The 257,701-nt window shown below is 44.2% G+C and overlaps 2 protein-coding genes across 25 annotated transcripts; both read right to left on the bottom strand.

Annotated features, from left to right (window-relative positions):
* Positions 1–9,416: 9,416 nt before the first annotated feature.
* Positions 9,417–32,752, bottom strand: HELLS (helicase, lymphoid specific). 2 transcript variants are annotated; one of them, XM_061571216.1, is made up of 23 exons: positions 32,391–32,752; positions 31,089–31,192; positions 30,275–30,387; positions 29,126–29,248; positions 28,378–28,434; positions 28,206–28,245; positions 27,888–27,955; positions 27,594–27,629; positions 25,340–25,558; positions 24,272–24,454; positions 23,962–24,105; positions 23,298–23,494; positions 22,752–22,848; positions 22,124–22,282; positions 19,406–19,557; positions 18,200–18,332; positions 17,525–17,608; positions 16,889–17,008; positions 16,128–16,244; positions 15,183–15,342; positions 13,756–13,852; positions 13,158–13,222; positions 9,417–12,228 (listed from the first exon to the last, which is right to left on the bottom strand). In XM_061571216.1, exons 1-23 carry the CDS (start codon positions 32,396–32,398, stop codon positions 12,119–12,121), a joined length of 2,586 nt encoding a protein of 861 aa, XP_061427200.1. In that variant the 5' UTR covers positions 32,399–32,752; the 3' UTR covers positions 9,417–12,118. The 2 variants fall into 2 exon arrangements, with proteins under 2 accessions (XP_061427200.1, XP_061427199.1); XM_061571215.1 differs by having other exon boundaries at positions 28,206–28,248.
* A 5,982-nt stretch (positions 32,753–38,734) lies between these two features.
* LOC133354450 (sorbin and SH3 domain-containing protein 1-like) lies at positions 38,735–238,270 on the bottom strand. 23 transcript variants are annotated; one of them, XM_061571285.1, is made up of 35 exons: positions 238,184–238,270; positions 150,260–150,331; positions 121,379–121,434; positions 120,124–120,180; positions 117,989–118,081; positions 113,509–113,637; positions 111,336–111,362; positions 110,569–110,699; positions 108,210–108,578; positions 103,225–103,665; positions 99,468–99,588; positions 97,659–97,867; positions 95,377–95,446; positions 93,970–94,020; positions 92,703–92,883; positions 85,862–86,069; positions 84,384–84,500; positions 79,929–80,012; positions 76,873–76,938; positions 76,262–76,363; positions 76,017–76,052; positions 71,178–71,227; positions 68,341–68,432; positions 59,684–59,802; positions 57,654–57,703; positions 56,576–56,690; positions 55,609–55,734; positions 53,807–53,980; positions 51,664–52,734; positions 50,648–50,794; positions 48,833–48,931; positions 46,626–46,685; positions 45,634–45,692; positions 44,099–44,205; positions 38,735–43,232 (listed from the first exon to the last, which is right to left on the bottom strand). In XM_061571285.1, the coding sequence occupies exons 3-35, from the start codon at positions 121,386–121,388 to the stop codon at positions 43,165–43,167; spliced, it is 4,839 nt and encodes a 1,612-aa protein (XP_061427269.1). In that variant the 5' UTR covers positions 121,389–121,434; positions 150,260–150,331; positions 238,184–238,270; the 3' UTR covers positions 38,735–43,164. The 23 variants fall into 23 exon arrangements, with proteins under 23 accessions (XP_061427269.1, XP_061427268.1, XP_061427265.1 ...); XM_061571284.1 differs by lacking the exon at positions 238,184–238,270 and adding an exon at positions 222,731–222,990; XM_061571281.1 differs by lacking the exon at positions 238,184–238,270 and adding an exon at positions 196,826–197,037.
* Between the last annotated feature and the right edge of the window lie 19,431 nt (positions 238,271–257,701).

Consider the following 257,701-nt stretch of genomic DNA (forward strand, 5'->3'; position numbering starts at 1 on the left):
GAATTACGTAATGAATCAAGTGTTGCGGTAATACATCGCTGCTCTTAATTCTTTATTTATATCCAAGAAAGCCTCGCTGAGTCTCAATACGTTTTCAGGAGGGTCCTGCATTTTGGTAAGGACAGATATGCGGGCCAGCCATTGACCAGCTCACGCCGCTTGCTGGTAGAGGGGGGCCTCCGCTAGAGGAACCCCCAGAGAACATCTCTCTCGAAGAAGCCCCTTGAGAGGGTAACTTGGGTTACTCTTCCACTCTGGTCAGATGTCCTTAGGACGTTATGTCAAGTCCTTTTTTGTTGTATTGGTTTTTTGCGTGGGAGACAGGAAGGCCGAAACACCAGGAGAAAACCCGCATATATGATGCGAGGTGATAATGGAAAATAATTTTGCACCGAGTTTCACGAACACTCTTGCTGTACTACAATCGCCTGACCACCCCCACAGCCTGGAAGGGTTTTGTAGTTTCACAAAAATGTTCACGGTCCACCAACCCTGCTCCCAAACCACAGGATCGCTGGAATTCGACACACTGCCCGGCATAGCCACCTCTTTATTGCAGAATATTACGCGCGTGTACGGTCATATTGAACGGCTCGAATCATATCCTCTCGACACGATTGAGTCATGCGAGGTACACATTGCAAGTGCTGAATGAATAAGTCACCACAAATACAGTTTTTACATCCCAGAGCCCCTTTGCCAAGCAAACTCTCGAGTAGACGAAGCTACGAGGGTTATCGATGCCATTCACTTAACACAGTTGGAAAGACTGCACAGCAATTAATGTTTATTCCTGGCCCATTAAATCCATTTGCTTCTTCAACTTGCCCGAAACAAGGCCACCAGCCTCAATGTCACGCTGTTAGCAGGCCTGCATGAGAAAGACCCGTGCAGAAGGATGTCACAATATCTGCAACGATGCATCCATTACGGCCAATTCTTACACATACAATGCATGAATTGAATCTGTTTGTAATTTACAGTCCATGCAAAGTATATGCAATTGATAACCTGTTACATTTAGGCTAATGGTGTGAACAAAACTGTCAAACTGAGAACAACAAATGAGGAGCAATCACGGACGAGGCGGCAAAAATAAGAGTTAATAAGAGCAAGAAGGGGATTCTTCAATTGATCCGGACTCGTGATAATGGTCTAGCGACTCCTTGTGGGCCGTGCTGGTATAACCACCAATACAGCCGCGCCGTATAATATGTATAACACACATATTATCTATACGATGTTTTTTGGGTTAGAGTGCGTAAATATAAATGTGTCGTGAAACCCGCCACCACCCGACAATTCTGGCTGTCGCCTGATGAGGCTGGTTGTAATTATCGGCAAAACGTCGAACTCGAATTGTAAATGTTGTGGGTTTACTCTCCAACACACCGGTGTGCTGAACTAGTAACTAATTGACACGTTTTGTTTCCGTGACAACCCTTACTAATTGGCTGTGTCGGGTGGTGGAGGGTTTATCGACACATATTTACACGATCTAACCCAAAAAAAACCTTTAATGTAATACACACGTTTCCTGCACACAATGAGAAACACCATTAACTATTACTAAACGTACGTATTCACAATACCGCCATAAGGTAAGCAAAGTAAAATCTATAATACTCAACAAAAAAGCAGCCACTCCCCTCTTGCTCCTTCTTCTCTGCTGCCCTCATTGTCTTGGACTGGACAAAGTCATAGTTGTCTTGGTGATTTCCCCCCATTGTTGGCTATGGGAAAATTTGAATTTTTTTCGTAAAAATTGCCATAAAAAGACAATAATTCACGTGTGTGAATCGGGCTGAGAAAGTATGACCAGTGAACGTATATAATACCACGTGTTTGCATATCCCTATATACGTGCCGTGTCAACACCACATTCCGTCTTAAACATTAACCAACATTACTGAAGTGACCTTGAATATCTTGCTTCGCGGCTGCATTGGGAATGAGCAACCTTTCCACAAAACACGAGCAGTCACAGCTCAGCCGTGCCAAACAGCGGGCATAAACAAAACGGCGAAAGCCATCGGAGGTGCCTGCTAGAGAATTCCTGCTTGCCATTTGATCGGGGGGAGGGAGTCAGTGCCGCTAACGGGTGGTCCAAACCTGCTGAAGGTTGGCAGTAGCCAGGACGTTTGGCTGCCTAAAGTGAAGTGCACTCTGCCAAGTGGCAGGACGGTCAGCAAACACAAACACACACGCGCGCACACGCAGTCGGAACGGCGCAGAAACAAAGCGCTCTAACAAACGCACGCTTTGCTCAGGTTACGTTGGGTGTTGGTGGATGGTTGGATAATGCACGAGTTGCCGCGTACGCAACTGTGCCAGACAACAGTAGCCGCTTTGCAGGTTTACATGCGCAATTACTAAAAAGAGCATCGCCTGCTGCAGCATGCAGGCTGGATGCTGACGTTGTGTGCCGCGTCAAAGTAGTAATGACACTAACGATTGCTGATACTGTTAGCGTAACAGCTTTAATATTACAGTACACTGTGCACTTTCCTAACATCTCAAAGTATGCTCGACACCGCTGGGATGCAGACCACCGAAGGAACCGTGGCTAGCTGCCGCAGGTAGTAGGAGTAATAATGCACACAAGGTGATTTGCAGACAGCGAAAGGTGTGATTGTGACCAATGGATCGGTCCTCCCATTGGGACCAACGTGTCACGTGACATCACACTGCATATATAATGCAGCAGGACTAAGAGATAACTTTATACCAAGTGCACTTGTTTTCGAAATCATCAGGACAGTGCAGCCATTCTTGCCTTTTTTTATCTGATGATTTTCTTGTCTGAGAACATGTTAGATTTGGTTCATTGCTGCAAATAGTGTTTACAAAAACAGATAAAAATTATATCGCGAGCGTAATCATGACAATAATACAGCAATAAAAACACATCACGCACCCAACACAAAGCGGCAAGTTCATTACCACCTTTTTGATGCTTTTGTTCCTTAAAAAATTATAATCCAAGTACAGAAATATGGTCAAGGAAAATAATGTCACCGTGTCTCCATCCCCGAAAACAATGTCTGTTGACTCGCTCATATGTTCTCTGTCGCGCTTGCAACTCTGCCGGATCTCTGGCCACTGCATCCAATTTCACGGCGCTTGGAAGCCCTCCAACGGTGGGGTTGGGGGGGTAAAAAAATCACCACGGAGGGCATTCCCGAGCCGAAGCAGCACAGTTAATCGGCAACGACGCACGGACACACATGGACCAGCTGTCACCGCGACATGGGAAGGGATGTGAAGTCTGTTCGAGGAAGTCAAAACAGAAGGGGGGAGACAGCCAAGGGTGCTGCACCCTGGACGCTGCCACGAAATTTAGCAGTGTCATCAGTGTCCTCTCATAATTGTCTCAGCTATAACGGCGCTCTCGTGAAGCATGACATTGTATCTGAAAGCTTCCAGATAGGGTCATGGGCTGCTTTGACGATGGGCATCCTGCATCGTTTGAACAAGCTCGACTGCTGATGAGACCCAGAAGGTCGAAACAGGTCCAAGAGTCTGCTTCCTGAAGCAAATTCTGCCGAATAATATCAGTGTGGAAAGCCAATAAGCCAAGTGGCTGAAACATGAGTCTTTATATGTAAAGAAAGAACCGATTCCGTGCTTATATATGTGCAACGGTGAAAACCCGCTTGGCACTATTCTGGCCCAGAGTGCACATTCATTGCCGCGAAAAAGCGTGGCCCACGCGGCATGGGAGAGGGCTTTCAAGAGATGAGTGACGCAGCATCAGCAGTAGCAGGATTTACGGGGGTACTTGATGGGCAACGTCCTTGTGCCGGATGGAGGAGCACTTGTCGCTCGGTGGAGAGGGTGCGGCGGCCGTGGCGTGGCCCATCCACGCACTGCTCTCACAGCATCACGCGGGGCCCACTGGCCGGTCGAGGCCGTCCTTACAAGTTTATGCACGGTGAAATTAAAATGAAACGCGCGGCGTAAAGTTTTCTGGTTGTAAGAAAAAAATAAGAACGATGGTATAAACATTTTGCTTGGCATGGATGGCCATGGCGAATTAATGCTCAGCTTTTTGTCAGTCCACTGCTGGATGAAGGCGTCTCTATGCCGTGACAATCGTGTGGGTTCATCTTCTTGGTTCTTTCGGTAAAGTCACGTAGAAGGGAAGTAATAAAATAATGAAAATAAAACATAATAAAATAATTCTCACGACGTTTCGGCCACAACGCAAGCAGCCGCCCACAGGTGAAAACCAGGTCTGTCGAGGCGTCTGAATGAAACAGCACTTTACCGAAAGAACCAAGAAGATGAATCCCTGCAATCACGAAAGCTTTAAATCGAAATCGTGTGGGTTGTTTAACAATACTTGACCACGCTGCTCAGTGGATGTTAAGGGGGGCTGGGGGCGAGCTCAGGACAGGTTAAGATATCACTGGCCACTGATGTTAGCCGGTGGTTAGGATAAAACTTGGACTGCAATGTTAAAAGCACGTTGTGCTAACCACAGTTTCAATGCTCCCTCACCACTGCAATTTATGCACCTGATTAGTGGATTTTTTAAGGCAATTTGAGTTTAATCTGCTAAGTATCCTGTTCACATAAATGCAAAGACTGCAACACTAGCAATGATTCATGCTAGATCATTAAAGAGTGTGTACTATTTAACATTTCCATTTGCTCGGGACAAATAGAAGTACAATCACCAAGACTTACTGCTAAAATTAAAAACCCAAAAAAACATGCTGTCAGTGATGCGGATAAAAATATTCAGTTCAAGATGTGAGTTCACTTGTTAAAAAGCTCTCATGGTTTTATTATGGTTCCGTGGATGTGATATTCCACAAGAGTGCCCTATGCTCCGAGCTAAGCCTATTAAAGGATGAGAGGTGAGATGTTAGCTGAAGAGAAAGGCTTTTCTGGGCACTCCCATTGTATGACTAAGATCTCTTATCCACGGGTGTTTGGTATATAAATGTAAATAACAGAACAGTATGAACTTGGCACCAAAGTACCACTTAAGTTGGCTGGCACATAAAAAAACACCTTGTAGATGTTTAGTAAAGTGATTATATACATATCAATATTATTCCATTGAACAATGTGGAAAAGTACAACATATGTGAGGGTCCACAAACACACACTTGAGGACTTGGAAACGCTTGCAAATGTGACAAACTTTGCAAGTGACGAAACGGTCGACCGTGTAACGGGCACCTCCAGGGCAAGGAGATTGCTGCGTGAGACCCAAGGCTGTTGCTTGCGCAAGTTGTGTGCGTGTATGTGGTGGAGGGGGGGTATGTGCATGCATGTGCATGTTGTGAGGTGGGGGATAGTGAGTGCGCTGTCGGTGCATGTGGTGGAGAGCGGAAATGCAGTGGTTAGTGTGCTGCACTACGAACCTGGTGAACCAAGTTCGATTCCCGCTCACGGCCAACACCAGTGACGATTATCTGAACTGGTCCTGGGCCTCCCCCGTTAGGTTGACTTAGCCTCAAATGAGTGCTTGGTGCGATGTGTAGGAGCTGGGTCTGGTGGTGGCTACACATCTTCTCATGTGCCGCGCCTGCCGTCATAGGTGCTCGCTAACAGCACTTGCCCACAAGTCTGTTCAGGCTATCGGGGGATATTTCTTTTTTGCACGAAGCTGCACACAAAATTTCCAGTCCTTCCGCTAAATGGGCACAAGCCAGGAGCTTAAGTGTGCAGAGAGTGGAACCAAACTTGAAAGAGGGGAAGAAGTATGTGAAGAAGCTGAAAGCTCAGCCTCCCCACTTGGTATCTGATAGAGACATGCTTTTCCGACAGAATTAATAGATTACGGGAGAGACCACATTGCATAGTATCAGCATGTGCTATTTTCCTTATATTTTTTCATCGCACGGAAATATTAATTCCTGAACGCTATAACTCACAGGCAGAATTTAAAATATTCACCAAGCTACTGGTGAAGCAGTAGATTGGTGTACCGACCCCTACATGAACATTATTTAAAGCAAAGTGTTATATACAACAAGATTTATAAAAAAGGACTTCAACTTCATATAAAATAAAAACTTAGTATATTTGAACGCCAAAACGTTTGTATAACTATGTATATATTTTATTGTTCAATGTTGAACAATGATAGAATAAATCGTGTTTGTATAATGATCAAGGCTTCACATGTGTCAGAAATATCAGGATACTCCACTCTTTGAGCTGCTGATGTGTAAATATTACACTTAAATTAGAAATGGTATTGTATTCTGAAATAAAACTATTTGAGGGTTCTTGCAGACTATAAGGCAGCATATTCAAGCACTTAAAGAATAAATTAACTGAGGTGTTGGTGCGAGCTTGGTGCACACACTGAGTAGGTGGTTTAACCTTGTGTTTTGCTTTTGGCCTGACCTTGCAGATGTAAAGGAATTGAAAACACCACAGCCAAATCTCGATCCATTTCACCATTATAGCTGTCACTTAGCGATGCAGCACCAGTTATTTTTAAATAGGCATTCGAGTCTGCAGTAAAATAAGGTATATTCCATTCGGAATTAGCCAACTAGGTTGGCTTACCTTCTACGTTATTGGTTTTCGGTTGCACAAATATCAGAGCAGAATTGCATTTTGGAAATTTGAGTCACATTGGTCCGAATGTGTAAATAGCAAGGAAATGCTTTCCGTTTGTGACTTGCTGATTAAAACTTCGACAGTATGGCCAGGTGAAGTAGAATTAGCTGGTCACAATTGGAAGGATGAGAGTTCAATTTCTGGTAGGTGGTTGACTAAGTCCCATCGTTAGTATGGAGTCAATAAATATTATTTTGTAGGAAGGGTGGTTGTTTAATGGATAAACTCACTCCACACCATAAAAATGTGGATTTTTTAACCACTGGCTTCAAGTTGTAAACAGCAGAATATAATTTGAACAGGAAATCGCTTGAAATACCATGTACCCAGTATTGCATATATATTTTTTAACTATTGCGTGGCAAACAAAATCAGTGTTCATACACAGAGACATTTTACAAAGAGCATTTGGTATACTCTTTGGTTCTTTCGGTAAAGTCACGTAGTTATTTCTAACTACGTGAATTTACCGAAATAACCAAAGAGTATGGATTTCTGCAGTCACGAAAGCTTCAAATCAAGATTTGATTTGGTATCCTTTAATTTAACCAAATGGAAGTCCATTGAGATCCACATTCAAGTCCGATGAAATAGGCAGGGCGACCCGGTAAATAACAACGTGTGTTCAAGTACTCTCCTCTTGAAAGATGAGTTATACAGCAGGTTCACGTGTGTCAATTAATACAACTTTTCACACTCTAGGAGGATGTTGGCGAGCGTTACAGTGACATATAACACTCTAAGCGGTAATTCCCTATTCCGATGTTCATCCTAACAGACAATCCAATATTGAATTTCCACTCAAAGTATGTTGCACTTCTTTTGCACCGTACGTAGTCAACCGTGCTAATCTGAGGTGCGGGAAATTGACATTTACACACATTATCACACTCGTATAATGCCCTTTATTTATACATAAAATCCAGATTCTCAAGAATCATTTTCAGGAGGATCATGCACTGGCAATTTTGGCCCATTCCATGAATGTGTTTCGCTTCGCGTGGGCGAAAACAAGAATATTAAATGAAAACCCCGCGCATGCGAGGTACGAACTTTCAAAGCTCCGAACAGATAGATTCAAGAATCCGCTGCTACACACTATGTACGCCCATCTCTTGGCCAACTCACAAAAGTTACGAACTCAGAAAGAAAGTGGGAATTTCTGCACTCACAGTTCAGAGCTGCTTGTCACGCGTCTCCTTGTGTACTTGGAAGTCATCACTGCCCGTGAAGAAAGCAGCACCACCCACCCGATCGGGAGGGCAGGGGGTGAGGGTGGTAGGTGCGCTGGCCCAGGGCCTAGGCGCGGGCTTTCCGCAGGAAATCCAGGCAAAGCGGTGTCCCCCAAGAGCGCCCGCGGGCAGACGCGGATGCCGGCATTGTTTGAAACACTGAGAACGTAGCGAAAAGTGCGGGCGAGATACGCGGTATTTTTAATGTCGTCCGCTGGTCGCTTTAAGCTTGTGGGGGCTTTTTTCCGTAGTTACTATTAAGTTTAAAGAAATAAGTAGGCGGATTGAAATGTGTTATGCGTTATCAAAACAAATAGCCGCAGCGTCTACGGGTCACTTTGCTGGACACCTTAGCGATTTTAAAATCGCGTTTGTATAACGAGGGCCACTCTCGTGGCACGTGGGTGTCACTTTTATTTCGAGATTTGAAGCTTTCGTGACTGCAAGGATTCATACTCTTAGGTTTTTTTTGGTAAAGTCACATAGGTAAAAAATAAATAAGAAAAATAAATAATAAAAATAATAGAAAAACAATAATAGAAATAATTATTCTTTTATTTCTATAATAATAATTATTTATATTATTTGTATTATGTTTTAATATTATTTATTTTTTACCTACGTGACTTTACCGAAAAAACCTACGAGTATGTCACTTTTATGTGGGAGGGCCGCGGGTATAGCTAACGGGCCTGCACGCGGCTCATCTTCAAGGACTTTGCTTTTGTGACGTTGTTATTAGTTCACATTGCATTGACGGCTTTTGCAAGAGGGTTAAAACAAATATTTGTAACCGAATTCGAAAAACAAAACGCCTCGTCTTGAAAAAAATTAGAATAGGCGTTAACCCTTTCTTGAGATAAATCAGATGTTAAGATGTTCAAATCCCAATTGGATACATTTAGCAAGGAATCAAGTCTGCATTAACCACACGTACTTGTGGTGAAAACGCAGACTAGCATGCTCTCATATTTGCCATTGTCTTTGAAACTGATTGGCCTACACCAGACAGCCTTCTTTCTGGCCGAGTCTCACCAGGATGAACAGTACAAAGACAATGCACGCATCAATGCATTTATAGCTCTGGTTGAGCAGCTATATAATTTGACCTTTTTTGCCAGTATCAAAGTATGAAAGAATGTTGGTTGCAATACAAGCAGAGTTGGGTGGTTGTTGTTTACCTGCCAAGTCCGATTCCCCCGTTACAGATCCCCCGTCGCCTCGCATTGAATCTCCAACTCGTATAAGGGTCTATGTACGAATCTTAATACAACCGCTATCTTAAGAAAGAGTGGACGTACTATATTGCCGAGGCAGTGGGGGGGGGAGAGACGTTATTAGCTGGAATGGCTGTGATATTCCTCTCCACTCCATCACACAGACAAATGGACCAACACGTCAATTATTTTTTACTTTCAAGACAGTGTTAACAAACGTGTTGACGTTTATGCTATTTTAACTATGGAACAGAATTCACGTGAAATTAATTTGTATAACGCACAGCTTGTATCACTGCATGTAGAGAACTAGGACGAATTTGTGGATAATGCATCTCATTACCTAAACACAATACACACAGACATAAAAACAAAGATGATCTGTTCGAACAAAGCTTTATTTTCCAAAACTATCTTCCACAAGTAAGACAACAGAACACCATAAGCAATAATAAAAGAAAATGAAGCAACGCATGTTTTTACGGTACACGGTTTGCTTCAAGGTGCTAATCACTCCTGAATGCCAAGCACAGCATTTTAGCAGTTTCCAAATGACACTCCGCCATTAACATACGTAGTCTTCAAGCCTAACATAGTTGTGAACGTTTACAAATATATAGTTCACGTCATGGTCATGCAAAAGTTTAGTGCGCACAATGTCCTGACAGAACAGCTACGAGCAACACATTTACACTTTGCCAAGAAAATGTATGCTCGTGGTAGGGCCATCAAGTTCAAGTTAGGTATGACAAAGTATCACAAACATATCGAGACAAAGTATCACAAACATATCGAGACAAAGTATCACAAACATATCGAGACAAAGTATCGCAAACATATCGAGACAAAGTATCACAAACATATCGAGACAAAGTATCACAAACATATCGAGACAAAGTATCACAAACATATCGAGACAAAGTATCACAAACATATCGAGACAAAGCATTCTTGGACAAATGTAGTTTTAACACTATACACTACTACAATATATACTTACTCCATTCACGTACATTTTTATTGCAAAAAAATGAATTTATACTTTCCTCAAGAAAATGAATGAGCAACACCTTACATAGAATTCTATTGATAAAATTTTTACAGCATTTTGCCGAGCTAACCAAACCTGGTTTCCATCTAATGAGGCATTTAATTATTAGCCTCTGTATTTCATGTCATTTAGAATGCTAAAAGCCATGCAACTGGTCCATATAATAAGAAAATGAAGGAGCTTGCTTCGTTCTATTTTGACCAGTAGAGTACACCTGACTAAATGTAGGCTGCTTCCATCAAAGGTAAACAGTTCCCTATGTAGTGAGCCTAGCAATCCATGCATTACATTTACCTCCAATAAGTAACCCCATATTTTGCATATGATGCAGTCATTTCACACACGCGGTAGAATACATCGCAAAAGAGCGCATGCAATTGCAAGGGCCTGCGTGAGCAAGCACCACAAAAAACAATACTGCATACTTTTCTAGTTATGCCAGAGTGCGTGTTTAAAAAATTTGCTCTTGCAAATAACAATATTTGGATTACTAAGAAAAATAAGCCAATGCATTTCACCTAAACCGATGGGTTGTTAAAAACACTCCATATGCATTAAGAACCCCTCCCCCTCCCAAGCCACACCATCCATGCCTGTTACCAACTAGTTTTAGTGCGCGTCTACTCTGGAAGCAAAATGCACGGTTGACCCACCAGGCTGGTCACAACCCAAGAAATATGCATCCATTACTTCTTTAATGAATTTGGCTGAAGACCAGCCCTGAGCACTAAAGAAATGTATGTTTGTCGACCATAACATTTTTTGTAGCAAGGTGTGATAAGTGTGCCCTCTAGTGTGTAAGGATTGCTTTCAGGGTGTTCAAGCATATCTAGGAATTATCTTTCTGCAGGCCGTACTCCTATTGCTCTGCTAGGGTATACAAGTGTTAATTCTTCTCATAGCATTGTGCCTCAAAGCACATTTGGAAGAAATTTGGTAAACTATATTCTTTTTCATGCATTCAGCAAAATGCTGCCCGCAACCACAGATAAGCATATCTACAGAATTATGAAGCCTCAATTCAAAAAGCTCTTTAAACATGGACAACATATAGCTCTAAGAGATGCGGAGTCACAATTTATCACTCTGCAAGCACAAGCCAAGTGGGAATGTTTTCAAGCCACTTGAAAGAAAATATACCACCAAGAAAGTCACATGAAAAAAAAAAAACAGTACGTATGCAACCTATGTATTCGGAGGGTGTTTATCAGATCTTAAATCCCTGCCATTTCGTTAAACACAACAAATGTAAATGATCAATGCGTTTACCGTCAGGGTAAATGGTGGTGCATCATGGACAAAACATGTGGCAACAGTAATAAAGTTATCAGGAAAACTGGTTTCACTTGCAGCAACAGGCCTGATCCCAGGTGTGCTATTGATAGTTGTATGCGTATTAGCTCAACGGTAATCATGTTTGATAACACTATTGTCAGGAATCGGACTTGATAGAGAACCCTTTAATATTTTCAAGCTTTGAGAAGTGTGCAAATAGGACTGTAAATCACATTTCGAATACAAAACTTGAGAACACCTGCACAATACTGTTTCAGCCAAAAATGCCCACCACCCTACACAACCTATAACGTGCACATGCATGCATATGGTAACAATCAATATGTAAATGTCATGGCGCCAAGGTAGCTTGCAATGTCACGCGCACCCTGTTATGGGAGCTTACAAGGTCTGCCCTCTGGCGTTTCAGTCTCAGGTGACACGTGCAGGTAGATTGATAATTGAAATATGCAACAGCAGTACTGGGATTCCGCCAGAACAGTCTTCTGATAAGCCGCATCTACTTGATATGCCACCTGTCCGATGAAGTCACTGCCATTACAATTCAGTTACTCCATCTGGACGTGTCACCTGACTTTGGTAAATCAGAGGCAATACAGTTTGTAGCCTTCCTTAACTTCAGTCATATGCCAATGCATATTCACATAGCAAATATACAATCAAGAGTTGAATAGTGCACCACACCTCAAAAACCAAATGTTTCCAGTTTTCGCATATAGTACATTCACAAAACTTCAAAGACCCGATATCCTGAGTTCCATGTCACATCTGTTTCTTGTATTTACAACTTTGAACACACCCATCGCCTGCTTGCTCGTGTCCTCCTCTTCACTTTTGCCTGCAACTTGTTTGGGTGGGTGGTTGGATGGATAGCGGACAGAAACAAGAACAAAAATCATGATTATACTAAGCACAGTATTACTTCGCTAAAAAAACCACTTGCGCACCTGGAAGAAAGTTCACTTTAACAGGTTTGATGACAACTTGAACTGGCACTTTGAATAAATGAGACATAATTGTGTAGCCTCGTATGTCTAAATATATTTTTTTTCAGGTCTCCTAGTCAAAGGCGAAATGAAAACATTACATACACGTGCATAGTATTCACTTTACTGTGAATAAAACAAATGAGTATTGGATATTTGGTAGTATGTATGATCGCCATATGTGTGTTTGCTAACGCAGCGCAATCGGAGAGTTGTAGGTACAGATCACCACAAGTAAATACGTTCCTCGTTATGAATGGGGTATCGTTATAAGCATGGTTTGAAATCACGAGGAAACACTGTATTACTTAGAAACACTAAAGTCTGGTGTAAACGTTGACAGGGATGAAATCTAAATGTCAGGATAGAGAGCTAATGCATATCAGACAGCTCTCATGTAAGAGATTTATTTTGATAAATAACATACAAATACAATACTCTTGTTAAACCATGGTTTCTTTAATAACACATGCATTTATTCGTTTATTATCACTGGATGTCAGATATACTACTTGGGATTTAGTAATCAAGATGACAACACAGAGAGAAGAGCTGACTGCACCCCAGGCGAACTTTCGTTCCCCCAGCCTCTGCTTCCCAGATCCATCTGTGCTACTCTCCTCTCCTGTGTGATGGTTAACAAAGAACTGGCTACCCACACAAGCATCCCCACCCAATGTACATGGTTAAGAGTGTACTGCAACCAATGACCTGGACTCTTTAGTAACTCAACACCATGGGAGTGTCTCCATATATGAGTGCATGCGTGATGTGAGAACTCTCTTACCAAGGTCGCTGCGGTCCAATAGAAGATCCAGATTCTTGTCACTAATCACAGACCCTTCCACCACTCTGCAGGGGAAACACAGATGCACTCTCTTAATCAGGCTGCTTTCCTGCGTAATGTGACAAGTGCGTCATCAGCCAATGTCTATACACTGCTGGATGAAGGCCTCTCCAAACCACTGGTATCCCTCATGGTCCCACCAGTCTTGTCCATCGGCTATCATCCCAATCAAGCAGTGTCCTACCCAAAACAACTTTTGAAACAGTCAGTGGGTCCAATTTATGTCTGTTACCTAATCCATCTTCTTTGGCCTCTTGAGTTCGGCTTTATACATTCTCTTAATTTTGTTTGCCTTTATAGTCCATCACTTTCATCTCAATCTGCCTTTAACATCGAAGTTTAATTGTAAAAATATTCAGGCACTTTCTGTAAATGAGAAGAACCTCATTCTCTATTGTTGAGTTGCAAACCTTATACTACGGCCAGCCACCTAACAATACCCAACACCATGCCTATGGTTTTAACACCCATGCAGGGCAATACTCAATGGTGTGTGTGTGAGCAGTGATATGCAGTGGGCATGCATTGCACCTCTCACCGTTGGTGATCTGGGCACTTGAGCAGCTCAATGAGCTCCTGTGGGTCAAGGCTGTTTTTCACCTGCGTCATGCCCTTCTGGCCACCTTTGAATTGTTCTGCAACACGTAAACCAAACACAGCATTGCAAGGCAGCAAATTAACAAGCGATCATCATCGAAATCTGACCCTACTACATTAAGGGATCTGCAATGAGGTCGAATACCCCTGGCAAATATTTAGAGTCAAAAACTCATCTTTAACATCAGAGTGGTGATGGCAAGTAAATCTCAAAAGTCCAGATGGCTCAAGTTGATAAACTAAATAAGATTTAACTTTAGGGATTAAATAAATATCCTTACGAGTTTGGTTATTTATTCCAAGGTTAGGTTTCTACTTCCAAGTGAACGCAACAGTGACCCATACGTTGAAGTGTGTGTGGGTATCAGTGTGATGGATGTCTTGTGAACATGTGGGTATGCATATGCGGTGCGAGTCGTTGAGTGTTGACAAAGTGAAGAATGTGGGTGGTGCATCTGTCAGCCACCCTTGTTGAAAAACCAAACACCTGAAGCTGTCCTGTAAAATCCTGTCAGAGAGCCGTTGCCACTTCACATGGCCTCAAAGTGCACCTAGCCTGGAACATGTGCTGTGGTTACATCACCGCCACTTGGCTGCAAATGGTGGCTATTGTTCGTATATGCGTGTGCATGCGATGGGTGGGTGCATCCAGCGAGCATGTGTAAGTGTAGATTTGAAGCTTTCATGACTGCAAGGAATCATACTCGTAGGTTTTTTCAGTAGTCACGTAGGTAAAAAATAAAATTAATAAAAGTAATAATAGAAATAAAATAAAATAATAAATCACGACGTTTCGGAGGCAACACAAGTCTCCGTCATCAGGTGGGACCGTCACAGCTAGATTTACTGTATCAAGTGTGACGGTCCCACCTGATGACGGAGACTTGTGTTGCCTCCGAAACGTGGTGATTTATTATTTTATTTCGATTATTACTTTTATTAATTTTAATTATTTTTACCTACGTGACTTTACCGACAAAACCTAAGAGTATGTGTAAGTGTGTATGTGTGTGCGTAGTGTGGAGGCTGGCATAGTGGTTTATGCACTGCATTATGAACCTGGTGACCCGGGTTCAATTTCTGTCCATGGCTAATAACAGGCACGAGTGATTTTTGATTCGATCCTGGGGCTTCAGAGGTTGACAGCCTCAATGCATACCTGATACAGTGTATAAACTTCAGTACTGGGGAGACAAACACAGTTGGGTATAGCACTAGCTCCACCACCCATGCATGCATTGTGCAGGCCTTAATAGGTGGCTGGTTAACAGCACTTGCCCTAACAGCCTATGTAGGTTATTGAAGGGATCTTCCTCTTTGCGTAGTGCGGGAGTGCGACGGGTGGCAGTTTAGTGTGTGTGTGCATACTGTTGTGGATGACTAGCTTCTCGAGCCGCCGCTTCTCGCCGGCACGCTCCACGATGCGCTGGTCAACCGTGTTGGCTGTCACCATGCGGTACACGACTACAGGTCGCGTCTGTCCGATGCGGTGGCAGCGATCTTGTGCTTGCAAGTCCACCTGTGGGTTCTGCAAGCAAAGACCACATACTCTTTGCAAAGACCACAGACGCGCAACACAGCTCCCGACGTGCTTTCACGTTGTGCCACACGTTCTTCGGCGCGATGTCTGACGTTTCGCCCTATGTGCTGGAAGCTTCGCTAAGAAGCATCTTCTTATACAGAATAACTGCGAAAACCTACGCAGCAAAGCATTGATTTTTCCCAACACAGTTGCGCATTACTGAGTCACAAGTCAACCAAATCTCGTGGCATTAATGATGCAAATGAGTCGAGGAAGACCAATTTGATTGAAAGGCCTGGGCCCACTAGGCTTAGCGCAAACCCTGCAGAGATTTGAGCAACTAAATTTAGTGTGTATGGCTTGTAAAATGAAATATACGTTCAAAACAATATTGAAATTCTTAAACGCTGCTTTTTTCACTTTTCTAATCAAACATGATTGTGCATTAAAAATACCTTTAACAGTATTTCTTATTGGCTTGACTACCCACGTTATGCAAATTAGCCATCCACAGTGCTGTTAAGTACAAGAACAAAACTTTCAAAATAATTTTAAAAAATGTTGCATGCTGCAGACCTATGGGAAAATCAATTTAGCAATATTGGGAACTGCTGTGGTGTAATGGTTAGCACATTGGACTTACGATCCTAGTGGCAATATTGTGACCCTTGATAAATGTATGAATTGAGTAACATGGACAATGTAGGCAACGTTATTGCGGGAAAGTTGCACTGTTTTAAATGTAGTGCAAGGTAGCGGCAGGCAAGCCTGGGCTGATCTGTGCCACTTACCCAGTCGCTGTCGTAAATGATGACCGTGTCGGCTGCTGTGAGGTTGATACCCAGGCCACCAGCCCTCGTGCTCAGCAGGAAGATAAAAACATCTGGGTCTGTGTTGAAGTTGTGCATCTGTTCGTATGCACAAAATCCCCACAGGTTAGTAACCATGACCCATTAAGACATATACAACATCCAATTACATCATGAATTCAGCAGTGCTAAATAAGGAAATTACCGATTGAAATAAATTTTAAAAACAGTGACAATTTTTCAGACTATTCCCGATATGAATACTATTCCCGAGTTCTGAACAATGCTCAGCATATTCTTGGTTCTTTTGGTAAAGTCACGCAGAAGGGAAATAATAAAATAATACAGGTAGGAACAACAGGTTCCACACTGCCCACCAGGGCTTATTTGTCTGTCTGTCGTGCATATTTGTCTGTCGTGCACGAATGCGCTGTCCAACCAAGTTCTACCTGCCCACTCCGAAGGAACATGTTAAAAATAAAACAATAAAATTCTCACGACGTTACAATTGCAACACAAGCAATTATCATCTGGTGTGATGATGGATTCTTTGTATTATTTTATTATTTCCCTTCTACGTGACTTTACCGAAAGAACCAAGAATATGAATCCCTGCAGTCACGAAAGCTTTAAATCGAAAAATGCTCAGCATCTTATATTCTTAAGAGTCTGCAAAAAGAGCAATGATTTATGTTTTTTCTGGAAACATGTTCAGCACAATGGACCATACAACAAATGCTTACATTTTCCTCGCGCTCAGAGTATTTCATGCTCCCATCGAGCCGGCTGAATTGGAACTTGCGAAGGTAGCAGTAATCCATGAGGATGTCCAGCATGAGGACCATCTGGGAGAAGATGAGCACCTGCATGCCACGATGAAAGGACCCAGCTGATCAACAGGATTTTGTGCTGGGAAACGCAAAAGTTTTGGTCTAGGTGGACACCCTCGGATACAAAGTGGTCAAGGACTAAGTAAATCCTGTGAGTAAATTCTACTTTCGTTGGTAAGCTGGCAATGTTGTCATAATGGTAACCGAATCGAGTAAAACTTCAATATTTGTGCATTGGAACTACAAAAATAACCAACTCTCGTGTAAGAGGTGAATTGGTGGCTGGAAAACGATACCAATGTACCTTAACATTATATAACCACACAAACATGTAAATGATCTTTTAGTAAGTCTGGGTTACTCCAAGTAATCTGCATATTCTTCATTGTGGAGTGAGAATCAAAGCAGTGACTTGAAGTCCATGTTACAGATACTGTCGGTGTAGGGTGACCATGAGACTATGAGGTGCACCAGGGCTTGGCTAAACATGTGCCATGTCTGCAGAATGAGAGGCTGAGCAGCCCAAATCTTTGGTCAATGGACAAGCACCTTGTGCCCGCGTTGCCTGAGCGCTGGCAAAATCCGGTCGAGCAGCAGCAACTTTCCTGAGCTTTTCACGAGATTCTCATCCACCTGTGGTAAGCGGAAACACGGCAGCAAGAGTTCAACATCGCTCACTAGACACACAGTAAAGCCAGTGACACACACATGGGCACTCTGCTGCCGTTTTAACAAACAGTAGGAACCCCGTATAATAAGTCAAGTGCAAACAGAATCAATGAAAGCAGGCTAATGCGTAAAATTGTGGTTTCTTACAGTCAAAATGCAGGAGTTTTGGTTGTTTTTTGGACTATTTTTTTTTATCCTGTAATCTTGCTGTCACGAGAAAATTATATGCAATAAGCATATAAACTATGGTCATGACATTCAATGAGTGCCATTTGTCAAAATAATGATAAGAATCTTGTTCTTAATCAAAAAAACCTTGATCTCCGATTTTACAGCATGGTCTCTACTCATTGTTGCCACTTTCCAGAGTCATTTTTCCAATTTTACCTATGACAATCTAATTATAACTGGTCAAAGCAGCAGTTGCGTAATAAAATACAGGCTCAAACACTAGGCTCTTTAGCAAAGAGGCTACATTACATGGTCTGTAATGCAGTAACAGGTCAAATCTGACCTGTTGAGCAGCTAAATCGGGAACATTGACCACGGCCTTACCTTGAACTCTTGATCTGCGGTGAGGGGATACTCGATGAGATACGGGTGGTTGCAGCATTTCCGCAGCATCATCAAAATGTTAGAAAGCTGCATGTTCAACTCTGACTTCTGTGGTGCCCAGTCGACTTTGATCCTGCAATAAATAATACCCATTTGTAGTGACATACAAGTGCACATTTGACATATCACTCAGGATGACCCAAGAAATGAGACTAAAATTGTAAAAAAATTAACCCGTAAAAACAAAGTTTTTCACTATAAATCCTTTATATGCGTGGCATCGGTTTTATTTTATTATTCATTTGTGTTTTTCTTGAGTAAGAGTTTCATTTTTATCACATTGGTATTTTAAATAAAAATGAAATTTTGTTTTTCCTAAAAAGTGGAAAAAAAATTTCAGGAAAATAAATTGTCACGCACAACGAGTCTGTGTGCAAAATGTCAGCTCGATTGGATCACGGGAAGTGGGTTAAAAAACGACCGAAAAATGTGCACGGTCGTAAGCGCGCAAGCAAGCAAGCGAACTTAATATAAAGGATTAAAAAAAAAAAATCCCAAGGAAACCTTAAATGGGTCGAGAATTTATAAGCACAATCCTTCAATGGGATGTTTGGCCAATTCCATTAAAGGGGTGCTTTACTGTAGGACAAATCCAATGCATAACAAAAAAGTTACACTCTAAAGTCTAAAATATTTTTCTCTATCGCCATTTCCTGATCTCACCTAAATGGGATTGAGTCAGACCTGTGCGATCCAATAACCCTTGCCTCCAAATCAGTAGATGAATATCATGCGTAGCATGCGTGTTACATGCCTGGTACAATGGTTCCTGGTAGCAAGTCTCAATTTGCCGTTCCATGCCTATTACCAAGATATTATTTCTAATTCCTATGAGTCAAGACATCTGTACAACAGGACACATGGTGGCTGCATTTGCATAAAAAATTAAGCATCTTGGGATCTGCTATGATTTTCAGTTCGGAAGTGGGTTAGACTGCTTAATAATAGGCCACTAACCTGCTTTAAATGAGTGTATAACACACTCTCTGTCGCATGCTAAGCATAAATTATGTATCTAACTGTGACGTGTTTAAGAGGAGAACACACGATTGCCCCAATGTTCACAAGCCTCAAACAGATGCACCACCTTATTATTAACATGTAACATGTTATATGGCCGCCACAAAGGCATTTTTTTACGCTCACTTGTATTGTTCTTCCTCCTGTGCCTGCCTCGCGATCAGCTCCTCCAAATTATCGATGCTGTTGACACTGTCATTCAATTCGGCGTAGTTGATCTCTTTGCGTATGCGTCGCTTGGGGCGTCCACTTGGAGTCTTCTGCTCAGGCTGGACTTCCTGCAAAAACGGGTGTGATTGCCAGGTGGAGGGGGGGGGGGCAGAGGGTGCAAGGATGGATGGGTTTGAACAGTTTAACAAAGAGAAAAACTAATTTGAGAATTGCTGAAAATATCAGAAAATTGATAGGAAATACTTCGGACTGAAACAGCAAGATCAGCACAAGAACAAGAGAACATTGTCAGTCCAGTAAGATCAGCATTGAGCTTACAATAAAAATGACATCTCCACACTTTCAGGCGTCTCTTGCTGTATGCTGGTAGATGCGTTCCAAAAAAAGGGGCGCACAAAGAAAAAACGCGGAGCATCGACCACTGTCACCCAACCCACAATGCACTGAACGTATAGTACACACAATATTCCACGTCCAACCGCAAAGCTGCACGAGTGAATTCAAACCGCATACAGTGAAACCTTGAATTGCGAGCATAATTCGTTCCGGAAACGTGCTCGTAATCCAAAGCACTCATATATCAAAGCAAATTTCCCCATAAGAAATCATGGAAACTCAGATGATTCGTTCCAAAACCCAAAAATATTCGTATAAAAATGATTAATACAAAATACTGTAACTTTTTATATTTTTGTTTAAATTTAATAAAAAGTAATCAAATGTATTAATTAAATTTAATCGTGGCTGGTGTGAGGGAGACGAGGGAGAGGAGGGTTATTGTGTAGGACAACTTTCACTTGCAGTACAGTTACTAAAGAACAGTCACTACACTTGAACACAAAATAAAAAAATGCTTCACGCACACTCGTGGTCACAACACTATAGTAAACAGTATACGCTCGCAGGATGTTGACAATACGAGTGAGGCACGCTGACTGAGACCGAGCATGGGAGATGATTACCCACAATCCCGCAGCGAGAGAGAACCATTGGCTCAGTTGTGATCATGTGACGCTCGGCAGACAAAGCGTATACTGTACGTACTGCTCGTATTGCACGACACCGCTCGTTTATCAAAGTATTATTTATTAAAAAAATTTGCTCGTCTTGCAATACACTCGCAGAACAAGTTACTCGCAATCCAAGGTTTCACTGTATAGTGAATGTTTGGTGGAAACACGTTTTCCGCATGGACCAAAACCCGCATAAAGCGAGGCAAACGTGTACTGAAACAAAGCAAGTTGTGAGCATCATAACCAGCGCAAGACTCAACCCAGGATTTTTCAAACTCCAGTCTTCGCAACTGACCACGATCCACCTTAACCAATATTTTCTGGAAATTACAATGTTGCGTTGACACACGACACATGCCTGATGATTGCAATATATCACAATATTTATTTATACTGGAGGAGTCCAATGAGCTATAGAGCTTTTTTTCACAGATGTTTAATGCAGTGCAGGGAATGCTCCTACATTTTTATCAGTGCTCTTTCCTTCCTAAGATACAGAATTAAACGAACACAAGATCCCCATCTTAATATGAATAATTTTTTCTATATCACGGGGAATGTGTTTAGCAATATCAACAGGCGTGCAGTGTATAGTGATCCAATCTGAATTTCTATTTAACCTTTTATTTCCAGTTTACGGAACTGGTTACAATAAGCTTTTTTTAACTCACTAGTTGTGGTTCTCTTAGAGTAATGTTAATTATATTTGTGCAGACTCAAATGTTTACAGTAGAGAGCAATGTATGATAAACGATAATAAGAAACTTAATATGAATGCACAGTACAATGTTGCTTTCAATGTTCGTTAATCTTAACAGATTGTTACATGATTTAAAAGCTATTTTTGGAACCAGTGTTCATGCACCGACACACATGAATAAAATACCTTAAAATTCTAATATTTCACAAATATATATTTTATTTGCCACGTCAACATTTATTTTATGCCAATGGGATTTCTCCCTCTTAGCGGGCAAAAAACCTAAAACTCAAGGGTGTATGCCAAACGCTGAGGAGCCTCAACACATTATGATCATTCAGGCATCACTAATCCGTCAACGGGAGATGTTTGGTTTAAAACCTTGAGTCAACTTAAGTGAGGACGATGTTGTAATAAAAAGACAAACACATTTATAGCTACCTCCTTTTGTGGCCTAATATAGGTAAGGGTGCCACGATTAAATTAGGCATTTTCTGAACCACCCACACACCCAATGCTCAACGATTTGCCATGATTCGAGGCCATAATCAAAATTCAACAACCATTTTTTATACCGTTGTTGTCGTCTCAGATTGAGCCTTATTATTTCATCGAGCTGAAAAGTAATATTTTTGTACAATTTGCATACATTACATGTATTCTCCACACACCCAATTCAATATTGTTACTATAAGCTTAAAAATGGACTTGAATTAACCAATGATCTGTTACATGCCAAATATGGGCAGATATTCATAACTGTTAATATTCTTCTGTGCTTGAGAGTTGGAGCTACGGCCAGGATTGGGGGTTAGTGTTACGGCAATCTTTCATAGCTGTAATTCAGACTAGGATTAAAACGAATATCTTTGTTCGGGGGATTTGGTTAAGTCCTTTCCTGTAACACAGGCATCACTGCGGTCCATTAGTCTTCCAAAGTAATTCATGAAGGTGTCTCACCTTGGGGTTGAGAACGCTCCTGATGGTTTTGTTCACTGTGGCCTTGTAGAGGCGATCCTGTGCTGCGGTGAGTGGTGCATACACAAGGACCTCTCGCTTGGGTGGCACCTCAATGGTGACATCTGCTTTGAGGCGTCGTAGCAGGAACGGCGTCAGGATCTGCATTACAGGTGGGTGGCAGGAATGGTCAACACATGGCAGGTCCACCAGACTCCAAAATAATTTTAAGCCCAATTATTTTGCTCCCACTTATCAAAAATGCATCAAAATATACGTTTGTCTTGTTCAAAGCTATTACAATTACAGGGAATGTATTTTCACGATTTACTGAACATTAATTTCACAAGAGAGATGGCATTTTTCAATTGCTTGTGAAAATGACCATTTGACCATGGTGTTTATGCATGTGCTAATACAGCGTTTTGTAAGGGGCTGAATGGGTATCATGTGTATGTTTGTTCGTGAGCAGGGTAGGTTTTTTAAAAAGTTTGTTTAACCATGTTAGAACTCAAAAGATGTCGATAGCCTCATTTGCAAGAGTTACTTGGGGTCACCAAATTGACAAAAACAAATACAGCAATGAAGCCAATAGAAATGACAGCAAAAACAACTGCCCCATGGTGTGCACCTGGTGCAGCATGTGAAGAACGTGCTCCTGTTGTTCCTTTGCCACAATCTCCTCCACGCTACCACAGAGGTTTGATACATCGAACCATGTCTCGAAGCTGGACAAACAAACAAGATGTGGGCGGACACAAAATGCCTCGGGTTAACTCACAAATATGGTTTTCTCCCCTACACACACACACACACACTGGAGCAAGCAGGCTATACCTGCAAACACTGTACATTTATTAAAACCACAAAAGGTGCACAATCCACTTGACCACTATACAGTCCAAAGCAACGTTGATTTAATTTTGTATTGCACCATTCAGTAATTGCCCAGAAACAATGGAATACAATCTAAAACTGAATGTCATTCATTTACTTAGTGCATATAGTTTGGGGGATTGCAGGGCGGGCTAATGAAAGAGGGACCGTAAATTAAATAAAGGTAAGGATAACGCTTGACTATAGCAGTGTTTAACTGCATCAGTATTTACACTCCAGTGCCTGCGATGTTTGGTCAAGGCGACCCTATCGTTTCGCCAAAGTGCCCGTATTTTCCCACCTTTTGAGGTCATCGAAGACTTCGGGCAGCAAAAAGTTCAGCAAGGACCAAAGCTCCGCCAGGTTGTTCTGTAGCGGCGTGCCTGTGAGAAGAAGCTTGTTTTCGCTACGGTAGCGCTTGAGTTCTCGGATCAGCCGGCAGTTTAGATTCTTGATCCGGTGGCCTTCATCGAGCATGAGATATTTCCAGTAAAATGTCTGTGGGAACATGGCACTGGTGAATACTGGGAGAGCGGTTCCGAGTTTCCGGCACTAATTATTACAATGAGCTAAAACTTACCAAATTGAGTGAAAATAAAACGATATGGTGTTTTTTTTGGGCAGTTGTGTGTTTGGTTTGAGACCATGATCTCGCAAGAATTGAGAACATGGATAATCATGAGTGGCTGCCTGAATTTTAACCCAGAATCTAAGTACAAGATAAGCACTCCAACCCCTAAGTCAGCAACCCTTCCTCACTTTTTTCCATTAAAATGGCAACTACAGACTAAAAAAACTAAAGATTTGATCTACTTTCTCAAGTCATCCAACAATGGACAACTCTGCAACTATTCAGAATGTGGTCACAACCACATAATGGCCTGCTGACATAACAGCCCAATTAAAAGTACAAATTGAATGATGTGCTACATCACCAGGAGGGGGGGGGGGGCAAAGATGGGTACCTGCAGATACTTGGCGTCAATCATGGCGATTTCGTACGAGGTGACAATGACAGGGCAGATATCCAGTTCTCCCTGCTTCTTGGCAATCTTGGGACGCAGCAAGCGCCGTTCGTCGGCAGAGCCATGGTATAGCATCACCGGGATCTGGAAACCAGGGCGATGTCAGTCAGCGCGTTGCTGATAGATCATATCACTAAGTAGGCAAACACAAGGGATGCAGTCATTTATGAGTCAATAAATGCAAACACGCTGGGAAATACAATAAAGACATTTCACAGCAGCGTGACAATGCACAGCTGCATCCTCTCACCTTGGGGGTGAAACGCTTGAACTCCGAAATCCAGTTTGGCAGCGTGGAGAGTGGTGCCACCACCAAGAAAGGGCCCATCACACTGCTCTCCACCATCAGAGCCACCGTGGCAATGCACTGCACTGTTTTGCCAAGCCCCATCTCGTCCGCCAAAATCCCATTGATGCCGTTCTCCCACAGGATCTGAACAAGCGCACAAGATGACAGCGGGAGAACAGGATGTAGTGAATGGATTGTTCAACCAATTGAATAGTGTTGCAATGAATGTCAGCCCAGGAGAGACAAGGTGCAATCGTAAAATAGTAATAGAGCCATGTAGAAATAATGAGTGATCATGCAATGTAATTCAATCTGCACAGATATACAGGCAAAACAGCTGACGTTGAGGAGTGTGTTTAGAAGAAGTGGCTACTATTGTTTATGTTTAAATACCATAAATACAAAAACAAGTACACTTTAATCAGATGGATATTTAACTCCTATACAGAAGGCATGAATAAAAAAATTAGCCATGATGTAATTTCTGGGTTGGAGTCACTAAAGAAATCTGCACATTGAAACATACACATTCACATACAAATGAACATATTATGTGCAACAAAACTCCTATCTATTTAAGTCGTCCCAAAAAATATTGATATTAGCTCATGGAATTTAAAGTGTTATAGTTTTTGGCTCATGTTTTTTTGTTTATGTAATAGTTACGTAGAATTGTGCCCAATTCTCTTAATAAAATGTTTAGTAGAGTAGTGGGAGGTATTATCCACCCCTCCACATTTTCTCAGCCAAATCTTCAGGTCTGGGGGGCCTGACCTATGATGAAAACAGGGAAACTATTTCTGCCACAGGACACCCATATTTTTGTTGTGTTCTATAGATCCTATTATGAATACATTCTGAACAGAGCGTTAGTTGAGTGTTCAAGCATGCATTAAAACACGTATTTTAAATCAGTTCCATATAACTTGTGTTATGACCAACTTGGCATTTGTTCAGATTACTCTCTCCCTAGTTGTGGACACACACAGCTCATGTCGGCAACAGTGTGGACTGCGCCTCTCCACGTACCCTCAGCCACTCCATGCCCTCCACCTGGTAGCTCCTCATGACGCCGCCAGTGAAGAGGCGTGGCTGGTGGAAGGGCACCTTCTGCCCATTGATCATGCGGTTGGGGTGCCACATTTGTGCAGCGTTCTGTCGCACAACCTGGCCAAGGCGCTCTCGAATCGCACCGTTGGACTCCACGTCACTCTTAGGCAAGGAAGCTTCACCAAGGGTCGCATCGTTCTGTGGGGACATGACAATGGTTAACAGCAAAATGTAATAAACGGGGAATAATGTAACAAAATAATAAAAGGATAATGGTCTTGTTTCACAATGTAACATTTTTACAAAATATTCATCCATAAAAAAATGTGCCTTCCAGACATACAATTCCCTGCATTTGCTTCAACATTAGAGGCGGTAATCTCTGTATAGTAAGGTTGGGTGAGCACTGCAATGTAAATTGGACAAATTTATCCGTGACGATGTAACAAAAAAACATGAAACTTGCAACTCTGCCATATCGGCAATGTCTCTCAAAAGACCAAGTATTTATAACGAAGATATCTGAAATATTGTTCTTGGATTTGTTATAATTGTTTAACTAGATTTTTTAAAAGCAAGCACAAAAGATAAAAATTGGCTGTCATGTAGATGTTAATGAGGTATTTGGCCCTTTCATAGTTTTAATGTCCATATATGTATAAAATGAAAATACTCATATTTTCTTAATTGTTTCAACTTGCATAGCTAAAAAGAGCAATCACCAATTTTCATGATAATTTGGATATAGACTTTAAATTGCTGGTATGCCTGTTCTTAGTTTTGGTTTTCTAAAATGTAAAATAAAAAAGTATACACATTACACTATTCCCCGTTTGCTAACATTGCATATAAATATATAATAGGCTTCTGTTTTCTACACGTACCATATTTTTTAAGTTACATACACAAATTTGGTAGGCGTGCAACTGTTGGCCCAGTAAGTCACAAGGGAGCATCAGGGAGCCCGGTGATTGAAAAAAAGAATGTATCTTGAACTTCTTTCGCACCATACGTAGCCAACCGTGCTAATCGGGAAGTGCAGGAATGAGTGATTGAGGGATGGATGAGAGAAATGTCACCTCAAAAAGGTATACAATATATTTAACAATTCTGCTTATATGTACTGTGAATTCAATTATTATATGCTAGGGTGCTTATGTATATTGAAAATCAAACATTTTTTACTGCTGTTCACCAGACCAAAGCCTGTGCAAATGAGTAAATGACGGAAGAATGAGAGGACTGAATAATAGAATGAGGAATAAGTGAGAGGCATGAGTGAGAGAATGAAGATCGAATGCGAATGCATATATGGGAATGTGTAAATGAGGGATAAGAATGAAGGAATTAAAGTATTGCGTGAATTAGTTAAATGATTGAATGCAGTAAATATTAGCGGCATGAGTGAATGAGGAAAGAGACAATTGACCTCAAAAGTTCTGCTTATTGGGAAATTCAACACCTGTACACGAAAGTGCTTATGTATCGAATAATTGACTTCCCATTAATCTTGCAGTATACAGGTAGTCCTCTACTTACGATGGAGATGCGTTACGACGACCCCATCGTAAGTCGAAAATATCGTAAATCGAAGATGGCCTAGCCTACCCAGGAGTCTTAAAGAATGGTGATAATTTAGCAAAACAGAGCAATTTACAGTACCGTACTGTATAAACTATATACTGTATGTATTTATTAATTACAATACTGTATTGCACAGTAAAATGTAAAGTAAAAAAAACCAAGGTAAATTCTTAGCCTACCTATATGAACTGCAATTTAATAGAAAGTTTTTCAGGAAACAATCCTATCTGCTATAAAAACTTTTAACATGCATTGAACGAATCGTATCATGGTAACCTTAAAATGAAATCACTAAAGCTACGTATCATACATGCATTGAACGTATCGTAACATATCATATTGTACTTTAGTCACCAAGATTCTGTCCGTCGTCTGCACACTTGAACGATGTTCGGTTGTTGATGGCTACATTAACTTAGTTGTCGGAAGAGGAGGATGGCAATGATAACGTACAGTATCGTACCTCGTACGCTGCTGCGTTTGCCTGCCGCGAGAAATGTAAAATATTTTACAATTTTGTGATATCGCTATCGCCATCGTAAGATCGAAATATCGTAAGTCGGACCATCGTAACTCGGGGACTACCTATAGTTCCCACCATGCTTAATCTAGAGGCTCGATGCAAACAAATTTAGACCTTTATCAATACCTCAACTTTTCTCTTCTTGCTGAACGTCTCGATATCCTGCCGACATAATTAACACAGCACTCGTATTAGGATCAAGCAAAGAAATGTTCTGCATCATGAAAACAATTCAGAATGTTAAAATGCCACCAACACAGCTATTAAACGAACCAAATATATGCAAATGTGATGCAATCCACGAAGCGTAAAATAGCGTTTACTTTAAAAGGCAGTGTTTCCTGGGTGCGCATGCATAAAAAGGTTACAAACAAAGATGCAATTGTGCTCAGGTAAAGGTCTGAAGGGTCTAGTCCTCACCTCCTTGCTGATGAAGTCAGATATTCCACAGACTTTGTCCTTTAACCTTTTCTTAGATTTTTGGGGAGCTGAAAGTTTAAAGCAACGATAAAACAAGGGACGCAATATTATATTCTCCGGAAAGTGTATAGTTGATCTCTTAAATAACTCACGCCATTATTGTTTCAGGCTTCTAAAAATAAGTACTAGTAGTACCATTATTGCTAGTTAGTATGTGCTACACTATTGCATTACACATACATAAGCCATCAGTTACTGTGGATATGTGATAAAAGAGTGGAGTGATGATGCATACAGAAATTACTCTTGGCAACTCACATGCAGTTGGGGCAGATTCACGTTTCTCCTTTCCTCCAGCCTGCTGATGAATTAGCACATTAAGTTAGCACATGTCAGTCAAATTGCCATCATTTTCTAAGTAATATTAATTAGGTGTATGAAGCCAGTTGTGGCATTATAATGTTGCTGCATTGTACTGTGCATGTCCTACCTCCAATTTCCTTTTCTTTGCCAACTTGAGCTCCGACTTTTCCTTCATCTTCTGGGCCTGAAAAATATAACAATTTTTTTGCAAAAGCTTAGACATTGATTATACAAGGGCCAATCACTTGGCATATATTGAATTTTAATTCGAGCTATCCCAAATGGTTTATTTTTCACCTCATTTTCTCTTCTTGTTTGTATTGTATTTGTCATAATTATTTTGTGACATGAGATACAATATTTTTCATGCAAAAGAATCCAGTATTGCATGCGTTATTTGTTGCATGTATTTGCATGCACATTTCCTTTACCTATGGTTTCTATTCAACTGACAGTTGAGTGTGGGGCACGAACAGGCGCAGCTTTAATAGCCCTCAATACTCTTAGTAGCCACAAGCGTGTAAACTTTCAAGCAAGGATAAGTAAACAGCATGTGTTATAACTGTGCTGGTAAAGCGATAAGGTTTAACTATTTACAACTGGGTTTGTTTCACTTCCTTTCATCAGAAAGTCAACATGTGGAAGAAATACAAAGGGTGCCAGTAAATCAATCGTTGTTTTTACACCAAGGGAGTAAAGTTATGTTGATTTAGAAAAAAGAGGGTGGAAGTAGCAGTGTATGTTAGTGAGAACAATGTACCGTATTCAACGAGAACTTTGTTTAAAATGGCGCATGGCAATGTTTTTCCCAAATACATTAGAATTTTTGCAAGTGAAGGGTAAATGTTTAAAACGACTCAGATCCCTAGCCTGACCTCTGCTTGCTGGGCCTCCATGCGAGTCAGGAGAAAGTTGGAGTAGATGTTGCTCTTTTCAAGAAGATGCTGCAGCCGACGGAAGCCCATCTCGTGCGAGCGCTTCTTCCATGCCTCGTGTTGCTACAAAACACACAAAAAACAGAACCATTCACACACTGGATCTTGTTGTGACAGCCATATTGAATGCAGAGTATTGAATGTAGAGTATTGAATAGGGTTTTTGCCAACATACAATAACTTGCAAATATGTACCCTGTAAAATGATTTTTAAAAAGTTTGCTTTTTCCACGCGAATATTAATTTCGTACGGATATCGGTGGGTATTATTCATGTTTTAGCAGCCCAGCAGTGGTTGTTTAATGGCCTGACTGCAGATGAGATTGCAAATGTTTGAACAAATACTACTGATATTGGTGTCAAAGACAATAGGCCAAACATACCGGTAATTGTAATTACGTGTGGTCAAACAAGAAGACATTATGAAGAGAAAGTTCGTGTTTTTATTATTTTACTAGCGACAACTATTTCATTTTGCAACTTTTAGAGATTCACCTCTAAGTGATTTAGCAATTACATTTTTTTTGTCCGAGTTGGTGAATTGCAGATAATTCGCCTACAAATTTTTATTTGGGGCAGTGCAAAGTTATATGGTCCAGGATTTGGTGTTCATAACCACATGTATACATCAGGTCGAACATCACAATCCTGTTGAGGTGAATTTATTGGTTTACGGATTATCTGGACTATATATTTTACTGTTTAACATTCGATTTAAAGAAATTTCTAACTTTAGGCTGCTCCTAACCTGTGGGTGAAATCAATCAAACTCTGTAGTGTACTTTTGGGGACCCAACGTTGTAAATGTTAGTTTTCAAATATTTCTAACAATAAGCATACACTTGACTATATTTGTGCCAAAAACTGGCTTGCTAGCACTTTTCGAACATCATAATATGCAAGTAAATCTATATGAAAGGTACATTATAATTGATCCTGCAGCACTTCAGCACATTATGTGCACGTGTTTCATGTAGTTTAGGATATTTCGTATCAGTCATTTTGTTCCAAGCTATTATGGTGCACTTCCACAGAACTCTGCTAAATGGCATCCAAGCTTAGATTTCCAGCTACTGTCACGTGGCTTACCTTCTTCATGAACTTCTCCTCCTGCTCATCACCCTCTTTCTCAAGTTTCTTCTCCTCATCCAGCATGATCTGTGAGATGACGATGTCACCCACAGCAATGTTGGCTGAGTTCCCTGCTCACACACATGTTCACAAGTGAGCAGCTATGAGTGGAACATTCCCCTTTCACACGCTCCCTTAAACCTGTCGAAAAATAGAGTAATTGTTCAACTTAACTTTTACGTTTCATTAATTTACGTATTCTATAAACCTTGGTACGGCGAATGCTGAAAGAAGCAAGCTTATAATCAGCCAATACAAAACACATTTATTGCCAGATTATAATTTTTAATGCTCATAAATGAATATTAACTTAAACTATTCACGCTTCGAAATGTGTAAGAATCATTCTTTCGAGTCAGTATATTGTTTGTAGAGTTCATGACCCCTGTCGACGAAAAAGTCCACGACATGAACTACAATGCTAAAAGTACAATCTATATAATTGAATTACAGTTAATCGAATCTGCAGGAGAATCATTGCACAAGAAGATCTGGTCAGTTGCATCGATGGACTTATTAACTTGTAATATTCCTATTCTTAGGTTTTTCAGTAAAGTCACGTAGGTAAAACATTAAAATTAATAAAAAGTGACGGTTCCACCTGAAGACAGAAGCTTGTGTTGCCTCCGAAACGTCGTGATTTTTATTTTATTTTTATTAATTTTAATGTTTTACCTACGTGACTTTACCGAAAAAACCTAAGAATATGAATCCTTGCAGTCACGAAAGCTTCAAGTCTATAATGTAATATTTCTCTAGACAATGGCTGTACCTTCTTCCATTTCCATTGTGACGATGTGCGTGCCTTCTGGTGGGTCCGATTCGTTGGGCTTGGGTTTGTTGGGAGAGGTGCTTCTCTGTATCACGCTTAGTTCACTGTAAGCCAAGAAGGTAAGATGATTAGCACTCCAACACACTTATTCGGACAGTATCAACATTGTAGCTCTCTGATGTGTTTTCAGGTTAAATCGCGTGTTGTTCGCCACGATGTCCAATGTTTCGCTACATATGCTGGAAAACTCTTCAGAAATGTCATATTGTGTTCCAGTGCAAGCCAAACAGAACGTGTGCTGGCACTACACAGCACCGCTAAGTTGGCAATACTGGACAAAACCACGTGGAATTACTCTGAACATACTTGTGGAATGATCACACGATACTGCATTCATTGCTATCAACGTTCCGTTATGAAAGGGACGTAACAAGTTCTTAACATTACAACGCAGTGCCACGAAGCATTCCAATCTATGAGATCATATTGTACATTAATACATGTGTAAGGTGGAGAGCGGTGGAGCAGTGGTTCGCACAATGCAATAACCAGGAAGCATAATTTACCAGTTCTGGGACTTCCCTTCACCAAACTAGCACTGACCAGCATGGGTAAGTATGGCTAATCAACCCCCATTGCCAAAATATCGTGGGGTGTCCATCCAGATGTGGATTGACACAACGGGTGACAACTCAACACATTCATGATGACATTAAAACTGTACATTAAATTATTGTACACGCGCAGAAAGGCACCATTAAAGCACACGAGCCACTGATTAATGCTTAATTAAATCTTCAAAAGACACGACCTTACACACTTTACAAAGGAGCGAAATCCGTCCGAAGACGCCAACGAAGGGAGATGGAGCGATGGAATCGGCTCGTGCGAGACGAACACTCCGGGGTGGACTAATTACGTAGCGAGATCGTGAGAGATGGCCTTCATCCAGCAGTGGATTTGTCGTGGCTGCTGATATAGTCTCGACAAGGCTACGTTAGTCATTAACAATGACGGTAAATTGTAACAAAAATTTATAGAAATATACAATAGTTAAACATACATTTGGTCATGGTCAATCCACTGCTGGATGAACCTCCCCCCCACCCAAAGCAGTCAGCAATTCTCACGATCCCCGTGGCTGAACGATCCACACGGGAACTGGACACGCTACGAGCACATTTCATGGATCCATCTCCACGGTGGAGGTTCCTGTCAACGTTCCGGCAAGAATAAATAACAATAATTTGTATTTATTACACAGTACTAAAAGTTGTACCCAAAAAAAGTCGGTTGTCTTACCCGTTCATAGCGCGTGTAGATGAAGATTGCAGCGTGTATAAAACGGGGATGTTTTGCGAAGAAATAGACTTTTAGACGTTAATTTTAACGAATTTTTTAATTCCCGCCACGCGTTATATGCAACCGGGGCCTAGGGGCTTCGCCGAGACTTACACTGTTTATGCAACTTGCTACAAATCTTACCAAGGCCGCCGATTATTGCTCACTTTAAAATGTACTTGTATTAAAAACTTTAACATTAATTTTGAAACCTCCCCCCCTACAATGTTTAACAAAAATAAGAGTTTATGCGCCCGCGACGAGCAGAGCCACGAGACAAGGCGCGCGTTTCCCGCCAAACTTGGACTGCGCCAACTCGGCCCGAGCGCATGGGGGGGATCATGAGAGAGGGTGGACGCAACCATCGACAAATAAATAAACTTATAAGGAATATTCAGTACGTACACTTTATATATGTAATAAAAAGGCAATGCTATGTCAATTAATGACGTTAAATAGCTTATTCGGCAATTTATGTCCCACGGCGCAACACGAAAGCGTGTAATAAAACGTGTACAAATAATGGACTATTCCATTAGAACGATGCATTTAAGCCCCGCCCGCCGCCCCCACAACCATTCGGTGGTGATGTTCGCGCAAGAAACGATCGCAATCATTTTTGCTGTCCTTATTTTACCTGCAATATACACAAATAAATGACGGCAACATGAAACCAACAGCATATATAGCGGGTTTTAAAATAATCATCCGTTCTCTAATATCTTCGTTATTAGAACCACCTCTAATCTCCCCCCCGGAGTCGATCCCAATGGTTATTTCATCTCAATTTCCGTGTTTGACGTTCCTCGCACGAATGGGTCCCTTGGCGTCCACTTCGTCGTCAATTCTTGGCCAGTGCTCTTCCTTGACCAGTGCTCTTCCTTGACCAGTGCTCTTCCTTGACCAGTGCTCTTCCTTGACCAGTGCTCTTCCTTGACCAGTGCTCTTCCTTGACCAGTGCTCTTCTTTGCAAGGCTCTCGCGGGCCACTGGCGGCCCCTATTGGTGGCCTTTAGTGCAGCCCCTGGCGTGAAAACACTGCCCATCATCATTCTTGCTGCTGTCAAGCCCAAGAATAATTTAAAATGTGTGGCGGCCCTCACACTGACAATGTCTTTTCGGCAAAAGTTGGTCCCTCCCCTCTGAAAATTAGTGAAGAACCCTGGTCTTGTATTTCGATTTAAAGCTTTCGTGACTGCAGGGATTCATCTTCTTGGTTCTTTCGGTAAAGTCACGTAGAAGGGAAATAATAAAGTAATAAAACAATAATTCTCACGACGATAATTGGTTTTTTACCCTTCTATCTGGCAACAAAACTGGCACCTTTTTACAAGGAGTCATGTTTGTATAGACCGCAATACCTGCAGTCATAATACAAACAAAATATATAACTCTGATAATGTGCACTGTCCTTGAAGTTGATTGTTCCACACCCGAGACAGCTTTCCTTAGAGCCTAGTCTCACGTGGGTTGGACCAGATGACACCAAAAGGGGCACGACGTTTCGACCACAACGCAAGCAGCCGTCCTCAGGTGGAGAACAGGACAACAGGTCTTCTCGATTCTACGTGACTTTACCGAAAGAACCAATAAGATGAACCCTGGTCTTGACCATTGGCCATCGTCCCCTGTTGCCATGATCTTTACTGCCCAAGCGCACTTACTTTTTGCCTGACATTCAAAGTAAATGGCTTTATCACGGGACCTTTTTTTGCCAGTATCAAAGTATGAAAAAAACAAGAACCCTTTCTGGCAATAAAACAGGAGGCGTTAAGATGTCCGAACACCAGATGGATACCTTTTGCAAGGAATCAATAATGCGTTATTCACACGTACTTGTGGCGAACATGCAAACGAACTCTGATAAATATGTGCATCGACTTTAAAAACTGATTGACCTGCACCAGAGACAGACTTCTTTATGGCCTTGTCTCACTACAAGTGTCAGACCAGAGAACGCTAATAGACGAACAGTACTAAGAAAAATCAAGAGCTTTTTGTGCATGACTTGTATGCACATTACGTGCGATTTCATGACATTATTGTTAAGTTTTAAAATGATTATACTCTATACAGATGTTCTTCACTAATTTCAGAGAGGGCCCCACTTTTCCCGATGATACATCATCAGTGTGAGGGCTGCCACGCCGCCTGCAAGAGGTGTTTTCACATTTGTGTATTGTCGAGGGCCTCACTAAAGGCCACCAGGGGCCCCCAGTGGCCCGCGGGCCTTGCATTGAAGAAACACTACATTTATTACTCTTTGGTTCTGTCGGTAAAGTCACGTAGAAAATAAAATACAATAATAGAATACGACGTTTCGGTTACAACACAAGCAACCACCATCAGGTAAGTATGAGTGATAAAACACAGACACGGGAACAGCATAGGCAGACACACATGCAGTGAGAGACACACACCAAGACAAACAGAAGGACAACAAATCTGTGCCAAGGCCTTAAATAGAGAGATGGGGAAGGGGCCTGGGCAGAGAGGACTGGGGAGGTGGTGACCAGCTGACAAACGGCATCCTCTGGTCGAACACCAATTGGGTCGAGGCTCAAAAGAAAGCCGTCCATTGGTGTGGACCAATCAGTTTCAAGGAAAATGCATATATTATCATAGTGTTTTTGTTGCATTTGACTGCAAGTATTGTGGTTAATGCAGACATGAATCCTTGTAAAAAGGTTTCAGTTTTATTGCCAGAAAAAAGGGGAAATAACCCTATTATTGAGGGAGCAGCGTGGAATTCCGGACCACAGCGGCCGGAGGAGAGACAACGGTTTAGAGCTAGAAAATCGAAAGTTTGAGAAATAAATTTCAGTAAAATTAAGAAGTGTAATGCAATGCAACACAGAGGGTCGGTTTTAACACGCAGTTAACGCATAGCCTGGTTGATTAACGTTCTTCCAAAGATTGCTAAATTAGAAGTAAAGTATGACTTTACCGAAAAAATACAAAAAGTAATTCCTGCAGTCACGAAAGCTTCGAATCTAGTTTGAGCTACATTTATTGAGATGTGTCTGTGCAGCCGTTCTGGCCAAGTCTGACAAAGAATGCGAGCCGGCTTGTTGTTTCCACAACCCTTGGCAATCGAGCTCAGCTGCCTAGCCAGGGCCACGGATCAACCGCTCAGATGAGCCATCAAACCGAACTTACTGAATCTAATGTGCTGTACATAGTTGCGCTGCTGCCTTGGCCAAGCGTGCCACGGTTGCGAGATGTTAACTACCTCGCCTGGTTCGATCCTGTCCCTAACGCCTGTATATTTGGAGTTTGCATGTTTTCCCCGTGGTCGTGTAGATGTTCTCCGGGTTTTCCCCTCCACATTTAGAAACACATTCCTGCGGAGGGAGCTGGTAGGAACGTTGGGTTGCTCGGTAAATGGCCAGGGTCAACGGCGGCGTGGTGTATTCCGCAAATATGACCGACTGTGAGGGTGGGCACAAGCCGGCGTGAGTAGGTTAAACGTTGAGTTTTATAAGGGCACCACGGGGTGACCAGCCCCTCCCCAGCCCCACCCCTCCCACCCCCGACCCAGCCCAACCCTCTCCACCCAGCCCCTCCCCACCCTTCCCCACCCAGCCCCTCCCCACCCTCCCCTCTCCACCCAGCCAAACCCCTCCCATTTTTGGATCCACGACGGACGGACGGACACAATAATCCCGTGGGCTGGTGCAACCAGGAGGTTCCTACCAGTAAAAGAGCAATATAGCTCAGTGGGCCTTACCTGGTAAGATAAAAAAAATGTGTTCAGTTTAAATACGAAATCATCATGAGCCATGGAGCCTTGCCACATCGAGCCGTCGTGATTGACTGCAGATAGGACTCCACCTTGTGGCGTGGATGTGCAATTTACACGGTCGAAGCCCTGATCCAAACTCCGGCCATGTAATGCAGTTGATTGATGTGCCACAAAGATGGGCCCTTGTCCGAAACGGTCACTACTTTATATTTTCCTTCGATGGCAGTGTTGTGGACTAATGTGTTGAGGTTTTTGTTTTTTTATTTCTATCTGTGCTTGTGCAACGCTGTTAATGCAGTAGTATCACCAAATAATTCATGTACATCCAGGGTTGTCAAGCCACATACATTTCAAGTGACAGGCAATTGTATTTCTCTTTAGGGATTTTATGGAATAAATAATTCAGGTTTTAATATTTTTTAAAAACTGTAGACATTTGGTTCTGCAGACGACTGTCGGTCTGTAAGGCAGTGGTAGGCGGTCTGCAAAACTGTTACAAATACAATTCGATTCACAAAACACCATATATGTTTTTCTTTCATGATGGCCCATGAGATATTTGATGGCTCACAGTGGGTCTGAGTGTTCAGAAATGTTGGGAGCCACTGCTGTAAAGCATATGTGGAGAAGGCTCGGGAAACTAGAAATTGGGAAAGAAAAAAAAACACAATTTTCCAGAAAAAGCAGCTTTATTATGGGATTTTCTGTGCAGCAACACCAACACACAAACTGTAGTATGCAGCTGCACACATTCTGCAGGCCAGCACAGTCCCGTTTCCATGGAAATTCTTTTGCATGGTCACCCCTGCACAAAATGTAACGTTCCAAATTCTGTATCCCCAATCTCTTTGGCCATGCCATGGAACATTTTATACAGGGGTGAACATGACAACTGTTCAGAGGTGGAAATAATATAAGCAGTTTGAATCAAATCATATTTCAGATATGGAAAGCACACACTCATTGATAACTATAGTATATTTACATGATTTCAAACCGTAACATTTCCAATCTGAGAACTCAGCTGCTCTAACAAAAGTCATTAATAAAGTCGTTATGCAACTCAAAGCTCGGCATATGTTGGTGATTCTGTACTGCTAGAATAAATCAAAAACAATAAATCACTGTGATTTGTGCTTTGATATATGTATAGTATAGTTTATGGAAACGTGTTTACTTTGTTTAACAACAGTTAAATAATGGTTTTATGTATTCTAAAACGTTTCACGTCAAATCTCAAAATAATGCATACGTGAATAAAATAGATGGATATAATTAAAACATGATTATACAGTAATTACAGTTTTTTTTATATCAAAGACGGTTAAAGAATTGTATGTGTGTATACCTAGTATGGGTGTCACAATACTCAAAACTGTGGATCTTTCCATCATGGCATTCCCACATTTCCTTATCCAGAATGTCAATCTGAATTGAGGGCACATAAATATCTTGTATATCACTCCAGCGCTCACAGTAATGTTAGAAAAACTCAAATTTGAAAAAAATCATCTCTAATTCCACTGAAACCCGGTGTCCTGTGATGCCGCTGTACACAAACTCCACATAAGTGTACTAGAAAGGGTATCCGTTCAAACAAAGCCTATATATAATGGAACTAAAATAGTTTTACCAGGTACACTATCAATCATCCATTGGCATATTGATCACCCTGACCACTCCTAGGAAAGACTCAAGAATCAAGTGCGGTGTTGGGAAAATCATGGCATTTCTTTTTTACATTCAACTAGATGCTTTCTGTAGTTACAAAAACCTGTGTTATTTTCATGAGCATAGAGTATTGGTGAAACAAGAGGGTTATTTATCTAGCCTCCTTTATAAGCATGAAATGAAGTAGGCGTTAGTAGCAAAAATGTCAACGTTTTACTCATCCTCACGATGCAAGGGACGAAAGGCCAATTCACAATATACAGTAGAAGCTGGATATAAAGCACTTCCTTTGAGAGCAAGGCCATGTGGGCTTATATACAAAGTAGTTTGTATGAGAAGCTGCCCTTAACTTTCCTCCCCACTAGTTTGTTGTATGTGTTGCTTATACCAGAAATGTGCTTAGCTAAGGTGTGCTTAAAGTATTTCCAATTTCTACTGAGCATGCAAGTGTTATTTGTGCAGGCCTTTTTGGTACCTAGCTAAGTTCTTGTGCAATAGTATGTTTGATACAAGTGCACAGATGTAGAGATGAAACGACTAACAGGTCTCATCCATCAGAGGTTTTTTTGTGGTTAGATTGCGTAAATATGTGTCGTTAAACCCGCCACCTCCAGACGCAGCCAAATAGTAAGCTTTGTCACGTAAACAAAACGTACCAATTCGTTGCTAGTTAAGCACATCGGTGTGTTGGAGAATAAACCCACAACATTTACAAATCGAGTACGACATTTAAATTTACGCAATCTGATAATAAAAAAAACCTCTATTATGGATATTGTTCGCGAAAGCCTACATGTTAAACAAGTCTCATGTTTACAGATTAGTAATAATCTACACTTGATTTTTAAAACTGTTATTTTGTGGAATAAAACATATCACACACATGAAGATAATACAGTGTTTTTTTTAGTTTTCATACCAGAGAGCCTTGGCATTCCATTTCCTTCAGAGCACAAACATAAAAAACGCCATCTCTGACAAACGATTCCCATGTAAGGCCACTTTGTATGCCAAAGAAAAAAAGTCTTAAGCCAAGGTCACTAAAAGATCTGTCAGAACTATATATTAATCTTGAAATTCTATACACGAAAAAAAACCTCATGCTGTACAAATTTATTCATTACACATATGTACAAAAAGAAACTTCATATTTGCCAAGTGTTTGTCAATACATTGGCAAAAGGTTTTGTAAATGGGGACTTTGTTGATTGGAGGGATGGGCCTAGGTATGAATTGCTACAGCAAGATTACACAATATGTATTTTCATTTAAAAATTAGCATTTAACATTCGCAAAGTAAAATAAAGTTGCGCAGACAAACTCTTTAGTACTATAAAGCACATTTAGTGTATGCTGATAGTATATAATTTTGCAAGCCAAAACAGAAACATTACTCGCTATAAGAAATACAAATGCAATTTGTTCTATACCAAAACAACATAAAATAGGCTATATTGTACTAAATTCACAAGTATGTAATTTTTGCAGTCGTGTGCTTCTATGCAATCCACTCCTACATTCAGATACCACATATATCATATGCAAGTGAAGTTTCAAAAGCAAATTATTACCCAACTCTAGTTCAACGATTGCTGTATTTTAAATGTTCAAATAAGCTCATCCGAAACTATTCTACGCGACAGCATATATAATAACATACCATCAAGGGGTGCAGTGTTTTTTTGCAATACTAGTTACACGTTTTTCTAATTAAGTGAAAGTGAATCGGCGTGCTTGTTAAACACGTGTTCGACGAAGTCATCAGCTATTCTCAGTCTGCTGCAGGATGATAAAGGATTCTCTCAAATGACTCCACTCCATCTTTTGCAACTTGTGATCATTTCAAGCTTGCAAATGTCTGGGCCTCATCATTCCTAATTGTTCTCTTGGTTGCCAGCTAAGTAGTTCTCGTTGTCCATCTGCTGTCTGTCCTTCATGCCACGTGTCCTTCGCAGTTCTACTTTAGCGTTTTGTTTGAAAAGCAATACGTCCTTGAATTGTTTCCATCCATTCTTGAATTTTATGGCAATGTCCAGACTACATCTTTTCTTTCCATATATCTGTGTAGTGGCTAGCCTCTGATCCATCTTCTTCGAGGCCATAAAACAATGTAACAAAAAAAAGATAGATTTTTCTTTCAATAGACAATTACTATACATGTGTAAATAGTGAAAAATCCACCTAGCTCTTCATGCATATATAACCCCTATTTCATTTAACTTAAAACCCCTCCGAGTAGTGAATACAGTCAGTGACGTGTTTCTTTCCCAAACGTGCTGCAAATAAGCAAAGTCTTTATTCAGTAAGAGACTTAAAGGTAAATCAAAAGGCACAGTTATACAAATTAGATACATAGGCATAGCCAACCTGTGTTGTAATGACCCACAGAAAACACGACGTAACTTGCTTGACGAATTCAGGAAGGGCATTCGAGCCCACGCGTGTGGGAGGGTCACACGTGAGAGTTCACAACTTGTTTGTGACATTCCTTTCTGCTGACTGCAAGGCACGCACGCCTTTGATAAATAACGGGTAGGGTGGTCCTCACGAAAGGAAGGCTGATGGTAATACTGTACAAAGAGTTGTGTACTTTAAACTGCAGTATGACACACAGGAATCACAAACACTGCAAAAATGATGGTGAAGGTAAAGGCGCGGCCCTGCAATTTCTTACGTCGCTGCTGGCGGATAGAGCCTCTAGTAAACGGAGTTCTACAGAGCCCCCTCTAGAGGGTGATTGGCCTACTCTTCCACGCCGGCCAGACGTCTTGGAAGAGGTGGGAGTACCCACACTTTTACCCCACCACGTGCAACCTGCCGATCGAATAACTGCAAAATGTTGGATGTTTAACAATGTAACATAGCGCCGAGTATTAATTTCAACGGTGTGATTAAATGCTCGCAAAATAAAAGATGGTAGATGAGTTTTGTTTAAAAAAAAATGCTTGTCACAACTTTGCAACGTTAATAATTCAAGCACTAAACACGATAAAACATATTTCATACAGTATTACTTAAGTGTAAAATTACTTATATATTAAATGCTTTTTTGTTAATGTGTAATGCATTTTATTACCATAAGGCTACAAAATATGATACATTTACAAGGAATTCCTAATGCAGCATCGCAGCTCTAAATTACTACAATTTGTACAAAAATAAATGTCTCAAAGCTGAGGTCTGGTGGTTTACAAATTTGAATTGCATGATGGTTAATGGACTATGGTACATGGACAGAATTTCAATCGACAATATTTACCAGTATCATGGGGAACGTAACCAATGCAAGTTCCACGTTAACATTAACCAGCTGGTGGGGATTGATCAGAGTTCCAGCCACTCATATAATATTGTTAATTAATAAAATTACACAATAAGCCTCATTCCAATAATTTATTACATTCAACATCTAACCACCTTCCACTTTTCTTTTTCTATCTTCCCTATCCCTGATGTGCTTGTACTTATTTCACTTTCCATTTACCGTCTCAAACAAATCGTTCATTTGAGTAGTAAATAACACCAACGTAAACTGTTGGTATCGTTTTGATTTTATTTAGTAAATTCTCTTTTCTAATAATGTTTAATTGAGTTAATGAGCTTACAAAATATCATGAACACCCAAAGGGTAATAATTCAGGCATTCAAAATTACAATGTGATCCTTTAAAAGTCCTTCGGGATTCCAATTTCAATGTTGTATTGTACTTTTATATATATGTATAGAACACATGAAGCCCAATTCATGAACAATTCAACTGTGACAATCCCACTACTGGTACATTCCAGGAAACCAATTCTGCCCCAGTCATGTAAAAAAAAAGTGTCACCAATTTGCCAGGAGGAATACGTCCTGCTACCATTCCACATGAAACCTTGCATCCCATCTTAAGCTAGGCGAGGGGAAAGTAAATTTTGCCTTAGATGGAGCCAAACAATGAGGATCCAATCAGCCACACGCACGCACGTGTACGTGTGTGAGTAAATAGCTTCTCCTGCCGCAGAGCCATTCCACAACAGTGAATTCGTTCTCGAAGCTATGGCCATGTTTTCACGGCGCTAACCCCACTCTGCAAAAAAGAGATTAACGAAAGCCACAGCACCAGAGTACAGCTGTAGTCTTGTCACATACATATACAACAAACACACAATTCTATGTATGTTGAACTTATTTCGCACCGTACGCAGCCAACTGTGCTAATGATCGCTCTGCCACAATTGCGTGTTTGTCTTTTGTACGGGTCAAGATATCATCACAGGCTTATATCACATCTCATAATTTGCATCCTTCTTCCCGTCTGTTCCTTTAACTGTTGCACAATCATCACCAGTCCTCGGAGGACTATTCTGACAGTCTCAATGCCACCCTGGTTGCCCACTTCTAAGTGCCCACTCAAATGTCTGTCTTGGCAACCTGCCCTCCTCCATCCTGCACACATGCCCAGCCCATCACAACTTCCCCTTCCAATTGGGCAACCACTACTAAATTGACACAAAGTCGTGTTACTCAATGCCTGACGATGATGATTATGAACATATGCCCACGCACACATATAAGAGTAATAATAAAGAGCAATATATAAAAAAATACTTTTGTCTCTTTTGAGTTGAGCCATTCCACCAGTGGAAAATTTGGTTCGCCCGGTCTTGGAGGGGGCCTCTCATAGACTGCGAAATTCAAACGGCCTAGCCCTGAATGCGGGCCAACCTTCTGGAAGACGGCCCATCATGTCACCAAAATGGGGCAGAATTGTGATGAAAAACCGCTTCATGCCTTGGGCTCCAGTGTCTCAAATGGGTATTTTGTACAATGGAAGCAAGTAAACAAATACTAATAATAAATATACGTTTTGAAAGAACATTTCGCTAATTACAGCTCATTAACTGATTTCTTTATGTGGATATTTTTAGTATATTCCCACAAAGGGACAAATGTTTGGAGTGATTCTAGCAGTCATAATAGACATAAATTAAGGCAACTCGTGCTATGTTTTAGAATGAGTCACTTTTTGTTTTCTGGTGGCTGTTGTTGTTGTTGCAGATGAGACACTGCTCTGAAAATTGCAGACTCAAGACAGTGGCAGAGTAATGAAGTACTGTACTGTAATGAAGATTACATCAACGGCGAGGCTTATGATTACTGGGACCTTGATTACAATGATAATTACAACTGACGACGCTATCCGAAAATACAACTGCAATAATAATAATAATCATTTCCTTTACGAATAGGTATCCGTTTGAAGGGGGGTTTTTTTGTTAGAAAAAAAGAGATACAAATGCGGTTTCACGATGGTGTTTAAAAGCCTAATGCCCCGGGATTAACATGGTGTGGGCTTCATGTAGTTTCCTGGGAAGGTGCCAAAGAGTTTCGTCCTTCTGGATGTACCTGTGAAAAGGCAAACAGCAGCATTCTATTAGATTCAGACCACGCTAACGATAGATAATTATCATACCTGTCAACCCACACGGTTTACGAATATTCTTGCACAGGGAAATTGAGTTTTCAAGTCCATACGGCGTACATACGTTTCAATACGGGCAACATGTTTTTTTGTCTATTTGTTTGAGTTTCTCCCTTGTGATGGGACTTTGTAGGATGAACGTTGAGATTTATAAAGGCACGGGGTGACCAATAAGGTCTGAATTGGTCTGTGATAAGATAGGGGCACTGATAAGGGGTTGTCAGGTGTGGGTAATGATGATTTTGAAATAAAACTTGTGACATCCTTGTGAATAAGACCATGTCCTCATGTTGTCTTAGATTACTTTCCAATCTGGTGAAATACAGCAATACCTCGATATACAAAGTACATGTGTTCCTGGAGCTTCGTTCGTCTGTTGAAACTTCGTATATTGAATAACTTATAACATTAGTACTATGAGGATGTGTTCCCAGCCTTCGTAACTTACTATTTAAAACTATAAACACTTCGTAACTTACCATTCACCATTGTAAACAAAGACAATTTATATTGAAAATGTTAGATTTCATACTCTACAGGATTAACATTAACAACTGGCAAATAAAATATAGTGAAAAAACATGACATTTACATAGCAATTTCGGTGTTTATTTATTATTTCACTTAATTTTATCATGAAAATAACGGTATTGAATCCAAAGTTCGTTGTCCTCAAACTTGGTACGTCGAATATTCCTACATCGATGTGTCACTGGTACATGTTTACTGCATTACATGTGGCTCTTTGCAAGCTTGAATGTTCACCAAGGCGTGTTTACTCCCGACGTACCTACATACCACCCGTCATCACACTTCTCAATGACGTCCACAATGTCGCCCTCCGTCAGCTCAATCTCATCCTTGTTCTGTGGCCGGTAGTTGTACATGGCTTGGAACCTGACGCGGGAAACAAGGTGGAGACAGGGACGATGCGGCATGCACCTCCAATTAACACGGTTGGCTACGTACGGTGCGAAAGAAGTTCAACATACGTACACACGTACGGGCTTTACGAAGATCCTGCTTTGCCATTTTGGTCAATGTATTGTAAGGATAATTTTACATGTGATAGGCGCTACCATTCCCGCACCTGAGATAAGCACGGATGGCTACGTACGGTGCGAAAGAAGTTCAATGTACACACATAACATTAAGTGCAGTGTTATAAAGTCACGATTAATAAAATAATTGAACTACGCCCCTGAAATCGCGATGATCTGTCACACCACTGGGGGGAGGATGGTGAATCATTCCACCCCAAGTGAATTAATTCTCGTGCAAGTACTATCTCATCAAACGTGGCCAGTGGTGGTGCATGCCTCTAATCCAACACTGCGGAGGCGAGGATTGGTGGTATTGCAACATTTTTTGCAAAACTCCCTTCCCATGGGCGTCGAAGAGGTGCCATACCCTGGCTTGCCAGGGGCGGGGGGGGGGAGGCGGTACAGCAAAGATGCAGACTCTACTTGTTCCTTCTGTTTGGGATAGAGTGTTTCCCCCTTGCACGCGTGGGTTTCTCCAGGTGCTCCAGTTTCCTCCCACATGTAAGCAATCATTATTTGGCTCATAACGCCTTCATATATAGTGGAACGCAGAGCTTGTGCAACGGTTGGTGCCAGCTCACCACGTGGTTGCCTTCCCCACTTGTCTGTGATTTCGTTCACCTCTGAGCCTCTCTGTCTACGAGAGTGAGCGAATGCTGTGCGGCGCATTACAAGTTGACATTATTATTAAATGTGAGCCATAAATTCAGAGTCATAATTATCTCAATTTAAAGGGACATTCAATGAGTCACCATAATTAAACGATCTGTATGGAAATCACTGGCAACGTGGTTGCCATGGCCACTGCCAGTGCCCCCCCCCCCCCCCCCCCGCTTGAATCAAAGGCAAGAACCAGAATATGAGCTTGGTTGGGAAAGGATTTGGAAAACGTATGCAACAAGAAAACTATATTAAAGAGCACATTACTTAAAGTGCAATGTATTTACTCAGGGAAGTCTCAAGACTCTTTCAGGAGGGTCCTGTCATGTGATGTTGGACCAATTCAAAACATGAACATCCAGGGAAACCCACCATGTACATGAAGGGGTAAAACTTAATACGGCATTCTCCCGGCCACTTCTCAGCCTATAATACTGGGCAAGCCCTGGTGGTCACCAATCCAAGTACTAACCAGGCTCAACTCAGCTTAACCTCCAAGTTTTGATGAGATAAGGTACATCTCTGGGCAAACTAATTTTGCCACACACATCATCCTGTTATCCAGCACAGCTGCTTGTACTGCATTTAAAATGGGAAACTGACAAGGTGGGCTAGGACTCACGGTTCGGCAGCAGTGTAAAAGCTGTCGTGGATTGTCTGTGATCCGGGTCCTTGCTGCTGCTGGGGAATGACGGGACAGGGTTTTTTACGGTGAGAACGGCGATTGGCGGCAGGAGCGGTCTCTGCCGCCGCCACCGCCGCCACCTTCGCCACCCCCGCCGGTGTCGAAACCGCCAGCAGCGGCGTGCGCTCGCAGTCAGATGGGACGCAGCGGCGCACGGCGCTCTCCGCTATGTCCAAAATCTCACGGGCAATGGCACGCTGCGGAGGGGAGAAGGGTGCGCCCCCCGCCCCCCAGCGCGAAAGCCGTCGTCACCGGTCGTCGCGTCGGTTCGTCGTCGTTGTTGTTGCGTCGCGGGCGAGAGACGAAGCAGAGAATGGATGGAGAAGTGATGGGGAACAGTCGGCGAGACATTCGGCAGAGTGATTACGAGAGAGGCAGAGAGGCAGGGGGGGTGGCGTGTGATAGATTCCGAGGATGGCGTGGAAGAGGAGGAGGCCATGGTGCACAGCGAGCGTGGTAAAGCGTGGGCGTGAGAGAGAGGGGGAAAAGAGTTTGTCTTAGTTTATGTTGAGCGGGTGTGCTGGATTACAGTTAAAGATGTGAATTGAGTGTGGCAATGCAAAAATAGGTTCAACGTTATATTTTTCAAAATAAATGCTGATTGGTGAAGCATTGGAAATTGCGTGAACAAATGTGTCAACGGTTGTTTGAATGTTACAATTTATAATCAGTTAAACAATTATATATTAATGAGATTGTCATTTAATATATATGTAAAGCTGTATTGATGCGTTCAAGTACATTTTTTATATAAATGTCTCACAGTTACCAAGAGTTTCAGGTGTAAACCAATTAGTTGATCGACATCAAATCTGCAGTCAAATGCAGACCATTTAAAAGAAGAACATTATTTCCAGTCAATCGGCATTGCTGTAAAATGTCCTTATTTACAACACATGCTGGCTGGGTTAGTAAGCATTTTCGCTTACCACATAGCTCTGTTCGCACTCTGTGAGCTCTGGTGATGAACTCAAATCACCTTGGACATTCTGCTGCCACAGTGTGGAATTGTGTGAAAAATCGCGAAGAGGAAAAATAAGAAAGAAGAGGAAAGGCAACAACTCAAGGCAAGAAGCTATAAACGCTCGCGGGTATTTGAAGTTACACGTGGGTGGCAGGTGAAGGGAGCTGGCGAACAAGTGATGTTACGTGCGTAAAGAGGAAGAGTTTCTTTTAAAATAAAACACGTCAAAAAAGAAATCGGAGAGCAAAATGAAAAAAAAGATGGGTTTTCTTTTTTCCTCTCTCACAGGGATAGTGTCATTGTGAAAGATACAATTCCTCGAACAAATATGTCACGGTGTCAAAAGTTAAATCAGGTGAATATACTGGACTTCAAAACAATAAGTGATCAAAGCAAATTAAATACACAGCACTGATTCATACATTACACATTCTTTGCAGTAGGCTACAGTTAAATTTGTTTTCACAAAAGTCAAACCGGCTAACACGCAGCTCTCGCATAGCCATGAGCACCGTGATCAATGAGGCCGATTCCATCAAATGTCAAAAGCTATGTAGAGTTGGGCCTAGCTAATTAAAGGATGGGCAGAAAAGCCCACGATGTTACAGGCAGCTGCAGCAAACCGTGGGAAACGCTCGCTCAGCGGCGCAGCTATAAGAGTGTGCAGGCGGTGTAACTGCACCGGGGACCACAGGCCAAGGGGGAGCCCAGGTGTCATGCTCCGAAGAGGGAGGGCATTTTTATTTGGGGCCACATTTCATTCCTGGCATCAGGGCCCATGCCGACCAAACGACTTCACTGCTGCCTCTGCACAAGACACAAGCACAGTGCCGGTGGCTGCGAGGCTTAAGAGAAACTGCTGCCTAGTGAATCGGTTGTGGAGGATGCCAAAGACATATTTAATACACTCAGGTATTCTTAGGTTTTTTCGGTAAAGTCATGTATGTAAAATTTTTTAAAATTAAAATTAATAAAAGTAAAAAAAAATCACGACGTTTCGGAGGCAACACAAGCTTCCGGAAGCTTGTGTTGCCTCCGAAACGTCGTGATTTTAATTTTAATTTTATTTTTTATTTAACTTTTATTAATTTTAATTTAAAAAAATTTTTACCTACGTGACTTTACCGAAAAAACCTAAGAATATGAATACTTGCAGTCACGAAAGCTTCAAATCTAGAATACACTCAGGTAGCTGATAACCCCGCAGTTCTCTTAATAACATGGGATGCAAAAAAAATAGACCAACTACATTTATACTCTTGGTTCTATTTTATTATTTCCCTTCTACGTGACTTTACCGAAAGAACCAAGAATATGAATCCCTGCAGTCACGAAAGCTTTACATCGAAATTCAACTACATTTAATTAATTGAATTGTTTCACTAAAAGCAGTATACAAGTTAATCTATTTACACGATTAATGTTCAAAGACAAGAGAGTGCAAGGTCACCACGATCTGGGTAGACTGCTACAATGGGTGAAGCCGTACCCTTGAGTGCGTCAGTTTAACGCGAGCTCCGCTGTTGGCGACCTCTGCTTTTAACGTGAATTGAAATCATTTTAAATAATAATTTAATTTATTTAACAAAAAAGTATGGATTTAAACTCCCCCGAAATATTACATTTCACGAATTAAATGTCCATTGGCTGCCTATGGATTTGAGATCTCTGTTGGCTGGAGCGGTGGTGCAACGGTTAGTGCACTGCGCTACGAGCCTGGCGACTCCAGCTCAATTCCCGCTCACGGCCAACACCAGTGACGATTATTTGAATCGGTCCAGGGCCTCCCCCTAGGTTGATTCAGCCTGATATTAGTATTCTTAGGTTTTTTCGGTTAAGTCACGTAAGTAAAACATCAAAATAAAAATAAAATAAAAATCACGACGTTTCGGAGGCAACACAAGTCTCCGTCATCAGGTGGGACCGTCACAGCCGAATTAGCTGCATCAAGATATTAGTACTTGGTGAGGTGTGTGAACATCGCCACAGGGGTGACAAAGACGACCGGGTGTGGTGCTGGCCACCCACCCCATCGTGTGCCGTGCCGGCCCTTCATAGGTGCTCGCTAACGGCACTTAACCCCAAGTCTGTTCAGGGTATACAAGAGGGGGCGGGAATCTTTGTATTTTCTTTTTGTCTGTTCACAGGGGACAGGCGGGAGCGGCAGCTTACCCGTCCGGGGGAGCCGGCGCGTCCGCGGACTGGCGAGTCAGTGGATCGGCGCGACGCCACGGGGCTCAGCGGTGGTTTCCCCGTCACCATGCTCTCCGACTGCACGGCGACGCGGACACATGGAAATGACAGCCGTGGAACAGAGTGCACAGAAAGCCGGGTTAACGTCTCGGGGGAGATACCCATCGGTCACCAACTTGCTGCTACGTCCGTCGACCTGGTTTCATTTTGGCTTTTTTCCGGGCGCAAAAACGTGCTGATACAGGAAAAGCACCCGCTTAAAAAATCTACTATTAGATTTTTCTCAATTTAAATTTTTTTTGGTGAGGGCTCGTACCTGGTTATAAAGTCACAAATCAACTTGCCAGCATCTTTCATAACACACACACACGTATATATAAAACATTTAGAGAATGCTAACGGGCCGATGTGATAACTCTACGGGAAATGCCATTACCTGCTTCACTTTCTTTATGCCTTTGGATCGAGCCAATCAAAAATACAGTGAACGTGACCCATGTGCCGTAATGAACTTGGACACACAACTACAGAACGGGGTGACCCTGAAACTGTACAGTGATCCTAATATCAGCACAGCTCTTGCAGGTACAATCCCACCACGTCAGCCTGTGCTCATTAAAAAGCCGACTCTGCAGATTGGCATTGCGTGTTCAAAGCCCCTTCCATCTCTGGCATGTCAACGCCTAGGGAGCGATGGAATTCACTCAGCACATATACAGACATCAAGCATCAAACCGAACCATCACATCGAGTAACGCCCCTGTAAGGGTTAATGCAGCAGCCTGGTCAAGCTTGATAATTATGACAAACACACCATTAGATTTTAAGAACCTTGAGGTAAGGACGCACAGAAAATTGCAGGTTACAGCAAAAGCAACGGATATGCTGCACTCTCAAGTCGAACACAAAAGCAACATCTTACAGGTTTAGTTCAAGCCGGCTTTTCCTGAACAACACTTTGCCGTTAATAGGTTGTGTAAAACAACAATGCAAGCATCAACAACAACAAAACATGGTTATTGATTTGTATTGTCACAAGGCAATAAAACGTCCAATTGTTGAGTGCGTCAATGAGAGGGAGGAGGTGTGCGTATGGGTTGCGAGTGTGCAATTGAGTGGTAGGAGGTGTTCATGAGTACGTGAGTGCATTGGCATGTGTCTGTGTGCATTTCGTGTATTATTAAACGTGATTATGTACAAGCATTCACACTCTTATTCAAGTCGAAAATGGAACACTTCAAAAACAATCGCAACACGTGATGTTTGACAAAGGATTGTTCCATTTTCTGCAGAGGCAGGGAGGAGGAGGAGGGGATTAATTGGGTCCTGAGCAGGTCTCAGCATGAGCCTAACCCCACGAGAGAAGTTGACCATAAAAACCAGACTGATGCCCGGTTCGTTTTACTACAATGGGTTGTACTGCGTGTTGCGCTGGCATGATGTTGGACGTTTCGCTTAATGTGTTGGGAGCTGCTGATCACCTGGGAGCTTCTTATTCAGAAGCTAATTCAGAAGAAACTTCCGGCATGTGGAGCGAAACGTCGGACATCATGCCGTGAAACATGCGGTGCAACCCGATAACACATCGGAAAGGGGGCCTGTTAATTTAGTTTTATAATAAGTCGAAATATTTGCACATTTTTTTTATCTGATACTGTATGTATAAACGTACTGTGGTATATCAATAATAATAAAAGTTGTCATTGCTAAGACCTGGACCTGACCTGTGTTAATTGGTATCAAAGCAAATTCTTTTCTGTCCACCAGGGTGTGGAGAAGGCCAGAAACTGGTACCTTGACCCTGGCCGGTCTAAATTCACTTTTCTGTGATAGTCTGACGCCAGTGTGGGCAGGTGGAGGGGGTGGGGGGTGTGAGGAGACACACGGGGACGTGGAGGTGTGAGTGGACAGAGGGTGGGATCCCGTGCCAGCATGGAGGGCCTTCGGAAGAGACGGAAGGAGACACACGCCACGCGCAGACAAAACCCACGGAATTGGTTACGGGATAACACTTGCTGAGAAGTTCCAAAGAAACACACTTGACAGAGAAAAAAACATCTTCCGTAGCATTTGGAGGTCTTTTGAGTCGCGACCGTTTGTCATTCGACCTCACGTCTCATGCAAGTTTAGTGTAGCTCAGGTTAGTGGGCAAAGGATGGGTGGAAGGTAATGCCACATGATTTTAGAAAAATATATTCAAATACCATGAGTACATTATTTCATAAAAAAACTAAAAACTTAACAAATGGCTAACTGACGGTATCGTCGCAATGAGCACAGCGCTCTAATATGCATCAGCATCTTGAGAAGCATCTGCAGTTAGATGCTATAGAAATCCAAATTAACTGTATTGCAATTGCATTGTAAGAATCTAATCATACATTCGCCAAGCATAAACTAAATAGGTTTAAACATTATTGGCAGCCGGCCACCTAACTTGGGAGGGTTGGCAAGTATGCTGTATACAAAAAAAAATCAAACCCACACAAAACACTACAAATTGTAACATGCACTCTTAAGCGCAAAAAACGGGGTCCACAACTGTATCTGGAGTCAAGGCGTTAAAACGCAAAGCAAGCGGTAGGGGCAACGTCACAGCCCACACGCAGAGCTCAAGCCACCACAGGCGGAGGAGGGGGTCTCTCTCAAGCTCTCCCAAGGGACCACTTGTCCCAATGTCATGTAATGAATACACGGTTTGGAGAAGCACGGGCGGCGCTCGTGAGCAGAGGATGGAGCGCAGGCCTGGTTAGTAAACGGGAGGGGGCGGGGACGGCGCGGCACGGCACCGGACGCAACCTCGCACGTACTTGCTCGTGGCTCTGGCTGCTCTCCACATTCCCAGAGTAACACACTGACTTCACCTCCTCGTGGTGCTCCTCCCTGATGAGGAGCTGCATGAGCCCATCCACGGCGTGCTCCTGGGCCGAGCAAAAGTCCAACGCCTCCTTCTGCTGACCGGCCTCCGCGGAGGACTTCTGTGCACCGCTACTGCTCGACGGGGCCTGAGCATCGATGGCTGGCCCTGCCTTCGTGTGAACGTCCTGTTCGGGCGACGGCCTCTGCTGACACGGCTGAGAGGGCTGCTTCACGTAGTAGGACTGGAGGGCGCTCGCGGGAATACCGCCGTCCTGGGAATGCTCTGCGGAAGGAGTGGCGATTCTCTGCTGACTTGTGACCTCGCTCCGACTTTCAACGTGACTCGCGGCGTTGGTTTCGGCGCTTGGTACCTTGCCGCCCGCGTTCGAGTGCTGCTGAGGCTTCCCGCTGGTGTGCGCGTTCTGATTTTGATTCGGATTTGCCAGAGCCTGCCGGCTGGCCGGGCTGGAGTATCGCTCTGCTGCTGCCGCCGCTGCCGATGCTGCGACGTCACTGGCTCTGCCTTCGTCAGAAAAGCGAATGACCCTGGATCGTTGTTCAGCAGCTGCAGCACCAGCAGCGTCATTGCAAGGTGACGTCGGGCGACCTTGCCGAGGAGTCAGCTGCTGGGGAGTCAGTTGCTGCGGAGAGGATGGCGTGACACGGATGGCGGGCGGGCTGCTGGGCGACACGGAGTAGCCCCCGGCCGAAACGGGCTCGCGGAGCGTGAATTCGTCGCCTTTGCTCGGCGGTGGAAAGTGACCGCGAACGGGGCTCAGGCTACCGTAGCGCCCGCCGTCCCAGGCGCGGGCGGGCTCGGGGGAGGGCTCGTTAATGAACGCGTCGGGGTAGGGGAGGGGTGGCGGGGTCGGGGTGTTCTGGGGCGACACGCCCAGCGTGAGCATGATCCACTCGGACGTGACGGCCTGGAGCTCGGCTGCCTTTTTCGGGTTGACGGGGTGGCTTGGCAGGTAGGAGGAAGGGAGGGGCGGAGGGGTTGGGTTTTTGGGATGTGGCCCCGACTTTACGGGAAGGAAGGATGAAAAAGGGAGAGCGCGCACACACGAAACCCACAGGGAGGCAGGCGGAGAAGGGTCGACACAAAAATGTAAGGAAAGAGGACACAAATATAGGGGCACTTGCAGGGTAAACTATGAATAAAATATTTAAATGCGCTAGCGTATAGGTCATTAAAGGTAATACATTTTTTTTAAACATGTTTTTGTAATGTAAATTGTTTAAGGATTAAAGAAAAAATGTAACTGAAAAAAATGCAAAGAGAAGTCAGGAAATTGATACACATGGGAAAAATCTGAATGAAAATAAGAGGTGAATTTAAGGTTTCATTGGACAATGACAGAAGTGGATTCCAGGAAAATGATGTATGAAGAAGCGACGCCAGTATTTCTGCTATGCTGCAGTACCACGCATTCCAATATATCCATCAGGAAATTAGCCCACACAACGTGATAACAGTCTTACCTATGATCACGGCTTGCAAGAGTGAGGTTTCACTACACATCCGGACTTGAGAAAATTGAGTGTGACAGGGATACGTAAACAATAGCCTGCCTAGTTGCAAAGTAGCCATGAATGTGCAAAATGTTCTCTAAAGCTTAGAGGGCGTAAACAAAGCACCTTCGTGACAACCTCTGTGCTATAAGAATGGCACAAATATGATATGTACTTCCTAACTTACTCCAATGCCAGAGTTTTGCTGTTTGTGAAGCATCCTGCAGGACAAAACTCTCCTCTTTCTACTTCTTTCGTCGCACTGCTCAACTTTGTAATTCCCTTCTACAGTCTCTTTTTCCAATCTTGCACTTTATTTTGCGCACTAAATGCCTACTTTATTGAGGCCGATATTGGCACGCAAAATAAAGATTGATTGCTTGAATCTTTCTCAATTCAAGAAACGTATATTAAGCCCTGTTGGCCACTTGCCATTTTCAGCCTTTCGCTCAGCAACTGTGACGAAAACAAAATTCAGATAAAAAAAAAATTAATGGCTTCGCTGAATGTCCAATGGACTTGTTTGATGGCCGAGTGGCGCCGTTCGATCCGAATGGAGGAGTTGTGGTTTGGAGGGCCCACCTGTGCTCGCTGCGCTGGCGGCGGTGGGTCTGGGTACTCCACGCCGTTCTTGACGCGTGGCCGCTTGACCACGTCGATGTAGGAGACCGGGAAGATGCCCTGGCGATTGGTGCCCGGCACGCGACCCTCGTACCAGTTCTCGTCGACGCGGCGGATCAGAGTGATGCACTCCCCCTGCGGGAAACCCCAAGTCGCACAGCAGGAGGGGGTGGCCAGGTGGGTTCACAGAGGTCAGAACGCTGAGCTGAGAGCGCCGAGATCCTGGGTTTGACACCAAGCAAGCCGCCTGTGATTAAACTGGATTCTCACGAGCAAGTCAGTTGATGGTCTCAGTCGTGGTCAGCATCGACTGCATAATGACTATTATATTAAATTTGGTTGTTCAATTAATTTGGCCAAATTCCAGCTCTGCAAATGTAGCATATCAGTTGAACTGCAATGCAGCAACTGCTGCCCCTACTGTATGGTCCTAACGCAAAAGTGCTCACTGCTCTACGATAGAATGATCAGGATAGACCTGCAGAATATGTATTACTGGTAGGAACCTCCTGGTTACACCAGCCCACAGGGAATTATTGTGTCTGTCCGTCGTGCATCCAAAAATGGGAGTGTTGGAGCTGGGTGGAGAGGGGAGGGTGGGGAGGGGCTGGGTGGGGAGGGTGGGAAGGGGCTGGGTGGGGAGGGTGGGGAGGGGCTGGGTGGGGAGGGGCTGGTCACCCCGTGGTGCCCTTATAAAACTCAACGTTTAACCTACTCACGCCGGCTTGTGCCTGCCCTCACAGTCGGCCATATTTGCGGAATACATCACACCGCCGTTGACCCTGGCCATTGACCGAGCAACCCAACGTTCCTACCAGCTCCCTCCGCAGGAATGTGTTTACAAGAATTTCTACTTTGCCAGGTGTGGTGATGCATGCCTCTGATACAGCATTTGGAGGTGAAAGTTGGTGGATCACACAGATTTTTATGACTCCTACTCTTGCAGTGCTGGAAAACTATTTCCTTTGTTTTGTAAATGACTAGGTCACACACACACATATGTTGCTTTATGCAGCAGAACTCGTCTTAACGACGGTATTTGGTTACATGAAACCAGTTGTCAAGCGATTTGGTCATTAAGCGAGTATAGGAATTACATGTTAAAGGCTTAATTCGTTCCAAAATATCATCGAAAGTCACCCCTTTTCACCCAAAAACTTACTTTATACTATTTAAATAATGGATATGAATACATAAAGATACTAGCAACATTATAAACACATAATATGAAAATAAACACAGTTAATCAATGCATTAATTCATATTTACAACAGCCAGCCGTTAACAGGGGAATGGTCGGTAAGCGAACACATTGGGCTCTGTGGAGGCCCGTCGTTAAGCGATTAGTTATTAACAGGGGTGGTCGTTAAGAGGGTTCTACTCTACACTACTATACACTACACTATTATACACTACTGTACACTACGATACACTACACTATACACTACTACAGGACACATTGGGCTCTATGGAGGCTCGTCATTAAGGAATTAGATGTTAACAGATGTGGTCGTTAAGGGGGTTCTACTCTACACTACTATACACTTCACTACTATACACTACATTATAAACTACACTACTATACACTAGACTATACACTCGGCTCGATGGAGGCCCGTCGTTAAGCGATTAGTCGTTAACAGGGGTGGTCGTTAAGAGGGGTTCTACTGTCGTAGCAATCATCTGGCCTGAACTCATAGCCACAGAAATCATGTGGCCACACAACAAACTGCGTTTGCGGGACGTGTACTGCCAGTCCCCACCTTGCGGAAGGACATCTCCAGGTTTGTGTCGGCATTGAAGTTGTAGCGCGCGACCGCCTCACCGTACTCCAGCACCTGGATCGGCGGCTGTCTCATGGGCTGTGGCTTCTCGGTGGGTGGCAGCATCTGCATCGGAAACGCAACAGTGACGAACGCTCGCTGCTCGTTATCCCGAGTTTCTCGAGTATGTTTTATTCGGTTGGGTTGCAAGAACAATTGCTTCCCAATTCTGCTTTCAAACAAAGTCGTCATGCTCTTGTCCTCACCAAGCTGAGCTAAGGCACTTTGGTTTTACCCACAAGTCACCACCATGGCGACGATCACACAATTATATCACGTTTCTGTGAGCCGCGAAACCTGAGTTTGAACTCAAATTGTTTTTGGATTGTTCCGCGCGACGTCTTGACGATTTCGCTTCACGTGCCGGGACATTCTTTACGAACTGAATTTATACGGTATGACCCAAAACCCCATCGGGGGGCTGCACAGCACAACCGCGAATATCTAAACTATAAACTATTTTATTTTACCAGGTAAGGCCTACTTAGCTGTATAGCTCTTTTTCAGAAGCGTCCTAGTCACAGATGATAGCTCAATGAAGTGGCTTATCATGTGGAAATGTATAGTTGCAGCCAAATACTGTAAACGCATTTTTCTAAATGTGGAGAGTACCTGGAGAAAAATCCACTCGATCACAGGGAGAACATGCAATCTCCAATTATACGGGCGTCAGGGTCAGGATGGAACCCATGATCTCCTGTATACCAAGTGGAGGAGTTAACATCTCACCACTATTGGGCCCTTCCTGATTAATAAAATAAATAACATCGATCTATCGTGCTTACGCCACTTTTTTTTACCCTTTAACTCGAGTTCTAGGAGGCATGAGGCACGGCAGCTCAAGTCAACCACAGTTGGCTGTCCCAATGGGAACGAAGAGCTCTTAGATGTGCACATGGAAACTCACTTCCAGATATGACGCCGGGCAGATTCCCACTCTTCCGTGGCGCTCCCCCTCAATCCAGTTCTTGTCGATCTTGCGAGTCACGTACACAATGTCTCCCTTCTGGAATGAGAGCTCCCTGCAAAGAAACACATGATGTTTTCGTAACAAAACGGCAATTGCAACAGCACAGGCAAACAAAAAATAAAATAAAGATCTGTTAGATGTATGTTGTTGTTGTTGAACTTTTTATTCTGGCTGCCTGGATTGTTACTCTGACTTCATGGATTGTTGCTCTGAATTTCTGGATCTTGTCCTGACAATGTCTGATGCAGTTTCCAATGAGATGTCGTATCTAGCTGCGAAATTTGTTTGTGAGGACTGTTCTGCAATGCATCAATAATATAATTGGTGTGTTGTTGATTACTTGAACAAGTGACAATTCTTTTGTTTGGCTGTGTCAGGTGGTGAAGGGATATTAATGGCATTGATTTAATCGGATCATTACATGGCCTGAGCCAATAATCAATTATGCACCATATTAATAGCTTTAAAACAGATAATTAGATTTGAATAAACAACAAAAAGCCACATATTTACCTGTACACACAACAAAACTGACACCTTTTTTACAAGGAGTCATGTTTGCATTGACCACAATACCTGCGGTCGGAACGCAAACAAAAAACACAACCCTGATAATGTATGCACTGTCCTTGAAATTGATTGGTCCACACCCGAGACAGCTTTCTTTAGAGCCTAGTCTGACATGGTGTCGGACCAGATGACGCCAAAAGGCGACACCATGTCTCCTTTGTTGCCAGATAAAAGGGTAAAAAAACAACGATCATATTTTGCTACTGGCAAAGGAGGTTCCAATCAAGTACGCACAAATACGCACACATATCGTATGCACACACCGACAAATACGTACCAGAACACAGACCCCTATTTACAGAGCACATTCATGAACAATCACACACAAAGCCACTAATACACTCACACACTAAAAAGCATTCGCTACAGCTATTCTGAATGATTTGCATGGGGCTCTTGAATTATAACAGTTTAATAATTACACTCGTGCGTCCATTTGCCGTACCTTTGTGTTTGAGCTTTGAAGTCATACTTTGCCCTCGCTGGCTGTCGCATCTGAAACACAGAGTGAAACAAGTGTTGTTGGGAGATGTCATTGCCAGCACTTTTGGCAAAACACATTCCTACACGACAGCATTTTTGTAACTTGCGTTACTCAGTCGGACATTGCTAGAATCGAGTGAAAGGATTTCAATCAAGTTAGATCACACCCCCCAAGAGCCCACAATATGCATGGAAGCCTGTTTGCCAAACGAGTAATGTTCAGTTTCAACCAAAATGACGATTAAATGGTCATAGAAAAAACAACACTGCGCTTTGCCTGAGCTTAGAAGATGCAATGAATGCATATAATAGTGATTCTCAAACAATAGCGTATTCAGTGTACAACACGAAAAAGGTAATGAATTCTCTTTAGGGCAGTGCTAATAACGAACCTGCTGATGTTACGTCTGCTTTTGCACCACTGGCAATGCGTTATCATCATTCTTTGTATTCATATACACACAATGAGCGTATGTATCAGCGTGACCTTTGATGCATCGTAAATTAACAGTTTTAACAGTGCAGTGAAGCATCTTATGCATGTTTTCAAAGTTCAACGTGCTAAGCAGTAAAGTCTCCCCCTTGGCTTGATTAGCAAAAGCACGGACACCACCAACTACGTATTTGCAATAATGCTCGTAACTCAAAGTTTGAAAAACACTCGGATAATTTTAGATACGGTAGATAAATATCTGGTTTAAATCAAAGTGCATTCCGGTCATTCTCACAGCGGCTTTTGGCTGGCCACTGCATCGCAGCGATTTCAGACGCGCTTCTGCGGCCATATGGAATGGTCTTCCATCCGATATTAGGAAGCCACTGGAGCTATGCACTTTTAAATCTAGATTAAAAAAATATATTTCTTTAGAACTGCTGTTTGTGTTTAGTGTGTTGTCCTTCCCCCCGCACCTCCGATTAGCACGGTTGGATATGCACGGTGTGAAATAAGTTCAACATACATACATACCTCGCCTGGTATTCAGGAGGTATCCAGGAGGCATACCAGATACCAGTTATACCTCTTGCATACGATTATCATATGATGTTAACTCTACAGGAGGTTGTGGGTTCAATCCCGACCCTGACGCCTGCACATTTGGAGTTTGCATGTCTTCCTCCCCATTGTCGCGTGGATTTTTCTTCCGGGTTTTCTCTCCACATTTAGAATCGACATGCAATTTAGAGTATCTGGCTGCTATAGATTTACACTGTGATAAGCCACTTCGTTGAGCTGTCATTTGTGGCCAGGATTGCTTCTGCAAAAAGAGCTCTACAGCTCAAGTGGGCCTTACCTGGTGAAACAGCACGGTTGGCTACGTACGGTGCGAAAGAAGTTCAACGTAGATGTGTACAAAGGTGGTCCTCGTGGTACGAGATGAGTGTGTGGCCCGGTGCTTTCGACTGGCACGGACTTATTAAAGCCAGCTGCTGCTGCTGCGTCCCGAGCTGAGAGGGGCATGCGGGCAGAACGGCAGCAAAACCTCTGCTCCCCCCTCTGGAGGTGACGTTGGCCGTTGGTGAACTTTGATCGTCATAGGGCGAGAGCGTCTTCCTGGAGCAATGAACGGGGCGGCACTCATATAAGCTAAATTAAACTATTTTCTATTTAATCAGGTAAGGCCCCCCCACTGAGCTATGTAGCTCTTTTTCAGAAGTGTCCTGACCACAAATGATAGCTCAGCAAAGTGGCTTGTATCATGTGGACATTTATAGCATCCAAATACTCTTAAACGCTAAACGCACATTTCTAAATGTGGAGGGAAAAACCTGAGGACCCGGAGAAAATCCACACGCAAACTCCAAATATACAGGTGTCAGGGATGGGATCGAACCCACGACCTCCAGTATACCAGGCGAGGCAGTTAACACCTCGCCACCCCAATTTGGCCTCCTCTTTCTTGCTGGCCAGACGTCTTGGAAGAGGCCCGGGGAGTACCCACACTGTAGCTGACCACATGCAACCTGGCAATCAATTAGCTGCCGAGTCCTCACCTCCCTGCTGTGCCGACGCATCAGATCTTCCGGCGTGCCCCGGCGGTCAAGGAAGGCGTTGCTGCTGCCGGTGCCGTAGCTGAAGCTCTGGGCCGAGTGTGGCCGCGCGAGATCAGAGTCTGCGCAACGCAGGGCGGGTGGCAGAGAGCGGCATCAACGGCAGACAAGGAGGGGGGGGTGGGGTGTTCACGCGGCAACTCACGGCACGGTTCTAAATCACCCTGCGACCACGCCGTTAGTGTGGTGGCACGGTAGAGATGCGACGCACACACTAATGGCATGGACAGGGTGTTTTACAACATGTCATTGGTGTGTCTGTCACACGTTCCATGTGTGTGTGTGTGTCTGTGTCACACATCTCCACGCCAAAACACAGAGAGATCCAGATGCTCTACATGTCACGGTTTACATCACACATTTGAAATGTTTCTCTGCACAACAAACACACTGGCATGAGATAAGTAACTTCGTCAGTAATTTTATGAATAGTCAAGATTCTTGGTTGCGATTCGATTCAAGGATTTATGTGAATATAATCGGTATATGTGCAAAGAGAGCTGCTCTGTTATTCACTCTTCCTGGCTACACCTCACACACGCAGCCCCACTTACCACGTCAAATGCATGGCGTCTCTCTGAGACAGGTGAAAAATGTCCCAGTGACTCCTGCCTTGGCTGTGCCCACGTAACGTTGGCACAGCCCTCTCTTCATTACTGCCACACCGAGTGAAACTTTGGCAAAGCGAGCGGCAGTTGCTATGTTTGGTCCCAAAGGGCTTCTCGCTACTTGACCAAATTAATGGGCACCCTTTTCTGGCGCCGTGGCTCCCACAGTTCACGCTCCCCAGCATGTTAACATAGAACCCAAGCTGCATTCTAATGTATTAATTCTAGATTTGAAGCTTTCGTGACTGCAAGGATTCATATTCTTAGGTTTTTTCGGTAAAGTCACGTAGGTAAAAATTTAAATTATAAAAGTAAAATAAAAATAAAATAAAAATCACGATGTTTCGGAGGCAACACAAGCTTCCGTCTTCAGGTGGAACTGTCACAGCACGCTTGCTGTATCAAGTAAAATTTACTAAATTAAAATTAATAAATTTTACTTCATACAGCAAGCGTGCTGTGACGGTTCCACCTGAAGACGGAAGCGAGCTGCTCTGTTATTCAGGATTCAGGATCCGAAACGTCGTGATTTTAATTTTATTTTAATTTTACTTTTATTCATTTAAATTAATTTTTTTACCTACGTGACTTTACCGAAAAAACCTAAGAATATGAATCCTTGCATTCTAATGTGTTCGGAGGGCGTCCCCCGCTCTATTGCAGGAAGCCTATTGAGGGGCACGTAATCAGATTGAGAGTTTTGGCACACGTAATTCAGACCTGGTCGCGGGAGTAAATGCCATTGCGAAGTGCGTAATGCCCCTTGGGAACCCAGCGTCTTAGTACGTGGGATCCGAGCACTTTTAGCAGCAAGCTAATACGCCGGGTAACAAAGTGTGTGCAAATTATTTTGTCAAGGCGCTCTTCCCCCTCCAACCCAGCTTAAATATACGCTCCAAGCCTGGGGTGTTTCATTCAGACGCTGTCTTCCCGACAGACCTGTTTTTCACCTGAGGACGGCTGCTTGCGTTGTGGCCAAAATGTCGTGAGAATTATTTTATTATGATTTATTTTTATTATTTTATTATTTCCCTTCTACGTGACTTTACCGAAAGAACCAAGAAGAAAAAGTGTGTCTTTCCATCCAAAAGTCAAACTGTTAGTTCTACCTGATGACGATTGCTTGTGTTGCAATCGAAACGTCGTATTCTATTGTTTAATTTATTTTCTTTCTACGTGACTTTACCGATAGAACCAAAGAGTAATTCCTGCAGTCACGAAAGCTTCAAATCAAGTTTGTGACAACACCATTAATGGTTGGGTATGAATCACCGATGAGCACTGCTCACGGTTCTTTTTGGAAGTCTGTAAACTGGGCATCACACACTGGCGATCCCTCGGGGGGGGGGTGGGCAAAAACTTCGATGCTGCAGACTGCAGACATCAAGGGCTGTCAATGGAAAGATGCATCACCGTTTGTCAGCGAGTACAATTGCACATTTCTCGTTAGTTCAGTTGTAGTTTACCCTCAGCTTTGAGCCGCCTACTCTTTGGACGAAAGGCTCCCCAAGTCATCGGCATCTCTCACGGTCTCGTGATGCACCATCTAGCTCCTCCACACGAGCGACCCCTCGCCCCAACCCCCCTTTGCTCCGTCTCTGCCGTGGACGTGCTCTCTCTCCCATTGGCTGCCACTCCGTCGTTAGTCTCGACCGCCGGCCGTCGTACCTTCTGGCGGCGGGGTCGTAAACCCAATCCTGATGACCTTCCTTACCGGTGAATATGAAATAAAGTGCTCCCAAAGTAACACGACCTGCATTTATTACCATCAAACGTACGTTTGTGTTTCACGAGTTTCGGCTGTACATTTGCTCTTCTATATCTGCACAGTGGATAGCTTTAATACGGTCATACAAAGTGTTCTTAATACAACATGAAACTTGAAATGTACATTTACAACGTGATCCATATGATTGCCTGATACTGAATGCCAGTCGGTGAGTTTAACACGACTTACCAGCCCCCTTGGGTTATGAAAAAGAGCAGCCAATGAGGTTTAGACAACTAAGTTCTTGAATCGTTTCAATCGCAGCCGTGGACAAGGCTACGATGAATCAGTCACGTATGTGCATCATTTCGAGCTTGCATGTCATAAACCGACGTGATTATGGTGTGTGAAGTGAACTAACACAGGTGACAAACAGCAGGTGAAATGTATGAACTCATTAAAAAAACCCCCACCACATTTACTCCGCAAATAAATAAAACTACAGTTTACAACACAGCACAACACACCGTAGCTGAACAATGGGCGTAAAGCATGACAACCTCTGGGATAAATTAAAATAAATGAGTAGAAACACCGCTGTTTCATACAAACACAGAACAAAGTTTTCAATGGAATGCAACGTGCATGCGTGTAACACAGCAATCGGCACAGCACACTTGTATTTCCAACACACTCTATCTAATGTTCCGCGGAAACCCCCGGTGACCTCATCTCCTGGGTCACAATGCGATGTTTGAATGGAGAAGATGACTTCGTGAAGAAAAATAAATATCGTCGGAGGCTGATGTTGACCGCATCGACATGCTGTGGCCGTAACCAATATGACAAACTCAATGCCGCAATTTAAGATGCAGCCGTGGAAAGCTCTTGCGTTCGTCACTGCTTTGCTTGGGTCGATGGGCCGTTTTCCCTCGTTTTGAGTATCTTTGTGCGTGAGAAAATATGTTTCAGAGCCTATGTCAGGCCTAACAAAGACTTACATTTTTTTTACAGCTCTTTATCAATCTACTGCTGAATTAAAGCCTCCCCACACTTTACTGTCATCACATTTTTTAAAACCAAGGACCCTGTAAGGAAATTGTCATTCTCTGTAAAAAAAAACTTTAAAACCATGTGATGAACACAATAATTAGGCTAATCTACAACTATCCATTTGTCACACTAATTTACCTTTTATCAGTAAAGGCCAGGCTGAACAGATACGAGTTATAAGTCCTTTGTTTAAACTTTGGATGGTCAGGTAGTTCCAACTCAGGCAAGTTGTGTGACCATATTTCTCACTACGATGGTGACTGTGGGTTAGTGAAGAGGGAGCTTAGGAACGGCTCAGTTATCACTCACCACTGATGTTAGCCATGATGATTGTCCATGCCTAATAACTAGTAAAATCACTGCTATGTGCAACCATACATATATGTATTAAGTCAATGCCTTATAATAATTTTTTGTGTTAAGTAAACTGATGCTTGTGTGAACACATCTTTTTCCCTTCGAGTATGAATTAAATTTTGTAAAAGCCAAACTGAAGAGTTGATTTTAAGGTATGTATTCAAGGAAGGAGAATACATATATAGTTTCAAATGTAAGCTAAAATTAAGGCATTTTATTTTGATTAATAGCACGTGTGTATTTGTTTAATTATAAATTGTTCTAAATTTATAGTCACATGTCATTATCAATCAATGTGATAACCTCGAAGAGCAATTCTTTTACGAGAAATTAATTCGGGCCAAATTCCCTTAAAATTATTACAATGATTTAAATATCCGACTTGTTAATGAAAAAACAGCATATTCTTTCCGTAAAAATTGTAATAATTCACTGACATTTGTGAAAAATGTTCATTCCTCTACTGTTTAACGTCGTCACCCGCCCCTCTTAATCTTTTCAATAAATGTTCTCAAAATGATGTCAAAAAGGATCTATTTGATCTCACGTAACATGCGAGGGGTTTTGAAGAACAGCAAAGTGATGACTCTATGACAAGCGATGGCAAATGTGATGTCTTCACAGGCATGCCGCCAGGACAAGAGAGCACGGCTCACGGACAACACCAAAATGAGATGTACAATGGGCGATGGGTCCACCACAACAACAACGATCCAGGTGACAGCATGTCCGAGACTAACTTCTGCTCTGGAGGAGACAAGAGCGCAGATTGTTATTAGAATCGCTGTAACCGTAGGGCAGCTCGTTGTCGTTGGGTGAGAAATCATCGGAAGACGTCATCAGCTCTGCCGCGTCCTCCAGGATGAGTAGCGGGGCGCGGTATCGCTCTCGGATTGCCACGATGGAGGACGTCCGTGCGGGGGCGCGAGGCACGAACTCTGACAGCAGGTGATCGATCATCCCCGTTTCCACGTGGTCCTCTTGCCCGTGATTCTGCATTCCGTTGGACGCTGGCACTGGCGATGCAGATGAGCCCGTGGCCTGCCGCTCCTTTGCGCTGCTGCTGCCGCTGACGCTGCTGACACTCTTTGACTTGAATGGAAGGGGCCCCACTAAATATGCCGCTCTCATCGGCTCCGGCTTCCTGCCTTGGCTTGTGCGCCTTTCCTGAGCCGGGCCCTTGGGGCGATTCTTCTCGTGCTGAAGCCAAGTGGTGAACCTCGTGAAGTAGGCAGGGCAAGGCCCCTTGCAGTGGCTGACGAGGAGCTTGCTGCGTTGCGTTTTGACATTCTTATCCGATCCGACGGAAGATCCATTAGCGGCACCGTCTGCCCGGATGCCAGCCATGGAAGCCTTACCGGGTTTCGGTTGGGGAGCCCGACTCTGCTCAGCGTGGTTCTGTTCATCGCGAGCTTTGGAATTTTCAGGCTTGGCAGCGGGTGAGTACTGAGTGGTGTCGATGCTACTTTCCTTCAAGCTGCCCAAGCGGTCGACTTTTTGCATGGAATCCTCAGCCTTGCCCGAAGGACTGCCCGCGTAATTACCATTGCGCTTCGCAAGCTTCTCCTGGATGTGCTGGTTCAGTTTCGTAGAAATCTCCGAGAGGTCCCTGTTAAGCCACTTGCTTCTGATCTGATCGCGAATGAGCGACGCTTCGCTCCTCTCCTTCAGTACCGGCAGGGCCGCCGCCAACGTTTTCTGGGCTTCTTTGATCTGCTTTGACCTCTGGCCAGAGGAAACTTCCTGACCGCCACTATTTGCAACCAGCGATTCCACCGAGAAGGAGTATCCTAGCTGCTTCTGTGGGAAGAAGGCCTTCTTGCAGAGCGTGGTGACAAGGGGGGTGTGGACCGCACGTTCCTGTCCAGTGCCGAGGTCGGGCAGGGACTGGCAGCGCTGAGAGAGGCTTTCGGCCTCTCCCAGCTCGGCGGCCGCCCGCGAGGTCCCGTCCTCCGGCGTGCCGGCCCTCGGAGTCTCGCTCCGGCTGCCCGGGTTGCTCGCGGTCGCGGCGTCCTGGTTCTGCTCGTACCACGACACCATGGAGCGCACGCAGCACACGGGCTTGGAGGCCCTCACGTCCTGGTGGCTGATGGTGTGCATGGACTTGTACAGCTTGAGGAACTGCGAGGACATGTGCTCGGCGGCGGAGGCGTCGGCGTCGTCACCGTCGTTGTGGGTCGCGCTCACGCATTCGGCGCTCTCGGATTTCGCGCAGGGGCGTCGCGTTAGGCCGCCGCCGCCGGCCGCGTGCCCGTTGGCGATGTCCTCGCAGCTCTGGGACTTGTGTCTGCTGGGGGCGCGCGCGCCCGACGGCTCGCGAGACTGGGTCGCGGAAGAGGAGCGGCCGGTCCTGCTTGCCTATGTTGGGTTTGAACTTGGACGGCAGAATGTCGGTGATGCCGCTTTTGGCCGCGGACAAAAACTTAGCTTGACGGCCGCTCGCACAGCCAGAGGGACTCTGCGAGTCGGTGAGCACGCTGATGTAATTTAACGTGTAAGCTAGTCTTTGAATACCCCCACCTTTTAATCCAAGCATGGCCAGCATGTAGGGGGGAAAGAAAACGAAAGAGTAAAATATCACCGCCAACACAACACGCGTCGGTTTTGACCCGTTGACAAACGCTCGCGAACCACAGTGACATCACGGGGACAGTGGGACACCTCGCTTTCTTCAGCGACGTAATAAAAAATATAACTTTCCGAGAGCGAAGCATATGATGTGTGTACAATCCGGTTGTTTGGTCATAAAAAAAAAGTTTCTCCATTTTAAACTTGACGTTCCCAGATTGAAACGGAGGGATACGTGTCAATGAAGAAAATGCGCGTGCCGTGAAGCGCTCAGTGGTCCTGAGAATCGCCGCAGTGAGATCAAACGGGAAGGGCCAGCCGACTGTGCTTTAGCTCCTGATATTCTTTGTTGGAAAAGAAAACCAGCCGCCGCTGTTCGCTCCAGAACAAAGTTCAACGTAATGATAAACCATACAAACAAGGCTCTACTCGGATACGACCAATTAACAAGATTAGCAAACAAACACGCAAGTGCAAAATGTATGTTTGGCTTGGTGAGGCATATGCGGAGCTGACATTATTCGCATCATAGATCCGCTCGAAATGTGTCATAAAAGCACCAAAATCCACAACGTAAAAAACGAATCCGAGTCAAGTTATCATTAAACAAATACATCGTAAATGTAACCGCAACGGGAAAAGTGTTTCACGTGTCGTCATGAAATGATTCATGCACGCCTCGTAGTGAGAAGTGAAAACATAAAATACGATGCCCGTTGCAGCGCCAGATATATATGTGTATATTTAATGAAATTCTTTCACGAGCAATATTATGACTGATAATTAATATCAGTTAAGAGTTATGCACACTCCATCAGCCGACAAAGCCAAACAAATCAAATGATCAAAAGATGTGCTTTTCAGTTTAACCCGTTTTTGAAAAAAAAAAATCAATTGGCACATTTGTCCACGTGATACCTCGATGTGTATAGCTGTAAGGTGGTGGAAGGTGATAGGTTTAATTGACATTATGCCTACATGATCTAACTGCAAAATAAACCAATTATGAATAAGACTTATGTGTTGTGCATTACATAGCGTGCTCTACGGTAGTAGTGTAGAGTCAGTTGTGATGTTTTTTTATGCAGTGTGCGTTTGTGGGATTTTTGTGCAGACTTGCAATTGATATTTTAGTTAATTCAAATATTGAAAATGGCTATTGTTCATGCACAAGTGTAGCAACAGTACACGTGTCTCTCTTCAGCTGGGACTAGATTACACGAGAAACAGCTAAAGTGTACGTTTTGTAAGCGATTCTCAATTTATAAGTACTGCACGTAAAGCTTAAACCACTTCATGTACAGATTTATGAATGCACTTAAACAGGATCCAGTGCAGTCTTGTGTAACTGGCACGTATTGCTAGAATTTAAGGTAGACTATAATAGGCTTTTATTTACCACATTGCGAGTGAGCAGTCGAAAGCGGTGTTGATATTGCTTAGCTCGAACGCTTTGTTAATATATCGCTCATTTACCACGGAGTTAATGAGTGTCGCTGATTTTAACCCACGCGAGGAGGATGATGGGTCAACTTCGACAGACAATGTATTCGTTATTTTCTCTACTCCACACGAGTGGCAAGTTTGCATTGTAATGTTTATTACAGCATGACCACAGTGGCGCGGTACGCTTGTCACCTCCATTGCAGTTCACGGCAAAATTAAATTTCAGTCGTTTATTGCTCCGCAATAAGGCACGCTCTTTCACGTCGCTTTCTCAAAAATGTCAATCATTGCAGTGAAACCTCTTGCTGTCGAACACTACAGTGGACAAGTGTAAATGTGCAATGGTTTTACAACCTACACAAGTATGACAACACATCGTTTGTACAGCAAACATTGTATTTTACTAGTGAGACATTTCACCTGCAGCAAGGTCATCGCTAGACATCATCAATCCGATGAGTGGAGACTGATGATGACTGATGACTATGTTGAACGTCTTTCGCACAGAACGCAGCCGTACGTAGCCAACAGACTTGCACGATGAGCACGGTTGGCTACGTGCGGTGCGAAAGAAGCTCAACACGCGTACATACATACATACAATCTCCTTCCTACAATCTAAACACCCCAGGCTTTAAATAACAGGCATAGTAGGCCCCAACGTGTTGTCACATTCACCAGATGCCCGACGCATATTCAGCCGTACGTTTGCCCCCCCCCCCCCCCCCTATTTGAGTCGTGCCATTGTTTTTCATTTCATCTCCGAAGCAACTGGTTGGTTCAAATCCCCCCCCCTGCCCGCCCCCCCCTCAAAAAAAGTGGCGTTGGCAGAACAACAAGGTTGCAGGATGACCTCTCACCTCTGGGCAACGGTGGGGAGAGCGTGGAGGAGGCACTGGAGGAAGGGCGGCCTCCTGAGCCCTCGCACGGCCACTGTCTCGAGCCCAGCGAGCTGCACGCCAAGCACCCCGCACACGCGGACGCACAGACGGACGGGGTTAGTTAACACGCGGTAAGGACCGTGACCCCAATCGGCGATAATCGCAAGCACGGCAGGAGAGATACAACGGTTTTGTTTGGTTTATTTGTCGTTTTGCTTCCTCATTGCCGAGTATTCTTGACTTATATTCCCAATATGTAAGCTTTTGGGGTTTTAACGTTTGATAACTGGGTCGTTGTTAAATCACAGGATGGTGGCAATTTGGGTAGGCCTTCATCCAGCAGTGGATTGACCATAGTGGGTGATGATGGTGAATTTTGTCATGCAAAGATATGCACACCATTAAATTCTATTATGGAAACCTTTCAGGGATGTAAAGAAACACAGATTCCTCGAACAAAATCCATTCTCATGCTCATGATACATGTACCTAACAGTGCACGTAAGCCTGTATGACTTTTGATTCTCAAACCTCGTATGAAATGGATTCATGTGACCCCTGCTGCCACTAAAATCCACTTAATTCACGTAATTGATATATAAAAAATTATATCTTGAATTAAATCACGGCCCTGAATTGTTTGCGAGCAATCATTACAGCACTACAGCCCACCTACCTACCTGCAACCCAAAAGTGTGCGAAACGTATGTATGTATATCTGTGTGTATACATATATTAAATATTATTCCGATACATTATGTTTAAAATATTATCCATAGTCATATTGACTCTGGAGTATATGAAGATGGGAGTGGTGGCGCAGTGGTTGTATCTATGTTGAACTTCTTTCGCACCGTACGCGCTAATCGGAGGTGCGGGGGAAAGACAAAAAAAATAAACACAAAAAGCAGCTTTACAGAAATTAGTTGTCAATCGAGATGATTTAAAAGTGCATAGCTCCAGTGGATTCCTAATATCGGAAGGAAAGAGCGTTCCAGACGGCTGCAGAAGTGCACCTGAAAGGGCACATTGACGTTTAAACCGTGCAACCTGAGTCCGATTCCCAGCCATGGCTAACATCGGTGACAAAAGCGATAGCCCAACCGGTCCTGGATACCCCCCATTCCCCCCCACCCCCGTCGGCTTTTTTTTTAGCAACCCACACTGACCAAAGTGGGGAAGTATGGTCAAACAACGGCCACTATCCAACATGGGGTGGAGAAACCTTTGTCCAGCAGTGGGCTGACAAGGTGCACTATAACCCCACTCCGCACTTACTGCGTGGTATTAACGTTGCCTAATGAACGTGCGTCAATCTTCGTCGTGCGTCTGATGAATCCTGTTACTAAGGGTTTAGCGCTACGGGGAGCCACACACTACGCGAACAGCTGAGGCTCTTAATTCCGCAAGGAACGCAAGTTGGCACTCGCACAAGCCCATGCCTCCTGCACTTACAGGGCTGTCACAAGGGTTAGGCACACAATCTATTTCTTAGAATGACTAGCTCGAGTGTATTTATTTAGCTTTTTTTCAAGTTGGGTTTAGCATGTCCTCATTTGCCATCGCATTCCATGCCACTTACTTAATCTCCGTTTTCCTAATGTTCCAGCGAGAGCTGGGCGTTACATCATGTCTCACAGTATCGTCCTTCAAGAAAAGTATCTACTCACGTAAAGTATGGCCATGTACGGTGCTAAAGAAGTGTAACATACATATGACGCTGTGGCATATAACAATTACATACAAGGGCTGTGCATTAAGATAAGTACAATACATACAAATGTAACTTTCTGTGGAATATACAGAAGCACAATTGAAAATTTAAGGATGTGCAATGGCCAATGCTTTCTCTCTCTCTTGTTTTCCGCTCCATTAATAGAATTAAGACATCCCGTTCTTTCATGATTTTCTTCGATTATTTGTTGATGATTTTGCTTCTTTTATTTAACCACTCGTTTGTGCGTGGATGTGTGTGTGTGATTACACGTAAAATACTTGTTTACTTATTTTATAATAATGATAAAGCAGCCCTCTGTCGCTCTACCGCTGGATTAAGGATCCTGCACGCCCCGTGCTTATCGATTTATCTATCTATGTATCCCAAATGAATATTTTGTCTGTTCTGGCAGATTATACAATCAGCATTACATTATTTAACTTGGGGAAATAGTTGCCAATACAATGTTTTCAATTTTAACAGTGAAATTATATAATTTATACATTTGTTAATCAATGCATCTATTCACCGCAAACTAACAACTCGCATTTATCCACTGAAATATATTTATTATTACAAATACATAATACATCAGAGTAGCTGCAATGAAATTATGAGTCAGTGTATTGCGTCGATGTAATCACTCAGCGCGATAACATTCCCCTCCTCTTCCAAGTAAAGACACGTGTTATATTTGTTCAACGATAAACGGCATTACTACCACATAGGTTCGTTTTAGTGTTCTAACCATGCGATGTTCGTGGGTTCGATCCCGATGCCTGCTGTATTTGGCCGCTATAAATTTGCACACGACGATAAGCCACTTTGTTGGGCCATCATTTGTGGCCAGGTCGCTTCTGAACAAGTACTATATAGCCCAGTGGGCCTTAGCTGGTAAAATAAAATGTTAATGATAAATAGGCAGTTTCACAACTAGTGTGCGATCCACCAAAAGCGTCCACCAAAAACGTCGCTGCCTCCCCCACGGTGCTGGATTAGAGGCCGCGTGCACAGCCCGGTCAAATGCTGCGTGAATGTTGATGCAGGTGCCGATGGCAGACAACGAATGGGCATCGTGGCCAACTATCGCGACACTCACCTGTGAGGTCTCTCTTGAGCTTTCTCCGAGAAGGATTTGTAGATCGCATTCTGCAAGGCAAAACAAGCGCAGAACGTTTACGCCCGGCATCACCTCCGCATCTGAATCAACATTCCACGTGCTCAGACGACCTTATGTGGCACGTGACTTCGATGCGACTCACAGAACTGCGGCGTCACAATCACGTGCTGCGTAGATGTCTCACGTCCACACATGGTCACACTCACAGCGGGGATCCGATACACGGACGTTGCGAATGAGACGGACTGTCATCGACGCGCGTTAGGAGGGGTGGTAGCTTGAGCACACGAGTGGCAATCAAGAGGTAGGTTACCGCATTCCCATCATCTCTCCGGCGGGTCAATAAAACGAGTACAACTTTGGAATTTCCACCACTGGCGGCTCAGGGTTGTAAACAGGAGATGAGCACCATCTGAACACTCACTTTGCGCAAGACGCATCGTTTTGGTACAATGCGAACAGTGGACGTCACTTCAATTGGCTCACCCCCTGCCATAGGAATTTGGAGTTTCCACCACTTGCTGAGGGCTGTAATCGGGAGATGGGCACCTCCCAAGCGCTTGCGTGAGCGGGATCACCTTCGCTGGCAAATACCCGCAGCACAGCAGCCCCGCTATGTAGGGCTACGTTGTGTGCAGCAGAGGGGGCGGTGCAGCCAAACCCATTGCTGTACGGTACTTCTATGCTCACTCGGCTATGCTCCCCGCTTTAACCAACCAGAAGCGACCAGCGGCGTTAAATATGGTCAATGACCCCCATGACATGTCGGGTTGTGGCGGAGAGCCGTCATCCTGTAGTGGACTGACGAAGAGCTGTATATGTACGTATATAAGGTACACGTGAACGTTAGCTCCCTGGTAGCCACAGGAGTTTGTGGACACGAGGCCGGTGGAGAGAATGCTTTCCCAGCAAAAAAAAAGCATTTTAATGAAGAATGCACGACAGGCACGCCGATGTTTCAAAGCGTTCCAAGCAACCCATGCTCTCATCAACCAACTCCCGACATCGCAGTGGCTCAAGACATGCTGTGGAGGGTTACGACAAACGTGACATTTGTTAGATGGCATGGAAATGAGGCGATGCAAACAAGGCAGACTCAGGGCCACCTGCTTTTGGAGCTTTCGCTTTTGAATTCCCACATGCTGTTGTGCTTACAAAATGGTCGAGGTTAGTTCAAGATAAGAGTAACAATGGACCGTTCTGTGCTTTGTCGTTGAGAGGAAATGTCAAGGTTTGGTCTAATTCAGGAAAGAAGGCTCCCTCGGATCAATCATCAAGATCTTCCTTCCTCTTGGTGGCAGTAAAGAAAAGTTTTATTATTATTTTTAACCTGTTATTTAATGTATAAATTCACTGCAGAAATGTTATACCACACACTATACTCTAATACTACATATACACTCTGAAGGAAGTATATTTACATTCCAAATATACAGATAGCATATGAATGTGAGTATACAGTTTATAGCATTGAGCTTGCAGTATAGTTTACACACATAATCGGAAAGTGTAGTGCAATGCGCACTTTGTAGAAATTAATTTTTATATTAAATAGATAACAAATCCAAGCAATGCTCCAAAAAACAGATATAGTTTACTTGCAAAGGCGACTCGCGCATAGTTCGTCGTTAAAAGTAAACATCGAATTATTGCAAAAAATCACTGCCATTTATAAAAACCCATGTTTACGGTAGAGTACACCTCCACGACAATAACACACGTAGCTCCATAAAGTGCACACAAACATTTTTTTGACGTTCCACAAGTAGTTGAATAACTTACGCGGAACTTAAAAAACAGCTGAAAATAAAAGGAACCCACCAGCCCAATTCTTGGCCCTCCGTACACTGCGAGACTATTCAGCGTAACTGCGTCGAGTTGCCTTGAGCTGTTGCTGTTACTGCCGTTGCAGGCAACGTTGTGTCGTTGGGTAAGAGCTGCGAGCCCCCCCGTCTCTCTCTCTCTTACTACGAGGTGGAGCCAAGGAAACGCAAGCGGAATGTACCACCGAGCCAAAGGCGGGGTGTGATTTTGTTTCTCTTTCCAAATGCCGAAGAACGGCCCCCTTATCTTAGCAATGACCCTTGGAAGGGGGGGAGGTGTACCCCTGCTATTTAATATGGTGCGCCGCAGTGAAAAATCGTGGCTCAGTTTGTCTGTATTGCCAGGGGCCGGATTAAGGTTCTTGTCGGCCCTAGGCACTTCTGTTTCGTAGGTCTTCAGTGATAACTTTCTACAGTTTTGTACTGCTGATGCACAATGTTACTACCGCCGCTGTTACTCGCTAAAACTGATTTTAAAAAATGTCTCCGATCAACCATAGGCCAACAACGCTTGTCTTTCCTTTGCACTACTCTCTATTGCGAATGAGATGGTGCGAAAAACACCATTTGAAGATGTTGTTGCTAATTTTTCAATGAAAAAAATATCGAAAAGTTGATCTCCGGTGTTAATTTCTCCCACATGAAAAAAACCGATTGGCATTGACATGACTCTGCCTCTTTGTATCTAAACTGTGCCTATCCTTGCTATACAAAAATATTTATTCAAGAAGATATCTTGGTTACATTTTAAAATCAGTTTTCACAGGCCCTGTGTACTGCAACACGCAGTGTATGAATTGTGTCTACTGCTGCTTATCCTTGTGGCTGTGTGTGATGTCATCTCATGAAGTCAAACCCTTAACACCGTGACCTCTGCCCCATGAACTTCTGACATTTCACGTGGCACTGAAGCGTGCACTTTGCCTGGCACAGGCGCTGTGGTGACGTCTCCGTCACTTAGTCGCGAATGATTGGCTGTCGTCGTTGTTTGTGTAATCGCAATAATCTACAAACTAAAAGTAGATTTATTTATAGCGCCATTCACACAAGGCCTCAACGCACTTGACATAAGATAACCCAACCCTTTACGAACCCTGAAAGAAAACAGATGAATACAACCCTGAACAAAAGAAATGTACGTGATAATATTAAACCCTTTAAACATAAATTCCTTAAACCAATGAAACCGAATAAAACTAAAAAGGATAACATCAATGTTAAAGGCGCATAGCCTACACAGACAGCTACGCGAGTGAAAATAAATGTTTTAAGACGGCTCCTAACAGACTCAAGTGACAAGAGTCCCTGATGCTTTGCGGAAAATCGCTGTTCCACAGACGAGGTGCCCGTCGATGATCGCACGTTGAACACGGACCGATATCTTCCGAGCAAGAGTTATAGAGGAGCAAGGTGGTGCAGACCTCACCGGACAGCTTGATCGTCGCTTCGCGCACAATGGCAACGGTGTGGCTATTAGCCCTGGGCTACAGAAGTTGACTCCTTCTGCATGAGACCTTAAAGCGGCATGCGCCTTCATTGCCTCTGGAAGCGTCTCTATTGTGCCGTGCTCATGACGGCCCCGGCTGCGTTTGTCATTAACCCCCCTGCGAGGTTCAAGCCTTTTATGGAAGCTGCCATCGTCGACTAAAGCTTCAGATAATTAAATTTGCTCCTTAACAGCTCCGCGAGACAGCGTGATGCATACTTTGAGAATATAATTTAAAAAACGACGACCAAAAAACTTTTAAACGTAAGGTTTAGGTTTCGCGACCAATATCATCCATAATTTAGTTTTTTTGGGTTAGAGCGCATAACCCAAAAAACCCCTACATTATCAAAAAAAGGTTTTCATTTTCAAACAAAAATGTGTATAATTTATGAATGTCATCTATGAATGTCATTAAAAGTTACACGTTATTTTAAACACGTGGGCAATTTATCCGTGGCTGAGACATTGTTAATTTAAGCAAATATTTCTCAACAGGATTTCATACGATGAAAAAAATTCAGACGGCTTACTAAAATAGGTAAAAAATTAAAATAGTCACATATATTGCTTCATTAACGTTGGTGCGATGCTTTTCTTTATGAATGCAGCAAACTCCCAAGGGAATTGGTAGGACTGATGACGAACACAAATTAACAAATTTACAATAAACACAACATTGTAGCTTCGTCATCTCTTGACCGGGTGTCCAACTCTTCATCAAGATGGCATCACGAATGAGCACCTCTGCACGTGGTGACACACACCCAAGCAAAAACACCCAGCGGCGTAGCTGCCCAAGTGTGCAGGCAGTGCAACTGCACCGGGCCTTGCGATGAGCCAGAAAGCGGGCCCATACATCCACCAGGTTACAAAGAGGGGTGAAATTATACAAGGTGTCTCCACCCCCCCCACCCCCCATGTCATTGTTTGCAGCGGGGCACATGCCAACCACACTATGGCACTGAAATCCAAACGGATCAGAGTCGTAACCAGCACTATCGCTGTCAACGCGGCCTGACTCCGCCGCAGGCTGTGAGCCCTGTTCACAGTCGACAACCGTGCCGACAGCGAAACGCCATACTCACATTGTAAATGTTGTGGGTTTACTCTCCAACACACTGGTGTGCTGAAGTAGTAACTAATTGGTACGTTTTGTTCACGTGACAAACCGTACTAATTGGCCGTGTCGGGTGGTGGTGGCTTAACGACACATTTATATTTATGTGATCTAACCCAAACACCTTTATCACGAATACAATGCAACATCCACAAAACCGAAATATTCCTTAAAATTAAGGTAAATTCCCAAGGTGGCATTCATTGCCCATATTTTGCAGTCATGTTAAAAGCCCTATTTTCATGCACATGAAATGACGTGGCTTAATAATGAGTGTTTATGGGTTCACGCTGGTGCAGCATTAGAATGAACACTGTGCTTTCTGAACATCCACAGGCCAGAAACACATCCATACAGCTGTGGAGTAGGAGTTGGCATTACTCTCTAACCTGTTTGGGTGGGATTCGAAGAGTGCCAACTGAAAACTGAAAAGTGGCACATTCGAACAAATAAATACGACTTTGGTAGAATACACACATGAATAGTTCAATTCAAAATCCAATGATGGAATAAACGAGTCTTGTATCACGTGCACTTTCCAAACAGTTAAAATTGGTCCAAGGATAAATGATGTAAAATGGGTAAGATTATTATTGCTGTTTCACAAAAATGGCCGATGATCAATCGCAGATACCTTGTACACTCTGCTATCCTGCTCTTTGTAAAACTCCTCGGCCTGTCGCAAAACTGACTCTAGCTCAGCCTGGTTTCTCAGAAGCTTGTTGTGCAGCTCCTTCTGCGACACACGGGGAGGACAACAAAGACGAGGCACCGTCCTCACACGCCACCTTCACGAACCACGGATGAGCCCCAGCAAGTCACCCTGAACGTGCCCTGGATGGGTTCACACCCGTCCCGCGATTCGCCCAGGTTTTGCCCTCATCTTCAGTTAGCCGCTGTCCATGGGAAATCTGGAAGTCTTCCCCCAGGATATTAGTAAAGGTTATTCAAGGACAGCGTGTGTTCAATGTGTAGTTCTCCCCCCTCGTATGGTACTGTGAGATGTTCGCGTTCTTCTCATAATTTCCCGTTATTTGCACTTTAAAAGTGGCAACTGAAGCACCAGGATCTCATCAGATGTCAGAATATAAGCGGGGGTTGCACTTTGTAGCATTGCATTCATCAAGTAATAAACAGCAAAACAAAGAAAACACACCCACACGTGAACACGATAAAGCAGGCAGGAAAAAAAACAGCAAATCGAGAAAAGCAGCAAACAAAGAAGGTGGACAGAAAATGTTTTACCTTTCTATCCTCCACAGAAAGGGTGACAGTGTCTCCCGATCCAAAGTCCCAAGTCTTTTTAGGAGGCTGATGGAAGATGTGCGCACACGTTGTTTTTTTTTTACAGAGACATGACGGGAGACAAGTCCAAGGATAAAAAGCACAGCGATGATGTGGAAGAGTGAAGCAAAGATACAGATATTTTAGCAGAAATTGAAAGCCAGCACACACGCACACACACTGCAACGGTGTTTAATTCAAACAATTGCCGATAAGCCATGAGGTATTTGATAAAGTAACTTTAAAAGGGAAAGGGAGGTTTAGGCCGCCCTACTCAACACACTGCCGCAACAACCCTCATCAGGACAAGCGGATTGAGAAACGAACGAACGAGAAACGAACTTTAAAAGAAGAATCGCTGAAGACATTGAGCCATGAGACTTGTGGAGAAAATTGGTGAACCGAAGCCTCTTTTGCCATTGTGTTTGACCGATTCGACTCGTTCATTTCAATGCAATTATCATGTTCGCCGCCCGCCATATTACGTCCAGCTGATAGCGAAACTTTAAATATTAATGATGGTATGAATATGAATGATTATACAATTAATATGTCTCTGTGATATCATAGGTATCACAACCCCATGACCTCAAGGCATTATCAATCCAGCAGCAGATTGACAAAGGGCTGTAAATGAATTATAAATATTATCATCTAAAACTCTAACAATCCTTTTAATTGGGAGTATTTATTGAATTATATTAAGCTCTTAATTTATAATGAAAGGTAATTCCAATTTAGTCAAAATATTTGAATGATATGTGGTAATGAGTAGACAAATAACACTTTATCTTGCCCAGTGATACAATAAGTCGTCATGATTACGAGTCGTGAATTTATTCACGAATTATAATTTTTGTCTTGTTTGCGCAGTTTATAAAGTGACTATTTGTTCCCTATTTTTCTGCCTCGTCCAGTCTCATCGTTTCCATTATCCCAAAGGTAACATTTACACGTGATTTACATTAATAAAAAAATCATGAATACTTATATATACATATGAATAAGTATCTTGAGAGTAGAAGAATACATTTTAATCTACGAATTACTAAATGCCTAGAAGTGCGAGCTGAGTAAAGCAGTTGCAAAAATAATCTATTTTCTTAACAGCACCAATCAACAACAAAAATGCATTCCAAACTAACTCATAAGTTGGGCTATAATGTAAGATGTCTCTGTAATATTTTGCAAATAGAGAATTTTCAGCAAATGTTCGTACAAATTTGCACCTCTTGTGAAAAATATCTTGGTGAATTGTGACGCACAAAGGGTTAACAGAAACGTATAAAACAAAATCAAAGCAAAGCAAACAAAAGTATAAAATAGCACAAAGTGGAACCCATTAAATATCATTTCAGTTTTCACTCAAATTTGTTCAGTTGCAGTTACTCACTCTGAAAAAAAATAAAGCTATGCATATGTTAACTCAAAATAATCGTGAGTGTAATTGTTGAGAATATAAATAACAATGAATAAGCAGACAATGTCTCCTACATATATCCATGTCCACATAGAAGTACTAATATTTTTGACACATCCCATCAGGCATAAGGACAGGGTCCTTGTCTGCTCAATCAGCAGTTCATCAGCATTGATTCAAGAAAGGCTGACTGCTGATGAGAAATCGTATCTCGAAACTGGTCCAGAGTTTCATCTTCTTGGTTCTTTTGGTAAAGTCACGTAGAAGGGAAATAAAAAAAAAAATAATAAATAAAAAATTCTCACGACGTTTCGGCCACAACACAAGCAGCCGTCCTCAGGTGAAGAAACAGAGCTGTCGGAAAGACAGCGTTCCAATGAGGACGCTGTCTCAATGAGGACGCTGTCTTTCCGACAGCTCTGTTTCTTCACCTGAGGACGGATGCTTGTGTTGTGGCTGAAACGTCGTGAGAATTTGTATTTTATTGTTGTATTTTTATTATTTTATTATTTCCTTTGTACGTGACTTTACCGAAAGAACCAAGAAGATGAATCCCTGCAGTCACGAAAGCTTTAAATCGAAATTTGGTCCAGAGTTTGCTTGTCTTGAAACAATGCTGCTGATATTAAGCACTCCCAGAAGGCTGTGTGGCTGATGGGTTGAGCAATAAATGTTTTTATTTTGTATCTGGAGATAGATCTATACGAAAGATACATATTGTCTACGAATGTTTGAAATGTTAGTGGAAGACATCTCCAGCTGGCTGAGTGTGTTTATACGATCCAACGTGGCCCTGAATTCCCATAAATGAATGTGCTGTTGTTTAACTCTCAGCGGAGGTAGTTTATAGCGACTGTGGGTTTACAGTCACTAGTACACCAGTATACCACAATAGGACATTTTAGATATCTATTAAATTACTACGACAACATATTGAAATCATTACGTGGCCAAACAAAAAAAAATCTGTTAACCATATTTTAAATACTTGTTGTATAACCTTGCTAAATGTGACATGTGCATGTGAAATAAACATTTTATTTAATAATGAATGTAAACGGCTTATGTGCTTCATTAAAGACATATGTATGTCTGCTTTAAATGTGTAATGTCTTAGGCCACCTTCCTAATAATATGCATTGTTATTGAAATTTTATTTTATAGTTTGTTTATAGACATGATATTTCAGGGTTCCGTATATATCAAACAAAACAAAGCACAATGGTTCTCAGTACATAACGACCCCCTTTAAAATGAACACAAGGGCTTGAAACCACTTTCCCTTTGTAATGGAGAGAGGCAGAGGTAAAAGGGCTCTCAAATGTTGCTCAAGAGCAAGCAGTTGGCACAATGAGAGGGACAGATCCGAATTGGCTCCCATTGCATCCGGAACTCAAATCTGACCAACTCACGCACACACACACGTGTGTGTGTGCGACACACAGCTTGCACACTTGCCTTGGCACTGTCAATTCAACATTAGTTCAGAATAATATTAATATATTCACAAACAACCCAATCTCTGACTTTGTCTCGAAAGCCCCAATGTACTGAGAGCCGGGGTGAGTGGGCATGCGTGTCACCGTAAGCGACTTACCGGACGACCAAACTCCAGTTCGGAGAAGAACTTATACCACGGTTCATTCTCTAGGTCTATCTCTTCGGGACTAATTCGCCTTATCTGAGGTGGACAGGGAGGAGAGAGTGATTGGCGAAGGAGAAGCCAGGGAAAGAGGGGAGCCTTGCTGCTGTGGTGACGTGCATTGAACGGTTCACGTTTCTCAGTTTATTGCGTCGTGAATATTCTAATATCCGCACGAGAATTTGAAACAACGCATTATCCACCGGATTTGGGGTTTTTACCGCCCTCCCCAAGTATTGCTAACAGCGATTATGTTATGAACACGTCCTCTGAGCGAGTCAAATGTCACCGCCAAAGTTTGCCGCACCTACAACTGGCGTCACGTTCGAACGGCCCGTCCTGACCGTGTGACCCGAGTTGACCATGTGACCATAAAACTAGGCCGAGGCACGGTCGTGGCACGGTTGGGAGTGGTGTATTGCCGTTATCACAGCAGTGAGTTGTAACAAAAAAAAAACCCACAATTGTTTACCTGCTGAACAACTACTGATTGCTGTAAAGACAAGACTACATTGATGGGTTATTAGGTCATTGTCCGAATTTAAGAGAGAACATAAAAACATAAACTTGCCAACGGCGCTGCAGCAGATCAAAGGGTAATTTGGCAGTGACGTACACGTTAACAAAACACTAAGCGGCTCTGGCTGCCTAGCAAATGAATCGGGCGTGAAAAAATGCGATGCTCAGTGTCACAGCAGCGCGGCGGATATAGGAATGGGAGCATTTCAAGAAGCAAAACATAAGCGACACAACAACAATAGAGACACGTGTAATGATAAGAGAAGCAGAGATGAAGAGAGTGACGTGAGCGGGAAACTCAAGGATGCGCGAATCAAATTAATATTTGTCCTTTTGTACGATAGCACGGCGAGGATCTGCGGTGTGAACGCGGTGACCTCAGTGACCTCAGTTCGATTCCCCATCGTGGCGAACATCAGTTTGGCGAGTGATCTGTGAACCAGTGCTCGACCCTTGCTTCATCGACACACACAGACCAGGCGAGGTGAAGTAGGAATCAAACAACTCCCCAGTGAGAGGCCACCATTCCAACAGAGGCTCGACAAAGGGCTGTAAGTGACTATGTTGATTAAAATAGTAGTATGTTCTTCTTGGCTCTTTCGTAAAAGCCACGTAGAAGGGAAATAATAAAATAATAAAAATAAAACATAATAAAATAATTCTCACGACGTTTCGACGCTGTCTATCCGACAGACCTGTTCTTCACCTGAGGACGGCTGCTTGCGTTGTGGCCGAAACGTCGTGAGAATTATTTTATTATGTTTTATTTTTATTATTTTATTATTTCCCTTCTACGTGATTTTACCGAAAGAACCAAGAAGATGAATCCCTGCAGTCACGAAAGCTTTAAATCGAAATTTAGTAGTATGTTAACATGATGTGAATGTTGCGAACAGTCTTAGCTGCTTGTACAGCGTCTAAGGAGTAAACGTGCTCAAACGTCATGATGTACACTGCCTCGAACTTGCTGTGATCAACCATCCAATGCCCGATTCTTTAAGTTGTGTTTCTTGGGCTACATTTCACTGCGTCATGCTTAAGTCTCACAGAACAGTTAAAAAAGCAACAGAGGCAAGTACAACTGCAACAAGTACATCAACTAAATATACAACTGATATTAAGCGATCACTACGGAGGAATTATACAAACATCCAAATGCACGAACCTCCCGTATTTGTCTTGGGGCTCATGGTGGGCATGAATGGCAGTATTATAATACTATTAAAAATAATCTATGTCTTGAATATCCTGACTGGCTGCTGGCTGAGCTCTGTGTTTCCCTCAATCTACATCCTGTACAGGTGAGAGTCTGAACAGGTGAGAGTCTGAACGCGTGATAGACTGAACGGGTGACAGCATGAACAGTGAAAGTCTGAACCGGTGAGTACCTGAAACAGGTGAGCCTTGAGCTGCTGCCTTACCTAAACAGGGCCCAATTTAACACACATTTCCGGGCGCGCGTTCGGTAAACCTTTTATGAAGCTGTTTCGCTTTAACGGCAGCTTTTCTTCAGGGTACATTGCAAGTGACGTTTACAGGCAACGGCTGTCCCCGCAGTCACTGTGACTAGTTCACGTGAGTGGCAGGTTCACCTGTCGACCATGGAAGCAGTTGCTTCGTTGCAAAGTAGGCAAATTACACACACTCTAAAAACATTACACACTATATTGCTGTCATATTTGGGATACTGTAGTGGTGTGATGGTCAGCACAATGCACTTGCAATCCAGAGGAGGGTGTATCGATTAATACAGTGGTGCAAGTTTCTTAGATACTCACGGACACACCACAGTCAGTCGCGTCACGCGTGGTGGGGTAAAGTGTGGGTGCTCCCACCCCAGCCAAAGTGGTCTGGTCAGCATGGCAGAGTAGCTCAACAATACCCACTCAAGAGGGGCTCTCTAGGGCTCAGTCTACTGGAGGCTCTTCTGTCAACAGTGGTGTGAGCAAGCAGTCGCAGGGCTGCACCTTTGCCTTTTAAAATGTGTACGTCTGTCGTGCAGCGCGCAAAACTCCACTGCAATCGAAGAGGATGATTTCCAATCGAATACGATTTTAACTTTAAAATCAGTATTCGAACTTGTCACTCGAGGCATATATGACTTGTAGATTTATGAACGAAAATACATGGGACAACGCCTTTATTTTTAACAGATAATACAATTGACCTGTCCAGAGCGTTGCGTGCAGTAAAACGTGAATGTTTGACGACGTCGCTCAATCATCTCCCTGAACGGACGGTGAGATACAGCCAACGGCAACAAGGATGATGATGCATTGAACACACCAGCAATTACTCAGGGCTTTTTTACTCGGTTCAATGGGACCACTCCAGCAGCTGTTGACCGCCAAGCTTAAGCCTTTGAGGTCTGGGTGTGGATAACATCTTACAGCGAGGGTGGGGAATAATAACAATAATAAAAAAGAATAATTTCAATAACAGGCTGCACGATATTGACTCGCTCTCGGAGAGGTAGAAGAACTCAGAGGCGCGGGTAGGAACGGCGCTACCAACAATTGCCCCGAGCTCTGCATTCCTCTATATATTCGGGTGTTGTCGGCCAATTAATAGAGTGTTTACACACGCGGGAGGAAACCGGAGCACCCTGAGAAAACCCACCCACGAACCTACGGCCTGTGACTTCATTTCACACGCTGCGTTAGGTTTTTACGGTTGCGATGTATAGAAACTTAACTATTTTTATTTTACCAGGTGTAAGGCTCAACTGCGCTACATAGATCTTTTTTCAGAAGCGACCTGGCCACAAACAATAGTTCAACAAAGTGGCTTATCGCGTGGAAATGTATCGCAGCCAAACACTCTAAATGGCATTGTATAGCTCGACAGTGCTGTTCTGGTATTTTCGGCTTGCGCCCGTGTTTCGTTTGGTATGATGTGCAAACACTTCGCTCCACATTCTGGGAGTCTCATCAGCAACTGAATTCCGTTTCATCAAGAAGAAGGAGAAGCTCCCAGCACATGGGAGTGAAATGGTAAAACCCGAAAACATGATTTGTGAGCTACACATCTCATGCGGCCTGCAGCCACGTGGAGACCTGCCACTTCGAAACGGCCCACACATTATTCTTATCTATCTCTGCGAGTATCTTCGCTGCACTTATCAGAGAGAGGGAACTCTTTCGACCTGCCATGTTTCTAATTTCCGGTGCGTTCGGTCACACCTTGTCTTACAAGCGCCGCATTCTCCAGATCATGAGACTCACTCCCCCCACCCCTCCGTATTCTTAAGCAAGAGTTGGGATGCGACATTATCCGGTAAGGTTTGTGTGTATTTTGCAGCACTATATTGGCACTGGGGGCACGATTTCGGTGTGCACGCTAACTCTTCAGAGCGTCTCACTTTTCAGGTTGTCTTGTAATCCAGAGATTACGGTGGTTTCTCAGCAGAGAGCTAACAACGGGTATCGTCCTAGGACGGTCACAATGGGGCGTACTACCACTGCGTGACAGCCCGCTGTGTGACTGCGGGGAGCAGGAGACCGTGGCGCCATATCGTCTCCGGCTGTGAAGTCCGTGAGGGCGTGCCAGGCGGACTGGTTGTTGCCCTGCGCGTGCTGGAGGAGGAGGCTGTCAAATATCTCTGTGGCTACGTGATGTCCACTGACAATAACGTTGACAAACACATGTATCTATTTTTTTGCATATCTGGCGCTCTAACTGTATGACGGTCACGTGTGAAAGCGTCCGCTAAAAATATAAACGATCACGATTTACAGCGTCGCCCACCGTGTGGGCCCGCCACAGGCATCTCACGACTGATCTGCGCCCTCCGAGCTGGGGGAACGACGCGCCGCAACTCCCGCCGTGTCCGGGAGAAAAACTCCGCAAAAACTCCCAACCCAGCCCGGCGTCGTCGTCGTTGGGACCCACCTCTCCGGTGTCGTCGGCGCCGTGAGGCTCCCGCCCTCGGTCGCGCACGGACGAGACGCGCTCCCTCGGCTCGGGTGGCACGGGGTACGGCATCGGATCGAACGCCTTCAGCAGAGTCTGTGGTGGTGGTGGAGCGCACGGGGAGAGGCGGGGAGGGGGGGTGTGAAAGTCCACCTTTGTTTGCTCGTTTCAACGCGGCACGTGGACAAAGTCACCCTAGAAAGTTGCCCAACATTGTCGGGTCTCAGAGGCTGCGCACGGCGGTCGAGCCTGGTTTTACTTGGGTGGAAGGTTTGTTCGAGGATAGCAGATTTTTGATACGAACGTGGTGAAGTATGGTCAAATAACCGGAGCGGTGAGGCCATCGTGCGGTGGATTGGCTAAATGAGCTGCGGATGTACCGGGTATTGTAGGCTTGGGTTGTGAAGTGGCCGGATGATGGCAGTAAAGAAAATTATTCTTCAGACTATGAGTGTTATCGTTTCATATGAGTGGGTTTTCTCCAAGTACTCACTTAAGCACCTCTAAGGATTTGAAATCGCATACTTCCAATTGCGCGCCACGTGATATAAATAGAGAATCACCAGGCTGTGATACAATGATGGAATTCGTTTCTTATGCTGCTGATACCTTCATCAAACACGAAAAATGTAAATTGCAGACTAATGCTGCATTCAGGCTCATGCAGCAAACAAAACTACAAACAAAAAAAAACTATTCAGAATAAAGTTTTTGGGTTAGATCGCGTTATTTATAAATGTGTCGTAAACCTTCACCACCCGACACTCAGTAAAAAAGTGTCGCGTTGTACTAAAAAACGGTAAATGTTGTGAATTCACTCTTCAACACACCGGTGGGCTAAAGTAGTGAACTATTTGTCTTTTGTCAACGTGACACTTTTTTACTGATTGGCCGTGTCGGGTGGTGGAGGGTTACGACACATTCATAAATAACGCGATCCAACCCAAAAACGTTTATTATGAATAATATTGGTCGCGAAAGCCTTACGTTTTAAACTAAAAAAAAAACTACTAAACTATTTTTGTTTTACCACTTCAGGTCCACTGAGCTATGTAGCTCTTCTTCAGAAGTGACCCGACTACAAATAACAGCTCAACGAAGTGGCCTCGCACGTGGAAATGTATAGCAGACAAATACTCAAATTAATGTTTTCTAAATGTGGAGGCAAAAACCGAAGGGCCCGGAAAAGAATCCACGCAACCACGGGGAGAACATGCCAACTCCAAATGTATAGGCGTCAAGGTTAGGATCAAACTCATGACCTCTTGCATAGTTAACATCATATGATTATCGTATACAGAACGTATGTTGAACTTCTATTGTACCTCATCGGAGATGTGGACTAATCGGGGGTATACCTGGTATACCTCCAGGTAAACCAGGCGAGGCAGTTAAAATCACGCGATTGTTGGTGCCCGTCAATCGAGCGAAGCAATCGAGCGAAGCAACGCGGTTACCTGTTTCTGCTGCTGCAGGACGGAGGACTTCCCCGGTTCGTACTCGAAGATGCTGCGCGGCTCGGCGCGGTATCGCCGCGTGTCCACCTTGGTGTCGGGCGGTGCCCACGCGTTCTTGGTGGGCGAGGGCAGCGTGCGTCCGAACCGCGCCTCGTCAGCCGCCGCCGCCTCCCTGCCCGCGTCTTTGTTCGCGTCGCCGCTGCGCCAGCTGCCGGGTGGAGGGAAATCGCAAGGTGACATCGCGCAAAAAAAAAGGTGAATTTTTTTGTAATAAACGGCACGCGCCATTCGCAGCCACAGGAGGGGGGTACGCGGGGGTGCGTGCCCGACGCGCTTTGTGCCCTGACCGATACATCGTTCCCCTAGCTGTAGCCCTTTTTGAAAATGGTAGAGTCCAATTGGTTCGTGTTAACTGAGTCCGCTTATGAGTGTAAAGTCAGCAATTCTTCAAGTGTCGTGCTTGGCTTCCCTAAGGGTTGTTGCAGGGTTTGGAGAGAAAAACAATCGACGTGCACACGCGTGCCAAACACAAAGATGATGATCCACCGTGTAGCCTTAACAGACGGTTGGGTCAAGTGCTGTTAGCGAGCACCTATTAAGGACGCTGCCTTTGTCTCTGTATTTACACATTTCACCAGGTACTCATTTGAGCTTGAGAAATGTGAACACATTATTTGTCTCTAAATTACTGCCCTAAATTGTTCACATGCTCTGTCCATTTGAAAAGCCACTTGTACATCTTATTGCAAGGCAAAACTCCACTGTTATAGTAATTTTTTTTAATTTCTGTTTCCTTTGGCGCCTAAGCCACTGGGGCCTCTTTAATAAATACAGTAGAACCCCTCTAAACGGTGGTAATTGGTTCCACGAAACCGGTCGTAAAGAGTTTTTAGGAAATACACGTTAGAGGCTTAATTCGTTCCGATATCAAAAAACGTACTTTATAATATTTAAACAATGGATATGAATGCATAAAGATACTAACATCATTATAAAAACGTGATATGAAAAGAAACACGGCTAATCAATGCACTAATTAATATTTACTCTACCTACAAAAGCCCGTCGTCAACAAGGGAATGGTCGGTAAGCGAACACATTGGGCTCTATGGAGGCCGTCATTAAGCGATTAGTCATTAACAGGGGTGGTCGTTAAGAGGGATTCTACTGCAATGCAGTCAGCGCAGTAAATTACATAATTGTAGCACCGCATCAATAACGCTGCCACAATATGAATATACACTCATTTACTTGATACAGCAAGCGTGCTGTGACGGTTCCACCTGAAGACGGAAGCTTGTGTTGCCTCCGAAACGTCGTGATTTTTATTTTATTTTACTTTTATTAATTTTAATTTTCATTTTTTACCTACGTGACTTTACCGAAAAAACCTAAGAATATGAATCCTTGAAGTCACGAAAGCTTCAAATCTAGAATGAATATATACATCACAAGAAACACTTTGGGACAATGCCCCCTTCTTCATAGCAGAGAGGGGCCATTACCTGAAACGTCGACTACTACAATGTTTTAATCCTGTTAGAGCAGGATTACTTGTGTTTGTGCACCTCTGCCAATGCCGTATAAGATTGTTGTTGTTTTTGTTGATCTTATGGTATGGTAGCGCCAATGGCAGCTTACCTGGGGTTCACATTTAATGGCCTCCAGGTGAAGCTCTCAAAGTAAATAAAAATCTGGCACAAATCGACAAAGGGCAAGTTGCCCTTACAGCTCTGACCGTTGCGTTTATGACATTCCACCTGTCTGATAAACGTATCTGGCACACCGCACCACACGCCCTTCTTGTTGTTGAAAACTCCCAAGCGTGGCGATGTCGTAAAAAAAGTTGAGATTTACGGTCTGAGACAAGGCTCTCCTAGCCATGCGGGGGGGGGGGGGGGGTACATCGTAAATCCGGCTCTGTTTAAGAGACTCCTCTCAAAGCTTTGGTCGCATTACGAAGCTCGTGAGCGAATGAGAGAAAATGCCGTGGTCTTATTTTTGTCTTTTTTTTTTCGAGACAGCGAAAGCATGGAAGTCAACAGCCCTGTGCGAATGTTCCTCAGCGATGAGTGACATTCGCAAATTGAAAATAATCGCCCGGGGGGGTTCAGAGTTCATAACCACTCAGAGGATGCTGGATATGCGTGGAATGAAGTGGGAGGTCACTGAGGGTCGGCGAAACTATTTAATAAAAACGGCATCTCAGTAAAAAAAAAATGTTCACGTGACAGCGACATTGCTGAATCTGCACGAGGTGCTCGTGGTTACGACGTAATCGTCATCATGATTATTATTATCAAGTTGTGTTTACAAATGAGCATAAGGTCTGGAGGTGAACGCATAATCATCTTCATCATCACCATTATCACAAAGTCTGTGTTGGCAAATCTGCATTGGATGTTGAGGTCGCCACATCATCAACATGATCATTGTCATCGTGATCATGACGATCATTATCATCATCATTATCATCATCAGTCTTCATGTTCAGGCTCCACGTGGGTTGGTTGAGAGAAAGCATTCCCCCCCATGCTGTCCTATCTTCCTTTTTATCCCCGTCTTTTTACTGTAGTTGTAAAATATGATGTTTTCAATCGGTGCACATTGCCCGCTGTGACATGGGGATTGGTATCATGGACGTTTGTAAACAACAACGAAAATTTTACAGAAGCTGGAAAGTGTGTGAAGAAACATGAGGTGGTGCTTGCTAGGAATTGTTAAGACAGACAGAGAAACATTTGGATGAGGGAACAAACACCGGTTAGGGAGATCGTATCGACTGTCAAGAGAAGGCCCCCACCCTGAGATCAGCTCATGTGAAGGATCTAGATGAGATAATTGCATTATGAGACCACCAGAAACGGTGATGGCATGTGGAGGGCTTCATCCAGCAGTGAATAGAGCATGGCAGTTGCGTGGAGATAAAAGATGTGGTCGAGCATCGTGCTGTCACGATCTTTGCTTGAACGTTGCAGAACGAGACTTCCTCAGCACTCTGAAATAAAACCACGCTTAGGCACGGTGGTTATTAGAGAGGGATGATATCGCATTACTTTTGAGGCACATTAATAAGTGTTGAGCGGCACTTTAAGTGCTCTGGACATGCTGACATGATGTTTACCGAATTAGGGAGTAGTAACAGCCAGCTTATGACTCTTAAGTCTCTCCGTATTGGTATGATCGCAGCCCTAGCCCTAGGTCATTCCATTGTGAAGGCTTGACGGCACAAAGAGAGGTCTTCATTTTGTAGGAGGCTGACCCAACACCTGGGGGCTTCAGGCAGTGTTCCAGTACTCACTTAGCAGGGCACTTAAATTGTTCTCTCCACTAATCCCCGCATGTTTAGTTGGCTTTGAGCTTCAAAACACGGCGATACCATTGTCCTCTCCGCAGCTGAGCCGCCCCGATCAACTCCGTCGAGCGCATTAAGAATTCACGAGCAATTTCCAAGATTCACCTTTCCCGGCTCTTTCCAGCTGCCGACACGGTTGACACTCTTCGGCACAGGTAATGGGCTCAATGTGAGCACCTTCCATTCGTTCACGAGCCACACAGATTAGCCGCATTAGCAAACTGTTACAACGTGCCCTCATATCACTGTGCAGAAAAATGCTGGTAAAACTGTATGAGCTTAGAAGGTGAAGCTTATTTATGTCCATATAAATATCTCTCTTTAATAATAATTATAATTTGCAATACTTTGTCAATTCACTGCTAGATGAAGACTGCATCAGGCTACTCAGCCATGGGGGGTGTTTGACCGGGCGCCCTTTTTGCGAGATGTTAACTACCTCGCCTGGTATATATGAGGCCTGTATATTTGGAGTTTGCATGTTCTCCCCATGGTTGCGTGGATTTTTCTCCTCGTGTCCTCCGATTTTTCCCTCCACATTTAGAAACTGTTCAAAATTTACACACAATCTGCCACTTCATTTGTGGCCAGGTTCGTTGAGCTGTTATTTCTTCTGAAAAAGAGCCATATAGCAGCTCAGTGGGCCTTACCTGGTAAAATAAAAATTATTTGGTTTTAGCTTATTGATGAAGGTTTCTGTTATTTGTGCCACGCTGCCAACGCGGCAGTACAAATGCTCATTTGACTTGCAGTTGCGTTCGCGACGCCGCCGCGCCGTTTCACATCAGTTCATAAAACCGGCCGCACGACGCGCATTGCGAGCAGGGCCACAGCGTAAACAGCTTCCCTCTGCTGGCCCTCTTTGGTCACCCGTGAGCGTGAAGCAAAAAGGTCCCCGGCGTGTTTTCGGGTTGTATCCGCGCGTGGGGCGTGTTGTTTGAAAACCCCTAAGCAGCCGAGCTAACAACCAGATTGTCCCTCAGGAGACCCAAGTCGCCCATGGACCCGACCCGAAAATTGCCCGGTGGTCCGTTACATCGACAATTTAAACGCGTGGGGAGGGGATGCTCAGGAGGTGCTTGTGTGGTCACTTTATCAAAGTGATCCTTCGCGCGCAAGAGCGTTCATCATCGATAGGATGTGTGAGCTCCACAGCACTGAGACCACCCAGGAAAACTGGGTAAACCACAGTGACGGGGTGCCACGATTGCGAAAATGATTTCGTCAAAAACTAATAGTCAGAGAACTATAAGCCCTCAGCTGTAAATAAACAATGAATCACACGGTGGGGTTTTGCATCGTGGGTGTTTGGATAAGGCCGACACTTTCAGCTCCTCCTCCATTGCCCTTCAACATAAAACTGAGCGAGGATTGGGTGGCAGAGTCTGGCAGAACATGGAAACTATGCGCAGGCCTCCCACTGATACGGTAAATAATTACGTACTTTCTATGTTAGACACATTCCTCTGAGCACGATTGGCTACGTACGGTGCGAAAGAAGCTCAACATGCATACATACACTCAATGAAGCAAAAGTTCCAACTCAGCTAGCTGGCTGCAAGGCTAAGAATAATATTTGTTTCATTGCGGGACAATTCTGAAAAAAGAGTCTAATACATCTGTGAGACTTTTCTGGGAAATTATTGGCATTATTATTATTTGATTTCCTCCATTCCTCTGACTTCTTATGCCTGCAATTGTTGTTATTGTTGATTGAATATGGCACCAAGAGCCATACATTACACAGCCCTTTCTCAATCCACTGCTGGATGAAGGCCCCCCCCCCCCGTGCTGTGGCAGGTAAGGGGGCCATTTGCCCACTCCAATGGCCAGTGCAGGTTTGGTGTTGAGAGGGGCACCCATCGTCGCCAGTTCAGATGTCACACGACACTAAAATTATCCGTGGCTGCTAGGTAGCACACGGTTGGCTACGTACGGTGCGAAATAAGTTCGGCATGCGTACATTCGCAGCAAACTTAAAAAAACTGAGCACGAACAAATTGCGCAGCGTGTAAAAAACACAACGGGACGCCCATTGTTTCTGCCATCGTGACCATTAGAAGAAACTCACTTGACGTTTTTAGACGAGAGCTCAAAAGAGTAAACTCTGAGCAGCTGGAGACACAAAGGCCAGGCTTAACATAAGAGCACGGGAGAGGACCTGGAGCCAACAAACGTTTACGTTTGTTGTTGTTGTTGTGAAAGTAAAATAATTATTTATAATGCTTGTTGCAATTGCCTAGCAATATGTAAAAATGTATTCAAATTGAAATGTGTATTCACGCTAAGATCGTTTACGTGGTGCTCATAAGCGATGTGATGTGCCTGGAGATTTATTGAAATGTCACTTGCATCCCTACCCTACTGAAGGCTGTTTGGGATGTTCTCCTGAGATTACAACAACTAAACATTGCTCTCAGTATACCTCGGTCTTGCTTGAATTCGAAACTCCTGGCTCTTACCTGGTCATGAATCAGAATTCACTGCTTTATTACTAAATACACTGTTTTATTTCCAGATATGTGCTATGATGAAGGGACATTGCTCTAAATCTCGACGATTATGTACTCTTTCTTTTAAGGCCACGGTGTTATTGGGGAATGTGTTGAGTTTAGTTTCTGTTTTTTTATTAATATAGAGCAGTAGATATCCCTGTTCAATCCCCCCAAACTCCACTTCACTTTATTACACTATAAAAAGAAGACCCAGTACTCTGGGTTATAAGACGCTCTCGAAAGTAAGACGCACCCAAAGCTTGTAGCCGGTGTCAATAAAGCTAAACAAATTGGGCCTCATACACACACACAGCTCTACCGGATTATAAGACATACCCGCAACCTTTGCTTTAAAATCCAGGGAAAACACAATCCGGAGAATACGGCAACACTGAATTAAGTTATGCTAAATGTTAACACGTAATGACGTTACACCAAACATTAACACATAAACTTTCCTGGTTGGACCGCATGTTGAGAATTCTTTCCTCCATTAAGCTTTCGCAACGAACACTACTGCTACGACGGGCATCCTCAGGAGCCGAATAACAACAACAATAACAATGATTCAATTTCGATTTAAAGCTTTCGTGACTGCAGGGATTCATCTTCTTGGTTCTTTCGGTAAAGTCACGTAGAAGGTAAGTAATAAAATAATAAAAATAAAACATAATAAAATAAAATAAAAATGTAATATAATAATATAATATAATAATATAATTATTTTGTTATGTTTTATTTTTATTATTTTATTACTTCCCTTCTACGTGACTTTACCGAAAGAACCAAGAAGAAGAACAATGATTCAGTGCATGCCGAAAGCTCGAGAGAAGAAATGCTCGCCATGCAACCAGGCCCGGGGAAAAAAAAAACAGATCCGCTCATGGATCACGGCCAAACTAATTTCGCGAGGGGCGGTCCGTAATCGGCAGATGATGTCCCGCTGTGAGCGTGGCGCTGCCGGAACGCCGTAGAACGCCGCGGAACGCACCTCTCCGAGTCGGAGTACGAGCGCGACGTGGGAGGCGCGGGGCGCGCGGGCGGCGTTCCGCCGCTCTGCTGGGGCCGCGGGTCCGCGTCGAGGCCGTCGGCCAAGCTGCGCGACCGTGGCATGTACATCTGCGCCGGCGCCGCCGTGTGCTTCTGAATGGGGCTGCTCGGGCCCCCGTAGGCTATTGGGAGGGAACGGGAGCGAGAGTCGGTGGGGATGGAGGTTTGAGGTTTGAGAGCAAATGCAGTTTGGGTGAGAGCTTCCGCGAGGGAATGTGTCTCCACGAACGCAAAAATGAGCATTGCGAAGAGATAACATGTGATGGTGGTTGTGAGCCAGTGGTGGTGATTGCGAATTGCCACGGTAGTGATCAGTCTCCCTATAGTACCGCAATCTCCGGTCATGCTCGCAGTAGCGGCTTTGGGATAAACATCGAAGAAAGGTGGTCACCGCATCGTGCGTGCGCTTTCCGATGGGCTTCTGTGGCAGTCTGGAACACTCCTCCTTCTGATATTATGAAGTCAGTGGAGCTATGCACTTTTAAATGTAGATTAAAAAGGAATGTCTTTAGAACTGCTTTTTGTATTTAGTTTGTTGTCTTTCCCCCACACCTCCGATTAGCACGGTTGACTATGTACGGTGCAAAAGAAGTTCAACATACGTACAACTGTTTCTCTGCTGTGTCAATTCGTATTTTATTGCTTGTTGCCTATCTTCACAAATTTTACTGCAATTGTGTTATCTTTCAGTCTCATGTCATGAAATAAAAAACACATTAGAAATTCTCACAAGAGCAGTGCAATAGCCTCGTGTTAGACAATGATCCGCGAGAAGTGGATATCACATAACTACTTCAGAGATCCACCCAAGTGACCTCTATTATCTACACTAGGAGGCACCACTTTCTCACTCATGCTGCTACAGAGTTCTGATCATCACACGACACCCACTTGTGATGTTTTTTTTTAATTCACAAGAGCCGATACAGTCATCAGTGATCGGATTGAGACCATCAAACCCACTGCATTTAAAAACCCCGGTTTATTCGCAGGTGTCTGCCTGGATTACAATGCAGGATGTCGGTGATGCAAGCTCAGCGCTCTGACCTCTGACCTCTGAGCCACGTGGCCATCTCCAGATTTCCACAATTTTTCTTCATATTATTTAAAAATAAACAACTACACCTTTCTGTGTGATCCCAGTAGCCTTGATAACTCTGTGTGATGTGTTCCACGGGCCCTTTGTAGATCGACCGCTTAATACTCACAGGTGCTTTCCCAGTCTGCAGAAGTGGGCGTGTAGTGTTCAAAGTCATCATCTGCAATGTAACATAAATGCAAAGTCTCCTGTGACGAATAATATTGACAGGGGTAAATAAATACTGTTACTAAACAGTATTAATTAAGCAGCCCTTGTTACACCGTCGAAAAATTCGCGAGCACATGAAATGTGCCAGATTTGGTTGGATCTCTGAAACTAAGCAGAGTTGAGCCTGGATAGTTGTTGGATGTGTTGTGACCACCATGTACAGCCGCTTGTTATCGGCTGCACGGCTATGTGGTGGCCACAAGAGAGCAGTGTGGCAAAATAATTCGTTGGACACATCGCGTTGGGTTTCCTTCTTGAAAATAGCCACTAGGGTTTGGTTCATGGTTCGTGAACCAAACCCTCATGGTTTGGTTCGCATCACGTTTCGTGAACCAACCCCTAGTGGTGTGGTTAGCATCGCTCCAGGCCACTTCTACTGTATCTCCTCCAATGCTGAAGAGAAAATACATCTGCTGTGCTGCTTTGAGGTTTACGCTTTTAGGAGACGCTGTCACGGACGGATGCTCTTTCTATACCACGACCCATATCGTAGCATCGGCCGGTGAATTCCTTTGAAGGAATCGCCGAACAACATCCCACTTAATCGTCTGTCACCGTGACTCAAATTCACGTTTGATCAGCACGAAGGGCACCTTTTGTTTATGCATTAGACGGCATAAAAAAAAAAACTTTTAATAAATGCCGTCTTTTGTTTTGCAGAATGGTTTGCGTGACAGGCGAAGCAATTGTGTAATCAGTAGCTCTACAGAGCTGCCAGTGTCTCATCGGGTTTCTCCAAGATAAATGAATATTCTGATCCTCTCCTGGTTAATATTTACCGAGCGACCTCCCTCCCCACAAATGAGACCTCGCGGGTGACTCTGTGCCTCGCTAATTGACAAGGCAAAGGGATAAGGGGCAGCAGCTTCACGTTTGAATCGGCCCGAGATAAATGAACCCCCAAATGTCGACAGACATGACTGCACGTAAAGAGTGTTCGCGCACGGGCTGAGCAGACCTATACAAATAAATAAATAACTACGACACCGAGCGGATCAAACAACAAATGGATACGATGCTGCAGAGTTGGCGGAAATTAATCTATGTGGTTGCAAACCTGTCCTGGTTTTAGCCATATTTTTTTTATATAAACTATCCTGGGAAATCCGCAGCTCCCTTCTCAGAAACAATTAAAAGTTACACATTTTTGTGAGTTGCATAATAATATTAAAAAACGGCACTCGCGTCAACGCATTTACATTTAGTTTTCCCCTTTGCTGGTATTTTGAGATCTTCTTCTTCTTCCCACATATCCTAATTCTTTGTACATCAGAGGTGGCCACCCTAGAGTGCCCTGGGACCTCACCTCCAGCTTTGTGCACCGTATGAATCTGCTTGAACATGGTCTTGTACCAGTCCTTGGGCTTGTCCACCGTCTGCCACAAACCCGTGGAAAGAAGGGAGGGATATACAGACAGGCACATATATTATCATCGTTCAGTGCTGCTATCCACACTCACATGGGTATATTGTCCATGAACAGCGCTTTTTAACACGTAGGCTTTCGCGACCAGTATTATTCATAATCAACGTTTTTGGGTTTAGATCGCGTTATTTATAAATGTGTCGTATCCCTCCACCACCCGACACGGCCAATCAGTAAAAAAGTGTCACGTTGACAAAGGACAATTAGTTCACTGCTTTAGCCCACCGGTATGTTGAAGCGTGAAACCACAACATTTACTGATTGGCCGTGTCGGGTGGTGGAGGGTTACGACACATTTATAAATAACGCGATCTAAACCCAAAAAACGTTGATTATGTACAGCGCTTTTGTCAATCTGCTGCTAGATGGATGTATGTCTGTTCAACTTCTTTTGCACCGTACATGGCCAACCCTGCTAATCGGAGGTGCGGGGAAAGACAACAAACTAAACACAAAAAGCAGCAATTAACAAATGAGTTTTAAATCTATATTTAAACATGCACAGCTCCAGTGACTTCCTAAAATCGACAAGAAGAGCGTTCCAGACGGCTGCTGAAGTGAATCTGATGCAGTGACCATCTTTATTCGATGGCCAGCCAAAAGCCACTGCGAGGATGACCGGAGTTCGCGTGGTGGTTTATGCTCCATGACGAGATCAGCGAGGTATGGTGGTTCATCTTTTTGGTTCTTTCGGTAAAGTCACGCAGAAGGAAAATGATAAAATGATAAAAATAAAACATCATGTTTAATTTTTATTATTTTATTGACGTGACTTTACCGAAAGAACCAAGAAGATGAATCCCTGCAGTCACGAAAGCTTTAAATCGAAAAATATTGTGGTTCATTTGTGGTGAGCACTTTGTATGCAATGATGGTCTCTCCACGCTATGCGGGTCTTGTAAGGTTTATTTGACCATACTGCACCATTGCCGGCCAGTGCGGGTCGGTAAAGGTGGTGAGCATTCTCTGATGCGCATGTGCATTTTTTCAGTTCTAGTCCAATCATTTTTGTGCTCATGACCCTGTTTCCTAGGCACATTGGGACGTGGCTTTTAATTACCAAGCTCACGTTTACAACAACTTGCCAACGAGCCCTAGTCCACCTATTTCACTCATCGTTTAGATTTCGGTTCACCTTCAGTAGCTGTCTTAGGTACACACATTGCGCTGCATTTTAAGTTGTGTCTTTCCTTCAGACATCTCCAAATTTCTTGAGAACTTGTTATACATGACACACGTAATAATCATTTAACATATTTGGTATTCACACCGCTCGTTTAACGAAGGGGGGGGTGCTGTGTTACACACGATCTGCAGTAGTTGTACAGTCAGGAGTGATGGTACGATGTGTAATCTCTTGTTGAGTAATTCGCGATGTAATTTTTCGAAACTGTGGACCGTGATGCTGGCAAACACAACGGCCTACTCTCTTTCGAATGACGTCATGGGCATCGTCAGCGTCCACCGCGGTATTTCACGGCTAACGCACGCCACAGCATTAACCGGGGCGGCCTGCTGGATCTTTCGAACCGCCAACCTCCGGAACAAGCGACGGACGCGTGACGGCTGGGCCACGTCACATGCCCGATATATATAAAGTAGAACCCTCTTAACGAGCACCCCTGTGAACGACTAATCGCTTCACGACGGGCCTCCATAGAGCCCAGTGTATGGTCGTGTAGTTTATAATGTAGTGTAGAGTAGTGGAGTGTATAGTAGTGTAGTGTATAGTAGTGCAGAGTAGAACCCCTCTTAACGAGCACCCGTTAACGACTAATTGCTTAACGACAGGCCTCCATCGAGCCCAATGTGTTTGGTTACCGACCATTCCCCTGTTAACGACGGGCTGTTTTAGGTACGGTAAGAATGAATGAAAGCATTGATCAACCACGTTTCTTTTAATATTCTGTGTTGATAATGTTGTTTGTATCTTTATGTATTAATAACCATTGTTTAAATATTTCAAAGTACGTTTTTGGGTGAAAAAGGGTAACTTTCGATGATATCAGAACGAATTAAGCCTTTAACGTGTATTTTCTATACTCGCTTAACGACCAAATCAGTTAACGACCGGTTTCGTGGAACCAACTACCGCCGTTAAGAAGGAGGGTTTTACTGTAAGTGTGCACGCAAGGGGAAAAGAAGCACAAGCGTAAGCATACGGTACGGACGGCGATGGGGACGCCGTTCTCGTCCACAGGCCCGATGCCGGGGTAGTGTGGAGCCTTGAGCACCGTCACCTTCTTCTCCTCGCTGGACATGCCGGCGGCTGGGTAGAACGTGTCGGTGTGCACGGTGCCGCCCTCAAACGTCTTCGTCTGGTACACGGCGCCCGCCGGAAGCTTCTCCGTGGGCGTGTACATCACCCGGTCTGATAGGCGGCGCGCGCGAGCACGCGGTCATCGTGGCGCGGAGACATCACAGAGAGCGACCGCACGCAGTCTAAAAATTCCACGTTACCATGGCAGATCCACGTTAAATTATAGGAAGACTTCTGATCGCCTTCCGCAAAGTGTTACTGTCTCCATTGCGGTGAAGAGCTGAGTCGACCCCTCGCGAGAATTCAAGCTTTGCCACCTTACCGCTTCTGAGTAGATGGCACCTAACCACTGCCACTCATATTCTTGGTTCTTTCGGTAAAGTCACGTAGAATGGAAATAATAAAGTAATAAAACTAAAACATAATAAAATAATTCTCACGATGTTTGTTTTATGTTTATAATTTTATTACTTCCATTATACGTGACTTTACCGAAAGAACCAAGAAGATGAATCCCTGCAGTCACGAAAGCTTTAAATCGAAATTTATATATTTTTTATTTTAACCAGGTAAGGCCCACTCAGCTATATAGCTCTTTTTCAGAAGAAGACCTGGCCATGAATGACAGCTGTCAACGAAGCGGCTTATCGCGTGAAAATGTATAGCACCCAAATACCCCTGAACATACGTTGATTCTAAATGTGGAGGGAAAAACCGGAGGACCTGGAGAAAAATCCATGCGACCACGGAAAGAACATGCAAACTCCAAATATACAACAGGCGTAAGGGTCGGGATCGACCTCACGACCTCCTGCATACCAGGCGTGGTAGTTAACATCTCGCCACCATGGCGCCCTGTCACCATGCAGAGTCACCATGCAAAGTCAACACGCAAAGCGATTGCGTGGAACCGTCACGCGGAGCCATCGCATGAAATCATCGCACGGGGTCATCACACGGGGTCATCACATGGGGCCATTAAACGGGGCCGTGACACGGAGCCATTGCACGCAGCCACCACGCAGAGTCGCCACGCAGTCACAGTGTGCAGCCATCGTGCGGAGACATCACGCTGAGTCATCAATCACACGGGGTCATCGCACAGTCATCTGCGCACTGGGTTTTATTTCGAGTCCTAGATTTAATTTAAAACTATAATGATCATCATCACCACCATCACCAGTAGAGGATGGCTGATGAAGTCAACAAAGCTGTTTGATGATAATGATGATTAACAACGTAATGATGAATTCATCTGTTGATTGGAAGCGATTATTACGCAAACAAAAATCCTGCCTATTATTCGGAATTCACGTGCAAACTGGAGATGAATGTAGTGCTAAGCTTCATGGAGCGAATGAGATATAAAATAGAAACGAGACAGAACAAACAAAACTACGAAGACAGACCTTACTACGCACAGAAAGCAGCACGCACAAGACAGATCGGTATAGTCGGTACAAACCAGGTAGCATGTAATGGGCATTCCTTAATATTATTGAATGAAACTGTGATTCCGAATAGTAATATTTGAATCTTGGAGAGGGGGTGAATCTTTACATGCTTAGCAATAACAATGATAGCGGTGCCATTGATGACGGTGATGATGGGATGACAAGTGAATTTTTACGAAGTGATTTTTTTTACAGAAGGTGATGCCGACGATGCTGCGATGATACTAAAGTGGGATCGGGTGGGCGATCTCTCTCACCTTGTGTGTTCTGCGGCTGTGACGAGGTGGTGCTGAATGAGCTCTGGTAACTCGTGTACTTGTGCGTCGGTGAAAAGCTACTTTTCAAGGCACCGTCGGAATACTCCTGCCCGTCGTTTTGCTGTAAAAATGAACAAAGCAGGCGCAACAGTGAACGACGGCTCAGTGGAGTCACGAGGAATGTCTCTCGGTGGCTGATAGATCTGCGGTGACGTATTTATATCCGTGGTCATTGCGAAGCGCAGTTCCTAAATTTGACAAAAAAAAAACGTTCATGTCTATAGGGAAATGCAGAGTTATTTTTAATAAATCCACTGCTAGACGAGATGCCTCCCCACACCACTCAGGGTGTCGGGGCTTAATTGACCACACGCTGGTCAGTTTGGGTTGGCGAAGTCGGGAAGCATAGATATGGGAGCAGAGAAGTACAGTACAACACTGGATTTTGCTGCATTGTTCTCTGAGGGCCATTGTTGATGTCTTACGCTATGTTTAATGCTTTCCTTACCAGTAACTGCCAGTATACCCATATGCTGTACATTTGCAAGTGTGGGCTTGTAAATAATCATGTTAATCTTACTCAATGTTGATGTAATTTTAATCGAGAGAAATGCATTAGGTTATTATTTTTGATAAAGTCTGAATGTGACACTCATCGAAATCAACAAACGTAATTGGATTATTCAATGAACCATGACGGGGCCTTTTGGTTCATAAACGTAAAGTGTGAATCTTATGAATAAGATTTGTATCGAGTGAACATTTGTTTAGAATGTTAATGTTTATAGAACAGCACAGATCAACCAGAGTGCAGTCAAGTACCAAGTCAGCCAGACTGCGTGTGAGTAACTCAACTGAATAGTGAGAGTCATTTTAAGACAAACGATTAAATAGGCCAAAGTGGTTGCATAATTACGAGAAAATACTATATATATAAAACAATACAATATCGTAAATACTAATTTAGATTAACTTTGACTTTTAAAAAATTATACTGCACTCTGGCTCTAATCCTGCCGCTTCAGAGTTAAATGCACATGCTGGTTATCCAAACAGAGTATTAACGATATTGCGCACGTAATCATTCGCAAGCGTTAATTAATTTTTCTTTGTAACAAATCTTTCCAAGCAAATTGCAAATCGCGCAGCAAAGCTAAACCCAAAAGCTATGCACGCGTTGCAGATTGCACTCTCTGGCTCAGAATTTTTCTTGACCAAATAATGTGCCATAGTTTTCATTGAATGCACGTCCAAAAAAAATAATCAAGATTGAGCTAAGCTATTTAATAATCCGTTAAATGTGTTTTTTTTTTACAATAAGTGGCAAATGTGTTCCAGTCGGGATTCAGTTATATTTGGGTCAGAAGTGTTTTAATTTATGATTAATGTTGTTAATTCATTGTTGCCACTCTCTACCATACATGCCAATCGCACCGATGTAACGTAATAGGCTGCCAATGTTTTTGCTCAAGCGATTTTTAAAGCGAAATATACCATTTGTTAACATTTAAAAACAAAACAAATCTTTTTCGGCGGTGTTCGCTTTGAAAATCAGCATTCTTTAAAGACGGTTTAAATATTGGCAGACAGACCACTTAAATGGTTGGCAAGTTATACCGCTACCCACTGAGGGCAATCGTGTTAATTGATGTTGTGCTCAAACCAGGGCTGATTGAAACTTCAGCAAAACCTCTTTGGAAAAAACCCCGCCGCAAATACCGCCACAACTATCAAAACGACTGGTTGCAAGTGGGTCATTGCAATGCGCGATGATTACCAGTGGATAATGTTCGGGACAACAATCGACAAATGAAAATGTCGAATTCCAAAGAATTATTAGATGCATAAATGGATTAATTGATGAGATACGCGGAGCTAAAACATAGTGATGCGAAATTCTCCTGATGTAAATTTTTAGCGTGAAATTTAAACTGTGGAAACGTGAATGCCTGTTAGAATTTTCCTTACTTGGGGCATATTTAAAAATACTGAAAACTACACTCCATTAAATAAGCAAATAAATAAAAAAATGTCTACGAGATGCTATTCAATGTACTATACACGTAACATTAGAACCAACTGCCTGGCATACGCTAAATGGAAATGCAACGGGATATTAACATACTGAGCCACATTCAATTGGACACTGATTGCGGCACCTAAATTAATGCACGTTGTATGCCAGAGGCCTATAGACACACACACATACACAAGCACATATACACACACACACATACACACACGCACATACACACACGCTTTAGTAACAGGTGCGCCTAAATTCGGCACGTGGCTGTAAGCAAATCATTCTATAATTACGTAGAGGTCGGATTCGAAGCTTTCTTGACTTTACCGAAAGAACCAGAGTACGTACAGGTCGTCACAAGACATTGGAGTTCTGGCATCTTGTTAGGTATCATAAGCGTTAAAGATCACGTGTGATTAAAGGAATGTTGAACATACAAAACAAATGTAAATCAGCCACAGTTAGTAAAATAAATAAATACAGCAGAAATTGTAAATTAATGTCCATAATATATAAAAACAAATCATTCACAGAAATGTACAAAACAAATTTACGAAAGAAAATCCTGTTGATATCCTATAAGACTTAAACATTTCTCCCACGGGGAAAAAAAGCTGCATACAAATTCTACTACTCGTGTCCAAAATGTTGTCATCAAGTCTTATAGGATACAACAATGGGAACTTTACAAATAGGATAGTGCAGGGAACGTTGGGGTTTTTTGTTGTTGTAAATAATCGCACAAGAGAGGAAGGTATTTTATTTCGGTTTGTCTCACAGGAAATGCCCCCCACCCAACAGTTGTGCCTATGCCATGCAAAATATGTAATGATTTCCATGCAGGGACGCATGAAGCAACAAACCCACATTGTCAGTTAGTAAGCGACAAGTGTACGCGACCGATGAGGGGCGACAATTATCGCGACAAAAAAAAAAGCCATAATCGCAATCGAATCACACAGCCTTCCAGGATCGACGGTACTGGCTGCACGTAAAGGCAGCACAATCGAGCACGGATGAAAACATTTGTTGAATGTTATTGAAACAAAACTGTGGATCTCGCTTCCGGGGGCTAGGGTTAAGAAAGGTCCACACATTCTTGTAGACCGCAACGGCGAAATTCGAGTTGCCATCGGCATCATTGGTGAGCAATTCAAGGAACAATATTTTACAAGAGAAATTGGAATGTTATTATTAACAATTTCAAGGCTATCATTTCGTGGGAAATGCCACCGTTCCACCATGAAACCCACTCATGCATCAAGTCCACTGTGGCGATAGTCTGCTGTGGTGATGGTCTGCTGTCGTTTATACATCTGCTATGAAATTATTGCAGATTAAGGATTGTCAATACATTCGCGGGGGTTCATTTCACTCCTGAAATCACAGCAAACCGACGCAAGGTTGGTTTTGCTTTTGAATTAAACGTTTGTTGCTTTAGAATAATTATCCGTGGGTGGGTTGGTTAAATCTTATTTTGCCAGCCGTGCGACTGTTGAAGCCCAAACGGGTAGTTATTATTCAGCGGATTATGTCCAAAATCCACATTTACACGCCCAGTTCTACATTTTACGACCTTGGAAGGTTGGCCTCGGAGTTCTCGTTATTGCGGTTTAAAATAAAAAAATTAGCACGTTAATGCACGGCTCGCCGTGCGGCGTCAGTCCCACGGGTGTCGTTCACGGGATGGGCAGGCTTGTGGGGGGGGGGGGGGGGGTGAGCGTGAATTACGTGGGCAGGCGTGAGGGCGCGCTCCTCCGTGAGAGTTGGTGAGGGGGTGACCGAGTGGTCCGTGACCTCGGAAGCGAGTGGCGGGAGGAGGTCATCCAGCACAGCCGTGGACGACTCGCTCACGGTGCGCGATGACACCTCCCATTCGGGCTCGAGAAGCGAGTGCGAGTGACCGTCAGCGGGAGACAGCTTTTTCTGCAGGTGCGGCGGGATAAAGTCGTCGAGCGTGGGGAAGCGATCGGGCGCCGAGGCCGGCGACTCATTTCTCACGGGGGCCGGCGGGTGGCCGGGCGGGCCGCCGAGAGGCCCGTAGTCCCGCGGCCCGACCGGCACCAGTGGCGGCACGGGCGATGAGGCCTGCTCCGAATGGCCGGCGTCCCGAGAGCGGTGGGCACTTTCCGATTGGACGGTCACTTTCACACTGCCCAATCCCGTAAGCTGCTGGGTGGCAGAGGCGTGGGGTTTTTGGTTTTCATGACATTGAACGTGGTGGCATCCTTATTTATATATACGCGATAACGGGAGAACTCCTCTTTGCCGTGATCATATTACTCGCAACTCCTCATATCCGCAGGAGCTGTAAGGTCCGTGGAAACTCCAATGAGCTACGACCCTATTCTTTATGTTACCCGTCAACTTTCCCATTCTGCTTCGCTGAATGTCTTCTATACAAATATTGCGGAAAACAGGAGTCGCGTAGCAAATTCATCTGATGACACACAATATTTTTTTGCAGAAAAGTAGAGAATCCACAGATAATAAGATCTGCGATATTCCTACCCCACATCACTGCAGCTAAGAGGAGTTCTCCCGTGTATGTGAGAGAATTGCAAAATGATTTTCTAAACGGGCTAAATACAATTTGCATAGATCACGTTGGATGCTTTCTTCATCTACAGGAGTGGTGCATTACAAAGCCACATAGGTCAATGGAACAGGTGGTTTGAATGCCGTTTGATAATTCAGTCGGTATTAGTGGCTTGTTGGGATTGCTGCTCTTCAACAAAGGCAACGCTTTTGCCGGCCTGTGTTTTGTCCTGTAGGCATGTATTATTTAGCTCAAAAACTGCAATTAAATCCAATAATTTACCAATGGAAGTGAAAAGGCAATAGGCCGCATACTTAATTGTTTGCCACTCAGCAAGCCAGCAGCTTTCCACATTAAATTAATCCATTCAAATGCATACTTGCAGCAATTTGCATTCGAAGCAATATACATGAAATGCTTTCCAACATTTTAGACCTCTGAAATTTGTTGTTGCTGCCTTATCGAGTACACGTATTAGATGTGCAAATATCTAAGTGCGCAATTAACAAGCAGGGTTTTTACGTTAATGTACGTGGCCAAAACACCTCTAAATGAAACCTTGTGAAATACAAACACCGCGTGATAATTTGTTTGACAGACTCGGACAAATTACTTTCTTTAACACAGCCGCAATTCATCTCGAACAAAACACGATGGGTTACATGATGACACATCACAGGTGCATTAGACACAAGCTCACGAGCCGTTGATGTCCCCGCAAAGCTGTGACAACGCTCGCTCGATGACGTAAATTAGAGCGGATCTCTCACAGGTATTCAAAGTTACCCACACAAGGTGGGAATCCTAAACCCGGCAATATCAATACAAGAACTCCTCTACTTACAAACATTTGACTTACGAACTTTGAGAGATACGAACAAACCCGTCCATATTTCCAGTTGCCTGTTCAGACAGATTCGTAAGTTCAACCACCGTGCAATAGATGGCGGCGGTTGTTCAGTGTCGAGCACCGGCTTGTTTTGAGTCTCAGGACCCCAAACACTGAAAGGTTTACTAAGGTGTCGGCAGCTGTTCACGGTGCTATTGCCTGTTACAAGTTGATTTATGAAGAGGAGAAGAAGAAGAGGGCAACCGTGCAGAAATCTCTTGGTACGTTTGTCAAGAGAGTAGAGAGGAAACACGAGAACCAAAGGGAATTAGCATCTACATCTGCAGAACATGAAGAATCAGTGGCATCTACATTCGCAGAACGCGAAGAACCAGTGGCATCTACATCTACAGGAGATGATAAAAATTTTGAAGCCATTCTCCGTGTTTAGTGTACATGCCGTACAGCACGTTTGGAATCGACAGAAGTAAAGTTGGACTTACGAATCGACCTATGAACAGACCTCTGGAACCTAACTGGTTCGTAAGTAGGTAAATAGAGTAGTCCCTGTGTGGCAAAAAATAATTGAACCGGTCAATTCGATTTGCCAATGTCACCAGCAGCTGCGGTGGCTGAGCCGAACGTGGAAATGACTGTGATGGAAAACACCGAGCTACATCATCAGTCGCGTCTTTATGTGACTGCACACACATATCGGATGTTAAGCACAGGATGTCTGTAAGATATTGAAGGCTTATTGCAATAAAAGGCACACGATTATTGAATGTCACCGCCATTCCAAGGTTCCCAAGGACCTATCCGATGGGCATATCCTGTGACCGTCATGTTTACATATTGACACGTGTATATTCTTGTTTGATTTGTGGGTCAAGGGATGTTTACTGCAGTGGGGGAATTGAAATTTGCCAAAGTCTTCTTTGCACCAGAGATTACACAATAGAAGTCCTGATGCTCGATGATTGCCTATTACTTTTGTCTGCAATGTAATTTTTCCAGAGTACTGCATTCGCTCAAAACGGGACCTGCATGTAGCTACGTGCAAAAAGTGATGCAAAAGCTGATCCAGAATTTCACTTGGGGCTGAGGTCAATTGAAAAAAAGGACAAGTAAAAAAATATACTAATTACATGCATAATCAAGTATATGATATAATTCAACATTTAGTCACGCTTGCACCCACTGACATAATAAGCTTGCCAGTTCGCATGCTATCATTAATATCAACTTGTGGGTTAATGCCAAACAGTAGCATGTCTGTGTTAATGTTAAAAATGCACAAGTATTATTGCAGCCATAATGCACGAACTCTCCTGGCGGTGCTGACACAAGAAAATTCTCTTTGCATTGGCGTGAGCCCTCCTCTATATCCGCACCCATCTGGATCCAGCCACACATTTGTGAGCATTATGCAATGCAGTCTAATCCCATTGTATATTCATTTACTGGCTAAATGATATCGATGTGCATGTGAGTGTAGCAGCCCTCGGTCAACCCACTGCTGGATGAGGGCCTCCCTAACACATTGACCATACTTCACCACACTGGTCAATGTGGACTGATGGATGCAGGGAGCATAAACGTGGAAGCTTAGAAGAAATAATAACACTATACAGTATTTTGTTGGAACTGCCCTCTGGTGGTAAGCACACGGCCTTACAACCAATAATAATTCCTCCCCCACTTTGCACAAGAGCGCCTCTACATAAGGAACGAAACAGGTGGACTTCTCCACAAATCTAGCTGTCGCCTGATGAAGCTAGTTGTAATTACTGGCGAAACGTCGTACTCGGATTGTAAATGTTGTGGCTTGGCTCTCCAACACAGTGGTATGCTGTACTAATGACGAATTGGCATGTTCTGTTTACTGACTTACTAGTTGGTTGTGTCGGGTGGTGGCGGGTTTTAACGACACATTTATATATTTACGCCATTTAACCCAAAAAACCCCTCTATTATGGATGATATTGATCGCGAAAGCCTACGTGTTAAATCAATAATAATGATGTCAACTTGCAACGCGGTGGCCACAAGGCCAAAAGTGAGGGAACGACTCGGAGGCTCGAGGAACCACAGACAAGCAAGTCGGCAGCCCCGCAACGAGCCAGCTCTGTGGTCATCTATACATATTAAGGTATTTTGAGCCGATGAATCGGTGTTTACACGAAGCACCTGCGTGATGGTGGCCACACTCTACCCCATACAGGTGGAACAGGCGGAGTCAACATTTTTTGCTGCTCCGCATTGTCCAAGCACGCCAGGGCACGGCAACCTTAACGCTCTGAGCGCGTGTCACTCCAAGGAGGGAAGGCAAACAGCAGGTGACCCGTTAATGACGGTGCCATTAAAGGTACTCTGAAAGGGGCCTCCGGGTGTTTCGATGTGAAATGAAAAGTCGACGGCTGGCGCTTCACAAATGCGCTCTTGATCTCCGCATGTTCTCTGCTAGGGACAGAACTGGATTTCAATTGAGACCTGAGGTGCGATCGTTGGGCTGTTATCTTGCAATGCCACCCGCCCAGTTTGTGAAGCCATAACTGTCGTTTAAATTAGGTGAAGTGAAAATTATAAAGATGTACGGTTTGCTCACTCGCACCAATGTTCCCAGAAGGACCTCCTATTTTTCTCCCCGCTCTACCAAGCTGGCCAGAGGTGGGGTTACCCACACGTTACCCCACCGCACACAACACACAGATCTAATAATTGTGGTGTACGCAATACTAATGGGTGCACATAAATGTCATGAGTAAATGCAAATGAGAGCTATCCGACTTGTTTATTTTAAGTCTTTGCAAAATGTTTTCCCTTACACAGTGGGAACCTGGCCTCGGGCTTGTCATCCGCGTAATATCTGTATCCCTTTCCCCTATCGCTCATGCTTCACAATTACCTCTTGTGCAATAAAAAAAACTTTTATAAAGTAGTCTCTTGCAAAGTGGTGATTTACAAAAATAGACCTTGAAGGACTCTTTAGCAACTATCTCGTCACTGTACTGTAGCTTTGCACGATCATTAGTACGGTCACTTGAATATAGGCGGTAACAAACAAAAAAATGTAACAAATTATTTACGAAAGTTGAAAATACCGCATTTCTCGGAGGGACTTTTAAATTAGCCACCCCCCTCACTGGCGGCAGTGGCACATTCCGTCGGGCTCCTTGCACCGTGGAGGTCGTCTTCTCCGCCGTCTCAACCTTGCCAGTGGCGTCCTTCATGCCGGACAGCAGCGAGGTATCGGGAGCCACGTGGAGGCCCGAGAGCGTGCAGCCTGTGGAGTTAGTTTCCATGGAGGTGGAACACGTCAACGGTGGGAGTCGTGATGTTAGTCACCTGATGAGATGGGGTCACACCCTGGCGAGATCCTTGCATCGGCGGAGCAAATTGCCGGTCGACTAAATCCTTGCCGACGCGGTTAGCCGCGTCCGTCAGGGCGTCCACTACCTTCTCCTTGTCCACAGCCGTGGCGGGGGTGCCACCACCGCCGCCTCCGCCACCCCCGCTGCTGCTGCTGGTGGTGGTGGTGACGGTGGTTTTGACGGGGGCAAGTTTGATCGAGGAAATCTTCCGCTCGGAGGGAGTGACCTCCGCGTTTCCAATCTCAACAAACGACTGAGTGGGTGCGGGAGCGACGCCGGGCTCGGGTCGGAAGGGCGCCAGCGGCGCGCGCTTACCGCCGGCCGTGGCCGCACCGGAGCGGCTCTGAGATTGGAAGACATCGGCAAGGTTAGGCACGTCTTGAGGAAGGCTTGGCAAACTGGCGGAGCCCGATCCCACCGTAGAAAGGGACGCTTCGGTCCTGCTACGCGACTGCGGGGTTTCGCTATCGCTGGCGGCAAAGGCATCGGCCTGAGAGGAAGGAACGCGGAAGGTCCTCGGAGGAGGCGTGGGGCATTTGCGAGCAACGTCCCCGGTGGCAAGCGGTGCACTGTTAGCGAGAAAGGATTCCTCGACCGACGTCGACGTTGTGGTTCTGCGGTACACCCTATCGGTGGTGGACACGGTGGTGATGGTGTCGTAAGAGGAGTTAGAGAAGTGCTGGCCGGTGAGGGGGGCATGCGCTCTATCCAAAGTGGCCGTGGGCTGAGCCACATCGGCAGGCCATCGCGGGGAGTTAGAACCGGCATCGGCGGTGATGCTCACAAACTTCATGATGGGAATGGACGCAAGCACGGAGTAGGAGGATTTAGTTGGAGGGTTCCATGCAAAGCTCTCCTCTTTGGGGGGAGCAGCGGGAAGCTGGGTTAGTGCACAGCACGCGTGAAAACAAGAGGTCAAAGGTCAGCGGTCCACCTGGATGAAAGGAGGCGGTTGTAACAAAAAGTTCTTAAAATAAAAATGTAAGGTGACACGCACACGTCTCAAACGTGTGTGTGTGTCACCTGACAAATGGCAGTTGAATGACCACAATCTTAATGAGGCGAAACAAACGGTCCTGTATGATTTACAAACAATCCTTAGGACTCCTACAGGAATTAGACATTCCTACAGCATCCTGTAAAGTTTGTGTTGTTCTAATTTAGTAACTTATTTAAAAAACATCCCATTATCTATAATTTAACAATTTAAATGTATGATATATGTTAACTTTTTTTGCACCGTACATAGTAAACCGTGCTAATCAGACAACAAACTAAAAGACAAAAAGTTGTTCTAAAGAAGTGAGTATTCAATTTAGAATTAGTTATCAACTTTAATATTTCAATGTTATAGCAACCGTCTACACCTCTCCATGTGAACCAGTGAAGAATCACAGAGGCGAAGAGAATAGAGAAGTTGAAAAGATCAGATCAAGAAGATCAAGAAGAAGCTCAGGGCCAGCCTTCGAGTTTCCCGATTTCAAATAAACTTTCCAAATGTTATTCTTCCTTTCTTCATGGTTAAGGATCAGCTTCTCATCAGTGCGAGCTCATCGAATGTTGAGCACGTTTCATTCATCAGAATTCAAATGGTCAAGCTTACAACTTAAATCACACTCCCGCAGGCACGTAACAATGCATCGATTCATCCGTTTCAAATGAATTGTGAATCTCACAATACATGCATTGATTTATGATGTATACTAAATTAATGCAAATTATATTCTAATGTTACAGTTAAGGTAACGGAGCGAAACTTCGAAAATAATACATATGAAAATGAGAAACAATACAAATGAAATGGTAAAAATTGGATTAAAAAAATACAGATTCTTGAACCGATTCATGACCTCAAATTGTGGCGATAGGACGAACGATCACATGTTTACCTGACAGAGTGTTCATTGATGGCACATCTATAAACACGGTGGAGTGTGACGTTATGCACGATGCTGAATTATTGGACATTGCTCAACATTATCGCGCCTAAAAAACAAAAACCTGAAGCTATGCCAGCCGAGTGCGAGTGCGTGGAGAGACAGCGCAGCAACGCTGCGCACTGCGGCTCACATCGTGCCGATATCCCTGGGCCTCCGCGCGCTAAACAATTTCAACTGGTGGCACCATCACGGTTATTTGGTTATTTACACCTCTGCTTCCAAAACACCACCGCACATGCGGACATGCAGTGCCATAACCAGGGCCTAGCTGAACTTCAACGGTGTCTTCTGTTGAGGATCTTACAGCGGACAAGAGGTAAGAGCGCGCCGAGCAACTGTGTGTACGTACAGGTGCCCCCCCCCCCCCGCCCGCCCATGTGCGTGCATCTTCACCTGTTTCTTCTCAGCGGCTGTGAGGTTGGGCCGCACGCTGCGGAAGCCTTTGGCCGCCAGCGAGGAGTTTCCCCCGTCCCCGTTCGCTGCTCCGAATGGAGCAGGGGACACGGGACCGGAGCCCCAGCGGTCTGTAGGTCGTCGGGGAGGACACGAGACAAAGAATGGACCCTTAACTTGACGCGAAGGTTTTTCGCAGCCGTTATTACGATTCATCATTGGTGTTTGGGTGAGGCCATGTAATGGTCTGGCCATGTATGGTCATGTTTGGGCAGATCATTATGATCCCATTAAAACCTCTTTCCAGTGTAACTTGCCTGCCTCTGTGGCCTAGCCACCATTTAAAAAATGCTTCTTAGCTCAATGGGCCTCAACAGAAATTAATCTTCCTCCTCCGAATATATTTTTCTCGGTGCACCGCTGATCATGGTCACCATCGCCACGCACCACGTGCAACTTTCAAGTAGCAGTAGGGCATCGCGGCAAAGATCCTAACAGCCATGGCAACATTACAGGAATCGTTTGCCTTCCCGTAAATTATCAGACGGTGAGTTTGCACAATTGCTTTCCAGGATTAATATCAAGGACTCGAGGAGTAATGCAAACACAATGGAGAATCAAACAGACTCTCAAGGCAACCACGTTCGCTACTTGGCTAGAGGGTCATTTATCCATTTATAAAATGCATATGGAATACATACATAAACCACAAGTTGTGTCAGGATAAAGGTTTTATTAGATGTTAATTCAACCGGATTATGTTTTACCTGATTCACTTGATTGGTGATCAGGACCTATAACGGGAAGAAATTAGAGAAAAAAGGAAGTACTTATTCTTAACTGCAATACTAAAACAACACATCACGACCATCAATGTTTAAGTCGCCACTACATTTTGAACACCACATTTTAAAAGCAGTAATTTTCATTTTATACAAAATGAAAGGATATTACCCCACACCCTCACCAAAAATACAAATTCTTAACACGTCATAGCAATCATTTTCAAATGATCATAAATAAATTGTCGAATATACAATGCCTGTGAATCATTAACATTTAACGATACCGCTGCAATTGATACTCATATGTGCTGCACAACAATGACCTACTTTAGAACACAGTGTATTTGAAGCTCATTATTCCAAGTAAGGTTTCAGCTGTCTGATCACCAATGTGTATTAGATCATCATTTGGGGGAAGTCTCAGCTCACACCATCTGGCAAGTTTAACATTAAAACCTAACTATACAATAGTACAGGTCATAGTAGTACGAATATATTTAAGCCTTTTGTCACTATGTTGATCATGGGGGTTGTTTGCTGACCCATACTTCAATCAATTGCTCTGTGCAGGTTGGTGAGACGGGGGGGCAAAGGGTTAGTTCAGATATAATTCGCCACCAATGTTAGCCATGGCCAGGAATTAAACTCGGGCGGCCGGGTTCATAGTGCTCTGTGTGAACCACTGCACGACCCCCCAACCACCACCTAACAATACTGTATATATTTGTTTGAAATGCATATAACCACTATGTTTCAAAGAGTCTACAAAGGTAATTTTTTTAAATTTAACTGCGCCTTCTTTTAACATAACGATTTAAAAAGCCTTCATTAGGTGACCCTTGTTACTATATGGTCGGTCGACGCATCATTAGCTTAATTTGAAAGAAGAAAGTTATTTTATTTCAAAGCCCGCAAATGTGGCTTCGTTGTTGCCTTGCATAACGAGAAGTAGGATTAACGCAGCTCCGGCATATTGGGCTGGAAAATAAATACACGAGGACTGCTATGCGATAGAATCTTTGACCAGTTTTACGCAATACTTTCCCGTACGATGGGTGAGAAGGCGTTGCTGATGTAAGAAAATAATTATTGCTCATTTGCTAAAAAGATGCAAATCTGACACAAAATTTGTATCGGCACCATAACCGGACCAATGTCATACTCTGGGCTGCCACGAAAGAAGTAACCTGAGCCTCGAGAATACAGAATACGACAGTAAAATATATATAAACGTGTGTTTTGCAATTTTCGTCATCTTATTATATGGCAAACAATTGATTCATGCAATGTTCTGTGCAATTTTCTAGCATATTTTCACTTTTTTGGTATATAAACATTTTAATCCAAACAGGAGTTAATACAACTTGGCAAAAACCGAGATAGCATAAAGAATAATCATGTTTTCAGTTGAAGTGACATATGGTTTTGCCCTGCTTATTTGTTCTGTACTTTCACATACATCAAATAGCGACGCTACATTGTAATTTCACATTCCTGGTATCACAGTTTCAATTCATTATCATATCAAGTGTGACGGACGGCGACGTGATTTTTAGTCATTTTATTAATTAAAAAAACACTGATAAGTGGCTTAGTAAGCGTTTGTTCTTATGCCAAGCTCAAGATATTTGCCATCAAACAACTGTGAGTGCGGCCAATAGGACGAGGGCATCTGGGGCTAGTGGGGCTTAGGGCCCTCGATCCCGTTAACCAGCTCTCACGTTCACGCGCAGCCTCCACGGTGAAGCCCCTGAAGCCGGACTCGGTGAGACCATGCAAGGCCACCACCCGCAGAGTGCGTGGAGGACTGGCGAAATTGACGTGGAGCTTGTGCGTGCGTCAATCTAGCAGTTCCTCTGCTCGCGTCAGCCTTACGGCTCTCTTGTCTCTGTACATTCATTTTCGAAATATATTCTCGTAAAAAAATGTAATTTCACGTACAACAAAATAACTATTTTAGCCCTTGCAAAAAAAAAAGACATGTTCGCTCATCGCCTAGGAACGCAACTCTAACAGAGCGTGCTCGCCTTGAGATCGTGCCGTGAGGCTAACGCTCGCGTATCCACGACCGTTTGTGTTTTAAAGCAATGCCTAGAGGTTTTGAGTCTGCCTTCTGAAGACAAAACATTCTCCGCCAATCGAGCCTCGGACCTACTTGTGAGGTTCGAGTCAGTCCAAGTTTCCCAGCTGTCAGTCTTGCTGCGGCGACCCTGCTGACCCCCATACGAAGAGGGTCTCAGGGTCACTGACCCCTTCCCACTGATCACCTTGACCGCGCCACCCTCTGTGCGGAACCCAAGGCCACGTCGTGGTGAGTGCGGAACAAGCGGTTCCCAACGGAGGACAGGTCAAGCGCAGGTCCACTCACTCCGCGTGCAAACGGCTAAATTTGGGGCTCCTCGGCAGTCCCATTGGCAAACACATTTCGCTTGTGCCGCATTTCAAACGGTACACACGCTTGAAATGAACGGTGAAGCGTCTTTCTACGTACTGCTCAAAATAGACAATGAGCCGGTTATTATCTTCACAAGCCACTTGCCAGTGGTGTACATTTCACATTATCATGGAAGGGACCAGGCTACCCATAGGATCAACAATATATATTTAAAGGGCCCTACAGTAATAGCACTAATATACTTTTAGATGAACACTTACAAAGAATGTAATGAATGTGATCTCATCACAGTTTATGTTTTTTGTAACTTACACTAAGCTCTCATACTGAGCTCTCATTTTCGATAACTTCTGTCACTTACAGAAAGCGAAGTTATTTTTAAAAGACACCGAGTCACTGCTGACAAATTTCTAACGGGGCAGAACTAATAGGTGTGTGCTTCGTAAATTTGCTGACATCGATACGAAATGGACATAATATTAATTTTAAAAAAATGTGTTATTGATTCATTTATTTCTTTATCTTAGAGCCAAAATCTCGGGAACAAATAGACACTTAAACAAAGTTAAACGCTACACATTTTGAAAGTATGAACTCGTACAACTAACCATTAGAGCTGTAATGAACCAAATCCTTAGTGAGACTCTCCCCCACACTCTGCAGACAGTGAGGGGTTCTTTTTACAACCCTTTGGGCAGAATTACAGAACAGCAATGGATGTTGCTGCATTGCATTCTACTGCACACAATGCACATTGCACTTCTGCTTATAATGCATGATAGTCACCAATTCTCAACCATACTTAGCTTACGAGATCTAAATGAAATGAGGCTCAACCCTGGGTGAAATGGTCATTGGCTGAATATGCAGAAATAACTAATCATATATTTGCTCTCTTTGTTTTAATGTGTTTGCAAATGGGGGTTTTAAATTTGTTGTACAAGTCGAGACCTGTACACATCAGAGTTTGAATAATGAGACACCCAACTGTTCGGTCATAAAATAAATAAGAGCAGAAAAAATGGAAAAATATAATTTGGTTGAAGGCAAAATCAGGATGATGGCATTGTTTTTTGGGTGAAATGAAAGATTTTTGATTTGTTAAGAATTTAAAGAAGAAAATGAATAATTTTCAAGAGCTAAGACCAGGAACCCTTTGTGCTTAGTCATGTGGATAATCAGAAAAGAAGTCACAAGAAATCCACAGAAGCCATAAACACACCTGTCAACCCATACGGTTTACTCGTATTCTTGTACAGAAAAATGTGGTTTTCAGGTCCATACAGCGTACAGCTGTTTCAATGGGGATTTGTAGGATGCACATTGATATTTATAAGGGCACGGGGTGACCAATAAGGTCTGAGTTAGTCTGTAATAGGGTAGGCACTGATAAGAGGTTGACAGGTATGCATCAATTACTTTCACAAATATACCATTGTTGAGTAAAAAAAAACATAATTTGTGATTATATTTTGTTTGGAGATTCTTATTAAAATTCACCAATAGTTTCAATGAGAATATATTTTTGGTGCTCTGAATTTATTCAAGCAGGGCAGGGCTTCTGCAGATTTCTATTATACATCCCTTTGAGTGTGATTTTCTTTTTGGAGGAAAGACCGTTTGAAGAGCAAATGGAAAATCAAAATATTATGATTGGATGAGCAATGAAGTTAGGTTTATGCAGAGCCTATAGCTCACTAATCAGGTGCAAAGACTACAAGAAATCAAGGCCTCAGACTGCAGGTCCCAATGGTTACGTACTGCACGCACGGAGCACTATAAACAGTTAATTACGACGAAGATCGCGATACGGCGGGGGCTGCTCCTGAGACAGGCTCACGGCGTGTCCTCATGCGGTGCTTCAAAACGACGCAAACCGATTGCGACTGGGCTGTTGAAAATTTGACAGCAACTTGCCGCTGCCTCTGCGGCTTTGAAGCTCAAGCCGATATTTAAAAAAATACACGCAGCAAATTGCAAACGCTACGCAAAATGTGGATTTTTTTTCACAAATGTGGAATAATTTGTCCACAATTTGTGTCTCCTGAATTTTTTTTCTGGAATTTTAGTCCAGTAATGTAATTTTTTTTAAAGAATGTTAAATGCTTTTTTTTATTAAATGGTGACAAAGAGCCCTTAAAAAAATTACGGTTCTTTTTATTGGGTTTTTCTTGAAATCATGTTTTTAAAAGGAATTCCTCAACATACTTTTCATAACCAAATTTGACCCCACACACAATGTGTTATTCAAATAAACACTGCATTTTGAAATTAACAGGTGTTGTTAATAATGGTGTAATTTAAGCATTTGCTTAAGCATCATGAAAAGCCTTTCTAAGCTTGGTTAGTGGATGGATGCAATCGTGGACTGATCCCAGAGGGAGACTATATCAGAAACACCATCGTGGACCACATTTACATTTTGAAAATTCTGCCCTATTACATTTCTCTATGGCTCAATCTACTTCAAAATTTCACGGCGTCTCTCTGTAGAAATGTACGACGATTTAACCGAAGAGGTCACCGAAAAATAAGTAGCTCTGACCTTCTAGACAGCATGACCCATTGCTCTACAATGTCATCTATGATACATATTTATTTCTTTTCAGGCAGTGTTATTGAGGAATGCATTCCGTGGTGTTGTGCTTGTGCACCACCACTACCAACGGGTCATCACCAAATAATTAGTTTAACTCTAAATACGTACTGCGCTGTTTAACACGTGTTAACAGTAACCTTTGAAATAATTGTCGTGAACGTCATTAGAACGTTCTCGTGACGTCGCTGCGGTGCAGCGCTGACGTGCAAGCGACTAACGTCACAGTGACATCACCGGCGTGTTCTCGTGGCCGGTGGCACACCCAGCGAAACATTTTAGGAGGGGGCAAATTGTCTTGCTGCCTTCCTACCACGAGTGCACATCAACAATAGTAATTGTTACTAAAATGAGAGCAATGTCAAGCCACATTGATTAATCATTTACAATTTTAGATGTATTTAAAACCCCCCTAAAAAACGGTCCATCGCATACAGTGGCCTTCTCAAACATTTATTTAATAATTTTTATTTGGTGGAAGGGTAAATGCCCCTTTGCCTCACCCCTGGGTGTGTCTCTGATAATGACGTCCCTGATGACTGCAACTTTAAAGTATTTTTTTTCTTTTATCCAATGCATGGGCGTAGAGACTAGAACACACAGCCTCGGCATGGACCTACAAGTGCCTACAAAGCGCTGATACTTTAATTTCATAATTTAGGGTGTTTTTTGTTTTTCGATCTCCCAGTGAGAATCAGTCACCGTGCAAAAGGACTGTTAGTATGTTATTGTTGCACATGCAGACCTGTGGGTATCTCAAAATAATGCACTAACAATCAACGTAAATTCACAACTGAGTTTGGCTCTCTTTAAACGCACACGTTCTGCACACACAACGCGCAACAGGCAATTACACAAATTAATGTCACATTAAAAGTATACATACATACAGTGCACAGTAATCCAACTCAATTATGACCAGTAAAACATGTTACATATTTCATCCATGTGTATTTTGATGAAGTAAAAATTGTATTACTGAGAAAAAAAATGCATCATTGTCAGTATCATCAAAATCACCTAACCCACCATTTCATGGTATAAAACAAATGGAAGTACGTTAATAGTATGAATGCTTTAGATTCAATGAAACGTTACTTGACTGCATGTTGATATCTGCAACACCATACAGCACTTCTATGGACTAAGAATGTGTTTGAACAAGTTCCCCTAAATAGGAGATGGTACACGTTCACCTTTCTACAAGGTAAGAATGTGCCATTTATTCTGGGGGAGTTTTCTCAAATTATCCTTATTCATCCCGATTCAACCACAGTTCACATGTATGCTCATTGCATTTGACAGCTTTAAACGAGCAGAAAATGTGCTTCCACAATAGAGCGAGTGTGAGTGTGTTGGGTCTTTAAAAAAATTCGAAGGTATAAAGATGTAAAACAATGACAAGAGCACCAAAAAGAAAACCCAGTGGGATCAATCACATATTTGGACAGCAATGCAAGAGAGCCAGAACCATACCAACATTAGTCCGAACAAGATAAAAAACCTTTTTCCACTTGCACATCTGAGCCGTGCCAGCACGGGGCCAGCACGGCACGGGCGGTTTTTAACTGGAGGCACGGCTTGGATGTGCGAGTGGAAAGAGGGGAATAAAAGAGTGGTAATGAGCCCTTTGTGTGCGTATACCTGTGCATTGCGGAATATCAGGTGTGCTTTGCACTCGCTTGACGTTAATGGTAAGAGCCGACACGGATCGGGGATGCGTGCGGACCGGCGCCTCTGCAAGCAGAAAACACACGGGGACGGGGGCCATGCAGGAGGGAGCAAGGCCACTTGCGTTTGTCTCGCTCTTGAGGAACAAGGCCAATTACGTCCAAAATGCCACAGAAGATCAGGCAGAAGGGCCTCGATTACAATCCGTGTTCCATTCGGAACTCAGCCCACGTAGGAGACTACTTGTGGCGGGAGTGGGAGATGCTCATTCGGGCCTCATGCATCCAATTTTAGGAGGCAAAATAAAACTATAATTGGCCAAGCATCTGAATCAGAATGCTCCTAAAAATGTTTGTTTATTCTTGGCCATGTTTTGCTGGGTGCATACATTATCACTATCTTCATGAGGTCTTATAAAAAATGTAAGAGATATTACTTGTCTTTTAACATAGTTACAACTGTGTGTAATCTATGTTTTTATTAAGTTTACATATTGGTTTTACAGAAGATTAGCTAAAAGAAGTATGCCTCATTTTGGCCTTGATAAAGCCCCAGGAATTTAACGGGGCCTCATGGGCATTGGAGAAATGAGGATAACAATTTCAATAAAACTGAAGGGTTTTTACCTCACTATAAGATTATTGTTTTTTTGGATGAAATTTTAATTGAATCAGATTTCTCCAAATAACTCCCTCTGAACGGACGTAAGAGCCACATAGCATGCAGGGCAATCCAAGTGTCACCACGGCAACATGAATTCAGTTGCCATGACTACACAGGCCCGTTACCAGAGCAACCGCAACAAGACGGCCCCAGAGTGGAGGCATTAAGAGTGAGCAGAAACAGACAGGGGAACAGCAATCACGGTGGTGATCTCACGGAGAAGACCACCACTCAGGCTCCCCACAAGAGGGAGGCTCCCCCAGAGATGGAGTGAGTGTGTGAGCAGGAAAGCTAGCGGTGGTGGTAGCATCAGCAGCATCAGCGTGTATATCCGTTACTCGCACACGTGTCAATAGAAGAGCAAATTCTAAACGAGGGCCGCCATTTTGTTTTTTAAGAGCCCATAGGTGGCAACATCAACAAAACTATTGCAATCACGTCACGATCACACCCAATTGTTATTCTGGTCGTCAGTCGCACGCGGTTTAGTTGTTAATTGAATTGCGTGAGGGCACGTGGTTACGAACACACAACTTTTGGCCAATGTTTATACGTAGGCTTTCACGAACAATATTTTGATGCATAATAACTATCTTTTGCATCAGATCATTGTGCAGGATAATGCCAATTTAGAGAGCAGAGCTTTTATTAACACCTCATGATGCCGGATGCAGTCTCCAGCCAACCATCAAACAGCATTTTTAAGTTTGCTTGCTTGCTTGCTTTTCAACACTGTGGTTTTGCTGATAAACCAAATCAATTGGCATATTTGCCCACGTGGCAACTTAATTTGATTGGCTCTGTCGGGTGGTAGAGGATTAAAGTGATTTTTTTTACATATGTATGTGATTTAACCCAAATGAAACGAATTATGAATCGCAATTTTCAGGATCCCTTTTGAACTTCGTATGTGATCACACCAGCTTTGTAAAAAACAATTGCAAACGAGATAACATTGCATGCACATTCATGAACAAGATTCCGTCCCGTATCTAAAATTGAAGGTACAGAATTTTGCATAAATACCGTAGGTGGTAAGATGTTCAAGCACCAAATAGACAACACCTTTTGTAAGCCATAAAGTCTGCATTAACCACACATTTGTCGTCCAGAAATACAAACAAATATGCTTTAATAACGTATGCCCTGTCGTTGAACTGACTGGCCTTCACCAGAGACAGACCCTTTTATGGCTTTGTCGCACGAGCGCTATCGATCAAAAGGCAAAAGGCCGCCAAAAGGTGACGAGTACACTGGCAATGCAAACACCAAAAAAAATCAAAAACTTGGGTGAAGCAGGACTTGTATATTTGTGTAAAACAGCCTCTCAATGTTCATGAGCTTAAGCAGAGCTCTGTGTTGGATGATCAACCTGTGTAGCCTTCGATAAAACAATCAGATACCATGACGCGACGTATGGCTTGAAAACAACATTTGAAACTTACCGCCACCTACACCGAGAGAACCATTGTGGGGTAATCCATTACTGCTGAAGGTTCTGTCTGTTGACAAAAATGAAAAAAAAAGTCGTTATAATCAATGCTTAACACATGTTATATGTAACTCAACACGTGTCTCTTCATCAATGCGCACACACCTTAGTTTTTAGGAGTCAGAAAGTTACAAAAGTAAGTGCAATAACACAGGCAAATCTTGACTTAAAGCTTTCGTGACTGCAGGGATTAATATTCGTTGGGTCTTTCGGTAAAGTCACGTAGATAGGTGCAAATTAATAAAAATAAAATAAACAAAAAACTATCTACGTGACTTTACTGAAATACCCAAATAATATAAATAACACAAATCAAGATAAATAACACAGGCACACGCCACACTCTTAAAATAATAATACAAATGATAATGGTTGGCAATCGAACTCAGGTAATGGGTTTCACTGCTCCTCCATCCAACCCAATGTTATCGTTAAATATACACTGTGGCAGATCACAGAATCAATACATCAATGAGTAATCATTGTTAACAGAAAAACTATATTTGTTTTTAAGGATTGCTTCCTGACCTTCCACCCATGTCTACGGAGAGTGAAGAGGATGGCTCAGAGACTGTGGGCCAGAACCGGGTTGCCCCTAGGCCACCAGAGCCCAATCGCCAGCAGCCATGGAAATGCGGCACGTGCAATGCCCCACTGGCATGGGTGGAGTAGTGGACACAGTGGTTAACGCACGGTGCTACGAACCCGGCAACCCGGTCACGGCTAACATCAGTGGCGAGGGCGCCACGGTGGCGAGATGTCAGCTACCTCGCCTGGTATACAGGAGGTCGTGGGTTAAATCCCGACCCTGACGCCTGCTGCTGTATATTTGGAGTTTGTGCTCGCCACGGTCGTGTGGATTTTCTCTCCGGGCCCTCAAGTTTTCCCCTCCGCGTTTAGAAACTTGCGTTTAGAATATTTGACTGCTTTAAATGTCCACGTGATAAGCCACTTCGTTGGGCTATCATTCGTGATGGCCAGGACGCTTCTGAAAAAGAGCAATATAGCTCGGTGGGCTATACCTGGTAAAAAAAAACAACATAGTAAAGAGTAATAGTATAGAGTCATATCAGACCAGTCCTGCTCTACCAAGCCCTTTACCAACCTGTACTGAGTTGGCTTTAATTTATTTATTTTGCTCTAATGTTAATGCATGGATAGATGAGGACATGCACTTCAAGCTCCTCCCATTACCCAAATGTCCTTACCTGAGTTCATGCTGACACTCGAGCTTGTCCCTTGAACGTCAAGGCTTTGGTTGTCTCTGGAGGAGAAATGTGGACAGAACACATGAGGTGCCGGACTGCAGATTCCATCGACTTTACAGCACTCACACGTTGTTAATTGAGTGGACTGAATGTTGAGCATCGTTGGAAAAAAAAAATATTATTCCATGTAAAGAAAACTCAAATGTACAAATATATAATGCTGGATGTAATCGCCACGAGAAACGTATAGAATTATCATTGTGTTTGAACATTGTAGTTTTGCTGAAACACCAAATCTATTTGCACATTTGCTCATATGACAGCTTGATGTTATGGGCTCTGTTGTGTGGTGGAGGGTTATAGTTCAAACAGTGACATCATTACCGGCAAGATCTCACGCAAAATAAACCAACTTTGAAGGAACAAATATATATTTTAAAACACAAACTTTTTTTCTAAGCGTTGGTGACAAGGTTGAACGATGAGTAATTATGCAAGGATTCTAAATCAACTAAAATCCATAACAGCTACTTCCTTATCCAGTGAGGGCCTCTCCTAAGTTGACTCAGCCTATAATGAGCATCTGTTTCTGCATGTCATGCTGAGAAATGAGTGTGGAAATACGACTCGTGGATAGGAGCATGTCCAGCCTACGGGTATCTGGAATGTTAACCATTGTTTTTACACATTCCATTCTAAAACAAATGTTTCTATAAAATCAATCATTCCAAACATGCACACTTTATAGGCAAAAAAACATTTGCATATTGAAGGAAGAGTCATAATGTAGTTTATACAGGGTACTGCTCTGTAACAATTGACCTTTTCCATTGTAATAAGTATTTTTTTGCACACGGAAGGAAACCAGAGTACTTGGAGAAAGTCCACACATACAAGGGGATGGCAGAGTATGAAAAATACGAAGAGGTTTTATACCCTTTCTGGCTATAAAACAGGTGTTAAGAAATTATTGGTTCTTTCGGTAAAGTCACGTAGAAGGGAAACAATAAAATAAAAAATATATAAAACAATAAAATTATCACGACGTTTCGACTGCAACACAAGCAATCATCATCAGGTGTGAAAAACACCTTAAGAAAATTTTAAATAAGTGGCGGTTTTTTCTTAATGTTAAGAAAAAGCCATCACTTATTTCACGTTAAGAAAAAACCGCCACTTATTTCAAAATTTCTTGCCGTGTTTTTCACACCTGATGATGATTGCTTGTGTTGCAGTCGAAACGTCGTGATAATTTTATTGTTTTATTATTTTATTGTTCCTCTTCTACGTGCCTTTACCGAAAGAACCAAGAATATGAATCCCTGCAGTCACGAAAGCGTAAAATCAAAAGGTGTTAAGATGTTCCAACACCAAATAGAAACCTTTTACAAGTAATCATGTCTGCATTAACACCACACGGTACTTGTGGTGAATATACAAGCAAAACATGCTCTGATAATTGCATTATCTTTCAAACTGATTGGCCTACACCAGACACATACTAATTTATGGCCGAGTCTCACCAGTGTCAGACCAGAGAACGGCAAATGGCGAACAGTGCAAAGACAATGCACGTATCAGAGCATTGATAGCTCGGAGTGAGTAACTCTATCATGGGACCTTTTTGGGATGGCAGAATTCTGCACAGATAGGTTCATGAACGCACTTGTCATGCTGCTATCTCATGGCCACCTCACACCCCAGCAGGTTTGGGAGGTCACCATCCACCAATACCTGCCTCCAAGATTCTGGCTTACAGGCGTGCATTACAGATCGGGTTACCACCTGTCCTGGTTTTCTCAGGATGCCTTCTCGTTCAGGTCGCTTGTCATGGGAAATCTCCAAGTCTCCTCTGGATGTTAAAAAGTTCTATATTGGTAAGTTGTGTAAAATTCCACCGCCCAAGACAATGCATTTGCATGTGGCTTCCCCCGCTTCTGGTATTGAGATATTCTTGTTCCCATGAAAAATTCCCAGTATTTTTATACGTCAGAGGTGGCAACCCGAATCACCACGCACAGCTGCGTGCAGCATCGGCGACGCTACACGAAAGAACCGCGGACCAGAACGTGAACTCCGTTTCATTACTTGAACAGCAGCAGCAACAGCAAAGAACAAAAAATAATGCACCACCAAGCGAATCACTTGGATTCGTGAGATTCCACGGTATTGGGCAGCTTCCACGGAAGGCGGTGGCATTGGCATTTCAGCGGCACGGCTGAAATCCGAACCCCGGCAGCGGTGGCGTGTGACCCGCGCAGAAGCCTTCGCGCCGCCCCCGGCGTGAAACGAGAAGGAAAAAACCCCGACAAGTGAGGGCAGCTCGGTGTAGCCGGTGATTTACGCGGTACCGGCCGACGTTCGCCGCCCTCGCGGCACGAGAGTGACGAGGTGCGTTGTGTTTGCCTCCACTAAATGCGGCGCTCGCGATGTCAGACTCGGCGACTGCCGGGCGCCTGGGATACATTTTCAGGGGTTACGAGGGAATGGATGCGTGGTGCAGGCCACCCACTGGGCTGCGTGACCCCCGCCCCCCCCACCAGCGGGGGTCGAATATCTTCTTGGGCACCAGCAAAGGTCAAGGGACGCTGGGAGGGAAGGGGCGGGGAGGGTGCGATGGGATTCGTTTTTTTGTCGTTGCTTTGTTTTAATTCTATCTGCGATCCAATAGAGCTGGGAGGGGTGGGAGTGAGGGGGGCGGACGTTCAGCTGCCGCTCCGTAAATCAGCCCCTTCGCGGGGTTAAGCAAAGGGACGTGAAGGCGGCATTCATGAATGGAGGCATCGCTGGCTTCCCTCACCATGGCCAGGGAAAGTCTGCATTGCTCGTTGGCCTCTCCTTCTCGCGATTCCATCACCGTTATCATTGCACCCGTGCTTTTGTATTGTTTGCTGTTGTAAATTTCTGACCCCGTGCCCCTTACTGGACACCTGTGCAAGAAGAGCTTCATAGCTCATTGGATTCCTCCAGTATAAATTCATAGTCTGATTCTGTGTCGGAGTCCCGGTGCTTATTTATTCGGTCTCCGATCTCGACAGATCTCAGAAGACAAGCAGGGTTGACCTTAGACAGTGCTTGGGTGAGCACCCGCCGTTGGCAATTGGTGTTACAATAAGGGCTACGTTGTAGGTATGTAGAACTTATTTCACACCCTACGTAGCCAACCGTGCTAATCGAAGGTGCGGGCAGCAAAAGGCAGCGCAGCAAATTCCACCGTTGTACTGTACGTACATCAATCTAAGCTCCAACGCCTTCGGCAAACCCTCACTGACGGGCATGGCGAACGTCTGTATGTTAACCCGCGTGACCCGCGCAGTGTGTGGAGTGACAAAGGGCTGTATGCATACAATACACGGACGTCTACGCCGCGTTAGTACAACCTCACGCACGCACGGGAGTCGTCGGCCCCAACAAGGGAAGAATGGACGTTGAGAGATAGGCAGTCAAGCAGCAGGAATTTGGCACAGACGAGGAATTTAATTATTGAGCTGCAATGCGATTGTATCCAGAACACTGGGGTTTAGGGTCCTCTGCTCTCATCGTCAAAGGGAGCGAGGGGGATTTTGCATTTAAAAGGGGGCAGAGGCAAGACTACAGCCTGATGGCTCCATCTGTAAGGTGATCCTTAGCAGGGCTTCGTTCTATACCTTAAACAATGTTTGACAAACTACGAAGGCAGGAAAGCCAGATATTAGTAATAAACAACGATTCCTTCAAACTATTTGTTTTATCTAAAAATAATAATGATGTCATTACAGCATGGCGAAGTATGGTTAAACAACCCCATGACTGGCATGGCTTGGGGAGTTTTCATCCAGCAGCGGATTAATGAAGGGCTTTTAAACGTTAAACATTTAACTCAACTAATGTCAGTTATTTACCCAGGAAAGCGTCACAGAATCTCAAGACTTTTTTTTTTCCATGAGGGTCCTGCATTGGGGACGTTCAATTTCATGAATGAGTGTCTTGATTGAACGTGGGAGGAAATCCGAGAACCCGAAGAAGACCCAAGCATACGAGGGGTAACACTCAAATGCTGCCACCATCTCCTGGCCACCGTGCAGCCCCGCACCCACAACACCTGCCAATCCCTGGTGGTGATCACCCATCCAATTACCAACCATGCTCAACAACCAGGCTTAGCTTCCAAGATCCGATCGGATCGGGCGCACTTCAGGGTGATTTGGTCATCGGCAAACCATGCGCATCTTCTTGGTTCTTTCGGTAAAGTCACGTAGAATGGAAATAATAAAATAATAAAAATAAAACATAATAAAATAATTCTCACGACGTTTCGGCCACAACGCAAGCAGCCGTCCTCAGGTGGAGAGCAGGTCTGTCGATAAGACGTTGTGAGAATTATTTTATAATGTTTTGTTTTATTATTTTATTATTTCCATTCTACGTGACTTTACCGAAAGAACCAAGAAGATGAATCCCTGCAGTCACGAAAGGTTTAAATCGAAAATTAAACCATGCGCAGTTAAGCCAACTATTTGTAGTTAGCGGCGTGGCAACGCAGTCCAAATGAAACAATGCAGCATGAACAGACTATGAGACAGCAAGGGCCAAATAATTCACGATAAATGTGCTTCCTTGTTGCAAATAGCTCACTAAGAATAGCCGTGCCACGTGTACACGGGCACGTGCTAGCCGCGCGCACACTGCAAACTCGCGGTATAATCGTAGACGCTGGTAATTGCACCGAAACGTGCGCGTGTGTCATCATGCAGGCGTTTTTTTTCATCACATGGGCACAGGACAGTGACTCACACGTGGCACGTGTAGGACAGAGAGGGCCGTTAGACTGGGGTGTATAGTTAGCAGAGCAAGTGAGCTAAAATAAGTGATTGGACCAATTTAATTTTTTGGAAAGACTTAGAACATCTGTGCATGCAGGAGGATAGCACTCAAACTCCACACATACACAATAAAAGCCTATACTAGGCCTACTTTCTGTTATTTCACCTACTTGGTACCTCATTTCTCTAGATATACATAACTCCTTTTATCCGAGAACCTATTACCAGTGACTCCTCTTCTCCATGGGAACTGCAAGGAGCTTCTATTATTTGTGGCTCTATCCTTTAAATTTTGTGAACATTTTCGGATTATGGAGTAAATTTGTGGATTATGGGATACGTGATATGGTTCCCCACATTACCATGGAGAGAAGTCCTCCTGGAGTTGATTTTCATCACTGTGATCCACTGACCCCAAATTCTCAGTTGTTAAGTTACAGGTGTACGCCTGCCACCGCATATCAGTGTTGGGAACACAATTAAAAAGTAACACTTAAACCTTAGGAATTCTCAAGAAGATTCTCATTGAAGGCTTTGTGTAGACCTAACTGCCTGGATAATTGAGATGAAAAAACAAATGCATTTGACAAGTCGCGTAACGGGAAAATGGCAAGAGAAATCTGGTACAATGAGAAGAAGAGTGGAGATGTGCTGGGAGTGGGAGAAATGCCTACAAGCAGGAATTATCTTCGTGGTTCTTTCGGTAAAGTCACGTAGAAGGAAAATAATAAAAGAATAACAATAAAACATTAAATAATTCTCACGACGTTTCGGCCACAACGCAAGCAGCCGTCTTCAGGTGGAGAACAGGTCTGTCGACAGACCTGTTCTCCACCTGTTCTCCACCTGTTCTCCACCTGAAGACGGCTGCTTGCGTTGTGGCCGAAACGTCGTGAGAATAATTTTATTATGTTTTATTTTTATTATTTTATTATTTCCCTTCTACGTGACTTTACCGAAAGAACCAAGAAGATGAATCCCTGCAGTCACGAAAGCTTTAAGTCGAAAAGCAGGAATTAACTAAGAGATCTTATTCAGAAGCAAGGTGGCATATATAGGACACATCATAAGAAGGTCAGTGACAGGCATAGGATCAGTTGGTGAAACAATCCGAAACTTTGGACGGGACTCTCCCTCAAAGATGCTGGAAATAAAGAAATATGGAAAGCGTTTGTCATGAGCATCGACCCTCATTTATAAAGTTGACTCTAGATTAAATTTCATCATGAAAGTCAACATTGCTTTAGAGTTCCCCTGGAACTTCTGGGAAGTCCTATGGGATTTTGCCATCAGAAGGCAGAGCGGCATATCAATGACAAGATGTGTAACAATGATCGGTGGCTGTCTGAACGCATTTCCAGAGTTCTCCGCAAAGACTTGCCTAATAGTCCAACCCCTACTCATTATATCATGGCTTGCATAGACATGACAGTTGCCTGCAATTCACGTGGGTGTTGGTGGATCACGGAATGATGGAACCACCACGTGCCTGAAGACACGTGCAGGGGCAACCAGGCGATGTCTGTGGGTGGCCACACAGAAAGTAGGTTTCTGACCAAGCTACCATGTACAGTTTGTGTGTTTCTCTCTCTGCGCGTGGGTTTTCTTCAGACACGTGACCAGGGCGAACAGTGACTGGCTGCAAAGGAGGGTGACGGGAGGGCACATTGGAAGGGGCTCGAGGAAGAGGCCCACAACAGGATCTGATTGGGTGACAGACTTCAAACAACGGACGGGATGGAAGCCGTCTCAGTTGATGGATGCAACTATACGGAACAGAGATAGGTGGAGAGACATTGCAGGCAGATTATCGGTGAAGGAAAACAGCCATGCCCCAATGGCTGAGAAAGGCCAAGGGACCGCAGCAAGCAGACTGGTTTTCTCCCGCATGTAAAATAACTGTCCCTATGATATGCCAAGCAACTCTTTCCTGCATGTGACCGCCGAGACTCCATCAAGCTTAACAACCTCCATGCCGAAGGGCGCGTGAAGTAGATTCACGTGCGTAAACGTATTGTCATGAGCAAGGCAGTAGATGCGAGATCGGAATTATGAACGGTGTCCTTAACGTTCGTAATGAGTGTAGCTGTAAACAGTTGCGACTCTCAGGGGAGACGAAATGAAGGTCCGAACTTTGTTCTCCAGAGGCTAATGCCCCCCCCCCCAACCATTATCCTGCTCAGGTGTCCAAAATTAACACAAAGGCACTTGCTGGTCCATCATCACGTGTCACATTTATGGCTCAAGGTGGCAGTTGAAGGCCAACAACATAGCTGTCAGCGTGCAACAGGCGTCATGGAGCAGTTAGAGACGTCCTAAAAAAAAAGAAAGCGACGTCTCGCACGCGCTGGCGCGCGTTCGACCTTACGTCGCCTCGCCGGAACGCCGGGGGCGGCTGGAAACTCGTGTTTATTTTGTGAACGGGGACAGACGCTCCGTAAAAAGCGACGAGTAATCCATCAGACTGGACCGCGGACGCATTTCGGGAGCGACGGAAATAAACCGGCGCTGTACACTTGGAGGGGATCATGTAAACAAGATGGGGGCCATGTGACATTCCCCCGCCGGCGTTCCGGATTAGCGCGTCCTCTCTCGTTCTGTCGCTCCGTTCCGGAGTCGCCCGCGGGAGTGGGGGGGGGAGGCTTTCGGCCAAATTCAACCCGGTTGACACTCACGCGTGGCGCTCTCCGTTTGGCAGCAAAGCCGAGGCCCAACAAGTCTCCGTTAGTTTACTCTCGAAAGCACAAGGGTATCCATACTTTTTGTTTTTTTCGGTAAAGTCACGTAGGTAAAAAAATAAAATAAAATAAATTAAAATGAAAACAACTAAATTAAATCACGACGTTTCGGAAGCAACACAAGCCTCCGTCTTCAGGTGGAACCGCCACAGCAAAATTGCTGTAGTGAACAATTTTGACTTTACAGAAAAAAACCAAAAAAGTATGGATCCTTGCAGTCACGAAAACTTCAAATCTAGAAGGCACAAGGGTATCGCGGTGTTTTGCAACGGCATGGCACCTCCAGCGATACCCCGCGCCCCCCCACTTCCCAACCCTGGCCCGTCGAGTGGAATATGAGCAGCCAAGGCAGTGGGGCGTCAAGTGGACAGGTCTGAAAATCTTTCCACTCCCCTTTAAAAAAAAAGTGCATCCAGCTGTGCCATTTCAAAGTCAAGTCAAAGTGTCCCCCCCCCCCCACCTGTTCCAACGATAGATCGCTTAGACGACGTAATTGCCCGTTGGTGGCCCCGGAGCCAGCGATGGAAATTATACATTACCAGGGCAGGGGGAAGTTTATCCAAAGGTGTCATTTACACGTGGCACAGTACATAGCCAAGAAGGTGTAACCACATGGCAGCCCTGGAGAAAACTGGGCTCGAAATGTTGTCAACATGAATGTAAATGGCACGTGTTTCAACAACACAAGATGCGGTGGCGAGATGTTAACTCCCTCGCCTGGTATGCAGAAGGTCGCGGGTTCGATCTCGACCCTGACGCCTGCTGTATATTTGTAATTCGCATGTTCTCCTTGTGGTCGCATGTATTTTTCTCTCCGGGTCATCCAGTTTTTCCCTCCACATTTAGACTCAACATCACGCGTTTAGAGTCTTTGGCTGCTATAAATTTCCACGGGATAAGCCACTTCGTTGAGCTATCATTTGCGGCCATGTCGCTTTTGAAAAAAATAGCAACGTAGCTCAGTGGGCCTTACCTGGTAAAATATAAAAAAGTGTAGTTTAGTAAATTAAGATATCTCACCCTGTTGAGGCCACAAAGAACAAGACACTGCCCTCACAGGTCCGCGAGAAGACCAATGTTTATGAAGCGTCGACAAGGGCATGGAAATCTACACGTCTGAGCACTCGGACAATGAGCAGAAGCCGCTGTTCCTTGCGATGTTACAGAGACGGAATCGCCATGTCCCTTCTTCCCTCCCTCGTGCCTTTCCATGCTTTATAATCCCCAATGAAGGATATTTTGGGCTTTGCCGATGCTTTTTATGGAACAGGAGCCCAGCGCAGAAGTACACAAACCGGTAGCGAACTTTAAAGACGTTACCCCTGATAGCCCGTTGTGACGTGAAGCATCACGGGGACTCGAGACACGCACTGCTCAATGACCGTGACCGATGCCAACGACAATAAGTTAGATTCTAGATGCGTCCACAGCATAAACAACCTGTCTCAGAGCACAGAAATCAGGTGGCAAAGGCTCAAAATTCTTGTTTTCACTCATCTCGTGAAAATTACCCATGATAATTGTGAAGTCAGAACTGTATAATTCAATCTCAATTTTTTGTTAATTGTAAATATTATATATTAGACTTCCCAATTGTGGAGTCCAGGATTTGATATGTATTTTTATTTGTACTGATAGATGTTAGGATTTGATATGTATTTTTATTTGTACTGATAGATGTTAGGATCATCCTAGACCACATGTTTATTAATAAGCGCAGACTCTTTGCGATAAAATATTGCAGTGTTTTTTTGACACAGACCCAAAACTGGCGTCGCTCCACACATTATATTAATGTACGAAGTTCCGCTTCACAGCTCACGTCGACTCGTGGACTCCGTTCGCACGAAGTAAATTAAAGCCAAAACTGAAGAGGTCACTTGCTCTGCTCTCATTAAGGCATTCTAGTGGTAAGTGGTCATTTAGCCAGATTCACTTCAAGTTTGGGACAAAGAGTTAACTTAGAAACTATAGAGTATTTGTTTTATTTTACCAGGTAAGGCCCACTGGGCTATCTTTTTCAGAAGCGGCCTGGCCACAAATGATAGCTCAACGAAGTGGCTTATCACTATGTGGACATTTACAGCGGCAGCCAAACACACTGAATGCATGTTTCTAAATTGTGAAGTGAAAAACCGGAGAAAAATCCACGTGACCACAGGGAGAACATGCAAACTCCAAATATGCAGGCGTAAGGGTGAGGATATAATCCACGACTTCCTGTATACCAGGCAAGAGAGTTAACATCTCGCCACCGTGGCACCCCTACCTTAACGCTCAAGCAAAACAGCAGCAGATATCGCACCAGAGTAGTTTTAGCACTTACCTCTTTCCTCGTTTATCGGTAAGTTCAGGCGGCATGTCCCAAAACCTAAGATTTTAAAGTAGATAAATGGTGTGTGTATATATTTTTTACTCTCAGTCGAATGTTCTGATGGGTCTCCGCTAATGCGCACCATACACACTGTAATTTTATGTTGCTATACCCACGTGCGGTGATGGCTGAGGACTTCAATTATTGTGAGACGTTTGACACGGAGTTCAGCTTTAAGCTGTCCCACCCGGTTGGGTCATGCTGCTTAAAAAATGTCGCCCTACCCCTCCCAGCGACGCTAATTTAAGCGCCCGATGATTGAGTGCTCAGAGTTGTGGCAGCCAGCGGGTTATGGGAAAATTACATCCCCACCCCACGTATAAAAGGCATCGGTTTTTCCAGCCGGTTTTTTCTTCATCATTTTTTGTTGTGTTGCCGTGCTTCCAAATAAAAGCACGAGAAAATAAATAACGGAGCGACGCAACCGCGCAACAACGTTCCCAGCATGGCCCAGCTCTCCGATGTCACTTTTGTTCCTTCCTTCTGAGTTGGACCGCGTGGTTGTTTCGGGACGATGTCCGACGTTTCGCTCCACGTGCCGCGAGAGGCTCTCGGCAACGCGCAGCGAAACGCCGGACGCAGCGCAGAACACCTTGAGATACAAGAGGTACAAATGGTACAAGCGACCGCAAAAAAAACGTACGCGGTGGTAATGCAACGTATTTCTCCCGTCGCTGGATGGTTAACGAAATCGGGTGAGGCTTACACGGGGCTATTTGGGCCACGTAGTTATTAGAGGAAAACAGTAACACGGGGTGACTATGGTCAGGATGAGCAACAGGGGGTGGTAGCCGCGTGCGTCAAACACGCCCCATTGACGTCCGCAATCTAAACAGAAGCCAGAAGAAAATAGAACCGTGATCCAAACATTCTTCTCCCGAAAGTTCTGAATGGGAGGAGCTAATATTAGACGGAGTGCCGTTGAAATTAGTCAGCGAGCAAATTTCCTCCCGTGTCGATTTAATACAATTTTCTCTTGGGTTGTTTTTGCGACGGTCGTCTGCTGTGTATATTTTATGCCAAGAAAGTACTTTTAGTCTTATTTCTGCGATGCAAGCAGAGTAAAATGCTCAAGCGTTGCCTGCAATGAACTTTACATACGCCCAATAGAAAAATTGCCAATGTAATTGCCAAACGTGGACCCGAATCGGTTGGCTTATTTTCAGAGACACGGCTTATTTTATGAGGTTGCAGGGGAGCGGCATGCAGATGGATAGGTCTGGGCACAAAAGATAATATTATTTCTCCTGAGTGAGAATACATAACTTGATGATTCTGTAATCGTAAATGATCACAGATGCTCTAACATTAGCTGCAACTACAGGGATTATACAAACTAATCGCAGAAGCCCTAAGGACCACTCGACAGCACTACCCTCCTCCAAACAGACCCACTATATTTTCCATGATACCTTTAAGATAAAGAAGAAAAATAAATACGAACAGCAATGCAAAACCAACAGTCTTGCCCCCTCAGAAGCAAGAGCAGTGCCTTTAGGAATCCAAGCCTTCAATTTGTCTTTATAGATTTGTTAGTTCGACAAGGACGTGGCTTGTTCAGAAGGAGTAGCTGCTCAAACATTCCATCCTCAAATAAGGTTAAGCAAAGATGCTTACTCACAAATTCGATGCCGTACACTTCATCGCTGAGTACTGCAATGCCAAACCCCTGGCCTCCCAACATCGTCGTCGTCATCATCATCAACAGAATGGAATCTACTTGAAAGCCAGACCTTTGACCAATCACGCTATACCCGGCTACAATTCGCAAAGAACGAAAATAAATGGTGAGCATTGCACATTGGCTTCTGAGTAGGAGCGGCAGAAAAAGACATTGAGTGCTGTATAATAAAAAAAACCTGTTCATCGGCATGTCATTTACTGGTGCATAGAGAAGAAAAAAATCCTTTTTTTTGTGTCACGACTTCGAATACGTAGGTGTGAAGGGTGGGGAAGACTTTTCGAAGAATGCTATATTAATAGCGTGTGAACGCACAGATTACCGCACCTCTGACGAGGGCAGGTTGGCTACGTACGGTGCGAAAGAAGTTCAACATACGTACGTACATCGTCACTTTTCATGGGTAATACAAAAAGCCCCCCCCCCCTAAATTTTAGCCCGTCATCAATCCACTGCTGGATGAATGGCTCCCATGCTGTGTATGGGGGTGGTTTGACTATATTTCACCACACTGGTAAATACAACTCTATTATTGTGTTAGGAAGTACTGTATTAGTGTACTGTGGCAGTAGTGCAGTGGGTTTTAGTGCACCGGTACTACGAACCGGCTGACCTCATATTCTTGGTTCTTTCGGTAAAGTCACGTAGAAGGGAAATAATAAAATAATAAAAACAATTACATTTTCACGACGTTTAGATTGCAACACAAGCAATCATCATCAGGTGTGAAAACCACAGGAATATATATTTTAAAGAAAGCGGAGTTATTTATTTATTATTATTTCCCTTCTACGTGACTTTACCGAAAGAACCAAGAATATGAATCTCTGCAGTCACGAAAGCTTTAAATCGAAATTTAAAATCGGCTGACCTCAGTTTGATTCCCAGCCATGGCTAACATCGGTAGCAAGTGATACCTGAACTGGTGCTGAGCACCCAACCCATTCCCCAAGCTGCACTCACCAGCGCGGTGAATTCAAACACGGTGCTGTGTAGCGCACACCAACCACACTGAACAAAAACCACCTCTTGATTTCTTGCCTTCAATTACCAATGCAACCGTGTCTATGACCGTGAACACAGCAATATCGAGGCATGAACAAAGGCACGGTCTATGCAAATTGGCCAAGGGATTGAAGGAATGCTTCATGGACTAATTCATATTCCACACAGTAGTGATTCTCTAGCTTGGATTGAGACGTGAATATTTGAATTTTAAAAATGTGTTTAAAAATGAATTTTGAGTTTTCCCGATTCATTACGTTGCTATGGTAGCTTGCTTAGTAACATTTAAATGCAACAGTTAGGATCCATTTCCTGCATTTCGCGTACAATTGTATAAATGATGGTATAATCATCATCATCATCATCAGAATTAACCATGGTCAATCCACTGCTGATTGAAGGTTTCCGATTCTGCGATGTAACAATCCATCGAGCGCCTGTAAACAAGCTGATTTAATCGCTCCGTCGCTTCGGTAGACATACTTTATAATACATTAATGCAATATTACTCTGATTACTCCGATTAGCACGGTTGGCTATATATGGTGCGAAAGAAGTTCAAAGCAAACACATGCAATAAAATGAAACATAATAGGCACACAACGTTTTCACCGACATGAATGACAGTGAATCCGAGGTGCGGAGCCAAGGTCGGCGTCGCTTGAAAGCCAGGCAACAGAGGAGTTGGGGACTTTAAAGTGGCCCTGAAAAGTCGGTGTTGATTGAACGCAGGGACGACGATGACGACGACGATGATGGCCGCATTTCAGATGGAGGAAATTTCCACAGAGAAATCCCGACAGATGATGATGGCCCTGGCCCTCGATGTAGAGAGGAGAAGGTTGTGAATGTCGCTGCTGTGGAGGGTTCTACCGTGAGCTGCAGCGCAAGGAGGACGGAGCGAAGCGTGCGACATGGGGCTGACATAGAGGGAAATGACGACCGGCGGTGACGATCCTGCTCCTTGGTGCAAAGAGAGGAGGTCGCGAGTCGCGCTGCTGACGAGGAGTGAAGAGGGATACGGCGGGCGACCGAAGGACGAGTTTTGTGTGTTTGCGCCTTGTCACACGGCTGTGATGGTCACAGTCTGCCCTTCGCTGACCAGACACTGGAAGGTCAACGCACGTGGAATGGGTCTCATTCGGCGCAAGGCATTCAAGGACTGGCGCACGGAGTTGAAAAAAAGAACAAAAGCGAGAGACGGACACCGAAAGAGAATTCGATAAATAAAACAGGAATTGACCAGGCTCGGATGCAACACATTGCTGCCCAGTATTCGGAAGTGCACATTCTGAAATGCGCAACCTGAAATCATTGTAGGTCCCCGCATGCACATTTTATGACCTCCTGAAACAGGACACAGCTCATAAAAGTTTCAAAGTGTGCGGGCCGTGTTTTGTTTCGGCTCTGCCCCATGTGCCAGCCACCATAATGGGTGTCTGGTTTAGAGCGGGGATCCGATTGCCTGCACGAAGGCAATGCACTCACGGAGACGGCCTAACGGTAACGCGCCGCTGAATTAATTTCCACGACAGACAAAACGGCTTGTTCTTCGGCTGGCTTTACGGCTAAGCGGGCTAAAGCTCAGGTTAATAGAGCTAAGGGCATGGTTACTAACTTTAGGACCGTTTGCTACCAACACTGGCCAAGAATGCATTTGTTAAAGCGCAGATATTTTTTTACAAGCGTGACATAATTTGCGTGTGGCACGGCAATGGTAGTAACAACGTTGGCGACGGTGATAATGCTGTCAAGATTTTATGTTTTGGTGAGAAAAGAGAATTAGGTTTATTCCAGTTTATCACGAAACTCTGGCTGTCGCTTGATGATACTGGTTGTAATTACCGGCGAAACGTCATACATGTTGTGGGTTTACTCTCCAACACACCGGTGTACTGAACTAGTAACGAATAGGCATGTTTTGATTACGTGACAAACCTTACTAATTGGCTGCGTCGGGTGGTGGCGGGTTTAATGACACATTATGGATACATTTATATTTACGCGATCTAATCCAAAGGCCTCTCTTAAGTTAATTTCACTTTACACATCAGGATCAATGCCCCTCTCACGTGAGGCAGGCTCAATCTACACAGACGGTGCGCGTTACAGATGTGTAATGTTAATTTTCAAAGTAGTCCATAAATGAAAATAATAATGTACATATTTTTGCATTTCCCGCTTTAACACTGAATGGACACTTCTTTACAATTTACGTCAGCTACTGCACCTTTTTCTCTTGTACCCAGTGATGACGATGCAACTAGGCATGTCCCAATGCATCAATTGATCAGCTCAAATCGATTCTATATTTCACAACACACGTACGATAACTGTGCGTGCAACGCTTGATTAAGTTTGATTTCTACACGTTGTATGTAATTTATTAAAGGGAACGCCATAGCCACTCGGAGGTGCTACACAGCACACTGACAAAAACACAATCGATTATTGAATTAAGATTCACACTCCAAATTGTGAAAATTCACTGCATCATGTGAGAAGTGAATCATAACTTGTCTAGATATAAATACAATTGTAAGATAGAGTGTGAATTGAGTGATATACTCTGGGTGTGTGTTTTTATATATATTGGAGGTAATAGTGGGTGATTGAATGCTAGATAGATGACCTTTATGACCAGCTGAGGGCCGAGTTAGATCAAAATCCTCTTTATCAAGAGAGACCTGGGACAAAAACGAATATCTGATAATAAAAAAACACAATACAAGCAGAGTGAAAATTTTAAACAGAAAAAAAATGTCGCTTGAATGATTTATCTGCAGTGTATGAAGTGGGAGTTTATACTTACAGTACATTGAGGATGATCAAGCCAAAATTGTCGGCATATATTTCTAAGATAAAAAATTAAAACTTACGGGCACAAGCTCTTGGGAGAACTTTGATGAAATGTCTTTCTATGGCTGTCTCCCCACGGGAAAGTGTCTACGTCCTTGAAGTGAGATATGGAATGGGGCTTGACTCTGTAAGACCAATGCCAGTTGCACATCAGAACTAAAATGAACATTATCCTCCCAAGCGCACTGGCATAAAATGCCAAAACACCAAGTGACACTGAGACCCTAATGGAACCTAAACGATCTGTTAGCACAGTGTGCAGTGCCACCTAGATGCTTTTGTCTCTCTCTCTGTTGCTGATATTGACACTGTGTAGCAAGGATGGGGGCTTTATTCTGCTTCGGTGGCGTTTACTCATCAGTTACATGTTCTTTGGGTCTTTCGGTAAAGTCACGTAGATAGGTGACGGAGATAGGTTCTTGAACCTAATCTACGGAGATAGGTTCTTGATAGGTTCTTGAACATATCTACGTGAATTTACAGAAAGACCCAAAGAATATGAATTCCTGCAGTCACGAAAGCTTTAAGTCGAGATTCATCAGATACAGTTTTGAGCTATGGCTAGGAATTGAACTCGGCTCACTGGCATCGTTGCGCTAATTGTATGCACGTTCACGCGCAAATGCACATTCCATTTTTTTTTTCAAGGTTAATGATTTCATACATTGACATCATACTGAAGCAACGATGTTGCAAAGTTAATGATTTAATTCTGGTATGTGTACAGTTAGCTCATTCATTAGACTTACGACCTTGTCTGTAAACAGTGCCCTTTTATATTCTGAGAAACAAAGCTGCCATATCATAATGCAGTATTACCTCCATAGGCCTATATGCACCGTGATCAATAAATAGGTCTATATGCGCACTGATCAATACACCGGTCTATATACACAGTGATCAATACATATGTCTATATGCAGAGTGATGAATACAATGGTTACTTTCTTTTTTCCAGGTTAGACTATGGGGGGGGGGGGGGCAACGACGTTTATGTTAATTCAAGTCAAAAGTCGCAGAGTCTCAATGCTCAAACAAATATTGGGCTCCACTCATTACCATTTGAGGTCTTGAGCCAATCGTGTAAATTCCAGAAATGCATTATGGGCTGACGCAGGGGTCATAATATATCAGTCAAAATAAACTATAGAGTTATTCTCCCTGCTCAAGGGCATACCGGACCAGTGGAAATATCTCGACCGGTTTTGAATTTCTAGGTCTCATCAGCAGAATCAAGCCTGTTAAAATATTAGCCCAGATGAACAAAATCCATTCACGGTTTAACACATTATTTTGTGACGCCGCATTGGCAGTGGAGCACACACAAGCACAATTAACAAAAAACTCACATTCTTCAATAATTATGCAGTCCACAGTTTGCCTGCTTAACCAAACGCTGAAGTTTAATATTCACGTGGAAGGCCGAGATGGATGATGGCCTGTCTCTAATTTTACGTGGAAATTCCTCATTCGTATGGAGGGGCTTCATCTCACGATAGAACTACCGCTGCTGATTTCCAAGACAGAGAGAGGGTTGTTCCACTTGTTCAAACTTGATTTGGAGCTTTCGTGACTGCAGGAATTATTTTTTTGGTTCTTTCGGTAAAGTCACGTAGAAATAAAAAATAAATTAAATAATAGCATACGACGTTTCGATTGCAACACAAGCAATCATCATCAGGTACAAATGAAAGAGAAAACAAACCTAGTAAACTTAGAAATATAATGCAATACAACACAGAGAGTCGGCTAATACAACAGTCAACACCCTACCTGGTTGATTACGTTCTTCCAAAGATTGCTAAATTTTAGAGAGAGACAAAATACCGACACAGAGACACATATACAGACACACAGTTCCACTTGTTGTTTTGAACTTGCATAGGGATGATTTTCACGATGATGATGATGACCGAGGATCTGAGTTGATCCTGGGTCTTGAATTTACATTCTCTCTTGATTGGTTAGCCTACTGCTTTATAAGACGCAAATCATGACGAACACCCACACAAAGTGTAAACACAGAAATAACTCTATGATAACATTAATTCTAGCTTTCGTGACTGCAAGGATTCATATTCTTAGGTTTTTTCGGTAAAGTCACGTAGGTAAAAAATTATCATCATCAGCCATGGTCTATGCACTGTTGGATGGAGGTCTCCCCACATGATAGATAGCCATCTCTCATGGTCTTGCCATCACTCCATCTCTGTGGCGGCTGTCCTCTGATGCATTAACACATTCAGCTACCAACCCATCACTTAATCTCACCCGTAGCTTTTTATGACGTGTCCTGCCAAGGCCTACTAAACGTTTCTTAACAGTCTTTATTTACTTTCTATGACGTGGATCCTACGTGGCTTATAAGGGACTGACAAAAAATCAAATTGACACAAATGTAAAAAAAAATGTCAAGAATTCCATGAAAATTGTGTTTATAGGGAACAACTGGAGTTATGTGGTCACGCTGGCTGTTTAGATTGTATGTGGGCATGCTATACACCACCAGGCAGTACACGCATCACAAGCAACATCTGTTTTCTCCTCGGAACCTTGAACCCCTCTCTCTATTGGCCGACGTGCCCTCCCGATGACACGTTGTGCTCTCTGTGGTCGGAATCGTGGTCATAGTCACAGCAACCACGTAAACAATGACACCATACCTTAATTGTGCAACATGTTCTGATTGCCGTAGCTTAAACCTGTACTCTAGATAGAATGTTTACTCCACCCCACATCAGGACCTAATTGTCGGTGACTGCAGAACATTAGATTGCTTTACGTGCGTTTGCAATCCGATGTATAATGATGTATGCCCACTTTGATGACGTTTTATTTATTTACTTACTTGACTCAAACTTGCATATGAAAGCAGACAAAGGTCCCACAGTGAGGTGTATAACACGAGGGGGTGGGGGAGGGGGCAGTTGCACAGTGGTAGTAGGCACACTTCACCGTGAACCCACTGACCTCAGCTAATATTCCGAGCCATGGCCAACACAGAGTGACGAGTGATATCCAAACTGAATCTGAGCCCAACATTCGTCAACCCACACTGAGCCAATGGTCAAACATCACGACGGACATGCAGTTGGAAGACATTCTTCACCCAGCGGTGGATTGACAGGGAGCTGTAAACAGTTCACTGTTGTTATATTTTCTCAAGTTTTTCTTATTGAGAGTGAACAAAACATATACCCACTGTTCACGTCCAGAACATAGCAAACCTCAATTATATCGCAACTTCAGGTATTAGCAACAAAGAGGCGTTCCCTTCTCGCGTTACATATGCGCCAAAGCATTCACATGGGCCACCATTCAACTGAATTGTTACAATTCTGAGCGAACAATCAAATTCCTCAATTGTTGATGATTTTTTTCTTCTGCCATTGTGTTTCACGTAGAATCCACAGTGGCCGTAGGGTCTACATGAACCCGAACGAAGAGTCCCGTGATTCAATAATAATTTGAACTTTTGATGCTTACAGCATTCGCTCGCTCGCTCGCTCTCGCAAAAAGGGAACGATTCAGAGGAGCGAGGAGGCAAGCGGGAAGGCAGCCACGCAATGAACCCGCACCAACAATTGCCCCGGCTCTGTCGTCCTCTATATATTAAGGCGTTATCAACCAATTAATACATGTGGGAGGAAACCGGAGCACCCGGCAAATACCCACAGGTGCGAGGGGGAAACACACTATCCCATCCAGAAGGAACAGGTGGAGTTCATATTTTTTCTCGACTGCCTTCTCCAGGCATGCCAGGGTATTTAAACTATTTGTAACTTTTTTAATTTTACCAGGTAAGGCCCACTAAGCTATATAGTTATTTTACAGAAGTGTCCTGGCCACAAATGATAGCTCAACGAAGTGGCTTATTACTTTGTGGAAATTTACAGCACAGCAGCCAAACACTCTAAATGCATGTTTCTAAATGGGGAGGGAAAAACTGGAGGACCCGGAGACAAATCCACGCCACCACAGGGAGAACATGCAAACTCCAAATATACAGGCGTCAGGGTCGGGATAGAATCCACGACCTCGTGTATACAAGGCGAGGTAGTTAACATCCCGCCACCATAATGAGATGGGCTTCTCGAAGCCTGTGGGAAGAAGGGAGTTTAACGACATTTCTCGGACGCCACCAAACTTCGCCTGCTTCCACGGTGCCGGATTGCAGACATGTGCCGTCACCGCCCGGTATCGCGAGCGTAGGAATCGGCTTCAGTTGCGCAAATATTTGTATCCCTAAGTGATGCCCATCTCAGTTCGTGGCCTTGAGCCAGTGGTGGAAATTCCACATTCCTATGGTGGGGGGAAAGTCACTCCATAGGGAAAAATAAAGTGGCACTTATTACAGAGACCCTTGTAAGCTTGAAGAGCTAAGTTGAGCCCAAACAGGATTTGAACTTTAACCATACTGCCACCTGGCCTGTTTTAAACACAGCTGAGTAAAACTTTTTTTTAAACATATAAAGACAAAAAATTGTGAACTAATTTTACACGTGCATCACCTAATGCAATCGATCAATTTAGGTAACATTTATAATAATTTCAGACCTTTGTTAAGCCACTGCTGGATGAAGGTATTGGTCAAAAGCCATACTTCACCATACAGGTTAGTTAAGGGGGGAGGAAATTAGTTCATGACCAGTTCAGATATCACCACTGATGTTAGCTGTGACCAGGAATCAATCTCAGATCGCCAGGTTCACAGCGCGATGCGCTCACCACTCTGCTACTGCTCCGCCCCAGAACAGCTTGAGTATAAATGAACCGATATGTTTATATAGACAAAATAAAAACCCTGGCCCCTTTGATTCTTCATTGCTATGGCGCAAACTTCCTTCACAGGTATTTAACGTAGGCTGAGTTAACAAGGTTAGAATACCAATTTCCACTCATGATGCACGTGGTCACAATTGAACCCGAGTTGCCAGGATATGCAGTGCTCTATACACACACACACACACATCATTAATTTATTTGGAGATACAGTATTCTCAATGCATTGCTCATTAATTACGTACGAGAGATTAACTCCACTGGGGTGTACTTTGTAAGGTCGTAAAACGTCAAGGCTTAGCTTAATATACTTTACAGGGCACCCTGTTGCTGCTGTCTGTCAAGCACAGCGATGCAGTCGACTGTTGTCCCACGGCTTTATCCGCATCGTGCCATCGGCACCGTGCCACGAGGAAGAGAATAACCCATTTGGAAGTCTCACGAGAGCAGTGCATCGGTCCATGTTAGATAATGGCCCGTGGAAGTGGATATCACAGAACCACTTCTGATTCCTTTTCACTGATTTTGTTATCCACATTTGGGTCACCTCAAGAGATGAATAGTCCATTGAGAGCCATGGCAGAGCAGAGAATGGTCTAAAGAAGCATAAATCACAGAACTACTTTTGAGATTCTTATCCACATTGGGTGGGGCTAGCACTTTCACACCCATCCTGCAACAGAGTTGCATATCAGTCAATCTGATATTTGTACTTCTTCGAGGTGGAATTTAGCAAATTCAAGTGCAAAAACTAATTTTACAGAAAGTTTTTTTTGCGATTATTGGACTATCAATAGCCTAACCTGAGAACCTTGTTTAATTCGAGGCAACTGTCTAGATTTGAACGCAGAATCTCGACAGTGCCAGCTCAGCACTCTGACCTTTGAGCCACCACATCAAATTCGGCCACTTTGAGTTGCAATGGATTTCCCAATATGCGTGCGCTTGTGTCTATGTGCGAACGTGCATACAATTATCGCAGCGACGCCAGTGAGCCGAGTTCAATTCCTAGCCATAGCGCCAAATTGTAACTGATGAGTAAATGCCACCAAAGCAGAAGAAAGCCACCATCCTAGCCACGCACTAAAGTGAGCGGCCGATGCAGTGTCAATATCAGCGAGAGAGAAAGAGAAAAAAGCATCTAGCTTTGGTGAACGCCACCAGTTCCTCCTTTGGAGCGTTGGTCTTGACGGACACTGACTAACTCCATCTCAGATATGCAATAAACTTTACAGCGCTAAAATTGGGAGGTTTATCTGTGTTTTTTGTACTATTTTCTAAGTGCGCAAGACTATTATTTGTAAGTATACAGGTACACAAAGGCACTACACGTCTGGTGGTCTTCACCACGGTAGAAACTGGTGCCACCATAGGGGCTTGCAAACGATGCCCCCCTTGGGAGTCCAACATTAAATTGTCATTCAACAACCTAATCATTTTCCTTGCTGAAATACATTACTTTAAACTGGCTGGGGGGAATACATTGTCCCCCTGGTGCCAATTTCAGAGCAATTCTGATTAGCTGGTGATTTTGGCAATTTTGGCAATTTTGGCAGTTAATGTCAGGGCTTTGCAACGATTTGTAAGCTAACCAGCAGGTGGCTCAGTGGTAGAGCAAGTGGGCTCACAATCTAGAAGGTTGTGAGTTCAGAGCCTGCTTTGAGGATTGACTCGGCCCATCATCCATCAGGGGGTGATAAAATAGGTACCGTTCTGCGAGGAAGTTACCAATGGCTGTGAGCATTGAGATGAGCACTATCTGAAAGCTCATTTGATCAAGGAAACACTTTTGCAGAGTGAGCGCTAATGGGTATGATTACACACCAAATACATTTTTATTATTCCTGAATACCAGTAGTATCTTATGCCAGGTTGGATGCCTTCCATCACCAACAAAATATACCGAAAAAAATAACAACTCTCCCGTTGTTTTAAAATATTTAAATAGCACAATTTATTGACAAGCATTGTGGTTAATGCAGACATGATTCCTTGTAAAAAGGTTTCAGTTTGGTGTTTTAATAACTTAACACCTGTTTTGTTGCCAGATAAAAGGGGGAAAACCTATTCTCATATTTTGGTACTGGCAAAGGAGATCTCATGAAGCGTAATTTACTGTTCGCCACCTATACCATTCCACTCGGTGGTTTATCCCTGTCAAATTTTCCCACCAGACTGTCGGGGCAGCCGTGTTGAAATTATCTTCATATTTGACCCCAGCTGCTATTGTTATGGCCACCGGCTCTCAAATGTGTCTCGCACATATGGCCCCCCATTGTGGTTTAACAGTAAACATGACTGTGACATTGAGTTGGATATATTAGTGGAAAATAATTCCGGAGGCAATTGAGCCACATAAATTTGGCAGAGAGGAAAAAAGGTGCTACTTGTCAGCCTTCTATAACAATGCCAAAGGCGCACGTGTTTTTCCCTGGTTGGTTCGAAACAAATTATTCAAATGATAATTATGATTATGCTTCTTTACCTGGGAAAGCCTGGCTCAATCAGAGCCTTGTGACTTTTTCAGGAGGGTCCTGCCAAGTCTTAATACGGTTAATCCACAACATGAATGTGCAATTGTGACGAACTTTAAATCCAAACTATTTTATGACGTCAGTCACCTCCCTTTGACTTTTTTTTATCGCCACTACCATGGTCACTGTTCCCGTGAACTTCACTCATTGATTCCTCAAACTTTGGGCCACATTCGTACACCACTGCAATCTGCACTCCTTCAACAGAACAACAGCAAAACTACACAAACTCTTTCTTGAAGCCCTCTCGCAGCGAGCAGACCTCGACATCAGCATCTTAGCTTCCGATCGCGCTGCCATCATATGCAAGAATAGAGCCGATTCCTCCACTCGTGTCGAGACCAGACAAACTGTTTCACCTTATAAGTACTGTGCTCAACGAGGACGCTGCAGGTCTCAACATTTTCTCATTCGGCTTCTTCACCCCAACTGCTCGGGTTTAGAATTCCATCCCTCAGTCTCTTTTTACCGAGTTCTCATAACCATGCCCAAATAAAGAATTTCGTGTCGATAGCGCGGTTTGTTGCTGGTCGCTTGGCATTTTGGGCATCTGGGCCTGTGCACAGCAACTTTGTTAACAAAGATGTGCATTTGGATCCACAGACTTTATACAAAGTTTTAAAAGTGACGTAAAAGGGTAGAAAAGGAACGTTTTAAAAACAGGCACTCGCCTGCAGACAATCAGAGTCGGTCCTCCTTTAAAGCTACATCCCTTCCGCCAGATGGCTTTTACGATAAACAAATGATTGATAAACTTGTGGGTGAATGGTAATGAGGTGGTCAACGGGAAATATTCGCAACGTGCCCTCACTGAGGCAGTTGGGCGCAGCGGTTCACTCAGAACGCCTACAGATGCTCATCTCCTAATTCTTGGGGTAACTACCTCACCTGGTATGCAGGAGGTCGTGGGTTCGATCCCGATGTCGACCCTGCCCATGTCAATATATTATGGAGTGTGCATGTTCTCCCCGTGGTCGCGTGGATTTGTCTCCGGGTCCTCCGGTTTTTCGCTCCACATTTAGAATGAACACGCGTTTAGAGTATTTGGCTGCTATAAATTTCAAGTTGAGAATAGTTTTAGTTAAAGTGAATGGCATCGTGCAACGAGCCATTTTAAAGTCACGGCAAAATATACTCAACGCATTCAGTAACTCTGCCCTAAAGAGTCTATAATCAGGTGACGAGAGTGAAGCAAACTCTATGACCTCTCGAAGTGTGCTGTCAAACAAGAGCCACTACCCTAAAAGGAAGAAACTAAAAATATTTAAATCACGTTTCAGATATTGCCCGATACGTCACCTGTTATAGACTTTTTATCTTGTCAGGGTTAGTGTCATTGACAAATGTTTTGAGCTTTTGTCGTTGCATTTTTACCCCAGCGACCTGAATGGATTCCCCTGCCATGGCTAACGTCTGTGGCGAGTAATATCTGAACGCGGTCCTGGGGCAACCCCATTCATCGAACCACACCGGACAGCGTTGTGAAGTACGGTCAAACAGCACCAATGACTGGCACGCTATGGGGAGGCCAGCATCAAGCAACGGAGGACTGACAAAGGACTGTAAGTTATTATCACATAGAGGGCTATAAATAGACAGTGGTGAGTGTTTTAAGTTCAGCTGTTAAAGCACGTGGTTGTTACAGAATTTGTTGAACAGCAATGCAGGAGACAGTCTCCTAGTTTGCTTGTATGGCAAACATGGTCAGCCATGGTCGTGCTCCAATATTCATCACAAGACCCTTGGTTTTAGCATGTTTCCCATCAAAATGCCGTGCGGCCCTGTCTATAAAACTCTCACGATTAAAGCTGCAAAGGGCTACTGCGTCGTTGTGTTTGTATTCCATTATACACGGCGCAATAACATATTCTATGGGCCATTTCCTAACAAAATACACAACACACGGGCACGAATCTAGTGAGGAGATTGCATCATAGCCTTGCAATGGAGACACAACCAGGCGACGAACATAAACAGTGTTTCTGTTGAACTGAGGAAGCTGACATATTATCAGACAACCCTTGGCTGAAGCTGAGCTAAAATACACAGTGCATGTTAAAACATAGCCCGAAGTGCCAAGCGTAGTGCGGGCAAGTCATTGGATCTTCATTCATTTTTGTGAGTGACATTCTTCCGAGGTTAAGTCCGGTGGCAGAGTAGAAACTTAGTTTGACTCCTTATGAATCAATAAACAGCACTAATGTTCGAGGCCCTGTAAAGGCAAAGGGGCATCCCTACAATTGCTTGATCAAGCCACAGCTGGCAGAGGGCATGTGTGTACAGTACGTATGTTGAACTTCTTTCGCACCCACAACTAGGGGCAGCTCCAAAATGGATGACCCCTGTAGCGTGTATTTTGGCCTCTTCTTCCATGCTGGCGAGATATCTTGGAAGATGTGGCACTACCCACACTTTACTCCACCGAACGTGACCTATCTACTAACTGTGGTACACCCCATTTATACCGCTGGGGGGGGGGGGGGGCAGAGGTGGTGGGGAGCAATGGCGGAGCCAGGATTTTCAGGTAGGGGGGGCAACCCCTCCAGCAATGAAAAATTATAGAGGAGTTGGTAGTAAGTAAGGAGTTGGTAGTAAGTAAGGAGTTGTTAGTAAATAAGGAGTTCTTAGTAAGTAAGGAGTTGTTAGTAAATAAGGAGTTGTTAGTAAGTAAGGACTTGTCCCTTGCTTCTTATTCGACGCGTGTGCGGCGATGGCGCAGCCATCGATCGAGGGTCGAATTCGAACTGCGTGTGATCGGCATCGCGCTCGCTGAAGGTGAATGCCTTCAGGGAAGTCGTGTACTGTATACGCAACTGGGCACAATTCTAAGTCACTTATAACTGCTTTGCCGTTACTTATTGCCAATTATGGACTCAGACTATTGTCCTATCATCTCATAGACTCCCTGGCACGTAATAATATGCTACACAGTGGCATTGGGGGTCGTAAAATGCTGATTTATTACTAATAAACCCCAATGATCTGATAAAAATTAGGGATTTCGATCGGATCATTGGGGGGGCACGTGCCACCCCACCCCCCACCACTGGCTCTGCCAATGGTGGGGAGGATTTGAGAGAATTGACGATTATTTCAACTGCCATATCGCAGGACGGACTTGAACTGGCGACCTCTGGATTGAGTGAGATTGATAGTCTGAGGTGATCCATTGTCATTTATAATTAACATCATTCAATCTGTTACTCAAAGATAAATCTCGCCTTCAGTATGCGGGTATTGTAACAAGAACAGGTTACTTGTTTTCGATGAAGAATTTGCAAACCGATGAGCGGGAATTACCACGTTGTGGTGGGCGTTAACTGTGGCCTTCTGTCTTGTCTCTGCATTGCAAGTCCAAGTGTGCTAAGCAATATATCGCGGCAGCATCGCCTATAACTTACAGCATGGTCAAAAGTGAAATGCCGTGTCTCCACGCTCAAACCAGAATGAGACTGTTCTCATCTCTGTAGGGGATTCTGAGCCATTGGTGGAAATTTCATTCTCTTATGGCCTTTACATAGAACAATTTCCCACAAATTGGCGATAGCAAAGTTGGTGGTCATTTCAGTGACCCGAGAGGAAAAGGTGACGATCATGATGGAACTAAGTTGATCCTGACCGGCATGCGGTGTTTGCAAAATGATAAAATCTACAACATGAAAATAAAATCACTGCCTCAGTGAAAAGTAAAAATAAAAACCCAAGAAAAACCTGATCTATAAAACTTAAAAATAAATTTAATTTACCTCAATAAAACAACAGCAAAAAAAACCCCTTAGGCCAACAGGCCCTCAAAGTCAATAATGGTCTCGACATTTACAGTTACACCCCTTGCAAAACAACAGAGTTACATGTAAATACATGAACCAGCGAGGTCTTTAGATGCCAACGTCATGGCTGGCCGTGAGGGGCGAGCATGCGGGGGGTACACAAGCCTCAGGATACACTGAGGCCAGGCCCATCGATGTCCGCAGTCACCGGCGGTGTCGCCAAGTAGCTCCGCGCTCTTAAGCACTCCGCGGTTATTCCAAACGGCACCCGGGGCGGATAGTTTTACCCGAGGTCCTCGGAAGGTATGACAAAAGGCAGCTTAATTTAGATGAGACGCACGCACCTCATGCATTCACGCACACTCACGCAAAGGCAAAGACCACCCACACGGATTTAACAGACTGTCGGGGCAGTTGCTGTTAGCGAGCGCCTATGAAGAGCGACAGGGCACACGAGGGGGTGGGTGGCCAGCACCACGCCCGGCCGCCTCAGTCTCCCTAGTGACGGTGTTTACACACCGCACCAGGTGTTTAGGGCTGAGCCGACCTAGGGGAGGCCCAGGACCGGTGCAAATAATCATCACTGGCGTTGTCCGTGAGCGGGAATCGAACTCGGGTCGGCAGGTTTGTAGCGCAGCGCGCTAGCCGCTGCACTACCGCTCGTAGTCTCCATGAGGGAGACGGACGTCAATCAGCGTAGGCCAACGCGCAATGGGCGACGCAGCCGACGTTTGCGGAATGCCGGCAGCGTTCGGCTCACTGATTCTTGGGATTAAATGGAAATGCCTAAGACTCAGAGAGCCAGACTAAGTCTTCCGCGGAACGGTTGTTGAACACACAAGCGGTGCATGCATGCAAAGCGAGGCCACACCGCTTTTTTTGATCGTGCAGTGAGATGTGGATGCAGCTGTGTGAGCTTTGATTTAAGGAAATGGAGTGAGCAGAATGAGTGGTGGTGGGGGATGAGCACTGAGCCAGAGCTGCAGAGGAACTGAGTTCAAATCCTAGTCACCTATACTAAGTAAAATAAAATTGATGGTCTCAACCTGTTATTTAGAGATGGTACAAAACCCGTGACATAAGTTATTTGGCCCAAGCTCTGTGGACCTCGACATATGAAACTAAACTATTTTGATTTTAAAAACTAAACTATCAGGGCGCCGCGGTGGCGAGATGTTAACTACCTTGTCTGACATACACCAGGTCGTAGGTTCTATTTCATCCCTGACACCGATATATTTGGAGTTTGCATGTTCTCCCCATGGTCTCCGTGTCCTCCGGTTTTTCCCTCCACATTTAGAAACGTGCGTTTAGAGGATTTAGCTGCTATAAATGTCCACGTGATGAGCCACTTCGTTGAGCTAACATTTTGTGGCCAGGTTGCTTCTGAAAAAGAGCTGTATAGATCAGTGGGGCTTACCTGGTCAAAATAATAAACAGTTTTTAGTTTTATGTACGTGAAAAATAAACGTGAATGAGCGTTCAGAGGGCGTCTCTAGAGCTCCATCTCGTAAGGGCCCTTCTGCCAGCAGTGGCATGAGTGCTTACAGGGCTGCCCCTTTACATTTGACCTTTGGCGATAAGAGTGCTAGATAATGACAATCATAGTAAAATGTATTTTCTACCTTACAGTGCTCTTTTGTTATGAAGGCCCTGATGATGTCGATTGATGATGGCAATATTTTTTTGGCTCACGCATCAAAAGTTTTCGAAGTATATTCAGTCTCGTAAATAACAAAAATGCACGACCCTTCTCGAACGATAACCAACCACTTACAATCGCACACTGTGAGATGACCACATCTGTCCTGACACACAGACATTTACTAAGAACGTGCGTGTGTACGTGTGCAGCCCCTTGTCGACCAACTGTTGGGCAAGCTCTTCTCCCGTTGCCTTGTGGTCCGTGGGGATTACTTGACCATACTCCACCACGCTGATCGGTAAATATCGGCGAAGGTGGAGTACATGAGAACGTGGGAACAAGTAAGTAAAGAATCATGGGATTTTTCCACATTGCCCTCTTCTGCCCACCCCATAGCCCTTTCGCTTGTAACCACGGCGGTCGCTCATTGGCGGTCACTGAAACGATACTATCCGGGCTGAAACCTGCTTAGCTTCTGAAATTTGACACAGATAGTAATGGCCCAGTCCGGGAGATGTGGTCATAGGTGCAAAAAAAAAGATAGGCCAAGCTGAGTGATACTCACGAGGGGAGGAAATGTCCACACAAGAAGACTATTGTTTCTGGGGCCATACAAACAAGCACAATGTGTTATCTCAGCAAAGGTGTTGTATTTATGAACGTAGTTCAAGGCTTGTTAATAATTACTTACCTATTTCCTTTATTGAAAGAGCATTGCAGGGCAACCGGGCCTTATAAATCAGTTCCTGTGGCAACTCAGAACCTGCAACAAAAAGGCAAAAGATAAAAGAAAATTACGCATTAAATATAATCACAGTGCGAAAAACGTTTTCAAGAAGCGGGGGCCTTCAAATAAAACGTGCCAGTCACATTCCTCATTGTATTTGCCAAGCTGGGCTTAAGCACTCTGAATAAAATGTGTATGCATGTTGTTGAACATCTTTCGTACCCTATGTAGTCAAGCGTGCTAATCGGAGCTGCAAAGTTTGGATTTTAAACTGTCGATATTTTTAATAGTAATCCATTTTACGTTTATAAATTGTGGATATAGATACAATAATAGCACTGTATAAGAAACTGGTTTCCCTGCTATAGCGTGTTAGCATGAAACAAATACACTTGACCGTGATGAAAAAGGATACACTTTAAACTAAAATTCGATGGAGAATCCGTGTAATTTCGGTTGACAATCTTTACAACTCAATTCAAGTTTGACCGCGTCACCCAAGATGTTCAACGTCTTAAAATGTGCCTTAATTTCTTAAGACCTTTTCATTCAAACAATTACATTGCAGTGCATAAAGCAAAACAAATCCCGAGCGTCATTGCAGAAAATGCACAGAACAGAATAAATACGCAGACAATTTAGTCTTATCGACATAATTGAATACAAAAAAAACATTCTTATACAACCCATCAACCACGTGGCCTTCTGGGAGTGCATAATTTCAGCAGCATTGATTGAAGGCAAGCAAAGTCCGGACCGGTTTTGACCTACAGTGTCTCATCAGCAGAGTCGTGTTTATCGATAATTAGCTTTTAAAATATAACAATGCAACATGTGAATGTCGTTATGGAAACCTTATAGATATGGTCAGATTTACGAGGTGGTGAATGTTGCTTTTCACACACCGATTGGCACAAAATTTGCCATTGTTTCCACCAACAACAATCACCAACTCATCAAGATGTAAACACAGTTCAATCTGTGCGGTCAACTATTAAAACACACGTCAACGTTTGAAAACTTTGCTGTATGCATCGATTATAGCCAAGAAAGTGATGATGACTCATTCCTGATTATGATGAAAATCTAAGTAACATTTACGCTCTGCTGTACGTGAATTACAGCCGTCCAAACAAACAAGGAAAAATACCAATAGTCCATCAAACTATCGGCAATTTAGATGCCACATGGCAGCATTTGTAGAAAGTGTAAACAGTTTTAATTTGAGTTGAACACGTGGGCTTTCACGACCAATATTTCTGGTGAACACGGTAGTCGAATTGTAAATGTTGTGGGTTATACTCTCCAACACACAACTGGTGATTGATTAACTAGTATATAATATACACTACACTATAATTGTAAATGTTGTAGTGGGTTTTACTCTCCAGCACACAACCGGTGAGTGATTAACTAGTATACTACACTATAAACTACACTATAATTGTAAATGTTGTAGTGGGTTTTACTCTCCAACACACAACCGGTGAGTGATTAACTAGTATACTACACTATACACTACACTATAATTGTAAATGTTGTAGTGGGTTTTACTCTCCAACACACAACCGGTGAGTGATTAACTAGTATACTACACTATACACTACACTATAATTGTAAATGTTGTAGTGGGTTTACTCTCCAACACACAACCGGTGAGTGATTAACTAGTATACTACACTATACACTACACTATAATTGTAAATGTTGTAGTGGGTTTTACTCTCCAACACACAACCGGTGAGTGATTAACTAGTATACTACACTATAAACTACACTATAATTGTAAATGTTGTAGTGGGTTTTACTCTCCAACACACAACCGGTGAGTGATTAACTAGTATACTACACTATACACTACACTATAATTGTAAATGTTGTAGTGGGTTTTACTCTCCAACACACAACTGGTGATTGATTAACTAGTATATAATATACACTACACTATAATTGTAAATGTTGTAGTGGGTTTTACTCTCCAACACACAACCGGTGAGTGATTAACTAGTATACTACACTATACACTACACTATAATTGTAAATGTTGTTGTGGTTTTACTCTCCAACAGACCGGTGTGCTGAACCTGTAACCAATTGGCACGTTTTGTTTACGTGACAACCTTGCTAATTTGCTGTGTTGGGTGGCGGCGGGTTAAACGACACATTGACATGTACGCGATCTAACCGAAAAACTTATATTATGGATAGTTTTGACGTCAACTATGGTCATCAGCGATCTGAGGCCTGTTAATATACCCATGTAATAGCTATCACCTGCCCTGAAATGTTCATGGCAAGTTGGAAGACTCATCACGAGCAAATTTTGGACCAAAGGAAAGCCCACCTGCTTAGCGCAATTGCTATACGATTAAAATGTTGCCAAAAATATATAACTGGACACGAAACATCGTTAAAAGAGGAGTTAATTATTTTCACTTTCGATTGATCTGCAACAGCAATCTGACATTTCAAATACAGTTGACCATTCAAGAATAACAACATTATTTTGCGCACGGCAAAGTCGCGTTTAGACAAATCGCATAACTATTTCAAACATTCAACATTCCACCTTGAAATGGTCATCGTAGACCTTAAACAAAATGTCAAACTCTTCACCGCAACTATTGCGAAGACAATTATCTCAGTGGACAAACCTTCCTAAAAATGTTCACTTAAAAAGTCACTTGCAACAATGCACAAAAAGTCAAGAGTATCCCAAACCTTTGGATGGACACCGTCCAGGATGAGTTAATAGTGAATATCGTCACGGGAAATTCACCACAAGCGCGGTTGAGTATTGGTAAATATTTCGAAAAGACGGCGAAACGCGTGGAGTTGAGCGCATCGCTACCCACAACATTCGCGACAACCGCGTGTTACTAAGTAGTTGCACGACACACGCACCCACCGGCTTGCACGCACACGCACACCCCACGTTCAATGGGAATCCAACCCAGGTCACATGACCCATCAGAGAGAAAGAGGGCTCTGAACGAAAGTGGACCCGACCATTGCACAAGGCAGGAGGTTCAAAGTGTAATATATTTTATATTCCGTGTACAGTGTCGTATCTTAGAGTCAGCGTTCACCGAATAAACTTCCTGCATACTGCAGGGAAGCGTTGCACGTGTGTGTTAACGCATATGCAGCCTATACACACATTACAGACATAGAAGTATTCCGCAACAGATATATAAAGAGTGGCACCTATTGTAGGATTGTTTTATATTTTGAAATATCTATTTGCATATTCACGGATATGGCTTTTTTTTGCTAGCACTAATGCAATATGTTTGCATAACAGAGCGGCGAAGTAATGCACGGAGTAAAATCCGCCTTTATTTTTACTGAGCAATGACAACACACACACGCACATTGATATGGCGCCACCAAAAAACATCTTTCATGTCACCCTTTGTTTAATCGCCTGGCCTTTTAAACATTCATTTAGCAAAAGCTGACATGTTCCACGGAGAGGGAGGGAGCGATATCAGACACTCGGATACGTGACACTCCAAAACACCAATTGCCGCATGTAACTCAGCCTCGGCCACAATCATCTTCTACTACAGCACAGCGCTCACTTGTAGTCTCTGGTCACCACCACTCCTAGCCAGGGAATATATTAATTCCTCAGTGTTTATGTGCAACAAAGAGAGGTTAAGTTTGTTTTTTTATTATGCCCAGGGGTTCCTTTGATCTCGAATGCATACAAATGCAACGACTTCTTTGTTTATCCAAGAAAGCCTCACTAAGCCTCCGGGGCGTTTTCAAGAGAGTCTTGCCATGGTATGTTTGAACAACTCCTTTTATTTTTGAGTATTTCTTTTGTGCGACATGCGAAGGAAACCAGATTGTGTGGAAGAAAACCCATGCGAATGAGAGCAGAGTTCTTTAATAAAAAAAAATCCATATAAATAGGTCAGAAAACTACTTGACGTGACACCACCCTCTTGGCACCACAGTCACCTCCTTATGACCCAACGATCACTGCTATTGCCATGGTCACTGTTTCTATGCACTTCACTCCTTGATTCCTCCACACATGCTGAGGATTCAGCCAACCAGAATCACTTTCGCACACCGAGACACGCATACTCACCCAGGCTCCTTCAGCCTCGTGCAGAGACACACGGTCACGCAGAGACACACAGACTCACGCAGAGACACACAGACTCACAGAGACACACAGACTCACAGAGACACACAGGGATACACAGAGACACACAGACTCACACAGGCTCCTACAGACTTGTGCAGAGACACACGGTCACGCAGAGACACACAGACTCACACAGGGACACCAGACTCACAGAGACACAGACTCACACAGGCTCCTTCAGACTCACACAGAGACACACAAACTCACAGAGAGACAGATTCACACAGGCACTCACAGACTCACACAAACACACAGAGACACACAGACTCACAGACACACACAGAGACACACAGACTCACAGAGACACACAGACTCACACAGGCTCCTTCAGACTCACAGAGACACACAGACTCACAGAGACACACAGACTCACACAGGCTCCTTCAGACTCACAGAGACACACAGACTCACAGAGACACACAGATTCACACAGGCTCTCACAGACTCACACAGACACACAGGCTCGTCCATGCTCTGTTCAACTACCACACTTCAGGTCAAAAACCTTCTCTGTCTGCTGTTTCCCTTGCACTGCTGGACGTTCACATGCTCCCGCCATCGCCTCTCTCACCAAGTTATTGTATGTCTGCTTAATTCAAGCAACGTACGCCTTTTGGCGTCATCTGGTCCAACACCACGTGAGACTGGGCTCTAAGAAAAGCTGTCTCGGGTGTGGACCAATCAATTTCAAGGACAGTGCATACATTATCAGCGTTCGCAAGTATTGTGGTCAATGCAAACATGACTCCTTTTAAAAAAGGTGTCAGTTTTGTTTCTCGATAAAGGATAAAAAAACAATTATCAAGCAACGTATTAACTCATATTTATTACATCTTCAATAGTGTCCTTTGTTGCTGCAAATGCCACTTGCCCTTGTCAGTTTTGTCCTTTGGGCCTGTGCTCAGCAACCTTGCAAACAAACAACAGCACAAATTCCAGTTTGATTTTTGAATCCCCTCTCTCCACCAAGACAAACAACTCCAGCAGGTAGAACGGCCCATCATCGACGGCCCGCCGAGTGGCATTGCACCCAATGCTGTGTGCCCACTGTCAAAGGCAATAAAATGCAATTCCTGAGGTGGCTGGGTGGGTGAGATCAGAGGGCTGAGATGACACTATCGAGACCCTGGGTTTGAATCCCCCGGCAAACGCTTGTGCTTTAACTTCTCAAGCTCAGCGAGTTGATGTCATCAAGTTGTCAAGTTTCATTAATTAGGTATAGCCCTGTGAGCCATTCGGCTCTTGAATCGGGTGCAACCGCAACAAACAAAAAAACAAAAACATGAACAAGAAAACATCTTAAAGTGACTATGTGCAAACAGAAAATCCAAGAAAAGACAGCAAAATATTGCACAAAAATTCACCGTACACCAGCCTGCTCGCCAATGACAGCAGCAGCAACAAAAAATTGATCACATAAAAGTTGGTTCCGCACTTGATTCGGTAAAATTTCAGCTCTTTGAGAATTAAAATATCGGTTTGAATGTCATGTGATCAACATTATTCTCATATGCAGAGTGGGAAAGGGCTACCCTCTGCTGTGTGGACCAGAAGGTCACTTAACTATTTACTATTTTTAATTTTACCAGGTGAAGCCCACTGAACTATCAGCTCGTTTTCAGAAGCAACCTGTCCACAAATGATAGCTCAACGAAGTGGTTTATCACATGGAAACTTGTAGCAGCCGAATGACCTAAAGACATGTTTCTAAATGTGGAGGGACCACGGGAAGAACATGCAAACTCCAAATATACACGAGGCGTCAGGGTCAGGATCGAATCCATGACCTCCTGCATACCAGGTGAGGGAGATAACATCTCGCCACTGCGGCACCCCTTGCAGGGACCTCATTTGCAGGGATCTTACAGGTAGCTCTGTGATACAACGCTGATCACACAATCGGGATAAAAACATGTGTTTTTTTAATAAGCAAAATGTTTAACAAATAAAAACGAAGGCGATTTTTCTTGACTAAGTTTTGACTGCACCCTGGGTAAAGTTTAAGGGTCACATTCATGCAAAACTTATAAATACATTTACATCTCACACCCCACATCTCTTCCCCAAAAAAGCCACGTGTGTGTCACGTGCGTGTGTACACAGTGGCATCCAAATTACTGACTGCCCCAACGCCAGATGAAATGTTATATTTATATCAGAAAGCTAACAGTCCTATCATATGGTGACATCATTAATAATAGACCTCACTTATTTCATATGATCCCCCGCCCCCATCACCACTTTATAGAGTTTCACAAGGTCGCTGGCCAGGCCACTCGCGGCGTATTAATGTCACACTCGTATTCGCAGGCACCCCCCTTTTAACGCTAAATGCGTCATTATGACAGCGCAAAGGAAAAACAACAGGTGTCAACATCTGTCACACGAGCCATTCTATTGACACATTTACATTTTAATCTGTGCACAACGGACCTCAGAATATGCAAAGAAAAAAAACAATATTCGGATAAGAGTGTCTATTTATTGGGATTCTAACAATGATTTTGCCACACATTTTTATTTCCGACATTTTCGATGCCACAGATCCATATGCTGTCATCTGAAACTTCTCCATCAACGTGTTTCCGCTGTGTGGATGTTTGGCATTTGTGCTCTCCAATGCGCTTTAGGGTTGCACCGTGTGCTGTTTGGCATGATGTCCGACGTTTCACTGCAACTGCGGGGAGCTTCTTCAGGAACTGAAAAGTAAGCCGCCCCATTCAGTTGCTGAAGAAGCTCCTACCCAGACAAAACATCGAATATCCCGCCGAACAACACGTGGTACAACCTGAAAACAACAGTGTTCAGAAAGCCAATATTCGTGAATATACTGGCCAAAAACCAGAGTCATTTACGCAACATTCTAATTGCTCAAACCAGTATGCTGAACAATGCGCGCACAGATATCGCAGCACGGGTGGTTTGTAAGTGGCAATGGAACGTTCCAGGTCTTTGCAACGATTTGTTTTGGATTGTGGCCCAGCTCCAGAAATGCCCCCCCCCCACCACCAAAAAAAATTGGGTCGACCTATGAACTGGCAAAAAAAAAAGAGGGAGCTGTGTTGGTTTAACTCCCATTGAAGTTTATTCTACTTTTTGGCATGTGTTTTTCGAGATACGAAAACATGATAAAGAGCGGGTCCCCCACTGGTTCCTGTTTCATAATTAAACAGGATTCCGGAGTAAACAGATATTTCATTTTCCGGCAGGGACGTGCGCGCGCCCGCGCGCCGTGTTGGCCGCACGCGGTCGCACAATTGCACACCGTTTTATTTTAAACACGTGCCCTATTTTTCAAACATCAGGAACCGTTTTATGCTAAATAAAGTCACCATGGGTGTTCCAGATTGCCGGCATCAGGTGCCGTCCAATGCATTTAACTGGAGAACTGCAAAATTTTCTTCGTAAAAACATTCATTATATATATAAACACACACCATCTGCTGCGTGGGTAGTCTGCAAAACATAGACTCGCTCGGTACAACCTTGCATTGCAGTTTAAATCACGCGCTGAGCATGTCAACAAAGACAGCGGTGATTCTTAAACTCCACCGCGCGCCTTTCCAAGTTCATCAATTTTGTTGATGTTCAAGTGTCAATTAGGTAATGGTGCGTTGCATGCACTTGTTGTCTAGTGCTGCGTATGTAAATTGAACAGATGAATGTCCCGTAAAGTTTGATCCCAAAAAACAAGTACAAACATTTTTCAACTTAAAGCTTTCGTGACTGCAGGGATTCATATTCTTGGTTCTTTCGGTAAAGTCACGTAGAAGGGATATAATAAAAATAAAACAATAAAATTATCACGACGTTTCGATTGCAACACAAGCAATCGTCATCAGGTGTGAAAACCACAGCAAGAAAATTTGAAAAAACCGCCACTTTTTTCGTCGTGAGAATTTAATTGTTTTATTTTTATTATTTTATTATTTCCCTTCTACGTGACTTTACCGAAAAAACCAAGAATAAGTACAAATATCATTAAATAAAGATTATGTTACCTGCATAGGAGAAAAAATAATAATTTCACTTGCTCTTTTGGCACTACCAGTTTGCAGTGCCAGATATATTGAACTGCATTTCTTACCAAAAATACTGGCTGGAGAGTATGCCTCATTAAATGACATGAACCAAAAGATCATCACTCAGGAAAGGCTATGATTATGGCTCTAACCAATGTCATTTCGAATTTGCCTTCATAGTCCGATTGAGACGTTTTGTTCTTTTAATCCAGAGAATAAAACTTGCAAAGGCAGTTTTATATGGTGCGGTTTCTATGCTTTGAATCAATCATGTACTGCCATGCACAGTCGGCACAACTGTGGCAACACACGCTACATAATACACTCCTGAGACCGGCACATAAAAGAGCAAAGTTCGAAGCCAAATTCCTATTGAAACATCCGTCAGTATCACGTAACTACAAAAGCTGCATATGTGGATTCATGGTTATAGGAAAAGGTAGATCAAATACAGGGATATGTTTAGAGGGGTTGATAAAAACAGGACACTATTGTAGATACTTTTAGCAGATTTTACATTAAATCATGATTGTACTAATACATAATTTTCAGATAATCCACTGGTGGATGAAGGCCTCCCCACACCGTATTGGTCACCAAGGTTGTTTGACCGTACTTTATCACGCTGGTCAGTGTCGACGAGTGAAGGTGCATATCCAGGACTGGTTCAGATATACATCACCACTGCATGTATGTTGTATGTATGTTGTATGCATGTTGAACTTCTGTCGCACCGTACATAGCCCGCCGTGCTAATCGGAGGTGCGGGGTAATGACAACAAACTCAACACAAAAAACTCTTCAAAAGAAATTAGTTATCAATCGAGATTTAAAATAGCATAGCTTGAGCGGCTTCCTAACATCGGAAGGAAGAGCGTTCCAGACGGCCACAAAAGCGCATGTTAAAGCGCATGATGCAGCGACCATCTGAAACCAAATTGGGTCTCCGCAAGCCTCTCCTCAGCGTGCCTGGCAAGGCGATGTTGAATAATCCTTGCCAGGACCTTTCCCGGCACACTGAGGAGTGAGATGCCCCTGTAGTTGTTACAGTCCGTGCGGTCTCCCTTCTTAAAGAGGGGGACCACCAGGGCATGGCCGGAGTTTGCATGATGGTTTACGCTCCTTTACGATATCATCCAGGTGTTGAGGACCATGAGTTCGCCAGGCTTATACCGACATCGTGGATGCTGCCACGTTTACCGTGGACGCAGGAAGGGATCAACGGGCGATCGCCTCGCAGGGCCACAGCTTCGTCCACGGCAAGCTTATAAACTGAGTTTGTTATTTTTCGATTTAAAGCTTTCGTGACTGCAGGGATTCATCTTCTTGGTTCTTTCGGTAAAGTCACGTGACTTTACCGAAATAACCAAGAAGATGAGTTTGTTACTGGTATTATTAAATGCGGCCGCATCCGGGATGTTGGTGTGTAAGCCAGGTGGAACTCTTGGTCCTCCTCATTCGCTAGTTGTTAAGATTAACCAAGGGATCGGTGGGCATTGGCATGGACGCAGAGAAGAACATGATGGAAGGCCATCTGGGCAGCCGACTTCACGCAAATGCTGGCCTACTTTAGTGGTATATTTTTACACTAAATTTGGCAAATGTCTTCGTTTTTAAATCCTTTATATTAAGTTTACTTGCTTGCTTGCTTGCGCGCTTACGACCGTGCAAATCTTTCGCTCGTTTTTTAACCCACTTCCCGTGATCCAATCGAGCTGACATTTTGCACACAGACTCGTTGTGCGTGACAATTTATTTTCGTGAACATTTTTTCCCCAAAATTTTCAACATTTTTGAATGTTTTTTTTATATTTAATTACCAATTGCTTAATGGTGGCAGGCAATCATCTGACCCATAGGTGGCAGCCACCTCAAGCCAGAGGACTAGAGGACTCTAGCCGCCACGCATATAAAGGATTTATAGTGAAAAACTTTGTTTTTACGGGTTGATTTTTGTTGTTGTTGCAAACTCTCGCTTTGTACACCGTTCCACTCGTTGGCTGTATTTATTCATCTCTTACAAAAGCTGCATTGTCTCTATTCGCCTTTCACCTGATTCTAATGAGTGGCCAATGAAGTGAACGAGAGATTTAAGTTACTCTGCGGCCACACTGCCTGCAAAACAAAACTAATGGAATAAAAACAACTCAATTAGCATAAACAACAAGAGTTGAAGCACACACAGACTTGCTTTTGCACTCTATTACAAATATCACCTTTCTCTTCCGTATCTCCACATAACAAGAAAACTCATTTAAGTCCCATCAGCTTTCCAGAATTATGTCAGCCAGCAGCATTTGTTTAAACACGCAAACCCTGGAGCAGTATCGACCCTCTGTGTTTGCGTGTTTCAGCAATTGCTACTCATTACACGTCTGCAGGGCCAACATGCCAATATACTGACACATTTAATTGTTACGCGGACATACAGATCGGAATGTAATTATTTAACTACCTATAATGCATGTATGTTCAACGTCTTTTGCGATGTACGTAGCCAATCGTGCTAATCGAAGGTGCGGGCGGAAGGTAAAAAATAGCAACACAAAAAGCAGTGATAAACACACGATTTAAAGCTTTCGTGACTGCAGGGATTCATCTTCTTGGTTCTTTCGGTAAAGTCACATAGAATGGAAATAATAAAATAATAATTTGGCAAATTATTTCCATTCTACGTGACTTTATCAAAAGAACCAAGAAGATAAATAAACGAGTTTTCCATCGGGAAATAATGCTCGGCTCGTGAGGTTTATGACAAGCCTGCGTTTGTGTTGCCTACGTATTTCTGTACTTCACCAATTGAACCTCATGGCGGTACCCCGGGTGACCATAGTAATCCGGCTCTTGCACAATGTCCGTGATGCAGTCATCTTTAGTCTGTTGATGGTTGGCGATGCGGCAATCGACTCATCTCGACGAGCCGTACACGATGCACCACCATGGTGCTTGCGAGCGTTCAGGGTTTCGGCGCAATCGTCCTCGCTGCGTTTCGACATCACGGAGTGGCACTGATTTCAGATTGATTGGTACCCCAGTCACGGAGTTAAATACACCCCTGGAAAAAACGAGTGTTTAGAAATAAAATATTTAATTGCCTCGGAGATTTTGTATTATTTGGTATTTCCCGGGATACTGCCATAAGGATAAATTGTCGTATTGTACTGCACTGCTTAACCCCCACATTCATGCTCCCTGCCTTCACCAACCCACACTGACACGGTGAAGTATGATGCAATACCCCCCACAACTCTATTGTAAATCTTGTGGACTTACTCTGCAACACACCGGGTGTGCTGAAGTAGTAAATATTCGGCACGTTTTGTTGGCGTGACGAACCCGAGCTAGTTGGCCGTGTCGGGTGGTGGTGGGTTAACGACACATTTATACTCACGCGATTTAAATAAAACAAACAAAAACAACCCCTTTATTGTGAAGAGACATCTGCTGTCGCAATGCGTGTGTAGCTCCATCTCAACATGGGTTTGATTCTCTACGCCAGGGGTCGGGAACCTTTTTGACTGGGAGAGCCATAAAAGCCAAATATTTCTAAATATCTTTCATTGAGAGCCATATAGTATTTTTAACGTATAATAAATTAAATATGTCTTACTTTTAATGCGACTTCTGGTCACGGGACCCGTGACCCGTGAAATTTATCTTCAAAACTAATTTCTGTTTACTTTAAAAAGACACAGTATTATTAAGCAATATCACAAGTATTTTAAAATCAGTTCCAAACTGATTTTTAATTTTTTTTTATTTTTTTCAACTCAAAATTGTCTGGGAGCCATATGCCATCACCGGAAGAGCCATATATGGCTCGCGAGCCATAGGTTCCCGACCGCTGTGCTCTACGCTGTCCCTACCTAGTTGATTGAGTGACAGACCAAGAATGTAATCACCGTGCCCTGTCAGTCGGGCCAAAAAAAAAAAACACAGCTTGCAAGTTGAATGTGACAAATGTAATCTCATGAGGGATTTAACAAAAAAAATACCTTACAGTATAGATCAAAACAGGTTTGCAACATAATCCACATTGTTTTTAGATTAACACCCAGGCAAAATTTCACAATTGGTAGCATTTCAACTCAAGTGGGTTGCATTAAGAGATGTGAGCTATTGATACTCTTCTTCATGGGAAATGACAATTTCTCAGCATCGTCGGGGATTTATACAATTCAGTCCTCAAATAGCTCAAATAGGTAAGCGAAGAACCACATTCCGCATTATTTTTAGATTACCATTTGGGTAAAAACGCAATCGGTAGCATTTCAACTCTCCCAGGTCACGCCAAGGGTTGTGAGTTGTAACTAAAGCTTGATGTGAACGACAATTTCAGTAACTAATTACTTATTCTTGGTTATTTCGGTAAAGTCACGTAGAAGGGAAACAATAAAATAAAATAAAAATATAAAACAATAAAATTCTCACGACATTTCGATTGCAACACAAGCAATCATCATCAGGTGTGAAAACCACAGCAAGAAAATTGCCACTTTTTTTCAAAATGTTCACACCTGATGACGATTGCTTGTGTTGCAATCGAAACGTCGTGAGAATTTTATTGTTTTATAGTTTTTATTATTTTATTGTTTCCCTTCTACGTGACTTTACCGAAATAACCAAGAATATGAATCCCTACAGTCACGAAAGCTTTACTTCAAAACGAATTACTTGTTATTTGTACTCTTGAAATATAAACAACCGTTGCTCTTCATGTAAAGGAAAGCCTCACTAAGTCTCAAGATTATTTCCCGGGAGGGCCCTGTTGGCTGGACGTTCAGCAAATTTCTATTAACGAGCATTTCGCGCACGGTCAGGAAAACTGTGAGGCCCAATGAAAACCCCCCCTACAAACACGAGGTTCCACACAAATAGATTTAAGAATCCGTTGCTCCACTGTCACCTCCCAGCCATCTCTTCATAAGTTAAAACAGATGCAAAAAAAATACCATTATGCTTTTATACTTTTTCATAAATATAAACCAAAAAACAAGTCTGGGACACTCATGTCTACACAAACATGTGAATGTTTTCTTTTGCGTGCTAAACAAACTAATAAAGCTAATAATCATTAGTGGCATTGTTGTGGGGAATAAAAATACCACAATAATTGTCCGCTTATTTGTTTTGTGAATGAGATAATAATAATAGTCGTGCATGCTGTGCTCACAGCACACCATTACAGGAACGAATGCAGGAATGTATGTTGAACTTTTAAATACAAAAATCACTTCTAAAGAAATGAATTTTCAATCTAGATGATTTAAAAGTGCATAGCTCCAGTGGCTTCCTAATATCGGAAGGCAGAGCATTCCAGACGGTCGCAGGAGAGCATCTGAAAGCACGCGATGCGGTGACCGTCTTTGTCCGATGGCCAGCCAAAAGCCACTGAAAGGATGAAACCTCATATTTCAGGTGTTCCTCGTAAATGGAGGAACACCTCATATTCCTTGTTTGTGCAATTCCTTGTTTGTGCAACCTTACAAGGCGATTAAACCCGTTTCTGATTTCTGATTCTGATATTCAAAAGGAATCTATACTTTGATCATCGCCATACAAAAAAGATTAACAGAGATGGGGTTGCCCACATTTGACCCCACCAAATGTCATGCCGCAAGCAACTTTCCGGAAACGTGTGACGATTTGAACGTTGGATGGACAGAGGCAACGGGGGAGGAATAAACATCCCTAAAGGTGACCGCAACATTTCATGACACACAAAGAAAGTTGATGCCACCGCACTGGATACCCTGCAAACTACTGTATATTGAAAGCTCTTTTACCTGTACTCCTGTTCGCCACTTATCCTCTATGCCGTAACACCCGAATCTATCTACGGAATATCATTATACTCACATCAATTCCTGCTACTATCGGAGATCATCTGCGGATAAGAGGAGTCAGTCAGAAGTGGAAGTAAATTCATCATATTATTCATAGATGCGTTGATAAGCTTAGTAATTTACACGGGCATACACAGAAAACAGAATGTGCAAACAGTGTCCACACGTAACCACGTATAACAGGATTTCCACTGCGTTGTGATTCCAAAGTCTTGCAAAACAATTGTCAAATAATATACCAGGTACAGTGTGAGCGGACAAGCAAAGAATAACACATCCACGAGCATCTATATATGGCCATAGCTCAATGCACTTGGGACAGCTTCAGTTGCTGTGCTATATTGTTTACGAAACAGTCAGTAACACAAACAGGCTGTTTCCAAGGGTGCACCGATGTCAAATAAGGTCTTCCTTGACGGCGTGCCAGTGCAAATGCTAGACCTGACGTCAAGTAAACGCTTGCTTTCCCGAGGACGTCACGGTCAAGTGGGGATTATGAGATGCAGCTTAACAAAACGGCCAAAGAAAAAAGTTCCTCGCGCCAAAGGAAAGAGTTCAACCCGTTTGGATGAACGATCCAAGCAGGTGCTTCGGCTCGTCCCGTTGATGCACAGACGGAACTCGCTGTCAACGTCACTTGGCAAAGTGAGTTTCACATTTGACGCGTGTGGCTGTGTGCGCAGCTCAAATGATTTCTCTAATTATCCGGAACACCCAGTCTGGTGACTCAGCGATGTAGCAAGCGGATCATATTATCTGAAGTTTGCGAGCTCCAATTCGGCTTGGGGATTGACTCAGCCCATCATCCCTCTGGGGTCAAGGGTCAATAAATTGTCTACCAGTTTGTGGGGAAGTTGACAGTGGTTGTCCAATGGGTAGTCTTGACCCTGCCATAGAAATTTGATATTGCCACCACTGGCTGTAAGCAGGAGATGAGCACCGCCTTAAAGCTCATTTGGGCCAGAAATCAAACACGTTTTACTCATCTGTTGCAGTGTATTTCCGCTCCAGTCCTCACGACCCATGGTACAGCTCTCTGTGATTACCAACCATCAGGTGCATGGGCTGAGAAGTGGCTTAAGTTGCATACGAATAGGAAAGATCGGTAATCATGGAAAGGTACAGCATGGGGGAGTCGTGCAGACTGGAGTTAAGAAATACCCGGTGAGTCCTATGGATGTCGAGCGGTCACTTTGGGAGGCTTTCTTGCCTCGTGGTTATCAGCATGTCAAACTCCGCCTACCGATAAGCTATCGATCTAAAGTAAAACAGTGACAAGGTCACACACTCAGATTAGTACTAGACCAGTGTTCATCTCTGCTGGCAGTCATGAGCCAGTGGTGCAAACCCCATGATTTTAAGGATGGGACCATTTGGCAGATTTATTTTTAGCTGCGAATTTTTGGCAGGTTTCATATGTACTGATCCTCACAAGCACGACACGGACCCATACATCTGTGCCACTAATCTCAGACACCTCGGAATGGTTTCAACTTCACTGATTCTCACAATCAAGATGTGGACCCACACATCTATGCTCCAAGGTGCCCGGATATGGGCAGAAATATAGGTCGTGGCAGTGCATTAATAATTTCAGCCAAACTTTAGTCGACTTGAGTGTATCGGAAGGTCGTGTACGGTGGGATAAAGTGTGCGTACTCCCACCTCCTCCAAGATGTCTGGCCAACGTGGAACAGTAGGCCAATGTACTCTCGAGTGAAATTCCTTCCTCCAGGTGTTGCCGTAAGCAAGCAATGTCAGGGCTGCACCTTTGCCCCTCAAAGCTTCTGCCATGGGCGTCGATGAAAACCATCTCTGTTCCACTGAAAGCGAGTCGAGCGGACATCTATGCAACAATTGCCTGCCGAATGAGGTTTCTATAGCAAACGCAGAGCTGGTGTCATTTGCATGCAGTATTAATGCTCCGCTCGAACAGGTCAATTACCTCGTGAGGGCCTGCATTATGCAGGCTCGGGTTGCACGGGACACAGTCGTTATTTGTGTGCTCATTTCATCGCTCGGGCAACATAACGGTGCGACTTACGGAGGAGTCAAGAAGACGCAGCGCTTCATCGTGAGGCTCCCACGTAATTACCGCACGTTTCAAGTGTCGAGGAGCTACATTATTTCGTGAAGTGCGGGCAAACAATTGAGCGGCACACGAGCATGTTTTTTTTTGTATCGCCGAACACATGGACCGACGTTACATTTAGAGCCCCGGCGCTGAAAATAAACGTCGTCAATGGCCTTCTTTCGCAGAGGACATCAGCATCGCCCGCGTCTATTTTAGAGCGGTCGCGGGCGTGCTTTGATAATTCCCAACAGCGTTCCACTGCAGCATCCAGAACCAAAGAGGCCTTATTATTACTACCACGATCTCTTGCCACTTACTCCGCTGGCACCACGAAGGGGAGGGGGGGGGGTGAGGCACACCCGTCTATTTTCTCGCTGGCGCGCCCCAAAGAGGCCTCGTCACGGAGAGGTCTAGTTCCCAGCAACGGTGCTGCGCCTTTTCACTGCCGTTGTAAACACAAGTCCCCGCCCGTGCGGAGATGCTGAGTTGGCAATGGAATCAATATAATTATGATAATGAAAGCCAAAGTATGGCGGTAGTCAAAAGAGCTTCGGGCATTTATTCATCTCTGCGGTCATAAGCTAATAATAATGTGAAAAAAGCAATGTACAGTCCTTTGTTAATCCCCTATTGCATGAAGGTCTTCTCTTGACCACGCTGCACCATACAGTTCAGAGGACACTGATGAGGGGGGTAAGGCCAAGGACTGGTTCACATTTCACTCATTACTGATGTCAGCCGTGGCTGGAAATCAAGCCCAGGCCGTTGGGTTCGTAGCAGAGTGCGCTAACCACCGTGTCACTGCCCCCCCGCACCCCCCATGGCCATAAGCTAACGGTAGAGATTCCACATTCCTGTGGCAGGGACCAGCACAGACAAAATGCCACGACTGTTGACTCCCCATCGAGTGACACTCATTTCTGATCAATGTAAGGATGATGGGCTGATAACACTTGTAACAACAATATTGGCCATGAAACTACATGACGTATCTGCAAGTCATTCCCTGCACCTGATGAAGTCAGAATAAGGAACACCAGATAGCAGGCATACCTACAACCGTTCACTAACTCTAGATTTGAAGCTTTCGTGACTGCAAGGATTCATATTCTTGGGGTTTTTCGGTAAAGTCACGTAGGTAAAAAAATGTAATTAATAAAAGTAAATTAAAAATAAAATAAAAATCACGACGTTTCGGAGGCAACACAAGCCTCCGTCTTCAGGTGGAACCGTCACAGCACGCTTGCTGTATCACTATTCACTACATTCAGGCCAAGAGTTTCGGCGTTGTGAGATGCCACACTCTTTGCTCGGTAAGGGGGCCCTGTGCCAGCTTAAGAAGGGGCTGAACAAACTCCAGGCCTCGCTGTTTATTTTTCGGTTGCGTCAACGGGCAGGCGCGTCGGTTCGTTCCTGCCATCGCTGCCCCGCGTACATGACAAACAGACTGTCGGCACAAGCGGCCCAGCCGAGATGGATCGAGTTGGTGCTGTGGGGGGGGGGTGAGCATTGCCCAACAGCTGATGTCACACACGTCATGCATGCAACGACGGCTGCTGCTCGTGATCACGCAGGGGACGAGCTGTATTGGTGTGTGTCCTATAAAAATATAATTAAATACGCACGCGTTCACTTGCCAATTTATTTATGATTAGGTACTGCTCGTTCGCCTGGTGTTATGGGCGAGAGCACCACGCTCTGCTGATGAGCCCCAACGACATTGAAATCAGGGCAGTGTTTGCCTTTTTAAATCCTTTATATTAAGTTCGCTTGCTTGCTTGCGCGCTTACGACCGTGCACATCTTTCGGTCGTTTTTTATTTAAATCCTTTATATTAAGTTCGCTTGCTTGCTTACGACCGTGCAAATCTTTCGGTCGTTTTTTAACCCACTTCCCGTGATCCAATTGAGCTGACATTTTCCACACAGACTCGTTGTGCGTGACAATTAATTTTCGTGAAAGAAAATTTGCAAAATTTTACACTTTTTAGGAAAAAACAATTATATTTAATTACCAATTGCTTAATGCTGCCAGGCAATCATCTGACCCATAGGTGGCAGCCATCTCAAGCCAGAGGACGAGAGGACTCTAGCCGCCCGTTTCAAAGACCAATGTGGGCTGGGTTGTGGCCCATTGAACACGCATATAAAGGATTTATAGTGAAAAACTTTGTTTTTACGGGTTAATTTTTTCACGGATGCCCAGTGTGGGCATGTCAGCAAGTTCCAACAGTGAACAATGCAAACACAACGATAGGAGTGCAACATGGAAAAAAAAGTAAGGCAAGTCATATATGTCATATTTATTAATTAAGCTTGGGGAAGGCAGCAAAAACAACAACAACAAAACAGTCCCAGACCACACCAAGATAACATACAATAGTCCCCACAATAAGATGGCAATATTAACATTGATGCATGTTGAGGACTCTGTCCAGCAGACTGTTGTATCATCATCATCATCATCTGCACAGTGTTCAGCCACCACGCCTCAAGCTCGCGGTTGCTTCTTCCCTCACGCTGCTCGACTTTGGAATTCCCTCCCATCGACTGTTTTCCAAAGTTCTTACACAATATTGCTCAATTCCAAAAAGCGAATTTCATTCTGATCTGTACTGCACTTTCAAATACGTAGTGCTTTGTATTGCTGGGTGCTTGGCAGTTTGGGGCTTCGAGCTTGTGCTCAGCAACTGTCCATATCTCCACGTAAAAAAAATATCGTATTTATTTTGAGATTGTATAATTTCAGCAGCACGAATTAACATAGCAGCAAACCATGGACGAGTTTTGACGTACAGTGTCTCATCATCAAAGTGAGGCTTGATTGAATCAATGTTCGTGAAGTGGCAATCTTACATGCAAGGACACTCTTTGTGTTATGGGACCCGAGTTCGATGAAAAATTAAATAGATTTTTCAAAAATAATAATGAGCGTCATTGTGGAGAACGCGCTAAGGAGAGTGTCTGCTTATTATTTTGTCTATTAATATTCTCCACAATGATGTGAATGATAGTTTTGAGCGATAGCATAGGCGATGGCTTAAGTAAAAACTATCAACGCAAATTAATATGGAAACTATTCAAATTAAAGTCATGCAAATGTCCATTTAAGAGCGTAGTTGATTAATTTTGGTGCTCATTTTATGCCTTCCTCATGGAAACCAATAATTATCAGAAACGGGATTAAATTTGATTCCACGGGAATTAAAAATACCTGCCACTACAATCATTAAGGCGGAACAAATCTACTTTACGACCGTAGATATAAAAATATGATTTCATTTTATTTTCACAAACGGTTCAAAATTTGATTTAGAAGCAAGCGATAATGTATTTCAGATCCCCCACTGGGAGTGCCTGAGATGTAACGCCGTACATCTGCTTGTGATTCCAGCATCAAACGATCACTTCTTCATAAGACAAACCTGACTGCACTTGCAAAGCAATTTCGTGATCCGAGGCTTTGCCAGAAATTTCTCCAAAGTTAAATTTAATGTCACTTACGAGTCCTCCAGAGCGAAAGAACGTGGCGGAGTTAGCAACCCATTACCCCTTTCACTTGCCAAAACATGCCACATTTTCTGAGTCTATATATATACCTGAAAATACCTCTTTGCCTTATTTAAAAACAACTAATTGTTGCTATGTTTGCAACGCCTGCTAGGGAAGTGCACTTCAAACGTACGCAAGCGTACTGCCTTGCTGCCACCTTCAAATATACGTTGGGATATTACAGTCGTAATAGCAAACAAAAAGTGTGTGGGGAGGGTTGGAAGTGAAGTCGTTCTGCACCGGTCCGTGGCCTTCACTACAAAACCCAGATATCAGAGTTTGATTCCCCGCTACGGCTAACATCATCGGTGAGTGATATCTGTAAAACCAGTCCTGGGAACTACCCTTCAATTGACGTCGTAACACTAATAACAGTTACGAAAGTTAAATAGAAAAACAAAACGTCACATTAACTCAAATAAAACCTCTAAACATTGTTAAACTTTGGGAATAATTCACGTAATTAAGGTGTGAGCATTATAGCCATGTGTGGTGGCACAAGGTGCATATGATTCACCACATTGGAGGTGAGGCTTGGTGGATCACACAAGTTTGCCGGGCTGTTTGCTTTCCAGAAAATGGCAGTATAGCAAGGGGATTGAATCCATCTGTGTGGAGCTTTGTGTGATACCCCTTTGGTAGACGTCGCTTTCCTCTGGGTACGCACATGCCAGTGAAGTTGGCCAAATATCGCAATGCTTGACCCTTGTGAATTGAGTAATTTCAGATTCATCGAGGCTTTCCCGCTTAACCAAATAACGTAATTTGTTCATAACATGAGCGAGAAAAGTATTCAGACATCCATGGCACCGTGTGTGATATCATATATACTCTATGCCCCACGTAGAAGGGCACAACCAAGTAAGTATATGCAACAAGAAAAAACACAGAAAGGGCAGGAGAAACTTCAGGAAACGTTCCTTGAAGTAATATTATTTTTCGATTTAAAGGGATTCATCTTCTTGGTTCTTTCGGTAAAGTCACGTAGAAGAGAAGTAATAAAATAATAAAAATAAAACATAATAAAATAATTCCCACGACGTTTCGGCCACAACGCAAGCAGCCGTCCTCAGGTGAAGAACAGGTCTGTCGGAAAGACAGTGTCATTGCGTTGTGGCCGAAACGTCGTGAGAATTATTTTATTATGTTTTATTTTTATTATTTTATTATTTCCCTTCTACATGACTTTACCAAAAGAACCAAGAAGATAATATTATTTTCTCCGGTGATTTCCCCAAAAAGCGCAGCACCGTAATGATTTAAGCTAAAAAAAATTCAAACATGGGCTGAGTCAAATTCCTTAAGCCACTTTCAAACATCGTAGATCTGGCAGATACATCTTTTTTGCCGGCCAAGTGCGTGTTGATGTGTCATCTCACTATTCTTAGGGGGATGTGACTTGTGGACAATAAAAGTGCCTGGGTGTATACATGTGCTGTTTCATGGGGCGGTATTTTAGGTTTTTTGCAGGTGACGCCTGGTCCAATTAAATACTTGACAGCTTGCAGAGAAGAATGCCCAAAATGGACTGCCATTAATTTGCCACTTAACCTTGCAAATTTAAATGTAACTTATTGGTAATGAAAGGTAAAGGTGCAGCCAGGAAATTTCTTGTTCATGCCACTGCTGGTTGAAAAAGCCTCCACTAGAGGGAGCTCTAGAGGGCCCCTCTAGAGGGTGTTTTGGTCTACTCTTCCACGCTGGCCAGACGTCTTGGAAGAGGTGGTAAGTACCCAGAATCCGTATATTTATTTATACTCGAGAAATCCGATGAGCTATGAAGCTCTTTTTCACAGCTGTCCAGTAGGGGTGGGTAAGAACGTTACTACGACAACAATCAATACAAAAGACCGATAGGAGTGCAAAGGTAAACAAATCACCCAAACACACTAAACCATCCCCATCCTACCAGGCAAAGCCCACTGAGGTATTAATACTGGTAGGAACCACTTGGTTCCACCAGCCCACAGAGGATTATTGTGTCCGTCCATCCGTCGTGCATCCAAAAATGGGAGGGGTGGGGCTGGGTGGAGAGGCGAGGGTGGGGAGGAGCTGGATGGGGAGGGTGGGGGTGGGTGGGGAGGGGCTGGGTGGGGAGGGGCTGGTCACCCCGTGGTGCCCTTATAAAACTCAACGTTTAATCTACTCACGCCGGCTTGTGCCCGCCCTCACAGTCGGGCATATTTGCGGAATACACCACGCCGCCGTTGACCCTGGCCATTGACCGAGCAACCCAACGTTCCTACCAGCTCCCTCCGCAGGAATGTGTTACCCCACCAGACGTGACCTGGTGACTAACTGTGGTGTAACCCATTAAAACTGCCAGATGGAAAACAGACGGATAAGGAAAGGCAGATAAATAGACGGCAAATAATAAGCGTATGTTACTGTCGACGTAAAATAAAATATTTAGCCAAATTCCCTGGCAGGGCTCTCCTGAAATGCCATCACACCAGTGACGCCCTTTCTGTGTAAATAGTTATTCTTAATTATGGTCATGTTTTCGCGATCGCTACTTTTCGCATTTTGGCATATGCCACGGCAAGTTTTCCAGGTATTCACGGCAGCTCACCGTCATCGCTGCGGCAACCGGCACGATATTGGCCGAGGGGCGCGCAAGGGGTGGAGCTCCGGACTGTCGCGTTAAGAGGATTGCGTGGAATCGCTGCCATAAACGCCTCGCTTACGGTGGTGGTAGCGCGAATACCACACTTTGCCACGTGAAAAAAGAAAAAATATCTCTAGCAGTGTCGCAGACGTGTCTTCCGATCGGGCAAGTCTCCCTCTTTATAGTCAGACTTATACACCACTTATTTAAGATTAAAATTCCTATATGTTGAATGTATGCACCTTCCTGCCAAAGTAAATTCCTTGTCTGTGCGAACTTTCATGGCGAATAAAACCCTTTCTGATTCTGATTCTTAATTCGATCGCACTTTCCTAACTCGGCAGCGCCGGTGTTTGTTTTTCGTGGCAAACGAGAAGTGCGTTCCCGAGGCATTTGTTTATTCGCCGCGCGCAATCCTGGCGCACAATCCGCACGCACAACGAGCTTACAGTGCTCGCTTGTAAGGCGCCTTTTGAAGAGGGCAGGGATGCATCACGCATTGTGTGCCTCGCTCTCGTTTGGCCGTGACGCGACGCACAAAGGATCGTTCCTAAGAAGAGTCCCGTGGGACGCGCAATATCCGCGGCAGGAGAGGACAGAATGTGAAGGCTGTGATGCCCTCTGTGCCACTGCTATTGCCGTTGTGTGACTTGCAGTTTTCGCGGAGCACGGGTTGGGTTTCTGTTTGGGCGAACTTCGAACCGTTATCAATACGCACGGCAGTTTTTGGCCTAATGTTCACATTCATATCACCAAAAGTGATGTAATGCCTATTTTGTTGTAAACAATCCGATCAGGGCCTTTGAGCGAGCCATCTCAATGCATTCAGTGCAGTTCTCTAAGAAAAGTATCATTTATATTTTAGACAATAAATTCCATACTATGATCAAATTACCTTCACATGTGACCGATTCCATCAGCTCTGAGAAGCTAAGCAGGGTTGAGCCTGGATAGCGATTGGATGGTTGACCACCGTGCACAACAGGTTATAGTATAGGCAGCTGTAGGGCTACGTTATGTGCTATACATCTATGCTTCCATGTACATGCTACCCACCGTCAGAGACGAGCACTGACCAGTGTGGTGAAGTATGGCCAAATCGCCTCCAAAAGGGCTGTACGTGAACACGTGTACATGCCCTGTATTGTGCACGTGTGTGTTTTGCATGTACGAGTACATACATGAATGCTATTGGACCGTAATCCGACCTTAGACGTTTAGCTGAGCCTGACGCGGTTAATAAGGCCCTCTTTTGTGTATAATATCCCATTGAAATCAACATTCCCATGGTACTCGTATTTACATTTTAACACTCAAGAAGAATAACAAACATTTGATTCCCTAGTGGCCAATCCACGTGATGCTGCAATCACGTAATTATTCAGCAAATTCAACTGGGGTTTGCAAAAGAGAAAACATCTATGTCGTATTGCACAAAATAAGGTGCTAATTCTGAGATCCACTCCAAGAAGGGTTGAAATACTCTCCTGCATTTATCCCGAATAACAAGTCAGACATTCAAAACCTTCAAATGCTCGCATTGGCAATTCATGGAGCCACAATGAGCCACTCAGTTCAAGATCACATATGCAGAATGTTTGCAGAGATCATGTTTAAAGGAGCAACAACCCGAAATAGTGGCACGCTTGTTTGGCAAGGAGTAAGTGACAGTCTTAGCGTATTAACAACTTGAGCGAGGAATGCCAAAAGCGTTGTTTGACTAGTGTGGGGACACGCTGAATTACATTTTGCAATTAGTGACTCGGCCCACGTGCTGTTGCAGCTATCTTGCGTGATGACCTGTGCAAAATGCATGAAATAACGGCGACGCAAAAGTAATTTTAAAAGCTATTACGCGCCTTAAATATAACCGGGCCCCGTGTAATGCGATACAGTTTTTGCAACTAATCATAGCGGACATTTATTGTATTTTTTTTACGTAGAGTATGCTAACTATGCATATATTGCGCTCGTAAATAAACAAAAAAGGCCGTGCCTCGAGCATAAAAGCACACGCATCAGCATCGTGTAAATTCTCTGAACGTGCCAGGGTTGGAACAGCAACATAAAAACATTCAACGCTGCTACTAAGCATGGTGAAGTATGTGACACGTTGACATTCTTAACTCGTGGCCCAGGAGCGTGAACGCTGCACCACGAAACCGAAACGCAGCGCGACCATACCTCTTTATTTCTGCGACACAAATCCGTCGTCCCCCCTTGCCTTCTTCGACAGCGGTTATCTGTAATGAAACAACCTCCCCTTTTTTTTTTCACCTTCACTTTTCAAAAACGAGCGCCGAGAGAGAGAGAGAAATGACCTCGACGGCGGCTGCGAGCCTGCCGCGTCTCAGAACCGCAAGAGCGAGTGGCCCCAACCACCTCGCGACACGCGCCACCCCTACCACTTGTTGCCCCTCCAGCAAATCAAACACGAAGGCGCCCGAGACGGTCCCCCGCTTTCGCGAGCAAAGCTACGCGCACAATGTGCCATGCCCCAAAAACTAAAAAAAAATGTTGCGGTGCGGTGCGCTCGGCCGGCCGTGAGTCACAGGGTCTCGTTGCAAAGGCGGTCCCACACCGCTCACAAAACACGCACCGAAAGGCATCGGCCTAAAAATAGCCGGCAACATTTTTGTTTGTCGCTGTTGAGTACCGCAAATGATGCTGCCCCCCTCCGCAGCCCTCCCCTGTCACACGCAGGGCAGGACCGACGTGTTGTGATCGCACCACCTCTGAGACGATGTGACTGGCACAGAGTTGGGGGAGAGATGGCTGGCTGCTACCTTTTCCAATATATTGTGCATATCCCTGAACAGGAGTTGGGGGTGGGGGGGGAAATCACAGGTCGATTTGAAAGCACTCGGGCTTGTTTGTCTAAGCAACAGGGCAGTGCCAAATCTCTGGACTATGTGCGGAATTGTTGGCATCCGCCATACACGGTGCAAGGGCCCACCTCGCTCGCCTTCTTTGGTTCGAACTTAAAGCCTTGTGGGAGTCGTGATTAATAATATCCGCTCGTTAAAAGTGGGCGGCTGGATTTGAAAACGGCCCGGAATGTGAATCCCGCCGGTGGTGTCGTGGACAGTAGACGGGCCACCTCGTGATCGGCTCTCGCTCGAGATGGCGGAGGATTCAACGATTGGAGAGGAGTAGCCGGTGAAGCAAGAATGCTGCACAGAGCCCCACGTCAATGTGTACCTTGCCCTTATTGGGGCCTCGGGGGGGGGGGGGGGGGGGGGGCAAAAAAAAAAGAAAACTGTCAAATATTATGCGAGTCGGCAAAAAAACGAGCGCACCAGACTATACAAGGCGAAAACGATGAAGTGGGTATTCGTGGTGCAGCTTGACGCGGAAAGCAACTTGCATTGCGCGGGGCATGGATCACAACTGAAAACAAGTGATCCAGGAGGCATGTTTGGTGGCCCTAGCAACTTGAAAGCAGAGTTAATGGCAGTGGCGGCTCCTGCAAAATCTCTCAGGGGGGGCAAATGTCTGGATGATTGATAAGGATAAGGTCCACCCATGCAATGAATAAATTAACAGCTTAAGCATGTAAAGGCAACTTCACTTCTTTAATATTAATGAAAAAAAAAGTGACTCTTACAATACATCTTGTTTGTTTATATACTCACTATTAAAACAAACCACTCAAGTTTATTTTATTAAAGATTCCACTAGGTAGCGATAAATTATATTGTTGCCCTCCCGGAAGCCATAGAGAATGCATTGGAGCGCCCCCGTTCGAAAAAAAACATCTTTGAATGTAAGTCTATGGGGCCACTCGGGGCGATTCTCAGCCGGAGTGAAATCGCCCCAAAAGAGGCGGTACTCCACAGAACGTGACATGACGCTGATTGGACTATATCCAGAGGCACAGTGACGGCTAGCGTGACTCTGTGGTTGAATGACATTGGTGGTGCGTCGCCCAATCGCCCTAATGAAGAAACCGCCCCTGGTTAATGGTCCATTGAGAGATAGTAGAGTTGTGATGGATAATGTGTAGATCGAGCTATGACAACCACATGCATAAAAAACAATAAGGTCGAGAGGTTTTTGAACTTCATATTGATGGGAAGCATATGATGTGGTGGGGATTATACTCGGTTGTAAATTAAATCTTGGATCTCACTTTCTGGGTGAATATAGATTTTTTTTTGTTTAAATGATGGGACTGATTTCACTGAATTTGACAATCAAACAAGAACAAAGCTTACGATGTGCACATTTTTTTGTTTGGCTGAACTGGCGCCAACAACAATTCCCGCACGTACAATCGAGAGAATCTGCTCAAATTATGGGCCCCGCTGTCCAGATTTGAATTTCAGAATGTCAGCGAGTGCCCCTCCTGTCGCCCCGTCGCAACCCTGTCCCGCCAAGAGCCGTGGCAAACCCACCACCACTTGCAAGCGTTTTTGCAAATCCACGTTAAAATATGCGCGGCGTGGGAAGGAAGTTATCGTCGGAGATTTAAGCGTTGGCAAAAAAGCCGCCGCTACAAAACACGTCGAGGGATAATACAACAACAATAACAACAAAACTACTACTCTGTGCCCGTCGTCAGGAATTCTGTAGACGTTATACAGCTTTGAGAGGGAGAGGTCTTTAAAAATAAAATGTTTCTCTCAAAGTGTGAAGCGCCGCACGTTTTTTTTTAGTGTACATTCTTTCAGCCCTTTGAAGAGCGGAGGAGCGGCTTCCTTTCATTTACGCCGTACAGCGCTGCCTCAAAAAAAAAACGCGGGCGCACGCTTCAAACGCTCGCACAATCCCAAATGACTGCTCGTGCATAGCGTGCATTGAGTTTGCGATGCATGCATTTTATGTCCTGTTCAATGTTGCCCTGTCATTGGACGCTGAGCGGGTTAAAACGTAATTTTTCAGAGCCAACTTACATTACAGGACATTTTCTATTCAAAATACTGATTTATGATTGTGCGGTATTTTTAATTTCTCCTCGACCGTGATTGACTTTGCTGTAATTTTCTATTTGCTTCACTGCTGTACTTATTATCATGTTCTATTTTGTTTGCCATTTTTGGTAACCCCAGGTTACACCTGCAAATGAGACCATCCTGGTCTCTTGAGTTCTCACCTGATAGAAAAAAAGTAGAAACTTGAATTTTGATCAGCACTGCTCTGTCCTAGGTGAATTGTGTATGAGTTGGTCATAGAGCGCTTATGAGTATTAGAGAAGCAGCGCTCCAATTCTTGAGAGCTTGAGCTCGATCCTGGCCTAGTTTGACTGAGCACATCATCTCTCTTTGGTCAATAAAACGATGAGCACCTCGTGGAGGCTATCCTGCTCGGTGGGATGTTCAACAGTTGGCGCACTGCTGTAACATATTTGTAATCGGCTTGGGGCTCAGCAGAGGCCTTCAAACAGCAGCGGATAGACCATGGCTACTGCAATAATGATTACATTGGTGCGCGACCCAAGCTTATCCTTTGCAATAACTCTCGTCGTAGCAACACATAGCTGCCGTCACGAGCATTTGTCCAGCACACACCTAGACACACCCATTCGCTTGAGTTTGATCAAGGCCTCTGGGAGGCATGACTGGAATCCATCTGCATTAAGGTCACCAGTTAATCTTACAAGAAAAGCGAGCCAACATTTAAGAGGCTTTCAGATAGGGCCCTGTGCAGACAAAACTGTCAGTCATGCTGCTCGCCCCGTGCTTTTTTTTCTTCTTCTCCATTTTGTTTCTACTGGCCTCATGTCAGCAAAGTCGACAAGTTATTTTAACCTGTCGGCTTCTCGAGTAATCGATCGCGTGCATTTCTTTCTCCTGTTTTTTTTATATTTATGTAAAGAGGTATGTGAGATTTATTTTTGAACGTTTAGCCTAAAACCCAATGTTAACTAACCAAATTGTATCTAATGGAGTTTTTAAAAATACCTCATTCCTATCACCAGCCATGGTCTATTCACTGTCGGATGAAGGCCTCATCCTTGCCATGATGCAGCATTAATAAAAAAAAAACATCTATTTGATCAAAATTCTTGATGGAATTGACATTTTTTCCCCACACTCATTTGGCTGGCGTGCGAACACATTTACGCAACAATGTTGCCACATGAACCCAAATTGTATTGTATCGTGTAATTGCCCTGCAGCCGTGTAAAAAAAAAACAGAGCTGAGCTTGCACACGAACTCAGCCTTTCCCCCCCCTAATCCCTACGAGGTTACATGCCCGAGCTTATAAATACTGCCGCCTGTATGAAATGAAGCAGTATAAGTTTGGGGAGGGGGGGGGGTTCACTAAGTCATACTGGCTATGGCGTGCTCTCTCTCAGATGCCTAAGCGGCACATTTGTGGCCCGGTCACGCACTGCACGCACTGAACGAGGCAAGTAGCGACGTGTACCGGCACTTGTATGTCGTCCCACCTATAAAGATAATGTGCCGTAGGGACACTATTAAATGACCACCCGCCTCCCCTTTTAGGGGGTGGCACACATCTGCTATCTTTGGAAAGTATGAGATCTCATCATGCCACTCGTAGTAGTAGTAAAAGAGATCATTGATCAACACCGCAAGTACATTTGTCCACGAACAAACGATTCAGTCACCAAAAAAATACCTCCGAAACGAGTGACTAGAAACAGAGCGCTAATGAACGCGGGCGGTTCTCCTAAAACTATTCGTTTATTTAATTATAATACGGGAGTTGTCTTTTGGAAGCGAGTCAAAAAATGTTGCGTCAAACTTTAACGCACCGCCTCCCTTTACTCCAACAGAAAGCTTACGGCGATCATGCGGAACACCATCATTCTCTGGACAACGACCTTGTCCATGGTAAAAAATATCATCATCATCATCGTAAGGAAAGCAAAATAAGTTACAGTGCTGTTGTTTTAATTCGCAGGAGCAGTGGTGCAAGTGATCATCGCACTGCACAACCAAGTCGACGAATTCCCACCTACGGTTTCACATCAGTGGTGAGTGACATCTGCACTGGTTCTGGAAGTTTCCCCTTCGCCAACCCCATCCTGGCCAGCGAGGTGAAGTATAGTCAAACCACCCTCACGACCATCACGGCATAGGACACCTTAATCTAGCATATTATGGTTCAACCAATCCAGGTAAACACTATAAAATGGCACGATTCGTGCACGGTGATAAAGTATGTGTAAACAGCGTCTCTCCCACTTTTGCCAATGCCTGCCGCTGACTGACGATTAGCGACACGTGGCGCAATTGATTTCCCTGTTTTTGGTTACATAGGCCGACTCGAATGTGCTTAGTTAAGAATGTTACAATTTAGGTGGGGGTGGGGGAAGAGCTTGCCAAAGTTCACTGCCCATTTATGACTGCAAAGTGTGTTTGTCTGTCTCAATGAATAATATTATTTTTGAGATTATAAATCCACATAGTGCTTCCCACCACAGGTGCACCCACGCCAGACAATGCAAGTGCAATACATGGGGTTTAATGATGCGTTGATTCATCAAATTATAAAAAAAAAAATCTTGCAATCACAACACACGCATCCAGGGCTTAATGTATGGCGGAACATTTTCTGGGTCACTGCTAAGCGCGTGACTGGCAGCAGCAGCCACAGCAAGGGGTATCCTCGATGTGGTGTGCCGGGCGACAACTTTGGAAAATCGATGAGATCAATTCATGTGCATGGGGAGGAGACGGATTGTGTGGAATGGTGATGTAGTCGTGGGGAGTTTTTCATTCAGCAGTGGATCGACAATGGATAATGGTTAATGACAATGATAGTGATGACACATACATCCATCCACACGTGTATCTTGTGCCGATAAACTTAATGCAGGGCTGATCGTGGTGCGCCATCTGTTGCTAGTCGAGGCGTCAGTTTGCGCAAATGTTTTGGTTTATTGCAAAATTGTTAATTTGGTAAAAAAAAACAACGAAATCATCCCGACAAACAAAACGAGAGAGCAGCATATCCCATCGCACCGCTCGTAACAATAACATTCCCATTCCGAGTCTTATTTATCGACATTTGGAGACACTAAGCCATCCCTAAACCACAACCACCACCCACCCAACGAAACGTACGGCTGGCAACGCCGCAAACAGCGCGCGAAGCTTAGGACATGTCTGGCCACGACGCTTGACCTTAAATGGAAGCTCCGTTAGTAAACAAAGCGTGAACGATTCATTGAAGACGCCATAAACACTGCCTGCCCGCGCAACGCGCGGCCCGAAATCGTGGCCCCATGTATGGCCAAGCTGCGCTGGGCCCGCAGCGCGCACAATGAGCGAGACGCAACTGACGTGTTTGAAAGAAGTTTGGACCCGTTCCAAGAGTCTATATAATGCCATGTTCTCATTAACGGAAGCGGTGGGGGCGCGGGATGTGTGTGGGGGTTAGAGAGCCGCTGAGGGGCAAGAGTGGGTTGGGGAGAGGGGTTCAAGGCGTTACTCAAAGACACATGGGGGCAGGGGGGGCAGGGGGGGCAGGGGGGGCGTTCCCCAAGTGTGGTTGAGAAACACAAGACGTTTATGGAATGATGAGATTTCGAACACATCTCCCGCTTCTTCTTGGTTCTTTCGGTAAAGTCACGTAGAAGGGAAGTAAGTCACGTAGAAGGGAAGTAATAAAATAAGAAAAATAATACATTATTTTGTTTTATTTTTATTATTTTATTACTTCCCTTCTACGTGACTTTACCGAAAGAACCAAGAAGATGAATCCCTGCAGTCACGAAAGCTTTCAATCGAAATACATCTCCCCCTTGCTCGTTCCAGCCACGCTGCACTCGTGGCACGAGAGCGCACGGTGACGGGACGTTCCTTTCCCATCGTGTAGGTTTCGTGGTGTGGTCGTCATGTGTGGCTCTTCCGACGTGTTTTCGGTTTGATACCGCGTGTTGTTTGGCACGGTGTCCGACGTTTCGCTCCTCTCCTCGTGCTGGCAGCAATATTCAGGGGGTGAATTGAGGGGATCACTTTTTAAGTTCCTGGAGAAGTACGCGGAGTAAAACGTCGAACCTTATGCCAAACAAACGTGTGGTCTACTCTATTCATTTAATTCCTTCTGTTGCTTTGCTTATGCGTTGATAATCTGCATGCCGAAATGTTCTAATCTGCAGCTTGTACACAAGGAAAAGAAGCCCTGCAATGCACTAAGGTTTACTGCAACATATCTACCTGGCTGCCTGCTATACTTGTATGAATCAGCAGCTAAGTGACAATGGAAACGTATGAAGGCCATGGATTTTGATTTTAAAAAACACACTGCAGATTTCCTTGCAAATATTAAACCCTTCAATGCATAAGTTCTGCAACTGTGTTTAGTCACACTCCCAAGCAAACGTGGAGTCCCTCCAAAAGCAACATTTATTTAGATTGACACTCAAAAGTGTCCATATAAATTCGGTGTCACACAATATGGTCATTTTGGAAAACCTCACAGTAATACGTTGATCGTGGCATGTAATGCGTCAATTGAGGGAAACTCGATTACTTAATAATTTACATTCCAATTGTCATTCCACTGCTGGATGAAGGATTCACTCGGAATACATTTAATGAGCAGTAGGGAAGCGTTTGCAGATTTTTGCTCTGGTTTAGGTCTCCAATGTTTTGGCAACCCTTTGATCAATGTGGCCAGTTTTCTTTCGGGTAAATTCCTAACAATAATGCAACGTTATGGTAAAATGTTGTTTACATTGGATCATATTTATGAGAGTTGTCGCATCTCCACATGACAGAGACACATCGATAGACAGACGGATGGATAGAGCTCAAGCAAGAAAGCTTCAAACATAACAGATTATGGCAAAATTAACAGTGATGGTGCTATATCTACTCAATGCAATAGGTACCAAACTAAAATCTCAGTTCAAAGGACATTTACAACAGACACACTACTCACCTCAACCCTGACAGTGACGTTCATGCACTTATAGATTTCCTGTTCTGGATGAGTTGATAAATTGGTTCATAAATTGCACAATACGACACCCGCTCAAAGCCCTCACATGACCCACATCCTTTGCCAAAAAATATATTTTAAAAAGAGCTCTTTTAGCACCCAATGTGGCGAACGTTAACAGATGTGCTATACGATGCACAGGCACATTGTTTGTTTTAATTAAGCCTCGACACGAGCGGTAAGCATGTGTTGTTCCGTGAGATCCAACAATAACTATGATGTTGGGAGTTCTCGACAGCGTAGGTTTTCACGGGTTGTGCTTTCGGTTCGGAGCACGTTCTTTGTTTGTGCCGCTCGTTTTTTTGTCATCGCGTCCGACGTTTCTCTCCACGCACCTGAAGAAGCTCCCAGAATGTAGAGCGAAACGTCGGGCATGGTGGCGAACAGCACGTGGCGCAACCCGAACGCAACATCGGAGGGGGCCTGTGTAGGAGTTTTCGGTTGACAAATTAATGAGCTCGCAATATTTTGCGGTTGTGTAAGATGTAAAAAAAACTAAGTGGATGGGGTAGGGCTCGAAGAAAGCGACTCCTTCAGCAACACATGGCAAGGGAAACTAAAACTAAACTAAACAATTTTTTTACTAAAAACATTTTTTATTTTACCAAGTAAGGCCCACTGAGCTATGTAGCTCTTTATCAGAAGCGACATGGTCCGCAAATGATAGCTCAACGAAGTGGCTTATCATGTGTAGATTTATAGCAGCCAAATACTCTAAATGCGTGATGTTGATTCTAAATGTGTAAAGAAGAACCGGAGGACTCAGAGAAAAATCCACGTAACCACAGGGAGAACGCGCAAACTCCAAATATACAGCAGCAGGCGTCAGGGTTGGGATCGAACCCACGACCTCCTGCATACCAGGAGAGGCAGTTAACATCTTCTCACCGTGGTCTAACATTACGCACACAAACGGAAGCAAGATAATGACACTTCGTTTAAACTTTTCAACGCAAAAAGAAAACAGCAAATTCCAGACATGCCGGCTTTGGCATGAGACAAAGCACTAACGTTCTTTTTTTTTAATAGTTCTCATTTTTGGTATCAAGACGGTATCACAGTTCTAAACCCGTAATTCTGAGATTTGAAGAGCAATGCTGTCCAAAGTGACAGTAGTAAAAAAAAAGAGAAGCAATTCACAAAATCAAATTGTAATTTCCCGAAATTGTAAATGTAGCTGCTGTAATAAAGCGGGTCAAGTTGGTTTGGCAGGAGAGCCAACTGCTCGCTGTCAAGTTCAATTCCTGGTTGGTGGTTGACTCAGCCCATCATCATCAAATCATCAATAAAATGTTCTACCACTTTGTGGGGAAGTCAACAGCCGGTTTCCTATGGGTAGTCTTGCCCGCAGGATTGTGGAATTTTAGTCCATGGCTCAGGGCTGTAAATGGGAGATGATCATCGCCTCAGTGCTCATTTTAGCATTAAATCACTTTGACTTTCTGTAATAATCTTGATTCGAAGCTTTCGTGACTGCAGGAATCCATACTGTTTGGTTCTTTCGGTAAAGTCACGTAGGTAGAAAAATACAACTAAAATAAATGTCTGAAGGTGGGTTAAAAGGTGTAAGGGCCATTGTTACTGATTTGTCTTGATGCACAAATGCCATATATAATATCAATAGTAAATATAATTTATAGGCTTTTGTTGATCAAATGTTGGACGAGGGCCTACCCCTGCCACGTTGATCATGGAGATTGTTTGGCCACGAAGGGGTTTGTGGGCCAAGGACCAGTTCAGATATCCCTTGCCACTGACGGGGACGTGGCCAGGAATCCAACTCAGGTTGTCAACCTCACGCCATATAAAAACATACATTTTCCCAAAATGTTTGTGTTTACTATGTTTGCAAGCGAGAAGTCAGTGCTTGTTGATGTGAATTTTTAAATCATTTATATTAAGTTCAGTTGCTTGCTTGCTTGCGCGCTTACGACCGTGCAAATCTTTCGGTCGTTTTTTAACCCACTTCCCGTGATCCAATCGAGCTGACATTTTGCACACAGACTCGTTGTGCGTGACAACTTATTTTCGTGAAATTTTTTTCCCAAAATTTTACACTTTTTAGGATTTTTTTAATATTTAATTACCAATTGCTTAATGGTGGCAGGCAATCATCTGACCCATAGGTGGCAGCCATCTCAAGCCAGAGGACGAGAGGACTCTAGCCGCCACGCATATAAAGGATTTATAGTGAAAAACTTTGTTTTTACGGGTTAATTTTTTACAGTTGAAATCATACACACGTATGTCACTGCCACTGTGTAAAAATATAGCAAATCGTGCCATTCTGATTCAATGACAGGCCTTGCCAAAGCTGACAATGTAATAGCATTGCCAAACACAATCCCTTAAAATACCCTCACTTTTAACTATGAAATACGAATGGTCCTGTTACAGCCATTCCTACCAGGGTCATTATAATGGGGAGGTATATTTAAACACTGATAACGTCTATACTTGCACTTGTGTGTGCGTGTGTGGGTCCTGTATAAAGTCACTTCAATAAGGCACTGACACTAACTAAATGTCCTTCTGATTTGAAAGGTCCTAATCACATTTACTGATACAAAGTTAGGAACAATGTGGTCACGTAAACAAAGATAGGCACAGTTGGGCACGAGTTAATGTATAAATAAGTGGCAGTTACGAATTTCATATGATAAAAATGTTCAGAAATACATGTTTAAACTTTCAACATCTTCATCATCAGCTGTGGTCTATCCACAGCTGGATGAAGGCTTCCAAATGCATCTTCATGGCTCACCATCCTGCGATGCCACAGTTTATCTTGCTCCTGCACGTGAATTGATCTCATCACTCCATCTCCACAGTGGTTGTACTGTCCGGCTCAGTCTCTCCTTTGGTTGCCATGTCATCACCAGCATTGTCCATCAGAAAGAATAACTTCTAGCGACGTGTGATATTTAAAACCCACTCACTTTTCCCTTTAACAGTAGGGCATGGAGGATTTTATGTATTCATAGTTCAAATAATTTCGTCGTTTTATTACCAGAATAAGTTAGATAGATTAATATTATATACTTTTATGTATTAGTATCTGTTTTTTTTAGTGACTTGCTTACCTTTTCCATACTTTGCACTCCTATCGGTTGTTGTATTGCTGTTGTAAGTTTCCGACCCCCCCTACTGGACATCTGTGAAAAAAAGAGCTTCATAGCTCATCGGATTTCTCGAGTCAAAATACAGATTCTGATTCTGATATCAACGACTACCACAACCTGACACAGCATGGAGAAGCATCCATCCAGCAGCAGATTGCAAAGGGGCTGATTTCTATATGCATCACAATTCGGAGAGAAAAATGAAATTTGCTTGTGAATTGAATCGTAACTGAACGGTGACAATGTACTGCGCTCATCTAAGCGGTGATTCATCGTCAGTGCTGGTAATGTTTCTGTCAAGAAACATGGCGTGCGTGAGCTTGGATTGAAATCGAATTGACGTGTGAATTCACGAGCGCTATGAAAACAGAACAAAGGACTCGATTTATCACTCTTTCCTTTCACTGCCATTGAACACATCGCTCATCCGCTCTTTGTCATCACTTGACCATCATAATAGCGTACAACCTATTAAACCAATTCCATCATTGAGGGCCCTTCTTGAAACAAAAAAAAAAAACACCCAGACACCGAATTTCGGCAAGCCGTTAGCTCTCCGATGAGCTTTTCGGCTTGCGGCGCGCGTTCTGTTGAGCGCGAAGTCCGGCGTTCCGCCCCACATGCCAAAGAACTCATGTAGGTCCCGAATAATAATAATAAGAAGCTTCGCGAACTGAAGACGTTTTTTCGAAAAAGCTCACGGAGCGTGGAGCGACACCGTCGGACATCGCGCTGAACAAACACAACGGCACGACCTGGCGACACGCCGGAGAGCTCGACCGTGAAAATATCGACGCAGCAGGGGCTGTCGGTTGGTTTTAAAAATAAAGGGCGAAAACATTCGTCAACGCGCATGTTTCTCCATCACTACGGCGCAGGAACAATCGACTGCGCGGTTAAAGCTCAACTGTGCTCAACTGTGCGGAGCCGAGGTAGGCGAACAAAAAATGCCACGACGTTTCAACTTGTTTAATGGAGTAATCTTTTCTCACGTCTTTCTGTTACATTTTTCGTGACCTTCCCCTGTTGCGGGAGGGCATGCTCGTAGCAGCTTAGGAGCTCTGGACAACAACAAGAAATGAAAATATCACAGAGACAACAATGACACGCAAGCTTTAGACCCATTTTTTTTCGCACTGGGGAATATATCAGACCGAAAATACATTTCCATAGAACGTACCCGGGACGGTGAATACGAACGCTTAGGCTGAATGAACAAAGATCAGTTTGAAGGTGGCCAGGTATTGCTGCTCCCCGTGCTGATGTGGCAAAGTGTTAAATTAAGGGTATGATGCAAGCGTATTGCGATGCTTGTTAAAGGATGATGTCAGGCCACAACACATGCCCGTCCTTTTTAAAGCCGCCGTGTGATTTGAGACACGCGGGAGGCAGAGTTCACCGAGGGGGGATGAGTTGCCGTAAAGTTGCACGTGACATCCCGAAACCGTAGACGGCACGGCTCGGGTTGTACCTCATTTACACGATACTCAAGTCTCAACCCGCTAAAAAAAAACCCGGGGAAAATCACTTTATTCATTTCGTCTCCTTCCCCAATTTTGACCCAGATTACACCTTGCGGCGTTGTGGCGTCACGAGACGGAGGAACCCTTTCGGATTTCTCGCGGAGCCAGCGCGTACCAGTCGCGTCGGAGAACAGGCCCGCGGAAGTGGATATCACCGAGCGATCTCTGGAGTTCCCTTCAAGTGCCCTCTGATCCGCAAACAGCAGAGGGCAGCAGCTTGCGAATTGCACTCGCACGGGAGAGCTCGATTCATCGCATGACAGTCGACCTCATGCTTTCATTCTCAGGAGCTGGAGTTGAGCTAAATGAAGCGCAAATCCGAATTGAATTTTCAGTATTTTTTTTTGACCTAGCCTGCGAACATAAATTCCACGACACTTGACGACCCAGTTTAATCACAGGCAGCTGTCTGGGTTCGAAAACCCAGGACCTCAGCGGTTGCCAGCTCAGCGCTCGGACCTCTTGAGCCACCCCGGCCACCTCCGCTGTGGCCTGGTCGTAAACCACTCACGCGTCTCTCCTCGCTCTTAAGTGACCGTCCTCCTATCTTGTGAGCAGGTGCTTCACAGGGCGAGGCCATATCGGTATTTTCCTGACTGATCTTTGACAGCTGAGAGCTATGCTCAGGATGCTGTCACAATTGACTTTTGCACAACTGGGTTACAGGTTCACATCCCAATGAAGGTTGATGAACACTGCATTAGTCTCTTAATGCTGCGACTGCTGCTGCTAAGAGTGAACGGCACGCCTGTGATCCAACACACATTGGAGGTGATGGCTTGGCGGATCGCACCCTCCACGGGCTCCGAAGTGGCCAGGATACGGCAGTACAGCATGTTGATTGAATCCATCTGTGCAGAGGTTTCTTGAGTGTATCCCCCTGGTATGCATGGCAGATTTTCTTTGGATACTTCAGTTACCGTCCGCGTACAAACTACCCACGAACGGATTGCGATTCATGCAAATCCAGTCGTAAGACTTCGGCGACGCTTTCCTGCACAGAGCAAAGGGCACTATTGTCTTTAAAATACTGCAGAAATTGTGTTTTTTATTCATCAAAACTGACACGTTCAATGGCCACAAGTGACACTGCATCTCACATGCTCACTGGAAACGGGCTGACGGCTCACATTTAATGTTTGTGTCGTTTGGTGGGTGCACCCCAATGATGGCTTGCCATGTTATGGCACTGAAGAAAACCCGAGAAAATGTACGTTGTTGTTACTATAGAAATACATATTTTTCATCGCGGGTGCTCGTGCTGACGTACAATGGGGCATACCACAAGCTGTTCTAACTCATTCGGGATGTGCTGTGATGACTGACCGCAGACATATATAGAGCGAGACCACAGCCACAGAGAGTACACAACTTAATCCTCTTCGCAATTCCCGATCTCATCGTTGTATGCTGAGGATTAAAATTCGCTAAGGTATACACAAGCCTCTCTCACACCACGCGCACGCACTAATGTGACAATGAAATACAGCAGAAGCTTGATGTAAGCACACCTCTTGTCAGCAAGGCCACGCACGTGTATTTGTATTTGAAGAAGTGTGCTTTTATCAGAAGTTGACCTTCGCCTTCCGCCCGCCAGCGTGGCGGAAAATTGCTTTGCTTATATCAGAACCATGTGCTCATATCCAGAACACAGTTGTGTTGCTTATATCAGAGCCATGTGCCGATATCCAGAACACAGTTGTGTTGCTTATATCAGAACAATGTGCTGATATTCAGAACACAGTTGTGTTGCTTATATCAGAACCATGTGCTGATATTCAAAACACAGTTGTGTTGCTTGTATCAGAACCATGTGCTGATATCCAGAACACAGTTGTGTTGCTTGTATCCAGCTTCCACTGTATACACTGCGCAGAAGATGCACGCTAATTGGGGCCAAAGTGGAGTGAAGCTATGTTTTTAAATAGCCAAGCCCGCTGGCAACAATCATCATCAGCCATCATCAATCCACTGCTGGCCGAAGGTCTCCTGAACAGACACCTCTCACGATCCTCTGACTCAGCAATCCACCTAACATGTGCACACAGGAGTCAATTTTTGATGCGTTTACACACTGCCTGGCTTAACTGATTTCGCTTGAAACTCCACTACCTCACCATAAATGCCGACCACGTGACAACGCAACCTTTCTTCTTGGTTCTTTCGGTAGAGTCACGTAGAAGGGAAATAATAAAAGAATAAATATAAAACATAATAAAATAATCATGTATTATTTTGTATTACTTTATTTCCCTTCTACGTATTATTTTATTATTTCCCTTCTGTATTATTTCCCTTCTACGCGACTTTACCGAAAGAACCAAGAAGATGAATCCCTGCAGTCACGAAAGCTTTAAATCGAAACGCAACCCTTCCTATGCACCGACAATTGCAAAAGCAAACGTCGGAATATTTAGCGAAATTGTCATCGTTGCTTTGACAACAAATTGCTTTGGCGTATTTGAACGCTTTTTTTGTGAACGCTTTTTTTTTGGGAATCGCTGTGTGTAAAGGGACATCCACCACGGTGCCTTCGCGTTTGGCATGAAGCATCGATTGCGGTCACACTGGGATTATTCGGTCAATGCACACGGCAGATGTTAAATCGTCTCTTACTTGTCTGGTGGCCTACATTTTCGTCTGGATAGTGAAAATGGATTGAATGGAAGAAAAAAAAAGATGACACAAACTGGGTGCTCACGCAAAATCACTAGAAAATGTGATCATTTGTTGACGAAGATCAGGACTCGATCCTTGTATACAAGGACACGAGGATTAAGCAAAGACTGCAATTCAAAATTTTGAGCCAGCATTTTCTTATCGGATTGTTGACTTCATTAGTATATATAGTTAATTAAATAAAATCACATTTAGTTAAACCATTATAATGCACACGTGTTTCTCCATAGTTGGTAAACTAGCTCAATCATGTTCTGAAATATTCCCATCATCACTCACAACTGCATTTTAAATTGCACAAATGCCACCAAGCTTAGCATACAACTGCATTTTCTGCAAGATTTCCGATGGCATATGACCAGTGCTTTGCAGTAGCCTTGAATCGTAATCGTTGACACGCTGTGCAATCTTTAAAAAAAAAACAGTGGCAAATCAATAACAAACGTACCAAATCAGATGGTCCTGAGAATTCGGGCGATGTTTATACTTGCCTTCGGCGATACGTGTGAATAATGTGATGTGAATTGCATGCACGCGCAGCACACGCAAAGATCACCCACAGAGCCCTCAACACTCGCCTGAACTCAAGCACGCACAAAGATGCCCCACGTAGTCTTTGGTAGACCGTAGGGGCAAGTGCTGTAAGCAATCACCTCGTGAGACTGGCGCCGCACCAGAGGCTCGTGTGAGGCTGAGGAGAGGCTCCGAATCGGTTCAACAAATTCGCCACGGATTTTAGCCGTCGCGTGCCAGGCATCGAACGTGGGTGGGTAGCATGGTTGATGGCGCAGTGTGCACTAACCACTTCGCCGGAGCTCCCCAACACAGCACATGCTAAAACAAAGATCTCCCAAATATCCTTGACAGACTGTGGAGGCAAATGCTGTTCGCGAGCACCTGTGAAGGCCACCACCACGCCCAGCCTGCCTTTGTCTCCACAGTGATGATGTTTACACATTGCACAAGATACTTATATATGGTCGATTCGACCTAGGAACCAGTTCAGATGTTCGCCATCGATTTTAGCCATCGGCAGGGATCAAACTCAGGTCGCAGAGTTTATGGCGCAGCGCACTAACCACTATGCCAGTGCTTCCCTGCACGGCGCATACTTTTACACACTCACACGCGCACGCATGCCCGAGTGCAGGCTTGCATGTCAATGACGGTGTTGACTCACGTATCGTGTATCTTTGATCGTGAAGAAGCACTGACATGGTGTGAGCATGCATAACTTAAATGGCCAAAATATCGGCACCCCTCCCCGAGTCCATTCCACGCGCCGCCGTCGGCTTTTGCAGGCCCAGCTTTATGCCAGGGGTTAAGCCTCATGCCTTGACCTGCTTCGCAAATGGCCACAGCCTCTCAAATGTAACCCCGATTTGAACCTCACAAAATACTGCCGCTACTTATACTTGAGATGGCAACTTGCTGGGGGGGGGACTCTACTCCAACCCCACGATTCCATCCTATCCCGGACTATTCCCGTAGGAATTGTGATCTTGTGCGACAATCTCCATTCACTTGAATGGAGACTCGGACCGAGGATTTCACTCCTGCAGAGTCTCCCGCGGTTGTGCCCTGCGCGTCTTGTTGGCAAGATGTCCAATGTTTAGTTGCACGTGCTCTGGTCACAATCAGAGATGTGGATAACCTCAGGATACCTTTCTAGATTTGAAGCTTTCGTGACTGCAAGGATTCATATTCTTAGGTTTTTTCGGTAAAGTCACGTAGGTAAAAACATTAAAATTACCTGCTATAATCACCCAGGAATGTCCTTAACGCTCGTGACGTCACTGCACGGCGACCAGCCCCCCTCATTAATAATGAGCAGGTGACGTCCTCCAAATGGACACCCCCCCCCCATTATTATTACCTACTATGAGCCAAGAATGTCTGTGTGCAACGCTCGTGACGTCACTCCACGTCGACCAGCCCCTCTCATTATAATCATGAACAGGTTACGTCCTCCACATGGACCCCCGCCCCTCATTAATAATCATGAGCAGGTGACGTCACTCCACATGGGGGGCGAGGCGCCTCCTCCCCCCTCAGCGTCAACTTACAACCCTCACTACAAAGGCAGAACCCTCACGTCACGCGGTCTCCGTAACGCTGTTGAGACATCGAAGTAAAAAGGACGTTATGACGAACAAGGGATTATAACCTTAAAATGAAATAGGTCTGTGTCACCGCGGCCTTACAAATGCAATGAATATCCCGTCGCGATCTGCTTTCATCTTGCAAGTTTCATATTTACTGCAATACACGCGTTCTTTGACGGGCAAAAGGCTAGTTTTTAAATATACAATGTCGTTATGGATTATTTTAAATAATGGTATTGGGATTTGCGAATCGTATATAGTTATGAAATTGATATTTTCCTATACGGATGCACATTAAGTATGCATATGTTTATTATATTCATGTATCCGCTAATATAATATACTACTAACTATTTTTATTTTACCAGGTAAGGCCCACTGAGCTATATAGCTCTTTTCAGAAGTGGCCTGGCTACAAATGATATCTCAGTGAAGTGGCTTATCACGTGGAAATTTATAGCAGCCAAATACTCTAAATGCACGTTGATTCTAAATGTGGAAAGAAGAACCGGAGGACCCGGAGAAAAATCCACGCAACCACGGGGAGAACAAGCAAACTCCAAATATACAGCAGGCGTCATATTTGGGATGAAACCCACGGCCTCCTGTGCACCAGGCGAAGCAGTTAACCTCTCGCCACCGCGGTGACCCACAACATTATCAGCCACCATCTACCCACTGCCATCTCTCACGGTCCTACGACACAACAATCCAGCGAGCTTCTGTGCATGAGCTCATTTCATCGCCCCATCTCTGCGGTGGATGCGCTCTCAAGCGTGGTGTTTCCTCCCCCAATTGCAACTCCATCGTTTCCCATCAACCGGCGGATTAACATGTTGGCAAACTGACCAACAAAAAGAAACACCTTGATGATTCATCCCCTTGTTGGCAAGAGACGCGTTGGCACATTGTGGCCAACAGTTGGACCAAAACGGAAGATGTGTAAGGGAAGATGTGTTCACGAGCGAAATGGGCTCACGTAGTGTGCTCCGTGTATAGCATTGCTTAAAGAGACCCTTTCCCAACGTATGTGCAGCCTGCTCGTAAAGGCAATATGATGTCAGCGCAGCGGACCTTGACGAGACCGCAACAGCAATGGTTACAAATTAACGTACCGGGACTGTACAGTGAAATCACCTTGTGTCGTGCCCATTTGCGTTGTCCTTCCGAAGACTGCAATGTAAGCATTGTAAAAAAAAACCCGTTGCATTTACATACCCATTCGTGTCAAATATACGAGCATAATAAAATTAATGGATATATATTTGCCTTTGGCAATCCACTGCTGGTATGTTGGATTCCGCATACGCGTCGTGTTCGTTGTGGGGGTTGATTGACCATGCTTCACCATGCATAGAACCATTTCTGGATATCACTCGCCACTGATGTTAGCTGTGGCAGGAAATGGAATTCAGGCCGCTGGGTCCACTGTGCACAAAGCTAACCACTCCAATCCAAGTTCAAAATAGCGAAACATAAAGCGAAATAAAAAGAATAGCGGAACGAAAGATTCCCCAGGTCTTCCCAACAACATTAATTTGTGCGATTGGGTCCTCAATTGACTTCAACCCGTAATTGCCAACCGATTGAAGACATTTGGTTGAGTGGCAATGTGTCTCTGCTGCTGGTCAAACCGTGTAAAATCATCGCACGCCACGCACTAACACAGACGGGCACCCAAGTGAAATTTAATTATCGGAATATTGAGAGGTGATGCACAAACATCTCTTAAAAACAACACAATCATGTTCATATGATTCCCACTAGACTCGCGGAAACGATACATTTTCACAAATGTACCATATACCATCATCTACATGGTGCGCGTATCACACGGTATGGCGTCTTGAAATGTGGCTGTAACTTAGATGCTGCATAAATCCAAATAAAATATAATTCGTGGTGCAAAGTCCGATTAGCATGTTCGGCTACGTACGGTGCGAAAAAAGTTCAACATACATTAACCTCAGATATCATATCTCCATCGGGTCTATATCACGTGTGCTTATTGGCTGACTATATGTGTAGATATTTTTTTACGTTTAACACCGCTTTCATCCGACCAAGACTTCTTTGGATAAGGTAAACAGCGGCGTGAGTGGGTTTTTTTGCACCCTTCTCCTAAAAAAGGCATCAGAAAGACGGTGATCTGGGGGCCAGCGTCCCCACGACGTTCTACAGAAAAGGCTTAATGGGCATATATGGCCGTACAGCCTACGAGTTCCTTCCCCTGGGTAGCTCAGTAAATGCGCGTTGTTACGTTTGTTGACATTTTTCTCGCCGCAGGAATTTATGAACGTTTACAAATATTTAGCCGTACTTCCCCCCCCCCCCCCCCCCCGGCTACAATATCTCTCCTTTTATTATTATTTACCAAACATCGTTTTCAGAAAGAAACAAAAATGGGATCCGTGTATGATGTACCGGGTGGGCGAGGTTGGTTTGTTTTTCGTAATGCTTACGAATTACGAGCCCGAAATTTGTTGGTGTTGGTCAGATTCCAGACGTAGCGTCGCAATGCCGGCTCAATGGTGGACTCTCTCGCCTCACGAAGTTACGTAAAAGTAAATGTTTTTGCTGCTCAAGGGCAAAGGTGCGGCCCTGCAATTGCTTTGCTCTCACCGTTGCGCTCGGGAGGGCCTCCACGAGAGGGAGATCTAGAGCGCCACTAAGAGGATATCCGGCTTACCCTTCCACTCTGGCCAGACACCTTGGAAGACGTGAGGGTAGCCGCGCTTTACTCCACCACACCACGCGGCCGACCGATCAGACTGTTAATTTTGCTGTAAACGTACAGCAGCAGCTCATTGACAATAATAATTAACCCGTAAAAACAAAGTTTTTCACTATAAATCCTTTATATGTGTGGCGGCTAGAGTCCTCTCGTCCTCTGGCTTGAGATGGCTGCCACCTATGGGTCAGATGATTGCCTGCCACCATTAAGCAATTGGTAATTAAATATAATTTATTTTTTCCTAAAAAGTGTAAAATTTTGGAGAAAAAAATTTCACGAAAATAAATTGTCACGCACAACGAGTCTGTGTGCAAAATGTCAGCTCGATTGGATCACGGGAAGTGGGTTAAAACACGACCGAAAGATTTGCACAGTCGTAAGCGCGCAAGCAAGCAAGTGAACTTAATATAAAGGATTTAAAAACCGCCAGGTGTTGTTCATGGAACATGCCAACAAACGGTGACTCCACTGCGCTGCGCACAAGTTGTTTATAAGATATCCCAAAATTTAGTTTTACTGTATTGAATTGCTTTTATCTCCGTAACAATTTAACCGTGAATCAATGTGCCAACACAAACAAAAGTTGCAGTTACAAGAGCGTAAAAGGGCGCATTCAACCGACAGACAGAAAAAGCAGGCAAAACACTCCGCGGCATCGGCGGTCAGGTCCGGTTTTTCAAAAAATGACCTCATGTTTATCCTGCCACCACCCTCACGAATGCACACAAGTTGTCTTTTAGGCGCCCTTACCTCCCCATATTTTGCAACAAATCCCCAACGGTCTGGCCAAGCGTAACGCTCACAGCAACCCATTAACGTGCTATCGTGGTGTAAGACCAAACGTCCTAAACCTACAGTTATCTAACCGTATTTGGTCGCAACAAGCTGAGACGGCAAACACTTGACAAGACTCATTCCGTAGGCAAGGCACAAGGTCAACCGATGAATGATCGAAAGGTAAGGTTCTGGCCCAGTGGCTCACCTGAAATTACTATTTCATCATGGTTCCCATGCGAGTGTGGGGTGTTTTGTATTGTATCCTTTTGCTCGTGTGTTTATCCAGAGGTCTTTGTTAACGCATTCAGCCGCTGATAGGTCGGCTGGTACATGTGCTGTTAAATAAGAAGGTGCCATTGTTGAGTTTGCTTCTCTCTGGGCTCGTTTCTTTGTTTCGCCTAAAGGAGTTTTGATCTGTGCAACACAAATACTGCTTGTCCAACGGTAGTGTATATTCGGCACACGCCTATTTGTAAATATTTGCACGGTGTAATGCCAAACGGTCAACCACTTTCCACTGCTGTGGACAAAAAAGATGCACTCTTTTACACGTATCTGTACCTACACAGTTTATCACAATAGTCACTGGGTCAGTAGATGTTTGATGAACCTGAATATGGCATAACGAACATAAAAAAACATCGCTTGTCACAGTTCCACACAGTGTTTTGAAAACATTTCAAAGAGGACAAATAATGTACAGTCATTCTACACCATATTGGTCAAGACGGGGGGGTTGGGGGGTTATTTGACCATACTTCACCATACTGGTCAGTGCGGTTTAGTGAAGGCAGGTGGCCAGGACCGGTTCAGATATCCCTCGCCTCCGATCCTAGCTGTGGCCATGAATCGAACTTAGGTCACCGAGTCCATACAGCACTGCGCTACCCACTGTGCCAACGCTCCCACGTGACATTTTAAATAAGTAACAATATATTTATCTGCTTTATGCATCCCCAAGAATTGAAAATCCTCGTCTGCTGTGAACTGAAACAAAATAAAAACAACCCAACCACACAGCATGACATATTAACGTTCACACCAGCCATGCTGCTGCTTACTACTCGATAATAATCAAACCTGGTCAGATCAACGTCAAACACGGCACTTCGCATCAATTGCTAAATAAGTTGCTTTGTTCGCAGTAAAAAAGAAAAAAACACACCCGATACGCCGCCAGGCAACTGCTCCCCGACTTGAGTTCTGTCAATTTACAATCTTGGGAGCCACTCGAGGAGAGTATGGATATCGCGTATCCCACATTACGGGGGAGGTCACATCTCACTGCACACAGTTAGCGCGCCTATGAATAAGCCTTGGTGGTAAATCAAGCAACGCTGAATCACGCAGCACAACACGTGCGGCGGCTGTAGCGGCAAGAGATCACATTTTTTTCTGGTCCTACCGTGTTCTCGCTGTGTCCTTTGACTTCACTCCCAAGGGAGATTTAAACAAAAGTTCGCCTCCTCGCCAGACGCAAGCGGCCAGTCGACGATGGCTGCAACAGTGAAGGCACCGCAGCCGGTGGAGAACGCAGAGAGAGAGAGAGGGAAAGGCGGAGCGAGAACGAGCGGCCCGACTCTGTACGGAGTGGACCCTCGCGAGGTGCCCCGTTAAATCTGGTTACGTCTCTGAAAGGGCCACCTCTCCCGGCAGTGCCACTTATCAGGAGGGGGCGGCGGCGGGCGGGCGAGCGAGCGGGCGGGTGGGGGGTCCTCCTGCCAAAAAGGGGACTTGCTACGGACAACGGCTCGCTCGAATGACCGATGATAATGAGGACTCGTTGAACCCCACTCCCTCTTGCGCACCAGCACGCGAACGCGCGCGCGCAGGCGTGGGATGCCTTTAGATGCGTTGAATGCATCTTGCTTTGCATTTTTATAAACGACACGGGGGGATGGTTGCCTGGGCAATTTCGAAGAGAATTAAACTAATTATGTGAGGTTGGTACAAAGCGCAATTAAAGCAGTGCTTACACAATGCCACTGTTTTGAAAGTGGAGCTTCTAATTGCTGATTATTTCAAAACTGATGAAGTGGAATGTCCCACTGGAGTGAAATGTTGTTCATGCAATTCAAGACATCATATTTTAATTACGTATTTTTATTTATGGAGTAGGTGATATATACATAGAGATTAATGGCGATTGGCACAAGAGTTAAGGTTGTTTGTGCTGTTTGGTATGCCAGTCGTGTAACTCACTGTTATGATGGGTTTTCAATGTAAGAGACCCCTGCCTTGGAAATGTGTAATTTCCGTAAGTGTTGCCGCATTGCCAACTTTGCAGGGAGATGTCTCACATCATCGTTATCACCTGGCAGTTTAGAAAACCAAGAAATCAATCGATATTTAACATACAAAATGACTGAAGTGCGTTATGAATACTAACAAATCTATTCACATCATTCAGCCATCAGCAATCCACTGCTCCATGAAGGCCTCTCCAAACTATCGCAATCCCTCACACTCCGTCAAGCTGTCACAATTCTCTTACGATCCTGCGATCATCCAGCACCTGAACCGAACTGACTTATACTTCCAAATTGGAATGTAAATGATACACCATGACATGTAAGCTAGCAATGTAAAAAAGTCCATGAAAAGGTAAGCTGCTTACTTTCTGTACTGAATTCTACAGGCAACTCATTGCCCTGCAAGCGAACATATCGCACGAACCATTAACTCGATCTCAAAAGGGCAAGATTATATGTGTCTGCCACCACAACACAAACAAAATGAAATCATAACGATCACAAATATAATCATTATAAGACAACCTTCGACGTGCACATATCCGCAAATGGACTTGAAAGTTCGAGGGCGATTTGGAGGCAACGGAGCCCTGCTGAAGAAGGCTCGCTGGAACGCAATGTGTCCTCTCTCGGTGTTTTTCGAAGGTGGAAGAGGACTTGATGCTGCTACGTGTGTGAAGGGGAGATAAAATCCCAGATGGCAGTCGAGAACCAAATGTATTTAACGTGGAGATAAAAATAAACCTCATTCATCCGGAATTTTTTTCACGTCAAAATGAGCAGGTACAATGTCGGCCCTTCAACTAATTTTGTTTCATAAAATAAAAAAAATCCTCGTTAAAGTAGGTCATGATTGTTATCTAATTTTAAAATTACTTTCAATTGCCCAATTATGGAGAGAAGTGGGGTGCATTCCTTGTTTGTTTGATAAGATAAGAAGGCCGTTTGACAGTCTAGGATGTGTCCCCCTTCACCAAAACCATTCTAAGGCACTCATTTGCATGTCCAGTATGGTTTAACCCTGCAATATACATTGTTATGTTCAGCCTGAGTCATCAGGATTTACATGACATTTCTTTGCGGTGATTCTGAGAATTGAGCCCTCTAGCAATAACCTAAATTTGTCTTTTAAGAATTATTTTCTTCTTCTTTAAATAATGCTGCTGTATTCACCATCAGGTAGAAAGTCAAACTAAAAGGCTGAGAGTCCATGAGCCATTGCGGCCTAAAAATGTCTTATCGCTATTCCCCAGGGTAGCAAACGGTCAGAATGATTTTCTTTAAGCATTTTATCTCTTAGATCATAAACATCTGTGATAGCAAGGTCACTGTGGTAGCTTCTTTAGAGAAAAAACATGCTTTTAAAGAAGCGCACGATGGTATGTTCGATAAAGAATATCGTGAGTTAAAATAAATGTGATATGAAACATCTACGGAATATGAAAAGAAATGCAATATACGTTTAACAAAAATTGCCTCTATAAAACGGACAGCATATACTTTAAGCTTTCGCTGGATACTGCCAATGGTGGATACTAGAAGCATTTGCCGTCCGAAATATGTATGCGCATATGCTGAACTTCTTTCGCAACGTACGTAGCCAACCGTGCAAATCGGAGGTGCGGGGAAAGGACAACAAACTTAACACAAAACGCAGTTCTAAAGAAACGAGTTTTCAATCCAGATTTACAAAGTGCATAGCTCCAGTGGCTTCCTAACGTCGGATGGAAGAGCGTTCCAGACGGCCGCAGAAGTGCATCTGAAAAGCTCGGCAATGCGGTGACCATCACTGTTCGATGGCGAGCCATCGAGTGGTACAAACAAACACCCCCATGGGCTCATGGGCTATGAGGCAGGCATCGCAGTCCACGTATTGAGCAGCATTAAACCCACAGCACTTAATTGCTCATCCCCCCCCTCCAACTCTGCTCCAAAAGGTGCAATTTTGAGCACTCGAGTTTGCCAAACACAAAGGACCGCCTGTGCTCAAAATTGCATTAAAGTCATTTCAGAGGAATTCATCCATTGTTCCCCGGTGGCTGAAGATAAGAAAACAAACAAAGATCCCACATATAGCCTCAACAGACTGTTGGGGCAAGTGCTGTTAGCGAGCACCCATGAAGGCCGTTATGGAACATGAGGGGGTGGGTGGCCAGCGTCACGCCTGGCCGCCTTTGTCTCCGCAGTGCTGGCCTTTATACACCTCGTAAGTTACTCTTATATAAGGCTAAGCCGACCTACAGGAGGTCCAGGATTGGATCAGATAATCGTCACTACTGTTGCCCGTGAATGGTCATCGAACTCGGGTCTCGGGCTTCGTAGAGTAGCGTGCTAAACCGTCGCACTTCCGCTCACTACTGAAGATAAATCTACTGCTGTGATTTGTCGTCGCCACCTCTCACCGACCTGTGATGCAACAATCCACCTTGCACCTGTACATGACCAGATTGTGAACAAAGTTGTACACAATTTCTATAATAATAATAGTCATGTCAGTCCATTGCTGGATGAAGGTCTTGCGACACTGTGTCGGCCATGGGGATTGTTTGACCTTCCCTGACCCCGCTGGTCAGTGCGGGTTGGTGAATGGGGATAACGGGAGTGGTCATCACTCACCACTCTGACTGCCAGGTTCATCTTGGAGTGAGTGTGCTATAGCCACTGTGCCACCACTCAATCCTATGCTGTGGATGCGATTCATAAAAGCAATATATAAATACACATTGAAAAACATAAATGAATTGATATGAATCAATACATTGGTATCTCTACTAAACGAGACCCAATGTATACAGCTATACATAAATAACAACGAAGGGCATTCACACGCCAAATGTGTGCATTATAACAATAGCATATAAATGGTTTAGTGAACAGCTTTACTGAATTAATAATTAACTCACAGATAATCATTCACGTCGCTTTCAATTCAATGTGGACAGTACTACAGTAGAAATAACAAAATGGATAAGCGGACGATGTCTCAAGATTGGCCCACATACACACAAAAAAATTATATTTCACACAAACCCATCAGCAACCTCATGGCCTTTTGTTGGGGCATGAATAATTTCAGTAGAATTGATTCAGCAGAGGCAAACCCTGGACTGGGTTTCGACATAATTAATAATTAGACAGATTAAGCCAGGGGAGGGGGGGTTACCAGGGGGTAGGCATTGTACAATGTGTGCGTGCGTTGCACCTGGGTCTATTGGTAAATACCTCTGCGGATTACTCAGGTGTGAGAAGTGGCATTGTGAAAATAATAATAATAAAGTCAGCTGAGCGCTGGGATCTACGTGACCTCTGCCCTTTGAGCTCTGCTCCGGAGCACGTGAAGGGATGTTTTTGTTTGAAAATAAACGAAATAACCTCATAATGAATGACGGTGGGGGCAAAAAGCCCCCCCCCCCATCATGCTTTTCCCGCTGCAAAAAAAACACCCAAGAATAGACTTTTAAGCGGCAGATTACGGCAAATAAAAAAAGCCCCGAGACAATGACGAGGCAATGTTTATTAGGGAGCGGAAATCCAGAGCCCTTTAATCAACCTCACGTAAAAGTAAAATGTGTAGGTAAGCTGTCGTGGTGTAATGGACAGTGCCCTGGACTTACAATCCGGAGATCAGCCCCCCCCACCACACCTCTTGACTACCTATCACGTTTTTTGTTGTTGTTGTAACCGGCCCCAACTGGACATCTGTGAAAAATAGATTTATAGCTCATCGGATTCCTCCAGTATAAATATATATTCTTATTCTGAGTGTAAATGGGTATATGACATATTCTTGGTTCTTTCGGTAAAGTCACGTAGAAGGGAAAACACGACAGTGAAGTCGTGTGTGGTTGGGCCAAGTAGGGGTACACCAACCATCTCCGAACACGTCCGGTCAATGTGGAAGAGTAGACCAAATACCCTCTGGAGTTCCCTCTTAGTGCAGGCCCTTCAGCCAGCAGTCGCGTGAGCAAGCAATTGCAGGGGCTGCATCTTTACCACCACCTTGCAGAGGAGCCCTTCAATCAACTTCGTGGGCACGTAGCATGTGGTGAGGTGTAAGAGTTGTTACTGATCATACCTGGCAACAAATCAAACAAAGCCACAGCATGCTAATTGAAGAGATTGCCGATATGATGTTTTCCTTGCGGTTTGAATAATACTTCAAGCGAGGAGATAAGTCGTGAGCACGTCAAGCGCAGCGGCACGTGACGCTACCTGTAGTGCCGTGTGTTTAATTGTCGCACTTACTTCACCTTCTTGGTTCTTTCGGTAAAGTCACGTAGAAGGGAAATAATAAAATAATAAAAATAAAACGTAATAAAATAATTCTCACAACGTTTCGGCCACAACGCAAGCAGCCGTCCTCAGGTGAAGACCAGGTCTGTCGGGGAAACAGCGTCTGAATGTCTCCCCGACAGACCTGTTCTTCACCTGAGGACGGCTGCTTGCATTGTGGCCGAAACGTCGTGACAATTATTTTATTATGTTTTATTTATTTTATTTTATTATTTCCCTTCTACGTGACTTTACCAAAAAAACCAAGAAGATGAATCCCTGCAGTCACGAAAGCTTTAAATCGAAATTTAACCACTTGCTTCACGTTGACAAATGTTTCCACTAATGCAAATCATGGTATGATAAACCTGGGACATACCATGGGAAGACGACTATCTCACAGGACCGGAAGATGGAAGGACCACGCATTGCCATGAGTGGTGCATTACTACTACTATGCAACTGACTAAAACCTGTCCCTGGGAAAACTGGGACAGGTGGCAACCCTCTGCAAATCTCACGCAAAAATGCGCCTCAGATCTCTCTTGCTTTAAAGACGTCGTCGTCATCATCATCAGGTGACAAAGGCCCATTGTCCCAAGCCAGAGTGGCCCCCACGTTTGGAGATGCTGTGCAGCGAACGCACAGCCACCTCCCACTTGTGTTCACGCGTGCGTGTACCTGTGCGCCAGTCCCTTTGTAAACAGGTGAATAAACTCCTCCTCGTGTTCCTCGTAAACAGATAGTGCCGGAGAGGGACACCGGGACACCGGAGACAGCACCTTCCAAGCGCGCGTGAAACGGCACTCGCCAATGACGGCCAGAGGTATCCGATCCGGCTCCGATGCCCTCCCCAATAATTACCTTGACCACTGTCGTTCGTCCAACAACGGCAGTGGTTGCCGCCTTGTTCTGGTTTTCCCAGTCACGTCCTCTTTGTTTTTAAATCTGTCTTTGGGAATTTCGTAAGAGCTCCCGGGACATGAAGAGTCTCGGTCCATAAGAGGGTTTTTTTTTCGGGTTAGATCGTGGAAATATAAATGTGTCATTAAACCTGCCACCACCCGACGCAGCCAATGAGTAAGGTTTGGCACGTAAACACAACATGCCAATTAGTTACTAGTTACGGATAATATTGGTCGCGTAAGCCTACGTGTTAAAGCAAAAAATCTTGGTTTTGGTCAGTTGCAAAAGTCATTGTAAAACGATGCTTGCAACATGCTGATACAACTTGGCTGCCCTGCACCCGTTTATACTGCTGGATGGACAGAGGCAGTGCGATTTAAGAAGCGTGCCCTCTCAAGACAAGACATTTCCCTACTTGTAGTCCTCACCTCATCTAGGATTGTGAGATATACTTCTTCACATAATATGTGCCCGGGCTTTCTTGTTTGTTTGTGTGCCACAGACTAGGCAATCCTGGTTCAAACTCTGCTCACTCACTTGGCCAATACCGTCGAAGGGGTGGGGTGGAGGGGCGGTCAATGGCTTATCACGCCAGCATTCCACTCCACGCAGACCCCCCCTGAGTGCCACCCTCATTTTGCCGGTGTTTACCCAGACAGGAGACATGTCGCCAATCGCAGAGAGATCGGGAGCTGGTTGGGAGGGTGTGCGTGAGTGCGCGAGTGCTTTACACTGCAAAACAACTGTGCGTTTCTCTCGGAATCAAAAAAACAAACCGCTTCAAGGGGGCCCGAGCAAGATCACAAAGTTGCACGTTACAAGGGGACGGACGGCAAAGTTAGAGGGGGGGGAGGCACAGCCCTGTGACCGTTTATTCCGCTGCTGGCGGAGTTTAACACGGAGGCTTTCGCGACCAAAAAATTGCCAGGAAAATTTGTTTGTTTTGAGTCAGATCGCGGAATTGTGTCGTTAAACCCGCCACCACTCCGACGCAGCCGCTGCTGGCGGATGGGGCCTCCACTGGAGCCAGCGGCTACAGACAAGCCCCCTTACTCCAATGGGGTCATTAGGTCAAACTCGTCGTCCACCTTCGGCCAGACTTCTCGGAATCGATGAGGTTTTTTTGGGGGGTTTATTTACGCGATCCCAAAAAAAACCCTCTTATGGATGATATTGGTCACGTGTTAAACTGTCTCGGAATCGGTTGGAGAACCCCACGGTTTTGACGCCACCACACCCCACTCTGTTGCTTCGACTGCCGCGCGCGCCCGGAGATTTAGTCGAAGCCGGCGACCAGCGGATCGCAAGCACGGAGCGTGCGAGTCGTCACGTGGCGGCGGTGGCAGCGTGAAAATAAAAAAGCAATATTTTTAAAAAACTTGTTTAAAAACACGCTTTTATGAAATGTACTAGTAATGGCAGAACTCCACAACTCCCGGAAGTGACCCCGAAGCTTGCCATAACGTAAGGGACCATGGCCAATTACAGCCAACGTCAGTTGACCGTGGACAATTAGACCCAAGCCGAAACGTAACTTTAAAAAATAATGTTTCATAATATTAAAATTTTATTGATAAAAATTATACCAAGTTTGCAGTCGATACCACATTGGGAAGTGGGTTAAAATTGAGTTACAAGATTTGAGGATACAACAACGACAACAACAACAGAGTAAGTTAAAATAAAGCATGGAATAAATAAATACATGGCGCTGTGAACAAAGCTGCGAGCTGCACTTAGGCTGAGCGTTGTGCTTGGCGGTCAATGTCTCAAAACGTAAACAAATTGTGTATTCCACTCGAGGCTTCGTGTCAACAGATATTTTATGGATACAAATTCGACCGCAGACGATCTATTTTTTATGTTATAAATATAAAAAGGGCGATGCACACTTGCAATGTAAACCAGGGTCAAGTATTATTACATTAATCGACTATTTATACTTGTGTGTAGAGTTGTCAAACTTTCCTGCAGGACGTCTACAACACCTATGTCGTGCTGAATGTCCCAGACGCGTAGCGACGCACCGATTCACCAACTAACATTGGCGCGTAAGCTCACAGTACAGACGTCGCGTGAAGGGACACGCCAGAGAGAACGTCCAATAAGTTCAAGTTCATTTATTTGGTATAGCCCTGTGAGCCATTCGGCTCTTGAATCGGGTGCAACCGCAACAAACAGAAAACAAAAACACGAACAAGAAAACATCTTAAAGTGACTATGTGCAAACAGAAAATCCAAGAAAAGACAGCAAAATATTGCAGAAAAAGCACCGTACACCAACACTGTGTGCAAAAATCCCAGTGGGATGCAAGTCAAACAACAACAACCACAAGACAACTTAGATTAAGGCCATCAGTCTAACTCTGTGCTACAACAAACAAACATGGCCAAACCAAAAAACTCTTCGAAAATCACCAAAATAAAGCCATGAAAGCAATGAAACAGCAATCATAGGAACTGTGACCGAATTTTCACAATAAACGACGTGAACAACATGTACTACCGAACTCTGCAGCCATAACTGGCTGCATGAGTCACTCCACAACAGCAGGAGCATCAGTCGGAGTATCAACATTTTTCAATGCACCTTTAAGATCAGCACACTAAATCAAAACACAGATCATACTTTGCAGCGATCATCCGGAGCGAAACATTGTATTTTAGGCCACTAAATTGCAGTGGCAGCTAGGGGTGTACAACTCCTCTAAGATCAGTCTAGAGGTCAAGGACATGAGCTATACACAAAATCACCTCAATGCACGGAAACTTGACGTGGATGCTTCATTTCCCAATAATTAACGAATGCTCACGATATTCTCTATCAAAATTGCTGTGGTGCCCCTCTTTAGCAGTATTTCTTTCCTCATAAGAAGCTCCCACAGTGACCTTGCTATCATAGATATCCATGATCTAGAGATGCCATACTTAGAAAAATCATCCTTAGCATTTGCCACCCTGGACAATATCGACAAGACATTTTTTGGGCCACAATGGCTCATGGACTCTCAGTTGTAAAGTTTGACTCTGCACCCCGATGACGACTACAGCGACATCATTTAAAGAAACATAATCGGTCCTAAAAGACAAATTTAGGTTATTGGTAGAAGCACAAGACCTTAAACGTCACCGCAAAATGACATGTACATCCTGATGACTGTTAACATTTGCGACCCTGGGAAGTACCGATATGATGAGACCACTAAAATATGGAAATGGCTTTGGGAGGCTTCCGTCCAGCCGTGGATAGACCATAGCTCACGATGTGGGTATGTTGAATGCAATGGGTTCATTACATGACACCTTTGGCCAATAGTTGCCGCTACGTTCACTAAGCTTGAATTAAAATTCTGAATCGTGATCACGAATCAGGGCAATTAATCGAATGGCCGGGGTCTGCGATTCGTTATATTATAACGCTGATACTACCCGCATGTACCCAAAATAAACAAATATATGGATATATTTTACTGCCCACACAAGACACATTTCATGCTGAAAGTAAACAATGATAAACAGACCTCAAATAATGAAACATGTCCAGCTTCCTTTGCACTAGCACATGCTGATGGTGCGGTGGAACATTGCTCCATGTTGTACAGAGTCGTGTACTCCCAACACCACTGTGGCTAGGAGATGTTAACTACCTCGCCTGGTCTGCAGGAGGTCGTGGGTTCGATCCTGGCCCTCCGGATCCTCCGGTTGTTCCCTCCACATTGAGAATCAACGTCACGCGTTCAGAATATTTGGCTGCTGTACATTTCCACGTGATCAGCCACTTTGTTGAGCTATCATTTTTAGCCAACTCGCTTCTGAAGAAGAGCTAGCATAGCTCAGTGGGCCTTACTTGGTGAAATAAGTAAAAATGTTGAGTTTAGTCGTCTGCATTGGGCCAATGTTGGTCTAACGCTCCGACCACATGCCCGGCATGAGCATGTTCACTGCTCTATTAAGCTACCCGCTCGCTCTCATAGCAATGACATTTGCAATCACGTGTAATGCTGTAAGTGTGGGTATTCCTATTTATTTACCTACTTCGATACTCACAAAGCCGCAGTCCTAAGACGCAAATAAGTGCATTACGTGTGACGTCACAAGTAATGCACAGAAAATGACGGATTCATGGCCCTTGGCAATGATTAGCCTCCTCGTCGCTATTGTGGAGGGATGTTGATGTCCACACATCCCATTTGTGGAACTTATCAACACCTGCCGTTGATCTCTAGGGACCGTATGCCTTTGGGGGCGTACTGGGAATGCATGCGAACCCACCCCAACGGTGAACGATTCCAGTGTACCTTGAGTGTAGACACTCACCGTGGGTTCACAGACGATCTCATAACGCGTGTCACTAACGTGATAGCCGCCTAAGCCTCACTTAAATACGTCACGGGGCTGTAAAGTTTAATGCGCCGTTACATTTGCCAGGCGGTTTTAGTCCCTTGAGTGCCAGTAATGAAAGCAGCAACTCGGCATCCAGCGACGTCCTCAAGTTCAAAGCCACGTCCGTGAACACCACAGGAAGAGTAAACCTAATTGCGTCTACCGGTTAACTAACTCCCTCTTGAGAAACACCACAGCCCGTAGTCTTAGTCACGGCTCTGCTAAGGTTTGGCTTTGGCACGGGTGAGCCGGCTAGAAGCCACCTCTGCGCAGAATTACCGTCCCGCCGAGCCCCAAACTCAAGCCTTGGCTGAGCCGCTCGTGCGTCTTTGGAAGCAGCAGATGCTCGGCTCGAACCCGAGTTGGAAGGCAAGCCAGAGTCGAGCCGTGGCTAAGCATTACGGTCCACGGTGGCGCCGTAAGAAAGCGGTGCCGTACGTGCAGAGTAGTCGGAAAAGAGGTGCCCCCATTTCCACTGACCACTGGCAAGCGTGCTAGCTCTGTTTGCGAACTGGGGCCTGTCAGCTGAGCATGGGTTCACGTGACAGATCTACAAGGCTCAGGAACAGGGCTCCGAGTGGGCTCGCTTGCATCCCTGAGTACAACTCACAGCTATTAATTGCTGTGACCCATTAGATGCTTGCAGGACAGGGTCAAAGTGGAAATGGGATGTGTGGACAATAACATCCCTCCTTTATGTTTTTAACTTCAAAGCCAAATTTCTTTGTAAATAAAAAACAGTTATGGCTGTAGTCTACAACAATTATTAGGCTCTTCCTCGAGATAGCCAAACCTTAACCCGTGCTGCACTAATTGTTGTTTATAACAATTGTTTTCAGGATCACTTCCTGAGCGAGCACCATGCCCCCCCCTCCCCCCAGCCAGGGAGGACTTGGAGTGCGGGACGGAGTGTAAAACAAGTCTGAGCCCACAGAGGCTCAAGGTTTATGAAGTGTGGTGGGCGCACAGAACAACTTTGGACTGCTGATCCTGGAAGTGCACACAGTTCCTGTGACTGCTGAGCTCAGCCAGTTGCCAGTAAGTTCTTTAAAGGCAGCAAGGATTATTTCACAGAGCTCCGAGCCGTGCCACACGTAAACAAACGAGACTGTTATCCCAATCAACCTGTCACCATCATGCCCGCGTGCTATTGTGCGCTGTTATCCATGCACTTTAAAGCTGGACGTCAAGGCTTTAACGCTCGCAGGAAATGTTACCCGTAAACACAGACTGTGGCCGCACTCTGGCACCGTCGCTTGCGTTGCTGAATCCTTCATAAACAGTGCAAAAAAACACGTTTTGCGTCCATTATCAAAAAATGTTGGCGAGCATGCAGCTCAGCGCAAGAGGAAGTGGCAGTACATTACGATGCTTGTTTGCTAACGTTTTGACAATGTTTATCCAAATCCTTACTTTAAGCTCGACTTAACCCTCGCAAGAATGATCATTTCAATAAGGTACATTGAGGCTCGAGATACGCTTTTCTCTATAAAGTAAAACATCCCCGATGATTTTAAAATAAACATTTAATTGTTTGTGTTTTTTTTTACCTGCTCAATTTATTCTGATCGTGCGTTAAATGGGCGCACCACAGTTAGTCGCCCGGCAGGCCGAGCGAGGTGGGGGGTAAAGTGTGGATATTCCCACCACATCCGACACATCTGTCCGGCGTGCAAGAGTAGTCCTAAACACTCTAGCGGGCCTCTATAGAGCGCCCTCCAGTGGAGGTCGTTCCGCCAACAGCGGCGAGATCAAGCAATTGCAGGGCTGCACTTCTACCTGCACGTTTAGTCCCTTCCACCTTGACTTCCCCTGCAGGCGGCTGTCACAAACATGCGCTGATCTCACGCACCGATCCACCAACTCTACCAACAAAAAACACCGGGTCAGAGAAGCACGCACCACCACAATCTGACCTAGTCTCAGAGGTCAAACTTGTCGCATCTCAACGAGTTACGAGGTCAATTTGGCTCGGCAGGTTCCAAAATCGGTGGCGTTTTGCACGTACCGTAGGTGGCTTAAGATCAGTTGCGTTCGCGGGTGCAGCTGGGATTACGAGTGAAAGATATCTCTATGCTCTGAGACATCCACTAACAATCAGAGCAGTGGACCATAGCACCAGTGTCGGATTTCACTTGCGTTATCAATCAGCACGGGGTTAGGGCAGGACAATACCGACCCCCGTGTGTAAAGCTCTCCACCCTTGGGGCAGCGTTGCTCATGCACAGCTATGCGCTCGCTTGTGATAATGCCAGGCTTATTGGGACTATTCCGTTTCAATGTAAATATGCTTGAGTGCTCATCTAAAGGATAAGTCTCAGGTATCAGCGGTAATTTATAAACATTGGACTCTTAACGGACGTGTGCGTGTGGCGCAGTGGTTAGCGCGCCACGCTACGAACCTGGCGACCCGAGTTCAATTCCCGCTCATGTCCAACACCATTGATGATTATCTAAACCGGTCGTGGCCCTCCCCTAGGTCGACGCAGCCTCAAGCGAGTACCTGGTGCAGTGTGTAAACATCGCCACTGGGGAGAGAAATGCGGCCAGGCGTGGTGCCGGCCACCCACACCGTCGTGTTCCGTGACGGCCTTCATAGGTGGTCGCTCACAGCACTTGCCTAAGAAATTCTGTTGAATGTATATATACAAAAATCCCCTCTATAGCCATATAAACCATTGGGATAGGGTCTGTTAGTAAACACGTATCAAGGTGAACATGGTACATGCAGAAGTCGTGAGGATAGCACCACACTATGGAAACCTCATTTGCCAGTAAAAATATGATAATTGGTTTTTTACCCTTCTATCTGGCAACAAAACTGACACCTTTTTACAAGGAGTCATGTTTGCATAGACCGCAATACCTGCAGTCATAAATACAAAAAAAAAACATAACTCTGATGATGTGCACTGTCCTTGAAGTTGATTGGTCCACACCCGAGACAGCTTTTCCAAAAGGCGCATCTGGTCCAACCCATGTGAGACTAGGCTCTAAGGAAAGCTGTCTCGGGTGTGGACCAATCAACTTCAAGGACAGTGCACATTATCAGAGTTATGTTTTTTGTTTGTATTTATGACTGCAGGTATTGCGGTCTATGCAAACATGACTCCTTGTAAAAAGGTGCCAGTTTTGTTGCCAGATAGAAGGATAGCACCACAGTCGCCTCTGTCTCTCCAGTGCTGATGTTGACAGCCTGCACCAGGTACTTACTTAAGGCTGAGTCGACCTCTAGCATGCATACAAACACAAACGCTCACGCACAAAGACACCGATCCATAGCTTTATCTTGTAGACTCTCATGGCGAGTGTTGCTCATGAGTGCCGATTAAGGGCAGCATAGAACGCGAAGGGGATGATTATTATGCAACCAGTGATTTATACATCGCAACCCATCACACCCCACGAGTGTGAAATTAATGCCTAACAAGGATTTTTTTTCAATTCTTGCACCCGCTCCTAATGCCTCCCAAACATGAATATTGCACTCCACCATAAGTGTTAAATCCCTTGATTTGAAGCTTTCGTGAATGCATGATTCCATACTCTTTGGTTCTTTCGGTAAAGTCACATAGATAGAAAATTAATAGATCATTAATCGATCACGACGTTTCGATCGCAACACAAGCAACCGTCGTCATCTCAAGCCTATAGAACATCTTGTTACAGCAGCTCTTTCTCCAGCCTCAGCAGTTATTCTGCTGTGTTTGTCTCACCTGATGACGGTTGCTTGTGTTGCAATCGAAACGTCGTGATCTATAAATTTTCTATCTATGTGACTTTACCGAAAGAACCAAAGCGTATGTTCAATCCCTGGTAAGACACCGGGGTCTAACCTGCGGCACTCCGCCCAAACCTTCTATGTCTTTCCAGCGACGGTGTGGACACATTTGCACCGAATGTTCATTTCAAGCTGAGTCGACCTAGGTGAGGCACAGGCCAGGTTCGGACACGTGTCAAAGGTTGAGCAATGCCTGGCATTGAACTTGGCTCACTGTCGCGAAGTGTGCTGAGCCACGATGACAGTGACAGCCATAAACTGGCTGGCATGCACAGAGAGATATAACTTGAATGAAGAAAAATAACAAAGATATGAAATATAAAATAACGCACTCTGAACAAGAGAGAAAAACATATATTGTTATTTCTTTGTTTAAATAACGATGTGTAAGATAAATCGTGATCTTTATATCGGTATCAGCTTAACGAAAATACGTATACATTTAAATTGACCTTTTTATACATACACATTTTTTGCATCGAGATGACGCAGAGTAAAATCCTATATTTTTCAATGCTCGCTCACACGCACACACAACACCGACAATGTCTCAAAGGTTAAAACCAACAACACAAAAATACACGCGCGCGTAGCACGCACTCACGCAACGGGGGCCTACCTACAGGCCTCCCGTTTCATATTCCGTCACCCCCGAATCCTCGCACCCCACCCGAGGAATCCGATGAACTATTAAGCTCCCCTTTCTCACTCTCCCGCTGAGTGGCACGCGATTGAGTTCGCTGAAAGATCACACCTACCCCCTGCCTCCGAACGCTGTATCAATCATGCAAGCAAGTCAGGTGTCCGCTGGTCGAGTGCCAGTGGAACCGGGATTGGAATGGCACATGTGCCTCGTTTCCACAACCACCAGCAACTAAGTTGTGCCGGCTCAGTTCTGGGCCATGTGCTGGCCCAGGTCTGGCCCAGGAGCAGTACGAGAGCCCTGGGTCTCTGTCCCCATGAGCCATGAAGCTCTGTGGTCTTGGTCCATCCCACTCTGACCCCAATCCCTCTCCCCTTCCCTACGCTCATTTGTAAAAAAACATAGCCCTAAAAAGAAAATAAATAAATGTAGTTTTCCTAGTTAGGTAAGTACTAATGACGAATGTGTTCACAGGTTGTTATTTGTTGCTTTGTACAGAGCAAAATTGGTTTTCAAAAAGTATTTAGCAACGATTTACACTGCTATGGGCTCAAGTTAGACTATTTCAATCTCTAACCCAGCGGTCGGGAACCTATGGCTCGCGAGCCATATATGGCTCTTCCGGTGACGGCATATGGCTCCCAGACAATTTTGAGTTGAAAAAATAAAAAATCAGTTTGGAACTGATTTTAAAATACTTGTGATATTTGCTTAATAATACCGTGTAATTTTAAAGTAAACAGAAATTAGTTTTGAAGATAAATATCACGGGTCACGCCTGCATGAAGCTCAACCTCACCAACGTACGAACCAGACTACAAGGCCATCAGCAAAACCACGCAGCACCAGAAGTCGCATTAAAAGTAAGACATATTTAATTTATTATACGTTAAAAATACTATATGGCTCTCGATGAAATATATTTAGAAATATTTCGCTTTTATGGCTCTCCCAGTCAAAAAGGTTCCCGACCCCTGCTCTAACCTATTGTTTTTGCAATTGTTTTGCCTCGTGTTTGAAATGCTTACACAATATATCTACATGTTTTAAAGCAACATGTCACCAAGAACGACAGCATATATTTGATACAATCACCAGGCATTCCCCAGAATATTAATTACGGTAAACAACAATCAATAGCAGAGGAGACAATGTCATTGGAAATCGGATCCCGCGCAAATGTAGCCAACTCACAAACCCACAACAATTTTGACCAAACCAGTTTCAAATAACATTTAGGCGTATGAGCACCCTTATAAAACCAAAACCCGATTCTCAATATTGATACGGGCGGTATGCGGCTCTGGGGCTTTCTGTCTTATGTTTTGATTAATGCAATTTGACCACAATGTCAACTATTACTTGGCAGCCAGTGGCATTTGAAAGCTGCACAAGTTGGTATGTGAACTTGCTGCAATGCACACGTACAGAATCAGAATATTTATTTATACCCGAGGAATCCGATGAGCTATTAAGCTCTTTTTCACACATGTCCAGTAGGGGCACGGGGTAAGAACGTTACAAGCGTGGAGTGGCAAGAGAGTGATTATAGTGATACGAACCCCGGTCAGACCTGAGTTTGATTCCCAGCCACGGTCACATCAGTGGCGAGTGATATCTTAACCGTCCCTTGGTGCCGTGCTTAAACATTCGCACTGGGAAGACATACGTGGCTTTGCATGGCGCTGGCCACAATGCTCCAGCCTTACTAGTTGCTCACTAACAGCACTCGCCCTCCCTAATAGTTTGTCAAGGGGGATCTCTGTCTTCATTTGTTGAGTGCGGTTTATCGACGCAAGGCCTGGGCGTCTGGCCGCGTGGATTCACACAGCTGTCAGTACAAGCATCATCTCCACAGGAAGGGCAAGGGCAAGCTCATGCGGTGCATGCAAATAGCCAACTGACAACAGCTGTGGTACAGCTGTGTCAAAGCGCAACAACATCTACAGGACCCAGGATGCTGTGAATGACAGGGACCAAGGCAGAGCTGGGTAAAATGAAAATAAATACTCTGGACCTTTAAAGACCGACCGACATGCCCAAGGGCAAGAGATTAAACGAGGCTATAAATGCAACTTTATTTTCGATGTGCTAATGCCGTATAAGACTAACATGCCACATGCGGATATTCTAATTGCTTTCTGGTAATTGTTGAGTTTATGATGGGGAAATGTCAAGATGCCCCCAAGGTCAGAGAATAACGTGGCCGACGTGAAACTGTACGTACGCGTGGACAAGTGACGGCGGGAATATTTCTGCTCAATTATTTAAATGATTACAAAAACAAAAACGATTACATACGAGGTGGATACATTGGTCAGAAGAGTGAGCCAGGGCCACTGAGATCATGGAGTCGAAGTTCTCAAGTTTAGTTCGTTGACGGTCACAGCCAAGTCACCGACTGCGTAAAAATAAAAAAATCCCCATCGCGTTAAATTTGGTTTCGCACTTTAGCGCGGTTGGTTATGTTCCAGAATTAAAAATATCGGTTTGATACCCGCGGCAAGGGGCATGTGCGCGTGAATTATGTAATTTGTTTTGAGACGCGCGGTAGCACTGTTGCAATCGGCTCGTCCGTACGTACGGCACACCTCAGGATGGTTGCGGATGGCTCGCTGCAAAACAGAATCAGAATATGTTACTTATACTGGAGGAATCCGATGGGCTATCAAGCTCTTTTGTACAGATGTCCAGTCGGGGTGGGTAAGAAAGTTACAACGACAAACAATACAAAAACACAATATGAGTGCAAAGAACAATGAAGGTAAACAAATCACCGAAACACGTACAAATACAACACTGAACCATTACCATCCTACCAGACAAATCTCACTGAGGTATTCACTTAATTTTCAAAAGCGACCTCGCCACAAATGATAGCTCAACAAAGTAGATTATGAATTGGTTGGGGCTCACAGCCACAAGGTTACGCCTTCAAACCGGGGTCAGGGTTAATTCAGCTGACCATCCCTCTGGGATCGCTAAAACAAGTAGCGCCTTGGGATGCCCCAACCACTTGTTTAGAAGCCCAACAGTGAAACTGCTCTCATCCGTCAAACCTATAACCTCCTCTTCCTATTATAAGTGGCCTTTAATCAATCGGTCAACACTCCTATTATCCGTATATTTTTTCACAGATAAGGTGACAAGCAGGGAAAGTGCATTCCGCTATATGCATGTTTATTTAAAGCACCCAGAATCGGTAGCATTTCATCCTGTTATCTGCTCATGTATCACGGACAAGAGGAAGGAGGAGTCGTGCGGTAAATTCATCCAATCACAAGAGTATATTTACAGACCCTTTGTGAATCCACTGCTGGATGGAGGCCTCCTCATTCCACTTCAGAGGTCGCAACCGAGTACCCGATACCCGTACCCTACCCGATACCCGGCTATCCGTACCCGGCCGGGTACGGGTACCCGTTTGCGACCCTGGTGCGGCCGGGTACAGATACGGGTAGGCCGTGAGTCACTGGTGAGTAACCGTTTGTCACTAATTTCCCAACGTCTTGTCTCTTCTCACAATTCAAGTTCCTAGAATCAACCCACCCGCGCCTGCAACGTGGCTTCTTTCCAGAGGTCGCAATCGGGTACTCGTACCCGTACCCTCCCTGATACCCGGCCGGGTACGGGTAGCCGGGTATCGGGTAGGGTACGGGTACCCGATTGCGACCCTGGTGCGGCCGGGTACGGGTACGGGTAAGGAATCAAAACCCGTTTGCGACCTCTGCGCCACCTCGGTCATGGAGGTTGTTTCACCAGACTTCACTTTCATGGCCAGTGCAGATTGCTGAAGGACAGTCCCAGTACCGATTAATATATCACTCGATAAATTTACTCATGTGAACCGTGGCTGGGAAATTTAAGTGAAATCTTTGGTATCAATCATAATAAAGGTTTTTGGGTCAGATCGCGTTATTAATAAATGTGCCGTAACCCTCCACCACCCGACACGGCCAAAAAGTAAAAAACGTGTCACGTTTTCAAAGGACAAATTAATTGACTTCGTTAGCACACCGGTGGGCTAAATAAGTCAATTAATTTGTCCTTTGAAAACGTGACACATTTTTTACTGTTTGGCCGTGTCGGGTGGTGGAGGGTTACGACACATTTATAAATAACGCGATCTGACCCAAAAACCTATATTATGAATAATATTGGTCGCGAAAGCCTGCTACGTGTTAAATTGACTTTGGTATCATGCGTTGCAAAAATCCCACCGTGCTCCACTGTCCTTTTTATCTGCAAATGAATTTGAAGATTTAAGGAATCATTTTTACAGATAAGCGCGGACAATAGGATCTGCCAATAGTGACCTCCACATCATCCTGAATAATAGGAGTTTCATTGTACTGGCTGTATCCAGCATAGACTGAGCCCTGCCATAGGAACGTGGAGTTTATATTACATGCCCAGGACTTACTCTTTGGTTCTTTCGGTAAAGTCACGTAGAATGAAAATAAAATTAATATAGAATACGACGTTTCGATTACAACACAAGCAACCATCATCAGGTATGAATGAATGAGAAAACAAACCTAGTAAACTTAGAAATGCAATGCAATGCAACACAGAGAGTCGGCTAACACAACAGTTAACACTTTACCTGGTTGATTACGTTCTTCCAAAGATTGCTAAATTTGAGAGAGAGACAAAACACAGGACTGCCAAGACAGATGCATACTTCCCATGAATTATTTTAACAATATAACACTATGACAATTTTCTGTACATTGTATGGTACTGTATAGTATTTGGAATAGGTGCACATAATAACAATGCTTGGGTTCACAGACTATGAATGCGTGCCCTATTTTTCACGTGAGGTGTACAGCTAAATCATCTCTCTTGTCACAATGTTGTCTTTGGCACTGGGCCAGCACAAAACCACGGCAGTAATTGTGGCACTGAATGGCGATGGTTGTATTGAAGATAGCAGGGCACACAAGGTGGCACCACTTACCCTGACTGAACACACTGTGCAGTTCGGGGGGGGGGGGGGGAATAGACTTACAGAGTAAATAACACAAAACGGAGTAACAAATATGTGGCTTATCCAAAAACTAAACCAGTATATATATAACAACCATGTTATATGTGGGGAGACAAAGGTCCGGTATTAGGTGTTGCTGCGATGGAGCAAAAAAAAAACGAGAAGCATAGTTCTGCCCTATTTTTGGAGAGCCACTAAAATAGCAAACTTGCCGATGAGTTCAGGCAAAGAGCCAATACGCTGCTCCAGCCACCCTTAACGCGACGTCTCTTGTAAAAAATTTGACGAACTAATTTTTTTTTAAAACTCCGTGCCACTTTTCTTTTCTGGAACAATAATTATGGCACAGGTAACATTTAAGCAAGAGTTGTTCGCATCGGTGGATTTGAATAAACATGATTTCATAATTACACGCGCGTCGCATGCCATCGCACGATCGCAACAGATGGAAATGGCTTGTGGAAGCCTTAATCCAGCAGTGGATCGATCAATGTACGCATGGTGATGGAAAATACCGTACAAATTGACTCATTCATTTGTTCTCTTTGTGTTCCAACAGCAATTATGACAGCAGAAGAATTGACAGAGAGGGGGTGGGGGGCGCAGCACTGCTCACTCAAGATGCTCCAAAAAAAATGTAATCACACGCGCTCGAGAAATGGGCAAACCCCGTCAAAGCGTGGAAGAAAGCGAGCAAACCCCCAGCGGAGCCTCGCGGGTTCACATTTAACAGCCGTGATCGCGCCCCGGGTGCAACACCACCAAACCGTGTGGGTGATCGACTGTCCTACCCTCGGTTCCCGAACTCCGCTCGTAAAAATATCACCCAGACGGGGCTCCAAGTAACCCGAGCTCCCCGCACTGACAAACAGTTCTCACCTCGCCAGGTTAGCTGCCTCCTCCGTTGGTGGGTATTTTAAAGTGGGCCCTGATCAACAGCAGGCTGCAAGTACACGCTCTGGGGGGCAAGCCTCTGTGTCCCAAGAGGCCCAATCAATAAGTGCTATCGGTTTATTTCTTTATTTTGCTCTGCCACTCATGCATTGCAAAGTTCCCACACTTACATTTTTGTATTTTCATGTACGTTTTTGCTCACTTCCAATTATACTCCAATTCAGCCGTTGACAACATCATGCAGATATTTCCATTTGGAACTCTGCAGCTCGCAGTGTATCATCGCCATGTGTCAGAGGACAGCCATGGAAGATGATGTTACAGAGGTATTGCTGAAGTCACTTGACTAAGCCCTTTATTGCACATGAGGGCCATGGGTTCTTACAATGCCCTGCAAATATTATTTGTCGCAGGGTCAATCAAACTTTTCACATCTGAGAAATGGATTGTGATGCAACCAAGCCACTGATGAGTACAAGAGCACACGATACGATACGCGGTGTCCCAGCGGAATCAACTGTTCACAACACGAAGAGCGGAACAGCAGGACCACCGGGCCGACCTTTATCGGGATATCAGATATCTCACTGAATGGCTGCTTTGTATGAACCGCAAAAAGCTTCCCACTTTAATCCCAACGCTGCACGCAAGGTTAAGCGTCGGCTCACCTTTGGGTCCGGGGTTCAACGGTCGAAATGTGCGGCTGAAGCGGGTCCGTCAATGGGCACGGCCCTTCCGCAGAGCATATGTCCAATCTTTGTGCTAAGCCCATGCCATAGGGAAAATAACTTAAGGGTCCCGTGGCACTCTTTATAAGAGTGGCCAATTGTGTGCCCCTTGGCATCGGAGCTGAAGAAAGCGTCCACAATGAGTGTAACGCGACTCCCAATTGATTCGGTGAATGGTCCTCCAAGCTGGTGCTGCACTGTACCTCCCTCATGCGTTGGCTACGCTGGAGTGAAAGAAGTACACGGTAAGTAAATATATAAATAAACACATCAAACAATAAAGATTCCACCCCCCACTCCATTTGGGACAAGTGCCAAGTAGCTATTAAGGACGGTGGAACGCATGGGAAGCTGATGGGGAAAGCACCCACGCATGGCCCAGCCAGATTTTACCTTTCTAGATTTGAAGCTTTCGTGACTGCAAGGATTCATACTCTTAGTTTTTTCGGTAAAGTCACGTAGGTAAAAAATGAAATTAAATTTATCATTTTATTTTTATTAATTTTAATTTCATTTTTAACCTACGTGACTTTACCGAAAAAACTAAGAGTATAGATTTTACCTTTCCCAGCCAGATTTTACATTTCCCAGCCAGATTTTACCTTTCCCAGCCAGATTTTTCCTTTCCCATGCTGATTTTTTGACGAGGAACCACGTACGTCCAAGCGACTTCCTGCTCAAATAAAACGATGCAATATTATTTTACTTTACCAGGCAAAGCCCACTGAGCTACATAGCTCTTTATCAGAGGCGATTCTGGCAACAAATGAAAGTTCAACGAAGTGGCTTATCGCGTGGAAATTATAGCAGCCAAATATTCTAAATGCGTGTTTCTAAGTTTGGAGGGAAAAACCGGAGGACCCGGAGAAAAATCCACGCGACCACGGGGAGAACATACAAACTCCAAATATATAGGGGTTAGGGTCAGGATCGAACCAACGACCTCCTGCATACCAGGCGAGGTAGTGAACATCTCACCACCATGGTACCCTCAAATAAGCATTGATGGCAGTGCTCATCTCCTGTTTACATCGCTGAGCCATCGTTGTAAATTCAACATTCCTATGGCGGGGTCAAGTCGACCCATAGAGCAACAACTTTTTGACTTTCCTACAAAGCGGTAGTCATTTTAGCGAACACGCTCAGATGATGGGCTGAATTAACCCCCCCAAACCGGGACTTGAACTCGCAACCTTTCGATAGTGGGCCACTAGCTCCACCACTGAGCCACCTGGTGGGACTCATTTCAGGCCACATCGACTTAGGGGAGAGTTAGGCCAAGTTCAAACGCAAAGAGGCAATGATCTGCACGTTAAAGAATTGAACGTGGGTCACTGGATAAACAGTGGAGAATCGTAGCACTCAGAACACAGAAGCCCTTGGTCTCAATGTGTGTGTTCGGGCCCTTAGTAGTTACACTGCAACTGGTATTTCTACACGGCTCTGACAAGTGCAAACAGCCCTCCGTGCCTATTGTTCACTATCGGTATTGAACAACGGCTACCCCCTACGCGGGGTTGGTGGTGCACTGCTCTTGCCAATTCGTAGAGCTAAGTTCGATACCCAGCGACGATGAACAATCAGCGATGAATGGCTTTTGAACCTGGTCCTGCACCTACCCTTCACCAACCTGCACTGTCCAGTGCGGTGAAGTATGGTCAATCTCATCCAGCCATGGATTGACAAAGCGTTGTAAATTGTGATCACCGTATCATCTGGATTAGAATATATATTTCCCCCCTAGATTTTAAAGCAAACATCAGGGGTGGGTTTTATAATTTGCGTGTGTTTGTAACCAGATTTGTATAACTTTCATGATACCAGGCAGAATAATGGGGTCAATATTCATTTTCAGTGTCTCATAATCTGGAGAATAAGGCATCACTATAACCGGAATGCAAACGTTGACGTCTGGAGCAAGCATTGCATGTGCATGTTATATGTTGAACTTCTTTAGTACCGTACATAGACAACCGTGCTAATCGGAGATGCGGGGGGGAGGGAAGGACAACAAACTAAACACAAACAAATGAATGACCGCTACCTACTGTGGCCGAGTGTGTAGATCAGGGGTCGGGAACCTTTTTGACTGGGAGAGCCATTAAAGCCAAATATTTCAAAATATATTTCATTGAGAGCCATATAGTATTTTTAACGTATAATACATTAAATATGTCTTACTTTTAATGCGACTTCTGGTGCTGCATGGTTTTGCTGATGGCCTTGTAGTCTGGTTCATACGTGGTGAGGTTGAGCTTCATGCAGGCGTGACCCGTGAAATTTATCTTCAAAACTAATTTCTGTTTACTTTAAAATGACACGGTATTATTAAGCAATATCACAAGTATTTTAAAATCAGTTCCAAACTGATTTTTTTATTATTAAATTTTTTTTCAACTCAAAATTGTCTGGGAGCCATATGCCGTCACTGGAAGAGCCATATATGGCTCGCGAGCCATAGGTTCCCGACCGCTGGTGTAGATGCATAGCTCGCTGTTAAAATGATTAACGCTGAAGTCATTAGCAATCAATACTCACAGATATGTGTGCACACAAGTACACGCCTGTGCACACCCTGAAGACTCACTGCTGTAGAGCACGGATGTTTTATTTGTGTGGAGAATAAATCACCGAAGCTATTCTTTAATTGTTTATGTAAACCTTTTGTGCGAGTGTTTTGATTGCAGCTCAGTCCCAGTTTGAATCACAAATGTGCATACTTAGCGACACAGAATCCTCCGGAAGCGCTTATAATGACACTGAGTGCAATGACAGTCCAGTATTATGACAATGTTCTTTTCATATGATCGCATCTGTAAATCCAGGTGAAATGCTTTTTAAGAGTGTTAATACATCAAACTGCTGTATAGGGTTTTTTATGATTGTGCCGTGTTGCTGTCCGGTGTGCTATCGGGTTGCATCACACGTGGTTTGGCACGATGTCCGACGTTTCGCTGCATGCACTTACTGGGAGCATATTTGGGAAGTGATGTCGCGCATCGTAACGAACAACATGCGATTAAAAAGCCGGTATACACACACACGGAGGAGGGCTATGTTAAAAAGCAAATTAAGTTCAGAGCAGATGGAAGAGGATGCCATAAAAATGAAATGACTTCTGCTGTCCATCAGTGTGAATTAATTCGTTTGCCAATAGAGTGATACGCATGTACAGTACTAATTCCGCACTCTGTTTAGAATCAATAATGAAATGTATTTAAGCTGCAGTCTCAGACATGTGGCCTCTTTCATCCATCATCCATCACCATTAAAGGCAATGCTTATCTGTTCAAATGCCAATCAGCCACCCACTTAAAATTGTTATAATTTTAACAGTTTTTTAAAGACAATTTCATTAGAACTATATTAAGTGTATATACCTTAATCTGAAAATTTGATGGAATGAAAAGTACAAATCCCGTGCGGCATTTTGCAATCAACAAGTGTCATGAATGATGCGTATTAAGCTCCCAAAATAACCGAAACGAACTCCCAGTAGAAGTGAATAATTTAACACACATCAACACATTGTAAACCTTTGAGATCCCATTTTGTGAGAGGCAAGAGACAAGATCTCCCTGGCAAACCAAGCAAATGTGGAACGTCGTGCCAACGTTGGTACCACGCTTTCAAACCACATGGCAACGTTGGGCCCAGTGCCTCAACATTGACTGGGAATACGTTGCCATACGTGGGGGAGACAACGCGGGACATTAAAACATGAATAATGATACCAGGACGTGGCAACAGATACAAGTGTGTATCGTGTTCCATCAGGCTCATCGGCGTGGACGCGCAAAATGACCGCAGGGCAATGCACACGCGCTGAAAGTGGCAGCCCATTCGGTTGCACTTGCCCAACAACAACAACAGCAGCAGCAACAACAACAACAGCAGCAGCAACAACAGCGGCAACAGCAACAACAGCGGCAACAACAACAACAGCGGCAACAACAGCAACAACAGCAGCAGCAGCAACAACAGCAGCAGCAACAACAACAACAGCAGTAGCAGCAGCAGCCTCGGCAACAACAGCAGCAGCAGCAACAACAACAGCAGCGGCAACAACAGCAGCAGCAACAACAGCAACAACATCAACAACAACAGCAGCAGCAGCCTCGACAACAACAACAGCAGCAACAACAACAGGCAACAACAACAACAGCGGCAACAACAGCAACAACAGCAGCAGCAGCAAACAACAGCAGCAGCAACAACAACAACAGCAGTAGCAGCAGCAGCCCTCGGCAACCAACAGCAGCAGCAGCAACAACAACAGCAGCGGCAACAACAGCAGCAGCAACAACAGCAACAACATCAACAACAACAGCCAGCAGCAGCCTCGGCAACAACAACAACAACAACATCAACAGCAACAACGACATCAACAATAGCGGCAGTAGCAGCAGCAGCAGCAGCCTCGGCAACAACAACAGATACTGAACGTAAAGTGCTTACCCCCAACAGAGCACCGTTAACGACGAACGGCTTAAGCTTACGAGAAGGCGGTCGCGGCGCTTAAAAAAAAAACTTGAGATGACGGTGGAAATAAAAACGTGGATTGCTTTTTTTGGGGGGGTGGAATTGTCTCTCGTCCGCAACCACCGTCGTCGTCGTCGTCCGAGCGTTGATTTTTGTGTGTTGTGTGTTGTGCGCTTTCGTCTCAAACACGCGACGCTCCTGGAGCCAACGCGGACACATCATCCCGCGTTCGCGTTGCCATGACGACGTCGGCTGAAGCACCGCGGAATTCGGGTTGCGTCATGAGCGAATGCTGTGAGTGCAGCTAGGGGAGAGAGAGAGGGGAGAGAGGGGATGGAGAGAGTGGGGAGAGAGGGGATGGAGAGAGTGGGGAGAGAGGGGATGGAGAGAGTGGGGAGAGGGGAGAGAGGGGAGAGAGGGGATGGAGAGAGTGGGGAGAGAGGGGATGGAGAGAGAGGGGAGAGAGAGGATGGAGAGAGTGGAGAGAGGGGGGAGAGGGGAGAGAGGGGAGAGAGGGGATGGAGAGAGTGGGGAGAGAGGGGATGGAGAGAGAGGGGAGAGAGAGGATGGAGAGAGTGGAGAGAGGGGGGAGAGGGGAGAGAGGGGAGAGAGGGGATGGAGAGAGAGGGTAGAGAGGGGATGGAGAGAGTGGGGAGAGAGGGGATGGAGAGAGTGGGGAGAGAGAGGGGAGAGAGAGTGGAGAGAGTGGGGAGAGGGGAGAGAGGGGAGAGAGGTGATGGAGAGAGTGGGGAGAGAGGGGATGGAGAAAGTGGGGAGAGAGGGGATGGAGAGAGAGGGTAGAGAGGGGATGGAGAGAGTGGGGAGAGAGGGGATGGAGAGAGTGGGGAGAGAGGGGATGGAGAGAGGGGATGGAGAGAGTGGGGAGAGAGGGGATGGAGAGGGGATGGAGAGTGTGGGGAGAGAGAGGGGAGAGAGGGGATGGAGAGAGTGGAGAGTGAGGATGGAGAGTGTGGAAAGAGAGGATGGAGAGAGAGGGGAGAGAGAGAGGTGAGAGAGGATGGAGAGAGGGGAGAGAGAGGATGGAGAGAGGATGGAGAGAGGGCAGAGTGAGGATGGAGAGAGGGGAGAGAGAGGATGGAGAGAGGGGATGGAGAGAGCTGCGTGCAGAACGAGAGAGAGCGAGAGAGTGAGCGAGAGGTGGGGGTTTACATAAAGCAAAGTTTAAATTAAAAAAATACGAAATGATGAACGAAGCAAAGTGCCGACTACACCGAGCATCTTCTTGTTTTCACTGATCGTAAAAAAAAGAGGGGAGAGAGAGGGGAAAAAAATGAGAGAGAGAGAGGATGGAGAGAGGGGAGAGAGAGTGGCAGGAGAGCAACAAAAGCCGTTCACGAGGGGGCACAATGATACGTGCGCGTTTCGACGGTCAGCAAGCCGGCTATTGTGCGTTGGCATATACACGCGAGGTTTGTGCAAAAGCAATGCACAAACGCAAAAAGCTGGGGCGGCGTTCGTTGTGTTTTGCATCGGCAACGAAAATCGTGCCCGCGTGTGGCCGTAGTCCAGCTCTTTTGGATGGTGAGCTTGTGAGATGAATCCAAGACATCATCGTCATCGTCTAATAGATAGTCCCAATCTTTAGGGAGGGCCTTGGGGCCAGCAGAGGAGTTGGCAGTAGAGCAAAGTAGATTTCTGACCTAATTTTATAATTTTCTCATGAATGTGGGGATTTTTTGGGTTTGTTATCCAAATACTCATCCAAATTTTCTCCCCTATGGAACAAAAACTAAATCAATGTTTAACAATCCATGAGCAGGAACCTCCTGAAAAGGAATTATGAGGATTTCTTTCAATGGCTGGGGGACCGTTGTCTGGGGCTACATTCTGCCTGAATGCTAATGTCACGTGCAATACAGGTTTTTAATAAAGTATATGACATTGACTTAAAGCTTTCGTGACTGCAGGAATTCATACTCTTTGGGTCTTTCGGTAAAGTCACGTAGATAGAAAAATTATAAAAATAATAAAAATAAATCTTCCTGCCTCAGCAGTCCGCCTGCTGTATTTTTTCACCTGAAGACAATTGCTTGTGTTGCGATCGAAACGTCGTGATTTTATTTTATTATTTTTCTATCTTTGTGACTTTACTGAAAGACCCAAATAGTGTCCATACGGGCACTAAGATGTAAGAGGCATATTAACCTCAGACGTAGAGGCATGCATAATGGATTTTACTTTGCCTCAACATGTGTTTTGTCCAAGTGACTCGGGATGATGGAGAGAAATTGTGTGAATGAAGAAAATGCTGATGAATATTTAAAACCAAAAAAATACACAAATATATTGAGATAAATTTCGATATTGATTTACGTTCCTCCAAAACTACAGTGATTACATTGGAGGTCCAGTGACTCGTTTACATGTGCATGTATTTAGTCTCCCGATCATATTCCACGTGTCCTGATAGATCCAACATATAATTATTTTCAAACCATGAATCATAAAATAGTGCACAATTTTGTTAAGCACAACAAATATTTCCCCAATTTGTGGTCAAGAAACGTAAATATTCCCATGAAAAGTCTATCATCATCATCGTCGTAAATACAAATTCCAAATGCTGTACGTTGTACGTATATAATTACGTACTGCAAGACGCACGCATGATGTTGCTTTGATGTATGCTATTGGTTTGGTGGGGAAAAAAACATTACGAATTAAAGCAGAGGAGCAACAGAGCACACTGAGCTACAAACTCAATGACCTGAATTCAATTCCCAGCCAGAGCTAACATCAGTGGTGAGTGTTATCTGAAACATCCCTTGGGCCTTCCTTCACCAGACCACACCGATGACCACGTTGAAATGGTCAAATAACGCCGATGGCTGACGTGGCACGGGGGAGGCCTTCATCCAGCAGTGGATTGACCAAGGGCTCTACATTATTATACTATTACAATTTTTAAAACGGCTGTATATTTATAAAGTCATGTATTTATGCACAGAAAGCCTCATTGAGACTCATAACTCTTTCCGGAGGTTCTTGAAGGGGGATGTTTGGCAAGTTCCTGATTGACGAGGATTTGGCATCAGGGAGGAAATTGAGTACACACAGAAGATCCACGCATACGGATAATAAGGCCCTGACGATGTCAGTGGCTTATGTATCAATAACCTCAGTGTGTTCTCACCTGGTTTGCATGAAATAATTGATGAATTGTGGAGCGGCAGTGCCATGGTTAGCGCACCGCACTTTGAAACCTGCTGTCCCAGTTTAGTTCCCGGCTAACATTAGTGGGACCCACAACGCACTGACCGGAATGGCGAAGTATGGTCAAACAAAACACAAAAAAGCGTGGGATGGAGATGCCTTCATCCAGCACTGGGTTGGCAAATGATTATTAATTTTTGAAAAAAAAAAATTTGTTTTATGAATTACAAGAGACTCAAGTTTCTAATTGTACAAAGTCACCTTCTAATTGTTGCGTGTGATGCCCAACTGCTTGGTTGCCAGTAAATGTCCATAACATCCATTTGTAATTCGGAGTGGTGAACAACCGCGCTGGCACGCGTGGCTAAACCACCGCACCCCCCCCCACTACTCCAACGCAACCCAGGCTCTGGTTGTCTCCATTTGTTACAAAAGGTACAGGCTAATGTATGCAGATGAAAACAGTGGCACACGTCTGAAATGCAATCACATCAATTTTCCCCGCCCGGCGCGTGAAATGCAGAGGAGCATTGCTCGCTCACGACACATGACAGCGAGGCATGCTTGGGCCGGATGTATTTCAATTTTAAATCCGAGTGCACACTAGTAAGGCATGCACGGCCATTAATTCCTACATTGCATGGCTCTGAGGCTTTGTTTACATCTAGGCCCCTGCAATGCTTTAAGATAGAGATGTGCACACGTTGGTGTGTTTGCACGAACAACAAAGACGGACAGACACAGCCGTCCGACTAGTCTCTGGGTCATACCACGATGTCCGACGTTTCACTCCACATTCTGGGGAGCTTCTTAATTTCAGAGCTTGGAGCGAAAAACGTGGGACGCCGTGCCGAACGACACACGGTAGGGCCCAAACACGCACCAGAGAGATATACAGCACAAGCTCAATCATCCTGCGCGGTCGTAAATACAGGCACAAGCCGACCGACAGAAAACAGACCGGCGAACAGGTAGAGAAGATATTCCACTGACGATATGCAAACGGGAGAGAGGACAAAGACACGGATGACAAAAACCCTGCAAGTAAATCATCCTGACAAATAGCATACGTCGAAAACTTTCAGATATTTTTTTTTGCTAAAGTTGGGATGAGCAACGCAATTTATGACTTTGATCAGAAGCCAGGCAGGGCTAGTATTCGGGAAGCCGCACAGACAACTAAAGCTCTTTGTGAATCTTGAATGGGAATACCCCCCCCCCCCCCCCCGGTCTGACATAAATCAGTAGCCCTGGCCATCACAGGAGACAATAACTACAGGCGAATGTACAAATGCTGCAGGAATGGTAGTGAGATGAAGTGGGGGGTGGGGGGGGGGGGGCTCGGAGGGGGGGGGTACAGAGGGGACAAGAGGGCACAGGGTTTGGGATGAAGAACGGGAACCGTGTGAATCACTGCAGGAGGCCACCGAGATTGACAATTTGCATTCCGCCATGGAGAGAGATGGTAGGTTGGGGTGGAGTCAACGGAGAGAGAGAAAGACATGCACCGGGATAGAGATCCATATTTGTTTATATATACAGACCAAAAGACAGGGGCAGAGAGGCAGTGAAAGACACAGTGACGGACGGAGAAGGTTAGATACAAAGAGAGACAAATGTGGATACAGCTTTGAAAAGGACAAGTGGAATGGCGAGAGCGACAGAGGTAATGAAGGCAATGATTGAATGTGGGGAAAGGACTAATGATGGGCACTGCCCTGTGAATGCGGGCTTCTTGCATTCACTGAAGGGCCTCGAAAGTCAATAAATGGACAGTTCACCCACGTACAATCAAATGGAAGTCTATTTATTTAATTACTCACCTACTAAATTTCGATTTAAAGCTTTCGTGACTGCAGGGATTCATCTTCTTGGTTCTTTCGGTAAAGTCAGGTAGAAGGGAAGTAATAAAATAATAAAAATAAAACATAATAAAACAATTCTCACGACGTTTCGGCCACAACGCAAGCAGCCGTCCTCAGGTGAAAACCAGGTCCGTCGAGGCGACAGAGTCTGAATGAAACAGCACACGAGCTTGGAGTATATATATAAGCTGGGCGCATTGACAAAGGAATTTGCATATCAAAAGGAATTCAGCATATTTATGGGAAATGCAGGAATGTGATTAGTACTGCATATGCATGTGCATTATGCAGGATTAACAGCATCAAAGGGAGCTGCAGTTACTGCTGCTGCAGCAGTTGCTGCTGCTGCTGCAGTTTCTGCAGCTGCTGCAGTTGCTGCTGCTGCTGCTGCTGCAGTTGCTGCTGCTGCTGCAGTTGCCTACTACCATCAATGACCCAATGTGCTGCACATGTGCTAAGGTGCAATCTTAGAGAGAAAGTATAATGAAAATTAGTGGGGTTTTAAAGACTCCTATGATAATGCAGGAATTATGAATAGGCTAGTATAGAACACAGTCGATACAGTACGATGTTAATAATACATTGCGTAAGTTCCGGTAAGGTGCATGTCTGCAATTTAAGCCTGAGTACGGTGCAACAAGGTTTTTGCAGTGGAGTGAAGGGAGATCAATTCAAAGTTAAAATGTAAACCCTACAATTTATTGTACAGGCACGGCGTTGCAATAATCAATGATTTACTGAAACACTCAACGCAATTTTTGTTGTATCATTCCAACCATGTGTCGCGGTAAGGCGAGTACGTTGCAGCATGTCAAAGAGGCAGGCGTCGCAATGTTAATTGCGAGTGGAAAACTAATTTTGACATCCAAAGCATGCTAATGCAATGTCGTCTCTGTGCATGGCATTGCACACTTATTACATCGCACCCCCCATCCCACCCGATGTAATCGAAAAGGCAAAGCTGTGCTGTGGCAGGTTTTTGGCACTTTGAGGCTTTGATAGCGGTGGCACGCGGCCCCTCGAGCAGATTGTCCTCAGCTAAACCGGCGGGTGGCCGAGGGTTCGAGATAAGGCGCTCTCTCGCGTTCGCCCAACAAGGAGTGGAATAAGGCGCGTACGAACAAAATAGCACGCCGAGTTTTGTAATATCAAAGGCATCCAGCTGCACTTAGGGTGAGCGCATTGCAGTGGCGCATGGACCAAGCTATCGCGAGCAAAAGTGGCTTTAGAGTTTCTTTGGCGTTTGTTTCAAGAATGTCAGCCATTGCAATAGCAAGTGAGAGGTGAATTAAAATATGAACAAAAAATGTTATGGTAATGAAATTTGCGATCTTAAAAGATGACAAGTTAAGAGTGGCACTAATGAAAGATGAGCTACCATGGGTCTATTTGAAGTTAGATCTCTTTCACGACATAAATTACTGAAAGTGTATACTCTTTGGATCTTTTTTTTGCTATGGTTGTCCCACCTGATGACGGAAGCTTGTGTTGCTTTCGAAACGTCGTGATTTAATTTAGTTATTTCTATTTTATGCTTTTTTTCACCTACGTGACTTTACCGAAAGAACCAAAGAGTATGGATCCTTGCAGTCACGAAAACTTCAAATACTGAAAGTTTATTAATGTGATGGGATATTATATTCCAAACTAATTTGTACTCATGGTTTAATAACTTAAAGTGAATACATATTTTGACCGATTCTATCCAAGTGCAAAAAAAAATCGTGATAATATTGATTGTATTCGTAATACAATAACTGATGTATTTCAAAAATGCCTTCATACTCTCGTTCATATACATTTAATTAACAAAGCCTGATTCTGCAGATGAGACCCAAAATGTCAAAGCCAGCCTGGAGTGTTGCTGTTTATATAAAATACTGATTGATAATATATTGTGTGCAAAGGGCATGAGAGTGGTCAATATAATTAAACATTACATTTCTATTTCTAGATTTGAAGCTTTCGTGACTGCAAGGATTCATATTCTTAGGTTTTTTTCGGTAAAGTCACGTAGGTGAAAATTTTTAATTAATACAGCTATCGTGCTGTGACGGTTCCATCTGAAGACGGAAGCTTGTGTTGCCTCCGAAACGTCGTGATTTTTATTTTATTTTTATTTTACTTTTATTAATTTTAAATTTTCACCTACGTGACTTTACCGAAAAAACCTAAGAATATTACATTTCTATGTGAAGACGGAGGGCAGAAGTTGATTTATTAAAGATGATGGCAATGAACAATCGACTGTGTCTGATGCAGTCAGATAACTGGAAGACATTCCGATTATCAGTCACTGTTTTGCAGATAAGAGCAGTCGCATGACAAATATGATTCAGATGAGAAGCCCTTTCTCATCTGCCACGATTTTTCTTATCCGCAAACAGCGCCCTCACTTGTCAACAGACATCAGGAGCTCTGCTGTACGGCACTCACACAACAGGAGGGCAATGCATTAAAAACAGCCGTGTCTGAGTTAGCTGATATTTCGCTGATCGTTAAGGGCTATATTTATGAGAGAAAAACATTCATGGGACACACAGACATGTAAATTATTTTGTGGCAAGTTTTTTTTACGCAGGAGGCCTCCTTACCAGAGTCACGTGATGTCTTATCAGTGTGTAAACAACCCTGGTGTGAGTTTAACACGTAGGCTTTCGCGACCAATGTTATTCATAATCAATGATGAGTTGATGAGTTAATGATGACGTCACCCTGCTGCTGCTCTGTATAAGAACGGGAGACAGCAGAGCCTCACCATTCTGGCGAATTGCCCGATGATGCTGGTTGCAATTACCAGCGAAACGTCGTACTCAAATTGTAAATGTTGTGGCTTCAACACACCGGTGGGCTAAAGCAGTGAACTATTTGTCTTTGTCAACGTGACACATTTTTTTACTGATTGGCCGTGTCGGGTGGTGGAGGGTTACGACACATTTATAAATAAACGCGATCTAAACCCAAAAACGTTGATTATGAACCCTGGTGTGGTTATATTTAAAACCGTGGATTTGTTTATAAAGGAATCATCATAACAAGACACAAAATACCAAACGAAATTTCGACTTGTACTGCCCCTTTAATTCAATCCACAGCTGGATGAGAGCCTCCCCACATCTCGCAGGCCGTGACAGAAACACTATGTAACACGAGTTCTGTTCCTGGGTAGTAAGTGTTAGTTTCTAATTGCTTATGCCTCAAAAGTATAGACAATGGCTATTATTGACCACAAACTTTGCTTTTGTGACCAGGACTTTATGTGAAGGAATGACACAAATGCACACGTTTTCTCATTGAAAATAGGTACATTTCAAAATATCACTGCCCTGGTCACAAAAGCAAAGTTTGTGGGGAATAATAGCCGTTTTCTGTACTTGTGAGGCATAAGCAATTAGAAAATAACACTTACTACCGAGGAACACAGTGTAATTCATCATACTTCACCACACTGGTCAGTCTGAGTTGCTGAAGGTGAGGTGGGAGGGTTGAGCAGGATAGGGGGGGGTTCATGTCACTGATGGGGTTTTCCTCCCTGTCTTCTGTAGCAATCAGTGCCATTGTGCCACGGTGGTCACCCATCCAAGCACTATCCAGGCTCAAATCCAGATTGGCTTTTGAGATAGACAAGACTGGGTGCATTCCAGACAATTTTGGTCAAAGCTTTATGCTGCCATCAAGCAGCCGCTCAACTACCATCTAAAAATGCACCCGTTTGCACCTTTTGTCGTGCTCTTGATAATTGAAAGCATCTCGCAAAAAGTACAACATATCTTATACTGGTAGGAATCTCTGGTTACACCAGCCCACACGGGATTATTGTGTCCGTCCGTCGTGCAGGGAGGGGCTGGGTGGGGAGGGGCTGGGTGGGGAAGGGAGGGTGGGGCTGGGTGGGGAGGGTGGGGCTGGGTGGGGAGGGGCTGGGTGGGGAGGGGCTGGGTGGGAGGGGTGGGGCTGGGTGGGGAGGGGCTGGTCACCCCGTGGTGCCTTTATAAAACTCAACGTTTAACGTACTCACGCCGGCTTGTGCCCGCCCTCACAGTCGGGCATATTTGCGGAATACACCACGCCGCCGTTGACCCTGGCCATTGACCGAGCAACCCAACGTTCCTACCAGCTCCCTCCGCAGGAATGTGTTTGCTATAGCCCAGTCCTGATTATGAAATAACAAATTGATAATAATTTCATGCACTGCACTTATAAACAATGACCTGAGTAAAATTCAGACTCGATGCCGTGCAACCGGTGTCTACGTGGTGTTCGAACATCTTAACACCTCCTGAGTTCTTGCCAGAAAGGGTAAAGCCTATTCTTCTTCTTTTTTAAATCCTGGGAATGGGTAACAGCTTTCCAATTGGTGAATAATATTATTTACCATGAACGTATATTACTAATGCCAAGTTATTACATGCGTGGTGAGACTCACAGCGTGGCACTTTCAAATAAAATGTAAGGGGCTCCTAAATATGGACAGCGGGTCCGTAATGATTTTAAGACACTAAGTAAACAAGCAGTATACCCTACGAGGCATTGATTTCAACTTGGGCTGGTGTTTGGCTTGACACCGTACTGCAAGGCAGCTGTTGTGGGAGCCACAAGTTCACCGTAAATCTCCGAGGTCCTACAGGGCAATCAACCCTCGGCTAGCATTTATAGGTGGCTGGCTGGTGCATGCCATGCCACAGGACACACTAGGCGACGGCGCCTTATATGGTTCAGAGAGCGAGCGGCGATAACCTTTGCCGCTGGTACCGAATGGGCGAGCTGGCTCGGGCTGAGTTTGGTAAAGCGTTCGACAATCCACCTTCACAGAGATTCGAAGCCGTGAATCGATTTGGTAATCGCGTTTAAACAAAACAAATTCGATCTCATTTTTATCGTCTCGATTATACCGGTTTTTGTAATCATTATTTGTTGAGCCCAGGCCCAAAGGCCTGACATGCCAAGTGGCCCAAAATGCCAGAAACAAACAGTGCTATTGGAGGTATAATAGTTGAGTGTCAATGTGTATTGAATTGAGCAAGGTCGTAAGAACTTGCGATACAATACAGCGGGAGGGAAAGAAGCCGTGAGACACATTAGAATCAGAATCTAACATGTGTTTTTTTTATACTGGAGAAATCTGATGAGCTATAAAGCTCTTTTTCACAGATGTCCAGTAGGAGCGAGTCAGAGCGATATTCTGTGTTTTGTCCTGCAGTTATAGTGGTTGAACACCGTGTGAACGAGACGAAACTGTCAGTCTAGTAGGTCGAGTTTCAAACATGAATCAATGAGTCAGGTTCAAGGGAACAGTAGCAACACTGTACGAAAGTTCAACACAATGTCGGTAGCAGATATCAGTACAAATCAATTCCTGCCACCTGAACGCCGGTGTCAATTCTCTAACTATCGAGGTCAAACCCGGACAGGTGACAACCCTAGATTCTGCTGTCATGAGGCTCTGTACGAGTGTTCGCAGAGCCATGAGGCTATGTAAGCCAGGAGCCTCCCACTCTGTCGCCCCTGCCTCCTCTCCTCCGCAAACAGGAACGGAGTTTCGGGAGCGATCTTAAAACAGTTTTTTTTATTTTGACAGATAAAGGCCCACTGAGCTATATTGTAGCTATTTTTCAGAAGTGACCTCTTCATAAATGACAGGGGACAAAATTGGCTTCTCACGTGGAAAATCTATTGCGGGCAAATACTCTAAATGCATGTTTATAAATGTGGAGGGAAAAACCAGAGGACCTAGAGAAAAATCCACGCGACAACGGGGAGAGAGACATGCGAACACCCATCAGGCGTCAGGGTCCGGATCGAACCCACGTACTCCTACATAGCAGGCGTGGCATTTAACATCTCGCCATTTGTAATTATAAAATAATATTATTTACAATGGACTTTCAGAGAGGTGTAATTAGAGAATGTTTGCTTTTATATGGTGTTATTTTTTCCAGCAATTGTATAAATTTGAAGAGCTTCGAGCCAAACCGCGATTAGCATCAACATCAAAAACTTCCGTTTTTGGTGGTGGTGGTGGCTTTACCACTACGCGACTGCCATATTACGTGGGCTCTGAGGCTGACTAAATGAAACAAGGCAGACTTCACACACGAACATCAAAGATTTCCCGTTTAACCGCACAGACCTCTGGGACGAGCGCTAATGAGCGCACACCTATTTAGAACTTTCTAGCCATGCACAGTATTACAAATATACAAAGGCACACAGCATGCCTGTTAAACGTCTCCTAACATTACGCTAAAGAAGCGCCTAGAAGATTGGAAAGAATAACGGTGGTGAATGCGTGTGCGACAGAATTACGGTGGCTTGCCAGCCACGTTTTCCCCTGCATCACAGGGGTCGGAGAGGACAAGGCACCCTGTAAAAGTGTTGGCAGCACAAATGGCTTCTGTATTTAACGAGGGCTTAACGGCAGCATGTGACACCCTCCTGTCAGAAGCACCCTTGCACGCACCCAGAAATAACACACACAGTACCTGCTTTCTTTTTAGCGAGCTCAACGACAGTCTGACCGGAGCCCTGGAATCAATCGCCGCGCCGTCACGGCGAGAGCAATCGTGCCCCCGAGGTGGGCACCGTTTTCGAGCCGCTCGACTTGGCGACATGAACTCACCGACCGCTTTCGCGGTGGGTGCTTTGATTCTCACGGTCGACGGGGGGACCCACACGTGGCACACGCCGCACGTTAACGAACGCTCTGCCTGCTTCGCACGAAATTTGAAGAGCGACTGAACAAACACGTTGTCGATGCACGGAGTGAGTTGTGTAATACATTTCGATTTAAAGCTTTTGGGGCTGCAGGGATTCATCTTCTTGGTTCTTTCGGTAAAGTCACGTAGAAGGGAAATAATAAAGTAATACAAATATTTTATAATGTTTTATTTTTATTATTTTATTATTTCCTTTCTACGTGACTTTACAGAAAGAACCAAGAAGTTGCGTAATACATTCAATGGCGTCAGGAGTTGCCATATGGGTAGCACCGCCGATTAGCACGTTTGGCTACATACGGTGCAAAAGAAGTTCAACGTACAAATATAGCGTTGGTAGCTGCTGTCCAAGCCTACGATGGGCAGTTAATTCGGTTAAGTGCTGAACAGAGGTGCAGTTGACCGCATTCACAATGGAGCGAATGTCAGAATAATTGGCATAAAATATATCTGCCGAGCATTGCACGTCTCTTACGTGGACAATGCGGGTTAGTTATCCCATCTGCTATAACTCTTAATACATAGAGTCGGGTTAGAGTTGAAACAGTCAGCTTAGTATTTACAACTTGTCACAGGATTACAAAAAAATAAGCCCCGTTTGTGTTTGCAGCGTAGTATAAATAAATACGCAAACACAAGTTTGTTTTGCTTTACTGCCTCTGTTAAGTTAACGTTCTCCTGAAAGTGGAAATATCAGTTTGGTAATGTTATAACAAGAGCCAGCCATCCGTGTGCAATGGCCCACATATGATAGTTTCTTATAATTTGAGACATCAATAATTAATACGTCTGTAATACTTGTAGGGATTTGTCTCCTTCGGGCCGCAACTTAAATAAGTGATGAAGTGGAATGATGATAACAAGAAATGAAGGTTGTAGGCGAATACTTCCGACGGCTCCATTCAACTTTATTCAAATAAACTTTCAAAAAAATTAACCCGTAAAAACAAAGTTTTTCTCTCTAAATCCTTTATATGCGTGGCGGCTAGAGTCCTCTCGTCCTCTGGCTTGAGATGGCTGCCACCTATGGGTCAGATGATTGTCTGCTAGCATTAAGCAATTGGTAATTAAATATTTTTAAAAAATTCCCTAAACAGTGTAAAATTTTGGAATTTTTTTTCACGAAAATTAATTGTCACGCACAACGAGTCTGTGTGGAAAATGTCAGCTCGATTGGATCACGGGAAGTGGGTTAAACAACGACCGAAAGATTTGCACGGTCGTAAGCAAGCAAGCACGCAAGCAAGCAAGCGAACTTAATATAAAGGATTTAAAAATGTGAGCGTTTAAGAACTTTTCTCAGTGGCGTGTTGACAAGTGAAGTTATAAATTGTTAATGATTAACATTGATGGAGGGACGACATTAAATAGTACGCTTGATGTTACTTCATTAAATTTTGCGTGCACTTAAACATTACTTATTAATGTGGAAATGTTTAGTATCGGTAACATTTTTACCCTCATTGAGGTAAATAAAATCATATCTCGGTGGCCGGGTGGTCGGCATCTTTGAGACCTCGGATAGAATCCCAGCAGCTTCCCATCATTCTTGTAACGTTCTTACCCCCCCCCCCCCTACTTACGGGACATCTTTGAAAAAGAGCTTTATAGCTAGTAGTAGGTTTTTACCCTTTTAAACTGGTACAAAACTGACACCTTTATTCAAGGCATCATGTTTGCAATAACCACAACACAAGTAGTCAAAAAAGCAAACAAAAAGAAGCAACTCTGATAATTGTAATAATATGCACTGTCCTTGAAGTTGATTGGTCCACACCCGAGACGGCTTTCTTTAGAGCCTAGTCCCCATTGGTGTTGGACCAGATGACACCAGAAGGCGTACAACTCAAACACAGTGCAATATCAGAGTCTTGAGAGCTCGGGGTAAGCATTTACACTATGAGATCTATTTTACCAGTGGCAAAATATAGTAGTAGGTTTTTACCCTTTTAAGCTTCATATCTCATCGGATTCCTCCAGTATAAATACATATTATGATTCTGATTAAGCTGGATTCTCAATTGGAAAGAGTTGATGATGGTTTCAGCCCGGTCACCAATGACTGCACAAAAAAACACCCCTCGCCATATGGGATTTGCATCTGATTTCAATAAATTCCCCACTCTAAGAATAACACCCCCCTCCCCCCACATCATCTTTGACGAACACGCTATCTACTCTCATTGCCTAGCTCATGGGAGACGATGCCCCCCGACTGTGTCAAGGGCTCAAGAGGCCACTTGAAGGATTTCTGTTTTCCTCCGGGAGAAGTCCTCTGCCCTAGACTGTGAGATGTCCAAAATGGAATATTTATCTCAACGACATTAGGCCGATAGCACACGGGGGGGAATTAAAAAAAACATCGGGGGAAGAGCCCAGACGCATGAGTCCATATGTATGTGTGTGTAAGTCGATGTCTTTGTGTGTGTGGGTCAATGTCTGTGTGTGTAGGTCGATGTGTGTGTCTGTCTTTTTCGCCCGGGCAACGCCGGGTACTTCCCGCTAGTATATATAGAGGAAAACATTTACTGCACTCTTCATAATCCTAACCCAAACACGATGGACTGTTAGATACTAACCATAACCATATCCCCAGTGGCACAGCGTGCTTGCCTGGGCCCTGGGGGCAAGAGGCGAGATACCCCCCCCCCCCCCTCTTAGTACCTGGGTCATCTCGGCGCCTGTGGAACCCACACACGGCGTCAGGTGCCACCGCTTGCACGCGCGACAACTTTGCTACTCCATACCCGGTAAAACACGCCCAACGTCAAGGCATGCGTTTGGAACCGTCGGACAAACGTTTGAACCGACGCCGTCCCGACCGGTTTCCGCGTTCACCGGTTGCGGTCCGTCACACGCTGCCAACAAAACACGCGACTGCCTTCCAGCGCGGCTTTTCACCCGCGAGTAACGCGGGTGACGGTGGATCATTCCGTATGGTGTCTCTCTGTCTCTCTCTGTCTCTCTCTGTCTCTCTCTCTTTTTATCGCACCTGACAGGTGACGTCGCAACTTCTCCGGTCTCGCGCGTGTCGTGTTTTTTTTTGAAAGAAAAGAACAGACCAGCAATTCCGGGTCACGTTTAGCAAGCAGCTTGCGTGGCACGCACGCACGCACACACACGCACGCACACACGCGCACGCACACACGCACGCACGCACACGCACGCACGCACACACGCGCGCACGCACAAATAAACCAGAAAACAGTGAACACGGTCAAGTTGGCGTTGTGTAAAAAAAGAGACTCCCCGCGTCGCCCCCCCCAACCCAGTCACCTTCGCTAACTTTGTACAAACAAAGACAAAGATCCCCCGTATAGCCTTAACAGACTGTAGGGGCAAGTGCTGTTAGCGAGCACCTATGAAGGCCGGAACGGTACACGAGGGGGTGGGTGGCCAGCACCACGCCGGAACGCCGTTGTCTCCCCAGTGGCGATGTTTACACACCGCAGCAGGTACTCATTTAAGGCTGAGTCGACCTAGGGGAGGCCCAGGAGCGGTTTAGATAATCGTCACCGATGTTGGCCGTAGAGCGGGAATTGAACCCGGGTCGCCAGCTTCATAGCGCAGCGCGCTAACCGCTACACCACCGCTCCCCAAACTTGGTACGCGCACACACGCACGTGCGCACGCGCACCCACGCACGTGCGCACGCGCACGCACGCACACGCACTTACCGAACGCGGGGCAGCAAATAGGCGGGCAACTGAGAGGTGTGATGTGAAAGTGTGCACAGGTGGGGCGGAGGGGGAGGTCAGAGTGACGCGTTCGCTACGGCACTCACTCGAGACCACTTGTGCGCGTGGCGCGGTGTGTGTGGGGGCGGAGAGGGCCTCCTTTATCTAGGGGGCACCGGTCAAACTGCCTCGCCGTGTCTCGCAATTGCTGCATTCGCTTATTGTTTAACCCGAGGTATGCTAAACCTAGCGACTCCCACTGGCTTGTTTATCAGCTTCTCACCACCGCTCTCTCTCTCTCTCACTTAACTCTTGCTTTACTCTCATCGGTACCCTATCTCGATTTAAAGCTTTCGTGACTGCAGGGATTCATCTTCTTGGTTCTTTCGGTAAAGTCACGTAGAATGGAAATAATAAAATAATAAAAATAAAAACGTAATTAAATAATTCTCACGACGTTTCGGCCACAACGCAAACAGGTCTGTCGAGAAGACAGACAGAGTCTGTCGAGAAGACAGACAGAGTCTTCTCGACAGACCTGTTTGCGTTGTGGCCGAAACGTTGTGAGAATTATTTAATTACGTTTTTATTTTAATTTTTTATTATTTCCATTCTACGTGACTTTACCGAAAGAACCAAGAAGAGGTACCCTATCTGTTTCACTCCCTCCTAACCTCTCACCTTCTCAGCCCACCTCTCTGTCGCTAACGTTTTGGGTCCTTGCATTGTTCACTTTATCCTGCTGAATTCACTCTGTGTTACCATTCTTTCTGTATCCCCCTGCACATCTCCTCTCCCACGCGTATAACCCTATCCACCTGTATCTCTTCCCCTCTTAACATTGGGTGCAATGTATGTGTGGCACGACGTGATTTGAATACACGTGTGACTCAGTGTTACACCCCGACAGTTTCGTCTTGCTGCGATTAGCATGGTTGGCCTACGTGCGATGCGAAATCCCCTGTGGGCTGGTGTAACGAGGAGGTTCCTACCAATCAAACTTTCCTTCAGTATGAAGGTAGTATAATAAGAACGGGTTCATTCGTTCCGATGAATAGTTTGCAAACCGATGAGCAGGGATTAACACGTTTTAGTGAGCATTAATTACGGCACTTTTTCTTATTATATACTCGTATAATCATAAAGTATCTTTAAAAAAAATTCATTCCCATTGTTCCTATGGCATTTTGAGCGCAATTGTCCACTTTTATGTTATCTTTACATCTCTGTGTTTACATTTTAAGTTGCTAATTCTTCGCCATTGACCCTCCCACCACAGCCTACATTTGTTTGACAAATTTAATTCACAAACTTGACATTATTACAATGCACGTTCAGCATCTTTAAATGTAAAATAAAATATCAATTGTCACAACAAACATTGCCAGCACACGACTTTCCACACCGAACGGTGAAAATGCTTCGAAGCAAGTGCAGAATAAGACCATGTAACAACAAAAATCCCCAACGTATTCACCAAAATAGCACTACCTGATTTTTGTGGTGGTGTGATGTTATCTTCCTCGTCCTGGTATGCATGAGGTCGGGGGTTCGATCCCAACCCTGACGCCTGTATATTTTCAATTTGCATGTGCTCCCAGTGGTCGGGTGGATTTTTTCTCCGGGTCCTCCCATTTTTTCCTCCACCACATATAGTAACATGCTTTTAGACCAGGGGTGGGGAACCTTTTTTCTGCCAAGGGCCGTTTGGATATTTATAACATCATTCGGGGGCCATACAAAATTATCAACTTAAAAATTAGCCTGTTATATTTAGTTAAACATTTAATTAACTCATCCCTAATATGATGGCTGGAACGGCTTCTCTTTGGTGAGGCGTGTAATGTTAGCTGGTATTGATGATGTTGCTACTCGCAACTGCTTTTCCAGGTTTGCTCCGAGATTTATTGAATTTCAAGTCCCGCCTGCAGTTGCCTTGGCAGGGCCACACCAAATGATTTCGCGGGCCTTATACGGCCCGCGGGTCGGACGTTCCCCACACCTGGTTTAGACTATTTAAATTATTTTGCTGCTATAAATATCTAAATGATAAGACACTTAGTTGAGCTATCATTTGTGGCTAGGTCGCTTTTGAACAATAAGTGAATATCTCAGTGGGCTGGTAGGATGGTGATGGTTTAGAGTTGTATTTGTTTGTGTTTGGGTGATTTGTTTACCTTTATTGTACTCTGCACTCCGATTAGTTTTTGTATTGTTTGTTGTTGTAACGTTCTTACCCCGTGCCCCTACTGGACATCTGTGAAAAAGAGCTTTATAGCTCATCGGATTCCTCCAGTTAAAATAAATATTCTGATTGTGATATAAAAAAACAAAAATATACATTAAAAGGTGACATTTTGAGCAATGGTCTTTCTTCATAGCCCATAGTGAGGGCCCAGAGAGGTAGCAATACACCGTATGCACCACAGCAGTATCACCAAAATAATATGAACGAGACCGGCGAGCTCCACGTGTACGTACCACGGCGTTTCTCATTATCCACAAGGGCGTCGCACTAAGCTGGCGTAGAAACAAACTCCGCAACGCCGGGGAGTAAAACACGGAAACTTATTTCTAATAAAGCTTATACCAACCCCAAGAAAGGGTCGCGTCAAGCGCGCAACACGTGGCGGCGTTGACGTTCAATAATAACGCGCGCGATCCATTCGTGAAAAAGGACCTGGTAAAAGGAGTGTCATCGGCCGATAAAATATTGCCAAGTCTGAACATTGATCAAAAGCCCTGGTGACAGGGCCTCTAATCCCTCGTTATTTAGTGTGGTGCTTCAGGCACGCAGCGCTGGAAGGGCCTTGGACAGAAAGCACGGACGCTCGCGCAAACCTCGCCTTAAAGCCCCACTGTCCAAAAGCCAGATGTCGACTCAACGCTGCTACGCCATTTAAACTGATCATTTAAATTAACCTTCCGGTTACACATTAAGAATACATCGTCTTGACCGTATTCACGTCTCTGCTGTGTTTTCGACAGTTTACTGTGAATGGTAGAATTGTAAACGAGACTTATTTTCGCTGATAACACAAGCTCAATGCTTACTTTATTTTGTCCTTATGCATGTTCGGTATCGGACAAATTCAAAATTTTTTATTTGAGGTACACATTTGATACTCATGCATCTGTGAGGTGGAGCAAAAGTACCATACGTCGTACCAAACCACACGTGGTAAACCCGATAACACACTTTTGTATGCTCTCACAGCACATCTGTGAACACCTGCACAGTATTACTCCTGAAAATACTTGCAGAATACAGACCCAACCGAGCTTTGGCTATCTCAAGAATTGCACTGAGTGTCCTGCATGCTCTTGGAAGTACAAGTAAATGTTACATGGTGTAAGTTTCTGGAGAGTTATTTCATGAAATAATCTCACTTGATCTTGCTTGATTGTGAATTTCTAATTACCTTTTTCGCTCCAGTTTCATTCACTGACATAACAAAAATGGTCCACTCCAATTTCACCCAAAATGCAAAGACAGTCTAAGATTGACCAAATATCCCAAGTAAGGCCCTGCTGAAAACCCCACAAATATTTAGATTCAGCGAGGCTGCTTTAGAGCAAGGTAAGGACGACACGAGCGGAATTACTCAAGTGTCCAGCGAGTGTGACTTTTAGGTGAGTACATTTCTGGTGAATGTACGTTGCAGGTGAGTGGTGGGAGTCCGATGATCATTGAGCGTCTGGTGAGTGTCTGTTGAAGGGATGAGTGGTGTGCATGGATAGTGGTGTGAGTATTGGGTGAGTATTTAGTTCCACGGTGGCGAGATGTTAACTACCTCACCTGGTGTATAACAGGTCGTGGGTTCGATCCCAACCCTGATGCCTATATATTTGGAGTTTGCACGTCTCTCTCCCCGTGGTCGCGTGGATTTTTCTACGGGACTTGCAGTTTCTCCCTCCACATTTAGAAACATCCGTTTAGAGTATGTAGCTGCTGCTATAAATTTCCACGCGATAAGCCACTCCGTTGAGCTATCATTTGTGGCCAGGTTGCTTCTAAAAAATAACTATATATCTCAGTGGGCCTTGCCTGGTAAAATAAAAAAAATGGTTTAGTATCGTAAAGTATTAAGTTTAGGTAATTGGCAGTTGTCACACGATGCCTCTAAGTTATTATAAATTACCGCAAGAAAGTTACGCGCGAGGCTTTTGCAGTCGTGCCGCCACATCTCTCCGCCCGAAAAAGCTCCCAACACGGTGGAGTGAAACGTCGGCCGTCGTTGCCACCACACAAGCCCAAAAGCACAAACGTCAGAGAGCTGCACGGGACAAAGCGAGCGGTGCTCGGCGAGCCATTGCGCCGTGAAAAAGAAAAATCAACCAATGCCCTTCTCGCAGCTGCCCCACAACATTGCGCACACAACAGGCACATGGCCCCGACATTACCAGGGGAAGGAATCGAATTTTACCTCGAGAGCTCGCGTCCACACCACCGCAATGTCACCCAAACGAAGCTTGGTGTACCGTGTTTTTTTTTTAATCGGGGAGGGGGGGGGTCTCACCCTCACTCCAGTGGATTGTAATTAAGTCTAATTTATACAAGAGCATGACCTTGGCAATGTTCCGTATTGGCTTATTAGTGGTTTAAAATGTATTTGAATAAAAAATTGAGATATTATTATAAGAGAAATGTTCGACTTAACAATAATAATTATTGCGAATAACATTCTTTGTCCATATAGTGAAATATTTGAGTAAAAGACAATGAGATGCATTTACTATTTTAAATCATTAGAGTATCAATCATCTCGTTTTTTTTCCAAACGTTACGTGATGCTTACAGTTTTGCTTTTTGGTATATGTTAAGATCTCAGTTTTACACTCGTGTGTTACTTAAATGCGCAGTTATTACTGTTGGTGTTTTTTGTAAAGTGCTTCACATCACTAATTCTAAACATGTTTTTGTGTTGAAGGTCTTAGCCTACCGTGCTTATCGGATTTTCCATGCAGGCAGTTAACGTTGCTTCCAGTACGCAGGTGGTGCAACTGCACTAAGGGCCCACAGGCCAAAGGGGGCCCCGATTCGGAGCTACAAAGAGAGGGGAAAGGCAGCTCAACTTAGGGGCCCCGTTTCACTGCTTGCACCAGGGCCCATGCCAACCACACACACTACGCCGCTGCCTGCAAGTGTACCTTCTTTTTGAGGAGGTTGCCAATCGCATTCAGACGCTGTCTTTCCGACAGACCTGTTCCTCACCTGAGGACGGCTGCTTGCGTTGTGGCCGAAACGTCGTGATAATTATTTTATTATGTTTTATTTATTTTATTTTATTATTTTCCTTCTAGGTGACTTTACCGAAATAACCAAGAAGATGAATCCATGCAGTCACGGAAGCTTTAAATCGAAATCGAGAGCTTTGTATTGAATTGTGCATTTTGAGAAAAGATGATCATGACTATGATGGCAACACCGTATAGGAGGACTGCAACATATTCGCAGAAGCAACGTGTTTGTAACCCAAAGGCACTAACCCTAAATCAGCACAGCGATGTCGCGCATGGTGAAGCCTTTTCCAACTGCGCTGCAATAAATGTATAACAAAAGTAAAGTATAGCGTGTCGAGGCCTGCATTCAACAACTACAATTCAAGCGAGTCAACAACAACAACTGTCATTTTTTTAAGCTGGTGCAATTGGCAACTCTGCCCGTGATTTACAAACGTGAGCGGAGCTAAACACGCATACATTTGGCAAACGCAGCCTCTCCCCGTCTTCCGTTCGTGCCTCGATTCACAGCGCAAATCACGACCTCCCGTTGCGAATGTACGCATATGTGTGTTGTTTTGACAACGTGTTAGGCAAGTCTGCCCAGCGGTTCAGTAAACAAGCGGAGATATATATCGTTGGCTGTCTGGGATAGCCAGCGAATGTGCGACGTTGACGGTCGTGGGAGGAGGGGGGGGGCAAAGGTTGTGAATGATGGACACAAGCAGCGGACAGAGTCGCTGGACACGTGGACAGACTGACGACACACAACGCGCAATGCTATTAATACAAAAACTTCGTTTAACTTCTTCTTGGTTCTTTCGGTAAAGTCACGTAGAAGGGAAGTAATCAAATAATAAAAATAAAACATTATAAAATAATTCTCACGACGTTTCGGCTACAACGCAAGCAGCCGTCTTCAGGTGAAGAATGAGACACTGCCAAGCTAGGAGCTTATATATAAGCTGAGTTGGAGGTGGAAGGCGCTCTTCTTCCACCTCCAACTCAGGTGGAAGGCGCTCTTCTTCTACCTCCAACCCAGCTTATATATAAGCTCCTAGCTTGGCAGTGTCTCATTCTTCACCTGAAGACGACTGCTTGCGTTGTAGCCGAAACGTCGTAAGAATTATTTTATTATGTTTTATTTTTATTATTTTATTACTTCCCTTCTACGTGACTTTACCGAAAAAACCAAGAAGATGAATCCCTGCAGTCACGAAAGCTTTAAGTCGAAATTTCGTTTAACCTCCCAGTACAGGTTGGGTGGTTTATGAATTCAGTGGCGTCTGACGTACTGTATTATTGGCACATGTGCTTTGTACTTTACGCCACATCGCTGGCCACAGCGTGCACTTGTTTGCACGGCCTTTTATAGCCAAGAGATATTTGCAACGTTAATATTTTGCATGTTTGGCCAATTTGACATTACGACGGCTAAAACAACAAAGAAAGTCATTGCACGCTGCAGTGGAGGATAAATATGTAACGTATAAATAATGGACTAACCATGCCTTTTTGCCACGTATTTTTTAAATATATATTTTGTTTCTAGTTCTTGCAGCCTATGGACCATCCAGAACAGTGTTTTACAGCAGTGTTTATTTAAGCAGACAAACTAATGACCAGTTTTTTACTTTCTCAAACTCGGGGCTGTCAAACTAACCGCTCACCAAGAGAATGTGGTACAGCAATCGTGGACTCCATCTGTTATATCCGTTTGGTATAAAGTGTTGCCCCTTGCACGCGTGAGTTTCCCATTGGTGCTCTGGTTTCCTCCCACATGTCAGCGATCACGAATTGGTTTAAAACATCTTAATATAGAGAGGACCGCAGAGCGTTGGCAATTGTTGGCGACGGCTCACCACGTGGCTGTCTTCCCGCTCGTCTGTGGTTTCTTCTCACGCCTCTGAGTCGTCGTCTCTATGAGAGTGAGCGGGCACCGTGCAGCACGTTACAAGTTGAAATCATTTTTCGTTATTATTATAACTGGTCCAGGAGACAATTGGAATTGGCGCATGCTGGGAACTCAGTGGGAACATTTAAATCGGAGATGGAAAATGCGTAAATCTTGAGCACGTGTTTTTTTCCGAATCACAAAACTAAATGAATTAAAGTTCCTTCATTTTTTTTTTGTTACAGACATTTGGAGAGAGTAAAGGAAGCAGCTGTGCAAAGCTTATGCATGTGTTCAAGTTGCGCGTTATTTTAATGTTTCCTGTTCTGAACACAAAGTAAAAGAGACGTTATAACCCTCTTCTTGGTTCTTTCGGTAAAGTCACGGGAAATAATAAAATAATAAAAATGTAACATAATAAAACCATTCTCACGACGTTTCGGCATTCAGACGCTGTCTTTCCGACAGACCTGTTCTTCACCTGGGGACGGCTGCTTGCGTTGTGGCCGAAACGTCGTGAGAATTATTTTATTATGTTTTATTTTTATTATTTTATTTTTTCCCTTCTACGTGACTTTACCGAAAGAACCAAGAAGATGAATCCCTGCAGTCACGAAAGCTTTAAATCGAGACGTTATAACGTCTACAGATAAAAAAAGGGCGACCAAAAAGCATGTGTGGAGATTGATGGATTGCAAAACCGTGGGTGGCGGTGCCAGCACAGGTGCAGCTGTTGAATGACGAGGTGGATGATAACGGCGATGCCGCACATTATTGGAGGATCGTGATTGCTCTCACATTTCTCGCCACGGTGGCGAGATGTTAACTACCTCGCCTGGTATACAGGAGGTCGTGGGTTCGATCCCGACCCTGACGTCTGCTGTATATTTGGAGTTTGAGGTGTCTCTCTGCCCGTGGTTGCGTGGATTTTTTCTCCGGGTCCTCCGGTTTTTCCCTCCACACGCGTTTAGAGTTTTTAGCTGCTATGAATTTCCAAGTGACAATACCACTTCGTTGAGCTATCATTTGTGGCCAGGTCGCTTCTGAAAACGAGCTCTATGGCTCCGTGCGCTTTACCTGGTGAAATAAAAAATAGTTGAGTTTAGTTTGTAGCTTCTCCACGAGCAGAGCTTGACTGAAAAAAAACCGATCACAACACAGCATCAAAATGTCGATCGTGAACCCCCATCCAAAAAGAATTGACCCTTGGATACCCAGCGACACATACACCTTCTGGAATTGTTTTCTTTTTTCTCTGAAACCTTTGTCAAAGGAACTATGCACTGTGCATTTATCTGAGAGCATGGAAGACTCAGAGATAGTGGAACACTCAGAGATAGTGCGACATACCTTTGAGTTTTGAGCTATCAGGCAGTCTGAGATATGGTGGCAAGTGGTAGACTGCACATAGCAAAGCGCATCGGCCAGTTAAGACTTCCGAACACTTTCTAGAAAGACAACTCACATTGGATCCAAACCAAAATGATTCAACTGTATGAAGCAATTCATTTTAATTAATCATAAGACATCCAATTCACATGTACCTGTTCATTGTGATTGAGTTTGCTGTAACAGTTTAACAAAAGCTATCTCATTGTTTCGAAGACAATGTTTCCCGCCACCAAATTTGGTAACGTTATACTTTCCTGTTATGTTGGTGATAACGTCACAGACTATGCGATATGCACACTTTAATATTCAATTTGCCAACCATTTCAGTGACCCTAAAATTATGTTTGTTCAGTCACAGGTGTACCTATTCCAGACTCGCCTTCGGTTATCTCTGTATATATTTGTGTGTGTAGCCGTCAACGCCCCGTGCTAGAAACCCAGCCGCTAGAGTTCGATTCCAGTTCACGGCCAATACTGGGGACAATGATCTGAACCGGTCGACTCAGCCTCAAATGAGTAGCTGGTATGATGTTTAAACATCGCCACGTGGGTACAAACGCGACCAGGTGTGGTGCTAGCCACCCACCCCATCGTGTGCCTTGCTGGCCTTCATAGGTGCTGCTCACTAAACAGCACTTGCCCCAAAATGTCTGGCAAGGCTATCCGGGGGATCTTGGTCTTTGGTGTGTGTGTGTGTACACATGCCATGCAGATTGTCGGCAACAGATATCTGAACGTGGCCTGGGAAGCCCTTGGGTCGACTCAACACAGAGGGAGGAGTGTCTGGTGTGCTGTGGCCAACGTCAGAAATGAGGAGCCAATGGCAAGGCCCGAGCTACAACAACCATCATCTCGTTTCATGCGTGGATTATTGTAACTAATATATACCTGACACAAAACAAATCATCGACACGTGCACAATGTTGCCTGTCCATTTTTGTATATATATTTTTTAATCACTAGCTATGTTTTGTCAAATGAATTATAGAGGGGGGTTATGCTGCTATGTTAATGTAGCTGTCAAAAAAGCCTGTGACCATTATCTGCAAGCGGTGAATATCTAAATAGAGGAGATGCCCTGGACTAACAATTACAAGTCTCGGTAGGTTCTCACTTGCATAAATAATGCATATTTCATGAACTTAACATCACTCACGTACCCAACATTACCTTTGTAGAATTTTTGAAAAGAAATAATGACGATAATTTGAATTTATAAATTTCCGATATACAGGCGACCAAAAAAAAAACTTTCGTTGAAAATAAAATAACAAATAAAACACTGATCGAGAATTTGGCGTGAAACGGTGTTGCAAAACGTGCTACAGATTTGAATTCAGCATGGGGTTTAACTTCATTTTGTATTATCCGGGGGTGAGAACTCAAAGCGACCAGGGAGAGGCTCGTTTTGAAAGAGTGGCCTGGGTCATCGAAATGAACAAAAGCAAAACAAAAAATATCATCAGAAGATAAAACGACAACAAACCTATCAAACATGGAACTGAAATAAATTGCAAAAACACAATTCCCTGCAGCGCAAATCTGCTTCAGCAAATTACCTCCAGGTTGAACACGGCACGATGATTTGCATGTGGCTTGGTGGGTGAGAAAAAAACTGGGGGAAAGTTTTCTTTGGGACGTAATTCTCCAAATGATTACATTCCACGTCAACATCGCAGCGTTGAGCCCGAGCCAAGCACTACAATTTGGATTTATAACGCATTCAGATGCGCTTCTGCGGCCGTTTGGAATGCTCTTCCTTCCGATATTAGGAAGCTACCGGAGCTATGCATTTTCAAAACTAAATTGAAAACTCATTTCTTTCCAACTGCTTTTTTATCCTCAGTTTGTTGTCCTTCCCCCACACCTACGCTTAGCACGGTTGGCTACGTACGGCGCGAAAGAAGTTCTTGCAGCCGAAAGAAGTTCTCCCATGAGCTGTGGGAACAGAATCACAGCAAGCAAATAGCATCGCGAGAAATCGAAACAGAGCATCTCGCAAGCCGTGACGCTGGTAGTGTGAGGCACAAGCAATCGAGCAAACGATTGGCAACCCCAAGTAGCTCAAGGTGTCCTGGATTCGTGGAAAAAAATACTGGGTCCATCAAATATCAGCTCAAAACCAAATGTCAATAAACATAATAAGCCAAATTCAATGTAACAATCCGACTAATCTCTCACACCTCTATCTTGTCTGCATCCTCTCTTTTCCTACCTCACAGCATTTCCATCTCTTGTCTTCTGCCTCTTTTCTGTCAACTCACTGCCGGATGTTATGTACATTGAGAATGGAGTGGCCCAAGATATTGTTCAACTAACCAACCTCAGTGCGCTAGCACCACCAGCACCGCCTCCAGTGACGTAGCTAGGATATTTTGCGCCCGGGGACGAACTATAAAATTGGCGCCCCCCCCCCCCCGTTTAATCACAAACCAAAATGTAATTACATGACATGTAGGCTGTGTGTGGCGGGATATATAAACTTTTAGGTTGAGGTGTAGATTTGTGCAGTAGGTTCAGGCTGCCGCGCCCGCCGCAATAAGTTATAATGTCACGTTGTAAGCCTCATTTTGGCGCCCCTTTACCTTGGCGCCCGGGGACATATGTACCCCCCTGCCCCCCCATAGCTACGCCTCTGACCACCGCTTACGGATTCTCCTCGTGCCGCTGCTCACGCGGCTCCAAGAAGCCGCGTCCGAAATGCCTCCGTGTGCGAAATTCGCTCGGATAATTCAGGCATGCGCCACGGGCAAGACGGTAGCAGAGAGCCGTCGCGTGCATAAATCACGTCCACGGCGGCAGATACGCTCAACAGCTGTGTAAAACAGAGCCAATCGCGGCTTGTGTGTGCGCGAGCCACCCCGTCCCGCTTCCCGCTGCGGACGGGGGGCTGGGGGAGGGATTGGGGAGGGGGGCAATTCACGGCGGACGAGGAAACACGTTCGAAGAGGAGCTCTCGGCGCGTCGACGCGCGGCGAACATAGTCTGAAATAGCCGCGTCCATCCAGCAGCAAGCGCCCGCCGGCGCGGAATAGGTCCGCGTGCGACGATCCGTGGCGCGTAAAAGCGGCTCGGCATGAATCTCGATCGCACTTGGCCTTAACGGCAGGCTTTGATCTACGTGCGGTCACATCGGCGTCCGTGAGGGTGAACTCTTTTGGGCCGCCTTTATCTAAACACTTGCATTTGAAGGTCAGCCGAAGGGTGGACCCACCCACGCAAGCGATCTCGTGAAAGAATGCCCTTCTTTCACGCGTTAGACATCACCGCAATAATGATCAGAGCAGCCACGAGGCAAGTGTCAAAATGAAATCTGGTCTAAAAAATATTTACTGACCCCGGTGCAACCTTACCAAACTCGCAAGGAGACGTAAAAAAAAAACATTTTGCAATAATGTCTTCGCTGTACAAATATGCAATATCTGGCAAGTAGGGTGCAATATCAATGTGGTGCTGTTTCATCATTATCATCATCACGATCCATGGACGGATAGCCGTCGGTGTCCACTGCACATTGTCAGTTGTTTCCACTTTCCTCTGCCTTGTGCCAATACGCTCAAGTCGTGCAAGCAACATCTTTCTGGCACCAATCTCTCACGCCGTCGTTAAGCCGTTTAGGTGTCGACATGTCAACACTCATGGCCCATGGCAAGTGCAACATTTTAGATAAAATAATTGACGGTACTTTAGCATCTTCTTGGTTCTTTCGGTAAAGTCACGTAGAAGGGAAATAATAAAATAATAGATATAAAACATAATAAAATACAATTCTCACGACGTTTCGGCTACAACGCAAGCAGCCGTCCTCAGGTGAAGAACAGGTCTGTCGGAAAGACAGCGTCTGAATGAGCACCACCGTGCTTGGCAGCGTATATTTAAGCTGGGTTGGAGGGGGAAGGGCGCCTTGACAAAGGGGTTTGCATTTCAAGAGGAATTTAGCATATTTATGGGAAATGCAGATATCCCATATCTGCATTTCCCATAAATATGCAAAATATGTTAAATTCCGATTTAAAGCTTTCGTCACTGCAGGGATTCATCTTCTTGGTTCTTTCGGTAAAGTCACGTAGAAGGGAAGTAATAAAATAATAAAAATAAAACATAATAAATTATTTTATTTTATTATGTTTTATTTTTATTATTTTATTACTTCCTCTTGATATGCAAAATCCTTTGTCTAGGCGCCCTTTGCCCCCTCTAACCCAACTTAAATATACGCTGCCAAGCATGGTGGTGATCATTCAGACGCTGTCTTTCCGACAGACCTGTTCTTCACCTCAGGACGGCTGCTTGCGTTGTGGCCGAAACGTCGTGAGAATTGTATTTTATTGTTTTATTTTTATTATTTTATTATTTCCCTTCTACGTGACTTTACCGAAATAACCAAGAAGATGAATCCCTGCAGTCACGAAAGCTTTAAAACGGTACTTTAGCAATTCACTACCGGATGCCTCCCCATGCCATGTCGCGACCATGTGGAGGAATGTTTGGCCCTTACTTCACCGCGGTCAGCGCGAGTTAGCGAAGGGGGAGACGCCAGGACTGGGTTTAGATATCGCTGATGTTAACCAATGGCTGGGAATCGAACTCACGTGATGGGGTTCATAGCGCAGTGCGTTAATTACTGCACCCACCACTCTCCCCCGTCACCCGTGCACGTGTAGTGAGTACAAAATAATGTATATAACATAAAATAAAATAGTAATTTATTTTATACCTACGTGACTTTACCGAAAGAACCAAAGAGTATGGATTCCTGCAGTCACGAAAGCTTCAAATCAAGATTGAATGTATATAATGTTCAACTGTGTACGATGCCATAATTGGCGACGTTATATTGTTATCATGGCTTTCTGGCCGCAAATCAATCTGCAGGCGAATGCCATCTGACACCACACCGAATGGATTGCGTGGCTCATTCTCAAAAGTGAAGGCTTCAGTTGCCTTCCGTTTGCTTGTAAAATAATAGGTGTGGTCTCAGATACCGATAAGGGGAGAAAGGCTGCGATGTTTCCTTTAGCCTAAAATTAGAATGTATTGACAGCGATGCAATACTGTATAGGCTGTTTTACAAAGTGCAAAAGATGGACACACCTGCCTAGTGCATGCCAAACGCGTAAGCAGCTTAAATATAAAGGTAACGCAACCACCTGTTTGTGTGTTTTTTCCTAGCACAATCGTGTCGTTGTCAATGGATGCCAAAGAGTTGCGGGTGAGCATTAGGATTAAGTGGCACACTAAAAAAAAAACATTTTCTCAATTCACACACGGGTACTGTTCCCCAACATGGGTCCCATACTTTGACAAAAGTCGATTTCTTCCATTCTGAATCGCGAGAGCCACGTCAGTCAATAAATAAAGAACCCGTCCTCTAGATGTGGACTGCGCAGTATAGTTTAAATATAGTGCCTTGAAGCCACATTGAAATCCAGAGGAACCTGGCGAAGTAGCAGTTCATATTAAATGTTTGCATACTTGAAATGTGTTAACAGTGAATGCTGCAAAATGTGCAGCTTTTTACCTAACGATTTGATGCAATGGGTAAAGGTGCAGCCCTGCAAATGTCTTTCTTACACCGCTGCTGGTAGAAGGGCCTCCTCTAGACGGAGTTATAGAGAGGCGATGCAGAGGTTATTTTGACCTACTCTGCCATGCTGGCCGGATGACTTGGAAAAAGTAGGAATACCCACATTTTACCCCACCGAACGCGACTTGCTGATCGAATAACCGCCGTGTGTTTATCACGTGTGCCGCTGGGTGGACTGAGTTGAGCAATAAAATCAACTAGCGTCTTTATTTCAACTGCTACGCCGGGAGATTGAACCGGCGACCTCTGAAATAATATTTTCCATATGAACAATTAAATGTTCTGTACGTCATCATCATAATTATCGATGGAGAAGATAGCCCGTTGTGGACCGTCCATAAATGACGTCACGCACCTGGGGGGGGGGGGTCAGACAGTTGTGACGATGTGTGACGGGGGGGGGGGGTGAGAAATGTGACGTCACATCAAAATGCGCCACTTTTAATAAATATAGACAACACGTTCTACTTAATTAAATAGACTTTTTAATAAATGTTTTCTCCTACAACATCAGAGTGCAGCGCCACATTAAATACGCACTACAATGACAATAGTTTAAAACGATTTGAAGCATGTTTTATTTTTGGGGGGGGGGGCATAGCTTTGTGATGTCATATTTGAGGGGGGGTCTGACTTTTTGCAACGCCGTATGACGAAGGGGGAGGGGGTAAAAAATCGTCCAATATCGCGTGACGTCATTTATGAACGGCCCCTTGGTTGTCCACTGCATATCTCGTAATATATCTCGTAATATTCTCAAGTAGTGCACATGATTCTGTACATAGCGTGCAATATATATGCAGTACTTTACACGTGTTTTTTTCTTTACACTACCTTATACACACACGCATAGCATGAAGCAGATTAATATACACAACTTGTTATCACCATCTAATTGTTATTGACTCATCCGCATGTTTCGATTTAAAGCTTTCGTGACTGCAGGGATTCATCTTCTTGGTTCTTTCGGTAAAGGCACGTAGAAGGGAAATAATAAATAATAAAAATAAAACATAATTTTATTAGGTTTTATTTTTATTATTTTATTATTTCCCTTCTACGTGACTTTACCGAAATAACTAAAAAGATCATCCGCATGTGTGAGAAAATTAACCGTATGCCATATATAAACCAAGTTTACTCACCACCGTGTCTTTACGAGCAACGCACCCCGGCCACGTTCTGCAGTGGCTTGTCAGGTAGCGTGACAGCGTTAGCACGAGGCCGAAGAGGAATCCGCAGGAGAAATAACTTCCTGTTAATTGACTTTGCGCCTAATTACACAAACACTTTAGCTGGACGAGCTGACATCACAAAGCTTTCAACGAGTTCCAATTTGGCTCCTTATGTAACCGCGGACGGCTTTACGCAATATATAACGTGTCGTTTCCGCGGACAGTGTGACAAATAGGCTAGCTGAATGAGCATTCAGTTCCCGAAGAAGATCCCAGGACTTGGGAGCGAAATGTCAGAAATTGTGCTGAACGACCCTGAAAAGCACAACTGCGAAAACACAAGTAGCAGGAGTAGTAAATAAGTCTAAAGTTTGCATCATTAGTTTGAGAGAATATGATAGTTTCCAAATCCCAACACAATAATCGCACAACAGTGGACAACTGCAATACATCATACACTCGGGTATGTTCAAAAGCTACTTTGTTGCAACCCCAGAGTTCAAATCAATACAGGTGACCTTTAATGTTTTAATTTAATGGTTGGGAATGAGTGTAAATATTTTGCCGTGCTGGAAGATAAAATCGAACCGATGACCTCTGGATTGCAAATCCAGTGTCGTGACCGTCACACGGCGGGCCTGTGGTAAACAAGACCAAAATATGGACATCTCATGCCGCAGAAACAAGAGACGCATGGACTGGTCAAGAAGTGACACAGGGTGGCACCTCTGCAGTGACGGCTTAAAAAGGGCAACATTTTATTTCCGCAGGGCAGCAGCTTAAATGTCAGGTTGGACAACTGCACAAACGTGTTGTGTCCATCTCAGATGTGTGTGTGTGTGTATAGCAGCACCCAATTACACACAGCGTATTCTAAGCACACAAGCTGGCTTTCAATAAAGACTTATTTGTGCAGGTTTTGGGATTCTAAGTTCAGCCATGCACTCGTGTCTTCACGCCACTCCAGAAGGGCCCTTCCCTTGAGCTGAATACTTTTAGTCGCCTTTCAGTATCACTATTCATACCCAACATGCTTTACCCACAACATGCAATCCATCAGTAGACAGCACGAGATTAAAATAGGAAGCGGTGAATGGAGAAACTTTATGAAATGTGCTTTGTTTACAGTAAAAAGAAGGAAAATCCAAACATTGATGAATACCACGAGGGATTAAGAGATGGGCGTGTCGGGTTGCAGAGTGAAATGTTCCCTTGGTTTCTTGTTATGGGAGATAATTATCATTTAATAATCATCATTATTTTCTGAGCACGGGCCAAAATGCCGCATACATCCAGCGACCAGGAAAATACGGCCCGATCAAAGTTGCAAAAGATAGGAGTTAACATGCTTGAGCAAGGTTACGAGCGCTAGTGTGAAGAGATGATGGATGGGAGCAGATTTCGTAAGTCGAGGGAAGAAGCAGCAGCAGCAGAAGAAGTATTGTCACCTGCAGTCTGGATGATGAGACGAGACGGTCATGCGGGTAGATTGAGTCCTCACCACGGGTGAGTGAATTTTAGGGCGATCAGCCACAAAATGTGTGGTGATTTTCGTCTTAACGGAGACCTTTCTTAAAAAGTTATTTAATCTCCCCTTGAATTAAGTACAGAAATATGGGATTAACAAACTCGTAGATACTTGTTGTGCTTGATGTAATTAGACAAACAGCAATTGATTATGTAATGAATAGCAAAAATATCGCGAAATATTGTAACACCGTTGCCAGCTGGGCTTGGAAAGATGTCAACTAAAGCAATGGAACGCATCCGAGAGGACATCCACTGGAGGGGAGATGGAGTGTGATGATGACATTACGCTGCAGCGTCGCGATAGATGGTGGCGGCTTCGTGAGGAGGCCTTCACCCAGCAGTGAACTGACGATTAGCACGGTTGGCTACGTACGGTGCGAAAGAAGTTCAACATACGTACGCACACGCATATGACCCAGGGCTATAAAAGTACTCTTGTAAAAGAATGAATTTAACCATACTACTCTTATCCGGGAAAAACAACAGCAGGTAATAGGATGAATTTCGCACCAGTGGTGATGATGATGATTATGATGACGAGGTGGGTTACGTATCCCTACGGCAGATCACCAAGCAAACACAAGAATACGCGTGCCCCTTCCTTGTACTGTCCCCTCATGTCTCTGTAATGGAATGGCACAAATAGAACTCACCACAGCAGGCCCTCATTAGGGATATTAATTGGCTCTAGACTGTAATACTAGTGCCATTGGAAGATGGGCATCTGTGTTACTTTTTTTAAACGTCTGCTTTGGTCCACGTTTCTTTTATTTGTGCGCCATTGTTCCACTCAGTAATCCCGCATGCCGAGTGTACGAATAGTAACATGACATGTGGTATATAAGCATGTGTTATTACATGTACGCCGGACCATTTATATCCAGTGCGATGAAGAATCTAAGTGACGGAGCGGCCCAGACTTTCCTCATGTACACGGGTTGAGAGCTATCGAGCAGAATGCACGAAATACTAAAGCGGAGAGTATTCTGTCGAGAGTTTAAAATGTGTTAAAAGTTCAAGTAATGCCCTCCACCCCCCCCCCCCCCCCCGGAGTTTTATACCCCCAACCTCCTGCTTTCAACAAGGTTATGCTTTAGGTTTTAAGACATATATTTATCTTCTTGGTTCTTTCGGTAAAGTCACGTAGAATGGAAATAATAAAATAATAAACATAAAACATAATAAAATAATTCTTTTATAGAAAATACTTATTTAATAATTCTATAATAAAATGCAAATTTTTTTTATAAAAAAGAATTATTTTATTATGCTTTTAAACATAATAAAATACATATTTTAAAAATATATTTATTTTATTATGTTTTATTTTTATTATTTTATTATTTCCATTCTACGTGACTTTACCGAAAGAACCAAGAAGATGAATCCCTGCAGTCACGAAAGCTTTAAATCGACATATATTTATATGAGGCCAGTCACATTATGAATGAGATGCAGCACCAAAACGTCCGTTAACGTTGGTCCATTTTTGTAAAGTTTCTCGTGTATGTACCAATCAAACGCGGTGTTCCGAATTGTCTATTGGCATATTACGAATTAAGAAGAATCATGAACATGTGTGCACTTACGGAAAAAAACTCAATGTAACATCATGGGACCGTTTTTTGCCAGTATCAAAGTATGAAAAATAAAAATAGGTTTTACCCTTTCTGGAAATAAAACAGGTGTTAATAGCTTCAAACAACAGGTGTTAAGATGTTCGCCACAATTACGTGTGGTTAATGCAGTCTTGATTCCTTGCAAAAGGTTTATATTTGGTGTTTGAAGATCTTAACACCTGTTTAATTGCTAGAAAGGATAAAACCTATTCTTGTTTTTCAAAACTCAATGCCTTTCTTCGTACATATTCATTGTTAAACATTTACCGTACACTTTGACACACAACGAAGATTCACAATTGTTTCTCGTCTGATCCAATGGCGTACGTCATGAACACTGATGAACAAGATGGAAAAAACAGTCGAGGTGTCGAGAAATTCGTGCTCGGAATCCCAACGGAGAATCAGAAAAAGGAACACGAGGATCGGGTAACAAACGGAAAAGAAAAAAAACACAAAGTTGACGTGCGCCGGACACATCGGTGGAATGGGCGACGATGCCCAACAGCAACCGAAGAAGAGAAGTCGCAGGAGAGGACGACCACAAAGGAGATGGAACGATGAGATCAGTTTGTGCACCGGGGTGATGTGGATTTCAGCATTTGCAGGACCGTGACGGATGGCGATGGAATGGGCAGGCCCATTTATCCAGCCGTGGATCGACAGTGGCTGATGATGTATAATTTAACTTAAGTAGCCAACCGTGCTAATTAGAGATGTGATGATAATGAAGATGCCCAACTATGCATGTAAGGTAAACATACATGGGGATATGTACAGATCCATGTGTGTAGCAACTATATTCGTCTCACCCTGTTGGGGGCAAACTAATAAAAGCCTCGGGGTCATTAACACAGTAGGGCCACTTGATAGCATAGGGGTCCACAGTTGGAAGGCTTCCATGGTACATTCATCTTGTCAGCTCAAGGCTTTGACAATGAAACTGGACAGAATTAGTCTCTGCTGTCACGCGAACATTGTTTCCCAATGAAGCAAGTTCTCTTAACGAGCGGCGGTGTGGACGCTCAGTTTAGAAACGCGCTTCGGCAATGCTGACGGCGGCCTTACGCGGTGGCCCCCTCTCGACACTGTGCCCTC

This window comes from Lethenteron reissneri, chromosome 47 (assembly GCF_015708825.2).
Source record: "Lethenteron reissneri isolate LAM-NWPU_2019-01 chromosome 47, ASM1570882v1, whole genome shotgun sequence".
Lineage (NCBI taxonomy): Eukaryota > Metazoa > Chordata > Hyperoartia > Petromyzontiformes > Petromyzontidae > Lethenteron > Lethenteron reissneri.

What these genes read in the sequence shown, in the direction of transcription:
- LOC133354450 (XM_061571277.1), bottom strand. Translation starts at nt 131,279, where the DNA reads ATGCCGCCTGAACTTACCGATAAACGAGGAAAGAG. An exon ending in CAGCCGCTGAGAAGAAACAG is followed by an intron (nt 108,579 to 110,568) that starts GTGAAGATGCAC and finishes TTCCAATCTCAG; the next exon opens with AGCCGCTCCGGTGCGGCCAC. An exon ending in CTCCCCACCGTTGCCCAGAG is followed by an intron (nt 59,803 to 68,340) that starts GTGAGAGGTCAT and finishes TGCGTTGCGCAG; the next exon opens with ACTCTGATCTCGCGCGGCCA.
- HELLS (XM_061571215.1), bottom strand. An exon ending in AGGGCATGGAGTGGCTGAGG is followed by an intron (nt 24,455 to 25,339) that starts GTACGTGGAGAG and finishes GCGCTTGTTCAG; the next exon opens with ATCCTGTGGGAGAACGGCAT. An exon ending in CCGCAGATCAAGAGTTCAAG is followed by an intron (nt 17,609 to 18,199) that starts GTAAGGCCGTGG and finishes CGCTTACCACAG; the next exon opens with GTGGATGAGAATCTCGTGAA.